We start from the raw sequence: 256,364 nt of genomic DNA, 5'->3' as shown, positions 1-256,364 counted from the left end.
ATGAGAGCTAAATAGCTTGAAATAGATCTATACTAGTCTCCTTTTATTTATTTATCAGCACAAATGCAACACAAAAATTGTTTGCTACTTGGAAGGCTCCTAGGGTGGAGCTGAAAGGCAAAAGGGAAGCAGTATGCTCCCTCCCATATTTGGGCATACCAGGTGCTTTGACATAACACACACACACACATACACGCACATATACGCACACACATAGACACATACATACATACACACACACACACATGCACACTGTAAAGGCTTCTCTCCTAACTTAAGAAAGTGAAGACTCTTGAAAAGGGTTATTTCAAAAGGAACCTTTAATTAAGAAGAATGGAAACCATTAAAGGCAAAGCAAATTCTGAATCCCCTTAGGCAATGCAGGTAGAATTAAAGCAGTAGTGACCCCTCCCATGCAAATTCTAAGCAATACACAAGTGTGAAGATGTTTCCTTTATCAACTATCCCAAGAGCCAAATAAATATTCATTCCTATGGCTATCTTCTGTTAGACATTAAAGTAAAACACCCCACACAGCCATCATAAATATTCCCCAAAAGGCCCCCCTCCTCCCAATTGAATGTCAGTATCACTTTTAGGGATCTGACATGCTGCCGTTCTTTAGAAAAAGGAAAGATCCACCTGTGAAAAGATAGAAACAAAAAATCCATCATAGTATTTTAACAAGGTTTGTGAGGGTATTGGGAGTGATTTTTTTTCCCCAATAGTATAGGGGCCCTATTGAAATGGTGTTTAGCTACCCATTCATTTTGGGGCAAAGGTAAATGCTTCCAAACAACTAAGTATTGGGTTTTCCCCCCTGTGGGTCCTAGAGTCCAGGATTTCCTTATTCTCAAAGTGTTGTTCACCTTCTATTATGATAGGAACAGTTGGTGTAGGTGCAGGTGGTCTGTGTTGTGAGATTACTTCTCGTTTGAGTAAACTAATGTGAAATACTGGGTGGACTTGCCTGAGTGTTTTTGGAAGGAGTAATTCTACAGCAGGCATGTCCAAAGTGTGGCCGGGGGGGCCAAATGTGGCCCTTTTTCAAATTTCAAGCGGCCTGCAGCCTCTTCTCCCCACTGGAATTATTTGTTTAGTCTTTCATAAAATACCGTATTTTTCAAAGTATAAAGATGCATCTTTTTCCCCTCAAAAAAGAGGCTAAAAATCTGGGTGCATCTTATACACTGAATACAGCATTTTTTGCCTCCCAAAACTCTGCCCCCTTCACCAAAATGGCTGTGCATAGCCTTTAGGAGGTTTTCAGAGTGCTCCTGGGGGCTGTAGAGGGCATAAATGAGCAAAAAATGGGCCATTTTTTTGCTCAACTCTGCCCCCCCCCCCCAGCCCCCAGGAGCACTCTAGAAGCCTCTTAAAGGCTATTCATGCCCTTTAAAAAAAAGACCCATTTTCGTGAAAAATGGGCCATTTTTGGGAGAGTGCAAAAACTTTTTTTTTAATTTGCCTCTTCAAAATCTTGGTGCATCTTATACTCTGAAAAATACGGTAGTCAATTCAATCAATCAATCAAATTTTATTTGATTAGCCGCACCCTCTCCAGAAGGACTCGGGGCGGCGTACAATTAAAACACATAAAAATATACAAATATAACAATACATAAACATATACATATGCATGTGCAAGGAGGAAGTAAACAAATGAATAAAATAGCATTAAAATTTCAATTTAAAATCCCTCAATTACAATACAAAATACACAATTAAAAAACCTGTCAGGAGCGATATAATTCGCATTTAATGTTAAGGGTTCAAAGAATGTCAAGCTGAATGATCGGCCCCACACATTTTCACCTCACCAAATCTGGCCCTCCTTGTAAAAAGTTTGGACACCCCTGTTCTACAGTTACTGGGTTGATGACTCTCGTGATAGGGAAAGGTCCAATGAAATTTGGCCTAATTTCTTTGATGTCTGCAATGACCTCAGGAATTTGTAGATAAGTATACTCTATCTCCAACATGGGAAGGTTTGGGTTCTACTCTTTTCTTGTCAGATTGAATTTTAAAAGCCTCTCTAGCTTCCTGTAAAGCTAATCTAACCACTGGCCATGTGTTTCGTAGCATGTCTATGCATTCTTTAAGTGAGGGGATTGTGGGTTCTTCTATAAGTAGTTCAGACATGGGGCTGAAATCTTGGCCTGTTGCTACTCTAAAAGGAGTGAAACCAGTGCTTGAGTGCACAGCGTTATTGAAGGCCACTTCCGCAAAAGGTAAAAGATCAGTCCAGTTATCCTGTTGAAAATTAATAAAACGTCTTAGATATTGTTCTAAAACCGAGTTCAATTTTTCAGTCTGACCGTTAGTGGCTAGATGGTGGCTGGATCTCAATCCTTGGGTGGTGTCAAGTAAGGTCAAAAATGCCCTCCAAAATTTTGAGGTGAATTGGACCCCTCTGTCAGAGATGATTCTCTGTGGGGCTCCATGAAGACGATAAATGTGTATCAGGAAAAACTTGGCTAGACTTTTGGCAGTTGGAATAGTTTGGCAAGGTATAAAATGTGCCTGTTTTGAAAACAGGTCTGTTACAACCCAAATGACAGTATTCCCTGCGCTTTCTGGTAGTTCAACAATAAAGTCCATAGCAATCTCCTTCCAGGGTGCTGAAGGTTCAGCTACCTTCTGTAACAGTCCTGGGATTTTCCCTTGGCGTCTTTTAGCTGCTGCACAAATACGGCAGCTAGCTACATAGCTCTCTATGTGCTTTTTTAGTGATGGCCACCAAAATTGCCTTTTTAAAATTATTTTTCCCCTTCTACAACACCTTACAATCATTATTTCAACATTATTTTGTCATCATACCTGTACATTTATATATTATTTTGCTTCTATGTTTACACATCTTTATACACAGATATATATATATTCAGCTTAATTAATTTTATTCTTGTTTTGCAGCCATTTGTAGCAAATGTTCCAAATTTCATAATATTCCGACTCGTCTTTATCTTTTAATTTTAGTGTTAATTTGTCCATCTCTGCACAATCCAAAAAATTTTGTATCACTAATTCGTCCGAGGGGATATTATTTTGTTTCCAGTATTCCACTATTCTAGCTGTGATTAGCAGATGTGTTAATATGTACTTAATCTTTTTTGTATATTTCCCTTTGATTATTCCCAGCAGAAAGATTTTGGGTTTGTATTTTATCTGTTCTCCTGTAATTTCTTGCACCCATTTCCAAATTTTGTCCAATATTTTTGTATTTCTGGGCAGGTCCACCATATGTGATAAAAGGTCCCTTGCATTTTTTTACACTTCCAGCAGGTCGGATTCATGTTGGGTACATTTCAGCTAATCTCCTTGGTGGTAAATGCCGATGATAAAACATTTTGTACATATTTTCTTTAAGTGCTGCTGATCATATTAGTTTATAATTTGTGTTCCAAATTCTTTCCCAATCCACTAGATCTATATTGTAACCAAAGTTTTTGGCCCACTTTGCAACTTTAACTTTTTCTTCTTCTAACGTTAATTCTAATAAATATTTGCAAATTTTCGTTATGAATTTATTTTCCAGGCCAATTAAAATTTTATCTATTTGTTGTAATTCTGTGTATATTCTTTTACATCTTTTTTGTATCTCAATTGTAGTCGGAGATATGGCCACCAATCTATATTTATATTTTGCTCCTTTAATTCCTGATTTGTTTTCAAATTTCCTTGGATGTCCAAAATGTACTATATCTAACCATTTTTGATAGATTTGGTGTATTGGGATGTGTCATGGCTTCCATAGTGGAAAGCCATGTCGGTATTTTCATATAGTGTTTTTCTCTAATTTTATTCCAGACCTGTATCAGTGCATCTCTAATATAGCGTCTGTGAAAGTATTTATTTTTCTTTTTACCCTCTTCCCATAGGAAAAAATGTCATCCCGTTTGCAAATCATGGCCCTCTAATGTTAGTATTGTCACGATGTTAAAAAGTTTGCTAGGCCTGAACTGCCTAAACTGACATTCAAGAGTTAAACTAAGAAAGCTTTATTGCGCAGGTCATAAAACAAAATGTTATCTGAAAGTGATTTATTGCGCACGCGTTACACATTCCAAAAATTCTTCTCTTCTTTGTTCGGCAGCCAACTTTGGCAGACGTAGCTTTCATTATCAAAATGTAACCAATTAGTTAATTTCTGTTTCATTTACTTTTATTATTTTATTATTAAAGTTTGTTTATTAATTAGAATACTTTTGAAGATTTTTATTTTTCTCAATATCTCAAAAGATATGCGGAAGGGAAACAGCCACGGTCCATTGATCTCAGATTTCCCAGGGCATTTTTTTTCCCTGACAACTTGGTAGCAGAGGATGGTTTTTTGATGATACCAGCTGAGATGGTTACAATTTATGGCTGTATTTTCCCTTCATGCTATCTAAAGATAACCGACTAAGCCTAATTAGCAATGTCGAAGAGAAAGAAAAGAAAAAAAAACACGGACATGGAAAGCGCTCGAAAGAATCCATTCCCTCGGACACAGAGGAGCAAGATTCTTCAGGTGCCGAGCCAGATGTGGGGGAAGGAGTTACAGAAGGCAAGATCTACGGACTGAGGTCAGTAAACCTCCCTCATTATCAAGATACAATTAATGAACGGCAAAAGTCTAAACGGCAACTGCAGGGGGATTAAGAAATCCCCCCAGATGATGAGCAAGAAATGCAAAGCTATCTATATCGATTAAAGCTGTTTGAAAAATATACTAGGGAGGTGAGAGAGTGCTTTAATGAAATAAAGCGAAGTAGGAGAAGCTCCCCCACTCCCAAAATGTCTGAGGACGCCATCTTGTCTTCAAAACAACAGCCTAAGACACACCCCACAGAGTTCATTGGTCAATTAGAACAAAGAGACATGTACACGTCACCGAGGTCACGTGGTCCCTTTGAGCCCATTGAGCTCCCGCATACGTATAGACGACTGCAGCCAAGAAGTGAAGCTGCACTGCCATCTGCTGGCGGAGAAAAATCATTACAGCAAAAGATGATGAGGTTTAAAGAATTAGCTATGAGTTTTACAGAAGCCCAAACTTTGCCATCAAAGGTTAAGTCTTCAACACCCCCTGGCGGCGTTGAATCCTCCCTAGATGAAAAAAGGCAAAGCCAAAGGCGAATTCGAGGAAGCCAATTTGATATTGCCACGCAAAGGCCAATGATGCAACCCCAGCATCCCCTGGTTCAACAACCAGCTTTGCAACCAGAGCAACAAATTGTTCCTCAGCAGGTATTCACAGTCACCCCCTTGACTGGTGAGTCCAAATTAAAGGAGTCAGGAGAGAATTATAAAGCCTGGGTCAGTGAAATTGCGCTCTTACTTCGAAGAGAAGGCACACATTCCATGGTTTTTGATCCTCCCCGTCAACCCTGGACACCTGCAATAAGAGACCTCGAAAAATAGAGCAATCACGACTTTACTCATGTCAATGGAAATTGAGATCCAAGGTATCTTTCCACCTGATGCAACTGCCCAAGAAATATGGGCTATTTTGGAAGATTGCTACAGGCCCGTTTCAATTGAATCCTCATGTTTGCTCATGTCCGAGTTCCATGGTTCGAAGTTGAAACCTGGTGAACGAATTGGTGGACATTTGACCAAACTGAAAAGAATGAGAAGTGAATTGAGACAAAATGGCCATGTAATCGATGATATCCAAATGATTAGCATCATCATTAACTCATTGAATTATGAATGGAAAGATGCTGTTGCAAAGATTAACTACGTGCCTATTGCTCAACGCACAGTTAACTACGTTTGCAGACTTTTAGTGGAAGACGAAGCTATCAGGTTAGCTACCCCACCTCTGCAACGGCCTCCAGCACCAAAGGCTCCAGCCAGACGTCCCTTCCGAGGAAGAGGCTACGCTCCAAGGATGCCAAAATGCTACACCTGCAACCGTGTGGGACATGACACCCGGGATTGTCCCCAACGAGTTCCAGCTCCCGCCACGTACCAGCCCAGAGGAACAGATTCCAGAGGCAGAGGTAGAGGCGGAAGACAAGGTCGTCGTGGTCCAAGGCGTGATTCACAAGCTCCACTTGCAACACTGGCCATAACCAACGTTCCACAACCTGATCCAAAGTTCAACAGACGTCTTTTGTGGACTTTAGATAGTGGAGCAGCTGTGCACGTTACCCACAGAAGGGAACTTTTCACAGAGATGGGCGAACCAGAGCCCGAGTATCGAGAACTGTATTCCTTCACCAACCACACTTGCAAGGTTATGGGAAAAGGAACTGTTTACATTGAAGAGCTCGATACACACATCCCTGATGTTTATTACATACCTTCAGCAACCAGTAATTTGCTTAGTCAAAGTCACTTGTCTAGAGATTTAAAGTTCCAGGTTCACCACCTCGAAAAAGCAAGTTACTTAGTTAAAGATGGAGATATTGTTGCTGAAACCATGCTGATTGGTGGTGTTTATTACTTAAAGCCAAAGCCTAAAGGGCAAGCACAGGCAAGTATGCAAACTCCAAAAAGGCACAACGCAAACCCAGAGAGAGTTGTCCCAGAGAGAGAAAGCGTTACTGTGCCAAAGGCTCCTAAAGCCAACAAACAAAGAAAACAGAAACAGATTGCTCAGAGCAAGCCTGAGGGTCCTCATGAAACTGTTAATGTTGAGAATTCACTAACTGGTAAACCTTTGCATTCCAGGTGTATTCACAAGTGGCACAGAAGATTGGGGCATGCCAGTTTCCGAGTTCTTAGAAAGATGCCGGAGTTCGCTAAAGGTTTGGATCTAAAGGGGTGTAAGGTGTTTTTGGATTGTGCGGTTTGCAAAAAGGCTAAATCCAAGGCGGCTGCAATTCCCAAACACGCTACACGCCGGTCAACACGCATTTTTGATTTGGTACACACTGACATAGTGGGTCCTTTCCCACCAACACTTGGTGGCAGAAAGTATTTTTTAACAATTGTAGATAATCATTCTAGATATGGATTTGTATATCCTATGAGAGAGAAATCTGAGACCTTTCAGATCTTTAAAGACTTTGCAGCATTTGTTTCTACACAATACCAAGTTCGCATCACCAGAATCCAGAGTGACCGTGGTGCAGAATTCATGTCTCAGCGTTTCCAGGACTGGATGCGTAAGAATGGAATTCTTCATCAGACATCTGCTCCATATACACCAGCTCATAACGGAGTCGTAGAAAGAAGACAAGGGGTTCTACAAACCATGATGCGTTGTCTTCTAGAAGATGCCAATCTCAGTAACGCATACTGGGGTGAAGCAATCAAATATGCAAATTACATTGTCAACCGTACTTGGAGCAGTGTAATCAATCAAACTCCTTTCTACATGCTGTATGGCTACAAGCCTAATCTCAAGAACCTCCATATATTTGGTTCGTATGCTATGGTGAACACTCCCTTAAGTCAAAGAAGAAAGGGAGGTACAGTAGCAAAGAGACTGAGATTTATGGGTATTGATGATAATTCAAAATGGTACAAATTCATTGATACTAAACATGTGATTGTCATTTCACAATCTGCTAATTTTGAGGAAGACATTGACTGGTCCAGGATTCATTCCAATGACCCTGAAGTTTATTTTCCTAGAGATGGTGTTCCAGATGCCACGCAGCCTGATGAGAATTTGCAGGCAGATATTCCTTCTACCAGTTCTTCACAACCTGATGTTCCGTCTTCGCAACCCGCGGATGCTGATGCTAGCGACGAACGTGAGGACGAGGATGATGATGAAGAAGAAGAAGAAGACTGGTCTGTTGTTCCTAGACGCTCCAAGAGGGCCACAAAAGGAATCCCTCCACAACGTTATTCATGGCAACTGACAAAAACACCAGTACCTTTGATTTGCAACGTTACTCTTCCTCCAGAGACATTCACACAAATCAAACAGCTTCCTGATTCAGAACAAGACAAATGGTATGATGCAATGCAGGATGAAATGGACAGTTTGAAGAAACTTAATGTATTCACACCTGCAAAACCTCCAGCAAACAAGAAAGTCATTGGCACCCGATGGGTCTACAGAATCAAGAAGAAACCGAATGGTGAGTCTTTATACAAAGCCAGACTTGTAGCTCAGGGTTTCGCTCAACGTTATCCTGAGGACTACACAAACACTTACTCACCAACAGTCAGAACTGAAAGTGTAAAAATTGCTTTAACCACTGCAACTATTCTTGGTTTAGAAGTTTTCCAATTTGATGTAGACACAGCTTATCTACATGCACACCTAGATGAAGAGATCTACATGAGAAGCCCTCCAGGATTCCGAAAGCAAGAAGGGGATACCTGGTTCCTGAACAAAAGTCTTTATGGTCTGAAACAGTCAGGTTTAATGTGGTATTTATGTCTTACTGACAAACTAAATTCAATGGGCTTGATTAAGTCCGAAACTGATGAATGCGTGTTCACAAAAAGATCTAACAATGCATATGAGATAATTCTTGTTTATGTTGATGATATTGTTTATATTGGTCCAAATAAGAAAATGAGTGAGATTTTTGCTAAAAGTTTGCAGAGATACTTCACACTAAAATCTTTAGGACACATTAGCACTTATTTAGGTGTTCAAATTGAAAAGACACAGAAGGGGTTTAGTCTTTCACAAGAGGAGAAAATTGACCACATTCTACATCATTGCAACATGAAAGATGCTAGCACAACAAAGACACCCATGCAAACAGATTTTCACAACTTAACACATGAACCAAGTCCTGAGTTCGAGGATCAAACACTTTATCGTTCAGTCATTGGTTCACTATTATACATTAGTAGTTGGACCAGACCTGACATCGCACTTAGTGTTAATCTTTTATCACGACACGTAGGTAAGGCAACACAATTTCATTGGTCATGCATTAAGAAGTTGTTGAAATACCTGAAACACACTAAACACATGAAGTTATTGCTAGAACCAACACACACTGATCAACCAAAGTTGATTTGTTTTGTTGATTCCGACTGGGTGAGCGACAAGAAGTCACGCAAAAGCACTTCTGGTTACATGATGTTCCTAAATGGTTGTCCTGTTTACTGGCAAGTGAGAAAACAGTTTTGTTTCATGTTCATCTACTGAAGCTGAATATGCTTGTGTTTCAGATGCTTGTAATTCTCTAACGTGGTTTGATGCTTTGATCACAGATATCTGGACACGTCCGATTCGACCAATCACCGTGATGGAAGATAATGTATCTGTTGTTTATATTTCTGAGTCACATTTTACAGGTTCTAGGTCCAGACACATTGACATTCGTTATCAAAACACAAAGCAATTAGTTAAGCAAGGTTTTGTTAAATTGCAATATGTTTCTACACATGATCAGATCGCAGACATGCTTAACAAACCACTTGCCGCAAATCAACACGAATATCTGCGAAAGAAGATGTGCCTTAATTGATGATTTGATGATGTCAGCCCAGACTAGCAAAAGAAGGGGTGTCACGATGTTAAAAAGTTTGCTAGGCCTGAACTGCCTAAACTGACATTCAAGAGTTAAACTAAGAAAGCTTTATTGCGCAGGTCATAAAACAAAATGTTATCTGAAAGTGATTTATTGCGCACACGTTACACATTCCAAAAATTCTTCTCTTCTTTGTTCGGCAGCCAACTTTGGCAGACGTAGCTTTCATTATCAAAATGTAACCAATTAGTTAATTTCTGTTTCATTTACTTTTATTATTTTATTATTAAAGTTTGTTTATTAATTAGAATACTTTTGAAGATTTTTATTTTTCTCAATATCTCAAAAGATATGCGGAAGGGAAACAGCCACGGTCCATTGATCTCAGATTTCCCAGGGCATTTTTTTTCCCTGACAAGTATTCTTTTATTTTTTAAATTTATCCAATCCCTGATCCATAATAGTGCTGCTGCTTTGTAATAAAGCTCCCAGTCAGGTAATGAAGGATCTCTACCATCTGCAATAGTCCCGGGATTTTCCCTTGGCATCTTTTAGCAGCCACACAAATAGGGCAGCTAACTACACAGCTCTCTGTGTCCTTTTTTTAGTGATGGCCACCAAAATTGCCTTTTAATGAGGTGTAAAGTTTTCACAAAACCAAAGTGTCCAGCTATTTTGGAGTCATTGCACCTTGCCATTAAGCACAGTCTTTGGGTAGCTGGAACATACAAATTCCCTCCCACCCAAGCTAAGTTATCTTTCATCAGGAAGCTGGATTTGTTGCTCAAAAACCATTCATCAGAGCTAAAGCTTGTTTAAAAGTTTGGGTGGTGTCATTGTCTGTCAGAGTGTCTTGTTTTGCCTGGGATCTGGTGGTTACTTTAGCGGCTAGTTGATTGTGTTGTATAATGGGTTTGATTATGTCTGGCTTCATACTATTGTATTCTGGTTTTCTGGGTAGCGTATCTGGCAGAAAATCCCCCCCCCCCCGAAGATATCTGAGCATAAATTCAAACTGTTTAAAATACTGAGACCATTGTACTTGTTTTGGGGAGAGTTTCCTTGGGGTCTTTAGGACTTCTAAATTTTTATGATCCATCCAGACTTCAAAAGGGATCTTGCTCCCCTCTAGGAAATGCCTCCAGGTTAAAAGAGCCCACCGAACTGCATAAGCCTCTTTCTCCCAAATGGACCACCTTTGCTCAGATTCATTCAATTTTTTGGATGTGTAAGCGCATGGTTGTAATTGGTCTTGCTCATTTTTCTGAAGCAGCCTCCTATCGCCATATCGTTGGCATCTGCTTGTATGACAAATGGTTTCTCTGTGTCTGGGTGCTTTAGAATTGGCTCTGCTGAAAACAGCTGTTTAAGTTTTTCAAATGCAGCTTGGCATTCCATTGTCCAGTTCAAAGGCTGCTTCGGTTTTGGGTTACCCTCCCCCTTCGTTTTTAAGAGCTTGGTGATGGGGAGAGCAATATGGGCGAAAGCGGGGATAAACTGGCGGTAAAAGTTGGCAAATCCCAGGAAGCTTTGTAACTGTTTATGTGTTCTGGGTTGATCCCAGTCAAGTACTGCCTGTACCTTCGAAGGATCCATTTCTATGCCCTGGTGTAAAATGCGGTAACCTAAGTAATTGATTTTTTCTTGGTGGAATAAACACTGCAGGGGCCCCTTGTAGCCCAAAACGTAGCACTTTGAATTGATAGCATCCAAGAGGGGTGTTATATGCCATTTTCCATTCATCTCCCTCCTTAATTCTGGTATGGTAGTAAGCCTCCCTTAAATCCAGCTTCGAAAAAATTCTCCCTTTCGCGAGCTGTGCTAGCATATCCTTCATGAGTGGGAAGGATACATATTCTCCACACTGACTGAATTCAAGTTTTGAAAATCAACACATGGATGTTTAGAGCCATCTTTTTTCTCTCTAAACAACACTGGGGCTGCAATTTTTGGCAGGGCTGGTTCAATGAAACCCCTTGCTAGGTTTTTCTCAATGAATGTCCTCAGTTCTTCCAGCTCCCTCAGAGACATGCTATACATCTTGGGTTTAGGGAGTTTGGCCCTGGGTAGAATTTCTATCGCACAGTCAGTGGAGCGGGACAGAGCTCACCAGAGGCTTTTTCACTAAAAGCCTCAGCCAAGTCCTTGTATTCTTTGGGTTGGCACATTGTAAGTGGGCATTGCTGTTTCTTGGTGCTCTGCCCCTTCAGTTTCCTGTTGTGGATTCTCAGCAAAAGTCACATGCATCTGCACTCTTATGGTGTCTTGCTTCCAATTAATTTTGGGGTTCCATTTTTTCAGCCATGCAAGACCCAAAACTAGTGACCATTTCATGCCTGGTGCCACCATAAATGTAAGTATTTCTTCATGGCTTCCGATGCCTATCTGTAGAGGCTCAGTGGCAAATGAAGCTGGCTCTCCCCCACCCCCCGCTACTGACCCATCTAGTTGGCAAAAAGCTATGGTGCTCTTCAGCTTCCTTTCATTAATCCTCAACTTCCTTACCAGGGTTGGGCTGATCAAACAGTGGGTGCACCCCGAGTCCACTAAAGCAAAGATTTTTATCCCCCTCTCTCAGTTGGGGATAAACAGTCTTAGTGGGAGGGTAAGCGGTTTAATTGGTTTGCTTACCAGTGGTTCATCCTCTGGATCACTCCTGGATGAGTATGGTTCATCTTCCTGAGAAGCCGGGGTTTCCTCCTCAAAGAGGGGAGGGCGTGGAGATTTTATGATCTCCGTGCTCTTCAGGGCCATTTCCTTCCCACGTTGGCCAGGTTTTGTAGGTCCCCCCCCCCCAAAGGGTGCTCTGGTTTTGCAGCCGGTGCTTGAGAACCGCATTCTGCAGCTCGGTGCCCCTTTTTTTCCACACTTGAAACAGGCTGAGGGTTTCAGAGAAGATGCCATTTGCAGGTTGAAAGGCTCTTGCTTTCATTGGGGTGGGGATTTCTTCCACATTCACCCTGCTCGGTACTGGTTCCTAGCCATGTCGATCTCTGTCTCTTCAGCAGTGAGATACCATTCATGTAAGTGGTTCGGTGCCCCTCAGGCCACGCAGGCATTGTAGAGGTCATCATTCAGCCTGTCCTTGAACCAGCATACCAGGATATCTTCTGGCCAATTCACACAACACGCCAGATCTCAGAATTCTTTGGTATACTCTGCCACTGGCCGACGTCCCTGCTTCACAACTTTAATGCAATCCTGTGCTTTGCAGTCTGTGAGGGAGTCTTCGGTTGCTGACCTTCCAACTCCTCTTGGTTGCCATTCTGGCTCCCCCCGGATGTTGAGATTTTCCAAAATCTCCATCACCAACTGGGTTACATGTCTCTTCAGACGATCCTCTCTCAACAAGGTTTCATTTAGCTCCTCCTGGTCAGAAGGGGCTTCTAGCTCCAATTTCCACCCTGGTTTTCGGCTACCTCGGGTAAGAGTGACTCCCCTGGTTCTCCCATCTCAGCCGTCTTTCATCCCAATGCCGATTGACCAGCGGGGCTTTTTGGGGTCCTCAAGGGTCACCTCATTGTCTCCGACAGGGTATATGGAGCAGGTCTCTGGTTGGTGGGGGTTGGCATCTCCCTCCAGCAGTCAGCTTCCCCTTGTTCACTGTTGTGCTCAGACATGGTTTGCAGGGTCCCCTCGTTAGAGGAAATGTTGTCTCTCCTGGTTTACTGATTTGCAGCTGTTGCTTTATGTAAGGGCTCCTCTCCTAACTTAAGAAAGTGAAGACTCTTCAAATGGATGATTTCAAAAGGAACCTTTAATAAAGAAGAATGGAAACCATTAGAGGCAAAGCAACATCTGAATCCCCTTAGGCAATGCAGGTAGAATTAAAGCAGTAGTGAACCCTCCCATGCAAATTCTAACCAATACACAAGTGTGAAGATGTTTCCTTTATCAACTGAGAGCTGAATAAACATACATTCCCATGGTCTGTTAGATATTAAAGTAAAACACCCCAACAGCCATCATAAATATTCCCCAAAAGGTGGTGGGATCTCCGGCCTTTCGGTGCCAGGAAACCAGTTGTAAAATGTCAGTTGTCATAGGCATCACCAATAAATTGACTCCAAGGCCCCGCTCCCCCCAAGTGAATGGCAGTATCACTTTTAGGGATCTGACACACATACACACACAGTACTATGCAAATATTTTAAACAACTGTGCAAAAATGCTGTAAATTAAGAATGCTTTCAGAAGTGTTAATAGTTTATTTTTATCAATTAATCAAATGGAAAGTAAATGAACAAAAGAGAAATCCAGATCAAAGCCATTTTTGGAGCTTTAAACTTTTAGAATGCTGCAGTAAAATGTCTTCCTGTAATTAAAAATGGAACTGAATCTATTGCTTTGACATTGTTAGATGAACACTATAGTATACTAGTTCTCTAAGCAGTCCAAGAAAGGGAAGAAAGAAAAATGATGAGTTTTGCTGAAGTACTAAAAGGCAGTAAAAACACAGCAAAGGAACTGGTCCTCATCAATTCAATTTATACAATATTACTTTGAAAATGGTCATCCACTAAGTTTAAATAAATCATAGAGCCGATTTGGGGTAGTTGGTTAAGACATCCAGAAACTAGGATGCTGTGATTTCTAGTCTTTCCTTAGACACAAAGCCAACTAGATTATCTTGGGCTAGTCGTTTCTCTCAGCCCTAGGAAAGAGGCAGTGGTCCACCACTTCCAAAAAACATTGTGAAGAAAAGAACAGGGACTTGTCCAGGCAGTCTCCAAGAAGCAGACAAGACTGAACAGAAAGGGGAGTGGGGGTGGGGAGAATATACAACATTTGAATACATTGAGATTTGTTATGCAATCATATACAGCAATGATTGTTGAATGCTTTTTAAAAGTAAAAAATAATGTTTATTAATTGCTTAGCATAATGTATACTTCTAAAGGAAGATTATTAAGTTGCTAATTATTTTTTAATTGTGTACACCTGGGTTTCACTAAGGCTTTTAAATCTTACTTCCAAAGGATTTGGCACACTTTGTTCAAGAGAACTTTAAGAAGAGAGAGTGTGTGTTTTTCACTAAAGATGCCAAGTCAAAGTAAGTAAATATTTATATGTCATATAGATATTATAGAGTTTCAGAGAAGTGGTACTGAAACTTCTCTTCTTTAAAGTAGAATACAGAATCACCAAGTACAAGTAATCCTCTACCTACGACCACTACTGAGCCAAACATTTCTGTTGTTAAGTAAAACATTTGTTAAGTGAGTTTTGTCCCATTTTACAACCTTTCTTGCCACAGTTGTTAAGTGAATCACTACAATGGATAGGCTAGTAACCCAGTTGTTAAATCTGGCTTCCCCATTGTCTTTGCTTGTCAGAAGTGTGCAAAAGGGGATCATGTGACCTTGGGACACTGCAACTATCATAAATATGAACCTGTTGCCAAGCATCTGAATTTTGATCATGTGATCATGAGGATGCTGCAAAGGTCATAACTCTGAAAAATGGCATAAGTCTCATTTTTCAGTGCCATTGTAATTTTGAATGGTCGCTAAATGAACTGTTGTAAATCATGGATTACCTGTCAAGGCAAGAGGAGCATATTTAGGCCTTGTCCAGAGATGGGATTCAGCTGATTTGTACCGGTTCGGGCAAACCAGTTGTTAAGATTCTGTGTAGTTTGGCAAACCAGCAAATCCTACCACTGGATGGCCCCGCCCACACCACACCATCCACCCTATCTCACCTCACCTGCCTTGGCCAGTGACTAGAGTCACACCCATGCCCAGCTACTCTCTGGCTCCTTCGCTCGCTTGCCCAGACCACATGGCCCAGCTGATCTCCTCACCCACTCTGCCGATGAAGGTAAGGTGCTCAGCCGAAGGACCACATCTGGGTGGGCACGATGAGGCTCGGCCACCTTTTGGACCTGTCTGTTGCCATACTTCTGCCCACTTATCTCCCTCTCACCCTTCGTCTCGGGTCAGGGGACACACCAGTCCCTGGCTCTGGCCTTCCCTGGGGCCTCCACCCACATGCTGCCCACTCACCCCAGGTCATGGGATGCACCACTTCCTGGCTCTAACCTTCCCTGGGGCCTTCACCCCCGATAAGCCTGCACCCACCTCTTTGCAGGCTCAAGAAACCTCCAGCCGCTGCTCTTTGCCAGTGCGAGAAGCCTCCAGTGGCTGCTGCTGGCTTGGTTCTGGCTGGCAAAGAGGCAGCAGCTGGAGGCTGTTTGCGCCGCCAAAGAGGCAGCAGCTGCAGGTCCCTCACACCAAAAAAGAGCAGCAACTGCAGGCTTCTTGTGCCGAAAAAGACCAGCAGCTTCAGGCTTCTCGTGCCAAAAAAGAACGGCGGCTGAAAGCTTCTTGTGCCGAAAAAGGCTGGCAGCTGCAGGCCAGGATATCGGGGCATGGCTTCAAAAAATAGTTGCATTTTGAGTCAAATGTGAATTGCTTTCCATGAGGGACTTAAAAGGTTCAATATGAACCTTCGATTTAAACTGATTATATTTCATGGATGAAACTGCTAGTCCAAGATTATATGCCTGTTCAAATATACTGTTATCTTTTTTTTCAAGTTTGGTAAATGGAATTGTTCTTTTCTTCTCTTTAAAATAATGTGTAAAGTTCTAAAAGCCACTAAGTTACTATCTTAGTCATTCAAGAGCCTCACAATAGAAGTGTTCTAGTAGAGACTAAGGTTCTATCTATCAGGGATACTTTCAATTTAGATTCCTGCTATAAGAGGAGTATTGGCCTAGATTGTTTAGAATTTTATGGTGTCATTGGATTGTTAAAGGTGGGAATTATTTTTACTGCTGTACAATTCATAATGTGTAATGTTAAAATATTGCATTTTCCCCCTAAGTATTTGAAAGCTAAACAAAATGTTTGCTACTTTGTTTATTATACCTTTGTAAAAAACAAACTCCTTTTGATTAAAAGTGTTTACATATGTATATGTTTATAGTGACAACCGATGTAAATGTGGATATTTGAAATCACAACACATGGAAGAGATGCAGATTAACGATAATGAGAAATGGAATTATAAAAAACATACTAAAGAATTCCCAACTGATGCTTTTGGAGACATTAAATTTGAAAATTTGGCTAAGACAGGAAAGGTAAGTTAATCACCTGCAAAATTTTTGGTGTGTTTTCTTTTTATATCAGCATTTGAATGACACAATTTTAAGAGAGATTGGATTGAGACTGTATGCACACACTGTAAACATAAGCAGCATTTTATTTATTTGTTTATTCAATTTCTGTAGCCGTCCAAAGTAACAGAGCCCTTAATACATTCTGAGCTCCAAACCTGGGTTTTAAATGTTAAGCCAAGTTTTAATACTTTGCAAAAAAGCCAGCAGGGTCCAGGGGTGGGGGGGATCTATAAGGCGAGGCTACAGAAACTACTTCCCACCAATCAACATTCTTTGGCTGACAGGATCTGCAGCATGCCCAATCTATTGGATTGACTTGGACAGGTAGAAACTCTCAGTAAAATTACAAATATAATTAAAATACTCTCTTGCAAAAATTACCAAGATTCTTGGAGATTTCTTTTTTCTCATTCTTTTTAAATTTCTCTCAGTTACATGGTTCACTTAGCAACAATTTTGCTGGAATCAAGTGGGTCCTAAATGAAAATAGACTGTATAATAAAAAAAGATATTGGAATGTCCATTCAAAATATGGTAGCATGAAAAAATTCCAAGAGCTGCTAAACATTATTTTTCTTTCCTATTAAGATGTTCTAAAGGGGCACAAGGAAACATATGCATCGATTATGAACTTACAAAATGAAATTCCGTGTTATATGAAATCCCTTTGCATAACAAAGGGATTTTCATAACAGAAGTAAAGGATAGTGTAAACGGGAAGCCACTGACAAAATAAGACATATCTACCTTGAATGAATTGGGGACTTTTCCTGTTGTAACAATTGTTTTGTTTCTTAGTACATTCGTCTGTCCTGTGACACAGACTCTGAAACCCTCTATGACCTAATGACACAACAATGGCATCTAAAAACACCCAACCTCATCATCTCTGTCACAGGTGGAACAAAAAATTTTGCTTTAAAGCCACGCATACGTAAAATTGTCAGCCGGTTGATTTATATTGCACAGTCCAAAGGTAAAGTAGGCCTTTTTTTCTCAAGTTTGGTCCAGCAAAAAATAAATAAGCTTTACTAGGTTAAATATGGAGCAGAAAAGGACCTGAGGCAGATCATATATGGAGTAAATACTCCAGCCTTTAAAAATAAACTGATTATATTACATTAAAAACTATTTCTGATTAAGCATGCTCAGGTTCCTTGCCTAGACTTTTATTAATTACCAAAATAAGTAAAATTTGGTAAGATACAAGTTACTGTTTTAAATATGTTATTTGTCTACTTTGAGCTGTGAAATCTAGAAGTAGTAGCTGAATGTACACTGCCTGTCCAAGACACAGAGGGAATTTATTTGCAAATAGTAAAATATTTAAAGGGTAAAGTTTTATCAACATATCTGTCAGGGCTCCAAATAACAGACCCAAAGCAATCAAAACTTTGAGGCTTAGAGTTTCCTCAAAGTATGGATTTATTAAGAATGTCATATTGGCACAGCTGGTGGTACCCAGAGTTTTCTCCACCCAAATCAAAACCCCAGGTCACCAGTCCATCACATGGCCCAATAAGGTCGTAGTCTCAGCTCCATGCCCCTATAACACCTGGTAGACCATCCTTGGCTCCCATGGGAAAGAATCTTATATTGGCTACACAATCCCCTCAGCTATCTCTACCTCCCCCCTCACGTCCCCAGAGCTTCAACAGGCCTGACTGTGGCCCTGAAGATGCTCCTAAAATGGCTTCAGGGCTGACAATATCTGTATCTATCTATGTCTGTTAAATGGAACATGTTAACTAGAAAAATATTTCTGAATGGATTTGCTCATAAAACTTGAGGGGAAGAGATGTCAAACATGTTTCATGTTTATTTTTTTAATATCATCTAGATAACTTTTCCTTTATTTGTGTTCCCCATACTGTAGTCATATCTTGTTCACTTTGTCATTTAATTTTTCATTCTATTTGTACTGGTTACTCTTTACTATTTTGCAGTGCCAGGTTTTGCATCCTATTTGATATTAAATGGAACAATATAATTTAGTTTAAATACTACTTTAAACCACTTTCTAAAACACACAGTGAAATTAAGATAGTTTAAACATCTGATTGAAAGTATATTTGTGGTATGATTCAATTAAAAGTATGACATAGGAACACGTTATGTGATTAAGTATATTATTTATATATTTCCTTTGAAAAATAATGTGTTTGTAATGTATAGACATTTCAATAATTTCATCACGAATCTTGCTGAAAGTAGATTTGAGATTCTACTTCTATCTATTTCAAATAATTCAGTCGTAATCCAAATTTATTACTTGTTGCAAAGTAGAAAATAAAATGAACCCAGTCTCCATTTAAGGATATAGAGTACTGAAGCTCTCCTTTCTGCTTGAAATTACACAGAGCAATCTAAATTTTGTGGATGCTTTATTAGTTTTAAATTGCTGTGAATCCTTGCTAGATTGAGAGGCACATTCATGAATAATGAATAAACAAATAATATGTTTAACTTGAAACTCTGTGCAGGAGCCTGGATATTCACTGGAGGTACCCATTATGGACTGATGAAGTATATTGGAGAGGTAGTACGAGATAATACTATCAGTAGGAACTCGGAAGAGAACGTGATTGCTATTGGCATAGCTGCTTGGGGCATGATATCTAATCGTGAGAATCTTATCAGAAGTTGTGATACTGAGGTACTGAATTTGGTTAACAATTTACATTCAAGGTTATTTCAGTCCCAACATTACATAGAGGAATTGATTTACTCATTTAAATCTATTCTATTGCTGCATGTCTACGCTGATATTTGAAACAAGATTTTAACATTACATAGTCTATAGTTCTTGAAGCTTGAACAATTATAGATCTTGCTTAATTATTAATGAAATGATTGAAAGAATATTGCAAACAATGTGTCATTTACAAAACAATAAATTGAGCTGCAAATCATGTGGAAAGTCAAATTAGTCTTAGAAATGAATTATGTAAATTGACAGAATAAAGAAAGGATAGAATAACTTACTTTACTTTACTTTATTTAGATTTCTAGACTGCCCCCTCTCCCGAAAGGGGCTCGGGGCGGTGTACAGTCAAATTAAAACACAAGGAATACATAGGAATAGATATATAAATACAAAGATCCTTAAATACTTAGATGAGGAGGCTATAAAAACTGTATCTTAAAGTAAAGCAATTAAAACAGTATTAAAAAAACCCTAAAAATACCCCCCAAAAATTAAAGTTAAAATAATGACCTAGAACTTCCCAATTAAAAAAATATCTGCCAGGAGGTGAGATAAAACTATGAATGGGCCAAGCCGGCTAGTCGAAACAGGTGAGTCTTTAGTTTTTGACGAAAGGAGCGGAAGTCGGTGGTGGTTCTAATGTCGGGGGGGAGGTCATTCCAGAGGGTTGGGTCCATCACAGAGAAGGCTCTACTCCTAGGCGTCGCCCGTTGGCATTGCTTGGTGGACGGCACCAGGAGGAGTCCCTCCCTGTGAGAGCGAATTGGTCGCAGGGATGTGTGCGGTAGGATGCGATCCCGCAAGTAGCTAGGTCCTGTGCCATGGAGCGCTTTAAAGATGGTAATCAACACCTTGAAACGCACCCGAAAAACCACAGGCAGCCAGTGCAGCTCGCGCAGGAGAGGTGTTATGTGGGAGTACCTAGTACTCCCCATGATGGCCCGCGCGGCTGCATTCTGGACTAGCTGTAGTCTTCGGGCGCATCCCAAGGGAAGCCCCATGTAGAGGGCATTGCAGTAGTCCAGACGAGACGTCACCAGCGCATGAGTGACCGTGCGGAGGGCATCCCGGTCCAGTAAGGGGCGCAATTGGTGCACCAGGCGAACCTGGTGGAACGCCCCCCTTGCCACGGCTGCCACATGGTCATCCATCGACAGCCGGGCATCTAGGAGGACGCCCAAATTGCGCGCCCGTTCCACAGGGGGCAATTGCTCGCCCCCTATGGCCAGTGATGGTGTCAACTGGCTGAACCGAGGAGCCGGTAACCACAGCCACTCAGTCTTGGAGGGGTTGAGCTTGAGTCTGTTGTCCCCCATCCAGACCCCGACGGCTTCCAAACACCGGGACATCACTTCGACAGCCTCATTGGGGTGGTTTGGGGTGGAAATGTACAGCTGAGTATCATCAGCGTACAGATGATACTCAACCCCAAAACCACGGATGATCTCCCCCAGCGGCTTCACATATGCGTTGAACAGAAGGGGCAAGAGAACCGACCCCTGTGGCACCCCACAAGTGAGTGGCCTCAGGGTCGACCTCTGCCCCCCTGCCAACACACATTGCGTCCGGTCGGAGATGTAGGAGCCGAACCACTGCAAAACGGTGACTCCAACTCCCATCCCCTCCAGCCGGCGCAATAGGATACCATGGCCGATGGTATCAAAAGCCGCTGACAGATCTAATAGGACCAGGATAGAGGAACAACCCCTATCTCTGGCCCTCCAGAGATCATCAACCAACGCGACCAAGGCCGTCTCCGTGCTGTGCCCGGGTCGGAAGCCGGACTGGCGTGGGTCTAGATATTCAGATTCCTCAAGGTGTCGCGGAAATTGCTGTACCACCACATTCTCTACAACCTTCGCTAAAAACGGAAGGTTGGAGACTGGACGATAATTAGCTAGCTCCATCGGGTCGAGGGAAGGCCTCTTGAGTAAGGGCCTCACCACCGCCTCTTTCAAGTCGGCAGGTAAGGACCCCTCACCCAGTGAGGCGTTCACCAGGCCCAGGAGCCAGCCTCGTGTCACTTCCCATGATGCCAGTACCAGCCAGGAAGGACACGGGTCCATTAAACATGTGGTGGGTCGCAGCCGTCCACGCAACCTGTCCAAATCCTCGGGGGCAACAGAATCAAACTCCTCCCAGAATGGTCTCACAAGACTCACTGTTGACGGCTCCTCTGGTCCACTGAGGGGGGCCCATCCGCTCCGGATCTGAGCGACTTTGTCCTGCAGATATTCCCCAAACTCCTCTGCTCTGCCCTGCAAGGGGGCTTCCCGCGTCCTCTGTGATAAGAGGGAGCGGGTTACCCGAAACAGTGCGGCAGGTCGGTTATCGGCGGATGCAATAAGAGCGGCACAGTGTCTACGTTTGGCCGCTCTTAATGCCACAAGGTAGGTCCTTGAATAGGCTCTTACCTGTGTTCGATCAGATTCAGAGCGTGAGGACCTCCACCTGCTCTCTAGGCGTCTCCTCTGGCGCTTCATCACCCTCAGGTCCTTGGTAAACCAGGGAGCCCGGGTGGTTCGTCGCCGCAGGAGAGGCCGCAAAGGCGCAACCCGGTCCAAGGCCCCAGCGGCCGCCCTATTCCAGGCGGCCACTAGGTCCTCCGACCGAGAGCGGGTCAGGGCTACAGGGAATGGCCCAAGCTCCGTCTGGAACCTGTCCGGTTCCATCAGGCGCCTGGGGCGGTACCAACTTGGACAGTCTGGTTCCGCCTCCTCGCAGTGGGGGGTAGCACCAGGGAAGTCCAGCCGGAGAGATGAGTGATCTGACCATGACAGGGGAGTGATAACTAGATCCCCTATTCCCAGATCACTCGTCCACTGCTCAGATACAAAAACAAGGTCCAGAGTGTGGCCACCTTCGTGTGTGGGGCCCTGAATTAATTGGGTCAGGTCCATGGCTGTCATGGAAGCCATGAACTCCCGAGCTACCTCGGATGCTTCCCCCGTTGACGGCAAGTTGAAATCCCCCATAACCACAAGTTTTGGGATCTCAACTGCCGTTTCTGAGATCAGCTTGAGGAGCTCAGGCAGGGCTGCTGATGCATAGCGAGGAGCCAAGTATATAATCAGCAGACCCCACTGCCTCCCTGGGCCCCATTTCACACCAAGGGACTCACACCCAGGTATCTGAGGTACAGTGAACTCCCTCGGCTCTAAGCATTCCCGTATAACTACCGCCACCCCACCACCCTTATCCAGGGCCCGGGGCTGATGGAATGCACGGAAACCCGGTGTGCACATTTCCACAAGGGGTAAACCACCCTCGTGGCCCAGCCAGGTCTCCGTTATCCCTGCAAGGTCCAGAATAAAACAAAGATTATATTCACAGAAAAATGGACTAAGTTATAATTTAGCAAAAAGGATTTTAAAAAATGAAGGGAAACTTGCATATTAAAATTGGCGACACAATTTTCAAATGGCTGCTTACAAGAATAGAGTTAATGAGTGAAATGTAAAAAATAGGTCCACTTCTTCATTTCCCCAAACATTGACTCATACCGTCCCCATCCATTTTTTCATGGAGAAATTGTTTTGGCCAATGAAAAAAGGCTGATGCCTAGCATATCTGGTGGCAGCATGTATGGGCAACCTCAAGAGAGCCATGCTTGCAACTATTGCAACCAATGCAGCTCTGATCAGGGTTTGAGATTCCCAAATTTAATGAGCTTAATTTAGTGTGATTTCTTGTCCAAATGAATATGCATGTATTGTGTCATTAACCATCATTTCTCAAAATTTGAAAAAAGGTTGGCAAAGATAATATGTAATGCAAAAATATGATGTTGAAAGGAATTTTATGCCTAAATGTTTTATCTAATTCCCAGACATACTATTCAGCACGCTACATCATGGATGATCTCAGAAAGGACGTTTTATATTGCTTAGATAATAACCATACTCATCTAATTTTGGTGGATAATGGAACTCATGGGTATCAAGGCATAGAGACAAAGTTACGCACCCAGTTAGAAAAATATATTTCAGAATGCATTATTCCAGGTCAGTATCTAATAGGGATTATTATTTTAGAATTAAGTATCAATTAACATCAAATGTTATAGTTATTTTTGAGGATTAATACATTCATTTGACTCACATATAGTTTAGGTTTTTTTTATTAGAATGTTATATTTAAAAGGCAACTACATTGATGTAACAAGTGAATGAATCAGTAAATATATTTAAGATAAAATATTTTCTTTACTGATTATGCTGAACAGTTATTATATAAAATATACGAAAAAATATTTCTGTGTTCACTGTGATTCATGTTGCATGTGTGCTGGCCAGCTAATTTTTGGCCTCGATTTTCAGCCATTTTTCTCCCTCCGGAGGGTGAAAAACAGCCCAACAGCAACCTGGAAGTCTGTTCCTGAACTTCCAGTTTGCGTGTTGGGCTGTTTTTCACCCTCCTTGGGCTCCTAGAAAGCCTCTGGAGCCTGAGGAGGGAGAAGAATAAACCTACCAGGCCTACCGGAAATCAGAAAATGGGCCGTTTCCAGCCTCTGGAGGGTCTTCGCAGGGCCTCTGGAGGACCTCTGGGGGTCGAGGAGGCGGTTTTTGCCCTCCCCAGGCTCCTAGAAAGCCGTATGTGCATGCGCAGGGCAGCGGGAAGGTTCATGTGTTCATGCGCAGAAGGCACGGCACTGGGGAGGCATTAAATTATGGGGGTGGCATGCAAGTGCTTTTGGCACCCGAGGTGAAAAAGGTCACTGCCATCACTATTATAGGCTTTTGGAGTTTTGAGGTAATGACTTTTTAGATTATCAGAAACTATATAGAAAATATCCTTGAAAGACAAAGAAATGTTTAAGATGTGGCAAAAATATGGTGTCTCAAACTAACCCCTGGCATGTAAATCAAGGGCCCACTAAAGAGAGAAGATGGCAAGGAAGTGACTCGCAGTAGGGAGAAAGCAGAGCTGCTTAACTCATTCTTTGCATCAGTCCAACGTACCCAAAAAACTACTGTAAAAGACAAACTAGAAATAAAAATAAAAATAATCAAGAAAATGGTAAGATAACATCTATCTGACCTTGATGAATATCTGACCTTGATGAATATAAATCATTGGGACCTGGCAGATTACATCCTGAGTTCTAAAGGAGTTGGCAGATGTTATCTCAGAACCACTGCACCATACCTTTCAAAAATCCTGGAGCACTGGGGAAGTACTTGAGGATTGGAAAAGGGCTGATGTGGTTCCCATCTTCAAGAAAGGAAAAAGTCTAACATCAATACCAGGGAAAATCCTGGGAAAAAAATCCTGGAATAATAAAAAAAAACTGATCTGCGAACATCTAGAAATAAATAAAGTTAAAACAAGTAGCCAGCATGGGTTTGTTAAAAAAAGATCATGCCAAACCAATCTTTTTTCATTTGTTGATAAAGTCATTAAATTAGTAGACCAGAGAAATGCTGTGGACATAGTGTACTTAGATTTCAGTAAGGCATTTGACAATTTATACCACAACCTACTTCTTGGTAAGCTAGAAAAATGTGGATTAGACATCACAGATAGATTTCTAGCTGGCTGACAAACCATACTCAATGAGTAGTCCTTAATGGTACTACATCCATATGGAGAGAAGTAAGCAGTGGGTTACCACAAGGCTCAGTCTTAGGCTCAGTACTCTTCAATATGGCTTAGATGAGGGAATAGAAGGGGAACTCATCAAATTTGCAGATGATACTAAACTGGCAGGAATAGCTAACATCTGAGAAGACAAGCTCAGGATCCAAAAAGATCTTGACAAATTTGAACAATGGGCCTATTCAACAAAATGAATTTTAATGTGGAGAAAAGCAAAGTTTTACATTTAGGCAGGAAAAATCAAAGGTATAAGTAGGTGATAGTTGCCTCAACAATAGTAATTGTGAGAAGGATCTTGGAGTCCTAGTGGATGATCCTTTGAATATGAGCCAGCAATGTGCAGCAGCAACCAAAAAAGCTAATACAAACCTGGTGTCAGTGTTCCCAATAGCATCCAAAATTAAATTAGAGTCCAAGGCAAAGTATTGCTCAAAGTTCCAATTTATTAAAAGAGCCATGTTGGCACATCTGGAAAAACCCGAATCTGAAGTTTCTCGGTTTTCCCCACCCAGGTTAAAGTTCATGATCTTGCCCCCACACCCACAAGTCCATCACATGGTCCAATCTTCCACTGCCATGCTGGCTGTTCCACCCACCCAGTTCCAGTCAGGTGCAGAGGTGCCAGACAAAGGATGACCTTGGCATTCTAGAAAGAAATTTTATTTTGGCTACATAGCATTTTATTCCGTACTATCCCCCCTCCCAATTCCCCACTATAGGAACAGCATAGCAGAATAATAGAAAGTGTGGCAGGCCAAAGATCCAAAAGGAACATGGCTGCAGGCCTGACAGGGACAACCCTTTCTTGAAAAGAAAATAAAGTAGAAGTTAACATAACAGAATTAACCATCTACACACACACACCCGCTGCCGCCAGGAAGACCCTTTGGCTTATTGGAAATCTTATCATGGAATTGTTTTACTAACTTATCAGCTTTTAGATTCCAACTTTTTACCCAAGTAGCTTCGGACAAAGGGTACCCCTTCCAATGCACTAAATATTGTAAATGACCCCTATACAACCTAGAATCTCAAATCTTCTTCACCTCATAGTGTGTTTCTCCCTCTATCATTACTGGAGGAGGGGGAAGCTAGGTGGATGGTCTTATGCTGGACCCAATTACTGGCTTCAGTAAGCTGCAATGAAAGACTGGGTAAATTTTCCCTAGAATTCTGGGTAGACTGCGTTGAACCATAACAGGGTTAATTATCTTCACTATTGGGAATGGACCTAGAAATTTTGGGCCAACTTTCTTGCTAGGCATTCTTAATCTTATGTGTTTGGTAGACAGAAAACTTTATCCCCCACACGGAAAGGGGGTTGGAGCGATTGGGTTTATCAGTTTGTTTCTTGCACTCTGCTGCTGCTTCCACTAGAGTTTTTTTCATATTTTTCGACCCTTTTTTTTAGAGCATCCATCCATTCAGTCAGAGACATGGAAGAGGGAGGTTCCCTGGGCAGTTCAGGCATGGGAACAAATTCCATGCCATTGGTAACTTGAAAAGGAGTTAATCCAGTGCTGCTGTGGACATCATTGTTGTATGCGACTTTGGCGAACAGTAGCAAATCCGACCAGGTGTCTCTTGTTGGTAGTCCACATAACAATGGAGGTATTGTTCCTCCATCGCATTGGCCCTCTCCGCTGCTCCCTTTGTACTTGGATGAAAAGCTGAGCTCAGTCCTTGTGTGACCCAATGGATCTCAGGAACTCTCTCCAGAACTTGGCAGTGAACTGAACTCCGCAGTCTGAAATGATCCTCCTGGGCACTCTGTGCAGGCGGTAAATGTGTTTAACAAACATTTTAGCTAGCTTCTTTGCAATGGTAGTCTTGAGCAAGCAATGAAATGGGGTTGCTTGAAAAATAGATCAATGACTGTCCAAATTACTTTATTACCGCCGCTGTCTGGGAGCTTGGCAATAAAGTCCATTGCGATCTCTTTCCATGGTCGGCTAGGGTTGGCCACCCATTGCAGTAGTCCTGGGGGCTTACCTGGCAGTATTTTCATGGTTGCGCAAGTGGCACAGCTTTTTACATAATCTTCAACTTCCACTTTCATTTTTGGTCACAAAAATTGATGCCTGGCGAGGTGGAGCATTTTTAGGAATCCAAAGTGACCTCCTAATTTCGCATCATGGCTTCCCTGTAGTACTTCCAGCCTCAAGTTTGCAGGAACATACATCCTTTCCAGGCTAAGCCATCTTTCTTTGTCAGGATGTCCTTGTTGTCGTTGAGCCAGGGGTCTGCTGGCAGCACCGATTTCATTGCTGTGGTCAGCTTGTCCTGTCAGGGTAGGTGGCCAGTTAGTATGGCTTCTGGTGGTGACTTGGGCCACCTTTTGGTGAGAAGGAGAAAGGATGGGGTGAACCACTTTTTCCTTCTTACTGTTGTACTGTGGTTTTCTTGATAACGCATCCCCCAGCATGTTCTTCCCTGCAGGGATGTGCTTCAGTTCGAATTTGAACCTTCAGAAGTATTGTGCCCAGCAAACTTACTTTGGGGACAGACTTTGAGGGCTTTGAGGTTTTTATGGTCAGTCCAGACCTCAAATGGCATAGTGCTCCCTCCAGGAAATGTCTCCAAGTGAGCAGGGCCCACCTGACAACATACGCTTCTTTGCCCCAAATGGCCCACCTCCTTTCAGTAGTGGTGAGTTTTTCGGAGACATAAGTGCATGGCAAGAGGTGTCCTTCTTTATTCTTTTGCAACAGCACTGCTCCTACAGCCACATCACTGGCATTGGTCTGTTATTATGAATTGCTGTTCTGGGTCATGGTGTTGCAGTATGGGCTGTTGGGCAAAGAGCTGTTTTAATTTCTCAAATGCTTTTTGACAGTCCATTGTCCACCCAATAGGTTGATTTGCCTTTGGCTTTGTCGGGGAAGGCCCAGTCTTTAACAGTTCAGTCAATGGCAGGGCAATTTCCGCAAAAGCTGGGATAAATTGCTGGTAGAAATTGGCAAATCCAAGAAAGCTTTGTAGCTGTTTGCGAGTACTTGGAGGTTTCCAGTCCAATATAGCTTTTCCTGGATCCATCTCTGTCCCCTCACTGAAGATGCGATAGCCAAGGTAATCTAGTGAGGTTTTGTGGAACTCAAACTTCAACAATGTTGTGTATAGCTTGGCAGCTAGAAGTTTTTTCAGGACCTATTGTACCAGCTTCACGTGCTCTTCTGGAGGTTCACTTGAAGTTTTTAAAAAGAGACTAGACAGTCACTTGTCTGAAATGGTATAGGTTCTCCTGCTTGAGCAGGGGGCTAGACTAGAAGACCTCAAAGGTCCCTTCCAGCTCTATTTTATTCACATACTTGGGATCATATTTAGATGAGAAATGTTTACTAACTCACAAGTGCTTTTTCAAGAGGCAACTGAACTTTCTTTGTTTTTCCTTGAAGATGTTTCGCTTCTCATGCAAGAAGCTTCTTTATTTCTGACTGAATGTTGGAAAATGGAAGAAATTATCTTCCTTGCAATCATATGGACATTAGTACTCTTTCTGAGTCATTGAGGCCACTTGAAGATTACTGACATTGAGATTATTTTGTAGTGCTTGGGGTTATACAGCACAAAGAAATAGGAGGGATCTGGAGAGGAAGCTGTATGCCCAAGGAAACCCTGAGCATGGCTGTAAACCCCAATCTAACTGAAGCAAAAGAGCCACCATCCCACTGCCACTTAGAGATTCTCATGACAGGGGAACTCACTTTGAGGATTTCATAGCAGCATAGTTAAATCAACAGTTACTTCATGCCATTACTGCAGGCTAGCAAGTAAAATACCACAATTCCTTATTAATTTTCATTTTCCACCTTTTTATAAAAATGCATTTTACAGCTCTAATCTTGTTAACCTTGTTGGATTTGAAAGCTCTTGTTGGATTTGAGACTGATTTGTGTTTTATCAAGTGCCCTATCTTCTGACCACACTGTGCTTGCCCATCTATATATACAGAAGCTGGAATGGGAAACAAGTAAAACCAAAATTAAAAATAATATAAATTAAAAATGCTCAAGGACATACTCTAAAACCTTTAAAATAAAATCTATCAAATTCTTTATTACAGCCAAGAAGCAAATGTGAGTTCAAATCAGTAACAATATTATATGGGTTAAAGGGGAGTGAAATAAAGGTGGTTGAATAATTTATGTACACAAATAGGAAAAGTAAAACCATCAGTCAAGAACTAATATAACAGACCATATTTAAAGGATCCTGTTTCAGGTTTCACATTCAACACATGCTCAGTTGCTAGGTGATTATAGCAATTTAATCAAGGCTAATAATGTCCGGGAATGAAAACTTGGCTGAGTAGTTTCACTTTCACTAGTAACACTTGAAAGAGAACTCAAAATCCAGTCTGAAGCTCAGCCAACCCAGGTTTATCAGCCAGGCCAGAGTTTCTTACAGGAGCAGAATATGCAAGAAGGACTGCCAGAATAGGAGATCAATAGGATTGTTTACAACAGAAAAGCAGGGTAAGGCTGCCTCTTAAAATCAGGTGCAGCCAGCTATCTTTAATGAAGACAATTGCTTCCTTGCTTGGCAAGGAGTCTCGTTCAGTGTTTTTGCTCTTCATTCTATTCCCTGAGTAAGGACTTGGAGGCCAAATCACATCATGTAACTGTTCCAGCTATTCTGATGGTGCCTATATTTGATCAGTTTCAGGTAATACCTGGCTTGGTGTCCTGAAGCTGCCATTCCAATAGTTCAGCTTTTCAGAATTAGAATCATTAAAACATTTAGATAATAAAAATTAGGTAATAATATACCAAGTTTACAAAATAGGTTCCTAACAAAGCAGACAATGACTCCCAAAGGTAGAGCCGGGAACTAGAAGGTCAGCTATACTGGATTTAATTTATCTTACTAAAAAAGATGAAATGATAGAAGGGGTTGAAGTTTCAGGAACTTTGGGGAGAGTGGCTGTGATATTGGAATTCAACAAGGCAGGCACAAGCAATAGAACCATGTCAAACTAGGAGAACGGATCTCAACAATCTTAAAATGAGTTTGGGAAGGATTCCATGGATGGAAACCTTTAATGGGAAAAGAGCTGTTGATAGGGAGTGAGAGGTCCAGGCCTCAGCTGCTTTTTTGTGATGTGCCACAGGGCTCAGTATTTTCTCCACTCTTTTTCAACATCTATATGAAACTGCTAGGTGAGATTATCTGTCACTACAGGTTGAGGGATCTACAGTATGCTGATGACACCAAATTCTATATTTCCACTCTTGATGAGCCAAGCGATGCTGTGGTCTTGTGGTACCTGGATACTGTGGAGGCCTGGATGGGGGGACAACCGGCTTCAACTGCACCCTGATAAGACTGAATGGTTTGCAGTACATGAGGCTCTGGGATCTGGGAATTTGTCATCTTTCACTCTGGATGGGATGGCACTGCCCCCAAAAGATCCGATCCACAACTTGGGGGTTCTCCTGGAGTTGTGATCCCTGCTTGAGGAGCAGTTGGCAATCATGGCTAGGAGAGTCATTGCACAACTTTGTGTTGCATGCCAATTGCGGCCTTTCCCAGATCAGGATTTCCTGCGCTCAGTCATTCAGTCCCTAGTCATCTCATGGTTGGACTATTGTAATGCATGTAGACATGGGGCTACCCTCGAGCATTCAGAAGCTATAGCTGGTGCAGAGTATAATGGCGCAGGCAGTTTTGGGGGTCTTCTAACACCAGTGCTCCATGAGCTGCATTGTTTGCCAGTGCCAGACCTGCCCCAGCTGGGTCCCTAGGAAAGAAAGATCCTTGATTCCATTTGTTTGAAGTGATAGGTTCTTTTTAAAAGGATCAGTAGTTGCAGTAAAAGCCAGGCTAAATCGGAGTATTCCTGTGCAAATGTTACAGATTTTCCCCTTTCCCTGCTTCCCCTTGACTAGAATTTCTGTGTCCAATGACATCCTGGTGTGGTGTTTTGGGAACTGCTTTGATGTCAGACATATCTTGAAGCTGTTTCACATTCTTTCCCAGGCCAAGCATCCTTGGGGAGCTGGATTATTCCAGTTTGACACCTCTGGTTCCTGTCAGCATATTTCTCTTCCCCATTACATCCTTCTTCTTTCCTTCTACTCAACTTCCCCAAATTCCTCTGCCCCACTCCCTCCATTTATGGCGGGATGCCAGCAAAGCACAGTGAAGCAGATGAAGATGGCAGAGTTGACAGCTAATCTGCTTCCAGTGCAATTCAAGATGCTGATGGTCACCTTAAAGCCCTTCATGGCATGAGTCCAGCTTATTTGAGGGATCATTTTATCCCACTGGGATTGGCCATTCCCACCGGCAGAGCAGGCATGCTACAGATCTTGTCAGCCTGATTATTCCAGCTGGTGAGGTCCAGGAGGAGGGCCTTCTCTGCTGTTGCTCATGCCCTCTGGAGTCTGGAACATCTTCCTCCCAATGTAAGATTAGCCCTATCCTATCCTTTTGTAAGGGCCTAAAGACATGGCCCTGCCAGTTCGTTTGGGCCCCAATGGGGGAACAGCACAGTGGAGGTGGTTGAATAAAAACAGATCCCACCTCCCGTGCTCGGTCTTCCTTTCATGTCCTTGGATTTTAATGTTTGGTTTTTAATTTATTTAATGTATATGTTTAGATATATTTTTATGACTGTAAGCCACCCAGAGTTATCTTATGATAAGATGGGCAGCCAATAAATTTTATAAATAAATAATAAATAAACTCAGAAAGCTTGGGAAATTCCAAAAATGTGATTATAAAAGCCCAATCTAGCACAATATCACTGAAAAAGAAAAATAGGGGATGTGTTCTGTCTCTACTACACGTTGCTCTGTCTGCAGCTCGACATGCAGCTAAACCCACCTATCCTCCAATAAAACAGTCCATGTGCGTAGATCTGGATGCTTTATTGAAAGAACAGGATATGGTGAGACTGGAGAAAATAGAATACATACAATACGGCAGGAAGATTGGTCTTTGCACAAAACTGGAAAAACAAAGAGATCCCCCCAGAATAAGAAATAATAAAGAAGATACTGACATGCGCAGAAATGGACAGGCTGACTCTAGAGCTCAAAGACAAGGGTGAGACGGAATACTACAAAATCTGGGACAAATGGTACCAATGGTTAGAAACGAGGGGAAAAGGTCAGGACAGAGAAACACAGATAAGTTAAGAAATGGAAAATATGGTGTTAATATTGTATGAAAGGTAGGAATTGGATATGTATATGTATTAATAGTAACTAGTAACTATCATGAAAGGACTTAATGCATAGATAATTTGACTGACCATGCATACCTATGTAATGGATACAAACTGTTATTGTTGAAAGATCAAAAAATTCCATGGAAATGACTATGCCAGAAACGTCACACTATGTCCAATGTTTTTAATGTTTACCTAATAAATACTTTAAAAAAAATTGCATCCAGTGTTGGTCACCACAGTAGAAAAAAGATGTTGAGACTTTAGAAAGAGTGCAGAGAAGAACAACCAAGATTATTAGGGAACTGATCATGGTTAGCGTAGTGAAGAGAAGGGCCAGGGGAGACATGATAGCAGTGTTCTAATATTTGAGGGGCTGTCACAGAGAGGAAGGGGTCAAGCTATTTTCCAAGGCACCTGAAGGCCAGACAAGTCATAATGGATGGAAATTAATCAAGGGGTAGACAACTTCCGGCGGCCGAAGGCCACGGACGCGTGCGTCCACCTTTTTGCTGCTTCGGTGGGCTCCCCTGAATCTTAGGGGAGCACAGGGGGCCTTGGAGTGGCACCCTGCCATATGGGTGGCTTGCTGGGACCCCCTGGAATGGCGACAGCCATGGGGGGGTCTCCAGCTTTGCCCCAGGAGCCGTGGAGCATAGGGAGTGCGCGGAATGCCATCGCGCGCTTCGCCGAGCGCAGCCAGGAAGGAAACGATTAATTTGAATGCAACAGCTGAAGCGCAGTGAGGTGGGGGCTCTCCCCAGGTCTTTTACAGTTTAATACCTTATTGACTGACTTGCAGTTTTTTCTTGGACTTTGTTTCAACCAGTGGAGGAGTCAAAATTGGAGGGGGGAGGGAATTTCCACCCCCCTCGGAAAAGCAGCACTTGGAAAATCTCTCCCTTGCGAGGGAGAGAGAGAAAGTTTTAAAAAGTTTAAAATACTTTCACTTCCCTTAATTAATGGGGGAAAAAACCTTTTTTTCTCTTTTGACTACAACTGTGAGAGAAAGGATGGTTGAACTGATTCTTCTCTAAACTATGAATGGGAACTGTGACTTTGCTGTTTCCTGACCACCGGTGCTGGCTGAGCCAAGATGGCTCACTTCCTCTTTCTTCTTTGTCTTTGTGCATGAGACTCCTCCTTTGAAAAACTTTGTTGCCTTAAATTAATTTCCACACCAGAGACCCCCAGGAGCCTCTTCAAACAAGTTTTTTCCCTGGATTTGGAATATTTTGATCCACCCATCTGCTCTGGTCTTGAACTAAACGACTTATTCTCCTTTGGATCTGCCTGTTTGGTGGTCTCTACCGGCTGTGCTTTCCCATGGACACCATTCCCTGTATACAACAATAACTATCTCTGAGCTTCATGATGGGTCCAAAAAAATTACCACCTGGAAAGGCCTCATTGACCCCAACATCTTCTATGTCCAGCCCCATTGCCCACCAGTCACAACTGGGATCCTTTTTACAACCTAAAGCCCCTGAAGAGAGTTCAAAGGATTTGTCTACTCAGCAGATGCTTCAGGCCCTCTTAAAGGGACAAGACGAAATGAAAAAACAGCTGCAGGACTTAAATGACCAGCTCAGAGAGACACAACAAAAAACTACACAGAATGAGCAGAGGATAGGTGTACTGGAGGAGGGTGTGGCTGGGATGAGGAACGACCTGGAGGCAATCCAAAGGGGGAATGCAGAATTTGAGAATCATGTGATAAAAATGGAATTTGAAAGGATGTCTTTTTTTCTTAGGTTTCAAAATTTACCAGAAGTCGAAAATGAAGATCTTAAAGAGATTATGACCACAATGTTAGCAGAATATATTAACAGAGATAAACAACAGCTTAGGTGGGATATTGACCTAATTTATAGGATTAACTCAGCCTATGCAAGAACACATAATGTTCCAAGGGAAGTTCATGTTAAATTTCTTAGAAAAACCACAAGAGATGAGGTTCTAGGAGCTCAAAGGGGAGGACCATTAAAATATAAGGATAAAGAAATAACCATTCTTAAGCAGATCCCAAAGAAAGTAAGAGATAAGAGAAGGAAATATACCTTCTTAGCAAAAAAAATTATATACTAACGGGGTTTGGTTTAGGTGGTTGTTACCAGAAGGCATGTTGATTTTTTGGGAGAACAGTAGAATCAGAATTAACACAGTTGCGGAAGCAGAGGCTTTCATGAAAAAACATACTGCTCTCTTAGATGATGTGGGGGATGTTACACAAGAAACAAGGCAGGGAGGGTTTGCCAGTGGACGGGGGGGAGGATGCGACAACAAGAAGACTCAGATCACAAAAGTGAATTGAAACACTATTCCAAATGTTGTTACAATGTATTCTCAAGGAAGTGACAAAAGTAAAATGATTGAAACATACTGACGATTTTGTGTTAAACCTAAAACTGCTAATACCTATGCAAATGTTCATAGTTTTTTATTTTTCCTTTTTGTAAAAGTTGTGAGAGCCAGGGGGGCTTCTCTCCCCCCCCCCCCCGCACGATGTAGCTGTCAAAATGTTCCATAACCTCTTAACCCTTTTTCCCTTGTAAAACTTTTAAAATCAATAAAAAATTTAAAATAAAAAAAAGAAATTAATCAAGGGGAGATTCAACCTAGAAATACGGAGAAATTTTCTGATAGTGAGACTCATCAACCAATGGAACAGCTTGCCTTTGTAAGGTGTGGGAGCTTTATCACTGGAGGCTTTCAAGAAGAGATTGGACATTTGTCAGAAATGGTGTAGGGTCTCCTACTTGGGTGGGGAGTTGGATTAGATGACGTACAAGGTCCCTTCCAACTCTGTTAATCTAATCACCTTTTAGGAGTCTCTGGTTTATCTGGTCCTTTCCATGCTGCTCTGATGTGAAGGGTAATCCTGTAGCAGTGGTGGGTTTCAAAATTTTTTAGAACCTCTTCTGTAGGTGTGGCCTGCTTTGTGGGAGTGGTTTGCTGGCCATGTGACCAGGTGGGAGTAGCTTGCCAGCCATGTGACTGGGTGGGAGTGGCTTGGCAGTCATGTGACTAGGTGGGTGTGGCCAACTTGTAAAATGTTGTGAAACTCACTTAACAACACTCTTGCTTAGCAACCAAAATGTTGGCTCAGAAACTCTGGCATTTGAAGCACACAAGTCTTAAAGCTGTCAAGTTACAAGACCCTTGCACCCCTAACCCTTTAGAAAAAAAACCCAGGGGTGTTCAAACTTGACGGCTTTAAGACTTGTGGACTTCAACTCCCAGAATTCCTCCTCACGCTCTTCATCTTGATGATATGCAGATGGGCAGCGGGAGGGAGCTGGAACTGGTTCTAAACAGCACTGTAGATTTGTGGAACCTCTTCTATAGAAGAGGTTAGAACTGGCAGGAACCCACCAACCTGTAGGATAATTTTCAGGTTCAAGTACCTTGGGTGTGTGTGGGGGGGTGTCTGCTGTTAGCCTGTAATGGTACTGAGTAGCATTTTTGGCTTGCTTCTTGAAGGTACAGATTAGGAATACAAATCAAAATAAGCAACAAAATGATAGAACATCTATCCACTCTAGATGGGTTCAAATCATCAAGACCAGATGGATTACATCCCAGGAGTTGGTTGATGGCGGATGTGATCTTGGAACTTCTGAATTATATCTTTCAAAGATCCTGGAGCACCAGGGAACTACCAGAGGACTGGAAAAGAACTGGTTTGATTCCCATCTTCAAAAACGGGGGGGGGGGGGGAATGGATCCAGGAAATATAGACCAATCAGCCTGACATCAATACCTGGGACGATCCTGTGAAAATATAGAAAGAAGTAAAGCTATTACTAGAAATCAACATGGGTTTGAAAAGCAGATCATGCCACACAAACCTTACTGCATTCTTTGACAAAGTGATTAAATTAATGGACCAGGGAAATGCTGTGGACATATAATGGGCCTATCCAACAAAATGCAATTCAGTTGTGAGAAAAGTAAGGTTTGACAGCTAGGCAAGAAAAATGCATAGGTATAGAATAGGGGGTACCTGGCTCAACAGTAACTGTGAGAGGGCTCTAGGAGTTCTAGTGGACAACCACTTAAATATGAGACAACTGTGTACTGCAGCTGCCAGAAAAAAACCAGTGAAGTTCTAGGCTGCATCAACAGAGGAATAGTGTTGTGGAAGATTAAGGAAGATCGGTTTATCATGATTCATGCCTCAGAGACTGTTTGAGAGTGTTTAATTTACATTTCCCAGCCTGGCAATTATCCAAGGAGCTGATAAGGTCGGGACTTCGGGTTTGCACTTTGGGCTAATTTTCGCCCTCCGGCGGCTTCAGGGAAATGGCCAAATGGGCAACCTGGAAGTCCGTTCCCAAAATTCCAGTTTGTGTGTTGGGCTGTTTTTTGCCCTCTGCAGGTTCCTAAGAAGCCTTCCTCTGGAGCCTGGGGAGGGCAAAAAACGGATCTACCGGGCTCACGGGAAGTAGGAAAATGGGCTGTTTCTGGCCTCCAGAGGGCCTGCGGGGGAGGCCATTTTCACCCTCCACAGGCTCCACGAAAGCCATGGGGGGGTCATAAGCGCATGCGCAGGGGGCATGGCATGCAGGTGCATTAAATTATGGGGGTGGGCATGTGAGTGAGCGCGATAGTGTGCACGCACATCCTTTTGGCACCCGAGGTGAAAAAGGTTCGTCATCACTGGTCTAGTCTAATGAAGAGAAGGACTAGGGGTGACATGAAAGCAGTCTTTCAATATTTTTTTTGAACAGGTTTTATTGCAATTTTCTTTTTTCCATCATACGTACTTTATGGACAGAGGGTTGACCAGGTCACATCTTATACATCAAATTCATAATCATAGTTTCAATATATTCTAATCTTTCCACTTTTATCAATGTTCACCTCTTTTATATTATCCTTTATCTTCTTCAGTTAATTCATTTGAGCTTACATATCATTGCTATACATCATTTTATTGTCTTCAACTAATTACTATTAATTCATTTTTACAAATTAATCATTTTTCACCATAGTTTGCTGTTCCAACTTCAACAGTATTATTCTCTTTACATAGTTCTTTATCATTTACACATAATTAACATCACTTATGCCCTATATTTCACCTTTTTTACAGTTTCTCCAGTTGTTTACCCTATTTCTTCTTCCCAGAAAATATTGCACAAGTTCTCCTTTCCCAATCATTAACATTTTAAATTACATTCAAAATTTATAACATTATTAAATTGTCTACTTTCACACTCCCGTGTACTGGTTTATCTTATTTTATATATTTACTAATATTTATCCTATTATGCCTCCTTCAGTTAACATTTTCCTCATTATCCATCAACTCTATCTTTTAAGGATCCCATTTTAATGACTTTTTGATCTGCCTTTTATGCCGCTCTCTTGAAGTCTTATTTCTTTTTTTTACTTTTATATGTGTTGTACTTTCTCTTATATCCCTTTTATCTCTTTTTGTTGTATTATTTGCACACACACCCTCACCAGAACTTCCTCTTGTCTCTGCAGAATATTTCCCTTTTTGTCTTTTAACTCCTTTTGGGGGGATGGTTTCCCACCTTTCCTCTCTACTCTTTCTATCTTACCATGAAGTTATATGTTATTGTCTAATTGAATCTTGTTTTTTTATTTCTTCCTCTTCTATACTTTTAGCTTCTTGTATCTCATTTAGATTCCCCCCTTCAGATTCCTCTTCTATTTTCTTTTCTGTGTGTTTAAACAAACTTCCTTTATTGCCTATCAAAGATTCACACACATTTTTAGCAACAAAAATAATTCTTCATATATTTAAAACTCCATTTTATAACAATTTAGAAAGTTTTTAAAACCTGCCCAATTATATCTCTTCGCAATTAGTCCAAATTTAAAGTCTATGTAATTTCCTTGCTTTTCTTCTTTTCTTCAATTATTCCTCTTCTCTTCAAAAGTAGGGTGTTCTACTAAGTATAATCCAATAGTAATCCAATTCCAGAAATAGGCAAATCCAATTAAAAATTAGCTTTCTTCAAAGAGAGCAAAGAAAAAACACCAAATAGAAAACACAAGCACTCCTTAAAAGTTCTCACAATCTCCAAATTATCTTCTGTATAGCCAAGATCAAGTCTCCCCACTGTTACTTCTCTTGTTTTGCATATTTAAATCTTAGCATATATTGCACTCACAAGTCTGATGAGCTTTATTTTTTCCTCCAGTAGATGGCACTCTACATTTCTGTTTCATATAAGATAGTCTAACAAATACAGCTGATTGTCAAAATATCCAGGGAATTTAAAATACATATAAAAATGATATTTTCTCCCAAAAATCATTTTAAAGATGTTTTGGCTTTCCCCAGTTTCCCGAAGAAACAAAAAGGATTCTTCTTGGGCTTTTTATTTTATAGTCTCAGATTTTTTTTCCAAGTGCCAAATAGCCACTGTTCTAATCTCCAGAATTCCTTTTAAAGCTCCAATTTAATTTTTTTAAAAAAAAAATCTTTAAGTGAGAGTTGGCTATTATCTCACCCAATTCCAGCACTCCGTCCAAATACCGCTCCAGCTCAATTCTTAAATCTGGTTGTCCCAGCTTCGAGGTGACCACAGAAAAATGGCCACCATCCCAACTGCCGATCGGGAGAGCTGCTTCTGACCTAGCAAGGAAATTGCCAATTTCTCGCAGTCCATGAAACACCTCTCCTTTTTCTTCACCATCCCTACAAGATGGCTGTGGTCCCAAGGTCTGCCAGCAGTGGTTACTGGCTGGATTTCACGGAACTCTTCAGAGCTCCGCTAATTTCCAGTCCGTTCCCGCCGCAACATCAACCGGAAGTCCAATATTTGGAGGCAATATTTGTGGTGTTATCACAGAGAAAAGGGGATCAACATATTCCCAAAAGCACTTGCAGGCAGGAAAAGAAATAATGGATGAAAACTGATCAAGGAGAGGTCCAACCGAGAACTAAGGAGAAACTTCCTGACAGTAAGTATAATTAGTTAGTGGAACAGCATGCCTCCAGAAGTTGAGGGTTCTCCATCACTGGAGGTTTTTAAGATGTCAGAGGAGTCCTTAGTGCTCTCTGAGCTTGCTTGTTTCTTGCAGACTGTTCATTTCCCAAACTAGGTAACATCATCACTGCTGGTAAGGAGTGCAGCTTGCTGAGCTTTACATTCTGGTGGCTTGCCTCTCAGCGATGGTGGGGATGGCTTTGATTGGGTTCTTTGGCAGTTTCTTGATTGGTGTTTTGTTTATTTGATTGTTGGTCTGATGTTAACCTTAGAGTTAATCTATGCGGTGCTGATTGCTGGTGGAGAGGTGCTAATGCCTTTTTGGGTGCTGATTGCTGGTGGAGAGGTGCTAATGGGTGCTGATTGCTGGTGGTGAGGTGCTAATGCCTTTTTGTTCCTTTTTGGGCTGGGTGATAGTCTCTTTTGCATTGTCTATAGATGTTGTTAATATCTATGTGTCTATTGATGGCTGATTTGTCAGAGTTCCAGGCTTCTAGAAATTCCCTGGTGTTTTTGGACTTGGCTTGGTCTAGTATGGTCACATTTTCCCAATTAAAACTATGGTTAAATCTGTCTATAAATTAAAGAATTTTCATCATGTCTTCTGACTGCTAGTTGGTGTTCGTGGATGCATTCTGCCAGTCTTTTGCCTGTTTGACTCACCTGTTCCGATTAGCAGGCCTGGCATAATTACAACTGTCCCTCCTGGCAAATGTATTTCATCTGGTTATCTTAGGGGTTTTTTAATTTGTTGTGTCTGTTTTAGGGATTTAAAACTCATATTTATATTAGCTTTGTACAGTTATTTTAATTGCATTTTAACCTCCTCCAAACTGTACATATTTCACTTCTTATTGTATTTTGTTATATTTTCTGTGGACTGTACACCGCCCCGAGTCCCTTTTGGGAGAGGGGGCGGTCTAGAAGCACCAAATATAAATAAATAAAATATAAATAATGGTTGTTACAGTCATTGCACCATATGTTGTAGTTGACTCCTGTTTTTTCTTCTGAGTTGTTGAATCTTTTCATCTGCTTAGGATGTTTGAAGGGCTTTAGTTGGCTTGTGTGCTATGCTGATTTCATGTGATTGTAGTAGTCTCTTGGTGATTTCTGAGATATTCCTGATGTATGGCGATGTACTTCTTTTTAGGGTTTGTGTTGGTTGTGCTGTATTGGGTTGAGTGAATGTTTGATAAAATTGTGTGGATATCCATTTTGTTGGAATATGTTGCTCTGTTTCCTTTTTCTGCTGTTCCAGGTTGCTGTAGTGTGTTTGGGCTCATCTAAATAAGGTCTTGACACAACTTCTCTTGTGGGAGGTTGGGTTGTTGCTTTGGTAGTGGAGCACCTGATTAGTATGGATGGTTTTTCTTGATTACATTAATTAAAATAAGGAAAATTAATAGTATATTTATAATAACATTTATAGCTAAAAACCATTTGTTTATGTGTCATATTCTTGTTTTTCAGATTCTAATTATGGTGGAAAGATTCCAATTGTATGCTTTGCCCAAGGAGGAGGAAAAGAAACTCTGAAAGTAAGATTCTTCCTAGGCCCCAGAGGCATTTAGAGAAAAATATAATCTTTCAGCATTTGTAGTCCTTTACATGATTTTTCCCCATAAAATAATATATCTTTTTAATATTTGGATTGTGGTTTCCATCATTTTAAGTACATTTGTTGTTTTATAAATTGCATTTTAGTTAGTCTGGAAATCAACTCTCTACTATGCATTTCATAAATAGAGAGACCAAAAAACAAGCAGGAATGCAGCACCAGTTAGTGTCTCACGATGTATGAACCTGGAAACAGCACACATTTAACAAATAACGACAACTGCTGCATCTGTGCACAATCTTTTGGAACTGAATCTAACATTCCACAGCCAAAAGGCGAAAGTAGTTTTCTTGCTACTTAGACCCTCTAGTGTTCTGCTAAGGGAATGTACCTTAAGATGCAATACACAAAGTAACTGATCTCTAAGAATAGACTGGCTTGCACTAAGAAAGGCTAAGTACTTAGAGCAAAGATTTCAGAACATACATTGAAATACATCAGTGGTGGGATTCAAAAAAATGTACTACCAGTTCTGTGGACGTGGCTTGGTGGGCATGATGTATCTTGGTGGGCGTGGCTTGGGCATGGCAGGGTAAGGATACTGTAAAATTTCCATTTCCTCCCCACTTCAGGGGAAGGTTACTGCATGATTCCCATTTCCTCCCGATCAGCTGGGACTCAGGAGGCAGAGAATAGATTGGGGTGGGCCAGTCAGAGGTGGTATTTACTAGTTCTCCAAACTATTCAAAATTTCTGCTACTGGTTCTCCAGAACTGCTCAGAGCCTGCTGAATGCCACCTTCCTTCCTTCCTCCCTCCCTCCCTCCCTCCCTCCCCCCTTCCTCTTATTTCACCTTCCTTCCCTTCCTTTCCCTCTCATGATTTTATCTTCCTCCTCCCTCCCTCCCTCCTCTGATATTTATTTCCTTCCCCCCTGATTTCACCTTCCTTCCTTCCCTGATTTTTCCTTCCTTCCTTCTCCCCTCCTGATTTCACCTATCTTCTCTTCCATTCCCTTCCTTCCCTGAAAATTATCCTGTCTTCTCTGTCAAAGCCACTCCATCACAAAAACATACCCCCTCCCCGTCTCTTTCCTTGAAAGCTGATATTATTTTAATCCAAAATAAGATTTAAAAAAAAAGATTTGGGATTCTGAAAAGAAACTAAATGGGTTTGGAGCTGCTGTGTTTTATGCCTGTTGCCTCCAACCAAGGCCCTTTGCTCCGAAGTGGGTCGGGAGGCTAAGAGCTGATCAATATCCCAGAAGGGGTTCTCTATCCACTCCCTCCTCGCCGCCTTTTAGCAACTTTTTTTTTTTTTGGTTCTCATATTTATTTACTAATATATTTATCTTAAAGCATATCTTATTTGAGTGTGTAATGTTATAAATAAAGAAAAATCAGGAATCACTAACAGAAAGCAATGTAAATACAGATTTCACAATGTTTGCTGACCAAAAAATGATTTTAAATCAAGTTGTAACTGCAGTTTTGTAACGAAATGTACAAATGTCTCTTTAAAAACAAAACTTTTTTAAAAATCAACTATCTAGCTTGATGTCTTTCCTCCCCCCACCCCCATCATACATACTTTTTGGACAAAGTGTTGACCGGGTCACATTTTATACATCTCATTTATAATAATAATTTCAGTATATTCTAATCTCCCCACTTTCATCAATATTCATCTCTTTTATATAATCCTTTATCTTTTCCCATTAATTCATTTAAGCTTACATATCATTACTAAACACCTAATCCTTACAAATTAATCATTTTAACCAAAATTTTACTATACCAACTTAGATCATATTATTCTCTTTACATATTATTTTATCTTTTCTCTTTCAATGTTTATCCATAGTTAACATCACTGTATGGCCTTCATTTCATAAATTTTACAGTTTTTCCAGATGTTTACTCTATTTCTTCTTCTCAAAAAATATCTCATGAATTCCCTTTTCCCAATCAATGTTTTTAAATTCTCAATATTGTTTAAATTACATTCAAAATCAGTAGTATTATCAAATAATCTTATTTTTTCGGTGTATCAGATGCACCAGAGTATAAGACGCACCAAAGTTTTGAAGAGGCAAATTAAAAAAAAAGTTTTTGCACTCCGCAAACCTCCCAAAAACAGCCTGTTTTTCGCGAAAACAGACCTGTTTTTTCACCAAAAAGGTCATGAATAGCCTTTAAGGGGCTTGCAGAGTGCTCTTGGGGGTGTGGGGTGTGAGGCAAAAACAAGCAAAAAATGGCCCATTTTTCCTGAAAACAGGCCTGTTTTGGTAAAAAAGTGGGGGGCATGGATAGCCTTTAGGAAGCTTATAGAGTGTCCCTGGGGGCTGGAGAAGTAAACTTGAGCAAAAAAACAGACCATTTTTTGCTCATTTCTGCCCTCCCCAGCCCCCAGGAACTCTCTGAAAGCCTCCATAAGGCTATGCACAGCCATTTTGGTGAAGGGGAGGGTTTTCGGGAGGCAGAAAATGCTATATTCAATGTATAAGACACACCCAGATTTTCAGCCTCTTTTTTGAGGGAAAAAGGTGCATCTTATACTCTGAAAAATACGGTATCTACTTTCACATTCCCGTCTAATGATCTAATTCTTTATATATCTATACTAGTATTTAGCCTATAATTGTAGCTCTCTTCTATTAACATTTTCTTCCTTAAACATCATCTCTTATTCTTTTAAGGATCCCATTTTTAATGATTTCTTGATCTGCCTTTTATCCCGCTCTCTTGAAGTCTTATTTCTCTTTTCTTTATTTTTATATGTGTTGCATTTTCTCTTTGGTATCCCTTTTATCCCTTTTTGTTTTATTTTTTGCACTTCCCACGCCAAAACTTTCATTTGACTCTGCAAAATATGTCCCTTTTTGTCTTTTAGCTACCTCCTTTTCTATTTTGAGGAGAGTTTTCCCCTTTTTCTCTCTATTCTTTCTACTTTTGTATAGGTTTCTGTGGCATTGTCTAGTTGATTTTTATTTTTTACTTCTTCCTCTTCTAGTTTTTTAGCTTTATGTATTTCATTTACATTCCCCCTTTCAAATTCTTCCTCTGTTTTCTTTTATGTATGTTTAAACAAATTTTCTGGTTTTTTATTACCGATCAAAGATTCACGTACTTCTTTCAACATCAAAAGTATTTCTCCAAATATCTGAAACTCCATTTTAGAACAATCTGAAAATCTTTTAAAACCTCCCCAATTATCTCTCTTTACAATTAGTCCAAATTTAAAGTCTATTTAATTTCCTTGTTTTTCTTCTTTTCTTTAATTATTCTCTTCTCTTCAAAGGTAGGTGCTCTGCTGTATTAATATAGTCTAATAATAATCGAATCCAAAATTTGACAAATCCAGTTAACAATTAGTTTTCTTCAAAGAGAGCAAAAAAACCAAAACAAAAGAGAAACACAAGCACTCCTTAAATTTTCTCACTATGTCCAAATTATCTTCTTTGTAGCTAAGGTCAAATCTTCCAGCTCTTATTTTATTCTGTTTTAGTCTTAGTATATATTCCGCTTACTAAGTCTGCTAAACTTTGTAGCACATTTTTTTTCTCCAGTAGATGGCACTCTAAATTTCTATCCCATATAAGATATAGTTAATTGATCAAAATATCCAGGGAGTTTAAAATACACATAAAAATGCTATTTTCTCCTGAAATTCATTGTTTGTTTTTTGAGTTCTTTGGATTTTTTCCCCACTTCCCAATTACATGAATTATTCTTGGGCTTTTTATTTTATAGTCTCAGGGTTTTCCTTTTTTGTTCCAAGTTCCAAATAGCTAAGTGTCAACCTCCAGAATTAATTTAAGAACATCGGGGGAGGGGGCGCCTAGTGGTGGGATCATCCAACAGGGAGCCGCAGGAGAGGGCCCAAAGAGCCGCATGTGGCTCTAGAGCCGCAGGTTGCTGAACCCCGCCCTATATCAAGGTGTGCATAATTATTAGACAGCTTCTTTTCCTCAGGCAAAATGGGCTAAAAAGAGATTTACAGTAACTGAAAAGTCAAAAATTGTAAAAAGTCTTTAAGGGGGATACAGCACCCTTGAAATTGCTAATATATTGGGCTATTATCACAGAACCATCAAATGTTTTGTTACAAATAGTCAACAGGGTTGCAAGAAATGTGTTGAGAAAAAAAGGAAGCACTTTAAACTGCCAAAGATTTGAGAAGAATCAAACATAAAGTTACCAGGAACCCATTATCCTCCAGTGGTGTCATATTTCTGAATGCAACCTACCTGGAGTGCCTAGAAGTACAAGGTGTTCAGTGCTCAGAGACATGGCCAAGGTAAGGAAAGCTGAAATCCAACCACCACTGAACAAGACACATAAGTTGAAACTACAAGGCTGGGCCAAGAAATATCTGAAGACAGATTTTTCAAAGGTTTTATTGACAGATGAGATGGACAAGATGGATGGGCCCATGGCTGGATCAGTAACGAGCACAGAGCTCCACTTTGACTCAGATGCCAGCAAGGGGGAGGTGGGGTACTGGCTGTGGTGGGATCCTGCCAGTTTAACAACCGGTTTGGTGAGTGTGTGCTTCATGCACGCACCTGATGCATGCTCTGCGCATGTGCGCTGTTTTAACAAATCTTACCTTCCGCGTTACTTCTGGAGAATAACACAACTGAGGAGCGTCAATCCACTCTGCCACATGAATCAGCTGAGAGGATATAGGTAAGTGAAGCGCAGGGGCAGGCAAGCTCACCTGATCATCGGAGCGAACCGGTTCGCTCTCAGCTGATTGTCGGAGCTACTGGTTCTCCCGAACAGGTCTGAACTGGCTGAATCCCACCCCTGGGTACTGGTATGAGCTAATATTAAGAAAGATGAGCTAGTTGGATCTTTTGGGGTTGAAGATGGACTCAAAATCAACTCCCAAACCTACTGCCACTTTTTAGAAGACACTTTCTTCAAGCAGTGGTACAGGAAAAAGTTTGCATTTTTCAAGAAGACCATGATTTTTATGCCGGGCAATACTCCATAACATGCATCAAAGTACTCCAGAGTGTGGCTAGCCAGTAAAGGCCTTAAACATGAAAAAATAATAATATGGTCCCCTTCCTTACCTGATGTAAACCCTACTGAGAACTTGTGGGCCCTTCTTAAATGGAAGATTCATGGTGAAGGAAAACAGTACATCTCTCTGAACAGTGTCTGGGAGGCTGTGGTTGCTGCTGCACAAAAAGTTGATCATCAACAGATCAAGAAACTGACAGACTCCATGAATGGAAGACCTATGACTGTTATTAAAAAGAAATGTGGATATATTGGTCGCTGATTTTATTTTATTTTTTTTGAAATGTCAGAAATGTTTATTTGTAAATTTTGAGTTGTTTGCTTATTATTTTCACTTTAACAGATGAAAATAAATGAGTGAGATGGGAAATTCTTCATTTAGTTGCATAATAATTCTGCACACTAATAGTTGACCAATAATTATGCACATATAGATATTCTCCTAAGAAAGCCATAACCTCACTTTTACTTTCTTAAATATTTAGGTGTGAGGTTTATTAACATTTTGGATTGACTGAGAGCACTGTAGTTGTTCAATTATAAAATTAATCCTTCAAAATACAGCTAGTAGTTGGTAATAATAAGCTATATAAGATTGCTGTAGCATTACTATTCTACACGTCGACCGTGAATAGACCTCTTATCCAATTCAGTTGGATTGTTAAAAAAAGTCAGTGAGCTAATACAAGAGGACTGGATAGCAGTAAAAAGATTATGCAGATGCTTAAAAGGAACTGTGGACTTTAATTTAAAACTGCCCTAGTGATCCTGTCAGATCCCTAAAAGTGATACTGCCATTCAGTTGGGAGGAGAGGGGCCTTGGAGTCGATTTATTAGCAGTGCCTGTGACAACTGATATTTTACAACTGGTTTCCTGACACTGAAGCACCTTCAGATCCCTTCAACTTTTGGGGAATGTTTATGATGGCCATGTGGCCCAGTTCACTTTAATGTCTAATGGAAGATAGTCATGGGAATGTATATTTATCTGGTTCTCATGGCAGCTGGTAAATACACTTGTGTATTGGCTAAAATCTGCATTCTGACTAATGGAGGGGTCTCTACTGCTTTAATTCTACTTGCCTTGCCTAAGGGGATTCAGACATTGCTTTGAACTTCTACTTAGTAAAAGCTTCCTTTTGAAATACCGTTTTTTTTCAGAGTATAAGACGCACCTTTTACCCTCAAAAAAGAGGCTGAAAATCTAGGTGTGTCTTATACACTGAATACAGCATTTTTTGCCTCCCGAAACCCACCCCTTTACCAAAATGGTTGTGCAGAGCCTTTAGGAGGCTTATTGAGTGCTTCTGGGGGCTAGGGAGGGCAGAAATGAGTGAAAGATTTTGCTCAATTTTGCCCCCTCAGCCCCCAGGAGCACTTTTTGACAAAGAAACGGGCCTGTTTTTGTGAAAAATGGACTTTTTGCCCCTTTTAACACCCCACCCCCAGGAGCACTCTACAAGCCTCCTAAAGGCTATCCATGCCCTTTTTTAAAAAAATGGGCTGTTTTGGGGAGGTCTGCAGAGTACAAAAACTTTTTTTTTAATTTGCCTCTTCAAAATCTTGGTGTGTCTTATACTCCGGTGCGTTTTATACTCTGAAAAATATGGTACTTCATTTCAAGAGTCTTCACTTTCTTAAGCTAGGAGGAGAGGCAATCCTTACGGAAAGCAACATCTGCAAAATGGTCTGCCCAGAGAAGCAATCTTCGCTCTACCAAGGGGACCCTGCAAACCATGTCTGAGCAAAACAGTGAATAGGGGAAAGCTGAATGCTGGAGGGAGTATCAACCTCCCCCCCAAACTGGAGCCTACTCCCTGTACCCTGTCGGAGGGGATAACGTGACTCTGGAAGATCCCAAAAAGCCCCGCTGGTTGATTGGCATCGGGAAGAAAGATAGCTGGGATGGGAGGATCAGAGGAGTCACCCTCACCTGCAGTAACCGGAAACCGCAGTGGAAATTGAAGCTAGAAGCCCCCTCTGACCAGGAAGAACTAAACAAAGCATTGCTGAGACAGGATCATCTGAAGAGAAATATAACAGAGTACATTGGAGTAATGGAGATTTTGGAAAATCTCAACATCCAGAGAGAGACAGACCGACAGCAAAGAAACCCTAAAAGGGCAGCAGCAATGGATGATGCCAGGGGGGATACCCCCCTCTGGGCCCTGCTTATCAAGCAGATGGCACAGCAGAAGCAGCAGGGGACCCAGCAAACCCTCCTCTGGCCAGCACATGGACTGGGCCCATTCCCAACCAACCCCAAAACCCACAACTGGAAAGAAAGCTCCTTCTCTTGGGGTGACGTTTGGTGGGGATCTGCAACAATTGGGAATCTTTGTGGCACACATGCTCACCTACATGTAAGAGTACAGGTGTGATTTTCAAACCCAAGGATCCCGAGTGTGAGTTGTTACCCTAGCCATGGAAGGAGCTGCTGCCAGATGGATGGTAATCCTACATAATGCCGATGTGCCAAAACTTTTGGACTTCAACCATTTCGTGATGGCCCTGCAATGACGTTTCAAGGACCCCCTTGCAGATCACAAAGCATGCAACCACATTTAAGTTGTGAAGCAGGGATGGCGGCCAGTAGCACAGTATACTGAAGAATTCCGAGACCTCACGTATTGTGTGAACTGGCCAGGGGATATTCTGGTAAACTGTTTCAAGGATGGGCTAAGTAATGACCTCTACAATGCCTGCATGGCCCAAGGTGCACCGAACAATCTACATGAGTGGTATCTCACCACCGAAGAGGCTGAGATTGATATGGTCAGAAACCAGTATTGAGTGGGATGAGCATGGAAGAAATTCCCACCCCAATGGAAGCAAGAACCTTTCAATCCCCAAACGGCATCTTCTCCAAAACCCTCAGCCTGTTTCAAGTGTGGAAAAGAGGGGCACTGAGGTGCAGAATGCTGTTCTCTAGGAAACCCATGGGGAGGGGGGGAACCTATGAAACCTGGCCAGCATGGGAAGTAGACCTAAGATGTATAGCATGTCCCCAAGGGAACTGAAAGAACTGAGGGCATTCATTGCAAAAAACCTAGCAAGGGGTTTCATCGAGCCAGCCCAACCAAAAATCACAATCCCAGTGTTATATAGAGAAAAAAAGATGGCTCAAAATGTATCTCTGTGGATTTTAGAAATTTAAATACTATCAGTGTGGAGAACATGTTCCCTTCCCCCTCACGAAAGACATGCTAGCACACATCGCTAAAGGGAAAAAAAATTCAAAGCTGGATTTAAGAGAAGCTTACTACCACATCAGAATTAAAGAGGGGAACGAGTGGAAAATGGCATTTAACACCCCCCTTGGGTGCTACCAATTCAAAGTGTTCCCATTTGGGCTACAAGGGCCCCCACAGTGTTTATGCATTTAATAAACTAAATGCTACATGAGCATTTGTATAAGCGGGTTTTAGTTTATTTAGATAACATTTTGTTATATACGAGACCAAAGCAGAACATGTAAAACTAGTCCGGGCTGTTCTAAAGAAACTCTGCTCTGCCAAACTTTATGCTAAACTCTCTAAATGTGAATTCCACCAAGAAAAACCTGATTATTTAGGGTACTGCATTTCACACCAGGGCATAAAAATAGACCCTTTAAAAGTGCATGCGGTTCTTGATTGGGAACCACCCCACACACGTAAACAGTTACAAAGCTTGCTGGGATTTGCCAACTTTTACCTGCAGTTTATCCCCACTTTTGCCAGATTGTCCTCTCCATCACCAAGCTTTTAAAAATGAAGTGGGAGGGTAACCCAAAACCAAAGCAGCCTTTGAACTGGACAATGGAATGCCAAGCTGCATTTGAAAAACTTAAACAGCTGTTTTCAGCAGAGCCAATTCTAAAGCACCTGGACGTAGAGAAACCATTTGTCATACAAACAGATGCCAGCGATGTGGCAATAGGGGCGATCCTGCTTCCAAAAAATGAGCAAGGCCAATTACAACCATGCTCGTACACATCCAAAAAGTTGAATGAGACTGAGCAGAGGTGGGCCTTTTGGGAGAAAGAGGCTTATGCAGTTTGGTGGGCACTTTTAACCTGGAGGCATTAACTAGAGGGGAATAAGATCCCTTTTGAAGTCTGGACTGATCATAAAAATTTAGAAGCCTTAAAGACCCCAAGGAAACTCTCCCCAGAACAAGTACGGTCGGCCAGTATTTTAAATGGTTTAAGTTTATGCTCAGATATCTCCTTGGGGGAAAAAACTTTCTGGCAGATGCACTATCCAGAAAACCGCAATATAATAGAATGAACTCAGATGTAATTAAACAAGAAACATTGATGGACACCACCCAAACTTTTAAACAAGCTTTGGCCACCAATGAATGGTTTTTGAGCCACAAATCCAGCTACCTGATGAAAGATAATTTAACTTGGGTGGGAGGGAAGTTTATGTTCCAGCTAGCCAAAATTTTACACCTAATTAAAAGACAATTTTGGTGGCCATCATTAAAAAAGGACATAATAATAATAATAATAATAATAATAATAATAATAATAATAATAATAATAATAATATTTAATGCTTCTAGACCGCCCCCTCTCCCGAAAGGGACTCGGGGCAGTGTACAGTTCATACAAAATATAACAAGATACAATAAAATTAGATATGTACAGTTGACAGTTGACATGGAGGAGGTTAAAATGCCGTTAAAAGAACTGTACAAAGCAGATATAAAATAAATTCAAACCCCTAAAAACAAATACAGTAAATTAAAAAACCCCTAAAATAACCAGATATAATACGTAGAGAGCTATGTAGTTAGCTGCCCTATTTATGCGGCAGCTAAAAGATGTCAAGGGAAAACCCCAGAACTCTTACAGAAGGTAGTTGAATCTTTAGCACCCTGGAGAGATTGCTGTGGACTTTATTGTAGAACTGCCAGAAAGTGCGGGGAATACTGTCATTTGGGTCGTAACAGATGTGTTTTCAAAACAGACACATTTTATACCTTGCCAAATGCTCCCAACTGCCAAAAGCCTAGCGAAATTATTCCTGAAACACATTTATCGTCTTCATGGAGCCCCACAGAGAATCATCTCCAACAGAAGTGTCCAATTCACCTCAAAATTTTGAAGGGCATTTTAAACCTTACTTGGCACTGCCCAGGGGTTGAGCTCTTTGTACCATGCCCAGACTAATGGAAATTGTGAACGGACTAACTCGGTACTAGAACAATATCTAAGATGTTTTATTAATTTTCAACAGGATAACTGGACTAAACTTTTGCCTTTTGCAGAAATAGCATTCAATAACTCTGTGCACTCAAGTACTGGTTTTACCCCTTTTAGAGTAGCAACAGGCTAGGATTTCAGCCCCATGCCTGAACCCACTATCCCCTCACTTAAGGAGTGGATGGATACTTTTTGAAAATTCAAGCTGACAAGAAAAGAATGGAACCCAAACCTTTCCATGTTGGAGATAGAGTATACTTATCTACAAAATTTCGGAAGTCACTACAGCCATTAAAGAAATTAGGGCCAAATTTCATTGGACCTTTCCCTATCACTAGGGTCATCAATCCAGTAACAGTAGAACTACTCCTTCCAAAGATACTCAGGCAAGTCCACCCAGTATTCCACATTAGTTTACTCAAACGAGAAGTAATCTCACAACTCAGGCCACCTGCACCTACACCATCTGTTCCCATCATGATAGAAGGTGAACAACACTTTGAAATCAAGGAAATGCTTGACTCTAGAATCCACAGGGGAAAACACAATGCTTAGTTGCTTGGAAGCATCTACCCTCATCCCAAAATGAATGGGTTGCTAAACACCATGTTAGGGCCCCTACCTTATTGAAAAAAAGTATTCTCAATACCCTAACAAACCTTGTTAAAATATTATGATGGAATTTTTGTTTCTATCTTTTCACAGGTGGATCTCTCCTTTTTCTAAGGAACGCAACATATCAGATCCCTAAAAGTGATACTGCCATTCAATTGGGAGGAGGGGGGGCTTGGAGTCAATTTATTAGCAGTGCCTGTGACAACTGATATTTTACAACTGGTTTCCAGGCACCGAAGCCCCTTGAGATCCCTTCACCTTTTGGAGAATCTTTATGATGGCCATGTGGCCCAGTTCACTTTAATCTCTAAGGAAGATAGTCATGGGAATGTATGCTTATCTGGTTCTCAGGGCAGCTGGTAAAGGAACCACCTTCACACTTGTGTATTGACTAAAATCTGCATTCTGACTAATGGGAGGGGTCTCTGCTGCTTTAATTCTACTTGCCTTGCCTAAGGGGATTCAGATGTTGCTTTGAACATATTGTTTTCACTTCTACATAGTAAAAGCTTCCTTTTGAAACATTTCATTTCAAGAGTCTTCACTTTCTTAAGCTAGGAAGAAAGGTAATCCTTACATATCGAGAGCTTATTGTAAATACAAATTCAGACTGGACTGAAGACAAATTGACCACTGGAACATATTCTTTTATGTGGGGGAGTTGGATGTGGAAAGAAAGAACCAGCCCCAACTAAATTGTTTGAAGACAATGTCTAACGTATAGTGTAAGACAGGGACGTGCGGTCAGGGGAGGCAGAGCCTCACCTCTCTTCATGAAATAATAGTATATAATATATATATATATATATATATATATATAATACATCCGTCCAGGCGCGCCCAGGAGCTGCAGAGGGCGGAGGCAGAAATGTTGTTGGCGCTGCCGGATGACGAAGGCACGAAAGTGACTGGGGAACGACAACAACCTTCCTGCCTCTGCTGGATTTCGCGCGCTCCTCATGACTGCAATATGCAGTCGCAAGGAGCGCGCAAAGTCCAGCAGAGGCAGGAAGGTTCTCGTCGTTCCCCAGTCGCTTTCGAGGACTGCGGAGCGCGAGCTGGCGGAGCACGCTCAGGAAGGCGGGGAATGTGATCACGTGTGCTGAAGGCTGAGGCAGCCTGAGCCTCCAGCACACGTGGTCCCATTCCCCGCCTTCCTGATGACGTCACCAGCCTCACCAGCCATAAACCTCACCGCACGTCACTGGTGTAAGAACTACAGACACAAAGCAGTCCAACCCAATATGAAACACATAATCGACAGCGTTAATGTAGGTAAACTGTCCACTGCTATGAACTGTCACTGATAGTTGCACCTAGCAAGCCAGTGCTCAGGATTTCTTTCTCAGGGATAGAAAAGAATTGGGACTGTTAATATACAGTTAATAACTGTTAATAAATACCAAGCTTAATATTTTTGGTAACTGAACTGAGTGACGTAGGTCCTTGCTCTGATCTGGGTATAGGAATTGACTGGGAAAGTGCTGGGTGCAAACATAACTGGACATTACAGCAATTTTCCATCAGAAATTAGGAACCTATCAAAAACATGAATAATTTGTGCACTATGTATACTTTTGCTTTTAATTTTCATCATCCTAATGTTCATCATCAATTTTAAGGAAGATTGTTTAAAAACAATCTGCGCTATATTTCCCAGGTTGCCATTGACAGTCAAAGAGACCTCAGGAGTGGGCAGGATCTTCAAGATCAGACTGAACTTTTTTTAAACTAGTAGTCACATGGTCTTCTTTTGTTGTCCTGCATGCAGGAGAACGGAGCTGTGCCCTGTTAACCTCCGTGCCCCATTTTGACTGGAAGAGTGCTGCAGGAGGCTGAGTGCTGTCATGCCCCCTGGCCATGCCCATCCAGCCACGCCCACCCAGCCACGCCTACCCAGTCATTAGGGCAGAGTACTGGTTGTTAAATTATTTGAATCTTACCACTGTTAAGAAACCTTTAAGAATTTTGTTTTGTTTTGTTTAATAAGTTTTGTTATGTCCTATCAAATGTGCTTCTAGACAATAGCTTGTTTAACCACTGCAATATAAACTAGTAATGCACAAACCAGGAACAGGCGTGGGATTCTATTGGTTCAGACCGGTTCTGGCAAACCAGTCATTCTGACAATCAGCTGGGAGAAAACAGGTTCGCTCCTACGATCAAATGCCCCCCCGCCCCTGTGTTATACCAACCTTTATTGTCACAACAGCAGAGAAGATTGCTACACCTCAGCTATTACCCTTCTCAGCAGTAATGCAGAAGTCAAGTTTTCTCCAAAGTGCACATGCGCACAATCACCGAACCAGTTGTTAAACCAGTAGGATCACACCACTGCAGAACAACCCTTCAGAGGAGCAGTGAATGTGGCTTGTGTTCTGATACAATAGATATTTGTGGTCTGACTGCTGTGTTTGGATATTTTCAGGTAATAAGCAGTTTGCTTTAATAGTAAGCAATATTTTTTTAAAAGGGAAGACAGTACTTGAGACAATGAAAATTAGATTGCAATCACTCTTCTGTAGGACACTCAGCAAAACATATGCTGTTTTTTGAAACCGTTAACCAGTCCCTGGAACAGCAAATCTGTCATCATGCATCATGTACCCCTAGCTGAGTTGGTAGTCTGGCATATGCCACATGGCTAGCTGGACTGATAGGGATGTCAGAAATAAGGATTGCCAAGACTGATGATTTTGTGGGTGTGTTTAGTTACAAGCAAGAAGCAGTATGCCTACTGAAAGCAGCTGTACGCACAGCTGGAATCATATATATCCCATACACAGAGCTACAAAACTGTACTAAGAATGTTAATTATGTCAGTAGTCTCTTTCATAGGCAATTAACACTGCCATCAAGAACAAAATTCCCTGTGTCGTGGTGGAAGGTTCTGGTCAGATCGCAGATGTGATTGCAAGCTTGACCGAGGCAGAAAGCACATTTACTTCCTCATCTGTTAAAGAGAGATTGCTCAGATATTTGCCTCGCACACTTTCTAGACTCAATGAAGAGGAGATTGAGAGTTGGATCAAATGTGTAAGTATAAACATTCTTCCTCCATGTAACTGGGACATTTACCAGTTATGTATACTATATAATTAATTTGCTAAATTGTGATGGAGAACTTATGTTGTGCTGTATACAGTTATGTATACTGTATAATTAATTTGCTAGACTGTGATGCTAACCTAAGAGAGAAGGAGGAAATGTATTCTGCTTCAGATAGTTCACCTTCCATTGGCCATTTTGAGAGCTCAGGTTTAAAAATGATAGTAATTAGGAATGGAATATTTTAATACATTTCTAATTTCTAAATTTATTATTAATAAGTTTCTAATGCAGTTTCTATCCTTAACTTTTAAAAAATTCTTAAGACAATTCTAATTTCTAAATTTATTAACAAGATTTTCATTGCAATTTCTGTCCTGCTCTTCATTTTAAAATAATTCATAAGACAAAATTTTTAAACAATATAATTATAACATGAGATAAATGATAAAAATGCTTTAAAATTACATTTTAAAAAAGTGTTTTCTTAAATGATAGAACTTGTAAAACTAGAAATATTTTTTTCAGCTAGACTGTGATGAATTGAAGCAAAAACTAAGGCAAAATTCATTGAAGCCATCTATAATGATATTTCTTAGAATAATACGAGCATGCTTTGAGAAAGAGTATATTTTCCACTGCTGTGCATTGTTTATTCCCACAGATTTTTCCTTGTTTCTTTTTTATAGCATTTCATTGTGTATTACCAAGAAACTGTTTTGAGATCTTATAGAATCTGTACTAATTATTTGTAATAATTATTTACAATTTTTCAAGATACATAGAGAGCCAAGAGGGCATAAAATCTAATTGTTTATTAGAAAGCAGATTAGTGCTTTCAAATCTGGGCAGGAAGAACCTGGCCCTAGGTGTCAGAAAGGGGTTGGGGTTTTTTGTATTTCTATGTTGTCCAGATTTTTGCAGGCCTTCTCCATTAAACCTACAATTAGTTCCACAGATGCTGCTGATTATTTAATTTATATCCCATGAACTCACAATATGAGTTAATCCAAGAGTCCTGAAAATGTGGGCTGTGACTCTCTTAAGAGTTTGCAAGCACAGGAGACCCAGTTACTTTAAAAAACAAACCAATCCTGATCAGACTTCTTCAGGTAGTATACCTGCTGTTAAAACTGACCATAGGCTCTGCTTCTGCAAGCTTGGTGAAGAGTAATTATGGTATTCAAAGTCCAAGAACACCTATGATAAAATGTAGTTATTAAAAGTACAATAGACCAAATCTTGCCTAACTTGAATGAAGTCATTAAGGTTATCTGGGAAAACAAGTACTCTTTAAACATTTGACAGCAAAATTGTATGCACATTGAATGGTTCTAGACAAATGCTCAGTATTTGAGTTGTGCTTGCTGTTGCTTTTGTTCCTTTTGAATGTCCTTTTCTTTTCCTATCTGCTTTTTTCTTAGCTTCTGCCCCCCCCCTCCCCCCAAAAATTTCTAACACACAATTTATGACAAAAAAAACCCCTGTCCTTTCATTCAATCAACTGAGGACAGAATAATTGAACAGAATCAGGAAAAACATTCATCAGAGCTGGCATTATAAACTAGATTTAAAAATAGCAAGTTAAGTTCATGTAAAATTTTAAGCATAAGACTGGATTAACAATGAATGATTATTATGTTCATAGAACTTATGATGCCCAAACAAATAAACCATATGTTCTGGTTAGTAAAGTAATGCTAAAGTAATGTCTAGTGCTTTATGCTAAACTGAAAAATATCTCATACTATATAAACTCATCTAATGTATTGTACAAGCAGAGCCAAAATAAATATAGTAAGATAGCAAATTTATGTTTACTCAAAAAAAAATCAGTTTTATCTTCCCCTGTCAGGTGCAAAAGATTAGATACACACAAAAGTCCAATTAAACTCATTTACTGCTAATCACACCTATGTACAGGAATCTTCTCGACTAACAGTTAACACCTATTTGGGATTAGGTAAAAGTCAACAGAATTCAAGGGATTTAACTCATTTGTGCCTATGTAGGAATTCTAGGCTGATCACTCTTTTCACTCTGCCCCCAGCTTCCATCACTCTTTTGTCAGAGTTCCAAATAGCATCCAAAAGTAAATAAGAGTCCAAGGCAAAGTATTGCTGAAAGTTCCAATTTATTAAGAAAGCCATGTTGGTACATCTGGGAAAAAACGAATCTGAAAGTTTCGCAGTTTTCCTTACCTAGTTGAAAGTTCAAGATCTTGTCCCCACACCTGCAAATCCATCACATGGTCCAATCTCCCACTGCCATGCTGGAAGTTCAATTCAAATTCACAGCAAATAGAAACCTCCCACCCCAAAGAGTCCCAGTTCAATTATATTAGTCTTTAATTACTGATTCATAACATTGCTGTTTGATATGTTAGTTATTGTGAGGTTGTCACTGCATGGATGAATATAATAAGTGAATAAGAATGTAATATTGTCAGTAAACTGTGCTTCAAATCAATAACTTGATTATATCAAATGAGATCATGTGAAATACTTTTTTTATATAAAGTTTATTTTTTTTCATTTTCATAACAAATAACCACATGTATACTATTACATAACCAACATCATATTATATTGTTAAATGTTTACATCAATTTGTCTTACCATCAACTCCCAAAAACAATTATTGGCTCTTCTGCTCTCCATACACCATATTTGTACCCTATCCATCACTTTCTTCTCCTTCTCTCCTCCTCCTCCCTACCTCCTTTCTTCCATCTGTCGTCCTTCTCTACTTCCCCTTCCTCTCTCCTTCTCCTCTCTCCCCTTTCCACTCATTCTTTCTCTCCTCCTCTTCCCCCCTACCCTCTCTCCTATCCCTCTCTTTTTCCCTTCCCTCTCTCCTCTACTTCACACTCTAGTGTATTTCAGCCTCTGAGTAAGCTCCATTTTATGTTAATGGTAGTTACAATTCCTTTTCAATATACATATTTAATTTTAACATATATCTTCCTCCTCGTTTTTTAAAAAGAAAAAAGTATACATATATAATAATTGTATTTTTAAACCCACCCACCCCAGCTTATTTTTGGCCAAGATGTAGACCTGGTTACGATTCCCAGCTATTCTCATCATTATATTTATATAGTTATGCATCCTTACACACCCCAAATTTGTACTTCTGTCTTTATAATCTCAATAATTTCCCATTGTAAGTATATTTCATGTTCCCTCTCCATTTTTCCATATCTTGACTTAGCTTACCCTTAATTGTCTTTAAATAACAATCCTTACTGTTCAATGTTCATTACAAATCCATTAATCTACTATATAGAATAACAAGCGGTACACATCTCACTTTCTTCATCATCTTAGAAATTCTATATGTGTCCATATTTCATATATTTTAACCTTTATTTAATTATCTTTCCATTATCATATTCAATCAGTTTGTAAAGTTTCCCTAACGATGCCTAATTCATAATAAGTGACCCGATATTGTAATACAAAAAGCAGTGATTTATTAATAGCTTCATTAGGCATTCTTCATTAGGCACTTCTTATTCGCAGCCATCTTTTTTGCTTTCTTTATCTGCTTCTGAACTTTGCCCGGGTTCCTGTCCTCCCTTCAGTGTTTGTCATAAATCACATTACCCAATAGCTTCATTCATTTCCACCCAGCTACTGTAATCTGAGATCCGGCTCCGCCGACACTCTGCATGGAATGTCAACACAGAGAGTTGACATCTGGCTCCCCTCACTTTTCAAAGGCAATCTGTGCAAGCAAAAACAATTTGAGTACCAGTATAGGATTCAAGGCTACGTCCTCCCTCTAGGCTTGTTTGGATTTTTTTTTCATGGAATCTCTCTATAAGGCAATCAGCCTGGATATTTCTACTTTTTACCCAAGATGCCTCTGACAAGGGGTAGCTCTTCCACTTGATTAAGTACTGGAGTTGCCTCCTGTGCCACCTAGAATCAAGGATGTGTTGCACCTCATATTGGGTTTGGCCCACTATGATCACAGGGCCTGGGGGCTCCCGGGGCAGTCGTCTCAGAGTGGATCTGACCACGGGTTTTAAGAGGCTACTATGGAATACTGGATGCATCTTCCCTAGCAGTCGGGGCAGTTTCAGTTGCACTGAGACTGGGTTGATGATCTTTACTATAGGAAATGGTCCCACAAACTTTGGTCCCAGTTTCTTGCTAGGGAGTCTTAACCTCGTATATTTTGTGGAGAGGTAAACTTTCTCTCCCACCAGGAATGGTCATTGCGGAGCTCGGTGTTTATCTGCCTGTTTCTTATAGGTTTGTGCTGCTTTAGCTAGTGCTTTTTTGACATTCTCCCAGGCTGCTCTTAGCATTGACATCCAGTCAGTCAAGCTGACTGAGGAAGGGGGATCCCTTGGATACTCAGGCATTAGGACAAAGTCCATGCCGCTCACTACTTTGAATGGTTTTAGTCCTGTGCTGTTGTACGCAACCTCAGCGAAAGTCAGAAGGTCTGCCCAATTGGACTGCTGATAGTTCACTTAGCACCTCAGGTACTGCTCTACCATAGCATTCCGTCTCTCTGCCCCCCCCCCCCATTGGTGCTCAGGTGAAAAGCCAAGCATCGGGGTTGGGGTCGTGCACACGGATGCCATATGGCCCATCCCCTTGCATCTGTAGCATTTCAGCAGATTTTGAGGTAGGACTGGTCTCAGGGCCTGCTGTGGTGCTGTGGTTCCCCGTTGGCTGGATGGTTTCAGGTCAGGTTGACCTCTCTCTTTTGTGTCTGGTTGCTTTCTCATGTCGTTGGCATGCAGCCCACTGTCGACTTTTATTGCTACTCAGAACCACTCAGAGAGTTGGTTTGGGATGTCGCGATAGACAGTTACTTGGGAAATCTGCTGGTCCAGACTTGTTCTTAAAAAATACACTAAGAGACGCTCTGGCAAAGGGGGTAGCCTTCCAATGACTCTCCTAAATTTGCGGATATGCTCTTTGATGGGGCAGCCCCTTTGCTTTAGGTCACTGAGCTCATCTTCCGCATACAGGACCTCCTCCACCTCTTCAAATCTGGCCTCTAGCAGTCGTAGGAAGTTATCTACACCTTGCAGTTGGGGGGGCTCTCCTCTTCTCTTCCCTCCTCCTGTCGGCCTGTGTATGCTTGTGTTTGATATGTCTGAAGATATTCCTCAGTTCTAGTTCGGAGGGAGGGTAGAGATTGTCCCGCCCTGGGCAGCCTGCCTTCATCTTCCTTCTAATGGGTGGAGAACAGGGGGCTGCATTCCCGTGTGCTTCTTGTCACCTCAAGAGGATCCACTGCTCCTCCCCTCTCTTTTGGCATGCATAATGGCCTTTCTTCACAGAGGGTGACCCAGTCAAATTCCTCCCTCCGTTGCTCTATGGAACTTCCCAAGGACTCCATTTGGGGCTTTGGGGGCCTGGCTTGATTCCAGTCCAGTATTCCCTCCACTCTTCCCAGCTCGCTCAAGGTCTTTCCTTTTTTTTGTATAGGGGTGGGATGGGGGCTCAGCTTTAGCTGTTTTAGGGGTTATTTACTTATCTCTTCTTTCTTCGCTCATGTCTGGCTGCCTTCGCTCGGCTTTGATGTCTGGCTGCCCTCCAGCTGTCTTCGGATAGCTAGCCTTTTGCCATGATCTTCTGAGTTCCCCCTCGGCACCCCCGATATTTAAAAGCAAAAGATTGCTGTCTGTAAAGTTTCCCTAACGATGCCTGATTCATAACAAGTGACGCGATATTGTAATATAAAAAGCAGTTATTTATTAATAGCTTCATTAGGCATTCTTCATTAGGCATTTCTTATTTGCAGCCATTTTTTTGCTTTCTTTATCTGCTTCTGAACTTTGCCCAGGTTCCTGTCCTCCCTTCAGTGTTTGTCATAAATCACATTACCCAAAAGCTTCATCCATCTCAACCCAGCTACTGTAAGCTGAGATCTGGCTCCATCGACACTCTGCATGGAATGTCAATACAGAGAGTTGACACAGTTAGCAACTCAGTTTTATTATCATATATAGGAATAAACCCTATATCTCAGCTTTATATTTCCCATATAACGATTTCTAATTGTCTGATTTTTTCCTAGTAAGTCTTTTGTCCCACCTCTCTATTCCTGTCTTCTTCCTTTCCTTTGTTTTGACATGTCCACTCTCTTCAATTTTCCCCAAGCCACTGTCAAACCCAGTGAAATCTTTTGCATTTCCCTTTGTTGGGGCGTAAACCCCCTTTTCAATTTTCCGTATGCCACTTCAAACTCAGTGACATCTTTTGTCTGCTTTTTATTTCCTTTTGTTGAGACACATCCCCCCGTTTCAATTTTCCCTATACCACTGTCAAACCCAATGAAGTTTTTTGTCTGCTTTTTATTTTCCACAATTTCTACCCCTTCATTATCCCCCCTCTTTTTCCTTCACTTCTTCCTTCACTTCCTGCTTTTCCTCAATATCTATCTTCAAAATTCTATTTAGACTTGATTTTAATTATTTATGCATATTTTTATAATTTCACATAGTTCTTCAAATTCCCACCTTTCCATAATGTCCAGTTCCAAAATTACAGTTAGTTGTACAGTTCTTAATTCAGAGTTCTGGTCCACCTTAAATAAAGCTAGTTCAGCTGATATGGAGCGGAAGAGAGACGGGGGATATCTTGATCCTTTGTTCTTCCTTTGACAAAAAAAATGAAAAGAAAGAAAAAAAACATCGTCCTTTCCCAGCTCTTGATTTTATTTCACACCCACCCCCCTTGTTACCTTAATGTCCAGTTCCAAAATTACAGTTAGTTATACAGTTCTTATTTTCAGAGTTCAGGTCCACCTTAAATTTAGCTAATTCAGCTGATGTGAAGAGGAAGAGAAACGGGAGCCATCTTGATCTTTTGTTCTCCCTTCAGCAAAAAAAAAAACACTTCATATTCTCCTGGTTTTTGATTTTATTTTATTTTTCCCTTGTTACCTTCTGCCTCTCGTTGGTTATAGTTGCTCAAAATATATTAATTGGAACAAAATCAAAATACAACAAATCTCTGGTATGTTTCTCTTTGCCTCCTGCTTTTCCAAATTCTGATTTATGGTAATTGGTTAATTAAAACTTTCTGCTCAGATTTTCGCATTCCATTCGCCGCACAGGCAAGATTAGGTTATCAGTGAGAAAATAGTGCTTTCTTCTTGAGTTTTTTCTCCCTTGTTATATTTTATTTCTCATTAATTGGAGTCGCTTAAGATATATTACTTATAAGAAACTCGAACAAAGCAAATCTCCTAGGTATGTTTTGGTTTCTGTTTCACCCTCCTAGTCTCTTTTAAAAATTTATAGTTTGTGTTTGAAAGGGTCTGTCACTTCTCTGCTTTCTCCTTTTTGTCCAAATTGTTTAAAGCAAATGGCTGACTTTTGGGCTAGTGATTCAACCCATTTTTCCCCTTCTTTTTGCCAAAATCCCAATCTGTCCATCAATATTATTTATTTATACTCTCAGGGCTCTTTGCCTTTTCCAAATTCTGATTTATGACTGTGGGTTAATTAGATCTTCTTACTGAGCTTTCATCTCATCTCCTGCACGCTGCTGTTCAGTTGCTTTGGCCTGAAGTCAGCTTCATGTGCAGCCATGTTGCCATGCTGCTGCCCCGACGCCGATTCAGAGGGCAAATCTCCGACCTATGAGGGACCTGTTACACTCCCTCTGGGTCTGATAAAATGCTGCCTCTTCTTCACCCACCCCCACAGGGAGGTTTTGATCCAAAAGGATCTCGGCATTGGTTTGTCAGACAGAGTTCATGTGAGGCTCTTCAGAGCTCACCCCCCCTCATCTGTCCAGCTGAAGAACTTCCGGTTAACTCCATGTGAAGTACTTTAAAGTGTTTAAATGCTAGGTGACCACATTATTCCAGTTATCCTCCTCTTACCCTTTGGATCAGGGCTGAGTTTCAAAAACTTTTACTAATGGTTCTGGGGCGTGATTTGGTGGCCATGTCACCAGGTGGACATGGCCAACTTGTAAAATGTGGTGAAATTCACTTAACAGTGCTCTTGCTTAGCAAGAATGTGGACTCAATTGTGGTCATAAGTTCTCTTTCTTTTTCTTTCTTTCTCTTTCCTTCTTTCTCTTTTTCTCTTTCTCTCTCTCTCTTTCTCTTTTCTTCTTTCTCTTTCTTTTTCTTTCTTTGTCTCTCTCTCTCTTCTCTCTCTCTCCCTTCCTTCCTTTCTCTTTCTTTCTTTCTCACTCTTTCTTTCTTTGTCTCTCTCTCTCTTTCTTTTTCTCTCACTCTCCCTTTCTTCTTTTCTCTTTTTTTCTCTCTTACTCTCTCTCTCTCTCTCTCTCTCTCTGTCACACACACACACACACACACACACACACACACACCTGGCCTGGGCACATAGACGGAGCCCTTCCTGGGGAGATATCCTGTTTCTGGCAGAAGCAGTGATGGCAGAGCACGCCCTGCCTTTCAGGGACCTGTTTTCCCAGCTGGATCAACCGAGGCAGCACCAATGGACAGTGGGATGTTCTTTTGGTGGCAGGAGAAGGAAGAAAGTGCCGCCGAAGGGCAGGTCATGCACATGTGAAGCAGCCCTGGGACACTTTACCAGAGCACTTTCTTTCTTCTCCCGCAGCCGAAAGAAAGAATATCCTGCCATCCCAAAACTATGCTGTCCTGGGGAGTTATCCTGCATGGAGGTGCCTTGATAGAACCAGCAAGGGGACCCACGCAGTCCCACTGGAAGACCCCAAGTTCAGAAAGCTCTAGCAAAGGACTGGGGCTCGGAGCGGGAAAGCATTTTTATACCATCTTTGCAAAGGAAATCAGTGGATCACCTGCTGGCTCTCTTTGATCCTCCTGCACTCTCTACAAGAAGCAGCAGCAGAAATCAAAAGCAGCCACTTTCTCTGGCAGGCTGGTCAAAGGGGCAGGCAGGTCCCAGATGGAAAACCTCTCCACATGCAAACTATGGCGAAACAGATCTGGCAGAGAGGAGTGGAGGTTGGCTGAAGACCTCTCCATCCCTAATCCCAAAGCTGATCTTTTTTCGAGTGTGGTTTGCGTAACTAGGGGTTTTTATGGGGGTTTTGTATGCATGCATGTATTATCTCCATGCTGTTTTTGGGTGCCCAGCTTGCTGGGCTGCCCCGGCCAGTCCCTGCAGTGGCATGAAGGCATGGGTGAAGGCTGGTAGTGGGATGCAAAATGCGGGGGGGCTGAGTCCACTGTCCTGAGCCACAATAGCAGAGGTTGAACTAAAAGCAGCCGATCACTGCAAAGACTCAACGGCGACCGCTTCCAGCCCCAGCAGGGAAAAATCATCTGCTCCCAGCCAGGGCTAAATGGCAGCAAAGGCAATGAGGCAAGGAAGAACCGAGGCTCCGTGTTAGCCTCTGTTTTGGTTACTTGTTATGGCTGCTTTGCTCCGCTTGCTTACTATCGGCTGCCATAGGAACTGGGGGGAGTGGCATGATATTGGAGAACGGAATAATATTGTACTGGAGGAGTCTTGTTCTCACCATCTTCTGCGCATGCTTGTGGATGATGTTTGGACTTGGTCAAGGCCAACTGTCTTACATACCAACTTGATGAGGCTGTTTGAAGATGCACCCCACACGACACCTTAGGGAGTTGCAGATTGGACACTGGGTTGGGGAATTGGGGGGGGGGGGTGCTGGGTAAACCTTTGGTATACTGTATATATGTTCCCGCCTTTCTGGCTCAGATCTTGCTTTCCTTTTAGCTGCTTTAATAATAATAATAATAATAATAATAATAATAATAATAATAATAATAATAATAATAATAAAAAATATTTATTTCTTAGCCGCACCCTCTCCCGAAGGACTCGGGGCGGCGTACAACGAAACATATGAAATAAATATGTGGACAAAACAAACATATAACAGAGACATATACCGAGACATACACAAGGAGGAGGTCGGCTGACAAATAAAACAATTAAAATACAGTATTTAAAAACCCCTAGATAATTAAATATAATTAAAATACCCAATAAAAACCCATCAGGAGCGATATGGTTAAATCAAAGTTAAGCCAGGCCAGCTGCTTGGAATAGGTGGGTCTTAAGCTTAATACGAAAGGAGCGGAGGTCAGAGGTATTCCTAATATCCGGAGGGAGGTCATTCCACAGGGCTGGGCCCGCCACAGAGAAGGCTCTACTCCTAGGCGCCGCCCCCCGACACTGTCTAGTGGACGGCACCTGGAGGAGGCCCTCTCTGTGCGAGCGGATTGGTCGCAGGGATGTATGGGGCAGAATACGATCCCGCAAGTAACTAGGTCCTGAGCCATGGAGCGCTTTAAAGATTATTATCAAAACCTTGAAACGCACCCGATAGACCACAGGAAGCCAGTGCAGCTCGCGCAGGAACGGTGTCACATGGGAGTACCTAGTACTCCCCATAATTACCCGCGCGGCTGCGTTCTGGACCAACTGTAGCCTCCGGGTGCATTTCAAGGGAAGCCCCATGTAGAGAGCGTTACAGTAGTCCAAGCGGGACGTCACCAGCGCATGAGTGACTGTGCGTAAGGCGTCCCGGTCCAGTAGGGGGCGCAATTGGCGCACCAGGCAAACCTGGTGGAACGCCCCCCTTGCCACGGCTGTCACATGGTCATCCATGGACAGCCGGGCATCCAGGAGGACGCCCAAATTGCGTGCCCGCTCCACGGGGGCAAGTTGAATGCCCCCAATGGCCAATGATGGAATTAATTGGCTGAACCGGGGAGCTGGTACCCACAGCCACTCCGTCTTGGAGGGGTTGAGCTTGAGTCGGTTGTCATCCATCCAGATCCGTACGGCTTCCACACACCGGGACATCACTTCGATGGCCTCGTTGGGGTGGTTCGGGGTGGAAAAGTACAGCTGAGTATCATCAGCGTACAGATGGTATCCCACCCCGAAACCACGGATGATCTCACCCAGCGGCTTCATATATGTGTTGAAGAGGAGTGGAGAGAGGACCGACCCCTGTGGCACCCCACAAGTAAGGGGGCGTAGGGTCGACCTCTCTTCTCCTGCCAACACACGCTGCGTCTGGTCAGAAAGGTAGGAGCCGAACCACCGCAAAACGGTGCCCCGGACCCCCAACCCCTCCAGCCGGCGCAGCAGGATACCATGGTCGATGGTATCAAAAGCCGCCGAGAGGTCTAATAGGACCAGGATAGAGGAACAACCTCTGTCTCTGGCCCTCCAGAGATCATCCACCAACGCGACCAAGGCCGTCTCCGTGCTGTGACCGGGGCGGAAGCCGGACTGGCGCGGGTCTAGATAATCATTTTCCTCCAGATGTCGTGGAAACTGGTAGGCCACCACACTCTCTACAACCTTCGCCAAAAAGGGAAGGTTGGAGACGGGACGATAATTGGCCAGCTCCAAAGGGTCCAGGGAAGGCCTCTTGAGCAAGGGTCTCACCACCGCCTCTTTCAAGGCGGCCGGGAGAGACCCCTCGCTCAGCGAAGCATTCACTAGGCCCAGGAGCCAGTCTCGTGTGACCTCCCAGGATGCCAGTACAAGCCAGGGGCACGGGTCCAATAAACATGTGGTGGGTCGCAGTCGTCCACGCAATCTGTCCAAATCCTCGATGGCAACCAAGTCAAACTCCTCCCAGATCGATACCTCAAGACTCGCCATGGACGTCTCCATTGGATCACTGACAGGAACCCAATCTTTCCGGATTTGAGCGATTTTATCCTGCAGATATTTACCAAATTCCTCTGCCCTGCCCTGTAGGGGGGCCTCCCGCGGCCTCTGAAACAAGAGGGAGCGGGACACCCGAAACAGGGCGGCAGGGCGGTTCTCCGCGGATGCAATGAGAGTGGCACAATATTGGCGTTTGGCCACTCTCAATGCCACAAGGTACGTCCTTAAATGGGCTCGTGCCTGTGTTCGATCAAATTCGGAGCGAGAGGATCTCCAACGACTCTCTAGACGTCTCTTGCGGCACTTCATCACCCTTAGCTCCTCGGTAAACCAAGGGGCTAGGGTGGATCGTTGCCGCCGGAGAGGCCGCAAAGGCGCCACCCGGTTCAAGGCCCCGGTAGTTGCATTATTCCACCCAACTACCAGGTCCTCTACCCGGGGGCGGGTCAAGGTTACAGGAGGTGGCCCAAGCTCCGTCTGGAACCTATCAGGTTCCATCAGGCGCCTGGGGCGGAACCATCTGGAACTTTCCAGTTCCGCCTCCCCGCAGCGGGAGGTAGCACCAGGGAAGTCAAGACAAAGGAGTGAGTGATCTGACCATGACAGGGGAGTGATGGTTAAGTCCCCTCCTCCCAGATCACTCAACCACTGGCCAGAGACAAAAACAAGGTCCAGAGTGTGTCCTCCCTCGTGTGTCGGGCCCTGGATCATTTGAGTCAGGTCCATGGCTGTCATGGAAGCCATGAACTCCCGAACCCCCTCTGATGCTTCTCCCATCGAAGGCAGGTTAAAATCCCCCATCACTAAAAGTTTGGGGGTCTCAACCGCCACCGATGCGATCAGCTCGAGGAGTTCGGGCAGGGCCGCTGATGTATAGCGAGGAGCCAGGTATACTATCAGCAGGCCCAACTGTCTCCCAGGCCCCCATTTCACAACAAGGGATTCACATCCGGACGTCTGTGGCACAGTAGACTCCCTCGGCTCTAAGTCCTCCCGAATAATTACTGCCACCCCACCGCCCCTTCCCTGGGCCCGGGGCTGGTGAAATGCTCGGTAGCCTGGTGGGCACATTTCGACGAGGGGAAGACCTCCCTCGTGGCCCAACCAGGTCTTCGTTATTCCCGCGAGGTCCGGCTCCCCCTCTAAAATTAGATCGTGAATGAGGGGGGCCTTGTTAACAACGGACCTCGCATTGCATAACAACAGCCTCAGGCCTTGGGTCTGTAACTCTTGACCACCTAGAACGCGGGGGTTGGTACAAGCGACCGGGTGTAACCAGCAACCACGGTCTCCCAACCGACTGTAAGTTCTTAAGCTGTCCTCGTATCTGCCCCTCCCTGCGACCGTTGGGATTAAAGAGCCCTGTATAGGAATGGTGTCCTCCCCCTCCTCCTCCCTTCCGCCCCTTCTGCTCGTGACCACACCTGGAGCCCCGGCTCTCACATCGCTCCTGGTCTGACCCACCCACCCCCCCTCCCTGGAACCCCCTAAAAACAATGTAAAACATTTGACTAAAAATCCCCTCAGCTTCCGTTTCTTCCACCTCTCGGGGTTCACAAACCCGTCATCAAGGCAGGCCCTTGTAAGAGCCAAGGGCCATACCTGCGAGAGAGGGGCCTCCCGCAGGCGGAGCAGGTCTAACCTTGAATAAATTGATAGAATATAAAAGCCCAATTGGGTAAGGGTGCAGGTAGTAAAAGTCAATAGCCGGAGGGCTCAGGTCTTAATGGGATACTAAAGCTGGAGGCTTTAGTATCCAGATAGTACTTGGAAAGAGGGCGGGGGGGAAATGTTCAAATATTCCCAAAGTGGAGCAAGGCAGAGATGTCATAAAAATGGGAAGCAGTCTAAGGTGGTTGAGGATAGATATAATTTCAGATGTGGGATCCTTAGTGGGTGGGGGGGTGGCATTCTGAGCCCAGCTGTTTTTGATCTAGGCAATCGGTCAGGCCCATCCATAGCCCTGAAACGCGCCTCCAGTGGCCTCTGAAGTTCTAGGCCATCCCCAGCCGTTATTTTAGTTCCTCTCCTCACTTCTGGTTCCCCAACACATTCATCTTGGTCCCCATCCGGCGCCTCAGTAATTATTGCAATTTGGGTGAAGCTCTCAAAAATTATAGGAACATTCTCCAGGTTCTCCAGGTTCCCGGGAGCATGGGAGCAGCCAGGCTACAGCCAAATGTCCTAGAGGAGTCCCTGGCTGCAGCTCTTTCCACACCTCCAACGCTGCAGCCATTCCTGACTGTCTCCCTGATCTGCTCACCTCTCCGGGGCCTCCAGTGCCTCCTTGTCTTCTCTGGAGTCGTAGGGAGAACCTTGTTCTCTTTGGTGCCATTCTCTTGCTTTTTTCCCATTTTTTTTGCATTTTTTTCGCAACACAGTTTAAATTTCGCGCCTTGCGCCGCTGCGCGCGCCGCCACCATTGCCTCCCGGCTTCCTCCTCAGCCGCTCACAGCCGCTCCGCTCCTTCCACTCTCCGTTCTTCTCCGACCAACCCTGGTGGGCTAGAACGAGCCCAAAACAAGCCAGGGTGGTCGGGCTACCCAATTCTCGGCCCTCCGATGACATGAGGGCCAGCAGCAACCTCCTACCCAGTCGGGACGCTCCATGGTAAGCTTAGGAGCTTAGGAAGGCGACCGCCATCGCCGGAAGCTCCTCCTCCACTACTGCCCATTATCTTGGAAGCCTACTGCTGCAAACCTTTCCTGCAGCATCTGTAGAGTTGGGCTGTCTACCGTGGTGGTGTAGCTCCAATCATCATCTGGCCTGCACCTTTCATGCCATTGGGTGAAATGGATGAATATGAATACCTTGATATGTGAATGCTCACTAATATTTCTGGGAAAGAATAGATTCATTTTGTTTATATGTTTTGTTTATATGTTATATATAAAAAGAGCCATTTTATACAGGTAGTCCATAATTTGCATTTAACCAGGTTATTAAACTGGTCATTTAATGACCAGTCAAAGTTAAAGTGGCACTGAAAAAAGTGACTTATGACCATTTTTCCCATTTACAACCATTGTAGCATCCCCATGATCATGTTAGCAAAATTTGGAGGCTTGGCAACTGGCATGTATTCTAACAGTTGGAGTGTCCCAGGGTTATGTGATCAACTTTTGCAAACTTCTCACAAGGCAAAGTTAATTGGAGAAGCCAGATTTTATACAACCATGTTATTAATTTAACAACTGCAGTAATTCACTTTAAAACTGGCAAAAAAGTTTGCAAAATGAGACAAAACTTACTAAACAACTGTCTTGCTTAGCAATGGAATTCTGGGGCTAAATTGTGGTCATAAGTCAAGTACCACCTGTATATATATTCTTTTGAATACAAGATGGTCTAAATAGGAGGAGGTTTGTGCATTGAGGTGTGCCAGTCTTACTCCTCCATTTTCTATGTGTGACAGTTGCACACCCTAAAATTAAATTCACTTAACTTTAGCAAAATCTTGTAAGGGAGGAGAAAAGCAGTACAACAGGAGGATGGAGACATTACTTTTGATCCCCTGTATGTATGGAACAGAGGTGGTATTCAGCAGGTTCTGACCAGTTCTGGATAACCGGTAGCGGAAATTTTGAGTAGTTCGGAGAATTGGAAAATACCCCATCTATTCTCTTCCTCCCAAGTCCCAGCTGATCATGAGGGAATGGAGATTTTGCAGTCACCTTTCCCTGGAGTGGTGAGGGAATGAAGATTTTACCGTATCCTTCCCCTGCCATGCCCACCAAGCCACAGCACGCCCACCAAGCCACAGAACCGGTAGTAAAAAAATTTGAATCCTACCATTGGTAAGGAGGAATTGATGAGTAAGTGAAAATCATTTCTGATCATCAATCCTAGCTATTTCATTCTATGTTTTGCTATTCTATAAAGTTAAGTTCTGTTTGTTCCCTGTTATACTAGTAGAATTAGATACTTGAGGGATTTGTTTGAAAGGAATGTATATAGGTCATTGTTCAGGCTTATGCTTAATCTATTATCAATAACAGCCTTTTCTGAGCTTTATAGGAAACACACCAGTGCCAAATCTTTGTAAAGAAAACCCTGTTCACATAGAACAGTTTGCTAAGTACATATTGGATGAAATCCATTTAACATATACATTCAGATTATGGATATGCATGGAATATTTACATCTACTTTCAAAGAAGAATTCAGTGGGGTATTTCAAGGTCTGTCTTGGGCCCAGTACTCTTCAACATCTTCATAAATGATCTAGATGAGGGGATAGAAGGGCAACTCATCACATTTGCAGACAACACCAACTTCAGGAGAATTGCTAACTCTTTGGAAGATAGACTCAAGATTCAAAAGGACAGATTTGAGCATCCAACAGGATGCAGTTCAGTTGTGACAAAAGTAATGTCTTAGGCTTTACAAAGATTTAAAGGTGTCAGGATATTAATGACTGGCAGAGACATGGTAACAAGGTCAGCCAATGAACAGGCATAGCACCTAAGTCAACCAATGAGGGCTGTTTAGAAACTGAAACAGTATTTGCTGGAGGCAGCTGGGTGCTTGGGTGTGGCTATACTTCTGAGTCTGTGCTGAGAGACAAAACTAGCCTGGACTTGTCTGCTCTGAACTCTGAACTGAAACAATCTCTCCTCTCACCCGTTTTCCCACTTCTGGTGGCCCCGTAGGTCTGTTTTTCACCCTCCTCAGGCTCCATAAGCTTTCTTGGAGCCTGGGGAGGGCGAAAAACAGGCACAACGGGTCAAACAAAAGTTCATTCCCGAACTTCTGGTTGACCAATTGGGCCTGTTTTTTTCCCTCCCCAGGCTCTAGAAGCTTTCCTGAAGCCTGGGGAGGGTGAAAACAGCCTCCTCCTGCCCTCCAGAAGGCCAAAAATTTAGCTGGCCAGTACATGTATGTGCACTGGAGCTGAGGGCTGCCGTGTCAGGTAATATGGCTCCACGTGCCACTGGTTTGCCATCACGGGCCTATATCATCTTGAGTTTAGAAGATGAACAATTTTTGAATGTAGTTGATTTAAAGACTGCACAGGAGGTCTGGCTGAAATTAAGAAAGGTACCTGTGAGTGTTTCTGTCTGCAATATTGTACAATTATCAAGAAAATTATTCAGAGTCTGTTTGCAACCAGGAGAATCTGTGGAGCAGCATTTGGTACAAATGCAAACTTGAATTGTGGAGTTAGAACAATGTGGAATGCAAATTCCTGAATCTCAGAAAGTGCTGTTGGTGTTAAACATCTGGATGAAACGTAGGACAATTTTTCTGCAGTGTTTGAATGCAAACCAGAGCAGGAATTGCGTTTGGAAACCCTGAAAGTTTATTTGATTTCTAAGGAGAATAAGTGCAATTTTAGAAAAAGCCATGAGGAGAAATTCCTGAGGTGGGGGCCCAAGGAGCAGAAGAGATCAGATTACAGCCCAACAAAGTATTTTTTAAGCAGAAAGACCAGCAATAATGGAGGTGCTTCATTTGTGGTGAAAAAACATATTTAAAGAAGGACTGTTGCAAAGAAAAATGTCAGCTTCTGTTTTGGTTACTTGCTTACTGCTGCTTTGCTATGCTTGCTTACTATTGGCTGCCATAGGAACAGGTGGGCATGGTATTGGGGAAGGGAATAATATTGTACTGGAGGAGTCTTCTTCTCACCATCTTCTGCACACGCTGGTGGCTGATGTTTGGACTTGGTCAAGGCCAACCGTCTTACATACCAACTTGATGAGGCTGTTTGAAGATGCACCCCACATGACACCTTAGGGAGTTGCAGATTGGACACTGGGTTGGGGAACTGGGGGGAGGGTGCTTGGTAAACGTTTGATATGTATATGTTCCCACCTTTCTGGCTCAGATCTTGCTTTCCTTTTAGCTGCTTTAACTTCATATCTACTAAAAGTACTTTATCTCTATTCAATTGGAGTTGAGGTTTTTCTTTCTTGGATATTAAAGGAGGCATGCCTGACACTCCAAGTCAGCGATGGCTCTCAAGGGCACGTGGAATGCCCTAGCTAGTATCTCTCAAGCCTGGAGAGGATGGGGGGAACTGCTTAGAGCAAGCGAGGGAAGTGCATCCTCACCATTGGCACAGGCCTCAAGAGCACACTTTGCTGCATTGCTTTGCTGCCGCTGCCAGGATTTTTCCTCAGGGCAATCCCAGGGTGGCTTGGCAAAGCAGCTGCCCACGTGATCTGAGGGGATGGGAGTCGAGACCCGATGCACTCTTCCTGACTGCCCACCTAGCAGCCTCCCCATCTCTTCCTTCTGTAATTGAAGAGAGAGAGAGAGAGAGAGAGAGAGAGAGAGAGAGAGAGAGAGAGAGAGAGAGAGAGAGAGAGAGAGAGAGAGAGAGAGAGAGAGAGAGAGAGAGTGAGTGAGTGAGTACCTGGCTCGTCCGAGCTGCCTCTCCTCAAGCTAGAAGGGCAGACACTGCAATGCTCCCTGGTGTGAGTGAGAAAATAAAGCTCCTTTTCCCAGGTGGTGTGCTGTGGAGTTTAAGGCTAACCCAGAAGGGGTGATGACCTGGTGCTTGCTGCTGCTTCTAGCTCGGGGAGAGGCAGCTCAGACGAGTCGGGCTCTCTCTCCTTCCTTGGGTAGATCTGGCAGGAGGAGCGGGCTTCCTTGTTGGGCTTGAGGAGGGGAGGAGGCAGAGCTGTTGCCTGAGGGCAAGAGCAACCCCCGGCCACATCTGGGTTAGGGTGGAGAGCCGCCTTGAGCCTCCCTCTTTCAGTCTTCTTGTGCCAGGAGCATCCTTCTCTGGGAAGGGGTGAAGAAGAAGAGCCACCGCCCTCCTTCCCCTGTGGCTCCTGTCCAGCATTCTCTCTTCTCTCTCCCCTTTGCCTCCCCAAACTTGTTTATCTGTCTCAGAGAGCTCGTCCTACACCTCCTTCTGACCCAGCCACCTTCCTCACTGGTCGCTCCTGAGCAAACTCTTCCATCCTTGGCTGTTGCAAAGAAGCAGCAGCTCTGGGTGCGCCATGCCCACTTTGCAGCTTGTTTTCAAAGCTGCTCTCAAAGAAAATGAAGCAGGCATAGTGCACCCAGGGCTGCCACTTCTTCGCAACAGCGGAGGATCTCTTCCACTTGGAGCTTGAAGCTGTGGAGAGGGGGGGCAGCTGCAAGGTTGGCAGCTTCAGGGGGCTCCTTCCCTCAGTGGTGTGTTTTCTTACCTCTAGGCAGCTATGCTGACTTCGTCCTTAAAGGCTGCTGCTTTTGATCTTTCTCAGGCATGGAGAAAAGCAACCCTGTAAAGGGACCTAGCTGCTGCTGAACTTGGAAGCTGAGAGGCTTCTTTTCCACCCAGCCGCTGGTGCAAGGCACCAAAAAGACTTCCGGTCAATGCCACCATCTTAGCGCATGTGCACCTTTCTTCTCACTGACTGGAGGAATTTTTGCCACCCTGCCGCCAGTGGCTGGGTGAAAAAGAAGCCTCCAATCCTCTGGCACTCAAAGAGGCAGCTGAGAGGCTTCTTTGCCAGCCAGCCATTTCCCAGCTCCAGTCAGCTTGCCGTCCAATGGATGCAACCAGTGACCAGGGATTGGATTGGATTGGATTTATTAGATTTATATGCCGCCCTTCTCCCAAGGACTCAGGGCGGCATACAGCATTAAAAAACACATAGTACAAAAGTTAAAAGGAAATTAGAAACAGTCCAAAAAACAAACCCAATTTATATAACATTCACATTTTAAAAATTAAATAAAATTAACAGGCCAGGCCGGCTTGCTGGAAAAGCCAACTTTTTAGGGTGCGTCGGAAGGACCGGAGGTCAGGGATTATGCGAAGCTCCGGGGGCAGCTCATTCCAGAGGGAAGGCGCTCCCACAGAGAAGGCTCTCCCACTGGGGGTCACCAGCCAACACTGTCTGGCCGATGGCACCCTGAGGAGGCCAACTCTGTGAGATCATACTGGACGGTGGGAGGCTATTGGTGGCAGTAGCTGGTCTCGCAGGTACCCTGGACCTAAGCCATGGAGCGCTTTAAAGGTCATAATTAGTACCTTGAATTGCACCCGGAAGACAACCGGTAACCAGTGCAGGCCGCCTAAAAGGGGTGTAACATGGGAGCACCTAGGTACCCCCATGATAACCCGCGCGGCCGCATTCTGGCCAGCTGAAGCCTCCGGGTGATCTTCAAGGGCAGCCCCATGTAGAGAGTGTTGCAGTAGTCCAGGCGAGAAAGGACGAGGGCATGAGTGACTGTGCACAGAGCATCCCGATCCAGGAAGGGGCGCAACTGACGTACCAGGCGAACCTGGTAAAAGGCCCCCCTGGTCACGGCCATCAGATGTTCTTCTAAACTAAGCCGCGTATCCAGGAGGACTCCCAGATTGCAAGCCTTCTCTGAGGGGGCTAAAATTTCTCCCCCTATCATCAAAGATGGAACAAGATGCACAAATTGGGATGATGGAAACCACAGCCACTCAGTCTTGGAGGGATTGAGCTTGAGCCTGTTCCTCCCCATCCAGATCCGCACAGCCTCCAAGCATCGGGACATCACGTCGAGGGCATAGTTTGAGTGGTTTGGGGTAGAGATGAAAAGTTGGGTATCATCAGCATATTGATCTCGCCTAGGGGTTTCATATATATGTTGAACAGGAGGGGTGAGAGAACCGACCCCTGGGGCACCCCACAAGTGATGCGCCTGGGGGTCGATCTCTGTCCTCCAGTCAACACAAACTGTGACCGATCTGACAGGTAGGAGGAGAACCACGGTAAAACGGTGCCCCCCACTCCCAACCCTCCGAGTCGTCGCAGTAGGATACCATGGTCGATGGTATCGAAAGCCGCCGAGAGGTCTAATAGGACCAGGACAGAGGAGCAGCCCCTGTCCCGGACCCGCCAGAGATCATCGACCAACGCGACCAATGCCGTCTCCGTGCTGTACCTGGGCCTGAAACCCGACTGAAACGCATCCAGGTAGACAGCTTCATCCAGGTACTGGGGAAGCTGACGTGCTACCACACTCTCGACAGCCTTTGCTACAAAGCGAAGGTTGGAGACCGGACGGTAGTTGGCTAAAGAAGCTGGGTCCAGGGAAGGCTTCTTAAGGAGGGGCCTCACCACCGCCTCCTTCATGGCGGTGGGAAAGAACCCCTCTCTCAATGAAGTGTTGGTAATTGCCTGGAGCCAGCCTCGTGTCACCTCCCGGGAAGCCGAAACTAGCCACGAGGGACACGGGTCCAGCACACAAGTGGCAGCACTGAGTCTCCCTATAACCCTGTCCATGCCCTCAGGGGTCACAGGGTCAAACTCATCCCAGATTGTCTCCTCAAGATTCATCCCCGTCGGCTTGCCCAAATCTATCCAGTCAGAGTCCAAGCCTGTCTGGATCTGAGCGATTTTATCCTGCAGATACTGAACAAATTCTTCAGCCCTACCCTGCAAGGGGTCTTCCCCAGTTCCTTGGTTAAGGAAGGAACGGGTCACCCTGAAGAGGGCGGCTGGGCGGTTATCTGTGGACACAATAAGAGCGGAAAAATGTTGCCGTTTTGCCGCTTCCATCGCCACTAAGTAGGATTTAATATGAATTCTTACTAGTGTTCAATCAGATTCAGACCGGCTGGCCCTCCAGCCACTCTCTAGGCGTCTTTTCCAGTGTTTCATCTCCCGGAGCTCCTCGGTAAACCAGGGAGCCACCCGGGATCGACACCGGGTCAGAGGCTGCAAAGGCACAACGCGATCCAAGGCCCCAGCGGCCACCCTATCCCAGGCTTCCACTAGGGCAGGGGTGGCGAACACGCGGCTCGCGAGCCGCATGCTGCTCCCGGCCAAAATAAATGAGGCTCTTTGCCTCTTGTCATTATTTACTATACTGTGGCTCGGATCGCGTGCTCCCTTTCGGAAGCTGGGGAGGTCCTTTGCAGGCAGCTAGAACGGGCCGCCTGCAAAGGACTTCCCCAGACTTGCTTTGAGGAGCACGGGGCGACTGAGGCTAGTTGTGAAGCCCCAAAGCCCCCACCGCCACCGGAAGAACTGCTGCCACCTCCTCCTCATCCTCCTCTAACAGGTAGCACTGCCGGATTTGCCGCCCGGCGCTGCCGCTGAGATGAAGCCGCCAAAGCTCCAGCCGGCATCTCCGCGCGTGGCAGCGGCGCCTCCCCTCCGCTCGGAGCAGCTGAGCTCAGTCAGCGCTGGGTTACCCCTGCCCCCTCCTCCTCCTCCGCCGTGCTTTTGAGGAGCCAGTAGGAAGGCGGGGGGGGGAGCAGGGGAAAAAAAGCCTCATGGCTCATCAAAAGCACGGAGGAGGGGGAGGGGGCAGAGGTAACCCAGCGCTGAGCTCAGGAGCAAATCTGGTGATTCTGTTGGAGGAGGAGGAGGAGGAGGAGGTAGCAGCAGTTATTCTGGTGGCAACTCGTACTCGTCGGCATCTTCAGCAGAAGCCCTGCCCACAATGAAGAAAGCAAAGATGGAGCAGATCCACGCAGATGACGTCGCTGCAACATGACTGGAGGAGGAATTCTGGGAGTTGAAGTCCACAAGTGTTAAAGCTGTCAGGTTTGAAGACCCCTGGGGGTTTTTTTCCCTAAAGGGTTAGGGGTGCAAGGGTCTTGTAACTTGACAGCTTTAAGAGTTGCGTGCTTCAAATGCCAGAGTTTCTGAGCCAACATTTTGGTTGCTAAGCAGGAGCGTTGTTAAGTGATAGTGATATTATATAACACTTTGAATTAAGCGGGTACCTTGAAGAAACATAACTTTGAGTTTCAAATAATACTGATTTCGTTGTTGTCTTAGGTCACATCTGTGAAAAAAATTCGGGTGCTCATGCATGAAAATGTGCCGCTCAAACACTATACTTTTCTGCTCACATCGAAAAAAAATTAGAGGGAACATTGCTTCCGGGTCTGTTTTGGCAGGTCACTGCGTGGTGTGGCTCTCTGACTCTCACAGTTTAAAATTTTGGCTCTTTTTGTCGAACTTGTTCGCCACCCCTGCACTAGGGCTTCGGTCGAGTTGTGAGCAAGGGATTCAGGAAAAGTCCCAAGCTCCATCAGGAACCTTTCGGGGTCCATCAGGTGCCTGGGGCGGAACCATCTGGTCGGTTCTGCCTCCCTGCGCCGAGGGGTAGCGGTATGGAAGTCAAGCCTGATGAGGAAATGATCAGACCATGACAAGGGTTGAATAGAAATATCCCCTAAATCCAGATCATTCATCCACTGCCCAGAGACAAAAATCAGGTCGAGCGTGTGTCCCCCATTATGGGTGGGGTCTTGAATTAACTGAGTTAGGTCCATAGCTGTCATGGAAGCCATGAACTCCCGAGCTGACTCGGATGTCTCGCCAATGGAAGGCAGATTGAAATCCCCCAGGACCATAAGCCATAGGACCATAAGGGGACTGGTTCAGGGGCATGACCAGCCTGCCAGTATTACTGGTTCTACCGAACCGGTCCAAACTAGTAGGAACCCACCTCTGCTTTGGATGTGTAACAAAAGAATGAAAATAGATAATCCTACATTGTGCTTTGTTTGAATAAAGCAGACAAGTTTCTCCTGCTACTCTGCATAGTGTGACTGAAAAACCTACCTCCCCACCCCTAAATTATTAGAAGGAATAAGACAGCCTGCCTTAGCACATGCATGGAAGTTAGTCAAGGCCCTGGTACATTCTGGATTGATAGGTAAGCAGAGGCAGACATTTCATTACTCAAATCTGGTAATATTATCAAGTACTATGGTAGTAAGGAATGGGTTTTTTATCAATTTATATTCTAGTGGCTTGCCCTGCCAATCTTGGAGGTTCTTTGGTTAGGCTGTTCACTACCAGCTTGTTTGGCAATTTCTTCGTTGGGATAATTTTTACTTGATTTTTGGTCTGATGTTAATTTTGGTGATTTATCTATGCTCATCTGAATGTTGATGAGGTGTTTTGGTATTTTTGTTCCTGTCAAGTCCCAGAGAAATCAGAAAATCCAGGCAATTCAAATGAGTAGAAAGATTTATTGCAAGCTCTCTACAAGAATCTGAACTATTGATGGCCAAAACAAATTGGCAATATATAAAAGTCAAAGAAATTCAAGGTGGGCTGAACTTAGATCTCTTGTGGGCATGAAAAGATTCATGATTAATGATGCATTTGACCCCTCTCTCAGACTCAGCCTGGTCATCTCGTATATCACCCATCCCTCCACCTTGCCCCCCCTCTTCCACAGGTTCTTCTATGCTGCTTTCCCCTTCCTGCATTGTGTCTTCAAAGTCTGACTTCTCATGGGAATTTGGCAAGGGTGGGAGGGAAGCAGTCTCAAAGGAATCTTCCTCCCACATCTCTTCAGGAACTGATGAGTCAGGTGGTGGTGGTTGTAACACACAAACATAGTTAGAGGTTCCATCCCCTCCTCTTCCTGGGAATTGAAGACTAGATGTAGAAGTGCCATCATAGGCATGGCTCCCCCCCTCCTGAGAAATGTAGAGGGACTGGTTAATGTCTCCCTCAATAGATTCTTCAGGCAAAGCCAGGCAGGGGACTGGTAGTTTGGTCAGCCTTGGCTTATTAGGGAAGTGCTGGTGAAACTGACAAACTAAATCAGGGGGATGAACAGACCATGAATTTTCCCATGAGCCATCTGCAATAGGGTAGCCTTCCAATAAATAATGCACTGAATGGCTTTGCCTCTTTTCCCATAGGGTAGGATTTCTTCCACCTCATATTCCAGTTCTCCCCCTACTATGATAGGTGGTGGAGAGAGGCATTGCAATCATATTGTGCTTGGGAGGAGCATATGTGGGGTATAATTCTTGGTAAAATACTGGATGCACTTTCATTGAAGAGGATAATTGAGGTAGAAAGCTACAGGGTTGATTTGTTGGACAACTTTGCTAACCCACTAGAATGAAACCAGTGGTACTGTGCACTGAGTTGTTGTAAGCAACCTCAGCAAAAGGAAGGAGGTCTGCCCAATTGTCTTGTTGGTAATTAATTTAACACCTGGGTACCATTTGCATGTCTAACATTCATTTCCAGATAATGTGAGGAGCTGAACCTTGGGTGGTCCCCAAAAGTTTTTAAAACTCAGAATTGACTGTCAGAATTGTGAGGTGAATTGGACTCTGTGATCTGAGATTACACTTTCTGGCATGCCATGTAGCCTGTAAACATGTTGCACAAACAATTTAGCCAAAGTGCGAGTGGAGGGGATTTTTTGGCTTGGCACAACATGCATTTGTTTGGAAAATAAATCAGTTATCACCCAAATCACTGTTTCCCAAGCTTTCGGGCAGTTCCACTTTAAAGTCCATTGAAATCTCTTTCCATGGGGCTTTAGATTTCGTTACTGGCTGGAGGAGTCCTGGTGTTTTCACTTGTCTCCTCTTGGCAGAGGCACACAAAAGGCATACATAGCTCATTATGACCTTCGTTACCAAAACTGGCACTTAACTCAGTGCAAGATTTTAAGTCAATGTGCCCCACCACCTTTTGACTCGTGGCTTTTCTGTAAAACCATCAGGCGTTGGCTTTCCAGGATGTACTGTACAATTTGGCTCCCACCCATGTTAAACAATCTTTCATTGTGCATTCACCCTTATGAATTTAAAACCACTGGTCCTCCTTCAGAGCCATTTTCAGGGTGCTTGTTCTCTCATGGTGACTGGAGCTGCTAATTGCTGGGATGGGATAATAATTGGTCTAAGAGCCATGGGGGTGCAGTGGTTAGAATGCAGGCTAACTCAAGGCTCACTCTAGGACAGTGATGGCTAACCTTTTTTGGCTTGGGTGCCAAAAGCACGCCTGCACGATATGAAACCCACCCATTCCCCCCCCCGCACATACATGCATGACACACACACACACACACACACACACACACACACACACACACACACACCCTCCTGAAGCCTGGAAAGAGCAAAAACGGCCTTCCCCCCAGCCGCCTTCCGGAAGCTGGAAATGACCCATTTCCGAACTTCTGGTAGGCCTGGTAAGCCCATTTTTTGCCCTCCCTAAGCTTTGGGGGCTTTCCTGAAGCCTGGGGAGGGCAAAACTGCCTCCCCGGGCCCTCTGGAGGCCCTTCAAAGGCTGAAAATGAGCTGGCCAGCACACGGATGTGTGCTGCTGCTGACCTTGGCCAATGGCTCACGTGCCCTCAGAGATGGCTCCATGTGCCACCTGTGTCACGCAAGCCATAGGTTCACCATCACGGCTCTAGGAATTCAGTTCTGAGCGGCTCAAGGTTGACTCAACCTTCCATTCTTCTGAAGTTGGTAAAATGAGGACTCAGATTTTTGGGGGCAATATGCTGACTCTGTAAACCTCTTAGAGAGGGCTGTAAAGCAGCGGTCACCAAGTGGTGGTCCCCAGAAAAATTATTTGCATTTTTTATATTGCACTAAATCAGTGGTCCTCAAACTATGACCCCTGGGCTGGATATGTGCAATGAATGCTTGTGTTGCTGCAGAGAGTCTCCCTCTTTGTGGCCTTTTTGTACAGGTCAGAGTGGGGGGAGAAATTCTTACTTGGGGTCTGCTTCAGCCTCCTGGTGTGAGGCTTTGGGCGGATGCTGGAGGGAAGTGCCACTGGTGGCAAAGAGCCGGAGCACCTTGTGGGACTGCATCATGGCCTGGAACTGGCTGACCCAGTGAGCCTCCAGGGGCCGGTACTTGGCCTTGCACTCCTGCAGGTCTTCCCTCTGCTTGGAATGCCTCTGCTCATAGTCCTCAGTGAGGTGCTTCTGCTGAGCCTTCTTCTCGACCAGATCCAATTTGAATTGAGCCAGCTATTTTGCCAATTCTTTCTCATGGTGGCTGCTTAGCTCCAACTGCTTCCTTTTGAGGCCCTAAGGAGCCCGGGCAGGCAAGGGAGAAGTGGCTGGGAGAGGAGGGGTGAGTAGAGGCCAGAGAGGTGTCCCTCAACGTGACATCATTGGCCATGCCCACCCAGTCACATGACCACCTAGCCCCGCCTACCCAGCTGGTCATTAGGCAGATCATATTAGTGATTCACAGGATTTAAAATTATGAATTTTGTGGTCCCTGAGGTCTGAAAGGTTGGTGACCCCTGCTGTAAAGCACTGTGAAGCAGTATATAAGTCTAAGTGCTACTGCTATGCCATCTTGGCATCTGCTGATAGAGCATACATCTGGCTCATCTGTTATTGCTGCAGTTCTAGGATCTGAAGCCATGGCTTGTATATTCCAGAACTCATTAAAATTTTGCTGAAGAGGAATAATTCAAATTAATTTCAAGTCTCATGGAAATCAGAAAATTGGTCTCAGCCTGGTCATTTCCTACAGTTCCCTTTTTGGCTTGTTGATTGTCTCTTTTGCAAAGTATGTAGGTGTTGTTTATATCTATGTATCAATTGTTGTCCAATTTGTCAGAGTGCCAAGTTTTCAGGAATTCCCTGGCATTTTTGGATTTGGCTTGGTCTAGAATGGTCACAGCTTCTCAGTTGAAATTATGGTTAAGTTTGTCCATATGTTGTGAAATTAAAGAGTTTTTATCATGCCTTCTGACTACTAGTTGATCTTCTACTAGCATTCTGCCTGTTTGTCCTATGTAGTGGCTGTTCTAATCTTTACACTGTATGTTGTAGATGACTCCTGTTTTTCTTCTACCACTACTGGGTCTTTTGTTTAATTAGGATGTTTTGAGGGCTTTAATCGATTTGTATGCTATCCTAATTCCATGTGGTTGTAATAGTCTGTGGTTTCTGAGATGTTTTGATGCATGTCATTGTTATCCTTTTCACAGCTTGTGTTTATTGTACTATTTTGGTTGAGTGTTCAGGCACTTTTTGATGAAATTGCATGGATATCATTATTCAGTGCCCAAACTAGGTAACATTCAGCACACTGAAACAACCAAGTTCAAAGAGCACCAAGACCCCCTCATAGTAGGTTTTATGCAGCATAAAAGCTACTAAGTATGAATATATTGTATCTTTTTAAGTGTCAGGAAACTTTTAAGTAAAAGAAAAGTTTCTTGATTTAGAAAAAGTTTGGGGATAGAAGAAATCCTGATTTGTTTTGTTTAGATCAAAGAAATACTTGAAAATCCTCATCTGCTAACTGTCATCAAAATTGAAGATGCTGGAGATGAAATTGTGAGCAATGCCATTTCATATGCTCTTTTTAAAGGTATGTTGTCATTCTTATTTTCTCATTCATTCAACTTATATGCTACTCATTTCTTCAATATGCCCCCACCCCCAGGACCAGATTATTATTTGACTCTGGGTGGGTAGCATTTCTCCAGACTGAGCTGGTGTGCAATTTGGAGGTCTTCCTAGACTCATGGCTCTTGCTTGAAGAGCTGGTAACAGCAATAGCTGGCTTTGCTCATCCGGTGCACTAATTACGCCTTTTCCTAGATTGGGAGGTCTTGCTCAAGATCACCCATGCCTTGGACTTCTCCTGGTCTAGAATGCAGCAGCGTGTACAGTAACAGGGGGCCTAGATTTGCCCAAATAACACCTATGTTGCACAAGATACACTACCTTTCAGTTTCTTTCCAGTTGTAATTCAAGGTGCTGATCATCACCTTTAAAGCTCTATATGGAATAGGATCAGGTTACCTACTGGACTGCCTTTCCCTAAAGATATGTACACATCCCACCATGTCAAATATGGAATGGGACAATTGGCTGTGCCAACATTGTTGTGCTCACTTCACGCTGGGCACCCCATCATAGCAGACCTGTCATGGGCGTTCATTCTTGGTTGGCCTTCTGCCAGCACTCCATCCTGCCACTGGGCCCCCAACATTCTCCCTGTTGCATGGCCACAGGCAATTTGCCCAGAGACACTTATCCCTGCCTGATTCATGGCTCAGGACACTAACTGCTGGACAATCAATGCACTGATGGATGGACCTCTGCCTTACCATTAGACTGAATTATTTATGAAGTAATTCAGGGGAAATACATACTAAAAGACCAAAAATGGTATTGGATAAACAGAAAGATACTCTTGCAAAGAAGATAGGAACTTGGGCAGACCCTCTGGAAGCTTGGCAGCAAAAGAAAGTAGAGATGGAAGGATTATTTAGATTAAACAGGAAAGAGGTAGATAGAGACCCAAGGCAGACGTTTGGGAGGCAAGCCAAAAAACAAAAACAAATAAGAATTGAAATACTTAAAAGGGCAAGAGATGGTGGATAGAGGAAATGCTTTATAATGCAATATTGCCTCTATTCGGAGATAGAAGAGAGGCAGAAACAAGAAATAGGGGTAATATTATTATGCATATTTCTATAAAATATACTAAAAGCAACAGCTAGATGTAAAGATTAGATGTTGAAAGACAGTGTCACTATGTATGTTTTAATGATATTGTTATTGTCATTAGAATGTCATTCTAAAATACTGAACAACTAAATAATGAAGGCCTATATTTTAACATAAATGTATAATAACATTACAATTACATAAGTATGATTAAAGTAACAAATATTATTAATATTACCATTATTACTTGCATCCAAATGAATGATACCGAGATGCCTCACTGTTCATGTATTGATATTGATGTATATTTTAAAAAAAGAATAGCGCTAGAAAACCAGGAGAGAGGAATGACAGTTGACAAAGCCCAGGGATGTTTTGAACCAGTTTGTGCCACTTTTCAAGGGCACCAAGACACTGGAGATGCTTGGGGATGGAATGTCGATTACTCCTAACACTGAAAGTTCCCAAAACACCTAGACATCCACCTATTGGCTGGAATTGGGCTGGTCAAGGGGAGAGGGATGGATTGAACAAAAAATCTTGTATGATTTCATGAGAGAAATTTTGTTCTAGCCTGAGTTTACTGCAATCAGCATCTTTTAGTAAAAGAACCTATCACTTCACCATTTAGGGTCAAGGGTCTTTTTTTTCTAAGGGATCGGACTGGGGCAGGTCTGACAAAAGTAATATAAAAAATGTAATTGGACTTCCAGTTGATGTTGTGGCAATACAGACACAGAGGAATGAGTCTCCACATTCCCTGTGCTGAACTCTTCATGCTGGTGGGCTCCGGGGGGAGGCATAGCATCTCTGTGGGAGCGGTGAGCAAAGAGGGTTACCCTGTGAGGTTGGGGAGAGTCGCAACTCTCCTGTCCGGCCCAGGATTTTATTTTCCCTCTCAGCCACAGCAAGAAGATGAAGCAGCCTAAAGATGGCTGCTACAAAGCTGGGACAATGGAAGAATAACAGCTAAGACCAGTGCTGGAGAGAAGAAGGTGAGCCATGTTGGAAACTTGGGGGAGAGGAATATTTTTGCACTAAATTTAACCCCAAGAAATAATTTAGAACCATCTGCTCAGAATTACGTGTTAAAGCAGCATTTAAGCATTTTGTGCCACTTTGAAAAAATGCCTAAACGGAAATGAAGGCACAGGAGAGTAAATAATAGGCTTTGAAATAAATAAAAAATTGGATTCTTAAACTGGGAAGAAGTGGTACTTCTTCCCAGTTTAGGGAAGGCACTTTTAAAAGTTGGAATTTCTTTTACAAAAATCATTCTGTTTTTACAATTGTTTTATAACCAAAATTGTGACTGACTAAGAGGAGATTGCCACCTGCTGATAAAAAGGAAAACTACAAGCCTTCCACTTATATGAAAAACAATGAAAGTGAAAATTCCATTGGATTACTTTTAGTTACCCTATGAGTATTGGAGATCGAAATATGAAAATGAGGAAGTGATTCAATTAAAGAGACACTTGAATATTATACTTAGAGGATTGAATTTGTAAAGAGGACATAAAGAGGCTTTTGATAACCTCTGGGACTACTTAAATGGAATTGATTTTTAACCAATGAGACATAAAGAAATGGGACTAGTGTACTCCTTGAAGGGTAATTCAAAGACTGAATAAATAGTTCTTGGAGTGTTGGATAAAAATCAGTTTCTCTTCTTTCTTTCTTTTTTAAAAAGAATGAGTGGAATTATACAGGAGATGGGTTTATTCTTTCAAAATACAAAAAGACATTATGGACAAAGGATTTAATCAGATCATGAAAAAAATAGAAAATACCATACAAGGGATGATGAGTACAGACCAAGACGCCCAGGAAAGGGAGGAGTCAGAAGAAGAAATGAAGAAGGAAGAAGACAAAGAGGAGACAACAATGAAAATAATAGTGATTGATGAATTTAACCAGGGAGAAAACATATTAAGAGAGTTGGAAGATATGTTTCAAATGGAGGCAGGGGCCTGGGTAGAAATTTTAAAAAAAAGGCAGTAGAAGAGTGTAGAGGTGGGAGGAACACCTAGATTGGACATCCAAGAAATAGCTTTAGAAGGAGATTTAAGACAGGAATTTGGGAGGCAAGTGAAAAAAAGCATAGCAATTAAAGCATTGAAGCGGGCAAGAGATGATGGATAGATGATTTTATTGTTTATTGTTCTGATTCGCTTTTCCTTTTTCCTCTCTTCCCTTAATTAATTAATTAAAAGCAATTAGAGTATGAATCAGGAAAGAGATGATGTGGATGATTCCTCTTTTTTGTTGTTGTTTTGAGTTGCTTTTCTCCCCCACTCTATTCTTTTCCGGCCTCTTTTTTCTTTAAGCAGTTGACATGATTAGAGGTTAGATAGGAAAGAAAGAAAACATTTCTCAATAAAGGGTGACACGATTAAAAGCTAGAATAAGTGATAGAAATAAGGGGAATATTAATGTATATATTATCTTATAAAATGAAAGTAATAATGAGAAAATATGGAATAATTGAATAATGAAAGAGTGCAACCTAATATAAATACATGCTATTAGAATGCTATTAGAAATACATAAGTATTGTCTTTCAATCTCAGAATGGAGATAGAGAGAAAAAAATTGAATTACCCACTTGAACTAACTATGTGAAAAGATGTATATCATAACTGCAAGAGCTGATTGCTGAGCTGTTTTGAAAGCTTTATGGAAGTTTTTTATGTTCTGCTCCTGATCCCAAGGAGGAGCCAAGATGGCCTGCTTCCTTCTTCTTCTTCGCACTTATAAATGAAGACTGCCTTTTGAAACTACCTTTGAAGAAAGTCTGGCTTTATATTATCCCCCCTGAAGGACTCTTGGAGCCTCTCCTGTTACGTGGTCTTTCTGGATTTGGACTATTTGATTTCCTTTATTTATTTATTTTTGAGTGACTTCTTGGCTTGGAACTGTGACAGAGGGTTAATTTTCACTTTTGGATTTGCCTGTCTTCTCGGACTCACTCGGCTGCGCGCTTCACAGAAGCCATTTCTTTTGCAAAAGATTTATACTTTTTCTGAACTTAGACAATGGGGCCCAGAAAACCACCTACAGGCAAAGCAGCCTCGGCACCAACTTCTACTGCATCCAGTCCAATGATTCAACAGACAAAAATTTCATCATTTTTACAAGAAAAGACTGGAGAGAGTTCAAAAGATTTATCTGTTACTCAAATGTTTCAAGCTATTATGCAGGGACAAAATGAGTTGAAAAAGGAGGTAGCAGATTTTAGAGATGAGCTTAAAAGTGTGCAGCAACAAATAACAGAAAATAAACAGAGAATTGGTGTGCTGGAGGAGGGCGTGGCCGGGCTGTGGGAGGAGGTTAAGGCAGTCCAGAAGGGGAATATAGAATTGGAAAATTTTATGGAAAAGATAGAACTTGAAAGAATGTCCTTCTTTCTCAGATTCCAGAACCTACCAGAGACAGAAGATGAACATCTTAAGGATATTATGAGTACAATTTTAGCAGAATATATTGAAAGAGATAAAGTACAGTTGTGGTGGGATATGAATCTGGTTTATAGGATTAATTCAGCATATGCTAGAATACATAATGTTTCAAGAGAAGTACATGTTAAATTTCTTAAGAAGACTATGAGGGATGAGATTCTAGGGGCTAAAGAGGGGGGGACGACTAAAATATAAAGATAAAGAAATTGCCAAATTCCAAAAAAATAAGAGATAAGAGGAGGAAGTATTCCTCCTTATCAAATAAATTATATAATAAGGGAATTTGGTTTAGATGGTTATTGCCAGAAGGAATGCTGATCTTCTGGGAGGGAAACAGAATTAGAAGTAACACAGTTGTGGAGGCAGAGGCCTTCATTAAAAAATATAGTGCCCTCCTAGAGGATGGAAATATAAGAAGTAGTGAAAAAGGCGACAACACACAAGACATGAAGGAGGGAGGGGCTGCTGCTCCGCCTGGGGACAGTGGGGAGGGAACAATAATGAAAAGACTCAGGTCACAAAAATAAATATATCTGGAATATCATTCTAATTGTTGATATATTAGAAAGTGGCAAAAGAGATGATTGAACACATGGTTGATACAATGTACAATAAGATGCTGTTTCTGCTTATCTTTTGTCTTTTGTTTTTTTTTTTCTGTAAAAAGTTGTGAGAATTGGAGAGATTCCTACCTCTAGCACGATGGAGCTGCCAAAAAATTTTTTGGGTATATCCACCTACCCTTTTCCCCAAAATTTTTAAAAAACCAATAAAATTCTTTTTTTTAAAAAAAAAGAAAAAGAAATACATAAGTTGATCAAATGTAATAATTATGTTTAATCTGATTAGTTTCAGTTTGATTGGAATGTATGTTGCCCAGGTGCCACACTGTTCACACATTGATTTGACATTTTCATAAAAAATAAAAAAATAAAAAACTTGAAAAAAGTGTAATTGACCATTCTATGGGAATTCTGTGGGAAGGTAACAGCGTTCCGTGTGCCTTCGGCGTTTAGTCATGCCGGCCATGTGACCACGGAGATGCCTTTGGACAGCACTGGCTCTTCAGCTTTGAAATGGAGATGAGCACCACCCCCTAGAGTCTGGAACAACTAGCATATATGTGCAAGGGGAACCTTTACCTTTTAATTAAGATAAAATCAGAAAAAATGAAAGCATGAAAGAATTAGGTATGGCATTTTGGGAGCAGGGTGCCCTACTAACACCTCAATAACCAGGGAAAATTCTCACATTCACAGTTGTATTAATAGCAGCATTAATTCTTCTTCATAGAAAGTCTAGAGAAAACAAAGGGAGTTAAACAAGATGAGTTGGAAAATGAGACTTGGACACTGTACTTCACAGAGTATGATTTTAATATTAACCATAGTTCCTTCTCCAATTACAGCTATCAGCACAAATGAAGACGATAAAGATGACTGGAATGGTCAACTGAAATTGCTTTTGGAATGGAATCAATTGGACTTAGCCAGTGAAGAGATTTTTACCAATGATCGACGTTGGGAGGTAGGTAGTGCAGACTGAAAAAGCAAAAATTAGAAAGATTTTACATTGGATCAGATTGTTCTACATATAGTATAAAATTCCATCAATAATATCCAATATAGACAAATAATAAAATAATAAATGTTGGAATTGCCACAAAGCAGAAGAAATGTTTTATAACAAGATGTACAAGTGCAGTGCAGAAAATTTTGGAATTTCAATTTGAAATGAAACCACAACTTTTTTTATTAGATATAATTTCAGGAAAAATATCAACAAAAATGTGATAATTTAATGAAATGTAGGCTTACGGCAGGAAGAATAAATTTTGCTCTGCACTGGAAAATATGTTAATAACACCCAATTGGGAATATGCAGCAATAACAAAACTCACAGTCTACATAGACAATAGAAGTTTAAACGAGAATAGTTCCCATACATATAATAGTTTACAGTATACATTCACAATAAAAATTTAAACAAAAATAGTCCACAACATGACAAATATAACAAAAAGGAGGACGTTAGAAAGCCAATAGTTCTTTTTTGTTTATCTTTTCCCTTTTTAAAAAAAATATTTTTATACAATTAACATTAATTGGTTCTGGGAAGCACGTTGGGTACTAAAAACTATAAGTGCTAAACAAACCAGGTGACTAGCCACATGACCTTTTGTTTTGACCGGAAAAAAATGTCTTTTTTTCTATGTCAGTGACCATCCCAGCCTGGGCAACTTCCTGTTCTCTCTCTGCAACAGTGGTGGGTTTCTGCCGGTCCTCACCGGTCCATGCGAACCGGTTGGGCCCTGGGAACCTGCACCGGCTGTGTCGCTTGCTCCCCCCGCTCCTCCGGTCGCTGTTCGCTTGCTCCCCCCACCTGTCCCTGGACTTGCCTAAGATGCCTGGCCACCAGCAAGTATGGACGCGAGGGTGGAGATGGTGACAGGAGATTACGAGGTGTGGCTGGCATCTTTGGGGACCTCGCAAGGTCTTTGCAAGGTCCCCGGACTTGCCCAGCACAGCACTGGGTGGCGGGGTGGCAGTAGCTTGCATGGCGTGGCCTGGCCGCCATCAAAGCACCTCCCCAGACTTGCCCAGCTAAGCCCGGGGCGGCGGGGCGGCCCCTTGCTTTGACAGCCGCCTCCTTTCCAATTGGGGTGGGGAAGAAATCCATCTTTTCTGTGTGGAATGCTCCCCCCACCTGACGCGATCTCCTTTCATTCTCCCTCTGCCTCATTCACTCGTTCAGGCAGCAGAGAACAAAAGGAGATTGCATAGCCAAGGACAAAGGAGCCTACAGCCTCCTTTATTCAAATGTTCAGGCTGGGGGGGGGGCTTTCTTGCACGCCTTCTTTCTCTGAAGCCACACCGGATTCAGCAAGCACCAGGCAGCGTGTGCCCTTGGGCTTGTGCAGCAGCCGAAGAACAGGAAGCGAGGATTCGGCTGCTGCACAAGCCCACGGGCATGCGCTGCCCTCTTCTCTCTGATAGCCACCTGGTTAAAAAGGAGGAGGCGGCTCCACTGGTCCAGAACCCATCCGGGAAGACGAGGAACGCGAGGGGGATCCCTCCCCCCACAGATGGGCTCCGGACCGGCAGAGCCTCCTCCTCCTCCTTTTTAACCAGGCGGCTATCAGAGAGAAGAAGGCAGCGTGTGTCTGTGGACAAGAAGCACAAAGGAGGAGCAGAACGGCCTTAATCACGTCGAGCTGCCCAGTCAAAAAAAAACCTTTCCCTTCTGTAGAAAAAAAAAGGAAAAAAAATTCCCTTCACCGAAGCTCGATAGGCGAGCACTGCCTCCACCCACCAGAATCTCCGGAGAGAACTTTGCAACTAGTTGAGGAGCGGCGAGCAGCGTACTTGAGCGTTTGCATGCATTCAGCCAAGGTCCTGCTGAGCCCTGCTACTTTGGACGACCTGATGGATTTTATGATGGACGTGCACCCCCGGGAGGTGTTGAAGAAGGACAGGCAGGCGCGACAGTGGCTTACAGACAGAGAGAGAGGGGGAGAGAGGCAGAGACAGACAGATAGACATAGAGACACACACATACAGAGTAAGAAACACACACACATAAACAGAGGGAGGGAGGAGAGACAGAGAGAGACAGACACACAGACAGACACACAGACAGACAGACAGACAGACAGACAGACACAGAGAATGACAGAGAGATACACAGAGGGAGGGAGGAAGATCAAGGCAAAGAGCCACACAGAGAGTGAGAGACAGAGAGAGAGAGAGAGAGAGAGAGAGAGAGAGAGAGAGAGAGAGAGAGAGAGAAAGAGAAAGAGAGAAAGAGAAAGAAAAAAGAAAGAAAAAGAAAGTGGGAGAGGGAGATGAAAGAAAGATAGATAGATAAAGGGAGAGAGAGACAAAAGGAATGAAGGAAAGAGAGAGAGAGAGAGAAAGAAAGAAAGAAAGAAAGAAAGAAAGAAAGAAAGAAAGAAAGAAAGAAAGAAAGAAAGAAAAAGAGAACTTATGACCACAATTGAGTCCAAAATTTTGGTTACTAAGCAAAAGTGTTGTTAAGTAAGTTTCAGCACATTTTTAAAATTGGCCATGCCTCCCTGGCCACATGACCGCTGAGCCACTCCCACAAAACAGGCCACACCTACAGAAAAGGTTCTTAAAAAATTTGAAACCCACCACTGCTCTGCAACCATCCCCCTCTTGCTTTTGCAGCATATTGAACACCACTATGAGTATTGGGACAACGTTTTCTCATAAACATGTGTCAAGTACCAAATTCGAAGAGTTTTGAAGCAGTCAAATACCATGATACCACTATAGACTTTAAGTTTTGTTAAAGAATTAAAACTTAGATATTCATTCCTTTTATTAACATGTTATCATATTAAGTTATGGAGATTTCAATATTAAGTAATCAGCTCAAGTCCAAAAATTTTATTATACAATAAAATACTTTATTGTACATGCAAATACTCATCTGCAATATTACTTTTTTCTAGTGTTATATTCAGCTTTTCATTGATGAAAAAGTCAATAATTTTATATTTGTAATATAAGCATCCTTAATTGTAATTGGTATTTATAGAACATTTCTATCTTTTTCTTTATTTTCAACACTTTACAAGGCCCATGGGCCAGTTCTGGCCCATGATGTGGTTAGTTCTACGCCATGGAGCCACCCTGGAAACAGCGATGGACCACCTGCAGCTCCTTGGCCCAGCCCAGTCCAACTGGGGGCTGATCTACAACCTGGCAGCAGCCATCTGAGCTGGAACGTAGTCAGCCTTAGATCCACAGAGCCAGCCTGAAGCCACCGAGGGGTCATACCTGCTCTGCCCTGCCCCGCCCTGCCCTATTCCCTACCCCACCCCCTAGGCATGGGCACAGGAGGTGATGAGCACATGCGGGGCCTGGAATCCCTGTGGATCATCTTGCCCCACAGGCTGACTGCATTCTGAGTGCTTCCCTTTCACCCAGGATGCCAGTGCTCGCCACCTCCTGTGTGCATGCCCAGGGGACAGGGCCAAGGCACTGGGGTGGTCTCTTGCTGACTCCAAGGCAGCTGTGCAGGTGGCTGCCACAAGATATAGATCACCACCCAATTGGCCTGGGCCAGGTCGAGGTGATGCAGGCTGGTCCTTTGCTGTTGTTTGTTTGTTTGTTTGTTTGTTTGTTTGTCAAACATGTACAATATAGCAGATATAAGTATGAACATGGACATGAACTTAGGAAATGAATATAAATCAATGGGGACAGTAGGACAGGGATGGTAGGCACACAGGTACACTTATGCACGCCCCCTTTACAGACCTCTTAGGAATGGGGTGAGGTCCACGGTAGACAGTTTAAGGTTGAAACTGTGAGGGTTTGATGGTGTAACAACGGAGTCAGGTAGAGCATTCCAGGCATTAACCACTCTGTTGCTGAAGCTGTATTTTCTGCAATTGAGTTTGGAGCAGTTTGTCACTGCGTTAAATGTTTGCTAGTCGAACTGAACTGAATAGTTACTGAAAGAGTTACTGCGCAGGTCATAAGCCTTATCTGACAATGATTTATTGCGCATGCTTAACATGTTTATATACATCACACATTCCAGAGACTTCTTCCTTTTTGATCTTTGTCCGTCTGCCAGGAAACTGGGAGACAAACTGCTTCTGCCAAAATGTAACAATTAGATAGATTTGTTTTATTTCTATTTTCTTATTTTTGTATTAAAGCTTGTTTTTTAATTAGAACTTGTTATTGGACTTCATTTTCGCTTCTTAAAGAAAATGCTGTTTGGAAAAGCCGCGGTCAAAGCCTCACTAGTTCAGGGTGAAATTTTTCCCCTGACACAGTTTACCTTGAGTTTGTGTCAATTGTTTGCCTGTGTGTTATTGAGGTTGAAGCTGAAGTAATCGTTGACAAGTAGGACGTTATAGCAGACAATTTTGTGTACTATGCTTAGGTCCGACCGCAGGTGGTGCAGTTTCAGATTGTCCAAGCCCAAAATTTTGAGCCTGATGGCATTCTATTGCTTTTTTTTGAGGGATGCTAATTGCACTTCTATGGTGCCGTTCAAGTAGAAAAATAAATGTGTCCAGTCTGGGCTTGCATGATAGGCAAAATAGTGGAAATGCAAACTGGGAGGTTTTAAGTGAAGCTGATTGTAGGAACTGGTCTACGCCTTTGGTTAACCCCAAGCACTTGTGGTGAGCATACATATCACATTTCATGGTACTCTCATCCTCCTCAAATGCTTCTGTACAGATGAAGCACACACAAGTGTTGTATGGGTCAGTAGAGGTCTCCTTCTTTTGGGGGTGGAGGTTTGGCAGTGGAGTGTTTCCTTGGCTTGGCAGGTTTGCTGTGGAGGCACTGATGTAGTTTAATTATTGATAGATTGATTGATTTTATTGGTGCACTCACCACTGTGTTTCTTGCAAGTTTAACTTAGCAGAGGAGCACCTCTTGTTTGCTGGATTCCACTGGGCGGCCGGATGGACAAATTCTTTTCCTTCCTCATTGTCTTGCATGCACGTGTGCGTGTGCAGTCTGTGGGAGCTTTGCAGTGGTAGGTTTCAAAAAAATTTAGAACCTATTCTGTAAGTGTGGCCTGTTTTGTGGGAGTGGCTCGGCAGTCATAACAATGCTCTTGCTTAGCAACCAAAATTTTGGGCTCAATTGTGATCATAAGTTCTCTCTCTCTCTCTCTCTCTTTCTTTCTTTCTTTCTTTCATGTGTCTCTCTCTCCCTCTTTCTTTCTTTTCTCCCTTTCTTCCTTTCCTTATCTTCCTTCGTTTGTTTGTTCTTCCTTTCTTTCTTGTCTCTCTCTCCCTCTTTCTTTCTTTCTTTCTTTCTTTCTTTCTTTCTCTAACCCACTGGTACGGAGCCTCCGGAGGCCCCTATACGGGAACTAAGGCAAAATTCTTTCAGTCAGTACGCACATACCAGACAGGACCGGCTGAAACCCACTCTGTGTGTGTGTGTGTGTGTGTGTGTGTGTGTGTGTGTGTGTGTTTGTGTCCCCCATCTCCCCCCCTTCTGGCAGAGCTGCAGTGTTGGAGCTCCAAGGTGAAGTGTGTTCCCCCAGCCCCACCCACCCACCCCCCGTGCCATTCTGGAAGAAAAGAATTCTAGTGCAGGAGGAGGAGGAGGGGCGGCATAAAGGAGCACCACTTTAAACCAAAGCCTCTGAGTAACTGGGAAAGAAAGCCATGCTTTTCGAGCAGCAGTTTTAGGCAGGTTCCAAGTGTGGCTTTCTTTCCTAGTTACTCAGAGGCTTTGGTTTAAGGTGGCACTGCTTTATGTCACTCCTCCTCCTCCTCTTGCAAGCAACAGGCTCCTCAGAGACTTGGCGGGCAGCTCAGGGGAGACAATGACCATGATGACTTCACTCCCCAGGAGCTCCCGCCCCCACCTAAGCTCTCCTGGGAGCTGAGTGGAGCAGGAGCCCCAAAGCAAAATGTCTCTCCCTTCCAGTCATCGCTGTTGGCCCGATTCCCTGATGCAATTCGTGGAGCCGCTTGCCCTCATTAATACGCCAGAGTGGCATTTTCAAGCTTTCAATGCCTATGGCTATAGGTAGGAAGACAGGGGCATCTCGGGAGTGAAGCCTTCAGTGCCAAGTGCCAAGTCCCCCTTCTGCCACCATGAAAATCACCCCAAACCCCACTCACTCCATTTAAATGTGCGTAGGGTGATAGGGTTCATTTTAAATAGATAGTGAGGCTTCTTTGCCAGCCTCCCAGCTGGCAAAACAGAAAATTTCACTAACTGGGAGGTGTGTGAGAGAGAGTGGGGGGGGGAGAGAGAGAGAAAGAGAAAGAAGGATAGAGAAAGGGAGGGAGGGAGGAAAGAAAGAGGGAGAGAGACACGAAAGAAAGAAAGAAAGAAAGAAAGAAAGAGAAGGAAGGAAGGAAGGAAGGAAGGAAGGAAGGAAAGAAAGAAAGAAAGAAAGAAAGGAGGAAAGGAGGAAAGAAAGAAAGAAAGAAAGAAAGAAAGAAAGAAAGAAAGAAAGAGGGAGAAAGACACAAAAGAAAGGAAGAAAGAAAGAAAGAAAAAAAGAAAGAAAAAGAATTTATGATCACAATTGAGCCCAAAATTTTGGTTGCTAAGCAAGAGCATTTTCCAAGTTGGCCATGCCCATCTGATCACATGACTGCCGAGTTACTCCCACAAAACAGGTCACACCTACAGAATAAGTTCTAAAAAAAATTGAAACCCACCACTGACACACACACACACACAAACCCCATTTCCCTCATGTCTGCCACTGACAGCGGTCAAAGAGAAGGAAACACGGTGGCTTCTTCCAACAGCTGGGGAAGGAAGAGGAGCAGACAGAGGCTTTGGCTGTTGGAAGAAGCTCCCACACTCCCTTCTCTTTGATAACTGCTTCACTTGCGGTGGGGTGGGGAGAAATCAGGGGGAGAGAAGGAAACAGGGGGGGGCTTCTTCCAACAGCCGGGGAAGGAAGAGGAGCAGACAGAGGCTTTGGCTGTTGGAAACTCCCGCGCTCCCTTCTCTTTGACATCCGCCTGGTTTCTTTTTTTTGAGAAAAAATGTATTGGTTTTTACAAATGTTTTAAGGAAAAGGAATAAATAGGTATAGAAAATTTTGACAGCTACATCATGCGGAAGGTGGTAGTCCCCCCAAATCTCGCAACTTTTACAAAGAAAAAAAAAGAAAACATCAAAATTTGAATAAACATTGGCAGCTTTTGATTTTACATTAAATCATCTATATATTCAATCATTTTTGTATCACTTCCAACAATTACATTATAACAACAATTGCAATAATATTTCAGCTCATTTTTGTGATCTGAGTCTTCTCAGTGTTGCATCCTCCCCCCTGTCTGCTGGCAGAGCCACGGCCCCTCCCTCCTTCATATCCCTGTTTCGTCTAGGAGGGCATTGTGTTTTTTAATGAAAGCCTCTGCCTCCACAACTGTATTAATTCTAATTCTGCTGCCCTCCCAGAAAATCAGCATACCTTCTGGCAATAACCATCTAAACCAGACTCCTTTATTATATAATTTCTTTGCTAAAGAGGAATATTTCTTCCTCTTATCTCTTACTTTCTTCGGAATCTGTTTAAGAATGGTTATTTCTTTGTCTTTATATTTTAGTGCCCTTTGAGCTCCTAGGACCTCATCTCTTGTGGTCTTTCTAAGAAATTTAACATGGATTTCCCTTGGAACATTGGGTGTTCTAGCGTATGCTGAATTGATCCTATAAATCAGATCAATATCCCACCATAGTTGTTGTTTATCTCTTTTAATGTATTCTGCTAAGATTGTAGTCATAATCTCCTTAAGATCTTCATTCTCTGTTTCTGGCAAGTTTTGGAATCTAAGGAAAAAAGACATTCTTTCAAATTCCATCTTTATCATATGATTTTCAAATTCTATATTCCCCTTCTGAATTGTCTTAACCTCCTCCCTCATCCCAGCCACGCCCTCCTCCAGTACACCTATTCTCTGTTTGTTTTGTGTAGCTTGTTGTTGCATTTCTCTGAGCTGGTCATTTAATTCTGTCAGTTGTTTTTTCAATTCATCCTGTCCCTTTAAAAGCGTTTGAAGCATTTGGTGAACAGATAAATCCTTTGAACTCTCTTTGGGAGCTTTAGGTTGTAGAAATGACGCCAGTTGTGTCTGTTGAGTAATCGGGTTGGATATAGAGGATCTCAGGGCCGAGGATGCCTTACCAGGCGGTAATTTTTTAGGGCCCATATTAAATTCAGAGATAGCTATAGGTCTGTACAAAGAAATGGCGTCTGCGGAAAAGCACAGGGAGAGATCGTAAGGCAGGCAAGCCCAGAAGAGAATGTTAGTCTTCCTGTACAGCTTCAAGCCAAATAATTGAATCAAATATTCCAAATCCAAGGGAAATACGTAGTAGAAGAGGCTCCTGGAGGTCTCTGGGGTGTGAAATAGTACAAAGCCAGAAAATCTTTCAAGAGAGGAACTTCATTCGTAAAGGCAAGGAAGAAGGAGGAAGTTGGCCATCTTGGCTCAGCCTTCACAGGAGGTCAGAAAGCAACAAGTCAAAAGTTCCCATAAAATAGTTTAAAAGAATCAACTCAGCCATCCTTTCTCACAATTGTAGCAAAAAGTCATTCTCCCATTACTTAGAGGAAGTGAAAGTAGGTTTTTAAGTCTCTCTCTCTCCTCTGAGAGAGAGAGATATTACAAATGCCGCTTTTCTGAGGGGGGGTGGAACCCCCCCTCCAATCTTAACACTTCCAAAGATTGAAACGAAGCTTTAAAAAGACTGCTGTTCATCAATTGAGTAGATTAACAAGAGATTTGGGGAGACTTCCCACCTCACCGCACTTCAGCTGTAGCCTCCAATTAGTTGTTTCCTTCCAGGCTGCGCTCGGCGAAGACGTGCAGTGACATGACAGCGCCGCCACGCACCCCCCACGCTTCCCGGCTCCTGGGGCAAAGTTGGAGACACACACACCCCGATCCAGGGGGTCCCAACAAGCCTCCCTGTGGCAGGGAGCCCCTACAAGGCCCCCTGTGCTCCCGAGGGGAGCCCACAGAAAAGACGAGTAGCGGACACCCACGTCCATCGCCTTCGGGGACCAGAAGTCATCTCTCGACATCCGCCTGGTTTCTAATGGTGCAGAGATGCGGAGAAATCCATGTGTTAGAGGGAAGAGAAGGGTGACTGCCTTTCCTCCCTCTCTAACGCATGGATTTCTTCCCCCCCCATTGGAAATCAGGCAGCTGTCAAAGAAGCGTTCATGTGCGCTTCTCCCAACCGCTGAATCCTCTGCAGACAGGCGGGGTGAGAGAGAGAGAGAGAGAGAGAGAGAGAGAGAGAGAGGTGACCAGGCAGGTGGGGGCAGCGAGCTGGGGGGCTGGGGGGCAGGTCAGGGGAGGAACCGTTCCAGTACAGGGCCACCGGAGGCCCCTATACAGGAACAGACACAAAATTATTTCAACTGGTATGCGTGTACCAGACAGGACAGCCTAAAACCCACCTCTGGAGCTTTGCCTTCCACTAGCACGCCTTATTGGTCTTGGGGAGATTGGCCTCCCTTAGTTGTGGTTAGCTAGGTTGCTCCCTGCTCACCTGGTCTTGTTCTACAGTGGCTGTTGGATAGTCTTGCCGCTTTTTTCCCCGATTATTTATTTATTTATTTATTTATTTATTTATTATTTATTTATTTATTTATTTATTTATTTATTTATTTATTTATTTATTTATTTATTTATTTATTTATTTATTTATTTATTTGCATTGTGAGGATTCTCTGGCTCACTCTGACTTCCCTTGTTGAATGCTTCCAGTGGGGAATTAGTAATCCGTCTATTAGCTTCATAAATAGACCTCTTGGTTTGGGTTTCTCCAGCTGGCTCGCCTTCCCTAGGTGTATGCCTCCAATGGGGATTGCTGGCAAGCTATCCCGGTGCCATTTGCTTAGGTTAGGAGAAGCTAGCTCCAATGGAGATTGCTGGCAGGCTATTCCTATGCCAGGTTTGGAGGAGGTAGGTCCAGTGGGGATTGCTGACGGGCTATCCCTGATAGCTCTAGAATTAAGAATAAATTTCCTGTCAGTGAGCACAATTAATAAGTGGGATAGCTTGCCTCCAGAAGTTGTGGGTACTATATCATTGGAGGCCTGAGAAAAGTTTGGATAGCCATTTAACAGAATAAGAAAATAAATAACAAAATAATAGAGTTCAAAGGGACCTTGGAGGTCTTCTAATCCAACACTCTGCTCAAGTAGGAGACCCTATACCATTATGGGCAAATGGCTGTCGAATAACTTCTTTAAAAACTCCAGTGATGGAGCACCCACAACTTCTGAAGGCAACTTGTTCTGTTGATTAATTTTTCTCACTGTCAGGAAATTTCTCCTTAATTCTAGGTTGCATCTCTCCTTCATTAGTTTCCATTCATTGCTTCTTGTCCTGCCTTCTGGTGCTTTGATAAATAGGTTGACTTCCCCTCTTCTTTGTGGCATTCCCTCAAATATGGAATACTGCTATAATGTCATTCCTAGTCCTTTTCACTACACTAAACATGCCCAATTCCTACAACCATTCTTCACATGTTTTAGCTTCCACCCCCCTAATCATCTTTGTTGCTGTTCTCTGCACTCTTTCCAGAGTCTCAACATCTTTTTAATATAATGGCAATCAAAACTAGATGTAATATTCAAAGTGTGACCTTACCAAGGCATTATAAAGCAATACTAACACTTCATGTATTTCTAACCCTCCAAGTTCCATTTCCCCCTTCCCTCCCCCCTCCTCCCCCCAGTTCATTGCAAGGCTGAAAAGCATTAAGATTCCAAAGAAACAAAGCAGTTCAATTTTAACAGTTGTGGTCTACTTTCTCAAATGCATTACTGAAGTCCAAGTATATTGTGCATTTTACTGGTACACTAATTTAGTCACTTTGTTAAAGAATGAAATAAGATTTGTTTGGCATGATCTGTTTTTGATATTCCCATATTGAATTCTTTTTATAATTTGTTTGCTTCTTGGTGTTCACAGATCTGTTACTTAATTAATTTTCCAGGATCTTCCCAAGTATGGATGTCAGGCTGATTGATCTGCAGTTTCCTGATCCACCCCCCCCCCTTTTTAAAAAAAAAAATATGAGAACCACATCAGCTCTTTTCAAGTCCTCTGGTAGTTCCCTGGTTCTCCAGAATCTTTGAAAGATATGGTTCAATGGTTACACAATCACATTTGCCACCTCTTTCAGAACTCTGGGATGTAATCCATCTGGTCATGATGATCTGAACAGATGGATAGGTGTTCTCTCACCGTTTCCTTGCCTATTTTAATTTGTATTCCTTTACTTTTCTTTTCTTTTTTTACATGTTGAAAGAAACTTATTTTATTATTTTTGACATTTGTTGCAAGTCTTAGTTTATTCTGAGCCTTAGCTTTCCTGATTTCATCTTTGCAGATTTAGGGTATATGCTCATATTGCCTTAGCTATATGTATCTCTTTCTATTTTTTTATACTTATCCCTTTTGTCTTTCAGTTCATCAGAGAGTTTTTTATATAATAATGCTGGCTTCTTCTTGGATTTCTTATTTTTCTTTTTCAGTGGTATTTTGGGCTTTTATAATGTATGTTTTTCAGAATTTCCCAAGCTTCTTGAATTGTTTTCTCCTTTAAGATTTTTATACAAGGGATCCTTCCCAAGCTCTCTCTAGGTTTGTTGAACTCAGCTTGTTTAAAGCCTAAGACACTTGCTGGATTATGTTCTATTGCTTGTGTCTAGATTATTACATTGAAGTCCAATATAACAAGGTCATTCTCCTCCAAAGTTCTTGCAACTTCAACCCCCTCTATCATTTCATCTCTGTTCATAAAAATTAAGTCCAGTATAGCTAACTGTCTAGTTTTGTTCTCTACCCTTTGGATGATAAAGTTGTCAGCTAAGTTCATAAGGAACCTGTTCGATCTCCCACTTTATGCAGAATTTATCTCTTAGTTGATGTCAGGGTAGTTAAAATCCCCCATTGCTACTGTGGTATATCTCTATATGCATTTGTTAAGTGACTAGCAAAAAATCCATCTATTTCTTCTGTTTGGCTGGCCTGTAGTATATATCTATGGAAATGTCCTTTTATATTAACTCAATACATTCAATAAGACTTTCCTCCTTGGTTTTATGCATTTCTGTAGGTATAGTAATTTTTTATGTATAATGCAACTCCACCTCCTCTTTTGATAGGTTCCAATTGTGAGTTTCATCTCACCATATTTTGGGAATGGCAATTATATCATACCTACCTTTGTGTACTGGTACTTCAGCCTGTTTTCCCCCAAACATTGAGTGTTAATGTATAGGCATCTGACCCCGTGTCTGTTTCCTCCATCTGCTTTATATCTGAGTTTTTCTTCCTTCCCATTACTCTCTGTCTCCTTGTTTTACTGCTTGTTTTGGGGTTACTAAAGGATATTAAAGATTGGTCATCCTCATTCCTCAATTGTAGTTTAAAACCTTTCAGATAAGCTGAACAATTGTTTTTCAAATACAGTCTTTCTAATTCTTGTGAGATGCGGCCCATCCCTTGCCAGAAGCCCTTCTTGTAGATAATGCTGACTGTGCTTTAGGAATCCAAAATACTCTTGGTGGCACCATCCTTAAAGCCAATTATTTCTAAAATTCTTTGTTCCCTCATTGGATATCGACCTTTTGTTGGAAGTACAGATGAAAACACCACCTGTGCTCCTAACTCCTTAACTTTCTTGCCTAACTGGTCATGGTCTCTTGATATTGTTTTCAGTTTCATTGTCATGTCATTTGTCCCCACATCAAACAGAAGAAAAGGATAATAATATGTGGGCTTGATTTGTCCAAAATGGAATAGGGTCTCTTGCTTGAGCAGCATTAGACTCTAAGGACCCTTACAACTCTGTTATGCTGTATTCTGTTTTATAATCTACAAGAATTACAATATCATTAAAAAAGAACAATATTCGATTCCTGATTCCTGGGTCTAGGCAGCAAATTAGATATTAAAGGTCTTAAACCCTCCTGCCTAATAATCAGAGGGAATTAAAATATGATTATAAAAGCCCAGTCCAGCTCAATACTACTGAAAAAGAAAAATAAGAAAACCAAGAGGAAAAAACAGAATGGTTACATAAAGAACTCCTTGATAAACTGAAAGACAAAAAGGATAAGTACAAAGAATGAAAAGAGGAACACGTAACCAAGGCAGAATACCAACAAATAGCCTGAATTTGCACAGATGAAGTCAGAAAAGCTAAGGCTCAGAATGAAGTAAGATTTGCAGCAAATGTCAAAAATAATTTTAAAAGTTTCTTCAACATACAAACGCAAGAAAAAAGTCAAGGAAATAATCCACTAATTAGAAACTATTCCAAGGAAGTAAGAAGCAGTAGAGAGAAATCAAAGCTACTTAATTCATTATTTGCATCTGTTTTCATACAAAAAAATTCAAAACTCCCACCCTACAACAAACAAAACCATAAAAGACAGCTTATGAATACAAAATAAAGTAGGCAAGAGAATGGTAAGAGAATAACTCTCCACTCTAGATGAGTTCAAATCACTGGGACCTGATGGATTACATCTGAAGCAGCTGTCAGATGTGATTTTGGAAATACTGAACCATATCTTTCAAAGATCCTGAAGGACTAGAGAACTACCTGAGAACTGGGAAAGAGCTGATGTGGTTCCTATCATTAAAAAAACAGAAAAAAAAACCCAATCCACGACACTACAGACCAATCAGCCTGGCATCAATACCTGGGAAGTTCCTGGAAAAGATAATCAAGCAACAAGTATCTATGAATACCTAGAAGCAAACAAATATAACCAGAGGCCAAGATGGATTTGTCAAAAATAGATCATGCCAAACAAATCTTATTTCATTCTTTGACAAAGTGACTAAATTATTGGCCCCTAAAAATCCAGTGGTCATAGTATACTTGGATTTCAGTAAGGCATTTGACAAAGTAGACCAGAATCTACTTCTTGGTAAACTAAAAAATGTGGGATGTATTACATCACCACCTGATGGATTTATAACTGGCTGAAAAATCACACTCAATGCATTGACCTTAATGAAAGTACATCTAAATGGAAGATGGAATCAGTGGAATACTCCAATGTTTTGTTTTGGGCCCAATATTCTTCAATATCTTAAACGATTTAGATGAGGGAATAGAAGGGGAACTCTTCAAATTTGCAAATTACATTAATTGACAAGAATACACAACATTCCAGAACAGAGGTCATCAACCAGTGGTTTGCGGACCACTGGTGGTCCACAAGAAACTTTTGGTGGTCTGCAGTGCACCCAGGTGGAGGAGCTGCTCCGGGATGACCAATGGGCCAGTCCTGTGACTAGAGCTCTGAAATATGGGACCAGCCAAGCAGCTTGTGGTGGAGCTGGAAATCTCTGCCATGGAGGGTGGTATATGCAAATTTCAACTTTGCAGGTGGTGAAGGTGCAAGGAGTAGCACAGTCCTTGCTGGCTGGAATGAGGTAATGGTGCTGTTGCAGCAAGGAGAAATGGTGGGCCGAAGCAATGGGTGGTGGCAACCCATGGTTCTTTTGTCCCCCTGCTGTGACTTCCTGTTGTCTAAACCCACCACTGGCTGCCCCTGCCCCTTGCCCTTCCAGTCACTCCTCACCTGGCCTGTGAAGGGAAGGGCGGGGATGGAGATTTGCTCCATATTCCAGAGTGGGAGTGAACCTTCATCTCTTGCAGCGTCTCACAGGCATTTCTTCCAGCCCTTGTTGGTGCTCCCTGCATCTCAATCGCACAGGGAGACATGCAACTTCCTCTCAGCCCTGAGACACTGACCTGACCCAGCCATTTTTCTTCACTGCTGCTTTTGGTGCCTCCATGACCTGCTTTACAGCCCTCTCTAAGCAGTTTACAGAGTCAGCATATAGCCCCCAACAATCTGGGTCCTCATTTTACTGACCTCGGAAAAATGGAAGGCTGAGTCAACCTTGAGCTGGTGAGATTCAAACTGCCGAACTGCTGGCAATTGGCCCTCAGCAGAATTAGCCTGCAATATTGCATTCTAACCACTGGGCCACCATGGCTCCAAGATCTTATACTTAGGCAAGAAAAATCAACAGAACAGATTCAAATTAGGTGAAGCCTGGCTCAATTACAGTAATTGTGAGAAGGCTCTGGGTGACTTAGTAGACGATCATTTAAACATGAGTTCACAATGTGTGGTGGCAGCCAAACAAGCCAACACATTCTTAGGTTGCATTAACACAGCGGTTCTCAACCTGTAGGTCGCAACCCCTTTTGGGGGCAAACAACCTTTTCACAGGGGTTGCCGAGGAGCCTCCCGCAGTAAGAAGCCGGCCCAAAGGGAAGGAGTGGCTCGGGTTCCCAACATGGCGAAAGGAGAGGGGTGGATGGGGGGGGAAAGTAGGTGCCAAAATAGAGGCGAGGAGGGGGAGAAGAGAGATGTTGGGAAAGCAGTTCGCTCCAAGTGATGGAGGTTGTCAGGGGAAATTTCACCCTGAGCTAACGAGGTGTAGACCATTGGCATTCCTAATAGCATATCTTCAGAAAAAGCGAAAATAAAATAAAACCCGATCACAAGTTCTAATGAAAAACAAACTTTAATATGAAAATAAAATAAATGAACAAAACCTTACTGTCTAAATTGGTTACATCTCTGCAGAGCTCTGTTGCCCACCACCTTGGCAGGCAAACAGAAGATCAGAAGTCTCTTGAATGTGTGTGAGCAGGCGCAGTACATCACTTGCTGATAAGACCTATGACCTGCGCAGTAAATTCTTCAGCACGACTAGCAAACAATTAACGCAGTGACACCCCTTCTTTTGCTAGTTGGGCTGATGTCATCAAATCATCAAATAAGGCACATCTTCTTCCGCAGATACTCAGGTTGAGCTGCTGGAAGTGGTTTGTTGAGCATGTCAGCAATTTGATCATGTGTAGATACATATTGCAATTTAACAAAACCTTGCTTAACTAATTGCTTTGTGTTTTGATAACGAATGTCAATGTGTCTGGACCTAGAACTTGTACAATGTGACTCAGAAATATAAACGACCGATTCATTATCTTCCATCACGGTGATTGGTCAAATCGGACGTGTCCAGATATCTGTGATCAAAGCATCAAACCACGTTAGAGAATTACATGCATTTGAAACACAAGCATATTCAGCTTCAGTAGATGAACATGAAACAAAACTCTGTTTTCTCACTTGCCAGTAAACAGGACATCCATTCAGGAACATCATGTAACCAGAAGTACTTTTGCATGATTTCTTATCACTTGCCCAATCAGAATCTGCATAACAACATAATTCTGTATAATCAGTGCGTGTTGGTTCTAGCAATAACTTCATGTTTTTAGTGTGTTTCAGGTATTTCAATAACTTCTTAATGCATGTCCAATGAAATTGTGTTGCCTTACCTATGTGTCGTGATAAGAGATTAACACTAAGTGCAATGTCGGGTCTGGTCCAACTACTAATGTAGAATAGTGACCCAATGACTGAACGATAAAGTGTTTGGTCCTCGAACTCAGGACTTGGTTCATGTGTTAAGTTGTGAAAATCTGTTTGCATGGGTGTCTTTGTTGTGTTAGCATCTTTCATGTTGCAATGATGCAAAATGTGGTCAATTTTCTCTTCTTGTGAAAGACTAAACCCCTTCTGTGTTTTTTCAATCTGAACACCTAAATAAGTGCTTATGTGTCCTAAAGATTTCAGTGTGGAGTATCTCTGCAAACGTTTAGCAAATATCTCACTCATTTTCTTATTTGGACCAATGTAAACAATATCATCAACATAAACAAGAATTATCATAACGCAGTGACAGAGGTTGATAGGCAGAGCTACGGAAGCCAGGAGGTACCATTTCTGAGGTGTAAAACAAGGCGGGGAAAATAAAATAAAAAAAGGAACGTGGGATGCGCGTATGCTGAGATTCCCTATTAAGACTGTTACCCAAGCTTAGCATGGGTAACAGTCTTAATAGGTTTTGGCCCGTCTCCTGCAGCTCCCTGCTGACCCAATCACGCAATCTGCTCTCTGCCCTGAGAAGACACAAGCCTCTCGCCTGCTTTTGTGGTTCCGTGTCCTTCACAGGCAACTCAGGGTCAGGAAGAGCTCTAGCCCTTTTCTTGTGCTTATCTCTTGCCTGCATGTGTGGAAGCAAAATATCAAAGCGGAGGGGACAATGACTCTCCTCCCGCTGTCGCCACTGCGCAATGAGGTGAGTAACTGGGTATGCAGCGCAGGAGACTCCTCAGCACCAGACTCAGGTCAGCGCAAGCCCTGGTCCCCTTTGTGTTAGCTCAGGAAGGAGGAGAATGGGGAGCAGCAGCAGTTGGTTGGGTGCAGGGAGGGAAGAGCTCTCCTTGCGCACGGCTCTGGAACTCTGCATCCAGAGATGACTGCTCCAGCTCTTTCCTGAGTCAACACGAAGGGGACTGACCTGAGTCTGGCGCTGAGGAGTCTCCTGCGCAGGACAGCCAGCTACTCACTTCTCAGTGGCGGCAGCAGGAGGAGTCGCTGTCCCCACTGCCGTGATCCTGGCCCAGGAGGGTATTTTGCTTGCACACGCAAGAAAGAGATGAAAGAGAAAAGGGGAGAAAGAGAGAGAGAGAGAGACAGAAATGAAAGAGAGCTGGAAGGAGAAATGGGAGAGAGGGAAAATAGCGGGAAACAAATTAGAGGGAGAAGGGGAGAGGGAGAAAGAAATGAAAGAGAGTGAAGGGAGAGAATGAGAGAGAGGGAAAAAAATCTGGGGGAAAGAAAGGAAGAGAAAAGAAAGAAAGAAAGAAAGAAAGAAAGAAAGAAAGAAAGAAAGAAAGAAACTAACGTTCTCAGACCTATGACAAAAGCAATGGCAAGCTAGATCTCTTGCCAAGAAAACTGCAGTTTGCCAGAAGGCACAAATTGGAAGCAAGTCTGATTTTTTAAAACGAAAATAAGAGAGATGGCAAAAAATGCATCTGAAAATAAGATTATTTATAATTTTGAATAACGTATTATATTGTCAAACTCAAAAGAAATCAAAATATATATCCTATTGTTGTTAGTACAATCTTGCCAACTATAAAAAAATTACAGAGAAGCAATTTCCTACAATTAATAACATTTTGGATTTGCTATCGCATTCAATGAGGAAGAAAGAAAAAGAAAGAGGGAAAGGGAAGGAAGGAAAGAAATAAAGGAAGAAGAGAAAGGGAGAGGAAAAATAGAGAAAAACAGAAATGAGAAGGAAGGGGAGAGAAGAGATAGACACCCTATTCCCACAGAAAACACTGAGCCATGAAACTTTGGTAGGCATGTCTGGGGGGAGATGTCATGTGACTGGGTGGGAGTGATGTTGAGTTGGCCACACCCACCCAGGTTTTGTGGTTCCCAGTGTTACATAGTAGCAACGAAAATAATTTTATGGTTGGGGGTCACCACAATATGAGGAACTGTATTAAAGGGTCGCGGCATTAGGAAAGTTGAGAACCACTGCATTAACAGAAGGATATAATCATGTGATGTGTTGGTATTGCTTTATAAATCCTTAGTAAGATCACACTTAGAATACTGCATCCAATTTTGGTCACCATACTATTAAAAAGATGTTGAGACTCTGGAAAGACTGCACAAAAGAGCAACAAAGAAGACTAGGGGGCTGGAGGCTAAAACATATGAAGAACAGTTGCAGGAATTGGGTTTGTCTAGTGAAAAGAAGGACTAGTAACATGATAGCAGGGTTCCAATATTTGTGGGGTTACCACAAACAGGAGGGGGTCAAACTATTTTTCAAAGCACCAGAAAGCAAGACAAGAAATAATGGATTGAAACTGATCAAGGTGGGACGCAACCTAGAATTTAGGAGAAATTTTCTAACAATGAGAACAATCACCAGTAGAATGGCTTGCCTTTAGAAGTTGCCTGAAAGCTTTTAAGAAGAGATTAGACCAGGGGTGTCAAACTCAAGGCCCACTGGCCAGATTTGGGTTAGGGTTAGGGTTTTATCTAGATTGTATAAGTGAGATTATATAAAAGAGAATTAGGAAGTTACAAAAAAAGAACTTCATTTAAGCAGGGTTTGTAGCATTAGGTCATTTTATCAGAAACTCAAAGGGGCATGGTTGTACCATAACAAAAGTAGGATCTTGCAGCATGAATACAAGGCACATAAAATTGAGCAGTGAAGCAGATCAATCTGCTTTTCACTATCACTTTTTTTTCAAAAAGGAAGGCACGAAAGCCATATAGGACATGAGGATGTAATTGTGTAGAGGCAACCCCTCAAAATAATCAAGGCTTATGCCATGGAGGATTTTAGATGTCATAACCAGCATCTTGAATTGAACCTTGAAGCAAACTAGCAACAAATGCAGCTCATCAAGCAGAGCTGTAACATGCACCAATCTTGGGATGCACCTAACTGCCTACACTGCTACATTTTGCACCAGCTGTAGTTTCTGGGTTCTCTTCAAAGGCAGCCCCATGTAGAGTGCATTATATTAATCCATCCAGGAGATAATGAGAGCCTGAATAACAGTAGAACCCCTGATCCAGGAATAGATGGAACTGATGCAGAACCTGAAGTTGCACAATGCCTTTCCTGGTGACAACTATGATCTACTCCTCAAGCAGACATTATGAGTCTAAAAGGACTCCAGATTGTAGACAAGGTCTGTTTGAGGCACACCTTCCAGCACTGAAGATTGTACATTCCAAGATCCTAGAGGCCTCAAAAACCAAAGCCATATAAACTTGCCAGCGTTAAGCTGAAACCTGTTGCTCCCTATCCAACCTCCCACAGCCTCTAAACACCAAGACAGGACCTCAATGGCATCATTTAATTTGCATGGGGAGATGTACAGCTGGGTATCATCAGAAAACTGATGGTACCAAATCCTATAGGAACAGATGACAAGGGCAGGACTTCTCACTGCCATCCAATACTGAATGAAAGCAAGTGCCCAGAAAGGATGAGAACCAGCACAATACAGTGCTGCTCATCCCAATCCATGGAAAATTACCATGGTTGATGGTAATAAATGCCACCAAGAAGTCAAGTAGAACTAGGATGGATAAACTAATTCCATTCTGCTCCCACCCGAGGTCTTCCAAAAGTGCAGCCAATGCTGTTTCAGTCCCATGTCCAATTCTGAAATCCAACTGAATCATCCAGGATTCTCTGAAACTGCCATGCAATCACCTTCTCCAATAATATCTCTTCAACATTTTCTGAACCTCTATTTGAAAGCTTTGATATGTGTGCAAGTGATATAAAACTATCAAAATGCTTGGTTATCAGTTGGCATTTTCTATTCATTTGGTTACCATAAAAATAATCACAGTTGGTACAGATGGAAACAGGATGCTGTTCCCAAAGTGTGTCTCCCTCCCCACCACAAGCTCTGTAAATATTTTGTTGTTTCTTGTTTGTTTCCAGTCTGCTGATCTTCAGGATGTCATGTTTATAGCCCTGGTAAAGGACAGACCGAAATTTGTTCGTCTCTTTCTTGAAAATGGGGTGAATCTAAGGAAGTTCCTCACTCATGAAGTTTTAACAGAGCTCTATACAAACAACTTCAGCAATCTCGTATTTAAAAATCTACAAATTGCTAAGAACTCCTACAGTGATGCTTTTCTTACTTTTGTATGGAAGATGGTAGAGGATTTCAGAAAAGGCATAAAAAAAGAAGACAAAAATGACAAAGATGACATAGAGGTACAGCTGCTGGTATGTCAAGTATAGCTTTTAAACTGAAGTATCCATCTGCATCAATTTAAACCCACATAACACAATGGTTATTTATTTCTAAGTAACTTTTTCTGTGTAAACCAAACATGCATTAAGACTGAATTCCCATATTTCTTAATTATTTTTGTTGTAATGATGTCCTTTCAGGATGGATCTCTTTTTACGAGGCACCCTTTGCAAGCTCTCTTTATTTGGGCTATCCTTCAAAACAAAAAGGAACTATCCACCGTAATTTGGGAACAGGTATTTCACACTTCTGAATCACTAACAATCTTTTGAGATAAAAAGTATTCCCTTAGGCTAGATTCCCATACATTATATCTATATGCAAAAGTAATTCCTATTGACTTTAATATTTGATTAAAATCAGTAGGAATTGCTTTTGCATATACATATATCTAGGTTGGATTGGATTATTATGTATGCTAGAACAAAAGAGATGTCTCTTTTCTACTTAGGGTTTATAGATGCCAAAATTTATGAATGTTGTGGGCCCCTCTTCCTAAATGAGTTTTTATTGTTATTTCTCCCTTTTATATATTGTTTACATGAATGTGATAATATATGAAATGTGAATTTAGATTGATATTTAGAATAACATCAACTGAAGCTATATTGAAGGTAAAACAAAAATGTAGATATATTTAAAATGCTGATTTTATTGAATTATAAACTAGTTTAGTAATATAATTGCTGTAAAAGTTCTATTCCGTGGATTTGTGTAATGGAATGTTCTACTTCAAGAGGGTCATGGTCAATTGATTATTGAGAAATTGTATAGGACAAATTGCTCATCACTTTTAATCATTTTATTGTGCAAGTTATTCAAATGTAGTTCCAGAGAACTTCTATACGATGCAACTACATTGCTGTTTGGTAATGTGAATGTCATTTTAGTATTAGAATGTCATAAGAGGTTATTTAACACTTCTCTTTGCAGACAAGAGGCTGCACATTGGCAGCACTAGGGGCCAGCAAACTTCTGAAAAGCTTAGCTAAGGTAAAGAATGATATTAATGCTGCTGGAGAATCAGAAGAGTTGGCAAATGAATATGAAACAAGAGCTGTAGGTAAGTTAAATATCAGAAGGTTAGCTATAAATTAAGAGATTAAATATATAGTTTGCTGGAAGAGGCACTGCAGGCCAGTCCTTTGCTGTTTCCAGGGTGACCCTATGGGCCAAACCTATGCACTCCGTGGGCCAGATCCTGCCCACAGGCCTTGAATTTGACACCCCTGGTTTAGCGCATCCAGAGCTTGTGATGTCAAATTAAGTTTAGCCAGTGTGCAAGCTGAGGCTATTAATATTTCTGAAATTGCGCACTCCTAGTAGACTTCTACTAATGCCAGGTCCCTATCAGAATGCTGCCACTCTGGAGAGTGGGGGGAGGAACCCTGGGTGGAATGATTTGCATGCTTTCACTTTTACTGCAATTGCTTGGGGAATTTAAGAGGGAGATGTGACCATTTGTACTGACTCCCCCTCTACCAGTTCCAAACGGTATTCAAGGTCGCAATACCCTGAGAAAGACCTCTTTGTATCATCCAGCCTCAGAGTTTGTCATAATACCTTTGTGGCAGCTTATTGGCTACAGATGGACATGGGGCTTGGGGGCGGAGAGTGGGGGAATTAACCTAATGCTCTCTGCCGGAACTTCAGACTCTGCCAAAGTCTTCTTCAATCACTATCTCTTAGTAAAAGTTCCCTTAGAAATGTAAACTGTTTCAAGAGTTTTACTTTCTTGAGAAGGTAGCTGAAGTAGGTCCTTACATTAGGCGGAGTCTGAAAATTGGCCTGCCCTAGCACGGGGAATGTGCAAACAATGTCAGCCCAAGGCAGCGATCAAGAAGACACCGAATGCCGAGGTGAAGCCTCGGCCAAGCTTCAGTCAGGTGCAAACTCCACTGGATGGACAGAGGAAGCCATCAGCTTGGGAGATTTAACCAAGCCAATATGGTTCACAGATATTGGGAAGAGGCATGACAAGGAAGGGAAAATGTAGGGAATCACCATCACCCAGGGCAGTCGTTGGAAAGGATGGAAAGAGAAGCTGGAGGACAAGGAAATGAACCCAACCATGCTGACCTCCTCATGAGGCAAGCCATGCAATGCATGATGGGTGTATTTCAAACTCTGAAAGCAAGAGAGGCCCTGGCCCACATGCCAGGAGGTGACGGACATCATACACAGTTGGAGGAGGGGGATGGGAATCCCTCATTTCTGGACACTTTGGTGGCAGTGATGGCCACCCTGGTGGGAGCAGCAACAATAGTGGGAACCTCACAGAGAGATGCAGAGGCAGGGAATTCCCTGAGGCTGGGAGATGGTGCAGCTCCTTGCAGATGGAAACCACCACCCCCAGTATGAAATGTGATGGGGGTCTTCTTAACCCAACTTCTCACCTACATGCAGGAATATGGAAACAAAATTCCTACTGAGGGGGCTAAGATCAAAGTCATTACTCTGGCCCTGGAGGGGACTGCAGCCAGATTGATGCTAACTCTCCACAATGCCAGTGCCCTGAGCTGAGAAATTTAAATCAATTCATGACTGCCCTGAGATGGCAATTTGAAGACACACACACCCAGCTAACAAGAAAGAGACTGCATTAGAACCATGATGCAGGGGTGCAGACCAGCAACCAAGTACAACAAGACCTGGCTTGCCACCTCAACTGGCCAGTTAAGGGTACAGATTGCAAAGACTAAATTCATCAAGAATTGCTGTGTTTTGCTAATCACAGAAACTTGGCTTCATTCACTCATTCCGGAAGCAGCTGTTGGGCTGGAAGGCTACATAGCTCACCAGCAGGACAGGAGTAGAGAATCCAGCAAGAACAAAGGGGGAGGTTTAAGCCTTTATATGAACAAAAGCTGATGTATCAATATAAAGACTGTAGACAGCCACTGTTCCTTCGAACTGGAGTATATGACTCTTAACTGTAGACCCATATATCTTCCACGAGAGTTCAATGTGGTTTTGATTACTACAGTATTGGCATCAGGTGGGGTATAGACTGCAGTAATCAAAACCACGCTGAACTCTCATGGAAGATATATGGATCTACATTTAAGAGTCATATACTATACTATACTATACTATACTATACTATACTATACTATAGAAGGAATAGATCAGACATCCAGTCTTTGCTTATCAATGGAGACTGAGTGGAGCAAGTGGCCAGTTTTAAGTTTCCAGGTGTTATCATAAAATAGGACCTGACCTGAGGCATTCACATTGCAGCGCTGGTCAGAAGGGCCCAGCAGACTTCTCAGGAAGCAACAACTGAATGAAAAACTGTTGGTGACCTTCTATTGCTGCACCATAGAGAATATTTTAACTTACTGCACTTGTGTATAGTTTGCCAATTGCACAGTGGCAGATAGGACAGCACTCCAGAGGGTTAACATCATTACCCAGAGGATCATTGGTTGTCCTCTCCCATCTTTGGAAGAGCTTTATAGCTTTCACTGCCTTAAGAAAGTTCAAAACTTTCTTAAAGATCCATCTCACGCTGGGCACCCTTTTTTTTGAACTATTACCATCTGGCAGACAGTACAAGATAATAAAAACAAGGACAAATAGACTGAAAAACAGCTTCTATCCCAGGGCAGTAACTATATTGAATCCTACAGTATAGTGCAATATTAATGCAATATTGGGTTTTAAATTATATAGAATGTAAAGGATCTGTGTGTGTTTGTATTTTGATGGTTATAATGTACATTGAAGATGACATTTAATTTCATTGTACAAGGTTCAATGATAGTAAAGTAAAATAAAGTGTAAAATAAAGTGTAAAGTGAAGTGTAAAGCAAGGGCAAGGGCAGGGGCAAGGGCAGGGGCAGGGGCAGGGGCAGGGGCAGGGGCAAGGCAAGGCAAGGCAAGGCAAGGCAAGGCAAGGCAAGGCAAAGCAAGGCAAAGCAAGGCAAGGCAACTAGCCAGAAAGAGACTGCATTAGAACCATGATGCAGGGGTGCAGACCAGCAGCCGAGTACACCAATACCTGGCTTGCCCCTTCAACTGGCCAGAGGACATCCTCGTGTGTTGCTTCAAGGAAGGTCTGAATGAAGACTTCAGGTTGATGTCACGGTGAGAATGGGCTCCACTGAGTCCTGCGAAATCCAGTTAGCAACTGCTGTCAGGAGACCCTACGGGGTCAAATCTGCCTTGTAGGGGCAGCAAAGAAAGGAGAGGTGCTTCGTGGACCATGAGGAACTTGCAATTTCCTCGCTAGGTCTGAAGCAAGCTCTCCCAAATGGCAGCAGGGATGATGGCCATTTTTAGCAGTCACAAGCTGGGACAACCAGGACCATAAGATTTGTGCTGGAGCAGTCCATGGACAGAGCATTGAAATTGGGTGAAATAACTTCCAACTCTTACTCTAAAGACTTAATTTAAGTACAAGAATTTGTAGATAATCTCCAAGTGTTTAAGTAAGTGGCAGAGAAGATTAAAGACTGAAAATTAAGAGGTGAAAGAAATGCCCAAGAGAAGCTTTAAAATACAGAAAGCCTGAAAAAGGTTTCAATTTTTTCCAGGTCTCTAGTTTTTCTCTATGTAGTTTTTAGCCACTTTAAACATTTTGGAGGTTAGTCTTTTCAGAGTGTCTTTTCTTTGGGGTTTAATCCCTAATCAAGAAGTTGAAAATAATCTCACCCAGCTCCAGTCCACTGTTCAAACACCACATTTTCAGCACATTTCTTTCTTCGGTTGTCCCAGCTTCCTGGCGGTCATAATGGCTGTCTCTCCTTCCTTGTTGTTGGATAAGTGAGCCTCGGATCAAGCTGGTGAGTTGCCACTCTCAACGATCTGCAAGGCGTCTTTCCTTTCTTCGTCACCCCTATGAGGTGATTATAGCCCTTTAATGCCCCCCCCGATGAGGAGAGTTCAGCCTAGGGTCACAGAGCTCCACTCCCTGTGGCTGTGTTGCCAGGAAGTCAACCGGAAGTCCAAATAAATTATATTGTTAAAGTTTGATATTTATATTATATATTTAAATGCAAATTAATATTTCTTTGTGTGTTTATAAAAATAAAAATAAACTAATGCCAATGTGAGAGGAATAAGGAACTTACATGTAGTTGAATGAATTTGAGAATAATTATATTAGCTTCTCTCTGTTTTTCTAAACTAGATGAGTCTGCAAAAGGCCAGTTTCTTTTTCTTTTCCCATTTCATTTTTGTGTGAAATGCAAGGAGACATTTGTCATGCTTAGACATGGCAAAGTTTCATTCTTTGTTCTGAGCATTTTTGAGTTAGAGGTAACAATTGTAAAAGTATCATCATTTAAAGGGACATTGGATCTATTTACTAGTAATAGTAGTGATAATATGTACAAAAGAGATCTTTTTTTGTAATTTTATTTATAGTTGTCTCTTTAACATCCATAAGTGCTTGGTGAGCAGTGAATTGTCTGGGTCAATGTATAATACACAATAATAATAATACTGTTTAGGTATACATACTAATAATCTTTCAACTTCTAACATTTATGTATACATAGTAATTATAATGTATTCTATTATATCTCAGTATACATAATACTATTTCCCCAATTTCTACTTTCTACTTCTATTTTCTATCTCTTAATAAAGCAATTACCATATTAAGAAGTATTCTATATCTAACCATCATCTCTTGCCCTTTTTTGTATTTCAACTCTTATTGACTTTTTGGCAAGTCTCCCATGCTCCTCTCTTGGGATCTTGGATCTCCTTACATTACTCATATTTAGTCTAAATATTTCATCTGCATCAACACCTATCACTTGCTGTTGAATCTCTGGAGCACCCATCAATAACTCTTCCATCATTTCTGGGAGATCTTTCTCTTTATTTTCTTCTATATTTTGACCTCTTAAAGAGTAATCTGTCTGTTGCATTTTAGAGATTAGTACTATCTCTTCCCTGTCTTAATCTGCTTGTGTCATTTGTTGATTTATCATCTCTATTCTTTCCTCAGATCCTTGTTTTCTCCTCTACTTTCTGAATTTTTTGTTTATTTTTCATTGTCATTTGCTGAAGGTTTTCTAGTCTCACATGTGTATCCTTTATCACATTCATCATCTCCCTATGATTCTTTGTCATAGTTTCCTAAATACATTGAAGAATCAATAGCATTTATTTTTGAAATATATTTGTTTCCCCCTGTTGGTACATTTTGCATTAATTTAATAGGCCAGCAGTTGCTCAATAATCTACCAAGATCCCCCTGTCCCAATTACCCAGAGACACCCAAAAGGCCAACACAGTTTATAGTCCTCAAAATTTTCCAATGTGCACCCTCTATGCTGTCCACATTTATAACTCTTGTTTAATTTTTCTTCTTTTACTTCATAGGATGCTCTTTCAAATAGTATTAATAATCCAGAATAGCCCACCAAATTTCCCCAAATCTCCTTAATCTACAGAATCAAGTGTTTAATTTCCAGGTTAATTTCTGTTAATTATAGTCCACACTGCCTTAACAATCTTTTTTTTTAAAGAATTTTATTGGTTTTTACAGATATTTATAGGAAAGGGGTAGGTAGGTATACAAAATTTTGACAGCTACATCGTGCGAAAGGTAGAAATCCCCCCAAATCTCACAACTTTTAGAGAAAAAAAAAGTAAAGATCAAAAATTAAAAGATAAACATTAGCAGCTTTTTGTTTTACATTATATCAACAATATATTCAATCATCTTATATGTCACTTCCAACAATTACATTATAACAACAATTGCAATAATATTTCAAATTATTTTTGTGACCTGAGTGTTCTCGATGTTGCTTCCTCCCCCCTGCCCTGGCAGAGCCATAGCCCCTCCCTCCTTCATATCTTGTGTACTGTCCCCTGTTCCATCTAGAAAGGCAATGTGTTTTTTTAATTTTCTGCCTCCACAACTGTGTTGATTCTAATTCTATTGCCCTCCCAAAAGATCAACATTCCTTCTGGCAATAGCCATCTGAACCAAACTCCTTTATCATATAATTTCTTTGATAAAGAGGAATATTTCTTCCTCTTATCTCTTACCTTCTTCGGAATTTGTTTAAGAATGGCTATTTCTTTGTCTTTATATTTTAATGGTCCCCCCCTCTGAGCTCCTAAGACCTCATCTCTTGTAGTCTTTCTAAGAAATTTAACATGTACTTCCCTTGGAACGTTGTGTGTTCTAGCATATGCTGAATTGATCCTATAAATCAAATCAATATCCCACCATAGCTGTTGTTTGTTTGCCTTAACAATCTTCAAAAGACTCACCAGTTGATTCCAGACAGCCAGAAAAGCAAATAGATATGAAACCAAAGTAAAAAGACCTTCCAGGTGTTTTTTATTTCCATTCTTCCATTATTTCCATTCTTCTACTCCTTGTTTTTCTTCTGTTATCAATCTCATTCTTTGTCAAGGACTTTTGAGAACTTTTCCTATCATGTAATAGTATAGTATGAGTGTCAGCAACCTGTGGCTCCAGAGCCACATGTGGCTCTTTGACCCCTCTCCTGCAGCTCCCCCTGGTCGCGTGACCTGCTCTTTGGCCCGAGCCACTGGCCCAACCCAGCCATGGCTGACACCAACCTTGCTAACATGAGGGCTGGTAAGGTGGGGATGGGATCTGAAAGGAGGGTACGATGGAAACATGCCCACAGATGAGGAGCGAGCACAAGCCTTGGTGGTGGCTTCCCCAAAGATGAACCTCCTCCTCCTCCTTCTCACATGATCCCTGGCTGGTTGTTGTGGGGCCGGGAGGGCATGCATGAGTGGGGATACCCTCCTCAAGTGAGTGGCTGGACTCGGCCAAAGCAAAGCAAAGGCGCACAGAGCAGGTGGCTTGACTGGCTGATGGGTGACCGTCTTTTGTGAGGGCACTCCAGCTTTCTCTGAGCCTGATCCCTGGAGTGGGCATGCGAGGTTCAGCAAGGCCAGTCCCCTTTTCCCATTGCCCTGAGCTTCTTTTCTTCTCCAGTTGAGTGGTGCCGCTGGTGGCATTGATTGAAAAGTGTCTCCAGGCAGCTTTAAATCTCACATGGGGGACTTTCATTGCCCACAGCACTGCTCAGCTGGAGGAGTAAAGAAACTCAGGGCATGCTCACCTGGGGATCAGGCTCGGAAAAAGCCAGAGTGCCCTCACCAAAGATGCTCACCCATCAGCTAGTCAAACATGCCTTTGCTATGCTTTGGCCGAACCCAGCCACTCACTTGTGGAGGGTATCCCTACTCATGCACATGCGAGAGAGTGAGAGAGCGAAAGAGATAGAAATGAAAGAGAGAAAAGGGGAGAAAAAGACAGGAGAGAGAGAGAGAAATGAGAAAATGAGGGAGGGACCGAATGAGGGAGAGAAAAGAGAGAGAAACAAATGAGAGAGAGAAGGGGGAGAGGAGAGAAAAATGAGAGTGAGCTGGGGGAGAGAATGAGAGAGGGGGAAAAGAGGGAAACAAATGAAAAAAGGGGAGAGAAAGAAAGAAAGAAAAATGGAGAGAGGGAGAGGAAAAAGAGCAAAATAGAAATGAGAGGGAGAGAAAGAGAGAGAGAAAGGGGAATAAAAAGGAGAGAGAGAGAAATGAGAAAATGATGGAGGGAGAGAATGAGAGAGAATGGAAAGAGAGAGAGAAACAAATGAGAGAGAGAAGGGATAGAGAAATGAGAGAGTGTCAGAGTACAAGGCAAGGTATTGCTCAAAGTTCCAATTTATTAAAAAAAAAGCCATGTTGGCACAGCTGGAAAAACCTGAATCTGAAAGCTTCCAGGTTTTCCCCACTCAGTTGAAAGTTTAAGATCTTGCCCCCACACCCACAAATCCATCACATAATCCAATATTCCAGTGCCATGCTGGCAGTTCCACCCATCAAGTTCCAGTCAGGTGCAGAGGTGCAAAGACAAAGGATGACCTTGGCTTTCTAGAAAGAATTTTGTTATGGCTACATAGCATCTAACTCCTACATTCCCCCTCCCATTTTCCCACAATAGAAAATGCATAGTAGAATAATAGGAAGTGTGGCAGGCAAAAGATCCGAAAGAAAAAAATGACTGCAGGCCTGACAAGTGACTTCTCCTTAGAAGAAAAGCATATCCTGTAAATAGAATAATGTAGGGGGTTAACATCAGCATAACTAACCACCTCTTCCTCCCTCGGGGGGGAGGGGGGAGCTTTGGCTTATCGGGAAATTTATCATGATATTGTTTTGCTAACTTATCAGCTTTTACATTCTTCCAAATTTTACCCATGTAGCTTCGGACAAAGGGTACACCTTCCAATGTACTAAATATTGCAAGCGACCTCTATACAATTTTTTTCACCTCATAGTGAGTTTCTCCCTGTATCACCACTGGACAAGGGGGTGGTTGAGTCAGTGGTCTTAGATTAGACCCAATCACAGGTTTCAGCAAGGTGCAATGAAAGACTGGGTGAATTTTCCCTAGAATTCTGGACCGACTGAGCTGAACTTTAGCTGGGTTAATTATTTTCACTATTGGGAAGGGACCTAAAAATGTTGGCCCTAATTTCTTGCTAGGCATTCTTAACTTGTAGCTGGTAGACAAGAAAACAATCCCCCACATGGAAGAGGGATTGGAGCAAGCTATGCTTGTCAACTTGTTTCTTGTACTCTTCTGCACTTTCTTGTGCTCTCTGCCGGAGCTTTTTTCATATTCTCTGGGATACTCCGTGTAGATGGTAAATGTGTTTGACAAACATCTTCGCTAGTTTCTTCACTGATGGTAATCCTGAACAAGCAAAGAAATGAGCTTGCTTGGAAAATAAGTCAATGACTGTCCAGATTACTTTATTTCCGCTGCTTTCTGGGAGCTCTACGATGAAATCTATTGCGATCTCTTCCCATGTTCAATCCAGCTGGCCACCTGTTCCAGTAATCCAGGGGGCTTCCCTGGCCATATTCTCGTGGCTGTGCAAGTGGCACAAATTTTCACATAGTCTTCCACTTCTGCTTTCATCTTAGGCCACCAAAACTGATGTCTGCAGAGGTGGAGCATTTTTAGGAATCCAAAGTAACCTGCCAACTTTGCATTATGGCTTCACTGTAGTACTTCCAGCCTCCAGTTCACAGGAATGTACAGTTTGGATCCTTTCCAGGCTAAGCCATCTCTCATCATCAGGATGTATTTGTTGTCATTGAGCCAGTGGTCGGTTGGCAGTGCTGATTTTATTACTGCAGTCAGCTTGTCCTGGCTGAGAGTAGGCTGCCATATGATCTGGCCACAGGTAGTGGTTTGAGCTGCCATTTGGTTGTGGGGGAGTTATGGCGTGAATCATCTCCTCCCTCGGATTGTCATACTGTGGTTTCCTAGATAAGGCATCCGCCAGCAAGTTCTTCCAAGCAGAGATGTGCTTCAGTTTGAACTTAAATCTCCTGAAGTATTGTGTCCAGAGGACTTGCTTTGGAGAGAACTTTCTGGGGCTTTTTAAGGCTCCAAAGTTTTTATGATCAGTCCAGACATCGAATGGCACTTTCCCACTCTCTAGGAAATGTCTCCAGGTGAGTAGTGTCCAATGGACTGCATTGACTTCTTTCTCCCATCTTCTTTCAGTGGCGGTGAGCTTTTTTGGAGACATACGTGCAAGGCAGGATTTGTCCCTTTTTGTCTCTTTGCAACAGCACTGCTGCTACAGCCACATCACTGGCATCTGCCTGGATTATGAATTGCTGTTCTGGGTGGGATGTTGCAGAATGGGCTCTTGGGCAAAGAGCCATTTTAATTTTTCAAATGCTTTTTGACAGTCTATTGTGCACCCAATAGGCTGGTTGGCTTCGGCTTTGTCAGCGATGGCCCTGTTTTTAACAGTTCAGTTAGGGGCAGAGCGACTTCTGCAAATGCCGGGATGAATTGCCAATAGAAGTTAGCAAATCCCAGGAAACTTTGTAGCTGTTTGTGGGTGTGTGGGGGTTGCCAGTCTAGCATCGCTTTCACTTTCCCTGGGTCCATTTCTATCCCATCGCTGGAAATACGATAATCCAGGGAGGTTTTGTGGAATTCACACTTCGATAGCTTCATGTAGAGCTAGTGGGCCCTTGTAAGCCAAATGGCATGACTTTGAATTGGAAACTACCAAAGGGGCAGTTAAATGCTGTCTTCCATTCATCCCACTCCTAGATTCATATGCAGTAATACACCTTTCTCAATCCAGCTTGGGGAACACCTTGCTTTTGGCCAAGTGATTCAACATGTCCTTCATGAGGGGGAGGGGGAGGTGTTTTCTATGTGAACGGCATTAATTCCCCAGAAGTAAACACAAAGTTCCTTCCCCCCCCCCATCTTTCTTCTCTTTGAAGAGAATGGGGGCTGCTACTTTTGACTTGACTGGTTGGATAAAGCCCTGCTCCAAATTGGCATCGATGTATTTCCTTAATTCCGCCATTTGTTTAGGGGTCATGGAGTACATTTTAAGCTTTGGTAGTTTTGCCCCAGGCAAGAACTCTATTGTGCAGTCAGTGAGGGGGGAAATAATTGCACTCTTTCTCACTAAAAACCCCTTCTAAATCCCAGTATTCTTTCAGTATTTGTTGGATGCCTGGAAGTTTAGTGTCTACTGCAGTGGCTGCAAGCTCGGATTGTTTGCTTTAAGGGGTACAATAGTCCCTGGATGGCCTTCTAGCTTCACGGAGGGGGTAGCAGCCCAATGCCTAGGGTCAACCTTCAAATGCCATCTTCCCACTTTAGGTTAGGTGCCCATTTGACCAACCATGCATGATGATTGATTCATTCATTTTTGATGCTATAATGAATCTGAGGAGTTCACGATGGCGCCTTATCTGCAGCTTCATCAAGTGGTGATTAGCTTGGCCGTGGTCCCTCTGATTAGCGTCCTGTCAACTTGCTCAAACTGAATGGGATGCTCTTAGGATCTTGTGCGTATGCCCAGCTGCTCCACGATGGACATGCTAATTAAGCATCAGGTTTAGCCCGTGTCAATCACTGCCTTAACTTCCCCTTCTACCCCCGTCTCGGGCACTATAACTTTGACTTTGATGGCAAAGGGGTGGATGGCTGCACTTACCTATGGTTGTCTTCACTGCTGTTTTCCTCCTCTGTACTTGGAGGGGTTCCCCATTGGGCAGAGTCTCCATCTCCTCAGGCTGGGGAGGGGCTCTTTCCATTTGTTGGATGAGATGACTCTTTTTGGGTGGTTTTCATGGGGCCCTCTTTGTTCCACTGGTGGCTTGGGTTCTTGCTTGTGGGATTGGGACTGGAGCCAAGCATTCCAACACTCTGTGCCCATGTTGATCACACTCTATTGCTCCCACCAATTTTGGGGAAGGCATTTCGGCTTGCTTTGTTTGGTCTTCTAGCAGGATTTTCAGTGGTAGGCTTTCGGTGGGGGTGAAGTTCGTGATCCAGAATAACTGTGGTAGTGTACCAATTCTGGATACTCTAATGCTGCATGCCTTTCTCAGTTTGGGGTCTAGAGCATCTTTGAATGTATGCACAAGGAGTTGTTCTGGCCAGTCCTGTAGCTTTCCAGCCACTCTTCTAAACTCCCAAACTAATTCCTTCACGGACAGCCTGCTGCAACCCTTGGATTTGCTCTTCTGCTTCCACATGTTGGGCCACATTGTTAAATCAGATCTGCATCTGTTGAACAAATCTGTTGGCATCTTCTAATTTGGGAGCCACCTCATTGTGGAGCTCGGCTACCCATTTGGATCCTTCCCCCTCATTCATCTCCTCTGTTATGGCTGAAATCAGCTATCAGTCAGAAGGGTATTGATCTCTAAATTGATCAATTTGCACCCAGACTCGATTTAGGAAATAGGCTAGCTTCCCAGGGGTCCCATCAAACGTCACCTGAAATCAGGGAGGCACTGGAGCCAGCAGGACTGGCACCTGGATTTGCATGGGTGCTGGGCAGGCGCTTGGGGCTGGGCCTCCCTTGTGGTGCAACTCTTGGTGGCTGCAGTTGGGCAGAAATCTTCTGGGGCATTGTGACATGGGGTTGCCCCTACAATCCCCCTCCCATTTTCCCAAATAGAAAATGCATAGTAGAATAATACAAAGTGTGGCAGGCCAAAGATCCAAAAGAAAAGATGGCTGCAACCTGACAGAGAGAACTGGAGGGAGAGGGAGAGAAATGAGAGAGAGAAAATGAGAGAGAAAGAAAGACAGTGAGGTGAGGAAAAAGAAAAAATAGAAATGAGAGGGAGGGGGAGGGGGGAGAGAGAGACCCATTTCCCACAGAAAACACCAGGAGCCAAAAAACCTGTGTAGGTGTTGCTGGGTGGGAGTGACATTGAGTTGGCCATGGCCACCCAGGTTTTGTGGCTCACAGTGCTTTCTTTTCTGTGGGAAATGGATCCAATTGGCTTTTTGAGTGCTTAAAGTTGCAGACCACTGGTATAGTATCATTTTCACCAGTAGGTGGCACCCCAGCTCTATGTTACAGCATTAAATGAAGCAAAAATGGAAGAGCTGACTGTCAAAAGATTGAAGAAGAAGAAACACTTTTCTTTATACAATTTCTTCCAGTAATTCAACAATATTATCTGCAAATTTAGTCACTTTTCACAATACCACATGTTCCAGTCTGGTCTTTCTATATTTTAAAACTTGATAGTCTTTCATTAAAATTCATTTCCCTTTTGGATCTATAATCTATCTCCGTGTATTAGTTCATCTCTTTCTCAAGTTTTGGAGAGCCTTTTAAAAAATTATTTGGGTTTAAGACTCTAATATAGAAGTTGAAAATCATCTCACCCAGTTTCAATCCTCCGTTCATGAACCGCTCCTGCTCATAATCTTCTTGTCCCAGTTGTCACAGCTTCATTATGGTCATAATGCTGCTGATCAGGAGGATTTATTTGCATCCAACGAGGAAATGGCAATTTCCTTGAGATCAACAAAAAGTTTCTCCTATCTTCACCACCTCTTCAAGGTGGCTTTGGCCCTGTAGGGTCTCCTGGCATGCAGGTATTGGCTAGGTTTCGCAGAGCCCCACTATCCATCTTGCTGCAACACCAATTTGTCAAATCTACAAAAGAGATCTTTCAGTATCTCCCTTCAGTGAGTGCTATTGGGAAGACATTGAATTTGAACCAGAGAGAGAGTCCATTTAAATTTCAGAAATGTTATGTGACTGAAGTATCTGGCTGGTTGGGGAAAGTGTGCAGAGTGATTCAAAAAGAAGTTTCTACTGTAGGTGGAAATTGATAAGTTTGCTTGCAGCTCTAAATCAATGCCCTATTTTTTAAGATCAGTGCATGATCAATAGCCCATCAGGATGATGGCTGGCTCTGAAAAGCCATAAAGTGCAGTTTGTCTGGCACCAGGAAGACTGAATACTATTGGTCATAGTTAAAGAGGCCAAATTCGTTTAAAAAAAGGTGAGCTTAAGCCAGTAGGAAAAAATGAAAATCCAGGCAGAAGTTTCTATTTTGAGTAGGCCAGCTTCACAATATACTGCTATATTCTGAACCCAGCAAGATATTTGAAAAATAGAACTCAAAAACCTGGGCCGAACTCTTTCAAGAGAAAGAAATGACGTAAGGGTCCCGCTGAACTCCAAAGAGGAGATGGATTTGGATCTTAGCTAGGAAGACTTTAATTACTGCAAATATATGCTGAGTTCCTTTGGAGATGTAGTAAGGTTGTAGAGGTAACAATGTTTTTTACATTTAAGGTAAGGTAATTTACAGCTGTCCCTGGCATGGAGAACAGTCCTCAGAGATTTAACAATATTTGTCTCAATCTGCTATGATAGTAGCAAATCTCAAGCTATGTTCTTATTTGGATATTATGAAACTGAACCTGGGACGTTCTGCAGGCAAAATAGTTGCTCTAGAATTGAATTTTGGCCTTTTCTCCAAGATCAGGGCATGATTATAAACTGGTCAGGACTGCAAAGGTCCCCATATCACTGAAGCTTGGGATAGGGGTTGATAACCATAACTGGTTTTAGAAGCCACAAAAATTTACCATATAAAATTTAACAGGCAAAATTTTAAAACCAAGAACAGCTTTTTAACTATTCTGAATTTTAATTGTTCTAGAATTGTTCACAGAATGTTACAGCAGTGATGAAGATCTGGCAGAACAGTTACTTATTTATTCCTGTGAAGCATGGGGTGGAAACAGTTGTCTTGAACTTGCAGTAGAAGCTAAGGATCAACAATTCATTGCTCAACCAGGAGTCCAGGTAAAATAGCAAAGATAAGAACATATTTACAGGTTTTATTTGCTGAAACAGAATAGACTATTAATCCATTAATCTTGCGATTATGACTGTTGAGTGAGATTTAATTATGAACATATTAAATATAGGATTGCATGGTAAATATAATGTACTTTGCTCATATCAATATTAATTTAATTCATGGAAAATATTTTTATCTGAAATAGCTTTTTGATGATAGAGAAAAATGATTGCTGTTAGAATAATTAGGAATTCAGAAACTTGAAGGAGTTTTTTCTGAGAACTGAGAAGAAACTCTTTCTTCTCAGAAGCAGGGGTGGGATTCTACTGGTTCAGACCAGTTCAGATGAACCGGTAGGTCCGACGATCAACTGGGAGCAAACCGGTTCACTCCAATGATCAGGTTGGCCTGTCCACCCACCCCTTGCTCTTTGCTTACCTTTATCTTCTCAGCTGTTTGGCACAGCAGAGTGGATTGCCACACCTCAGCTGTTTTACCTACCGGGCTGCAGTAGAAGGTAAGTTTTAGAGCTGTTTTCAAATGCATGTTTGAAAAAGGAACAATGCCTCAGTGTCAGGATACAATGTTCGATTCCAATAGCTTATTTTGCAGCTACATCACACTAATTGACTCATAGTTGTGATCCTCTAAGACAGTGATGGCGAACCTTTTTTGGCTCGCGTGCCACAAGTGGGGGGAGCGCAGGGGGGTCGAGTGCAAGCGTGCCGCACCCATAATGCAACGCGCGACCCCCCCCCCCATTTTTACATGGTTTTTTTGCCCTCCCCAGGCTCCAAGGGCTTTATAGGAGCCTGGGGAGGGTGAAAAGAGCCTCCCCCGACCCCCCGGAGGCCCTCCGGAGGCTTCAGGGACTGTCCGGAGGCTTCCCTGAAGCCTTCGGAACGCTTAAAACCACCCTCCCAGCAAACCGGAAGTCACTTCCGGTTTGCTCGGAGGGTGGTTTTAAGCGTTCCGAAGGCTTCAGGGACAGTCCCTGAAGCCTCCGGGGGGCGGGGGGGCTCTTTTCGCCCTCCCCAGGCTCCTATAAAGCCTCTGGAGCCTGGGGAGGGCAAAAAATACCTTTTAAAAAGGTGAACTCAGTTGGCCAGCGCCTCGCATGCCCTGATAAATGGCTCCGCGTGCCACTTGTGGCACGCGTGCCATAGGTTCGCCATCACGGCTCTAAGATAACTCAGAATTTTCTGCACTACTACTTGGTCTCTCCTATCCAACATTCTTGCCTTTGATTTTTGTTCCCTCATATATAAATATGAGGGTTATAGTTTCCATTCCCTCATTTAAGTAATTTGTTAACACATGAAGAGCACAATTGGTTTTAATCCTCTGTTATCCAACCACAATCAGAATATGGATGGCTATGTAAATTTAATTAAATAAATTTCTTTCTTTCTTTTTTGTAAAAGTTTTTATTTTTAGACAAAGACAAACAAAACCTAAAACATTAAACCCTCTTCAATTACATATAGCATGTCGTTTGGTTACAAGGCTTTTGTGCATCCTTTCCATAGTCCCCACTTTCAATTGTATATAAAATCACAGATTATCCATCTAGTATATATGTATACATCATTATCATTATACATCATTTGTTTAACTATAACTATTATTCCTTCATTTTGAACAAAATGTTCTAGGTATTGGATTCATTTATATTATAACTTTGCATTACATCATCCTGAATCTATTCAATAATAATGTACCTTTGTAATATATTCTATTACATTCTATTGTTCTTATATTATGAAAATTCTCCAAAATTGTTCATCTTTTTGTTCTCTAATTTCAAATGTCAAATTTATTCATTTTGGCACATTCCACTATTTTCTGAATAACTTCCTCCTGCATTGGTATTTTCTCATTTTTCCAATTTTTAGCAAATACAAGTCTAGCTGCTATTAACACATTTACAATCAAATATTTCAATTCTCTCTTGTATATTTCCGGTAATATTCCCAATAAATAGGGAATATTCCCAATAAATCTCAGGTTTAAAGTCTATATGTTTCTGTGTCATTTTTTCCAACCAAATGTGGTTTGGTTGGAAAAATCCAACCAAATATCTTTTAGCGTCTGCACATGTCCACCACATATGGTAATATGAACCCGGTATCTGATGACATTTCTAAAACTTTTCTGATTTATTTGAACATTGAACATTCTTGCTATTCTCGCCAGGGATGCCACTTGTAAAACATCTTATACAAGTTTTCTTTATATGCTGTTGACATTGTAATTTATAATTTTGTGACCATAATTTTTGCCATTTCTCTAAATCAATTCCATGACCAAAATTTCCCCCCCAAGCAATCATAGTTTCTTTAACTTGTTCTTCTTCTAGTTTAACCTCTAATAAGTATCCATATAGTTTTTTAATCATCTTTTCATCAGTACCTGTCAGAATTTTATCCAAGTCAGTCATTTTATCATAAAAACCTTCTATTTTAAGATCTTTATCATATCTAGAATGTATTTGCATATATGAAAACCAGTTCATTCTTATACCTTGTTCTTCTAGTTCTTGCATAGATTTAAGTTCACCCTGTGCATTCAGTATTTCACCATATCTAACTGTTTGTTCCTTTTTGTATGTTATTGAGTATGAGAATGCTTCAATAGTTGATAACCAGACCAGAGTTTTTAGATAATATTTCCTTTTGATCTTCTCCCAGTTTAATAACAAAGCCTCACGTATATAATGCCTTCTGAAATACCCCTGTGTTTTTAAATAAATTTCTTAAATTACTCTTTCCTATTGCTTAGTGTCTAATCTAGGAACATATTTTTATGGTCTTCATAAAAATAGACATTCAATAATAAGGAAGACTGGAGACACCTGGTTTTACACTTTTCCTGTATTTGTTCCAAACATTCAGTAAGTTACTTAATATTGCATATTCTCTTAACAGTTTATGTACATAAATCCAAATAAATCTGTGCAGTGTCTCCAGAATACCTGTCCCTTCCATGGAAATGATGAGACCATAAGTAGAACCTAAAATAACAAGATTGTAAGGGAACTTGAAGGTCTTCTAGTCTTCTAGAGTAGGAGTGTCAGGCCTGCAAGCCGTCTTTTCTTTTTTGGACTTCTGGTCTGCCACACTTTCTATTATTCCACTATGCATTTTCTATTGGGGGAAAATGGGAGGGGGGATTATAGAGAGCTGGATGATATGTAGCTATAACAAAATTCTTTCTAGAAAGCCAAGGTCATCCTTTGTCTCTGCACCTGGCTGAAACTGGATGGGTGGAAGCTGCCAGCATGGCAATGGAATATTGGACCATGTGATGGACTTGTGGGTGTGGGGGCAGGATCTTGAATTTTCAACTGGGTGGGAAAACCTGGAAGCTTTCAGATTTGGGTTTTCCCAGATGTGCCAGCATGGCTCTCTTAATAAATTGGAACTTTGAGGAATCTTTTGCCTTGATTTACTTGTGGATGCTATTTGGAACCCTGACATTGAATCTCCTTTAAAATACTTCACCAGCTACCCCAAACTTTGGGGTGCTGTCCGGGGTCCTGAGCCCCAGCGTCGTTCTGAACCCGAGCGACATGAAGACTCAGGGAAGATGGAGGAGAACAGAATGAGGTATAATGAGGCCTGCCTAATTTAAGGGGAATACCATCCTAGAGGGGATTGGCAGTGAGCCGGACCAGCAAGGAAGGGCGTTTGGCTGAGATGCATGCAGCCAGCACCCAGTGGTTCAGATCCCATCGAGGAAGATCCATCAGGAGAGTCACTGGATGAGCCAGAGGTTGCAGTCATTGGGGGTAGGAATTTCTGCCTGTCCACCCCAGGTAAGTCAAATCTAACTGGCCTCCTGAGGTTGGCACACCCTCGGGAGATGGGAGTTCCTCTGATCGTGGCCAGCGGGATGGAAGTCAATTGCACCAGATCACAACCACCAAGTCTAGTGCTACCAGGCGCAGGCTATACCAACAGTGTTAGAGTCAGTTTCCTGGGGGTCTCTTCCTTGTAATCTCCTCCACCCTTGGGGCCCATACAACCTGGAGGGAATCTCGAAACCAGCAATGGCTGGATCAGCTTTCCCTGGCCTCTGCCCCTTGGCCAATGCCATCCTCAGGGTTGAGGCAAACCGGACTGAACTACAAAGTTGGCCACAACTGCCTTGGCTTCTCTGAAGCTCTCAACAACCCACTGCCACTATTGCTGGACCAAACGCAACCTGGAGGAACCAGCAGTGCAGGTGGCGGTTGGTTTGGGTTCCTCACGTTGCTCACCATCCAACAGTGGTTGCCAAGACTGATGCAGCCTGGCCGGAGCACCAAAGTCAGCTGCGGTGGGTTCATTTCCCCCCACTCCTTCACATCTACATGGCTGCTGCCAGCGGGCCCAGAGCCACTCGAAGGAGGTGACAGCGCAGACTGTGATGGGTGAAATTTGCCAGGAACTGCCCCTGCTTACCCATCACAACCTACGGAGATGGCCTGATCTACTGACAGGCAGGCAGCACTTCACACAGCATGGAGAAGCCCACCACTGAGGCGCCAGCTTAGGCGGCATTTCCCTCTGCAGCCATGAGAAGTTCTCATGAGGTGTGAGAGAAAACCCGGTGAGGATAGAGGAAGCCTCAACCAGCAGAATAGGCATGAAGCAGACTTTGGAAAGTCAAAGGAAAGAAGGGGGGTCCCCCCCCCCTGCCAACCATCTCTTCCCCTTTATAGGTCACAGAGTCCTAAGTCAAGCACCAGAGGCCGGAACGCCGGCTCTGCAGGCATTGGCAGAGGGGACTAGAGGCAAAACAGAGGGAAGGGCTAAATGAGAAGCCTCTCCAGCTGACACAGCCACCAAGTTGGTCTGTAGAGCCACCAAAGGCTCTGGCAAGAGGGCCCAGCCCAACAGCTCCTGATTCCAGACGGGGCCCAGGGAGGCTCTGCCCCAACGGAGGCTGGGTTAAAAAGGGAAGAGGCTCGAAATTGACGGTGCATGGCCAGAAGACACATGAGAGAAGAGGAAAGGGGGGATTCACCAAGCAGGCTGCAGAGGCCCCTCTGCATCCCCCAAAAGTCGATGCAGATTCAGACGAAGTGGGTGAGCCACCCGCTCGAGGAAAGCAATGGAGAGGATGACCCAATGATTAGGGGAACTATCTGTCCATTCACTTTAAAAATCTGGATGATAGTGCTGGGAACCAGAGCCCAATGGGAAATAGAAGCCATTATTGATACTGGCTGCACTCAATGCCTGATCAGCCCCCACATAGTCAAGCAACTGGGCATATGTACGAAGCCCTTGCACACCCCATTAGCTTTGAGCAAGTCAATAGAACACTAATTGGAGGGGGCCCTGCCACCTTAGTCACCGAACTTATTAAAGTTCGGTGAACCCTAACCCTAACTTACAAGTTGCCACCAAGAACTACTTCGGTTCATAGTCATCCCAAAGATGACAGACTCAGTCATATTGGGACTCATTTGGCTGGAGAAGTGTGGTCCTACAATCTCCTGGGAAGGCAATCATAGGAAGCTTGTCATCGATGTTGGACTTCTGCCAAATGCAAGGCAGGACCACCTTGTAGAAGCTACGACCCCAGAGGAGACTAAGGTGCCAGAGCCTGCAGCTCCCGCCCGAGACACCCCACCTGGGAGCCAGCAAATACCAAAATAATACTGCGACTTAGAGGTGATTTTCAGAGAAGAAGATTGCAATTTTCTCCCACCTCATCAATCCACCAACTGCGGGATAGAGTTTGTGCCTAGGACAAAGCTACCAAAGCCTAAGATGTACTTCATAAAGAGATGGCAGAATTGAATAAATACACCGATGCTAATTTGGAGTGGGTGTTCATCCAACCAGCCAAATCCAAGGTAGCTGCCCCCATCATCTTCAAGGGGAAGAAAGATGGGGGGGGTGAGGGGGTGTTGACTTTCATGGTATTAATGCTTTTCGCGTAGCAAACACCCCCTCCCTTTCATGTTGAACCACCTAAACAAGGGCAAGTTGTTTACCAAACTGGACTTAAGAGAAGCATACTATAGCATACGAATTTGAGAAGGGGATGAATGGAAAACCGTGTTCAACTGCCCCCTTGGTAGATTCCAATTCAAAGTCATGCCTTTGACTTACAAGGGGCCCCTGTGGTCTTCATGCAGTATATCAATGAAGTGCTGCATGGGCACATATACAAGGAGGTGCTTGTTTACCTTGATGACATTCTCATCTCTACGGAGACCCTAGAAGAGCACATAAAATTGATGTGGCAAGTCCTGGAAAAACTTCTGGCCACTAAGCTCTACACGAAGCTATCAAAGTGTGAATTCCACAAAACCTCCCTGGATTATCGTATTTCCAGCGATGGGATAGAAATGGACCCAGGGAAAGTGAAAGTGATGCTAGACTGGAAACCCCCACACACCCACAAACAGCTACAAAGTTTCCTGGGATTTGCTAACTTCTATTGACAATTCATCCCAGCATTTGCAGAAGTCACTCTGCCCCTAACTGAACTGTTAAAAACAGGGCCATCGCTGACAAAGCCGAAGCCAACCAACCTATTGGGTGGACAATAGACTGTCAAAAAGCATTTGAAAAATTAAAATGGCTCTTTGCCCAAGAGCCCATTCTGCAACATCCCACCCAGAACAGCAATTTGTAATCCAGGCAGATGCCAGTGATGTGGCTGTAGCAGCAGTGCTGTTGCAAAGAGACAAAAAGGGACAAATCCTGCCTTGCACGTATGTCTCCAAAAAAGCTCACCGCCACTGAAAGAAGATGGGCCATTTGGGAGAAAGAAGTCAATGCAGTCCATTGGGCACTACTCACCTGGAGACATTTCTTAGAGAGTGGGAAAGTGCCATTCAATATCTGGACTGATCATAAAAACCTTGAAGCCTTAAAAAGCTCCAGAAAGCTGTCTCCAAAGGAAGCCCGCTGGGCACAATACTTCAGGAGATTTAATGCAAACTGAAGCACATCTCTGCTTGGAAGAACTTGTTGGCTGATGCCTTATCAAGGAAACTGCAGTTCAATAGTCAGAGGAAGGAGGTGGTTCATGATATAATTCCCCCCCAACTAAATGGCAGCACAGGTCACCACTCATGGCCAGACCAGATGGCCGCCTAATCCCAGCCAGGACAAGCTGACTGCCACACTGAAATCAGTACTGGCAACTGACTCGTGGCTCAACAACAACCAAGACATCCTAATGATGAGACATAGCCTGGAAGGGGTCCAAACTATATGTTCCTGCCAGCTTGAGGCTGGAGATCCTACAGCGAAGCCATGATGCAAGCGCTCAGAGGTCACTTTGGATTCCTAAAAATGCTCCACCTCAGCAGACGTCAATTTTGGTGGCCTAAGGTGAAAGCAGAAGTGGAAGACTACATGAAAAGTTGTGCCATGTGCGCAGCCATGAAAATACGTCAAGACAAGCTCCCTGGACTACTGCAACAGGTGGCCATCCACAGCCAAATATGGGAGGAGATCACAATGGATTTTATCGTAGAGCTCCCAGACAGTGGCAGAAATAAAGTTATCTGGACAGTCATTGACTTATTTTCCAAGCAAGCTCATTTCATTGCTTGCTCAGGATTACCATCAGGAAAGAAGCTAGCAAAGATGTTTGTCAAACACATTTACTACCTACATGGAGTACCCAGGAGAATAACCTCTGATCGCGGAGGTCAATTCACCACCATGTTCTGGAGGGAGTTTCTGAGGTCCATTGGGTCCATGCAAAGACTCAGCTTTTCATCCGAACATGAACGGAGCAGCACAACATACAAATGCAATGGTCAAACAAAACATCCGTTGTTAGGTGGATTACCAGCAGGACAATTGGTCTGACCTGCTACTGTTCACCAAGGTGGCGTATAATGACACTGTCCACAGGAGTACTGGATTAACTCCTTTCCCAGTCAGGGAATAACAGCATGGAATTTGTTCCCATGCCTGAGCTGCCCAGAGAGCCCCCCCTCCTCAATGTTGTTGAGTGAATGGATGGGCACTCTTAAAAATCGGTGGGAGAATATGAAAAAAGCTCTGGCAGAAGCAGTGAAAGAATACAAGAAACAAGCTGACAAGCACCATTCACTCCAACCCCCCTCCCGTGTGGGAGATAAAGTTTTTCTATCGACCAAATATATATGGTTAAGGATGCCTAGCAAGAAATTGGGCAAAAGTTTTTAGGTCCCTTCCCTATAGTCAAAATAAGTAACCCAGTAACGGTTCAGCTCTGCCTGCCTAGAATCCTAGGGAAAATACACCCAGTTTTTCATTGTAGCTTGCTGAAACCTGTGATTGGGTCTAATTTAAGAACGCAGGCCCAACCACCTCCTCCTCCAGTAGTAATATAGGAAGAAGCACACTATGAAGTGAAAAAAAATTTAGACTCTAGATTGTATAGACGTCGTTTTCAATATTTAGTACATTGGAAGGGGTACCCTTTGTCTGAAGCTACATGCGTAAAATGTTGGAATGTAAAAGCTGATAATTTAGTGAAACAATTCCATGATAAATTTCCTGATAAGCCAAAGGGTCACCTGGGGGGTGGGGGGAGAGATGGTTAATTATGCTTATGTTAACCCCCTACATTATTCTCTTTACAGAGGCCCCCTGTCAGACCTGCAAGCCATCTTTTGTTTTTTGGACTTCAGGCCTGCCACACTTTCTATTATTCTACTATGCATTTTCTATTGGTGGGAAATGGGAGGGGAGATTATATGGAGTTGGATGATATGTAGCCATAACAAAATTCTTTCTAGAAAGCGAATGTCATCCTTTGTTTCTGCACCTGGCCGGAACTGGATGGGTGGAAGGTGCCAGCATGGCAATGGAAGATTGGACCATGTGGATGTGGGGGCAGGATCTTGAACTTTCAACTGGGTGGGAAAACCTGGAAGCTTTCAGATTTGGGTTTTCCCAGATGTGCCAACATGGCTCTCTTAATAAATTTGAACTTTGAGGAATCTTTTTCCTTGGACTCTGATTTACTTTTGGGTGCTATTTGGAACCCTGACAAGGAGACTGTAAGGACTTTCCTATCCCCTCAAGAAAGCAGAACTCTTGAAACAGGCAGCATTTCAAAAGGAACTTTTTAGGAGATAGTGATAGCAAGAAGACTTGGTAGGATCTGAAGTTTCCCGCTCAAAACTGTTAGGTTAAAAGTTGTAAAAACCCCTCCCCTCTGTCCAGTCTGAGGTAAGCCAATCCACAAGTGTGAAGTTGTGATAACTTCAAGCTGAGAAGGTGATAAATAGTTGTTCTCAGGCGCCGCTTGCTCGTTCCTTTGAGTTGAGACAAAACAAATGGCCCCAGGGTCATCCCTCCCCAGGAAGATACATCAAAATAAAGGAAAGACCAGAAACAGGAAAGATCATAAAATGTCATCTGGCCCCCATCCAGACCTGATATATACCATTCTGGACAAATAGTTGTCCAATCTTTTCTTGAAAACATCCAATAATGGAGCACTCACAAGTTTTGGAGGCAAGCCATTCCACTAATTAATTGTTTTCACTAAGGAAATTTCTCCTTAGATCTTTCTAATGATCTTCCATTTATTACTTCTTGTGTTGCTCTCTGATACTTTGGAGAACAGGTAGACCCCCTCTTTTTTGTAAGAGCCCCTCACAAAAGACTGCTATCATGTCACCACATCTTTGTTAGACTACACATAATTAGTTCTGAAATCCATGTTAAAGAGCTAAAACTGAACTTCAAAACTGCTAGGCTAACTTGTTCTTCTGAATCCTGTAAATACTGAATTTAATCCTTGGCCTTTTATTAGATTTTATATAAATGTTACTTGTCTGGGTCAATTATTTAAGAGACAGAGAAAAACAGAACTGGTTTGGCACTAGACTAGAAACCAGGAAAGTGTGATTTCTAGTCCCACCTTAAGCATGAAAGCTTGCTGGGTTACTTTGGGCCAATCACTCTCTCTCAGTTCAACCCACTTCACAAGGCTGTTGTGAGGAAAATAGGAGGAAAGAATTATATGTTTGTTTGCCACCTTGAGTTATTTATAAAGTAATAAGGGTGGGGTTAAGGAAAACAAAACAAAAAATTCCGAACCAAATGGTGTAGTAACTTTGTTTAATAAAATATAGCAGAATAATATTTCAACCATATAAAGTCAGCAGTGGTATTGTGAACCATCATCACTGTCACTAACAAATGAGGAGAGACTTTAAGGTTCAAGCACTCTTCTAATTTTATGGAAACCCCAAGAACTCATCACCACTAGTGTCACAATTTAGGAAGCTCAGTTGCTCATAATCACTGATATCACTTTCTTCATTATCTTCATATATGATACTACCTTCAGTTCTATCTAAGGCAGTGATGGTGAACCTTTTAGGCACCGAGTACCTAAACTGCACACATGTGCATGCCCAAACTGAAAGGTGCCCATGTGTGAACATATACATGCACGGATCTGCATGCAGGAACACATGTGAATGTACACATGCACGAATGTGCACATGCACAGATGTGTGCGTATGCGCAGCAGAGACCCAAACACCAACTTAAAAATTAACATTGGTGGCAATTTGGTGCCATCTGCATAGCAGAACAACACAACCATGTAATGTGTTTTCTCATGTCCTGAGGTTTTCATAGTTATGGTTTTGGCACCTTTCAGATCAATAGTCTTATTAGATGGCACATCAAAGGTTAGTGGGACTTCATCCATATTCCCACTCTAGCCAATTTCAAAATTATTTTTCTTCCTAGCATCTATTGCAAATGTATGAAAAGACAGAATCTTAGATTTATATTCTTTTGGCATTTTTTTGTGCAATTCTAGTTTTGGTGCTCATAGAAAGGCCATATAACCTCATAAATCTGTAGCACCATGACGGTGATCCAGTAAAATCCCGAATGCCTTTCTGAATGCTGTAGAACAATGTGTTTGGCTTCATATATTACCAGTTTTGTAGAAACTGTGAAGCCATTATTCCAGTTATGTGTGATCCATTCTTTCATGTCCACTTCTAACTCTGGCCACTTGGCAGCAATCCCACAAAAATTGTGCTTACTTTTATCTTTTTCTTTTTTGCAGCTGATCCATCTGTTTTCTCCACTCTCTTATCCTTTTTTCAGTTGGAGGTGGCCTAAAATGTCTCTCCACTCATATCTATTGTTTATGCCAGGGGCAAAAGTTCCCAATATAAGTTGAATCTTTTCCCCTTCACTATTCTTACAATTCATAATTCAAAATGTGCAAATATAAGCGATATATTTGACTGTTAAGTCTACTTAATTTCAATAGTAGAATTGTACATAAACTATTCAGAGCATTATATACATACCACTGTACTACTGTTGAAGAATTAGGGCATTTGACTAGATCAGACATATAAAGCCCAAATGATTTCATAATTCTATCTTTCAGAATTTTATTTCCAAACAATGGTATGGGGAAATTTCAAGAGACACCAAAAATTGGAAGATCATTCTGTGCCTTTTCCTTTTCCCTTTAATAGGATGTGGCTTCATTTCCTTCAGGTAAAAAAAGCTTTTTATTATGAAGTACATTGTGCATACGTGAGTGAATGTAACAATGGCACTGAAATATATGACTTATGATCATTTTTCACACTTATGACCTTTGCAGCATCCCCATAATCATGTGACCAAAATTCAAATACTTCATAAACAATCTAGACAAGGGATTGAAGGGAAACTCATCAAATTTTCAGATGACACTAACCTGGCAGGAATAGTCATCATCCCAGAAGATAAGCTCAAGATTTTGACAGACTTGAACACCAGGTCTTATCTAACAAAATAAAATTCAATGTAGATAAAAGAAAGATTTTACACCTAGGCAAGAAAAACCAATTGTATAGGTATAGACTATTTTGAAACTTAATGCCAGTAACTGTGAGAGGGATATTGGCAGTGGTGGGATTCAAATAATTTAACAACCAGTTCTCTGACCTAATGACTAGCTGGGTAGGCATGGCTGGGTGGTCATGTGGCTGGGTGGGTGTGGCCAACTCGACATCATTCACGTCAAGGGGTGCTTCTCCTCACCTGGCCTCTCTTGACCGTGGGGATGCTGCAACGGTCATAAGTGTGAAAAACTTCATAGGTCACTTTTTCAGTGCCATTTTAACTTTGAATGGTCACTTAGTAAACTGCTGTAAGTCAAGGATTACCTGTACAAAAATACAAAAAGCTTCTTTGCTTGCAAAGAAGACAGGTAAAAATTCAAACACAATACAAATAATTAAATCACAACCCAGGCAAGCTCAAGTGTAAACGCTTGAGATAAGCCTAATTGCCAAGAAAGCAATTAGTGCTAGAATGTAGCAAAAGAGGGAACACAGTAGCTGTTGCTTTTTAAACCAATTACCAGAACAAATAGACACAGGATTACACTTCACCAAAAACCAGTTTTAGACCAAAAATCCAGAAAGGGTATGTAAACACACGTTTGTATGTCAATCTTTCTAGTTAGCCAGGAAGCCTTGCTGAATGTCACTCATCTTGGTTCCTTGTCATTGAAAGCTTCTTTCCGGCAGCTCTGCTTCATTATTTAATTATTTCTTCAAAGTGCTGATCGGTGCATCCCGGCTGGAAGAACTCCAACAGGAGAGTATTTCCGCCCAAAAGCAGTGTAAAGAGCTTAAAACAACCCTTCCCCTTTAAGAAAGTCAAGCCCCAGCAAAGGAAAAAAAATAGAGTAGATCCAGAGGTGAGAGTAAGTCTAGGTGTACTGCCAATAATGTAATAAGGGTTAATGGAGAGGCAGTTTTTTTTTAAGCAGGGCAATAAAGATTAGGCTAGAAACAACACCAGAATGTTTCTTTCCTGCCTTCCAATGCAATCTTGGGCTGCATTAAGAGAGGCATAGAATCAAAATCATGTGAATTTCTAGTACCGTTTTACAAAGCCTTAGTAAGCACCATCTGCTCCTCCTCCAATTGTGTGATTAGAGGGCATGCACATGCATACTACTAACACAAATGGAGCTGTTTACACATATGTGTGCCTGCCACTCATCCCTTCCCTGCCAGCCCAGGCCACTGTTGGGGACCACTATTCTAGTCTAACCCCCTGCTCAAACAGGAGACCCTATACCATTTCAGACAAATGGCTTCCAGTCTCTTTTTAAAAGCCTTCAGTGATGGAGCACTCACATCTTCTGAAGGCAACTCACTCTACTGGTTTATTATTCTCACTGTTTTCATCGACTCTATGATTCTGTGATTTTAAGTCATCCAGTGAGCTTCTATTGTTGAGAGAAGACTAGAACCCGAGTCTCTCCATTCCCCATCCCCACTGGTTTTCATAATAATTAATATTTATATAAATTTGATGTAGAGAATTCCCCTTTGAAACTCTAACTTATAAACCATTGCCTAAATAATCAAGTAGCTTGAAACTAAGCTGTATCATGTATCTGTTTTAACAATTGCCATTTGGTTGAAAAAGCAATTCAGAATAATTTGATAATATATGCAGATGTAAACTTAAGTGGTTACATTTAATGTTTACATTTAAGTTGTTTTTCAAACCAGTCTCTCCACCTTAATTCTTTTTGGAATAATTAATCTATTGTATGCTATTTGCTTCCTTTATTCAGGAAAAAGCCAATAGAAAGGAGCAAAAAGTTGTTCTTTTACTATGCATGGTTCTTCACTTCACCATTTGTGGTCTTCTCTTGGACTGTTGTGTTCTACATTGCCTTTCTCCTTCTGTTTGCCTATGTCCTGCTGATGGATTTCCAAAAAGAACCTACCATGCTGGAACTGATTCTCTATGTGCTGGTTTTCATCCTGCTTTGTGATGAAGTGAGACAAGTAGGGACTGCTTAGAAATTAAACATGTTTTATTTGCAGGATGATTATTCAAGTTCAAAAAAGCAGTTTGATGTTCACATCTAATTGCTTTCTCCCCATTGTATCTTGATTTTCACAGTTTCCAATAATTTTTTTGAAATGCTGTCTAGCTCTTTAAGTCATAGATTCCATATTTAATTAAATATAAAGATATTTAATTGACAGCTTTAGTGAAACTGTGATCTTCCACATTTTCCATAGTTTCATAGTTCATAAACTTACCCAAATTTTATGCTTTGTTTGTAACTGAGAACTTAAACTAATAAAATTAGGGGAAATGCTTAAACACACCGTAGTTTAAGTCAGCACGAGATGAAAACCATGCTGGTAAGTATGATTTCTTAAATCCTTTTGGAATAGCCATATTTTTATAAGCCTCCAGAATGTCATTAAGGAAGTGGTTATTTTTGCCCTTTGGCATATATGCATATGTGTATATATATAAGGGGAGCATCCCCACAAGTGCCTGCTTTTGCATCCCTCTCATTGGATTTATCAATATGAGAAGGCTCTTAATAAACACACACTATACATTCTAATCAAGCATATTTTATTTGGTTCTGCCTAGTTCCAACTATATTGAACTTTATAAGTTAGCAACCAAAGAATTGTACTTAAAGCTAAACTAATCAATTAACAGAAGCTTCCATAGTAGTGGGTGTTAAATGACAGAAATGGATTTGCCCTATTACATAGAGCTAACCTTGAACAATTCTAAAATTATCACCAGCATTTTGAATTGTGTCAGAGGCAGATAAAATATAGTTTTGCTGTAAGGTCACCATTGCTACATTCCAGATCAGTTGTGATTTCTGAAAAATATTGCTAAGTTGTTCTGAATGAGCTCTGTGTAATAAAGCCACTCTAGATGTAGGTATCCAAAAAGGGAAGTCACCTTCTGGTTGGTGATTCAATTGTAAGGGATGTAAATTTAGGGAAGGATATGGAGGTTTGAAAGAGGTCAGGTGTCTGCCAAGTGCTACTGCCAGCAGAGACAAGAGGTGTATTCTTAAAATAGTCAAGAATGCAAGTAAGGACTGTGATGTTGATGCTATTATTCATCTTGGCACAAATGATCTGTCCCCAAAAGATGTACTTTCTGTGCAGAATGATTTCCAGAGCTTGGAATATGAACTTAGTAGTATAGTGTAGGTTGTAGGCTTATCTTTTCAGAGGCTTTACCAGTATATAAGGAACAAAAAGGGAAGGTCCAGTGTAGCAGAGTTTAATGTGTGACATAAAGGAGTGGTGTAAAAGGGAAGGCTTTGGTTTTATTAGTCATGATGCCTGCAGCTGGTCCAATGAAAAACTGTACAAAAGAGATGGTTTGCATCCATCCAAGAAAGGGACTGAGTTACTTGGCATTAAATTCACAGATTTTTTGGATAAACATTTAAACTGAACAGCGGGGGCAGAGAATTAATTGATACAGAACATTTCTGTCTCCAGCAATCTAAACTTCATAGGGTTATCAGTGCATGTAACATAGATGTTTGTGTAGGTAAGATTATCAGTCCTGCTGTCAAGCAAAACCAAGCATTTAATAGTGAGTGCCATACCATGTGCATGAATCATACAAGTGGCAAGAAAATAGGGGCAGTCAAGCATAACACAGGTTCATAACACAGGTTCATAACACATAACACAGGTAGTAAACACAGGGTCAATAAAAGTGGTCTCAAATGTCTATACACCAATGCACAGAGTATGAGGAATAAACAGGGTGAATTAGAAATTCAAGTAAATGAGGGCAGATACGATATTGTTGCCATTACGGAAACTTGGTGGGATGAAACCCACAATTGGAACATACAGCTAGAAGGATTTAAATTATTTTTTAAAAATAGACCAAATAAAATAGTAGGTGGAGTTGCACTATATATAAGAAATAACTACATCTCTACAGAAATAGAGCACAACAATGATGGGAACTATCTTGAATGCATGTGGGTCAATATTAAAGGGGGGGAATGACATTGCCATAGATCTATACTACAGGCCACCCAACCAAGCAGAGGAAGTAGATGAACTTTTTGCTAGTCAGCTAACTAAGATATGTAGCAAGCACACCACAATAGTAATGGGGGACTTTAATTACCCTAACATCAACTGGGAAACAAACTCTGCACCAAGTGGAAGATCCAACAGGTTCCTAACAAACCTAGCAGACAACTTTGTTTCCCAAAAAGTAGAGAAGGGAACAAAGGGATCTGCCATATTGGACTTAATTCTCACTAACAGAGAGGAAATGATAGAAGGTGTTAGATGACAGAGTACAGGAATCTTGGGAGCAAGCGATCATGCAATACTGGAATTCAACATTATGCAAACACAAGTAGTAGAACAAAGTCATACTAGAGTATTGGACATTAAGAGAGCTAATTTCAATAAACTTAGAGGGAAATTTTGAAAAGTGAGATTATAAAAGGCCAGTCTACCACAATACTAATGAAGAAGAAAAACAACAGCTCCCAATAGAAATCAGCATGGCTGCATAAAGAACTCTTTGACAAATTGAAAGACAAAGAGGATAAATATAAAAAGTGAAAAGAGAGGGACATAACTAAGGCAGAATATCAGCAAATAGCCAGAGCCTGTAAAGATGAAGTGAGGAAAGCTAAGGCTCACAATGAAGAAACGCTTGCCACAAAAGCAAAAAATAACAAAAAAATATTCTTCCAACATGTTAAAAACAAGAAAAAGGTTAAGGAAACAATTGGTCCATTGCTGGGAGCAAGCAGCAAGAAGGTGACAAGCAACAGGGAGAAAGCAGAACTATTTACCTCATCTTTTGCATCTTTCTTTACACAAAGGGGAAAAACAGCCCAACCTACCAAAAACAGCACCACAAAAATCAGATAGCAGAACTATTTACCTCATCTTTTGCATCTTTCTTTACACAAAGGGAAAAAACAGCCCAACCTACCAAAAACAGCACCACAAAAATCAGATTAGGAACACAAGTTGAAATAGGGAAGAAAATGGTAAGTGAGCACCTATGTACCCTAGATGAGTTCAAATCACCAGGACTGTATGGATTACACCCCAGAGTTCTGAAGGAACTGACGAGATCTCAAAACCACTGAACTATATCTTTCAGAGATCCTGGAGCACCGGAGAACTCCCAGAGGACTGGAAAAGAGTTGATGTGGTTCCCATCTTCAAAAAAATGAAAAAAATAGATCCAGGAAACTATAGACTTATCAGCCTGACCTCAATACCAGTGAAGATTCTGGAAAAGATAATCAAGCAATGAATTAGCAAACACCTAGAACTAAACAAAGTAATAGCCAAAAGCCAACATGGGTTTGTCAAAAACAGATCATGCCAGACTAATCTTATTGCATTCTTCGACAAAGTGACAAAATTAGTGGATCAGAGGAATGCCGTCAATATAATTGACTTGGATTTCAGCAAGACATTTGATAAAGTAGACCATAACCTACTACTAGATAAAGTAGAAGAATGTGGGTTAGACAGCACCACCACCAGATGGATTCGTAACTGGCTGACCAACCACACTCAATGTGTAGTCCTCAATTGAACAGCATCTACATGGAGGGAAGTATGCAGTGAAGTACCCCAAGGCTCTGTTTTAGGCCCAGTACTCTTCAACATCTTCATCAATGATTTGGATGAGGGGATAAATGGGGAACTCATCAAATTTGCAGATGACACCAAGATGGCAGGAATAGCCAACACTCCAGAAGATAGGCTTAAGATACAGAAGGATCTTGACAAACTTGAACATTGGCACTATCTAACAAAATGAAATTCAATGGTGAAAAAAGTAAGGTTCTATATTTAGGCAAGAAAAACAAAATGCATAGGTACAATATAGGTGGTACCTTGCTCAATAGTAGTAACTGTGAGAGGGATCTTGGAATCCTAGTGGACAACCATTTAAATATGAGTCAGCAGTGTGCAGCAGCTGCCAAAAAAGCCAACACAGTTCTAGGCTGCATAAATAGAGGGATAGAATCAGGATCATGTGAAGTGTTAATACCACTTTATAATGCCTTGGTAAGGCCACACTTGGAATACTGCATTCAGTTTTGGTTGCCACGATGTAAAAAGATGTGGAGATTCTAGAAAGAGTGCAGAGAAGAGCAACAAAGATGATTAGGGGACTGGAGGCTAAAACATATGAGGAACGGTTGCAGGAACTGGATATGTCTAGTTTAATGAAAAGAAGGACTAGGGGAGACATGATAGCAGTGTTCCAATATCTCAGGGGTTGCCACAAAGAAGAGGGAGTCAAACTATTCTCCTGAGCACTTGAGGGCAAAACAAGAAGCAATAGGTGGAAATAATCAAGGAGAGAAAGCAACTTAGAACTGAGGAGAAATTTCCTGACAGTTAGAACAATTAATCAGTGGAACAGCTTGCCTCCAGAAGTTGTGAATGCCCCAACACTGGAAGTCTTTAAGAAGATGTTGGATAGCCATTTGTCTGGAATGGAATAGGGTTTCCTGCCTAGGCAGGTGGTTGGACTAGAAGACCTCAAGGTCCCTTCCAACTCTGGTATTGTATTGTATTGTATTGTATTGTATTGTATTGTATTGTATTGTATTGTATTGTATTGTATTGTATTGTATTGTATTGTATTATAGATGCAATTAAAGAAAATGTCACTAGGGAGATGTATAACTTTAATCAGGAATAAAAACAGTGCTTGTTTCTGTAGGTACTGCAAGATGAAGTTGAGTTGGGTAAAAATCAGATTTGGTAGCATTTTTCCTTTAGAAATAAAGACAATAGAAAAAAGAGGAAGAGGAAAGACATGATTTAAAAAAATGCAATCATTTATAGCACATTTGAAGTTATAATGCCACATTGATGCATTTTTGTCCCAGTAGGCACAAAAGCCAAGAGCTAAAAGCATGCGAAGAAGAGATTTCTTAGGGGTTTTTTACAGGGGTTTTTAAACCAAAATTTAAGGGGGGGAGGGGGGTTGATTCAGATGGCTCAGACAGGCTTGGGGGGGAGTCTGCCAGGGCACAGGCCAGATCTAACTAATGGGCGCGGGTTGGGAGTGCTGGGAAGGGTTGGGATTCCGGGAGAGACATTAAGCCATTCCATTGGGGGGTTCACGATCTCTACTGTTTGTGGGAGAGGCAGATATGGTGGGGGCCGAGGGCCAAATTATGTTCAGAGGACGCGGGTTCGCTGTTTAAGAGCAATCGCGCATTCCAACCCTCATCGCCCTTCTCGCACCCCCGAGTGCTTGGGGTTACAGGACCCTAGTCTCCGGCTGGTGTCGCTTAACGCCAGGTCCGTGGTACATAAGGCTCCCCTCATTTACGACCTCATACAAGAGGGTAGAGCGGACCTGGCGTGCATTACAGAGACCTGGTTGGGCCCTGAGGGGGGTGTTCCCCTTAGCGAACTATCTCTATCAGGCTTCCGGGGGTTTCACCAGCCGAGAGCCCAGGGCAGGGGCGGGGGGGCGGTGGTTATTAGGGAAAGTCTCAGACCTCAAGAGGTCACTGTGCCTCAGATAGGCGGGTGTGAGTCCCTTTTTGTGAAGTGGGGCCTTGGAGCTCAGGTGGGCCTTTTTGTTACGTACCTGTCTCCCTGCTATGTTTCATTGGCCCTGCCGGAGCTGCTGGATGTGTTAGTTAGATTGGCAGTTGATTTCCCCAGGCTTATGGTCCTGGGGGATTTCAATCTGCCTTCCATTGGCGAGACATCCGAGTCAACTCGGGAGTTCATGGCTTCCATGACTGTGATGGACCTAACTCAGTTAATTCAAGACCCCACCCATAATGGGGGACACACGCTCGACCTGATTTTTGTCTCTGGGCAGTGGATGAATGATCTAGATTTAGGGGATATTTCTATTCAACGTGGCTTAGTTTAGAAGAACACCTGACGGCCGTGACCAGGGGGGCTTTTGCCAGGTTCGCCTGGTATGTCAGTTGCGCCCCTTCCTGGATCGGGATGCTCTGTGCACAGTCACTCATGCCCTCGTCCTTTCTCGCCTGGACTACTGCAACACTCTCTACATGGGGCTGCCCTTGAAGATCACCCAGAGGCTTCAGCTGATCCAGAATGCAGCCGCGCGGGTTATCATGGGGGTACCTAGGTACTCCCATGTTACACCCCTTTTAGGCGGCCTGCACTGGTTGCTGGTTGTTTTCCGGGTGCGATTCAAGGTATTAATTATGACCTTTAAAGTGCTCCATGGCTTAGGCCCAGGGTACCTGCGAGACCACCTACTGCCACCAGTAGCCTCCCATTGTCCAGTACGATCCCACAGAGTTGGTCTTCTCAGGGTGCCGTCGGCCAGACAGTGTCGGCTGGTGACCCCCAGGGGGAGAGCCTTCTCTGTGGGAGTGCCTTCCCTCTGGAATGAGCTGCTCCCAGAGTTTCGCATAATCCCTGACCTCCGGTCCTTCCCACGTGCCCTAAAAAGTTGGCTTTTCCAGCAAGCCGGCCTGGCCTGTTAATTTTATCTAATTTTTAAAATGTTATTGTTATATTAATTGGGTTTGGTTTTTTGGATATTTATTTAATTTCCTTTTAACTTTTGTGATGTGTTTTTTAATGTTGTACGCTGCCCTGAGTCCTTTAGGAGAAGGGCGGCATATAAATCCAATAATACACAAACACAAACACAAACACAAACACAATTTCAAACTATCAATTTTCCCCAAGCCATCCAAGTTAGTGAAATCGGTGATACACAATTGTGTAGATTCCATGGCAAAGCATCCAAGAAGTCAAACTGTCCTTATCTCATTTTTTCCTTTGATTCTTACCAACTTCCTTAAGTTAAATAGCTTGATAAATAGCACATATATTAGTTTCCTATTAGGTACACATAAATGTTTGAATTCATGGTATTGTTTACTTATCTTTATTCTATTGAGTATATAATTTTCTGTTTCTGTTTTTTATTAGTGGTATATGAATGGAAGTAAATACTTTTCTGACTTATGGAATGTTATGGACACCCTTGGAATTTTCTACTTCATATCAGGAATTGTGTTCAGGTATGTTTCAGTTGATCCATGGTGATACTTCTATTGCCTTGAGTTCAGAGCTAGAAGAACAAAAATATACTATAATAATTATGTAAAAAAACAAGTGACATGCAGAAAATTCCTGCAGTTTATCTCATTAATTTTCAATCAGATAGAAAAGCTAATGCTTTTGAAATTCATTTCCAAGGCAAAGAATATATGGGCGAAATACATGGGCATGATGGGATATTGGCATTTTATTAAGTGGCTGAAAGCTGTGCATTGTGGACATACTATTTGGTCTTTCTCTGTACAATCAACTGTCCAACATCCAGAAAAAGAGAATAACAGAGTTGGAAGATACTTTGGAGGTCTTCTAGTCCAAGCCTTCTGCTCAGGCAAAAGACCCTTTACCATTTGAGACAAATGGTTGTCCAATCTTTTTTTTTTTAAAAAAAACCTCCAGTGATGGAACACTCACAACTTCTAAAGGCAAGTTGTTACACAGGTTTACTGTCAGAAATTTCTCCTTAGTTCTAGGTTGCTTCTCCCCTTAGTTTCCGTCCATTGCTTCTTGTCCTGCTTTCTGGTGCTTTGGAAAGTAGGTTGACCCCCTCTTGTTTATGGGAGTCCCTCAAATATTGGTACACTACTATCATGTCACTCCTAGTCCTTCATTTTACTAGACTAGACATACTCAGTTCCTGCAACTGTTCCTCATATGTTTTAGCCCCCAGCCCTCTAATCATCTTTGTTGCTCTCTCTGCATTCTTTGTTGCTCTTCTCTGCATGCCTAATAAATCTATACTTTGAGGAATCTTGCCTTGGGGTTGTGATTTCCTATGGGCTGTTACTTCGAACCTTTAATCATCTTAGTTGCTCTTCTTTGCACTTTTCCCAAAGTCTTTTTTGTAATGGGGTGATCAAAACTGGATGCAGTAATCCAGATGTGGCCTTACTAAGGCTTTCTAAAGCGTATTAATACTTCACATGATTTTGATTCTATGCCTCTTTTATACAACCAAAGATTTTATTAGCTTTTTTGGCTGCTGCTGGACACTACTGGCTCATGTTTTGTGATCATCCGTTAGGACTAGATCCCTCTCATAGTTACTGCTCCGAGCCAGGTTTCACCTATTCTGTACTTCTGCCTTTAGTTTTTCTTGCCTATGTGTAAAACCTTACTTTTCTCCTCATTAAATTTCCTGTTGTTGGATAGGACCCATTGTCCAAGTTTGTCAAGATCTTTTTGGATCCTGAGCTTGTAATCGGGGGGGGGGGGGGTGGCTATTCCTGCCAGCTTAGTTTCATCTGCAAATTTGATGAGTTCTCCTTTTATTCTCATCTAAGTCATTTATGAAGATATTGATGAGCACTGGCCCTAAGACAGAACCTTGTGGTATCCCGCTGCTTACTTCCCTCTGTGTAGACATAGTACCATTAAGGACTATGTGTTGATTTGTCAGCCAGTTACAAATCCATCTAAAGGTGATGCAGTCTATCTCACATTTTTCTAATTTACCAAAGAGTAAATTGGGATCTAATTTATCAAATACCTTGCTGAAGTCTTAAGTACTATGTATGTCAGCACTATGTAGTATCATACTATGTCCACAGCATTTCGCTGGTCTACTAATTTAGTCACTTTGTCAAAGAATGAAATAAGATTGGTTTGGCATGATCTGTTTGGCATGAACAAACCCATGTTGGCTATTAATTAATTATAACTACCGTATTTTTCTGATTATAAGACACACCTTTTCCCCAAAAAAAGAGGGTGAAAATTTGGGTGCATCTTATACACTGAATGTAGCCCCACCCATCCCCATCAGAGGCCAAAAACTGCGAGGTATGGAGGCAGCAATGGTCTGTGGCAATCCCTATATCCTGGAACAGCTGATTGGGGGTATTCTGGCAGTCCAATCCACCCGCCAATCAGCTGTGCAGATGAAACTAAGCTGGCAGGAATAGCCAACCCCCCCCCCCCAGATTACAAGCTCAGGATCCAAAAAGTTTCAAATGTTATTGAAAATGTATTTGAGAGAAAGTTATAGAAAATGATGTACCTGTTAGATCGTGGGAACAGATGAGGCAGACTCAGGCTTCAGCAACAACAGCTCTTTATTAGTGACTCAGAATCCAGTGAAGACCCTTTCTGGCAACAGCCCTTTTATAGGGCTCAGGCAGGGCTGCCAACCCATCAGATTTGAATGAGTTCCTGCTGGCAACAGCGGACCTGAGTGAAAACTACTTACAAGGCTATTTACATGTAGATTACTCCAAGTATTTAACACCCCTCCCCTCTTAATTGGACTCATCTAACTTGTGACATAGCCACGCAGGTAGGTGGGTTTTCTGGTGGCTTGACCAGACCTGCGGACTTCAGTTGGCGCCGGATCTTCAGTCAGGTTGGACGGACCTGTTGCCTCAGCTCCTGCACATGGCAGAACCTCCTGGAACTTTTCACAGGCTGCAGCTGGAGTTCCTAGAGCCGGTTCACTCGGAACTCACTGCAGCTCTGAACCCTCAACAGATATCCCCCAGTACCTTCGGGTTTGAGGTGTCCGTAGATGGAGTGAAATCGTGCTCCCTGTTGGTAGGACTTTGTCTAACTCGTGCAGGAATTTCCTCTGATTTCCTAAGACTGGATTCGGAGAGGCGGCTACGGAGTTGGTCAATGTGCCTCATCCAAGTGCGACTGTCCTCGAGCTCCACGTGGTATGAGTGAGGTCCAGTAATATCTGTGACCATGGCAGGAACCCAGAGTGATCCTCCAGCGTAGTTGCAGGCATAAACTCGATCCCCTACGCTAAACTGTCTAATTTTGCTGCTCAAATCAAGGGGTGTTACGGCAGAGTAATTTGGGTGTAAATTACTTGTGACTTTAGCTGGCGACCCATTAGAAGCTTGGAAGGGCTTCTCCCAGTGGTAGCACTTGGGGATATCTGTTGGATTAGCAGAAATTGGTCAACCCATGTTTGCCAATCACCCGGCCCCATCCTGAATAGAGCTTCCTTAGCAGATCGCACCATTCTCTCTGCCTGTCCATTACTGGCCGGATGAAATGGAGTGACCAGGGCATGCCTGATTCCCTGTGCTGCTAGGAAGGTCTCGAATTGTGTAGCCATGAATTGAGGCCCGTTGTCAGAGACCAAGACATCGGGTAGGCCGTGCATGGAGAAAAGTCTCCATAGTGCCTTAATAACTGCTTCTGCCGTGGTCGAGGTCATTAGGACTACTCTAGCTATTTCGAATATGCGTCCACAACTACCATGAATGTCTGGCCATGAACTGGGCCAGCAAAGTCAATGTGCACCCTAGACCAGGGTGCTTGAGGTCGCTCCCACTGCTTAGCAGGCGCCTCTGGGGGGGCTGGTCTGGACTCCTGGCACAGTGTGCAGGTAGCCACCCGTTCCTCAATCTCCTTACCCATGTTAGGCCACCATACGTAACTCCTGGCCAATTATTTCATCCGGATAATTCCAGGATGCCCCACGTGCAATGCTTCTAATACCGTGACTCACAGTTTTTCTGGAATGACAACCAGATCTCCCCACAATAAACAACCATTTACAATGGACAGTTCATCCCTCTTAACATAAAACAATTTAAACGCTGGCCCAACTGGTCCCTTGGGCACACCCTCCACACCCAGTTCAAAACCTGTTTCAGAGTCCTGTCTTTAGCTGAGTGTTGGGTGACCTCGCTGGAGGAGAAAGGGCCAGCTTACAGGCAGTTTATGAGCAGAACTGGCATCTCAAGGGTCAGATCAGCAAGCAGTTCTGGTAGGGGGCACCATCTGAGGGCGTCAGCATGTCCCAGTGTGGTGCCCGGTCTATAGATGAGGCGGTAACTGTAAGTAGCTAAAAAAATAGTCCAACGGGTCATCCGTGGTGACAACGATGCAGGTGTAGGTCGGTCCCCAGCCAGTAGTCCCAAAAGTGGTTTATGGTCTGTGATGATTTCAAAATCACGGCAATATAAGTACTCATAGAACCATTGGACTCCAGCTACAGAAGCCAGAGCCTTACGGTCCAGTTGGCTGTAGTTCCTCTCAGCTGCTGAGAGAGTCCTTGAGTAGTAGGTGATGGGTGCCTCAGTTCCATTTGGGCATGTGGTGGCTGAGGACGGCTCCGACGCCGAAAGGTGAGGCGTCACAAGTCAGTACAAGTGGCAACGTCTGATTGTACTGAACCAGGAACTGACAGAAGTTTTTTTTACCGTGGTGAATGCGGCAGCCTCAGTCTTGCCCCAAGTCTATGTAGCCTTTTTCCCGAGGAGTCGATGCAGCGGTTCAGCAAACATGGCTTTCTGCTTGAGGAAAATGATGTAGAAATTAAGTAGTCCAAGGAACACTTGGAGCTCAATCTGGTTTAGTGGTGTGGGGGCATCCTGAATAGTTTTAATTTTTTTGTTTATGGGGTGAATCCCTGAGCCATCGATGAGGTACCCTAGGAACTCGAACCTTGGCAGATTGATTTGGCATTTTTCCTTTTTAAGGCGGGGACCCTTTTCACTAATCCTGGTCAAAACAGCCCTAAGTCTTTTAAACAATTATTATTTATTTGTGGCGGATATTAATATGTCGTCAAAATAGGGGATGACTCCTGGTATCCACTGCAAAAGTTGTTCCATGACACCTTGGAACAGTCCAGTGGCAATACCAACGCCGAATTGCAGGCGGGTGCATTTAAAGGCACCCCTATGCATCACAATGGTTTGGGCCTCCGCTGTGGCGCCATCTACAGGCAACTGCTGGTGTGCCTGCACCATGTCTAATTTTGCAAAAACCTTTCCGGGGCCAAGTGAATGCAGTAAATGCTGTACAATGGGTACAGGGTAAGCGCTTTGTTGTAACGCTTTGTTAATTGTACATTTATAATCCGCGCAGATGTGGACTAATCTATCCAGCTTGACCAGGGTCACTATAGGGGTCTCCCAGCATGCATGATCTACCGGCTCTAGGATTCCCTGGCCAATTAACTTGTCCAATTCCAAGTCAATTTTGTGTCGGAGAGTGAAAGGCACTCTCCTGGGTTTCAGTCTAATTGGAGCTATATTTGGCTCCAGATTAAATTATATGGGGGTCATTTTTGGAGAGAGCTTTCTATTCCTGGATTCTTCAACAGCAGGAGAACATGCGGGAAATTTGAACCCACTTTGCAGGTTCCCGGTCTTGACAGCTGATATTCAAACTCCCAAGTGGAATGCCTCGGTTCCAAGGTCTGCAGCGAAAGATGCAGCCATGAAATCTAAGGTCAGAGCTGCTGCCTTGAGAAAAGCTTCAACAGCTGAAGAACAAGATGAGAGCAGACACCAGAGAGCCGTTGTCAGGCAATTTTCCAAGGGGCAGAGGGAGGCTGACAGGTGGAGCTTGGGAGAACCCCTCAAGGATAATCTTACAGTTGCCCGCCAAAGATTTCTTCAACCATTGGAGATAGGGAATGAGTCAAACCAGGTCATCAGGCTGTGCTCACAAGATTTGTCCCTAGATGGCACTGGAGAGCAGACCTTCCAACAGGGATTTACATTGCCTGACAGCAATGAAGATTACTTTAACTCCCTGTCAGGCCTGCCTTCTATGGCAAGGAATGGTGACCAGGCCTGGAAACAAGGGAGGCCTGTTCCTGAGGTAACATTTATCCGAACTGCCATGGGGCTTCACCCAGGGGTCCCACCAGAGCCTGAAATTCCATCCAGTATGCAATTTGTGATTGCAGAGGCCATCAAACAAGGCATAGCTGCAGGCATGCAGCAAAGCAGGCGAGCGGCTTCTGTGGTGTCTGGATTCTCCTTACAGTTGGGGCAACACCAGGCAACCCAGCTCCGGGGGGATTTTTTGGCCTTCCAAAGGCCCTATTCCCCCATTCCCTCCAGACAGAACCAGTCATTGCTCTCAGAGGGGGAAGGGCAAAAAGACTGGGACTTTCTGAAGATGAGGGACTGACAATGGACCAGCCAGTTTTTGCAGGACTATTCCATCCGCTCTCCTCAAGTCCCTCCTCTTCAAAACCAGAAATATGGCCTGCCTGAGGGAAGACTTTTCGGCTCCTGTTCTAGCCTTGGACTCAGCTGATCCCACTGACCCTCTCTTCTCTGAACTGACCATGGAGGCTGAGGGGATTCTGTCACCAAAGCTGTTTATAGATGTGGTCCAGAGGCAATGGGCCTCTCCTGGGACTGGCCCCAACCTGTCCTCTTCCGACAAGAGGTTTTATAATGTGGGCCCAGAGCTAGTTTGGGCACTCCAGATGCTGGTAGTGGATGGCCCGGTAGCAGCCCTAGCATCCCACTCTGCCATTCCTAACAAACCGGAGGACGCCCTGAAACAGGCACTTCAAAGGGCCCATTAGGCAGCTTCCTCTTTTAGGAGATCAGAGTCCCTGTTTTAGTCCTTCCAGCCCTCTACGCTGGGCAAGAAGGTCACATCATCGACCGTAGGCCAGTGGATACAGGCTTGCATCGCCAAGGCTTATGAACCCCAGGCTCTACCGTTGCCTCGGTGTGTGGCCACTACAGCAGTGTGAGCACCACAAGCCTCTATCAACCATTATAAGCTGGATGCCTTCACTTTGGCTGAAGCGGCCTTTGGTAGGTGAGTCCTCCAGAGGATACATACAGAATCAGGGACTCAGGACCACCCATAGGACAAGCCAGCTTTGGTATGTCCCATTCCTGGATTCTCTCATCAGCACAATGGAGAAGGGGCATTGGTCTTACTCGATACACTCCTTCTCAGTGTGCTGAGAGAATCCAGCCCCACCCTGGAGGCCATCTGATCCTGTGTCCAGGGTGGAGAACCTTAGAACAAGACACATCAAGTCTGTCACTTCATCTTTGCCAAAAGCTGGGGACCGTTGGCAACAGAGGCATGTCCTCACAGCTCTGACAGATTCAGTCCAATCAGCTAGGAAACAAGGTCAACCCATTCCTGGGTTGCACACCAAGAAGAAGCGTATCAGGTAAGACCAACGCCCCATTTTAGAAATGTTTTTAAAGAAAATCTTATTGTTTTAAAATGGAAGAAAAAATATTTTCCCTCTAAGGTTAAAGAATCTAAAAGAATACAATGAATTTTGTTAATATAAATGGTGATAGCTTATAAAGATTATTAAGTGCAAATAGAAGTAGATATTATTTCAGTAGCAAGGAAGGTAAAGCAGTAATGGTTAAATTGATCTATTTAAAGAGGAAATATGTTTTTTATTGGGCTATCACTTCTGGATTTTGTGTTTGTGATTAAAAAAACGAAACTGACTTTTGCCAATTAATTTTTATAGAAATGGATAGTTATATATTAGTGTGTAAAGCTAAAAATTTGAGGTTATAGTGTTGCTATCTTGTATTGTGCTAAGGAGAGTCAGAGGTCAATGTCTTTTGCTTTCTTCCCTTGTACTTCATATTTTCCCCCTTTGTTTTTCATTCTCTTAATTTTTTCATTGTATTTTATTGCATTGATAAAACAATAAAAGTTAGAAACACAAAAAAAAAAACAATTTACAATGGAAATTCCAGTCCCAATTGTAGTCATAAGTCGAGGACTACCTGGAGAGTGATCTAAAAGTTCTACCAAAGTAAAATGGAAAGCATCATAAGATTGAGGCTTTAAAAGGTTACTTTTTCCAAAAGAGGGGGGAAATCCAGTTTGGGTGTCAAAATAGTCTTTGTTACCCTAATGGCTGAGGAGAGGAAAGAAGAAATTGATGACAGTGAACTTTTAGTTGATCATAAAATAGGCAGTCCTTGAATTTGGGCCATAATTAAGCCCACTATTTCTGTTGCTAAGCAAGACAGTTTGTAAATGAGTTTTGCCCCATTTTATGATTGTTGAGTGATTGTTAAGTGAATCAGGCTTCTCAATTGACTTTGCTTGTCAGATGGTAGCAAAAGATGATCACATTGCTCTGGAACACTAACCATCATAAATATATGCTAGTTGCTAAGCATCTAAATTTTGATCACATGACCATGGGTCGTAAGTGAGAAAAATAGTCATAAGTCACTTTTTTCAGTGTCATTGTGATTTCAAAGTCACTAAATGAATGGTGTTAAGTCGAGGACTACTTGCATCTACAAGTGCTTGACGGAGATGGCGATTAAAGGCACCACCTTGGAGTAATTTCATTCCTATTTCTTTGATTACTATCAGAAAATTGTACATAATTATGTTTTCTCTGCAGTGAAGATTGTTTATGGATTAATCTACCACTGGTCAGAGCATCCTTTAATTTATGAAGAGACAAAACATATAACTTTTACCCTATGTTTTAAAGTTTATGATTTTTTTTAAACAAAGTTTTATTGGTTTTTTAGTATTTTACAAAGGGAAAAGGTATGGGAAAGGTTACAAATTTTGGCAGCCGCGAAATGCGGTAGGTGCACCCACCCCCTCCAAACTCATAGTGTACATTTGCATAGAATTCAAATATTACATAGTAGCATATAGTCAGTGTTGTAAATTCAATTGGCAATTTCGGTCAGTTTATATCACATGGATTTTGTTACTTATTTGTGTGATCTGAGCTTTCTTGATGTCGCCCCATCTCCCCCAGCTGGCAGTGCTCCGGCCCCTCCCGTGTCTTGTACATCTACTGAAGTGTCTTCTGGTTTTTCTAGGAGTAGTTTTTTTTTTTCCATAAAGGCCTGCGCCTCTATGGGTGTATTAATTCTAACTCTTGTCTCCTCCCAGAATATTAGCATACCTTCAGGCAGTAACCATCGAAACCACACCCCCTTCTGGTATAGCTTATTCGCCAATTGCGAATAAAAATTTCTTTTCTCCCTCACTTTCTTGGGGATCTGTTTCAGAATGGTTATCTCCTTATCTTTGTATGTCAAGGCTTGCCCCCTTTGTGCATTCAGGATTTCATCTCTTGTGCTTTTCCTAAGAAATTTAATGTGTACCTCCCTGGGGACATTGTGTGTTCTAGCATACGCTGAGTTCACTCTATAGGCCAGGTCTATTTCCCACCCCATCTGTTGTTTTTCCTTCTGAATATACTCAGCCAAAATGGTTGTCATGATGTCCCTTATGTTTTCATCATCTGTCTCCATCACGTTCTGAAATCTAAGATAAAAAGACATTCTCTCAAACTCTATTTTCATTTGTTGGGTGTCAAGTTCTTTGTTTCCCCTCTGCACACCCTCTATCCCCCCCTTCATCTCAGCCACCCCATCTTCCAAAAGATCCAGTCTCTGTGAGTTCTTATTAATTTTATCCTGGTTCTCTTTAATTTCTTCTTTCATCTCCTTCAATTGTCTCTTTATTTCCTCTTGTCCCTGTAGAAGTTGTTGAAGCATTTGATGAAGCTCCAGGTCCGTAGATTTAGTTTGCTTGAAGGCTGTTAACGTTGATTGTGTGCTAGGACTGGAGGTTGCAGATGTTGGGGCAGAGGCAGCAAAGCCTGACTTTCCAAGAGGTGGTCTTTTAGGTGCCATTGTTTATAAAATAAAGAGTCCAGTCAGTATAAAAAAGAATCAATCAGAGAGATAGAACAGCCAAGAGAGTCCAGGAGACAGAGAGTCCAGGCACAGGGGAATTTTCTAATCACCCTGGCAAAAGAGCAGTCGTTTTTCACTCCAGGGGGTTCAGAAGCAAACAATCCACAAGAGAATTATCCAGGTAGCACGGAGACAAAGACCGGAAGCCTGAAGCTAAAAGGTGGAGTCAAGTTTCACATTTCATGAAGACAACGGAAGTGTGCCATCTTGCCCTGCCAGCTTCGGGTATTGAGGCAACAAATAAAGTTTTCAAAATTCAAAGTTCCCAGGGCTTCCAGATCTCATTGTCTTAAACCTTAAAAGTTTAAATCTGAAAATCCATTTAATAGGGGTGTGACATCTTTGGTTTGGCTCTCCCCCTCCTCCTTCCCTTGGGGCTGAGAGCACTTGTTTCCAGCCGCTTGTCCAAGGGGGGGGAAATCCCCCTCCCCTCCAGCCGCACCTCTCCAAATCAAGCCAAAAGTTCAAATTTGCACAGCTGACAGATTTTAAAGTTGGTAATAGGAATGAAGGGAGTCTATACCTCACCGCTCTACCGCCGCATCCTTCAGCTTTCTTTTTCACTCCGAACAGCCTGTCAGCGAAGATGCGCCCACGCGCCTTCCGATCTGCTCCCCGGTGCCTTGAGCACGCAGGGGACCTCCTGCCGGCTGCTGCCGATGCAGGGATCCCCCGTGATGCCGCCCCTCTGGCAGGACGCCTCTACGTGGCGTCCTGTGCCCCCCAAGAAGAGGGGAAGCCCACCGGGGAGCTGGAGCGAGTAACGAGTTGCCCGTTGCCGTCAGCCGCCGGAACCGGAAGTCCAAGTTTATGATTTTTTTATTGTTTGAATTAGTGGATTGTACTTTACTGTCTGTATTAATTGTAAACAACCTAGTATCATTTTTCCCACAGAAAAATAAGATATATGAATTGCTAAGTCTAACACCAGGCTAGGGGGAATTGCTAACATTAGGGAAGATGGGCTCAAGATCTCAAAGGATCTTAACAGCCTTGAACTCTGGCTCTTAACCACCACTGATTTCTAAGGCATCCCCTGGTTCTTCTTAAATGTCTAAGAATAAGCTTTCTATGGAATCCATGTTTATCTAGGAACACCTAGAATGAACATCATATGAATCTGATAAAATAAGAAACAAATATTTTGACAAATTGGAAGACAGATTCTTGTAAATAATGATTTTTCAAGGAATAGTGAACGATTTGTACTCCCCCAATAGCTTTTTGTGGAACTCCGGCTCCTCTAAAAGCACTATTTTTCACCATTATGAGGTGGAAATGCATGAATATATAATGTAAATCCTAAAATCAGATTAAGTTAACTAGACTAACTATAAATACAGCATTTGAAAGAGAACTGTGGTAACTACATAATTTGAAAATGGAGTTTTCTACTAAAGTGTATCTATTCTCTTCACAGGCTGAATTCTTCAAATGAAACTTCTTGGTATTCTGGCAGAGTAATTTTTTGTCTGGATTACATTATTTTTACTCTAAGATTAATCCATATTTTCACAGTAAGCAGAAATCTTGGCCCCAAGATAATTATGCTTCAGAGGATGGTAAGGCATATGTTTGATTCAAGATGAGGTGTTTGTGTGTAACTCAAACAAATTCAATATGTTTAAGAAACAATTAAATCCTGCAGGCCTTTAGAAACATAGTTAAGTTTCAGTCCTTTTCCCAAGCATATACTGTATATATGTAGCATTTGATGCTGGTTAAACCATTTAAAAAATCCTTTCTCAGCTGTGCCTCAAACTTGGGTCTTCTACCAGAGGTCTAGGATTTTGAAGGTTCTGCACAGTATCCTAGCTGTTCCTACCTAGCACTGCATCCTTTGGACAGAGTTCTGATGTTGTCCCTGGGATTTGTTGGAGCTACTCTCCCAGCTTAGGAATCACAGTCGCAAATGCTCCTATTGGGGCCACTTTGGCCTTTACTTTCCACATCCTCTCCAGTTCCTTCTTCAGGCCCTGGAACTTCTTCAACTTTTCATACTCCTTCTTTCTGATGTTGCTGTCACTTGGCATCACTACATATATGACCACCACTGTCTTCTGGTTCTTGTCTATTACCACAATATCTGGTTGAGTGGCTAATATCTGCCTGTCTATCTGGATCTGAAAGTCCCACAGTATCATAGCTATTTATTCTCCATGACCTTCTGTGGCATCCCTAACCTACTCATGAGTTGCCACAGGCAGGGGGAAGGGGAATCAAGCCTCACAGCTGTATCAAGGAATTTGCACCTCAGTCAAAACAACACATATCGTAGCCAGCCAAAGTCAAGGCCATCTTCACAGAAACCAGTAAAGGCTGGAGGGAGTGACTCCTATGACCCGCGAAATTGCTTCATTGGGGAATGTGACTGATGACACACCTTGGGGGGAGGAGGAAACAGGGTCAGAGGCAAGGCATGAACTGAGTGGGGTCAGAGCTGGCTTCACTGGGTCCGTGCCAACATGGTGCTCCTAATAAGCAACTGGATTTTTCTTGAAAACTGGCTTGAGGTTCCTGATTTTATTAGGGCAGGGAAATGTTAATAGAAGAGAGGTATATTAGTACATATATACAATAAGTTAGATCAGTAGATGGGAATTATTATTATTCCCCTGTCATGGTCAGATCACTCATGTCTCCGGCTAGACTTCCCTGGCGCTACCCTCCACCGCGAGGAGGCGGAGCCAGTTTGTCCAAGCTGGTACCGCTCCAAGCACCTGATGGAACCGGATAGGTTCCAGACGGAGCTTGGGCCACTACCTGTAGCCCTGACCCGCGCTCGGTCAGAGGACCTAGTGGCTGCCTGGAATAGGGCGACGGCTGGGGCCTTGGACCGGGTTGCGCCTTTGCGACCTCTCCTACGGCAGCGACCCACCCGGGCTCCTTGGTATACCGAGGAGTTGAGGGTGATGAAGCGCCATAGGAGACGTCTAGAGAGCAGGTGGAGGTCCTCACGCTCCGAGTCTGACCGAGCACAGGTAAGAGCCAATTTACGGACCTACCTTGTGGCATTGAGAGGGGCCAAATGCAGACATTGTGCCGCTCTCATTGCGTCTGCGGATAACCGCCCTGCCGCCCTGTTTAGGGTGACCCACTCTCTCTTGTCGCAAGAGACGCGGGGGGCACCCTTACAGGGAAGAGCAGAGGAGTTTGGGGAATATCTGCAGAACAAAGTCGCTCAGATCCGAAGCGGATGGGCCCCCTCCAGTGGACTGGACGAGCCGTCAACAGCGAGTCTTGTGAGTCCACTCTGGGAGGAGTTTGACTCTGTTGCCCCCGAGGACTTAGACAGGTTACGTGGACGGCTGCGACCCACCACATGTTCAATGGACCCGTGTCCCTCCTGGCTGGTACTGGCATCCTGGGAGGTGACACGAGGCTGGCTTCTGGGCCTGGTGAACGCCTCATTGGGCGAGGGATCCTTACCAACTGCCTTGAAAGAGGCGGTGGTGAGGCCGTTACTCAAGAGGCCTTCACTTGACCCAATGGAGCTAGCTAATTATCGTCCAGTCTCCAACCTTCCCTTCCTGGTGAAGGTTGTTGAGAATGTGGTGGCGCAGCAATTTCCACGTCACCTCGATGAATCCGACTATCTAGACCCACGCCAGTCCGGCTTCCGACCCGGGCACAGCACAGAGACAGCCTTGGTCGCGTTGGTTGATGACCTCTGGAGGGCCAGAGATAGAGGTTGTTCCTCTATCCTAGTCCTATTAGACCTCTCAGCGGCTTTTGATACCATCGACCATGGTATCCTATTGCGCCGGCTGGAGGGGATGGGAGTTGGAGGCACCGTTTTACGGTGGTTCGGCTCCTACCTCTCCGGCCGGATGCAATATGTGTTGACAGGGGGGCAGAGATCAACCCTGAGGCCACTCTCTTGTGGGGTGCCGCAGGGGTCGGTCCTCTCGCCCTTTCTGTTCAACGCATATGTGAAGCCGCTGGGCGAGATCATCCGTGGTTTTGGGGTTGAGTATCATCTGTACGCTGATGATACCCAGCTGTACATCTCAACCCCAAGCCACCCCAACGAGGCTGTCGAAGTGATGTCCCGGTGTTTGGAAGCCGTCGGGGTCTGGATGGGGGACAACGGACTCAAACTCAACCCTTCCAAGACTGAGTGGCTGTGGCTACCGGCACCTCGGTTCAGCCAGCTGACCCCATCGCTGGCCATAGGGGATGAGCAATTGCCCCCTGTGGAACGGGGGCGCAATTTGGGCGTCCTCCTAGATGCCCGGCTGTCAATGGATGACCATGTGGCAGCCGTGGCAAGGGGGGCGTTCCACCAGGTTCGCCTGGTGCGCCAATTGCGCCCCCTACTGGACCGGGATGCCCTACGCACAGTCACTCATGCGCTGGTGACGTCTCGCCTAGACTACTGTAATGCTCTCTACATGGGGCTTCCCTTGGGACGTGCCCGGAGACTGCAGCTAGTCCAGAACGCGGCCGCGCGGGTAGTCATGGGGAGTACCAGATACTCCCACGTAACACCACTCCTGCACGAGCTGCACTGGCTGCCTATGGTCTTTCGGGTGCGTTTCAAGGTTCTGATCACCATCTTTAAAGCGCTCCATGGCACAGGACCTAGTTACTTGCGGGATCGCATCCTCCCACATACATCCCTGCGGCCAATTCGCTCTCACAGGGAGGGGCTTCTCCAGGTGCCGTCCACTAGGCAATGCCAGCGGGCGGCGCCAAGGAGTAGGGCCTTCTCTGTGATGGGCCCAACCCTCTGGAATGACCTCCCCCCCGACATTAGAACCACCACGGACTTCCGCTCCTTCCGACAGAAATTGAAGACACACCTGTTCCGACTGGCTGGCCTGGCATAATTTTAACGTCTACCTCCTGGCATACATATTTCTTACTGGTTTTTTAGGGGGATTGTTCTTTTAAACTTAATTTTATAGGATATTGGGGTTTTAAATTCTGTATATTTTAAATTATTTACTTAGCAGTACAGTTCTGTATATCTTTTTATCCTCCTCTTATTTATGTATCTATCCACTTAATAATTTTAATTGTTTAAATTTTATAGTTATTTATGATGTATTTTGATATGGACTGTACACCGCCCCGAGTCCCTTTCAGGAGAGGGGGCGGTCTATAAGCGCTAAGAAATAAATAAATAATAAATAAATACTATATATATATATAATATTATAATATTATATACATCCGTCCAGCCATGCCCAGGAGCTGCGGAGGGCGGAGGCAGAAATGTTGTCGGCGCTGCCGGATGACGAAGGCACGAAAGCGACAGTCGCTTTCATGCCTTCGTCATCCAGCAGCGCCAACAACATTTCTGCCTCCACCCTCCGCAGCTCCCGGGCGTGCCCGGACGGAGGTAGCCAGAATGGAGCCAAGGCAGTCCGGCGGGTGAGCGACCGAGGATCAGGCTGCCTCGCTCGCTCTTTCGTCCGCCCGGACTGCCTCGGCGTCGCTGTGGCTACATCCGGCCGGCCGCGCCCGGGAGCTGCGGAGGGCAGAGGCAGAAATGTTGTCAGCGCTGCCGGATGATGAAGGCACGAAAGTGACTGGGGAACGACGAGAACCTTTTCGTGCACTCCTCACGACTGCAATATGCAGTCGCGATGAGCGCGCAAAGTCCAGCAGAGGCAGGAAGGTTCTCGTCGTTCCCCAGTCGCTTTCGAGGACTGCGGAGCGCGAGCCGGTGGAGCACGCTCAGGAAGGTGGGGAATGGGATCACGTGTGCTGGAGGCTGAGGCAGCCTGAGCCTCTAGCACATGTGGTCCCATTCCCTGCCTTCCTGATGACGTCACCAGCCTCACCAGCCATAAACCTCACCGCATGTCACTGCTATCCATCCACTATATACATGATCTCGATCTCTCTTTCTCTCTCTCTCTCTCTCTCTCTCTCTCACACACACACACACACACACACACACACACACACACACACAGGATCATATCCAAAGAAAGGCAGCAGGAAATGTTCAGTTAACTATCAATGAAAATCAGCAACTTTCCTATGAAGCTTTGGAAAATTTTGGTAATAAGAAGCTATTAACTTTAATTAATTAATTTGCATATTAAGTTTATATCTGTGTTCCTCTAGGACCGTGATGTCTAATATATGGCACGCGTGCCACAAGTGGCACAGAGAGCCATTTGTTAGGGCTTCCACTCCACGCAGGGCTGCGATGGCTCTGCAACCTCATCTGTAGACAAGAGCGGTAGCATGGGGGGATTTTGGAACTGGGATTCCTGAGGCAAAGGCGGAGGGAGGGGATCACAGTGTTTAAATTGCTTCTGATAGCTCTGCGTGGATATTGGTCCAGAAAGAATCAGTGGCTGACAGGAAGTACTGGTGACAGAGGAAGAGGGCAGAGAAGGCGGCATACTCCAGGGAGGCAGGCCGGGCAGAAGGCCACCCCTAGCAACACCAATTGCAGCTGCTTCTGGTGCATCTGCTGGAGCTGCTACAGCTGGACCAGGTGCTGCTCCTGGAGACTCAGGAATCCCCTGGTCCTGCCACCACCAGTAGCCACCAAGCTGGTAGCGTAACTGCCTAAAACAGGCAGAGTGACTACCGTGACCTGAGGTGGCAGCGGAATGGACATAGGCAGCATGCCAGCAGAGGCAGCAATGGCAACAGCATTGTAGGGGGCAGCAGATAATACCAAGGGGTTGCCCCATACAGACCCCACGTCGGGAACATTGAGCCAGGAAACGGGACTCCGATGGCGTTGGCTGGCCAAAGCATGGGCCTTCGCAGGCCGCAATAGTGACAAAGTATGTGCTCTGGGCAGGGTGGTTGCAAGGCTTGGGGCCCGGAGAAAGCCAGCACAGCCACCCCACCAAGAGGAGCGGTTGCCTCTGTTGTCTCCAAAGGTGGCGGGTAGAGGCGGGTGCAGCTGCTGGGGGTGTGAGTGGAAAGTGCTGGGTCCGTTGCCTCCAAAATGGCTGTTATATTCCTCCCTGGGCTCTGTCTCCTGGACAGACAGACCAAAAGCCCAGGGCCAAGCCCATCGGCCACAACCACCACTTCCAAGAATAGGCTGCTCAGTTCGTCTCCAGTGCAGTCCGGGAGACAGTGAAGAGCCATGGGAGGGGGCAGGGGAGGCTGTTTTCACCCTCCCCAGGCTCCTAGAAAGCCTCTGGAGCCTGGGGGGGGCAAAAAACAGGTCCATCATGGGCCAAAACCGGGGTGAGGGGGGATGCGCACACATGCGCATGGAGGGTCGTGCACATAGAATTTTGGGTGTGACACACCTGCACATGACTCCCCCTGCGCTCCCCCCACTTTTAGCAAAAAAGGTTAGCCATCACTGCTCTAGGAGCTCAAGGCAGCTTACATGGTATCTCCTTTATTTATTTTTTCCTCTATAAGGTAAGTTGGACTAAGAAACAGTGAGAGTCCCAAAATGAGCTACAATTGCAGATCTCCTCAATTCTAAAAACATCTTCTAACAGTTATACTTTGGGCATATCTTCCACTGACCAATTGTGGAGTAGGCAAATTTATTCCTTTATTTGTATCCTAGCCATGTGTTTCCCCAATCCACGTGCGCAAAGCTTGTTACATCATACCCAAAATTACTGAGGCTGTAATTGCTGCCAAAAGTGCTTCAACAAAATACTGTGTGAAGGCCAATATAATATTTCAGTTTTTCCTTTTTAAAAAATTTACAGATATTTCTAAAATTCTATTTTGACTTTGTCGTCACGGGATACTAAGTGTAGATTAATGAGAAAAAGTGAATTTCAACAACTGTAGAAACAGGCTGCAGCATAACAAAATTGGCAAAAGTAAAGGAGGTCTGAATACTTTCTAAATGCACTGTATAAAAAAGTGGTATTATTTGATTTGAAGGCTGAGCACTCCAGCTCTTTTCTTTGTCTATTTTAGAGTGTTCTGTCTATGAGAGCAATAATAAAAATACTTGAATGTTTTCAGTGTTGATATTAATATGCAGCAAATAATTGATTTGGAGGTAGTAATTTAAGCTATTAAATAATTTAAGTTCTGCTCAGTGAATGAATGGAAATTAAAACACCCCAGCCTCCCATTTCAAATACATCCAGTGTGTTCACATCATCATGTCTCTAGATGCTTGGTTCCATTTTCTTACGGTTAGAAAATCTTCATTAATATTTAATTAATGATCCAAATGATCTGCAGTCAGTGAATGATGGAGAATTTTTTTTATTTTAACATCCTTTTTGAAAGTGCTTGATATTCTCTCCTTAGTTTCTTTTCTCAACACTAACCATTCCCATTTTAGGTTGTGCTTTCCAGATCATGCTTCCAGTTTTCTGAATCTTTCTTTAAATGTTATACCAAGAGATGCAATGTTCAAGTTTAGGTCTTATCAACGTAGAAGAAAATAAGGCAATTATATCCACTGATTGGAAACTATATTTCTAATTATATGTATGAAAAATAGAGTTTTTGAAGGATTTTGAATCAAGGACAGAGGAAATTAGAACCATCTATCCCATCTTGTCTAAAAGAAAAGCTATCGTGGATTTTCTTGATGTGCTCTGGTTTCAGTATTTATGCGTTCTGAATAAAATTCCAAGTTTCAGGTCATTTTGCATCATTGTCTGCCCATAACAACCCTTCTTCATCTTCTGGAAGTAAAGAATGGATCTTACTAAACAGACCCAATGTTAATTATTGCTGAGAACACTTAGTCTGTGGTATTCATGTGTTCTTGGGAGGCCTGGCTACTAATAAATTGCATAAATCGGAAACATCTTGTCTTATCAAAAGTGCTCCATAGCTCGTCTCTAAGTGCCAACAACTTGTGTTGACTAGAAAATTCAAATTATTTTAAAACACATTCTTGTTATATAACTTATAGGTAGTCCTCAACTTTGAACCTTTAGTTTAATGATTGTTCAATTATGAAAAAGTGATTTATGACTGGTTCTTGCACTTACCATCATAGTATCCTTATAGTCACATGATAAAAATTGGGCACTGGCAACTACCTTTTTTTCCTGATTTTTTGCAATATCTCGGGGTCATTTGATTGCCATTTGCAACCTTCCAGAGGGCTTCCAACAAGTAAAGTCCACGGGGGAAGCCAGATTTGCATAATATATATATATATTATTTGCTTAACAACCGTGGCAAAAATATCATAAAATTGGGCATAGCCCATTCAATAACCACATCACTGGTGACAGAAGTTCTGGTTCCAATTGTGGTCATAAGTTGAGGACTACCTGTATTTAGTCCATTTCCAGTTTGATTCCAGAGTATAAATATTGGCTTCGTAAAGAATAGTGTACTTGTCCACTTTTGACATTTTTCCCCTTAGCCTAAAAACAATTTTAAGACTTTTGGCAAAGACCTCATGATATTTCTGTTTATATTTTAAATATTTCCTTTTGCAGATGATAGACGTCTTTTTCTTCTTGTTCCTCTTTGCGGTGTGGATGGTGGCTTTTGGTGTAGCCAGACAAGGGATCCTACGAAAAAATGAACAGCGTTGGGAATGGATATTCCGATCAGTCATCTATGAGCCTTACCTTGCAATGTTTGGCCATTATCCGTCTGATATTGATGGTATCTATTGAAATATAGTACTAATCAGTAAGAGATTGGTGTAGTTGGGAAACAGATACATATATATTTCCTTTTGTCATTGTGGTTTGCTTGAAGGGGGAGGGGTAGAACTGAGGGTTTATTATATTTGTCTCTGAAAAATTCTAATTATGTTTGGTATTAGTTTTGAATTATGGAAAGCTAGAATGAAAATGATGTTAATAAATGTATAATTCAGAAAGGTCTTTCATACTGGATTTAGATCAGTTTGCTACCAGTTCAGTGGGCGTGGTTAGGGGGCCATGTAACTGAGTGGGCATGGCCAATGAAACATCACTCATGCCCACTCAGTCACATCCCCCCCCCCACCTAGCCAGGCACACAGGAAAAGGTATGAAAATATTTAGGATTTTCCCCTATCTACCCCTGCCCTCCCTTCACTAGTCACCTCTGTTTTCCTGCTTCCTCTCCCCCCCCCCCCCCACTGCCTCTTTGGTTGCTTATTTTCCATGGTGGCTGGTCCAGTCTGGAAGGCAAGCTAATCGGAGTTTTTGGTGGCCCCCAGCCAGCCATCACTGCTGGGAAGCGGCTGGCTGGCAAAGAAGCCTCCTATCCACTGCCTCTTTGCATACCGGCTCTCAAAGAGGCTGGTGGCTGGCCACAGGCCTCTGAAAAGTCCTCCAGCCAGTGAAAAAGTGGCTTCCATCACAGCCATCTTCTTCGTGCATGCACATCCCATTGCCTTGCAAGTCCAGGCAGACAGGCAGGGTGAGCAACCGGCGACAGGGAAGGTGATTCAGGGGCGTGGCCAGCCAGCCATCGCTACCTGTTCACCAAACTGGGAAAGATTTCTGCCACCAGTTTTGGTGAACCAGTCCAAACTGACTGAATACCACCTCTGATTTAGATACTAGTGTTACTGACAGAAAAAATGCCAAATTACACTATTGGATTGCTTGTCTTTGCTTTTTATGAGACTTTAGGACTTCTACTCAATTTTTATTCTTTTTGACTGAAAAAAAGTTTTTTTGACTCCTGGTCACTATATCTATCATTGCTAATGAATAAGTTGTTCCTGGTCTATACTCTGCTACATAGTGAAATAAATAGAGTAAGCAAAAATTCTTCATGCAAATTAGTGCTCAGAATACTGCTGTTCTTTTTTGTACCCTCCTTTTTTCTGAGCGAAGAGATTCAGCTATCTTGTCACTTCCATCATTAGGAAAACTATGGAGTGACCAAAGCAAAGTTGCCCAGATAGTTGTGACAGATGCGACAGAGGGAAAAGGGAATGCTGGAGAATAATCATGGACCTAGAGCTGTGATGGTGAACCTATGGCACGTGTGCCACAGGTGGCACATGCAGCCAAATCTGCCAGCATGTAAGCTGTCACTCCAGCATGTATGCATGCACTGGCCAGCTAATTTTTGGACTTCCAGAAGGCTGTGGAAGGCTGTTTTCACCCTCCCATGGGTTCAGAAAAGAATCTGGAGCCTGGAGAGGGTGAAAAACGGGCCAAACGGGCCAACCAGAAGTTCAGAAATTATCTGTTCCCAGCTTCTAGAGGGCTCCGGTTGGCCTGTTGGGCCCATTTTTCACCCTCCCCAGGCTTCAGGAAAGGGGGAGGGGTTCATGCGTGCATGAATGGGGGGTTGCACGTGCATGAGCAGTTGGGCGGGGCACATTGTATTGTGGTTGTGGGCCATGCACGAGCATGATCATGCATGCACATACAATTTTGGCACGCCTTTAACAAAAAGGTTCACTATCACTGACCTAGAGCATGATACAGGATTGAGAAAACGATACTCTGCACAAAAGAGTTTCATTGCCTTCTGCCTTCCCCTCTGAAAACAGCAGCTGAAATTCCTCTAAACCAGAACACCTGCAAGGGCATGTACCCTTGATCTTGGTTGCCTAAAGCTTGGTTGCCTAGTTAATATAGACATGATTAAGAAAGAGCTATGTTGGCAAGCACTCCATAATTTTCTTCTTGGAAAATTAACAAGAGATTAAAGTAACATTGTTTAAAATAGAGAATAAATAGAATTTATCCAAAAAACCAAACTCTCCTCTTCTGATCGATAATGTTTCTGTTAGATCTGCCCCAGGTAGATCCCACAGGAAAGAAAGACCCTCAAATCCATTTGGTTAAATGATAGGTTATTTTACTAAAGGATACTAGTTGCAGCAAAGTCAGGCTAGAACTAAGTTTTCCCACATGAAAAAGTTACAAATTGTTCCCCTTATATTCCCCTCTAACTATCATCTTGAGCCAATGAAGTGCCACATAATGTTTTGAGAAGCATTGAGATATTTGGGGTTGTCTGCATTCCACTCTCAGGGTGTATGGCCTTGAGTGATGGCACAAACCGATTCCATGCGTCTCTGGTCTTCATTATACTGTCTTCCCCATTCCCTACTTCTCATCACATCCCCATACATGTTTATTGTCCATTTGTTCACCCCATGCCCCACTCCACCTAGCCTTTGATGGCAGAATGCCAGTGAGATGCCAGATAAAGATGGCTGATCTGACAGTTTCTTGCAGAAATAAGGATCCCAATATAAACTGTTATACCACTTCGCTGCAAACTCCATTTCTTTTTAAAGTGGTGTGATGATATAATGAAACATGTACAAAAGGGGCTGGGCATATATTATGATAGCATGCTAACTCATTTAACCACTCTTTGGTTGAATATGGAGATTTATTTGTTATATTTTCATCCTGCCTTTATTATTTTATAAGTAACTCAAGGCAGTGAACATGCCTGATGTTTCTCACTCCTATTTTCCTCATAACCACAACTCTGTGAAGTGAATTGAATTGAGAGAGAGTGACTGCTCAAAGTCATCCAGCCAACTTTCATGCCCAAGGCAGGGCTAGAATTCACTGACTCTTGGTTTCTGAATTAAATTCTTAATTGTTTATTATTTTTTCACTTTTCTTATCATGAGTATTTTATTATATTTGCAGTTTTTCCTGTGTGTTTTAATAGCATTGTATTTTGTTGTAACCCTCAGGAATCTGAATGATTTGGTGCAATACAAATTTAATATTTATTATTATTATTGCGGTGTTTCTGATACTAAAATCATGTATTACCAACACATCAATAACTTTGTATCAAAATATATCAGTTCTTCTGATAATTTAATACTATTTTCTATTTCTTCCTTTTATAATAGCTACTACATATGATTTTGATAGCTGTACCTTCCTTGGAAATGAATCCAAGCCTCTGTGTGTAGAAGTGGATTCCAATAACCTCCCTCGTTTCCCTGAGTGGATTACTATTCCATTAGTGTGCATCTACATGCTGTCCACCAATATCCTCTTAGTTAATTTATTAATAGCCATGTTTGGGTATGTATCAGGTTGGAGTGCTCCCCACTTCCAAAGGTCAGCATTACTGGCTTTTAAAGTCTTCTTCAAGCTGAGTTCCACTGCTCTTTTGTTTATTCATTTGTTTATTTGTAAGTGAATAAGCTAATTCTAGTTTATTAAAACTAATTTATTCTAATCAGCTGCAAGTTTTGGCTGATATGGGAAGCATAATTTCAAATCATATTATTACATTCATCTTTTTGCTGCTTAGTAATATTAGGACAAAATGGATCAATAGCAATACAGTAATTTTAATTAATAAAGTAGTATCAAAAGTATCAAATTTCAAAATAAATCACTCCATTTTAAAATACAGTATTTACTTGCCTCTCTCCTGTACTTTGCACAGAAGTATCAAAGAAGAAGAAGAAACATAATATAATTACATTTTTAAAAATCTTAAAAAGTTAATATAATCAGGAAAACTTACTTTTAGCTTCTGATGTTTCCTGGAAAGAACAATATAACTGAAACAAATGCAATGAAATTTTACAGTCCTGATGAAATATTATTAAGGCTTGCATTTGATATAGTAGGAAATTTATTGTTAGTAAGTGGAGTACTTCTATGCAAATTAGAAGTGAACTTCAATATGCTAATACAATAAAATATATGGGAAAAGAGTTTTTATATGAATTGTATATGAAATACATAAAGCATTTTCTTGTTTCTGTTTCGTATTAATAAAGCAATAATAATCATTTATTAAACTTGAATGTTGCCCAACTCCCAATAACTTTGAGTGACTCATAACAAACAAAAATTAAATAATATCAACAAAATATGGCAAGTGACTAGATGGAAAGAAACAAGTCTTTGCCTTTGTCAAAGACTTAGGTAAAAATTAGAACATTAAAGCAGTATTTTTTTTAAAGAAAAGATTATGGAACTAATTTCATGTGTTAATATTTCCTTTAGATATACTGTTGGATCAGTTCAGGAGAATAATGACCAAGTATGGAAGTTCCAGCGCTACTTCTTGGTTCAAGAGTACTGTAGCCGATTAGCTATACCATTTCCATTTGTCATCTTTGCCTATATCTACATGGTGATGAGGAAACTTTTAAAATGCTGTTGTAAAAATGAATATAGAGATTCATCCACTTGCTGTAAGTTATTTTTTATCAGATAATGGTAGAAGGGGAAGCAAAATAAGATTATTTTATTAAAGATAAAGATAAAGATTTCTTTATCTAAGTGTGACCTTGGCCAGAATCTTAATGAAGTGGTTTGAGATCACCCAGCACTTCTTAAACTGGATCTGTATATAACATATTGGCTCCTTCATAAAGCTACTATGTGGAAATCAGAGCTCACCCTTTGTTCAGATATTTTATTTGCTCAGTTTCTACTTTGCACCATAAACGTTTTTTGTCATTCAGAAAAGAAAAAAATACTAACGACATTTAATATTTATCATTTCTTGCATGATATCTGCAGGGGAGCAGACAAGAGAGCAAATGGCAAAACAAGCATCATATAGAAGAAGGAGTGGCAGCATCTGAGGGTGAAATTAAAAGAGGGATCAGCTAGAATCCCTACATAACAACTAGCAGAATAAACCCAATCTCCCATTAATTCCATTGACCCTTATCTAACTGTAAGCAGGTGTTAACCGTTAGTTGAGAAGATTTCTAAGCATAGGCTTTTTTAATCAATAAATCAGCTAAATTGGGCCTTCATTTGTGGGTCTTTTGCACCTGACACATCATGATGCAAACACTCCTCTTTTTATATGTTGTGATATACAATATATCACATACATAATACAGAGCTTGCATTGTGATATCACATTTTTTGCCATGAAAAAATAACTACTGAATTCTCCAGCTACCTCTCCTTATTTTTTTTTTATTAAAAGAGTTTTGTACAAACAAATTTTCCCCGTTTTCACCCCCCCTCCACACAATATAAATCTCATACAAATGCTATACCCCCCCCAACCCCCCCGCAAAAATTCACATTCAAATATTATACCAAACACTTTACCCCCTCCCCTCCCCCATCTTAAAATAGATTACTCATAACCCCTCTCCTCCCAACAAACACTATATAAATTTCTCTTAAATTAATAATAACACATTGATCATTTTCTAAGCTAATTTAACATCTATAACTCTTAATATAAATTTCTCCTAGCCTAACAATGTTTCATTAATCCCATCTTCTAATTTATTCATATATATATATTGCCCCACCCTCCACCCTAACCCTCCCCCACCTCCCACACAAACCCACCCCCCTGACTTCCGCTGTATACCACTCTAACAATTCCAAACATCTCATATACTATTTACTCTGATCATCTATCGGTCTAAACATTCTTACCTAAAGACTAGATAATAACTCCTAGTCTGATATTTATTCTGTATATAATCAATCCATTTTGCCCACTCCTGTGTATATTCCTCCTGTTTCTGAGCTTTTAAGAAAGCTGAGATTTTTGCCATTTCGGCGAACCCCGCCACCTTCTGAATCCATTGATCAATTGTCGGTAAAAAATCTTTTTTCCAATGTTGCGCAATCAACAACCTAGCTGCTGTAACCATATACAAGGCCAATTTTGTTTCCCCTTTGGTAAAATCCTTAACTATACCCAATAAAAACATTTGCGGAGTGAATTGTATTCTTTTCTTAAATACATTCTGCATAACCCACCATATCTTTATCCAAAAAGCTTTCACCTTGTTACAAGTCCACCATACATGAAAAAAAGTAGCATCTAGACACCCGCATCTCCAGCATTTTGGTTGAACATTTGGGTACATGCATGATAATTTTTTAGGATCTAAATACCATCTGTAAAACATTTTATAAAAATTCTCCCTTAAATTCTGTGACTGTGTAAATTTAACATTCTGAATCCATATTTTTTCCCACGTTTCCAACATAACCACTTCACCAAAATTCTGAGCCCATTTAATCATACAATCCTTAACCAATTCATTTTCTGAGTCTCTTTCTAACAGTACATTATATATTCTTTTAACTTGTTTTGGACCAGTCTCTTTTATCTGCTTAATCAGTTCCACTTCTTTATCCATAAAGCCGACCCTGCGATCTTCTTCCCATCTCTTCTGAAGCTGTATATAATGTAACCAATTTAAGGTAATTCCTTCTTCCAACAGCTGTTCCAAAGTTTTTAACTTTCATTCGCCCCCATCAGCAATAAGCACATCTTTATATAAACAACCCCCGAGTGACTTAATATTCATAATCCCCATGGTGTCTGCAAGATCCAACCAAAGCGGTATTTTATAATCCCAATTGGGCCGGTGCTTCTTCCATATTCTCATCAAGGCACTACGGAGAGCATGGTTGTTGAACACTTTATCCACCCTGTCTTCATAAAAAAGATATGCATGCCATCCCAGAGCAAGATCATGGCCTTCTATATTCAGCAATTCCATTTTTGTTTTCCCGAACCAATCTGCTACATGCGTTAATACCGCAGCTTCATAATACAATCGAAGGTTTGGGAGTCTGAGGCCGCCTCTTTCACGTGTATCTTGCATAATCTTCATCTTTACTCTCGGTTTTTTCTCCTTCCAAACAAATTTATTTAATGTTATTTGCCAATTTAACAAGGTTTTATCTGACTTAAGCACCGGAATCATCTGGAATAGAAAGATAAATCTAGGTAGAATGTTCATTTTAATTGCTGAGATCCTTCCAAGCAAAGACAATTGTAACTTTTCCCACGCTTCAAGATCTTTCTGTATCTTTTGCCACAACACTTCATAGTTATTTGAGAAAAGTTTTGTGTTTGATTCTGAAATTTGTATTCCTAAATATTTAACTTTAGAAACTATTTCAAAACCTGCTAAACTTACAAGTCTCTTTCTTTGAGTCTCTGTCATGTTTTTAACCATCATTTTCATTTTGTTTTGATTTAGTCTAAACCCAGACACCATGCCAAATTCTATTATGATATTTTTCATCTGGATTATTGATTTCAAAGGATGTGAAAGGGTAACAACCAGATCATCGGCGAATGCTCTAGTTCTGTATTCCTTTTGCCTGATATCTATGCCATCTAAGGATTTTGAGTCCCGAATTGCGTTCAACAAGACTTCCAAAGTTAAAATAAATAACAATGGGGATAATGGGCAACCTTGTCTTGTGCCTTTTTGTATCTCGAAAGTTGTTGACAAATCTCCATTAATAATAAGTTGTGCATTTTGTTGCTGATAAATTGCTCCAATCGCCTGCCGCAATCATGGTTCCATATCCATCTTTTCCAAAGTCTTGGTTAGAAAGTTCCAATTCACTCGATCGAAGGCCTTCTCTGCATCCAAGAAAACCAGCACTGCAGAGATCTGCTTATTTTTATCAAGATAGTCAATTAAATCTATGAGTTGCCTTACATTCTCCTTCATATGTCTGCCTTCAATAAATCCTGCTTGATCATGATGAATAATCTCTTGAATAACCGGCATCAATCTGTTGGCTAGTACCTTAGCAAATATTTTATAATCTGTGTTCAGAAGAGATATCGGCCTGTAATCCTCTGGTTTCTTAGGGCCCTCTTTGTCTTTAGGTATCAATGAGATAAAAGCCGCTTTCCATGAGGAGGGTATTTTACCTCCTTGTTGTATATTACAAAATAGTTGTGTAAGATATTCAATCATTTCCAGTTGTAAAGTTTTATAGTACATTGCAGTCAAACCATCAGTCCCTGGAGCCTTAGCTAATTTAAGTTGATTTATAACTAAAGTGATCTCGTCAGCAGTTATCAGACGTTCCAGATTTGCCTTTTGAAGCACAGAAATTTTAGCAACCCTTTTTCCTTGCAAAAAATCATCTATTGACTTGTTCTGTATATTATCCTGTATATATAGCTTAGTATAATAGTCCACAAATGATTTTTTAATCAGATCTTGTTGATATACCATCTTCCCTCCATACTCAATTTTATCAATAATTCTATCATTCGTATTCCTTCTCAAAGTATAAGCCAACCACCTACCAGGTTTATTAGCGTTAGCAAAGGTGTTATGTTTGGCAAATTGTAAGTTACCTCTCCTTATTAATAGCAATTATGTCAAGCCGAGGAAATCGGAATCCAAGACGGTTCAAATGAATACAGGTTTATTGCATGCTAACACTGTACAAGAGTCTGAACTACTAACCGTTAAGGCAACTTGGTGGTAGATAAGGGTCAATGGAATTCAAAGTGGGCTGCTGCACTTAGATCTCTTGTAGCCATGAAGGGACTCAAGACTAATGATACTCTTAATCCCTCCCTTGGGCTCAGCCTGGTGATCCTCTACAAATTACTTTGTTAAGGCTAACCATTTAATAATAAATTGCACAATTATAAGATTTGTAAAGAGCTATTTGATTAAGACAAGAATCCAAGTCTTAAAGTTTCCCCCAACAAATGACTGTCTGGCCTCCAAATGAACATATGCAGTGAAGAAGAGCCCACCACCTCACCTATTTAGTGCCTATATTGTTGTAGTGCTTTTCAAACATCCAGTTGGAATCTGCCTTCCTGTAACACTGTATGTTAACAGTAAATATTTTGTTGGATATCAAATACAACACTTTCTAAGCAACACTCAGAATATGAACAAATTATATTCAAAAATAGGGATGGATGATATAGTTATACATGCTATCATAGAAATAGGCTTGTATGACACCTGATCAACATTATGAGTGTCTCAGTCAATGTGTTAACAAGTTCAATTTTAACAGGGTGCTGGAATTCTTAGCTAATGCACTTATGAATCAAAGCTGCTTAAGTCTCAGTAAAGATATACAGGGCATGTGTTATCCTGCATATAGCACTTCGACTGATATGTCACCCCATAGTGCTTTACAGCAGTCTCAGGGCTATACAATATCAGCATATTGACCTCAACAATCTGGGTCTTCATTTTACAGACCTTGGAAGGATGGAAGGCAGAATCATCCTTGAACCCTGTCGGGATCAAACTCCAGGCTGTGGTAGTTTGCCTGCAATACTGCATTCTATCCATTGTGCCACAGGGTTCCTTATGCCTATGTTCATTTTCCTGAATGTAAAATATAAAGATCCCTTCAAATTGAGTATAACTTATAGACATAACCATACAGTTTTCATGACAGTGTTATAGCCATGCTTTTTTCATGTTTACCATACATGTTATATTTAAAACTATTCATGGATTATAATACTGAACTACTAGTCAGCCAAACATTAAGACTAATGGAAGCTCAGCAAAGGTACAATCACCCATTGAATTGCACAATTTCAAAAGAAGAAATATCAACACTTATTATTTATTTAAGGAAAATGCTTTTTCAAAACTGGAACAGATGGAAGCTAATCAATGAAAATATGTGCACTAATGAAAAATGCAAAATAATATTTTTAAAAAAACATTGAAGTTTGGCTAAACAAAATGGCTGCATCATTAAAGAAAACAGGAATGTCAATATGATTATCAAAAAAAAATCCATCTCAGTATATCTAGTGTATTATTGTCCATAATGAAAACAGAATAATATAAATGAACTATATGGGAAGGGGATGTATTTGTATTTATATGTGGGTAAAGCTGTGTTAAGGATGTAGTCCTTTAGATACATAGGAATGTGAACACCTTGACATAGCTGAGTGTGTGTGTCTGTGTGTGTGTGTCTGTGTGTGTGTGTGTCTGTGTGTGTGTGTGTGGGCATTCCCGTGTGAGTGTGCACATGTGCATATGTATAGTGTACAGTTGAAGCAAGTCTGGATTACCCTTTTAGATTGTATCTCTACCATCTGTGTTCCTTTTGTCAATAAAACACTACTATACATGATGGTATGGAATTTGTATGTTGAAGGTTCAAGAAATGAAGATAATGAAACTTTGGCATGGGAAGCTGTCATGAAAGAAAATTACCTTGTCAAAATCAACATCAAGCCCAGAGACTCATGTGAAGGGTATGACAATTTTCTTTTCTGTTTGTCTATTCAGTTTCCAGTTTGCTTTGAAATCAAAAGTTAAGAATATATAGTGTGTTTATTGACAGATTTTAATAGTTATAAAAACATAAATCAGTTTATTAAAATACCGTTTATTGATTCTGCTTTGAAGAATGATAGATGATCTGTTAGGGGTCTTGTAATACATGGAAATTTTTAAGGCCTTGTACGCCAAAATGCTATCTTGAATGTTTACATCTTTTTTAAAGTAAGATTTATTTAGAAAATTTATATGGCCACCCACTCGCTCTGGGTGACTCTGGACAGCTTAGTAACTCTGGATTACCCTTTTAGATTGTATCTCTACCATTGTATCTCTTGTTAATTTTACTTAACAAAAGTGGAACAAAGAGAACCTAAATATGAAGATGATCTTCATGCTTTTTATTCATACATTATTGCAGATACCCCTGCTGGATTTCTATCTGATGTTTTAAAAAGTGCCATTTATGATCTAGCAGTAAAAGGGAAATTAAAGAGGCCAATACATGATAACAAAAGCTTTGCATCTGAGCCCTTTCTTTATGATTCACTAGTACATATGTAATGGGTCTGTGGAATGGGACTTATAGAAGCTAGTAAATAAAGACTCCTGCTGAATCTTTACATACCTGGAATTCAGGATAACTGCAAGACTTTTTGTTTAACACTAAAAATAATTATAGAAAGGAAAGGCATTCCCTTTTTCGAAAATCTGTATCTAGAGGCGGAGATGACATTGCGGTGATGACAATCCCTCTATAGGGTACTATGGAGGTTTGCCAAATTCCTCTTGCCAGAGGGTCCCAATGGACCTAAGCCACATCAGAGGAGTGGCGAAGAAGAGAGTAGACCCTGCAAATCACAAGGAGACCACCACCTCCTTGTCTGACCCAGGAAAGCTCTCAATCCAGCAGGAAGGAAAAGACAACCATTGTGTGCCATCCAAAGCTGTGACAGCCCAATCGGAGAAGAATGAAGAAAGATTGAGAGAACAGTTGAAGATGGGGTGAGAATTTTCTAACTTCTGCCAAAATTGCCCCATTTAAAATAGATTGAGTGATAGTGTGACTGAAAAAGAAAGGGGGTGGATTTATTGATCTCCTACCCTCTGAAATAGTGGCAAAAAGGCACAAAGCTGAAATAGACCTGAATAAGAACTTTGAATGGTTTGATTAATTGGAGGATAAAAGTGCTAAAAGAGAGAAAGCAGATTGGTTAACCTAAGGACGATACTAATTGGATATTATTGAATTTAAACTTTATTTGGAACTATTAAAATGTAGCCTCTGGAATTTTTAAAAGGAAAAAATGGTACTTGTCAAAGAAGCTTAAGGAGAGGAGTAAAAGAGAAATAGTGCAACAGCAACATCTACTGGCCAGAGAAATCCATGGAGAAAGTGAGAAATTCCCATGGCCTTGAACATTGTTACAAGATTGTTGCAAGGCTTACAGTAGATAAGCTGTCTGCACCTGGAAATTGTTTACTGAAAAGAAGTACAGAGAAAGAGAGTGGAAATAGCGTGAACTGTAAACACTGTAACTCTTGGAGTGGATATACATTTTAACAACTAAGTAATTGAGCAAATGGAATGGGGAAGTAAATAGAGGCTGCATATAAGACAATGAAGATTTTTACAAGCTAAACTTCAATTCCTTTTCCTGGGGTTTCATAATTAATTGGTTATAACTCTGGGGTCTTGGCAGGCCTTTATGGATTACAATTTGGTGTATCACAGTAGATTATAATTAATATCTTTGTGATTACAATACTTTTGTGGATTATAATATAACTATTAAAACGAAAAGAAGAAGAAAGAAGATAACTTGGGTGGAAAAGAACCTGAATTATGGTTACTTTGATCTGACTCTGTGAAATATAGTACTTATAAATAGAAGTGATTTGGGGTTTGAAATCAAGATCTGGAAATAAGAAAGGATATAACTCTGGGCTTTTTGGTGGGCCTCTATAGATTACAATTTGGTGTATCCCTGTGGATTATAATTAATAACTGTGGATTACAATATAAACTACTAAAAGAAAAGAAGAAGAAAGAAGATAACTGTGGTGGTGTCAGGGCAGCCTTCATCAGTAACTCAACTACATATTTCAGAATTAAGAGTACTTTTACTGGTTATGAGTAGAAAGCAGCTAAGCAAAGCAAGATCTGAGACAAAAGTGCGCGTAATCATAGATATCAATATGTGACCCAACTCCCTCCCCCTAGTAACCCCATCCCCCAGTCCAATCCGCACACCCCACAGGTGTCATGTGGGCTGCAGCTTCAAAACCCATCATCCGGTTGGTATGCCGGACAGTTGGCCTTGGCGGCAATTCCACTATCTGCAGCATACGCAGTAGATGGTGAGAAAACCACTCCCGCCTTCATTCACTCCTGTGCTTAAGCTTCCCCTCCCAAATACCATATTATCTCCCCCCCCTCCCCGTTTCAATGGCAGCCGAAAGCAAGCAGCAAAGCAGAGGCTGACAGGTGGAAAGAATTTGGACTTATTTATATTTATTTATAAATAGAAAGTGACTTGGGTGTGGAATTAAGAACTGGAAATAAAGGAATTGATGGACTATACTAGATATATTTTATAATGAGACATTGTGGGGTATTATACTGTTTGATTTATAGTAGTACTGTTTATTGGGCTATTGATGGCCTATGTTTATAAAACAATAATTATTTAAAACATTTGACCATCCTAAATTTCAACTTCAAACTATTAAAATGACAAGCAACATGATCTCAAGTAAAACTAAAAGGAAAGCACCATCATCAGCACCAGCTTCAGTGGCATCTTCTGCAGCATCTAGCCCTGTGACTCAAGACTCCATTGTCACTATGTTGCAGAATGAAAAACTAAATACCTTCTAGTTAGAGATAAAAATGATGATTCAAACATTACAGGAATCATTACAAGGAGCAATGGCCAAGATCTATGAGGACATGGCAGACAGGATGCAATAAATGGAACAAAGAGTGGAAGGTAAAATAGACAATATCTAGCAAATAATCACCAAAAATGAACAACGGATCCAGAAAGTGGAAGAAAAGGCAGACCAAACAGATAAGAAAGTAGAAGAGATGGAGAATAGATTTACTAAGATAGACCATGACCTTGAACAATCCGTAATTATGTTAGAAATGGATAAGGCAGAATATTTTTTAAGATTCTAGAATGTTGAGGAAGAAAAGGGGGAAAACTTGGTGGATGAAATAGCAGAAATACTGGCAGAGGCATTGGGAACAGATCAACAGGAAGTTCTCTATGGGATGAAAGAAGTATTTAAAGTATATATAAGCTATGCAAAAAGGCACAAGCTTCCCAGAGAGGTACATGTCAGATTCTCAAAGAAGGCAATGAGAATGGAGATACTTCAAAGGGCAAGAGATGTGCCACTGAATACAAAGGATGAGAAATAGTGGTACTGAAGCAAATACCAAGAAGAGTAAGAAACACAAGAAGAGAGTACCAATTTTTGACAAAACAATTGGCAAAATATGAGGTAAACTTTAGATGACTAATACCTGAGGAAATATTGGTGACTTGGAGAGAGAAAAGATACAGACTAGATATGGTTGAGAGTGCACAACAATTCTATCATCAGCACTTTATAGTGCAAGAGGAAGAGAAAAGAGAGCAAGTAGAGACACTGAAAGCGATAGTAGAAGGAAAGACACAACAAGAAGCAACTAAAACAGAAGAGAAAGAGAGAAGAGAAAGAGAAGGAACAAAACCAAAAGAATCAAGAGAAATAAGATCAACTAGGACAATTAAACCTATATACAAGTAAATAATGGAAGAAGAAGTAAAATTATTAACAATTAATATAACTGGATTGAATTCACCAACAAAATGAAAAAGAATCTTTAAAAAATTAGAAAATATAAAATTAAACCTAATTTGTCTGCAAGAAGTGCACATTAAAAAAAGACAGTAAACTACTAGAATACTCCAAAATTGGGAAAATATACAGCTCGTTAGCACAGCAAAAGAAAAGAGAAGTGTCTCAATCAAGGAAACAATAAATGCTAGACAAATTTTTGCAGATGAAGAAGGGAAAATATTGGTGTTGGAGGTAATAATAAATCAAAAGAATATATGTGCCTAATACTAGACATGATGGGTTCTATGGAAAACTTCACAAAAAAATTGTAGAATTAGAATATGAAAATGCTTGTATGGTAGGAGACTTTAATGCAATTGTAGATATACAAATTGACTTTATGAGTCGTAAACCAGGTAAAAAAGCCAGAAAAACACTCCCAAAGTTTTTTTAAAATGATGGAGGAAATAGGAAGGCAAGATGCATGGAGAGAAGTCCACCCTGAGAAAAATCAATATTCATTCTATTCAAATTGACACAAATCTTGGTCCAGAATTGATATGATATGGATGATAACAGAACTGAAAGAGTGCATACAAGAGATAGAAATAGAATCCAACCTATGGGCAGAACACAATCCTATGAAAGTTGTATGGAATGAGGGGGGAAATGGAGGTGGACATTGAATCAAACAATACTGCAAGAAAAAGAATTTACACAAAAAATGGAAAAATAATATTTTTTTCTTTAAAGAAAATAGGAAGGAAGACACCTCCTTACAAAGAGTATGTTGTTGTTAGTTGCAAAGTTGTGCCTGACCCATCGAACCCCATGACAACATTCCTCCAGGCCTTCCTGTCCTGCTTCGGTGACTCCATCCAGCCACCTCATTCTCTATCGTCCCCTTCTTCTTTTGCCCTCAATCTTTCCCAGCATTAGGCTCTTCTCCAGTGAGTCCTTCCTTTTCATTAGGTGGCCAAAGTATTTGAGTTTCATTTTCAGGATCTGGCCTTCTAAAGAGCAGTCAGGGTTGATCTGCTCTAGGACTGACTGGTTTGATCGCCTTGCAGTCCAAGGGACTCACAGGAGTCTTCTCCAGCACCATAATTCAAAGGCCTCAATTCTTTGGCACTCAGCCTTTCTTATGGTCCAACTTCCACAGCCATACATTGCAACTGGGAAAACCATAGCCTTGATTATACACACTTTTGTTGGCAGGATGATGTCTCTGCTTTTTAGTATGCTGTCTAGATTTGCCATAGCTTTCCTCCCCAGGAGCAGACGTCTTTTAATTTCTTGGCTGCAGTACCCATCTGTAGTGATCATGGAGCCCAGAAAAATAAAATCTGTCACTACCTCCATTTCTTCCCCAGCTAATTGCCAGGAATTGAGATGGCCAGATGCCATGATCTTAGCTTTCTTAATGTTGAGTTTCAAGCCAGCTTTTGCACTCTTCTTCTTCATCCACATCAAGAGGCTCTTTAGTTTCTCTTCACTTTCTGCCATTAGAGTGGTATCATCTGCATATCTGAGGTTGTTGATATTTCTCCCAGCAACTTAATTCCAACTTTAGAGTAATCTAGCCCCACCTTTCTCATGATGTGCTCTGCATATAAGTTAAATAGCAGGGTGACAGTATACAGCCTTGCCGGATTCCTTTTCCAATTTTGAACCAATCAGTGGTTCCATGTCCAGTTCTAACTATTGCTTCTTGACCCACATATAGGTTTCTCAAGAGATAAATAAGATGGTCTGGTACTCCCATCTCTTTAAGAACTTTCCACAATTTGTTGTGATCCACGCACTCAAAGGCTTTAGCATAGTCAAAGAAGCAGAAGTAAATGTTTTTCTGGAACTCCCTAGCTTTCTCCATGATCCAGTGTATGTTGGCAATTTAATCTCTAGTTCCTCTGCCAATGTTGAGGATATACAAATAGTATGGCACACTGTTAAAGCATACATGTGAGGCTTAGCTATAACATATATAGCAGTGGTGGGTTCCAGATTCCGTTCCAACTGGTATGGTTGGAACAGCCCCAGCGTCACCTACATGGACGCGCGCAGCACACACATGCATTGCAGCTGCAAACAATGCTTCTGCAAGCCTCCGCGACACTTCCGCAAGCCTCCATGATGCTTCAGCTGCTCGGCGGAGCATTACGCAGCCGCTGTTGTGCCATGCATGCATGCAGAAGCGTCGAAAGCTTTAAAACACAGTAAGGAGCTCGGGCAGGCCCTCTGAAGCACCGTACCGGAACATTACCCAGTGCTCCAGGCAGGCTCCGGTACACCCATACCGGGGCATACCGCCTGCAACCCACCACTGATATATAGGAACGAAAAATAAAAAGAAGTAATAAAATAAGACTATGTTAGAGAAAGAATACAAAAAATTGGAATCGGATCTACAGTGAGAACCACAAAAAAAGGAGCTGAAAAATCGAATACATATAATAAAACAAAATGAATCTATTGGAAAAATAAGAGCTGGGACCTAAAATTAAAAGCACAAAGGAAAACTTTTTTGAAAATGCCAACAAGCCTGGAAGATGGCTGGCATACCAGTTGAAAACAGAAAAGGAAAAAAGCTGATACATTGTTTAATTAATGAGAAAGGGAACCTACACAACCAGAACGAGGAGAAAAATGCTATCATAAAAGACTACTATGAGAAACTGGTATATGACAAGGAGGAAATCTTGAAAAATAAAATACAATATTTTGAAAAATCTGAGTTTCCTAAGATACCAGATACTGTTAAGAACATGTTGAATGAACAGATAACTATGATGGAAGTCACAGAGGCAATTAAAAGGCAAAAAACAATAAAACACCATGGCCTGATGGAATACTATAAACAACTTGAAGGAGTATTAAACCCAGTGATGTTGGAAGTCCATAATGAAGTACTCTTAGAAGTAAAAATTCCAAACTCATGGATGGAAGCAAATGTTACTGTTATTCCGAAAGATGACACAGTTTTAAACATATAAAAAATTATAGGCCAATATCTTTATTGAATGTGGATTACAAAATATATGCTTCTAGAGAGATTGAAAAGATTTTTGAATGAATTTATACATCCAGACAGGGAATGGATTTTTGCCAAAAAGAGATTAAAAACAATGTGAGAATAATAATGATACCTTAGAGTATTATGAGATGCATCCGGGAAAACAAATGGTGCTGATATTTCTAGACGCACAGAAAGCTTTTGACAATATCAATTGGCAATTAATAGCACAATTAAAATATATGGACTTTGGGGAGAGGTTTTCCAATATGATTAAAGCAATACATTGTAAACAATCAGCCAAGGTGAATGAAGACATGACAGAGTTTTTTTTTTATATTTGATATCAGCCGAACTGGTAGTGGAATTCAGGCCTGGGTCACAGAACCGGCAGCAACCCAGGACTGACCCCCCCCAACCGGTGTGCAGTTCACTGTAAATTGTTCTGTGCAAGCAGACAGAACAATTTATATTAAAGAGCGTGTGCACATGCAGCACAAATCAAGGAAATGTTTCACTCTAAGATCCACAGGAGGAAAACTCAATACTTAGTTGCTTGGAAGCATCTACCCTCATCCCAAAATGAATGGGTAGTTAAACAAGATAGGTTAGGGCCCCTATCTTACTGAAAAATTTTCACTCCCAATACCTTGACAAATCTTGTTAAAATACTACGATGGAATTTTTATTTCTATCTTTTCTCAGGTGGATCTCTCTTTTTTTAAGGAAGGCAGCATATCATATCACTAAAAGTGATACTGCCATTCAATTGGGGGGAGGGGGGCCTTGGAGTCAATTTATTAGCAGTGCCTGTGACAACTAATATTTTACAACTGGTTTACTAGTGCCGAAGCGCCTTGAGATCCCGTCACCTTTTGGGGAATGTTTATGAAGGCCATGTGGGATGGTTCGTTTTAATGTCTAATGGAAAATAGCCATGGGAATGTCCCCATGTAACATCTTGTTGCATGAGCTGCACTAGTTGCTAGTGTGCTTCTTGGTCCAAGGTGTTAATTAAGACCTTTAAAGCCATTTCTGGCATGAGTCCAGGCTATCCGATCCAGGCTACCTCACCCCAATGGAGTTTGCCTGGCCTACTTGTTCCAGAAGAAGGGGCATGCTGCAGATCCCATTGTCCAAGGAATTTCAGCTGGTGGGATCCAGGAGAAGAGCCTTCTCTTTTGTGGCTCCCACCTTCTGGAACATTGCACCCCTCAGGGTGAGATCCGCCCCACCCTCTTGACCTTCCAAAAAACGCTCAAAATCTGGCTCTGCCATTTGGCTGCAGCCCTGATGGGGTACTCCATGCTAGTGATGGAATCAAAAGAATCCCATCCCAACATATTATATTTTAGTTTTTAACATGTAATCTTTGTTTATTTGAATATATGGTATTTAATTGTTTAATATTTTGTACTTGCTTTTACAATATTGTATGCTATCCAAAGTCACTCAATAGTGAGATGGGCGGCATATGAATTAAATAATTAAATAAATAAGGCTCATTATTATAAATGACAATTGTTTCCATAAATGAAATGTAAAACTTCTCAATATTGTAAGCTTATTGTCACTTGACAATAAGATGGCTGTCCCAAAGGTGCTTTTTGAAGAGGCAGCTGGACTTTCTTGTTTTTCTTTGAAGATGTTTCATTTCTCATCCAAGAAGCTTCTTCAGCACTGACTGGATAGTGGGGAATGGAAGGATTTATACTCCTTGCAGCCAGCTGGTGATTTGCATTCTTTTTAAAGAGTCATTGAGACCATTTAGAGGTTTATCTGTATCCTCAGGATCACCTGAGTACTGCAAATAGATATGGAACTTCTTGGAACTGCTGAAAGGATTGTGTTGTAGACTGGAGATAGATGATGTGATGTCCCTCCCCCTCTGTTGAGAGCGAGCTGTTCAATTTTGACATAGATGGCTTCTTTGACCCATCCAGAAGGCCTCTGCAGCTGATAAAAGAGCTCCAGATCAGCGGCTTTTCCGGAAGGTCTCTGATGGTAAATGAGGTTGGGGGGCACCATGTGCATCAATTCAGAGCAGAGGTCTTTCCTGAAGGCCTCTGACAGCGAAACAAAGGCTGGGGCTGACATATGCAAGCAGCGTAAGCAGCCGCAAATGAAGTGGGCCAGCAAGGCAAGGCAGGTGTCGAGGTGTGCAAGGTATGTAGGGCAGCTCCACTACCCCTCCATCCCCACCCTAGCTTAATTTTTACCCATGCCCCCTCACCCAGAGTGGGTGGGGTCTTAATTAGGGCTTATATGGGGGGGTAGATCTTATATTGGGCACACGTGTAAAAATCAAGCTAGAACTTACTTTCAAGGTAGGTCGTATTTTGGGGAAAATATGGTATTTAGTTCCTGAAATTGTCCTGCATTCTGTTTTCCATTGTATTGCGTTTAGAGAAACTACCTACTGTAATTTGGTGACTCTACTAAATAGAAAGATCTTTATTATCTCCAGTTATGTTTATTTTTAGAAATCATTTTGTGGTCAGAATTAAAATCAAAACTACGTTCCTCAATTCTATATTTCTTTCCACAGAATGGCCCAACAATTTAGACAACTGGAAACTAAGGTATGTTTTTGGGGAATTGGGGAGGTAGAAACACTGTTTATATTTGAGTTTTGAAATACTCATAAGCATTGCAAAAGTATTTCCAAGAACACAACAATGAAAAAAATCAGAATATTTTTGCTTTCAGATTTATTCCTTTATGAATAAATGTAGTTTTTATTGAGTGTTTATTGCTGAAATGAATAGTGAAACATTTTTAAAATTTATTAAATTTGAATATTTTATCATTCATTTTAAGTTACTTTTTGATTTAAAATATCATCACTGTGTAATTTGAATAAATGTTAAATATATTTTTATTTCTCAGTATAATGAGTAAATAAAAAGTAAATGATTTTTATTTATTTATTTATTTTCTATTATTAAATTTATATATCACTCATCTCACTGTTGGAGTGATATATTGGCTATATTGAGAATATATAGAAATGAAAAGAAAAGTAACTCAAGACACAACCAAAATATATATAGAGAGAAAACCTAATTGGGAATATATGTGAAGTGTCAGGATTCCAAATAGCATCCAAAAGAAAAGATGGCTGCTGGCCTGACAGGCAGCCTCTCCTCAGAAGAAAAGTGTATTCTGAAAAGAGAATAATGTGGGGGTTAACATGAGCATAATTAACCACCTCTCCCCCCTCTTTGGCTTATTGGGAAATTTATCATGGAATTGTTTCACTAACTTATCAGCTTTTACATTCCACCTTTTCACCCATGTAGCTTCAGAAAAAGGGTACCCCTTCCAATGCACTAAATATTGCAAATGACCTCTATACAATTTAGAGTCTAAAATTTTCTTCACTTCATAGTGAGTTTCTCCTTGTGTCACTATTGGAGGAGGGGGAGGCTGGGTCAATGGTCTTAAGTTGGACCCAATCACGAGTTTCAGAAAGTTACAATGAAAGTCTGGGTGAATTTTTCCTAGAATTCTGGGCAGACTGAGCTGAACCGTAACTGGGTTAATTATTTTCACTATTGGGAAGGGACCTAAAAATGTCAGCCATAGTTTCTTGCTAGGCATCCTTCACCTTATGTATAAATACACCTTATGTATTTAGTAGACAAGAAAACTTTATCCCCCACACAGAAGGGGGGATTGGAGCGAGTGGTACTTATCAGCTTGTTTCTTGTATTCTTTTGCTTCCTCTGCCAGAGCTTTTTTCATATTCTCACACCCTTTTTTAAGAGCGTCCATCCATTCATTAAGAGAAATGGAGGGGGGGCTCTCTGGGCACTTCAGGCATGGGAACAAATTTCATGCCACTGGTAACTTGAAAAGGAGTTAATCCAGTGCTGCTGTGGACAGCATTGTTATACGCAACTTCAGTGAAAGGTAGCAAGTCCGACCAGTTGTCCTGCTGATAATCCACATAACAATGGATGTATTGTTCCACCATTGCGTTCGTGTATTCTGCTGCTCCATTCATGCTCGAATGGAAAGCCAAGCTAAGTCCTTGTGTGGACCAATGGACCTCAGGAACTCCCTCCAGAACTTGGCGGTGAATTGAACTCCATGGTCTGAGATGATTCCCCTGGGTACTCCATGTAGGCATTATATGTGTTTGATAAACATATTTGCTAGTTTCTTTGCGGATGGTAATCTTGAGCAAGCAATAAAATGAGCTTGCTTGGAAAATAAGTCAATGACTATCCAAATCACTTTATATCTGCTGCTGTCTGGGAGCTCTACAATGAAATCCATTGTGATCTCTTCCCATGGTCAGCTAGGGCTGGCCACCTGTTGCAGTAATCCAGGAGGCTTGCCTGGCCATATTTTCATAGTTGGGCAAGTGGCATAGCTTCTCATGAAGTCTTCCACTCCTACTTTCATTTTAGGCCACCAAAATTGACATCTGGTGAGGTGGAGCATTTTTATGAATCCACAGTGACCTCCCAATTTTCCGTCATGGCTTCGTTATAGTACTTCCAGTCTCAAGTTTGCAGGAATGTACAGTTTGGATCCTTTCCAAGCTAAGCAATCTCTCATCGTTAGGATGTCATTGTTTTCATTGAGCTAGGGGTCAGTTCGCAGTGCGGATTTCATTGCTGTGGTCAGCTTGTCCAGGCTGAGAGTAGGCTGCTGCCTGGTTTGGCCTCTGGTGGTGACTTGAACTGCCTTTTGATTAGGGGGAATGATGGGTCAGATTGTCTCAGATTGTCATACTGCGGTTTCCTCGATAAGGCATCTGCCAGCAAGTTCTTCCCGGCAGGGATGTGCTTCACTTTGAATTTAAACCATCTGAAGTATTGTGCCCAGTGAACTTGTTTTGAGGACAGTTTTCAGGGTTATTTTTAGGGCTTTGAGGTTTTTATAGTCAGTCCAGATCTCAAATGGCATGTTCCCCACCTCTAGGAAACTTCTCCAAGTGAGTAGTGTCCACCGGACCACATAGGCTTCTTTGTCCCAAATGGCCCACTTTTTTTCCGTAGCGGTGAGGTTTTTTTGCAAACTACCTGCCATGGCTTGTGCCCAGGTGCCCCTGATGACTATAATCTGCCCGTTTAACATCTGGTTTCCTGCTGACTTCCTGCTATTTATGACTTATGGCATTTCACCTGCCGGGCTACTCCTACTACCTCTCCCCCTCTCACCCTCGTCATCTGCTATTTTATAACAACTAGCTACTACTAACTATCTGCCCTCTTCCGCCCACAATGGACCGCACCCAGGCCTCCATCTATTTATCTACTATCTATCTTCCAACCGATCACCTGGCCAACATAAGATCTTCCCACCTAGTTGTGATCGTGGACATTTCTTTCCTCCCATTAGATCCTGGCTTATTGATTGATTTTAACATCAACAGCACCCTGACTTTGTCATAGCTTTTTACCATTACGTATTCGAGGTCGGACTTGCTCCAGCTGCGGGAATCCCCCCTCTCGCAGGCATGGCCCTTTGCCCCCTCCGGGGCCCACCTTGATGACGGGTTTGTGAACCCAGAGAGGTGGAGGAAGCGCAAACTTAGGGGTTTTTTAATGAAATGTTTTTTATCCTTTTTAGGGGGCTCCAGGGTGGGGGGGCGTGGGCGGGTGGGTCAGATCAGGAGCGATGTGAGAGCCAGGCCTCCAGGTGTGGTCACGAGCAGAAGGAGCGGAAGGGAGGAGGAGGAGGAGGATATCATTCCTATACAGGGCTCTTTAATTCCAACGGTCGCAGGGAGGGGCAGATACGAGGACAGATTAAGAACTTACAGTCGGTTGGGAGACCGTGGTTGCTGGTTACACCCGGTCGCTTGTACCAACCCCCGTGGTCTAGGTGGTCAAGAGTTACAGACTCAGGGCCTGAGGCTGTTGTTATGCAATGCGAGGTCCGTTGTTAACAAGGCCCCTCTCATCCACGATCTAATTTTAGAGGGGGAGCCAGACCTCGCGGGAATAACAGAGACCTGGTTGGGCCACGAGGGAGGTCTCCCCCTCGTGGAAATGTGCCCACCAGGCTACCGAGCATTTCACCAGCCCTGGGCCCAGGGAAGGGGCGGTGGGGTGGCAGCAATTATTCAGGAGGACTTAGAGCCGAGGGAGTCTACTGTGCCACAGACGTCCGGATGTGAATCCCTTGTTGTGAAATGGGGCCCTGGGAGACAGTTGGGCCTGCTGATAGTATACCTGGCTCCTCGCTATACATCAGCGGCCCTGCCTGAACTCCTCGAGCTGATCGCATCGGTGGCGGTCGAGACCCCCAAACTTTTAGTGATGGGGGATTTTAACCTGCCATTGATGGGAGAAGCATCAGAGGGGGTTCGGGAGTTCATGGCTTCCATGACAGCCATGGACCTGACTCAAATGATTCAGGGCCCGACACACGAGGGAGGACACACTCTGGACCTCGTTTTTGTCTCTGGCCAGTGGTTGAGTGATCTGGGAGGAGGGGACTTAACCATCACTCCCCTGTCATGGTCAGATCACTCACTCCTTCGTCTTGACTTCCCTGGTGCTACCTCCCGCTGCGGGGAGGCGGAACCGGAAAGCACTAGATGGTTCCGCCCCAGGCGCCTGATGGAACCAGATAGGTTCCAGACGGAGCTTGGGCCACCTCCTGTAACCTTGACCCGCCCCCGGGTAGAGGACCTGGTGGTCGCGTGGAATAATGCGACTACCGGGGCCTTGAACCGGGTGGCACCTTTGCGGCCTCTCCGGCGGCAACGATCCACCCTGGCCCCTTGGTTTACCGAGGAGCTAAGGGTGATGAAATGCCGCAAGAGACGTCTAGAGAGTCGTTGGAGATCCTCTCATTCCGAACTTGATCGAACACAGGCACGAGCCCATTTAAGGACGTACCTTGTGGCATTGAGAGTGGCCAAACGCCAATATTGTGCCACTCTCATTGCATCCGCAGAGAACCGCCCTGCCGCCCTGTTTCAGGTGTCCCACTCCCTCTTGTTTCAGAGGCCACGGGAGGCCCCTCTACAGGGCAGAGCAGAGGAATTTGGGAAATATCTGCAGGATAAAATCGCTCAAATCCGGAAGGATTGGGTCCCTGTTAGTGGTCCAATGGAGACGTCCGTGGCGAGTCTTGAGGAATCGACCTGGGAGGAGTTTGACTTGGTTGCCATCGAGGATTTGGACAGAATGCGTGGACGACTGCGACCCACCACATGTTTATTGGACCCGTGCCCCTCCTGGCTTGTACTGGCATCCTGGGAGGTTACACGAGACTGGCTCCTGGACCTAGTGAACGCTTCGCTGAGCGAGGGGTCTCTCCCGGCCGCCTTGAAAGAGGCGGTGGTGAGACCCTTGCTCAAGAAGCCTTCCCTGGATCCTTTGGAGCTGGCCAATTATCATCCTGTCTCCAACCTTCCCTTTTTGGCGAAGGTTGTAGAGAGTGTGGTGGCCTACCAGTTTCCACGGCATCTGGAGGAAAATGATTATCTAGACCCGCGCCAGTCCGGCTTCCGCCCCGGTCACAGCACGGAGACGGCCTTGGTCGCGTTGGTGGATGATCTCTGGAGGGCCAGAGATAGAGGTTGTTCCTCTATCCTGGTCCTATTAGACCTCTCGGCGGCTTTTGATACCATCAACCATGGTATCCTGCTGTGCCGGCTGGAGGGGTTGGGAGTCCGGGGCACCGTTTTGCGGTGGTTTGGCTCCTACCTTTCTGGCCGGATGCAGCGTGTGTTGGCAGGGGAGGAGAGGTCGACCCTACGCCCCCTTACTTGTGGGGTACCACAGGGGTCGGTCCTCTCGCCACTCCTGTTCAACACATATATGAAGCCGCTGGGTGAGATCATCCGTGGTTTCAGGGTGGGATACCATCTGTACGCTGATGATACTCAGCTGTACTTTTCCACCCCGAACCACCCCAACGAGGCCATCGAAGTGATGTCCCGGTGTGTGGAAGCCGTACGGATCTGGATGGATGACAACCGACTCAAACTCAACCCCTCCAAGACGGAGTGGCTGTGGATACCGGCTCCCCGGTTCAGCCAATTAATTCCATCATTGGCCATCGGGGGCATTCAACTTGCCCCCGTGGAGCGGGCGCGCAATTTGGGCGTCCTCCTGGATGCCCGGCTGTCCATGGATGACCATGTGACAGCCGTGGCAAGGGGGGCATTCCACCAGGTTTGCCTGGTGCACCAATTGCGCCCCCTACTGGACCGGGACGCCTTACGCACAGTCACTCATGCGCTGGTGACGTCTCGCTTGGACTACTGTAACGCTCTCTACATGGGGCTTCCCTTGAAATGCACCCGGAGGCTACAGTTGGTCCAGAACGCAGCCGCGAGGGTAATTATGGGGAGTACTAGGTACTCCCATGTGACACCGTTCCTGCGTGAGCTGCACTGGCTTCCTGTGGTCTATCGGGTGCGTTTCAAGGTTTTGATAACAATCTTTAAAGCGCTCCATGGCTCAGGACCTAGTTACTTGCGGGATCGTATTCTGCCCCATACATCCCTGCGACCAATCCGCTCGCACAGAGAGGGCCTCCTCCAGGTGCCGTCCACCAGACAGTGTCGAGGGGCGGCACCTAGGAGTAGAGCCTTCTCTGTGGCGGGCCCAGCCCTGTGGAATGACCTCCCTCCGGATATTAGGAATACCTCTGACCTCCACTCCTTTCGTATAAAGCTCAAGACCCACCTATTCCAAGTAGCTGGCCTGGCTCAACTTTGATCTAACTATATCGCTCCTGACGGGTTTTTATTTGGGTATTTTAATTGCATTTAATTACTTAGGGGTTTCTAAACACTGTATTTTATTGTTTTTATTCATTAGCCGACCTCCTCCTTGTACATGTCTTGATATATGTTTTTGTAATATGTATGTCTTGTCTATATATTTATTTCATATGTTTTACTGTACGCCGCCCCGAGTCCTTCGGGAGAGGGTGCGGCTAAGAAATAAATTATTATTATTATTATTATTATTATTATTATTATTATTATTATTATTATTATTATTATTATTATTTGGAGACATAAGTGCATGTTGTCCCTCTTTGTTCTTCTGCAACAGCAATGCCACTACAGCCACATCACTGGCATCTGACTGGATTATGAATTGCCATTCTGGGTTGGGGTGTTGCAGAATGGGCTGTTTGGCAAAGAGCCATTTTAATTTTTCAAATGCTTTTTGACAGTCTATTGTCCACCAAATAGGTTGGCTTGGATCTGGATTTGTCGGGGATGGCCCTGTTTTTAACAGTTTAGTCAAGGGCAGAGCGACTTCTGCAAAAGCCAGGATGAATTGTCGATAGAAGCTTTCAAATCCCAGGAAACTTTGTAGCTGTTTGTGGGTGCATGGGGGTTGCCAGTCTAGCACCGCTTTCACTTTCCCTGGGTTTATCTCTATCCCCTCACTGGAAATATGATAGCCAAGATAATCAAGTGAAGTCCTGTGGAATTCACACTTCCATAGTTTAACATAGAGTTTGGCAGCTAGAAGTTTTTCCAGAACCTATCTGCAACTTCACAACTCGGCTATTAGCTTGGCCAGGGCCCCTCCAATCAGCATCCCATCCACTTGCTCAAACTGAATGTGATTGGTAGGGGACTTGTGTGTATACCCAGCTGCTCCACGATGGACATGTTGACTAAGCACCAGGTGCAGCCCGTTTCCACAATTATCCCAACTTCCCCTTCTACCCCCATTTCAAGCACTATGAGTTTGGCTTTGATGGCAAAGGGACCGATGGGTGTACTTACCATCGGGTTATCTTCATTGCTTTTTTCCTTCTTGAAACTGGGAGAGGTTTCCCCATCTGGCGGAGTCTCTGTCTCTTCAGTTTCCATTTGCTGGGAGAGATGACTTTTTTGGGGTGGTTTCCGTGGGCCTTTTTTCGTCCCATTGGCAGCTGGGGTTCATGCTTGTGGGATTGGGGCCGGGACCAAGCATTCTGATGCTCTGTGCCCATGTTGACCATACTGGTAACATTTTATTACTCCCATAGACTTGAGGGGAGGCATTTCGGCTTGCTTCACTTGTGTTCGGCGGCCCAAAGTTCTTCTAGCCAGCTTTTCGGCAGTGGGCTTTCAATGGGGGTGAAATTCATGATCCAGGATGTACCAATTCTGGATCTGTTCTGGCAACCATCTTATGCTGCATGCTTTTCTCAGTTCGGGATCTAGGGCATCTTTGAATGTGTGCACAAGGGGTCATTGTGGCCATTCCCTTATTTTTCCACTCACCCTTCTAAACTCCCAAATTAATTCCTTCACGGGACAACCAGCCTGTCACAATCCTTGGATTTCCTCTTCTGCATCCACTTGTTGGGCCACATTACTAAATTGGATTCGCATCAGCTGAACGAACCTGTCTGCATCGTCTAATTCAGGAGCCGCCTCATCGTGGAGCTCCACCACTCATTTGGCCACTTCCTCTTCATTCATCCCATCAGTTATTGCTGAAATCAGCTCTCGGTTGGAAGGGTACTGATCTCCGAATTGATCAATGTGCACCCACACTCGATTTAGGAAGTAGGCTAGCTTCCCAGGGGTCCCATCAAATGTTGCCCAGAATTGAGAGGGAGCAGGAGCTGGCAGGAATGGTGCCTGGACATGCGCGGGTGGTTGGACAGGAACCTGTTGAGGCATTGGGGCTTGGTGCTGCCCCTGCTGTGGCAGGTGGGCTGGGCGGTTGAGGGGTCACTACTTGGGGCTTCCCAGGGCCAGTTATCTGAATCGGTGCCACCTGCTGAGGAGGGGCAGGCGTCCACTAGTATTGCGCCCATCCATGGCCCGGGAAGAAGGCCCACCCCGGTGGGACTTGACTCACTGGCTGCAACCCAAACATCAGTGGTTGGCTAGGGGGAGAAATCCCCCAAACACTTTGCTGCTGGCTGGGTTGACCTCCCCATCCGGGGTATTGGGTCATCTGTACCCTAGGGTGAAGGGGTGCTACAATTGGTCTCATCCCAGTGGTGAGATTTTCAGCTGATCCACTTTTCACTGTATGGAATGCATTGCGGAGTCTTGACCCAAATGTTGGCTAGGCCATGGTCCACCTGGGTCAGTGATGGCTAACCTTTTTGCCATCGTGGGCCAAAAGCGGGGAAGGCACAGGGGATTGTGCATGGGTGTGCCCACACCCATAATTCTATGCATGTGACCACTGCGCATGCACACTTTTCCCCCACTTTTGGCATGTGATGGCCCCTTTTTTTGCACTCCCCAGGCTCCAGAGGCTTTCTAGGAGCCCGGGGAGGGCAAAAATGGCCTCCCCCACCCCCCCGGAGGCCCTCCAGAAGCTTTGGAGGGCAAAAAAAAAGGCCCTACGGGCAACCCGGAAGTTCAGGAATGGACTTCCGGGTTGCTCATATGGCCATTTTTCTCCCTCTGGAGGCTTCAGGAGGCTTCCGGAGGGGGAAAATGGCCAAAAATGAAGGCCAAAGTCACCTGGCCAGTGTGCGTATGCATGCTGGAGCTGACAGGGCAACGCCTCGTGTGCCCTAACAAATGGCTCTGCATGCCACCTGTGGCACGTGTGCCATAGGTTCGCCATCACTGACCTGCGTGGTTCAGAGCTAAGGCAAGAGTTGATTCTACTCAAGTTAAGCTGTCCAAATTGGTCTGGGAGGCTGGTCAGAGACTTACTGCATGACAGTAATATTAATATTAATTAAAGGTTGTGGGGGAAATGACATTGCCATAGGTCTATACTACAGGCCACCCAACCAAGCAGAGGAAGTAGATGAACTTTTTGCTAGTCAGCTAACTAAGGTATGTAGGAAGCACACCACAATAGTAATGGGAGATTTTAACTACCCTGACATCAACTGGGAAACAAACTCTGCACCAAGTGGAAGATCCAACAGGTTCCTAACAAACCTAGCCGACAACTTTGTTTTCCAAAAAGTAGAGAAGGGAACAAGGGGATCAGCCATATTGGACTTAATTCTCACTAACAGAGAGGAAATGATAGAAGGTGTTGAAGCCATAGGAACCCTGGGGGCAAGTGACCATGCAATATTGGAATTCAACATTATCCAAACACAAGTAGTAGAACAAAGTCAAACTAGAGTCTTGGACTTTAAGAAAGCTAATTTCAATAAACTTAGAGAGAGCTTGGGAAAAGTTCCATGGATGAGAATCCTCAAGGGGAAAACAACTCAAGAAGCTTGGGAAATTTTGAAAAATGAGATTACAAAAGCCCAATCTAGCACAATACCAATGAAGAAGAAAAATAACAGCTCAAAAAAGGGAAAAAAATAGATCCAGGAAACTACAGACCTATCAGCCTGACCTCAATACCAGGAAAGATTCTGGAAAAAATAATCAAGCAATAAATTTGCGAACACCTAGAGGCAAACAAAGTAATAGCCAAAAGCCAACATGGATTTGTCAAAAACAGATCATGCCAGACTAATCTTATTGCATTCTTTGATAATGTGACAAAATCACCGTGCCACAGACAGCCGGGTGTGAGTCCCTTGTCGTGAGATGGGGCCCAGGGAGGCAGTTGGGCCTGCTGATAGTATACCTGGCTCCTCGCTATACGTCAGCGGCCCTGCCTGAACTCCTTGAGCTGATCTCATCGGTGGCGATTGAGACCCCCAATCTTATAGTGATGGGGGATTTCAATCTGCCGTCGATGGGAGAAGCGTCTGAGGGGGTTCGGGAGTTCATGGCTTCCATGACAGCCATGGACCTGACCCAGTTAATTCAGGGCCCTACTCACGAGGGAGGTCACACGCTGGACCTTGTTTTTGTCTCAGGCCGGTGGATGAGTGATCAGGGAATAGGGGACTTAGCCATTACTCCCCTGTCATGGTCGGATCACTATCTTCTCCGGCTGGACTTCCCTGGTGCTACCCCACACCGCGAGGAGGCGGAACCGGAAGGTATTAGATGGTTCCGCCCCAAGCGCCTGTTGGATCCAGATAGGTTCCAGACGGAGCTTGGGCCACCTCCTGTGGATTTGACCCGCCCCCGAGTGGAGGACCTGGTAGACGCATGGAATAGTGCGACTACCGGGGCCCTGGACCGGGTGGCGCCTTTGCGGCCTCTCCTGCGGCGACGAACCACCCTGGCCCCCTGGTTTACCGAGGAGCTAAGGGTGATGAAACGCCAAAGGAGACGCCTAGAGAGTCGTTGGAGATCCTCTCGTTCCGAATCTGACCGAGCACAGGCACGAGCCTACTTGAGGACGTACCTTGTGGCATTAAGAGCGGCCAAACGTCAACATTGCGCCGCCCTTATTGCGTCTGCAGATAACCGCCCTGCCGCCTTGTTTCGGGTGACTCGCTCCCTCTTGTTTGAGAGGCCGCGGGAAGCCCCTTTACAGGGTAGAGCAGAGGAGTTTGGGAAATATCTACATGACAAAGTCGCTCAAATCCGGACGGGATGGACCCCCTTCAGTGGTTCAGTAGAGACGCCCGTGGCGAGTCTTGAGGGTCCGCTTTGGGAGGAGTTTGATTCAGTTGCCATCGAGGATTTGGACAGGCTGCGTGGACGTCTGCGACCCACCACATGTTTATTGGACCCGTGTCCCTCCTGGCTTGTACTGGCATCCTGGGAGGTTACACGTGACTGGCTCCTGGTCCTAGTGAACACTTCGTTGGGTGAGGGGTCTCTACCAGCCGCCTTGAAAGAGGCGGTGGTGAGACCCCTGCTCAAGAAGTCTTCCCTGGACCCGACGGACCTAGTCAATTACCGTCCAGTCTCCAACCTTCCTTTTTTAGCGAAGGTTGTAGAGAGTGTGGTGGTACAGCAGTTCCCACGCCACCTGGAGGAAAATGATTATCTAGACCCGCGCCAGTCCGGCTTCCGACCCGGGCACAGCACGGAGACGGCCTTGGTCGCATTGGTGGACGATCTCTGGCGGGCCAGAGATAGGGGTTGTTCCTCTATCCTGGTCCTATTAGACCTCTCGGCGGCTTTCGATACCATCGACCATGGTATCCTGTTGCACCGGCTGGAGGGGCTGGGAGTCAGGGGCACCGTTTTACGGTGGTTTGGCTCCTACCTCACTGACCGGACGCAACGTGTGTTGGCAGGGGAGCAGAGATCGACCCGGAGGCCTCTCACATGTGGAGTGCCACAGGGTTCGGTACTCTCGCCTCTCCTGTTCAACACATACATGAAACCGCTGGGCGAGATCATCCGTGGTTTTGGGGTGGGATATCATCTGTATGCTGATGACACTCAGCTATACATCTCCACCCCAAACCACCCCAATGAGGCCATCGAAGTGATGTCCCGGTGTTTGGAGGCCGTACGGATCTGGATGGATGGCAACCGACTGAAACTCAACCCTTCCAAGACGGAGTGGCTGTGGCTTCCGGCGCCCCGGTTCAACCAGGTGTTTCCATCTCTGGCCATTGGGGGCGTGCAATTAGCCCCTATGGAACAGGTGCGCAATTTGGGCGTCCTCCTGGATGCCCGGCTGTCCATGGATGACCATGTAACAGCCGTGGCAAGGGGGGCGTTCCATCAGGTTCGCCTGATGCGCCAATTGCGCCCCTTATTGGACCGGGATGCCCTACGCACAGTCACCCATGCGCTGGTGACGTCTCGCCTGGACTACTGCAATGCTCTCTACATGGGGCTTCCTTTGAGATGCACTCGGAGACTACAGTTGGTCCAGAACGCGGCCGCGCGGGTGATCATGGGGAGGACTAGATTCTCCCCTGTAACACCTCTCCTGCGCGAGCTGCACTGGCTTCCTGTGGTCTACCGAGTGCGTTTCAAGGTCTTGATTATGATCTTTAAAGCGCTTCATGGCACAGGGCCTAGTTACATGCAGGATCGCATCCTGCCCCACACATCCCTACGACCAATCCGCTCTCACAGAGAGGGACTTCTCCGGGTGCCGACCGCCAAACAGTGTCGGGGGGCGACACCCAGGAGCAGAGCCTTCTCTGTGATGGGCCCAGCCCTGTGGAATGACCTCCCCCGGGACATCAGGATTACTTCCGATCTCCGCTCCTTCCGTGTACAACTGAAGACCCACCTCTTCCAACTATCTGGCCTGGCTCAACCGTAATTTTCTCGTATCCCTCCTGACTGTCTGTTTTTAACATTTTGAATTTGGATTGTACATGGGGTTTTATAATTAGGGTATTTTAATGGTTTTTAATTGTCTATGTATTGTATCTGTTAACCTCCTCCGAACATGTGTGTCTATGTACTTATGTATGTCATGGATTTATGTAAATGTTATATGTTTTTTACTCCATTGTACGCCGCCCCGAGTCCTATTCGGAAAGGGAGCGGCTAATAAATTTAAATTATTAAAATTATTATTATTAAAAAAATTAGTGGACCAGAGGAATGCCGTCAATATAGTTTACTTGGACTTCAGTAAGGCTTTTTGATAAGGTAGACCATAACCTACTACTAGATAAAGTAGAAGAATGTGGGTTAGATAGCATCACCACCAGATGGATTCGTAACTGGCTGACCAACCACACTCAACGTGTAGTCCTCAATGGAACTGCATCTACATGGAGGGACGTATGCAGTGGAGTACCCCAAGGCTCTGTTTTAGGCCCAGTACTCTTCAACATCTTCATCAATGATTTGGATGAGGGAATAAATGGGGAACTCATCAAATTTGCAGATGACACCAAGCTGGCAGGAATAGCCAACACTCCAGAAGATAGGCTTAAGATGCAGAAGGATCTTGACAAACTTGAACATTGGGCACTATCTAATAAAATGAAATTCAATGGTCAAAAGAGTAAGGTTCTACATTTAGGCAACAAAAACGGAATGCACAGGTACAGTATAGATGATACCTTGCTCAATAGTAGTAACTGTGAAAGGGATCTTGGAGTCCAAGTGGACAACCATTTAATTATGAGCCAGCAGTGTGCAGCAGCTGCCAAAAAAGCCAACACAGTTCTAGGCTGCATAAATAGAGGGATAGAATCAAGATCACGTGAAGTGTTAATACCACTTTATAATGTTTTCTCGAAGTTCCAATTTATTAAGAGAGCTGTATTGGCACATCTGGGAAAACCTGAATGTGAAAGCTTCCCGGTTTTCCCCACCTAGTTGATAGTTCAAGATCTTGCCTCCACACCCACAAGTCCATCACATGGTCCAATCTCTCACTGCCATGGTGGCAGTTCCACCCATCCAATTCTGGTGAGGTGCAGAAGTGCAGAGACAAAGGATGACCTTGGCTTTCTAGAAAGAATTTTGTTATGACTACATAGTATATAACTCCTTACAATCGCCCATACCATTTTCCTACAAAAGAAAATGCATAGTAGAGTAATACAAAGTGTGGCAGGCTAAAGATCCAAAAGAAAAGATGTCTGCAGGCCTGACAAGGATAGGAGGGTTTTTTTTATCCTGCCTTTATTATTTTATAAATAAGTCAAGACATATGCCTTCGTCCACCTATTGTCACCACAATAAGAACACTACAATAACAGGGCAGAGAGAGAGAGTGACTGGCCAAAGTTATCCAGCCAGCTTTCATGCTTTTTTTTATTAAGAATTTAATAATTTTACAAATATTTCCCTTCCCCTTCCCTACCACTCCTCCAACCCTCCCTCCCCACAACCTCCCAGAGCAAAATACAGGGTATAAACATTTAACAAACACACACTAACATAAGCTAACTAACTATAGCATCCTACCTCCTCTTGTACTTTAACTCCCCTTTTATTAAACTAACTTTAGATAAATTGTAACATTCCTTGTTCATTCATAAGCTACCGTATATACTTGAGTATAAGCCGACTCGAGTATAAGCCGAGACCCCTAATTTTACCCCAAAAAACTGGAAAAAGTTATTGACTCGAGTATAAGCCGAGGCTGGGAAATGCAGCAGCTCACAGTAAATTTCAAAAATAAAAATACAGGTAGATAACAATAAAATTGCTTAAAGTGTGTGTGTGTGTGTGAGTGAGACAGACAGACAGAGGAACAGAGAGAGGGAGAGAGAGAGGGAATCAGAGAGAGACTGACAGAGACGAATCAGAGACGTACTTTTAACTACCTGGCAGCGGCGTTTTGCCTTGGGGGGCTCCTCAGAACATCCCAAGACTTCGGAGGGAAGTTTACAGCCCTCCCTCGGAACGCTTCGGAGGGAAGCTTCTGCAAAGGCGAGTGACAACAAGTCTCCCAGGCTTTAATTTGCCGAGCTGTGCTGTGCGTACGAGCCTGTTTTCCACGGCGTGGAGCAGCGGCGAGATTCTGCGCGGCGAGCGATGATTCCAGGGGCCATCCAGGAAGATGAGGAATGCGAGGGGGGACCCTGCCCCCCCCACTGATGGCCCCCGGAATCATCGCTCGCCGCCCAGAATCTCGCCGCTGCTCCACGCCGTGGAAAACAGGCGCGCGCGTACAGCTCGGCAAATTACAGCCTGGGAGACTTGTCACTCGCCGGGGTTATGCAGAAGCCTGAGAGGAGGGAGGGAAGCGGGCGCCCGGTACACAGAAGAGCCGCATTAAAATGTTTAAAGAGCCACATTTTTTTTTTGTTGTTCACTGGAGTATAAGCCGAAGTGGATTTTTCAGCCCAAAAAGTGGGCTGAAAAATTTGGCTTATACTCAAGTATATACGGTAATTGGAATTTCTTAGTCCAATATTTATTTTGAATGTAGTCAATCCATCTTTTCCATTCCAGCTTGTATTTCTCATCTGAATAATCCTTCAAATATGCTTTGATTTTGGCCATCTCTGCTAAGTTTACTACTTTTAATGTCCATTCTTGAATAGTAGGCAATTCTTCCTTCTTCCAGTACTGCGCCACCAACAATCTTGCTGCCGTCGTTAGGTTCAAGATCAGGTTAGTCTCTATGACAGTACAGTCTGAAACTATACCTAACAAAAACAACTGGGGTGTAAACTTTATCCTCTTTTTCAACATATTTTGAATAACCCATCATATTTTTATCCAAAATGCTTTAACTTTTTTACTAGTCCACCATACATGACAATATGTAGCATCCACACAATCACATCTCCAACATTTAGATTGTAAATTCGGATACATACAAGCTAACTTTTTGGGATCTAAATGCCATCTATACAACATTGTATAAAAATTATCTCTCAAGTTTTGAGATTGCGTAAATTTTACATTTTTTACCCAAATCTTTTCCCATGTTTCCATCAATATTGGTTCTTCAAAGTTTTGTGCCCATTTTATCGTGCAATCTTTAACTAACTCTGTTTTCGAGTCTATTTCTATCAGTGTATTATACAACCTTTTTATATGCATTTGACTCTGGTCCCTAATTTGTTTTACCAAATTATCCTCATTTTGTATGATACCAATTTTCTGGTCTTTTTTCCATCTAGCCTGTAACTGTCCATACTGAAACCAGGTTTGAATTACCTTTTCATCTCTTAATACATTCAAGGGTTTTAGCTGTGGTGCACCTCTTTCTATGTTAAGACGCTCTTTATATGTAATTACGTTCTGTTTTTGTTCTATACTTATATTCTCTATCACGTGTCTGGGTACTACCCACATAGGTATCTTATCATTTAACTTGTATTGATATTTTTTCCAGACACGCAATAGAGCATTCCTTAATATGTGGCTTTTAAAAATCTTGTCCACCTTCTTGTCATATATTAAATAAGCATGCCAACCATATACCAAATCATATCCCTCAATATTCAATATTCTATCCTCTGGTAAGTTAATCCAATCACTAATTGTTGATAAAACTACTGCTTCATAATATAATTTTAAGTTGGGCATATTCAAACCTCCTCTTTCACGTATATCTTGCAATATTTTAAGTTTTATTCTCGGTTTCTTCCCTACCCAAACAAAGTTATTAATACCTTTCTGCCATTCTTCCAAATGTGCATCTTTTTTGAGTATTGGTATCATTTGAAAAAGAAATAAAAACTTAGGCAAAAAGTTCATTTTTCTGCTACTATCCTTCCCAATAAAGACAATTGTAATTTTTTCCATTTATTCATTTCTGTCTGTATTTTATACCATAATGGTTCATAATTATACTTATATAGTTTCCCATTTGAGGTTGAGATATAAACTCCTAGATATTTAACTTTTTTAACTATCTTACATCCTGTTACTCTTTCCAATTCTTCTTTTTGATTTATAGTCATATTCTTAACTATCATCTTTGTTTTCCCTAAATTTATTTTAAACCCAGATATTTGACCATATTGATTAATTATGTTCATTAGACCTATAGCTGATTTCCCCGGTTGGGTTAGAGTTACGACCAAGTCATCCACAAATGCTCGTACTCTGTATTCATAGTGCCTAATCTTAATTCCCTGTACATCATCTGAGTCACGTATTCTACTCAGCAATAATTCCAGAGTTAAAATAAACAATAATGGAGACAGGGGACATCCCTGTCTTGTTCCTTTTTCGATTTTAAAAGGTTCTGTTAGACTACCATTAACTATAATCTGTGCTTGCTTCCTCTCTTCATTCCCTTTCTTTTGAACTGATGGACTTTTCAGCAATCCTAAAGTTAAACTCTCGGATTTTCTTGGAGGTGCGGTTGGAGGGAGGGGGATTTCCCCCCCCCCTTGGACAAGCAGCTTGAGAAAATTTTGCTTTCGCCCCCAGGGGAAGGAGGAGGGGGGAGAGCCAACCAATGATGCCTCACCCCTGTAAAAGTGTTTTTCACTGGATTTAGCTCCAGGACTTATTGATGACCTGAGAACTTTGTGAACTTTTTAAAACTTTACTATGCCTCTGAGCCCAAAGCTGGCAGGGCAAGATGGCACACTTCCGTTGTCTTCATGAACTGTGAAACCTGACTCCACCTTTAAAATTCAGGCTTCCGGTCTTTGTCTCCGTGTCACCCAGAAGACTCTCTTGTGGATTGTTATTTCTTGAACTTCCTGGGAGGAAAATTCCTCTTTATTGCTAGACTGACTAAAGGAACTCCCATCTGCTTGGATCTTCTGCCTCCTGGACTCATCTGTCTGCTCTACTTCTCCAGCTGTCCATTCTCTATACTGATTGATTTCTCTACTTTATAAACTATGTCTCCAAAAAGACCACCCCCTGGAAAACCTGGCTTTGCTACTTCTGCACCGACATCTGCAACATCCAGCCCTGCCACACAGTCAAAGATTACAGAACTGATGCAACCTAAGAGTACAGAGATGGATTTGCAACAAATGCTCCAGCAACTTATACAGGGCCAGGAAGAAATTAAGAAACAATTAAAGGAAATGAAGGAAGAAATTAAAGAGAATCAAGTCCAAATTTATAAGAATTCACAGAGACTGGACCTTGTGGAGGGTGGGGTGGCAGAGGTGAGGGGGGGGTAGAAGCATTGCAGAAGGGAAACAAAGAGCTTGATATCCAACAAATGAAAACAGAGTTTGAGAGAATGTCCTTTTATCTTAGATTTCAAAATGTTATAGAAGCGGATGGGGAAAATATAAGGGACATTATGACTAATATTTTAGCTGAATACATACATAAAGATAAACAACAGATGGAATGGGAGATAGATCTGGTCTATAGAGTGAATTCAGCATATGCCAGAACACACAATGTACCCAGGGAGGTCCATATTAAATTCCTTAGGAAAAGCACAAGAGACGAAATTCTGGGTGTACAAAGGGGGCAAGCATTGACATATCACGACAGCGAGATAACCATCTTGAAGCAGATCCCCAAAAAAGTTAGGGAGAAAAGGAAAAATTATTCGCAACTGGTGAATAAATTATACCAGAAGGGGGTGTGGTTTAGATGGTTGATGCCTGAAGGTATGCTCATATTCTGGGAGGAGACAAGAATTAGAATCAATACACCCATAGAGGCACAGGCCTTTATGGAAAAAAACAAAGCGAACCTAGAAAAAACAGAAGACTCTACAACGGTTATACAGGACACGGGAGGGCCGGAGCTCTGCCAGCGGGGGGAGAAGGGGCAACACCAAGAAAGCTCAGATCACAAAAATGAATAAGAAAAACACATTGTTATAAACAGACCGAAAGTAATAATGAAATTATATGTAGACTTTATATTATAATATATAAATTGATTGAAAATTTTTCTAGAATTAATATGCTGATTTTATATGATCATGTATTAATGTTTTATATTTAGATGTACTTAATGAGTTTGGAGGGAGGGGGCGTCTGCCACACTTGCAACTGCCAAAATTTGTACACCATTCCACCTACCCTTTTCCCTATAAATGTTTTAAAAAACCAATAAAATTCTTTGAAAAAAAAAACTATAATCTGTGCTGTTTGTTTCTGGTATATTGCATTAATAGATTGTGTAAAATACTTTCCAAACTGCATCTTTTGTATTATTTTCATTAAAAACTGCCAATCCCCTCGATCAAATGCTTTCTCTGCATCCAAAAATATAAGCACTGCAGGGATTTGTTTATTCTTCCCCAAATACTCCAATATATTAACAATTTGTCTTACATTACTTTTCATTTGTCTCCCATGTATAAAACCAGATTGATCATTGTGAATCATTTGTTGTATAACTGACATCAACCTATTTGCTAGTATTTTAGCAAAAATGTTATAATCTGTATTGAATAGTGATATAGGCCTATAGTTTTTTGGCTGACTGTGATCTTGATCTTCTTTCGGAATCAGGGAAATACAGGTTGTTCTCCAAAATGGTGGTACCCCTCCTTCCAGTTGTATTTTATTAAATAGTTCCTTAAGAGGTTCTACCATTTCTAATTGTAAATTTTTGTAGTAAACCGCCATCAATCCATCTGTGCCAGGGGCCTTACCAACTTTTAACTGCTTAATTACTAAGAGAATTTCCTCCGTGGATATCGGTTGATTCAATCTTTCCCTTTGCTCATCTGTAACTATGGGGATATTCTCTTTCTCCAAATATCTATCTATATCTAAACCTTGTGTTTTATCCCCAGCATACAGTCTTGTATAAAAATAAAAAGCCTAGGAAGTAGATCCGGTGTTAAAAAGAAATCAATCCTTGAAAAGGATTTATGTCTATCTGAGTAAAAAGAAAAGTCCATCTCATTTAGATGCTGTATCCTCCAAACATCTTTTAATTTCAAGTCATCTTGTAGGTCAAAAAAAGCCTTTGGTAGTTTGGTAATGAATTTGGTCGTTGTTCTCTTATCTATCCTTAGCGAAATCACTCCATTCCAGTCTCCCATAATTAAAATACTCTTAAAATTCCAATCTAAGATTTTTAAATGAAGCATCTTGTAAAAACTTTCTTGTAGTTGATTAGGTGCATAAATTCCTACAACCAAAATAGCACCAAAGTCTGTATCAAGTTCAATTGCTATATATCTACCACTGTCGTCTGCCTCTATAACCTTGGTTGGGAATCTTTTGTTTATATATATCACCACTCCATTTTTCTTTACCAAATTAGAGGCAGCATACAGTGTTCCCAATTTTGAATTCACTAAGTCCTTCTGGTCTTGTAGCCTAATATGGGTCTCTTGAAGACAACAACATCATTATTAAATTGCTTCAAATAATAAAATATTTTTTCCTTTTTTGTGGAGAGTTCAATCCATTCACGTTCTAAGATAATAGCTTAAGCATCTTTGGGTCTGATCTGGAGCGTTGAAAGCATTTGCTGAAGATCTCTCTCCACAAGACTAATCTTCGGCCCGGCTCTTCCCATGGCTCCAGCTTGCTTCTTAACTTCTTTCTTAGCGCATTGTATTTGGGGGTCCATCTGCTTGTGAGATTCTAGCATTTGTCTAGTCGTGGATCTAGTAACACGTTGTTCCACAGGTTTAAGTATCGGCATTTCAATGAGAGTCTTAGACGGTCCTTCTTCCAAGAAGGAGCTCAACAGAGATCCGGAGGGGTCCACTCGAAATCCACCTACAGCACCCTGCACCTCCTTCTCTTTTGGCAACTGCTTTCTTTGTTCGTCTGATTCTTTTTCAAACAGCCTCTGCTCTGAGACATTCAAATCTGCTGGTGTTGATGTAGATGTACGTGGAGGGGTTGCACTTTCCTTGAGTATTTCATAATAAAAGTCTCTAGCTTTATCTATTGTATTCAAACAATATCTTACCCCTTGATACCTGAATATAACACCAATTGGAACATCCCACCTATATTGTATCTCTCTCTTCTTCAGCTCAGCTACCAAAAATCCAAAATCCCTTCTAAACTTTAACATCGCTGGCGGGAGCTCCTTAAAAACACCAATCATATGCCCATCTATTTGAAGGGCGGAGTAAAAAGACTTCTGCAAGATGTCATTTCTGAAATATCTCTCAGTAAAGTATATCACAACATCTCTTGGTAGTTGCCTTTGTGATGCTATGCGTGAATTTACTCTGTAAATTTTGTCGATCTTAGCTGAAATCTCACTGGGGTCCATTTTTAATAACGTAGCCAGAGCATCTGCACAAACTTTTCTTAAATCCTCTCTAGGGTTTTCTCTTATGCCCCTAAGTCTGATAGCAAACTCCATAGATCTAAATTGTATCATAATAATCTCATTATCCATCCTTTGCATATTCCCTTCCATTCCCACAAATTTCAAATCTGTTTCTTTCGTTTTGGTTTCCAAGTCCACGGCTAATTGCTCAATCTTGCTATCCACCTTAAGAACCACCTCTGATAATCCCGTTGCAATAGTTTGCAAATTTTTATCAATTTGACCGGACCTTTTTATAGTGTCCTGGACCATTTGTTTAATCTCTTTAAGTTCTTTGCCTATAAAATCCTTCAAGTCCTGGAGATTCATTGTAGGGGTTGAGGAAACCGCCCCTTGATCCGTTGCCATATTTAACAGAAAAAAAGGAGGACAGTTCTTCCCAGCTTTCTCACAAAATACTCTTCCAAGTAGGTCAGGTTATGTAAACTGACTTAGAAATTGTTAATAGCTATTTCAGCCGCCCCAGCTGTCAGCAAGCAATTAGCTTTCGTTTTCTTTAGTTTTTCAACTATAAATCAACGCCATTTTGAATCCTTTGTTCTAAGCCCACGCCTCTCAAACTCAGCAGTAGCGTTCTTTTTAAAAAGATTTTTTCCCCCACTTAAAACTTAAAATACTTGCAAGAGTCTTCCTTCCTTCTTGGGATGTTGTTAGAAGTTAAGGCTGTTCCTGGCGTCTGGCTCTACTAAAAACATTAGCAGAGAATATCAAAAGACCGGAGAATGCAACAACTGCAAAGGGGGGCACTCCTTGCCGCACTCCAGAGGCTATAAATCCTTCTGGAGGGCTACACAAGTGGCTCAACCCGACAGCTGAATCTCTCCCTCATAAATTCCAAGAATTTAAGAGTGTCCAAGGCGTTAAAGATCTTAAAAAAACACCTCTACAGCCTATTGATCCGACAAGCTCAGAAAAAGCCTGCCGACGACGTTCGTGGAACAACCCAGAAGCCCCGCTTCTTTTGTATTCTTATCATCTAGGTTAGATATTAGCGCCTGCTCTTTCTTTTTTATCTCTTCTTCTAGTTCCCTTCGTTTTTTCCCCTGTCTACATCTATATAGGTTATTCAAGTTTATTAAAACACCTCTCATATATGTTTTACTTGCATCCCAAACCATTTCCATGGATATTCCCTTATGCATGTTAAAAGCAAAATATTCTTTCTGTAGTTTTTTACATTCTGTAACATTTCCCTCATATCTAAATAAATTTTCATTTAACCTCCAAGACCTCCTAGATCCCTCTCCATATTCCAGTTCCATCCACACCGGGTTATGATCTGTTAGGGTTCTCGGACATATCTTCGTCTTCTTCACCCTGGAAGGAAGATCATTCATAATTAATATAAAGTCAATTCTAGAAAAGGATTGGTGCCTATCAGAAAAAAATGTAAAGTCTTGTTCTTTAACATTCTGTTCTCTCCAAATTTCCCTCAGTTCCATATCCTCCATCATATCGAAGAAAGATTTAGGCAATGTTGCTCGTGTTTGAATATTTTGTGAAAGTCCCTTCTTGTCTTTCATAGTATCCAATACTCCATTCCAGTCACCCAGTAATATACACGATCTATAATCCCATTGTATTAATTTAGTATGGAGCAACTTGTAAAAATTTTCTTGTTGTTGATTGGGAGCATATACTCCCGTTAAAAGTATTTTCTTTCCTTCTATTAATAATTCAATTGCGATATATCTTCCTTGAGGATCTGCTTCAATTAATTCAGCCTTTAAATCTTTCCTTAAGTATATAACTATACCATTTTTCTTCTCCGGTGCAGATGCCACAAAGTGCATTCCCAATCTTGCATTTATCAGATATTTCTGGTCATTTGTTCTAATATGTGTTTCTTGCAAACAAATTGCGTCATTTTTAAATTGTTTCAAATGGTGAAATATTTTTTTCCTTTTTTGTGGTGAGTTTAAACTATTAACACTCCAGGTTAGGAATTTAATTGTCATCTTTAGCCCCCTGAAGCTCCCATGCCTCCTCCTCTTGCTCTCCAGAGATCTGTCAAGGCAGAGGTTGGACTCGGAGGAAACTGCTTCCTGTAAACTTTCTCCTCTATGCTTCCACATGCAGCAGTGTTGTTCTCTGCCTCCTGTTTTGCTGGGAAGGGGCACCAGAGAGGGAAAACACCAATGATGTCTGGGATTGGGAGAAGAACGTCTCCTTTGGCATGCTGTGCACACACACCATTCCAAACTTGGAGACTTTTATCCACATCTGAGCTTGCAAATTGCCAATCATGCTTAGGCTTGGGGAGAAGGCCCTCTCCTTCCTCTGTGGATAAAACTCTCCAAACTTAGAATGTAGTGTGTGTGTGTGTGTGTGTGTGTGTGTGTGTGTGTGCATGTGTGTGTGTATACACAAGTGCATGCATTTGGCTGCCAGCAGTTTGGGGAGGTAAGGAGCTTGTGGGGCACCAAATTGTTCCCATGTCAAATTAGCTGGTCCAACTTGTTCCATCCTGACCATCCCGAATCAACTGTGCCCAGTAAGCTGGCCACATCTAGCCAGTCACAGATCCAGCTGTGACTACCCAGCCACACCTACCTAGCCACACCCACTTGGCCACTCTGAGTCATCATAATTTTACATGCAACTGGCCCTTTGAGAGCAACCATAATGCTATGTGGCCCTCAATGAAATTAAGTTTGACACCCCTGCTGTAGAGAAAGGGTGTTTGTTTTTATTTTTGTATGCACACATATTTGATGCAAGCCTCTGTAATTATTATACAACTCCAGCTAACTGATAAGAATTTAGTGAAGCAATTTCTAAATCTGCATTGCATGTTAATAATTTAATTCAAACTCCAATTGAGCTTTGTGTCTACTTTGCTTTCTTAAAAATATTGACTGCACACTAATTACTTTTTTTTAGTAGCTGATTGCTCTTAATTTTTCTTAAATTTTTCTCGCCTGGACTACTGTAACGCTCTCTACATGGGGCTTCCCTTGGGACGCGCCCGAAGACTGCAGCTAGTCCAGAACGCAGCCGCGCGGGTAGTCATGGGGAGTACTAGGTACTCCCACGTAACACCTCTCCTGCGCGAGCTGCACTGGCTGCCTGTAGTCTTTCGGGTGCGTTTCAAGGTTCTGATTACCATCTTTAAAGCGCTCCATGGCATAGGGCCTAGTTACCTGCGGGATCGCATCCTCCCACATACATCCCTTTGACCAATTCACTCTCACAGGGAGGGCCTTCTCCTGGTGCCGTCCGCGAGGCAATGCCAACGGGCGACACTGAGGAGTAGGGCCTTCTCTGTGATGGGCCCAACCCTCTGGAATGGCCTCCCCCCCGACATTAGAACCACTACTGACCTCCGCTCCTTCCGACAGAAATTGAAGACACACCTGTTCCGACTGGCTGGTCTGGCATAATTTATAACGTCTACCTCCTGGCATACACATTTTTACTGTTTTTTAGAGGGATAGTTTTTTAAATTTAATCTTATATGACATTGGGATTTTAAATTTTGTACATTTCAATTTATTTATTTAGCTGTACAGTTTGGCATATTTTATCCTCCTCTCATATACGTATTTATGTAGTTATTACTATGTTTTAATTTGTTGTATTTTGATACGGACTGTACACCGCCCCGAGTCCCTTTCGGGAGAGGGGGCGGTATATAAACGCTAATAAATAAATAAATAAATAAATAAATAAATAAATAATATTTTATGTTAATACTTCTTTAATAAAATTGAACAATTTACATGAAAGTGTATACCCTTGCTGAGTATTTCTATATATCAGAGAAAACAATACAGAATGAGATCCATTGATGCTAGTTGTGACTAATTATAGAAATGATCCAACTACTATTCCCAACAATAATTTTACCTTCTGTTCTGTTAAATTCTTTTTGAAAACATTTAAGATAGCTAAGCTAGTTAGGTTTTGATATATTTAGCATAATATATAATATTCAATATTCTTTTAATTGGATATTTTAAGAATGAACTCTGATTAATCCAGAGAAATGTAATTATTTAAGGTTTGTTAAATAATATAAACTTGAATCTGCTTCAGAGAAACAGGATTTTTTACTCCAGTTATATAATTGGAATAAATAAGGTATTCTTTTATTTTAAGAAAAAATGTACAGTATTTACATTCAATGCCATCTATCTCTGGAGCATTGAATTTAAACATTTATGATCTTAATTATGTTTTATATTTTTGTTATGATAATTTTATGCTCCTGGATTACATCTTGTTATTTTATCATATACCAATTTAAATTTGTAGCCTCAGTGTACTTTATGTATTTTAAAATATACAAAAATAAATAACAATATATTGTAAAAATGTATTTAGGCCTTCTTTGGTTTATTTTATCATATAACTTACATTTTTATTAGATTTGTGTAGTAACATTTCTTTTTGATTTATGATAGGTGCCTTTATAATACATTCATGGAAAAATCTTTTCCTAGGTTGTTTCAGTAAATAATTACAATATAATACTGTATTTTGACTTTATAAATCACTTATTATAATTGTTACTTGGATTTTGTTGGTATAACAGATACTTAAGAGTAGTTATTAAAACATTTTACAAGAATCTTGCTGGATCTTTGACAATCTTTTATGCTCATTTTTCATTTTTTGAATTTTGAAAACAGTTAATAGAAGCTATAAAAACAGTTTATAGAAAACAGTTTATAGAAGCTATAAATGCATTTAGATGCATTCAAATTTCACAGGCAGCAAATGTTGGTGAATTTAATTGCAAGCTATGGAGAGTAAATGAAGTATATAAGATTTTGAGTATTACAAGACAATATACCTTTTCCATGTGAGCAAATTCAGTTGAACTTTTTGGGCTTTGCCTTTGAGTAAATGCATTTAGAATTGCATTGTTAATGGATTTGCTTAAGGATGAACTTTTCTATGATTCAGTATAATAGTTGAGATATGAGATTAGTCTTGTGCCTGAAATGTAATTATGTAATTTCCAATTAATCTCTTGCATTCTTACTTTCTTTTAAAGATGAATGATTTGAAGTTTCTTCTGAAAGATATTGCTAGCAAATTAAGATGAAAATTGCATCCAAGAGGATATATCAGCTGAAACAAGAGCTCATGGTTTAAATCTGACACTTTACTTTTTTCTTTATACTCTTGTATTTATTTCATACAAAAATTGTTTTTAAGGTATATTATATTACACTATAATTATAATACACTGTATATAATTATAGTACAATCTTTCAGTATCATATAACATGGAAATACTATATTTTCTGAACTTGGCTGTTGATATTGCCTTCTGATATCTGAGCAAGCTTATTGCTATTTATATCTGTTTTCATAATAATCCTGGAGATTCTTTATTGATGTTTCCATATCAGACAGACATATATATTGTTTTAGTCTACTATATTATAATTCAGCTTTAAGTATGACTTGATTCGTTCTTGAAGGCTTTATTTATTATTTTTTCTTGTTGCTTGTTAATCATAGGACATAATCAAATCTTAGTATATTAATTGTACTTCATATATAAATGGTACTAAAATAAATATAATAAACAGGAACCCTACTATACATTGTAATACATTAGAATGTTGAGGTTCCTGAAAGTTTGGATATAAATCATTTGCTTAAAAAATATCTACAAATGTATGTAAATATCACTTCCAATGCTGTGTATCTGTAAAGATGTTTTATCAATTTGTTTGCTTGATGGTTGCAACTATTATTTATATTTAAAAAATAATAAGATGGATGGAATTAACAACGGCTTTTTGTCATTATTATAAGTAACTGGATTAATGAAGACATAAAATTTTGAACCATTCCAACTAACCACTAATTGAAAAGAGAATTCCAAATTAACAAAATGACAAGATCAACAATGTTTGACTTAAGATGTTTGACTTTGCAAGGAAAAGTTGGAAATTAATTAGTTAGTTAACTAAATAATTAGTTAGCCTGTAACAGAAGAACACAACCCAGAAAGAAAGATGCATGAAAGGTTTCATTAGATTTAATATAGTGTCAAGAAGACAGAGTTTAATGTAGAAACCCATGGAAACTGCATCAGTCAAAACTTTAGCTCCCATTTCCACTTCCCCCCCAAAAAGTGTGCTGAGCTGCCGCAAGGTGATCTGCTTCTCTTGCTGATGAAAACAGCTGATTTTGCCACCAAAGTGGATTCTTTGGCAGCCTGCTCCCTAGGTTTGAATGGGGACAGTTTGGAACAATCCAAGATGACTGGATCCTCCTGGGAAGAGGAATCTCAAGGATAGCAATTCCTGATGGGAACAGTCAGAGAGTCAGGTCTCTATCTTTCCTCTCAGCAGTTTGTTTTTTTAAAGCCAACTGGGTTTTAACTGCATGGTGTGAATTTCCTTTTTTATCTTGATTCTTCTTTTACAAGTTAATTGACTGGTTGAACACTGATTTACTCTATCCCCTTGCTGGATTTTAATATGAATTCTTTAATGTGTTTTCACTGTTGCACTTTGCTGTTCTGAATTACTTTTGCTTTCTCCATCTGGAAATCAATGATTTCCTGGATATGGATCAGAGGTGGGTTCCTGCCAGTTCAGACCAGACAAGGCTGGGAGGGATTGTGAAGGAGGGAGAGTCCCCCCCCCTGAATTAATGAGGTGTGAATCGTCGGCTTTCCAAGCAGCATATTTCCAGATAAGCAGAAAATAAAACCCGAGAACATATTCTAATAAACAACTTTAATATAAAATAAAATAATAATACAAATCTTACTATCTAAATCTTACATTTTGGCAAGAGCTATGTTGCCCACCTCCTTTGGCAGGCGAACGGAAGATCAGAAGGAAGGGAAAGAATGTGTGACGTATTATGAGACATGCACATTAATCATTGTTAGATAAGAAACAATCCATTCTACTGTATAACTCAGAATATAAGCACAAGTTGACAAACCAATTAACGCAGTGACAGGGATGATCCAGGGTGAGCACCAAAGCTTGGGGTGGGGAATTGAGCATCGGTGCTTGTGCACAGCTGGGAAGGGTGTCTGGGGGGTTGAACAGTACTGGGATGCAGTGAGGAAGCAGCTGAACTGCCCGTTTGGTTTTAGGCTGGAGTCCAGGAGCAGAGGCAATGGCAGTGGGGAGAGGTCAAAATGGGAATCCCCTGCCCACTGCTGCCTTGTCCATTGCCCATGGCGGCTTCCCATTTTAACCCCCCCCCCCCATTGCAGTTCATGCAGTTCAACCCTCCAGGCACCCTCTTCAGCCACATACAAGCACTGATGATCTGCAGTTCATGTAGTACTGTAGTGCAAGATCACACAAGATCAGTAGTGTGACATCTTGCACTACTGATCTTGCACCACAGTAGTTTAGGGCTCTGTTCTCTGCAAACTGAGGATTGTACCAGATCTGGTCAAAGAGCATTTCCAAGATGACGAGATTTTAGGGCAGCGTAAATACCTTACTTGAAGCTTCCCATCGGCTTGAAAATGCCTTTTGCACTGTTCTAGTCTTGACACAAAGAGTGTTTACAAGCCAATGGGAGGTTTCAAGAGCAAGAGATTGCTCTGCTGCCTCAGCACCGCCCCCTGGATATGTACACAGGCGATGAGCTCTGTCATCCTAGAAGAAAGGGAAGTGCTGAGAATGCAGTCAGTCTGAGGGCAAGACAGTCCCCAGGAACACCAACCCCTGTGCACTTGCCTACTGTGCATGTGCCTAGGCAGTGGGGTGGGGCATCCCTCTGCTGGCTCCATGGCAGCCCTGTGGATCTAAGGCTGACTGCTTTCTGGCCCGGATGGCCACCAAGTTGTAGACTGCCCGGTTTCAAGAGCGGCTCTGTGGGCCAGGTCTAACCACATTGCGGGCCAGATCTGGGCCGCAGGCCTTGAGTTTGACACCCCTGCCTTGACAAGAGATGTTTAGGTCTGATTGTAAATGCCCAGTTATAGGACTGTATTCAAAATGCAAACAATGTACTAACTTAAAGATAAAGCTCTCTGGGAAGACTTCAAAAAGAGAATGCTTTTTAACCTACAAGTTTAAATTGAAAACCCTGGTAAAAAAAATTGATAAAAATAACAATGGTTTTAAATCAACCAAAAAATATATATCTGGACACAAGCAACTGTATCCAAACCAAACTCACAACTGGATGAATTAGAATCTAAATTGCTGTTGGCAGATTTAAAGGAGAAGGAACTTGGTTAACTGCAGGTTTGTTGGAGAAGGCTGAAGAAGACAAGGATTCTACACATTTAGAGTAATAGAATTGATAAATGATGAAATGGACTTTCTTTATAAAAATTATGGTGATTGGGAAATGGATATCTAAGTAAAGGCCCAATTTAGATTGGGCTTTTTTGGAAAAATAGATCGACAGCAGAAGTTTATGATTGCCATCTGGGAGAACCCAAAACATCTGGGGGGGGCTCCCATACATCCCTCTTTGGCAGGGAACACACACCCCATTTGCAATCAGATGCAATCAACCTCAGCCAATAGTGTGGGGATAGGACACTTTCCCTGTGGAGTGCCTGGCGGAGCTGCAAATGTGCATTAAATGCTGTGCTTTTATGCATGGTTTGGAGAGCTTCTGCCAGGCCAGGTTCCTTTAAGGGCACTAATTCTGTGCACTAAATCCACCTGCGCCTTCTATAATTTTGTAAACAACAAACTTAAAGACTCGAGATCCATCCACCCCTAAAAGGACCCAATGTTAAAGACTCTAATGATGAAACCATTAAAGCCAAACTCTTTAACACATTCTTCAGCTCAGTCTTTGTAAACAGCAATGCCTCATGTCCCATATTTCCCAGTTGTACCACAGCTAATCACAACGATCTAATGCATATCGATTTTACAGAAGAAAACGTTGAAAAGGCACTATGCAGCCTAAAACCATCTCTATCTATTGGATCTGATGGACTATGTGCTTACTTATAAAATGCTTTCCACTGCCATAGCAGAACCTCTAAGCATAATTTTGAAAAAATTTTCAGGACCAGCTCCTTGCCCAACCTATGGTCACTAGCCATGGTCATCCCTATCTTCAAAAAGGGAGACCCCAGCTTAGTTGAAAATTACAGACCAATCTCTGTAAGCCAACATCGCGATGATATGGACATGTAGTCTCAATGCCCAAGACCGCTGGCGATACTTTTACCACTGGGTGGTCCAATCGGACCTAAAACGTCCCGTAGAGACAGTGAACAGGGAGAATACAAGAGAAGTTCTTCAAGCTGGCGACAAAAAGTTCAGCCCCAGCCCAATTTTTTTAAAAAAACTTAAATTAAATCCGAAAGCAGAAGAAAACAAACAGCTAAATTAACCTATATTGGATTGCTTTGGATAGTGTGTTTCTTTTTCTTTGTAATTCTACTTTGTGGATTAAAGTGCTCGCAACTTTTTTTTCTTTTTAAAGAGAATGGATCAGTTTTTCTTCTTCTATTTTTTATTTTTATTTTTTAATCTATGGATTAAAGTCTTCTTCTTTATTTCAACAAGGACTTTTATTTCTTGCTATTAATTCCATCTAAGAACTTTGTTTCTTTTGAGTTTGAAATAACATTAGAGAGTGGGAAGCAATACTGCCACTTGGAGGCTGGAGGCTTGAGTTTTTGAAACAATGCACTTTCCCTTTTCCTTTTGATCTCACTGACTTTGTATCTCAAGGCTCTGCAACTTGTTTATAGAAAGTGATAAGAAGCAAGGGCATGAATTGTTTATACAGGTGCACTTTGAGAGTCTTACTGACAGTGGGAGAGAAAAAGAAACAGAACCTTCTTTTTTGAAGATCATAAATGAATTTGCATTTAAGCTAATTTAATATAAGAAGTCTTGAAAGCCAGAGTGGCAGTATCTACCAGCTTGCCAAAATGGCACAATGTTCAAAAGAAATATTAACTTTGCAAAACATCCTGGCCAGAATTCAAAATTTATTAGAAGTAACAGAGAGAATCGAGAAGAAGATGGAAAAATTAGAGTTTATAACAGCAAAAAATGATGGGGTCAGAGTCCCAAAAATTGAAGGGGAAAATGATTACAAAGACAAGACAACTGATTACTTTACCAGTGGAGTGAACGTGGTTGAAAGTGGGAAAGGGGGAGTATGGAAAAGGGAATTAGATTGACAGGAACTCTACCCCGGATTTCAAGGCATGGAAGAAGAAGAAAGAGAAAAAACGATGGATTTAAGGAAAGAAAACTTGTCAGAAGCACAATTGACAACCAAAGGTAAGCTGATTAAAATAGCAGATGGAGGGCATCGAGATTACTTAAGTGATGCTACAAGCAACAAGGTGCGGAGAGAAGTCCACAAAAATTTATTAAGGAAATAAATAGAAGATCAATTCCACAAATGACAAAAGAAATTAGAGTGTATTATTATTGGAAGGATACAGGCTGATATATGAACGTTGATAATAAAAAATTTAGTAATTTAATAATCTCTAGAGTGCTATGTTAAATAAATAATTGATAACTATAATAAGGAACATACATGTGTTGGTTTGATGAGAGGAAATTTGATATAATTAGCAAATGAATTTCTGTTAATAAATAATAACTAACAATAACAATGAAATGACAAGGGATATAGTTAACTATATATATATATATATATATATATACACACACATGTGTGTGTGTGTGTGTGTATGTATGTATGTATGTATGTATGTATGTATGTATGTACTGGTTTAATAAAAGGAATTGGGATATAAATTGTAAACAGTGATTTGGAAAGGAGGATTAGAAATCTTGTTATCAAACATAATTAATGTTTACTTAGAGCATGCTATAAAGGGGTAATGTTATTGGATAACATTAGAAATAATTAATGAAATACTACTATGTGGTTGTGCTTTTAATTTTGGACTATTTCATGCAAAAGGATGTTAAAACAACCACAGTCAAATGAGAAGTGTGGTATGTTGATAGTAAGATATATAAAGATTTTTGATTTAAAATATATAATCTGATTTGAATTATAAGTAATGACTGTGGAAGAGATGTATGAAAGTTATTTGTAACCAATCGACACACTTCTACAATATGATTAGTGATGAGTAATTTAGTAATTTTTAGAGTGATATGTTAAATAAATAATTGATAATGATAACAAAGTACACACATGTGTTGGTTTGATGAGAGGAAACCTGATACAATTAGTGAATGAATTTCTATTAATACATAACAATTATAATAATAACAATGAAATGACAAGGGATATAGTTAACAATATATATATATATATATATATATATATATATATATATATATATATATATATATATATATATATATATATATATATATATATATATATATATATATATATATATAATGTACCTGCTCAATAAAAGGAATTGGGATACAAATAGTAAACAGCGACTTGGAAAAGAGGATTAGAAATTTTGTTATCAAACATAATTAATTCTTACTTAGAACATGTTATAAAGGTATAATGTTATTGGAACATATTAGAAATAATTAATGAAATGTCATTATGTGGTTGTGTTTTTAATTTTGGATTATTTCATGCAAAAGGATATTCAAACAATTATAGTCAAATGAGAATTGTGGGATGTTGATAGTAAGATATATAAAGATTTTTGATTTAAAATATACAATGTGATATGAACTATAAGTAATGAGTGTGGAAGAGATGCACGAAGGTTATTTGCAACCAATCAACACATTTCTACAATATGTAATGAAAGATGATTTTTGTGTGTGTTGTGTTTGTCTGCTTAACCAAAAATAAAAAAATTCTTTAAAAAAAACAGAAAATTACAGACCAATCTCTCTATGTTGCATCATCTGCAAAGTCATGGAATCAATCATAAACTAATCCATTACCCTCCACTTAGAGACAAACAACCTGCTCTCTAACAAACAATTTGATTTCAGAAAAAAATTGTCCTGTAATCTGCACTTCTAAGGTGCAACTTCTTTGATGTTTCACAATGTTGTAGGTGACAGAGTTGATGCTGCTGACAACTGGTCTGAGTAGACCTTCCTCTTTTTGGATTTTGAGGAGTCCATATATGCATGAAGTAGTTTTCCCAGGATAAAGGTGGTAGTATTGGCATTGTCCTTCAGTAGTTGTTGCAGGAAATCAATGACCATTTTCTTACAACTGCTGGTAGGCTCTCTCTTCTCATATGTAGCAGTGTCCTTCAGAAGAGTGTCCACTTTGGCATTGTAGTCATCTGTGTTCAGGATACCTGCATATCTTCCTTTATCAGCCGGCAAGATGGTGATGTTCTGGTCTCTTTCTAAGGATGTCACTACTCTCCATTCTTGAACTGTGAGGTTGGAAGGGGATGTTTTGGCACTGGCAAGGGCTGCAGATATCTCCACTCTTAATTGTTCTACCTCTGGTTGTGCCGATTTATTGTTCCTGATGGCTGACTCTGTTGGCTAAAATGTTCTTTTCTGTTTGGATAAGCTCTCTGTCAGATTTCTCACGCATTTGTCAGTTTTGCCATCATCCGCTCTCATGTGGGTTGGTTCTTCTGATTTGTGTGTTTTTTCTTGTCTAAATTGTAGGGAAGAAAATTTGCCTTTCTGTTGTTCTTTGCTCGTGTTGTGTTGTGTTGTGCCAGTTATGCTTTCTTCATAAATTCTGTGACCTCCTCCAATATTCTGTTGGTAGAAGTGATTTCAGCTCATGGAATTTGTGATCCACTCTCTCTTTGAAAACCTCAGGTGTAAAATTAATCTGTCTTATTCTGTTGGAGCTGTGCAAAAGCTGGATGTTTTCTTCAGGATGTTTCCAACAGATGTATTGGAGGAGGTTGCAGAATTTATGAAGGCACAAGTACCATAATACAACATGAGCAAAATGTTACTCTTTTGAAGACAGCAAAGTCCACATTATGGACAGAGAAGACCACTGGTTTGAAAGAGAGGTCAAAGAGGCCATCTACATTAAGATTGAACAGCCCCTTCTCAACAGAGGGGGAAGGGATATAACACCACCTATCTCCTGTTTATGACACAGTTCCAAGAAGGCTCCACACCCATTTGCACTATTCAGGTGACCCTAAGAGCATGGATAAACCTTCAAGTCACCTCAACAACTCTCGGAAAGAGTGCTAATGAGTAGATGACTGCAAGGAATCTAAATCTTTCCATCCTACATCATTCAGTCAGAACTGAAGAAGCATTTTGGATGAGAAGCAAAGCATCTTCAAGGAAAAATAAAGTCCAGTTGCCTATTGAAAAAACACCTTTGTGACAACCATGACCTGGATATTTGAGAATCTCCATAGACATCTAGAAAAATGTGGGTTAGATAGCATCACCACTACATGGTTTCATAACTGGCTGACAAATTGCACTCAATGTGTAGTCCTTAATGAAACTACATCTACATAGAGGGAAATAAGCTGTCAGCTCTGGAACCCATATTTTCTTTTGGATATTCAGGACTGCCACATTTAGTGCCTGGGAAATTGGGACGGGAGATTGTGAGTTGCTTGAGATATATAGCCGTAACAACATTCTTTTTTCTGGGAGTCAAGGACGTTCGGCCTGCACCTGGATAGGCGTGACTGGGGGATGTCTCCAATTGGGACGGTGGAGCAATTTGATTGTGTGATGGACATGTGGTTGCAGGGGATGGAACATTGGCTTTCTTTTGGGTGAGGAAAACTAGAAGCTTTCAGATGTGGGTTTTCCCAGATGTACCAATATGACATCTTCAATAAATTGAAGCTTTGAGGAATTGCCTGCCTTGGAGTCTTCATTGGTTGGGGGTGTTACTTAGAACCCTGACATTATCCCGAATCTGCTTTAAAATTCTACCCAGCTCCCTGATCACTGAGGTGCTGTCCCAGGTCCTGAGCACTGAGGGCAACCTGATACCCAGGTGACGTAAAGACTCAGGGAAGATGGAGGAGAAAACAGCAACCATGGAGGGAGCTACTGAGACTGGTTTGAGGTTCCATCTTGAGACCATCTACTCCCCTTCTGAGTGTGCAATGTGGGTAGCAGAGGCCACAGAAGAGGAGCGCTGACAGGGTGCCCAGCCCAAAGAACCGGTGCCCTGGCCAGCTGCTCAGCCAGATCCTTCCCTGTGGGGCAAAGTGGCAGGAGCTGTACTGACCCGGGAGATAGAGGTCAGGATGACACTGCCTGGGCCCTGGATGGGAGCCAGCTGAATGGAGCCTTCCGAGGTCCCTGAGTGGAGAGAGCCAAGACCTTTGGAGGCCAAAAATTCCCAGGATTGGATGCTCCAGTCACCATCATGGAGCCAGTCACTGACGGGCCTCCCAGAGCGGTTCGACCAGCTTAGCATGGGCAGCTATGCACCACTGCCTCTGGCCAGCCAACAGGGCTGGGTCCTGGCTCAACCCATATTCACCTTCCCGGACCAGGGCCTGCGAGCGCTCAGAGTGCAGTGACTGCTTCATTTCACTCGGCGAGGGACAAAGCGTAGCCCCGCCTCCCTCTCCAGGGCTGATCTACCAGGATGACAGCTTCTGCAGGACGCGGAGTGGTGCAGCGAGTGAAACTGATGGGGCTGCCGAAGCCATGCATCCTCCCTCTCACCAACTAGTCCTCAGGCTGCCACCTGCCAGGTAAATTCCCCCTGGTTGGGCCTTCTACCTGGGGTGGGTGCAATGCCGGTGGATGCCAACACCAGCACCATTATCATCCCCAGAGCCACAGTCTGCTCCACTGGCCGCTCCCCCAGCTGCTTCCCCACCGAGGTTCAGAGCAACTTTTGACCGAATCCCAGAAAAGTTGGCTTACTTTTTCAATCGGGTCTGGTCCTACATCAACCATTATGGAGAACAATACCAGACCGACCATGATATAATATCAGCCATCGTGGATGGGATGAATGAGGGGGATGCAGCAGAATAGATAACCCAACTACACAGTGAAGGTACCCCCAGTTAGAGGACGCTGATGAGTTTGTCCAATTACTCTGGGTCTGGTTTAAAGACACGGCCAGAGGCAGGAAGCCAAAGCTCAGATCAAAACCCTGAAGCAAGTGGGCCAACCACCTAAAGACTTCATCTGGGAAAGTGATGGGTTCTGCCCAGTTTACTGCCAGTTTGCTTGTGTACGTGCATTCCTGTTCAATTAAAATTGCCCATGTGCAGAACTAAAAAACAAGATGTGCAGCAATGACAGTGACAAGGGAACTGGTTCAGGGGCATGGCAGGCCTGGGTCGCTGCCTGTTCCAGTGACTCAGGCCACCATACCATTACCGGTTTGACTGAACTGAGCTGAACTGGTATGAACCCACCACTGATCTGGTAGCTTCCAGTTCAGAGTCATTCCATTTGGACTCCAAGGCCCCCCCGCTGTCTTTATGCAGCTAATCAATGAAGTGCCACATGAGCAACTGTACAAAGGGGTCCTAGTCCACCAGGACAACATTGTTTATCTTAACCCTGGAATTGTTATTGAACAGAATACGTGGGTCTGACGAACTGCAAGGAATTAAGATTAAGCACTACGAATATAGAGTGAGAGCATTTGCAGATGACTTGGTTGTAACTTTAACTCAGCCGGGGGAATCAGTTATAGGTCTAATGAATATAATTAACCAATATGGTCAAGTATCTGGGTTCAAAGTAAATCTAGGGAAGACAAAGATGATAGCTAAAAATATGACTACGAATAAAAAAAGAATTAGAAAGAGTAACAGGATGTGAGATAGTAAAAAAGGTTAAATACTTAGGAATTTGTATTACAACTTCAAATGGGAAATTATATAAGTACAACTATGAACCATTATGGCATAAAATACAGAGAGAATTGAATAAATGGAAAAAACTACAACTGTCTTTGCTGGGAAGGATAGCAGCAGTTAAAATGAATGTTTTGCCCAAGTTTCTATTCTTCTTTCAAATGATACCAATACTTTAAAAAGACGCAAATTGGAAGAATGGCAGAAAGGTATTAACCACTTTGTTTGGGCAGGAAAGTAACCGAGAATAAAACTTAAAATAATGCAAGACATACGTGAAAGAGGAGGCTTAAAAATGCCCAACTTAAAATTATACTATGAAGCAGCAGTTTTAACAACAATTAGCGATTGGATTAACCTAACAGAGGATAGAATATTGAGGGTTATGATTTGGTATATGACTGGCATGCTTATTTAATATATGACAAGAAGGCCGACAAGATCTTTAAAAGTTATATTTTAAGGAATGCCTTACTGCGTGTTTGGAAAAAATATCAATTTAGGCTAAACGACAAGATACCTATGTGGGGGGTGCCCAGACGCGCTATAGAGAACATAAGTATAGAACAAAAACAAGATCTAACTACATATGCAGAACTTCTTAGTATGGACAGAGGTGTACTACAGTTAAAATATTTGAATGCATTAAGAGACGAAAGGGTAATTCAAACCTGGTTCCAGTATGGTCATTTACAGGCTAGATGGAAAAAAGACTAGAAATCCAGTATTATCCAAAGTGAGGATAACTTGATAAAACAAATTAGGGATCAGGGTCCAATGCATATAAAAATGTTGTATAATGTATTGATAGAAATAGGCTCAGAAACAGAATTAGTTAAAGATTGTATGATAAAATGGGCACAAAATTTTGAGGAACCAATAATGATGAAAACATGGGAAGAGATTTGGGTAAGAAATGTAAAATTTACACAGGCTCAGAACTTGAGAGAGAATTTGTATAAGATGTTGTACAGATGGCATTTAGATCCAAAAAGGCTAGCCTGTATGTATCTGAATTTACAATCTAAATGTTGGAGATGTGATTGTGTTAATGCCACGTACTACCATATTTGGTGGACTTGTAAAAAAGTTAAAGCATTTTGGATAAAAATATGGTGGGTTATTCAAAATATGTTGAAAAAGAGGATAAAGTTTACACCCCAGTTGTTTTTGTTAGGTATAGTTTCAGACTGTACTGTCATAGAGACTAACCTGATCTTGAACCTAACAACGGCAGCAAGATTGTTGGTGGCGCAATACTGGAAGAAGGAAGAGTTGCCTACTATCCAAGAATGGACGTTAAAAGTAGCAAACTTAGCAGAGATGGCCAAAATTTCAGCGTATTTGAAAGATCATTCGGATGAGAAGTACAAGCTGGATTGGACAAGATGGATTGACTATATTCAAAATAAATATCGGACTAAAAAATTTCAATTAGCTTATGAATGAAGGCATAAAGAACACTACAATTTATTCAAAGTTAGTTTAATAAAGGGGGAGTTAAAGCATAAGAATAGTAACATGTTAAAATTAGTTAGCTTATGTTAGCATATGGTTGTTAAATGTTTATACCCTGTATTTTGCTCTGGGAGGTCGGGGGGAGGTCGGGTGGGAAGAGGGAAGGGTAAGGGGGGTGATAATTGTAAAATTTATTAAAAATTTTAATTAAAAAAAAAACCCACACTCCAATCAATCCCCTTGATCCCGAAAATGCCCGCATGCTAGCCATGGCTTTCATATCTCAGAGTGCCCCGGACAATTAATGGAAATTGCATGAAAGGTCTTCGCGAAAAGAAGAAAGAAAGATGACAGGCTGCAACGTAAAGCTGAATTGCTGACAGTTGCGTTGTCAAATAATTCCAAAGCCCAGAGGTCAATGTAATTGGTGTAAGGAAAAAGGCCACTGGCTACAAGAATGTCCCAAAACATGCTTGAATGCCCAGTTCCTCTTTTGGGTCGTGATATCCTATGCAAAATGGGAGCTACACTGTCTTTTGAGGAAGATAAAATGGCCCTAATGATGAGGCACCCCCCAGATGAGATATGGCGAGTAATGATGGTTCAAGAATTTAAAGTACCTCAGCTGTGGGCAGAAGATAATCCACCAGACCATGCACCTATAATTATACAAGTAAAGCCTCTAGCCATGCCTGTCCGCCTACACTTTCTTCACCATCTCAAATACATAGAGACAGCAAAAAACTGTTTGCTTTTGAGTGGGAAGACCCAGTAACAGGTCAAAAGAGGCAGTTTGCTTAGACTAGGTTTCTCTAAGGATTTAAAAATTCACCTACCTTTTTGGCAAAGCCTCGGCCTCAGACCTAGAAAATTTCCAGCCTTGTGAAGATGGAGATGTACTACTCCAATATGTAGATAATATCTCAGTAACCGAAGAGACGAAGAGATTTGTTGAAAAAAAATACCAATCAATTGCTTCATCTGTTAATGGACAAGGGACATCGTGCCCCAAGGCAAAAAGCTCAGCTGGAAAAGCCCCAAGTTAAATACTTAAGGTACACCATAAGTCGAGGATAGAGGGCAATAGGACATGAGCGAAAAGAAGCTGTGTGCCAAATTGCAGAACAAACAACTAGGAAAAAGTTACAGGGACTTTTGGGCGCGGCAGGATATTGCAGGATGAGGATTTCAAATTTTGCGCTTCTAGCCAAACCTCCTTACGCATCTATGAAGGGGGGGGGGAAAGAACCCTTTGTTTGGGGTTTAAAGCAGAAACGGGCATACAAAGCCCTAAAGTCAGAATTATCTCAGACTCTTATCTATCCGAACAGTTGATGCAAAAGGCTGGCTGCTACTACTCTCTTAATGGAGGAAGCTAATAAATTAACTTTTGGACAGCCTACCACTATCTACACCAGCTACACAATTCAAGGAATGTTAGAAACGAAGGGACATTTATGGTTAACAAACCCTAGAATTTACAAATATCAGGCACTCCTGACTCAAAATCCACAAGTGATCTTGAAGCAAACAAATGCCCTAAACCCTGCCATCCTTTTGCCAATACCGGGACCCGAAATTGAGCATAATTGTATGCGAACCATTGAGAGTCAGTTCTCATGTAGACCAGACTTACCAGACGTGCCATTAAAATCTGCAGACTATAACTTGTTCACTGATGGATCAAGCTTCATTACCACGGGAGAACATTATGCTGGCTATGCGGTAGTCTCTCTTGGCCAAGTCTTTGAGAGCGTACCTATCCCAAAAGGCACTAGTGCCCAAGTAGCAGAATTATGGGTTTTAATCCGTACATTAGAGAGGACAAAGAATGAAAGGGTGAACATCTGAACTGACTCTGTATGCTTTCCTTACTTTGCATATCAATACTGCCGATTATAGGGAAAGAGGTTTTTTAATGGCCTCAGGAAAGAAATTAAGCAAATGTGTGAATCGCACTGTTAAGGAAAAGATAAGGTGTGTTTTGAAACCCACCTTAAATGGGTAGACACCTTATCCTTAGCTCTCTGGTCTGTGAGATGTACTTTACGTAAAGAACTTAAATTATCTCTTTTTGAAATGATGTTTGGATGGCCACCAGTTATAAGCCATAATTTGAAAAAAAAAATCATATAGGGGACCTAGGACAGCTGGGGTCATCATGGGTGAATCAAATGGTGGGAGAATTGAATAAGTAAATACAAGAAATTCACCAGTATTGTGTTTCCCTCACCCCACCATTTTTAACAAATTCCAGTCATAATATTCAGGTGGGGGACAGAGTGTGGGTGAAACACTGGAAAGAGGAGAACTTGAAACCTAGATGGAAGGGCTCATATACTGTAGTTATGTGTTCTCCACTTGCAGTAAAAGTTTTAGAATCCAAGTCTTGGATTCATTGGACCCGCATTAAACCAGCCGCTGAAGAATACTGGGAGGTTGACTCGGATGAATCCCGTCCCTTAGTAATATGCTTAAAGACACGCCCCCTATAAGCTGCCCTACCGGCAACGGGTAGCTCACAAACGAGGCAAAAGAAGCCCTACTGAAACCACACCGGAAGCTGGTTTCTCGACGTATGGCTGAAGATTTGGAGGAAGAAAATGTTCCATGTGTTAGATATAAAATGTATTAAAAAGTTTGAGCACCTGTCAGGGTAGGGCCATTGCTGCACTATCTCTTGTTTTAGTAAGTGTGCTTACCTTTATTTTGATTTGTTGTATTGGGTATTCGTTCTTTGGGAATTGCCCCCTTCCAAAAAAGACAGGTGCTGAGGCTAAGATCATTAATTGTAATCAAGAGGAAAATGAATCATCTGATGACACTTATGTTTGAGGAACCTTGTGAATGGGTTCTTTGCAGTATAATAGGAGTTTTCAGCTTGTGGGTGATATGTTTAGCAAATAAGATTTGGTTTTGTGGCTTGCCCAAAACTGATATTCCTCAAACTATATATAACCCCTGCCTTCTCCCTGACGTGGTGAGCCTTTTGTGGCTCTGGCTGTTATTGGCTCCGGTTGCTAAGTGATAATGTCTTGAATAGTAGTTCCCAATATTGCGAAAATACCCAAGCAACTCTTGTTCTTGAAGAAAGATCTGAGGATGTTAAAACTCCTGGAGGACAGGGTGTGCGCATCTGTGCATGACCCCCCCCGCTTCCCTGTGCATGCACATGCAAACCCCAATGCCCCGTTTTGGGCCTAGCAGCCCCCCCTGAACTCTCCTGGAACCAAAAAAGGGCTGCATGTGTGTGGCACCCCACACATACACATACACCACGGCCCATTTTGGGTCTAGCAGGCCTCCCTGAAAACACCCAAAAATTGGGTGCGGGGAGGCATGCTGCACCCATGCTCCCCCCTGCCCCCGCGCATGCATGCACGACCCCCCTCCTGCGAATGCACGCATGCCTCCTGCATGTATGGCAGATCCGAAAATCAGCTGGCTGACAGGAAGCATATGTGCATGCGCAGTGGAGCTCAGCTGGGTGAAAGCTCACGTGCCCACAGAGGGGGCTCTGTATGCCCCCTCTGGCAGGTATGCCATAGGTTCACCATCACAGTATTAGATGATACACCTAAGCAGAAGGGAAAACTAATCTTGGCTGAACTCAAGACTGGGGTATTATTTGAATAGGCTGTAGCAGGAAATCTCAAGATTGCAAATTACACTAGAAAATCAAAAATCAGTTCCAGTTTATAGTTGCATCTGTAAATATAAATGTAGGATGCATGTCTTTTGAAATATTTGGTGATATAATTTTAATTTGGAAAAAAAGTAAAACTAAGTTCTATTCCCTAACAACTCAAAATATCCGTTGCGTCTTTGAAAATAACATTATTCATATGCAAAGTGTTATTAGACTTTTAATATTAGTCATATTTTAAATTAACGCTTGGACTTAACTGAAGTGTAGTTAGTTTTCTGTAAAAGTTCTACAAAGTGTTTCAGGATTTTAAAACCTGAATAGTCAAACATTTCACAAATAATTCACAGTGAATATTTTACTTTGACAGTATTCACATTGCACACTAATGTGGTTTGCTTTGGCTTAGCTTAGTATACAAAGCTCAAAACGGAGGTTTATCTTCAGAAACCTTGGGGGAGGGACAAGGTTAGACCAAAAAGCTATTCATGTTAAGGAATCTTCCTCTGTTATAGCTCAATGTTTTTAGTTCATTAAACGATTTTGGGTTTGCAATTTCTTGTATGCATTACAAAAACAAGATAATAGGACCAGACAAAGTACAGTGGAATGAAAACAACACTATCCAGAAATGTTTTGTTGGAATACTTTTAATTGGTGTATCATGAAGAAAATGAGACTAGTGTCTTGTAGTATTTGATAACATTCTCCACAAACATTATTGAAGAGAACAAAATATTTAAACGAGGACAAATCTGCCTTAGAAATGAGACTTATGCAATATCTTAAAAGCAACATTTTAAACCATCATATATCTTCAGGTATTCTCTTTTGCTCAGATAATTCATAGATACTAGCCAGGATTATTTTTGAACAGTAGAAGAAAGTCTGACTTTAAAAATAATATGCATGGCAGTGTTTCTAACTGTGTGTAACTCAAAATGATCAATATTTCTTTGCTACCAAAATTAATCCACTAAAGACACTGGCATATTTAACACCTAGTATGGCTGGCAAGACCTAACTGAAGTAATGTAACACCTGTAAAACTTGATCTGATAAAGCAGAATAAACTTAGTTTTTTTTAATATTTGCAAGAAATACATTTTGTGAATGAAAAAGAATCCAAAACCATATCTGCCTTCTGATACAATTTGATTATGAACAGCAATTAATTCCTAAACCATGTTGTAAAACTGACAGCATTTGGCTTCAAAATTGAATTAAATATATTCTTTCTCTTTCTTTTTCAGATATGAGGTAACAAACATGCCTGAGAATTGTAAATGGAAGAAATTAACCAGTTAAAAAGCAATGCTTTAAACAATGGGACCAGCCCACTCTGGGGATTAGTGAACGAGTCACCATTCATGTAAATAAATTCCTCAAGCATGTAAAGAAATTGAATTGCAGCAAATGCCAATGTCATGGCAGGACTCCTGTACTGTTTACAGCTGCATGACAAATATTCAATAACTAAAGCTGTAGTAAATATAAAAATGCAGAGAAAAAAGTGGAAACAGTTCTGGTTTCTCATAATAATCTGATTCAATATAGCTGGAAGAGGAGAGAGGTCTTTGCATTCTTAAAAAAGAGTTGCCAAAAAGAACTAATAGAAAATCTCCACTATAATGAAAAAAATCAAATGATTGGGATTTGTTGTCAAATATAAGCTTACATTTTTCTGTTGCTCTTTATGGAACACACATAATTTCATTAGAAAGTAGCTAATCCACGTCCTAGAAACTGAATCATAGATGTAACTCTAAAATAAGAGATTGAATATTTCTGTCACAAAGACTTTAAAATTAGCTGAAGAATTAAAGTTGTCAAACTCTGTTTTTGTTTTACTTTTGAGATATCATCTCTCTGCACAATTCCATATCCTTTAGATATGGGTTTTCTTCCAAGGTCAATATTATTGACTCAATTAAACCAAGTCCATGTTCAATAGGTCTTGCTCCCAAATAAGCCTACGTAAGACTTTAGCTTTAGAGCTTGATCTATGCATCCTTATTCACAAATAAATACTATAAATGAGGTTTGCTTTTATTATATAATAACATGAGAGTTAATTCCTAATAAATGTAAGTAATTGGATATAATTCAAGTGGGTAGACAAGTACAGATTGCATTATTACTGCAAGTATTCATAAAGAATGCCAATTTTCCTGTACTTTTAAAATTAATATTAACATTGTGTTGTTAATCTGCCTCTTACTATATTCTTGACAATCATAACAGTGAACCATGGATTTAAACAGGAAGGAAGGTTAATTTATTAGACTGCGGATTTTTCTCAGCAGAAAGTTTAGATTGTCCTTTTGGTTCTATATCTTTTATTTTCTATACCAAATCAGACAAATCTGAATTTTCCTTCACTGCTATTCACAGTTACAATCCTTTGGATTATAAAAGCCATCAAATTATAAAGTAATAAATTAAATTATGAGTCATATTGTTTGATTAGATTAAATGTTAGAAACACAGTATGTTACAAAGACAGGGTATTTTTTAAAAAGTTGTTTAGTGGTTATTGCTACAGTGCGTAGACTTATGAAAAGATAACGTTTTCTAATGTTGCTTAAAGTAGCACCAAGAGGCAGCTACTGGTCACAAATGATCCAAGCAGCAGCATCAAGAGGCAGCTACTGGTCACAAATGATCCAAGCAGTTTTTTAATTCAAGTGCATCAACACACCAACTTAGTTCTTTAATATAGGAATATATAACATACACAGCCCTCTTTACCAATTTTAAAAACCCATCCGAAAGACAATACAGGGAAAAAAAAGAAAAGAACAGTCCACCCACTATGTATATCCTTACACTCAACTGAAATGACAGGGAACATAGGTTACTTCCCTCCAAACACATAAAAATTACTCCAGGAAGTAGCCCAGCCTTATTTGTTCAGCAATTACATATTTGCTGATCTTGGTAACAGCCACACACAACAACAGATCATAAACATCTTGGTAACTTTGTTGTAGGGCTGAGAAAGTTTTCCACAAGTGGTTCATATAAAAGCTGTATTTTTAATGCACATTTCCCCTTAATCACAGCATTTTTCCCATCGAGCAATGTCTAGATTTTCATGCACACACATCACCATGTAGTAACATCCTGAGATGGCAGCACAAATCTTAATTTGAATGGAACAGGGGCCTGCCCTGACATATCAAGCTTTACGATTTTTCTCTCCCACACATAGGAATTGTTCAAAGAATTAGGGGAGCTTCTTGCATATTTGTAGTTCACAAGGTCAGAAGCAACTGATAGGAAAAGTTTCTGCCTTCTAGTCCTGCTAGAATATTATGAAAAGGCGTTCTCTTATCCCACTGGCTCATGGGGCCTGAGAGCAGGATGGAAGTGATAGGCTGGCATGCATAGATCTGACCAGCATCCCAAATGGTAGTCAGTACAATGTTATCATTTGAACTTGTAAAAAAATCAGCATATTGAAGAACTCTGTGATACTATGGAAAATAATATAAACACCGGCATCCTTAACTAATACTTCAAACTAGCAAGTCATACTATGATCTAATGGAATGCACTTTCTTCTTGCCTATCGTTTCCTTTTCTGCTTTAAGGATTTTCTGCGCTTGAGAATCATCTCGTACAGCTTGTCCATACCTTCTGTGAGACCCTCACCAATGATCGCACAGGCTGGTTGTATATGGTAAGTGGTGGATGGAGTTAGCTCATGAAGAGCCAACTGTTTTTCTATTTCTGCCACAGGCAAAGATTTTGGCAGGTCTTGCTTGTTGGCAATCACTAATAAGGGAGTGCCTTGATTCTCTGCAAACTTGGTGACTTTGTGCAGCTCTGTTTTGGCTTCTTCTAGCCTATCCACATCAACAGAGTCCACCACATAAATGATACCATCAGTGCAACGACTATAGGATTTCCACAGAGGCCTCAGTTTCTCTTGCCCACCTACATCCCAAAAATGGCAGCTGATGCCCTTTGCAGTTCCATTGCTTAGCTTGATTTTTTCAGTGTTGAAGCCAATGGTAGGCACCGTGTTGACAAATTCGTTGAATTTAAGCCTGTAGAGCACCGTGGTTTTGCCTGCAGAATCCAGACCCAACATGACAATGTGCAGAGACTGAAAGGCAGAGATATTGGATGAAATGTTTCCCATGGTATTGATGGGTGACTCAGCAGCAGAAAAATCTTTGCCGATTCCGTTTAAGCTCTTTTCCTTGTTAGTCGGTATTAGATCCTTAGGTTGCTATTTTAAAATGCACACTCACCCGCAGAAACCATTCAGATACGCCGTGGAGATCAGCAACAATCCGGATCTTGCAAGAGAGAAATCGCGAGACAGAGGAGGGGGTGGAGAAGCAATGATCAGCTCAAGAGCCCACGATTGCCGTGATCGCGCCGCCTGGAATAAGGACCAAGCAGCAAAGGCAATTTCGAGGTGTGGCAGATTGTTCAGAACCGCAGAACAAAGATGGTTCTCCGTGCAAATCGTTGCTATTTTTCACCTGGGTAGAAAAAGAGCTGGGTTTTCTTCTGGATCAACTGTTCAGATGAATTGATCAAAAGGGGAACTGCCTCCTTCCCCGCGGACTCATTCATTTTCAGGCAGGAAGTGGCGCCCTCCTTTTAGGCCCACCTTCTAGCGATCTGCCTGGGAGGAAGCCCCAATAGGACCTCCCACCAAAGCTTCCAACGTAGCAACTGCAGCTCAATCAATCAAAGCCCTGCGAAGTGAGCAGGGGAGAAGGAAGGGAGGAGCTTTAAAAGGGCAACGGTACGAGGGTGGGGTGGGGTGGGGAGAAACGTTCTTATTTCGAGACTCTCGCCCTCCTTTCGCCTTGTTTTTCCAGCCCTCTTTCACTCGATCAATCACTGCTTCCTTAAAATTGGTCTTTGGTAAATTGGTCTTTGGATAACTTCTTTTCCATATGCGAAATACGACGAAGAACATCGCTTGGTTTCGTTTGGAAAGGGGTCGCGTGTGCCTGGACCGTACCATTTTAGACTACGGGGGAAGTCATATTTTCTAATATTCCATATAATATAGAAATACAATTCTGCCTTTAAAATATCAGTACGTTCAAAAGAACAAACAGAAATGTGAAATCTTATGTATAGTGTGATCAGAAGCAGTACACTCACTGCTTTAGACGCCGGAAAGGGTGATTTATAGTTGAGTGCGTGACTTCCCGAATCTGATTCTAAAAGATCTCATCGTGGCTCTCTGAAACAGGAGGGCCCAAAGACCCTTAGCCTGCCTCCATCCAGTAAGATAAAAACGTTATCCAGCCCCCATATTGTCTGCGTGCTTTTAGTTGGCTCACACCCATTCTCTGTTTCTCCAAGGCTAACAATGCTGATCCTCACCCAGCCTTCCAAGCTCACTAAGACGTCATGCTTTCAGCCAATTTTCCTGCGTGGAAAGATAAAATTCCTTAGAAGGAAAATCCACCTGGTTCAGTTCCAAGCCTGGAGAAAGGCACTGGAAACAACATGGAGGCTGATTGGAAAGATGGTTTATTCAACAGAACCAGAAAGACAGTTCTGGGTCAGCTGAACGGGTTGAATGAGTGGATGGATCTTTAAAAGGTTCTATGTGACTTTGAAGTTTGGACTGTTTGGGGGGTAGTGCAATGAAGGGGCTTGTGTTCTGAAAGGGTGTTAATCTTATCACTCTGCTTTTGTTAGCTATCAAACTTTGCTACAAGCAGTTTCAAACTATTCTGTCTTGAATGGATTTCTGCCTGCAGTATTTGCTTTGCTTATGAATATCTAGATATTTGTCTTCCTCTCGCAATAAGCTCTTTATCTCTTAAGTGCTGGCATCTGCTGTCAGAAAGAAAGGCTTGGATGCTGCTTCCTGCTTCTAAAAACATATTTTTCCATTTCTCCTGTAGGGAAATATAATATTTTGTCTTTTTTAATAGTTCCTAAAATATTTCATTCTTGGGATGGAGTGTGGGGCTTCACACGAATTGAAAGAAGAATTATTCATGCAAATAAGTTGCTAGTAATGTGGATTCATAAGTGTATCAATATGATGAATTTTCAGGCACAGACAGAAGGGAATCTGTTCTGCAGTGGTAACTTACTGAATAGAAAAACAAACCTGCCAAAAAACCTACAGTGGAAATGGTAGCATAAAGGGAGGATGTAAGATAGTTCCAGTTGTACTTCTGAAACCTTTGGAAGTCTGATCTGGAATCTCTGCGGTCAGCTCCAACCTCTCCCTATTGGAGGGTCCAATTTCGGACCATAGCCACCCTGAAGGGGTGGTGAAGTAAGTTCGGACCGCATGGCAGGTCAAGGAGAACCACATCATCTGTGGTGATGAAAGCCCCCTCATCTGAAGACAAGGAGCAGCCAAAATGGCTGCCATGAAGCTGGGGACAGCCTGAATACCCAAGACTGTGCTGGAGCTGAGGAAGTGAATGAAGTGTGATCTGGGTGAGAAAATATTTTTTATTGGAAGTTGACCCCAGAAATCCAAGGGGGAAGCATATTTAAAGCTATTTGTTGAAGCTGCGAATGGGCACAGAGGAAAAATATCAGAATTGAAGAAAGAAAAAAAATGCTTTTTAAATAATAAATAGAAACTTGGTTCCTCAAAGCTAAAAGACGTGGTATCGAGAGCATTTTAAAATGCTGGAATTAAAGTCCCAAATTTCTCTTTACAAACATTGCTCAATTATTGGATTTATAATTTTAAAATAATTTGAATAATTGAAAAAATAATTGAAATCAGAACTGTTACCAATATCGCAGAGAGGTTGAAGCAGACAGAAGTGACAGCGCCATCTGCTGACAAAAAGAAAAATATGCAAACTTGGAAATAACTATTCAGAAAGACTGGAAATATCAGTTAGATACAGACCTACTCTAAGAACACTAGAGATTTGATTATTAACTAAGGACTTCAGTTAAGAACCCCTGAACATCATTGAATATTATTGAACATATAAAATAATTTGAACAGGTGTGGATAACCTCCTGGTGAATTTAAATTGTTTGGACTGACTATTGATGAGACATTTAGAATTATGACTTGGAAGTTTGGTTTTTTGAATTCATGAACTCTGGACAGTGGACTAAAAAAGAGATTAACTAAACACAGACACAACATAAGACGGAAGTGAGGAGAACCTAAACAGAATGGAGCTTTTTTCAAAGCATTGAGAAAATATTTGATCGTATAGACCTGTGATGGCAAACCTATGGCAGGTGTGCCAGAGGTGGCACACAGAGCTCTCTCTGTGGGCACATGCATCATTACCAGTTGATTTTCTGGTTTCAGCATGCCACCCAGCTAATCTTCGCATGTTCCAGAGTCCCGGAAACCGGAAGCTGGCTGGTGCGTGCATGTGCACCTGGTCTTCGGGTTTCCAGCGCTCCGGCACACGTGAAGACCAGCTGGCCGGCATGCCGAAAACTGGAAGACCAGGTGGCTGGTGCATACATGCACACTAGCCAGCTGGTCTTCAGATTTCTGGGGCTCTAGCATGCGCACTGGCCAGCTAGTGTTCGTGCATGCTGGAGCACCGGAAACCAGAAGACCAAGTGAACATGCACGCGCTGGGCATCTGGTCTTTGAGTTTCCATAGCTCCGGCATGCATGACGACCAGCTGGCCAGCGTGCATGCAAGCACCAGAAACCAGAAGACAGATGGTTGTCGTGCACATACGCACCAGCCAGCCGTCTTTGAATTTTTGCAGCTCCGTTGTGACATGCATTCCAGTTTGGACACTCAGTGCCAAAAAGGTTCGCCATCACTGGTATAGACCAAAAATTGAGAAATTCAATACATAGAATAAGAGACAATGATCAGAACAAGGAAGAAAGAATGGAGCTACCAGAAGAAACAGAGGGGAAAGTGGAGAGAAATTAGCAAGAAGAAGATAATAAGGTTGCCAAAATGAATACTGATTAACTAAAAAGGGAGGGAACTTGTAAAAGACCTAAAAAGAGAATGGGAGAAACAGGATGAGAACTGGAGAAAATAGATAGATGGAATCGATAGTTCTGGACTTAGACAGTGGGAAAGGGTAGAGTTGGGAGGAAAAGTTAGATTGCATAGTCCAATAGAGGGAATAAAAGACTCCAAGGACAAATATGGGAGGAAAACTAAAAAGAAAATAAGATTAAAGGTTCAGATTAAGAATAAGAGATAGAGGATAAGGGAAAATAGAGTAAAAGAATATTTTTATGAATATTTCAATAATGTGTATTAATATCAGAACTATGCAAGTTGGATTATTATTTTAGCAATGTGATAGATATCAGGATAATATTGTAACATGATATGAAGAATGGGAAAAATAGATTTTGAATGACTGTACTACTAAATATGTATAAAAATATGAATAATAGTGGAAGGTAAGAACTCAACAATCGGCAATTAGGGAAATATATATAAATATATATATCAGGGTTCCAGATAGCATCCAAAAGTAAATCAGAGTCCAAGGCAAAGTATTGCTCAAAGTTCCAATTTATTAAGAGAGCCATATTGGCACATCTGGGAAAACCTGAAACTGAAAGCTTCCCGGTTTTCCCCACCCATCCAGTTCCAGTCAGGTGCAGAGGTGTGAAGACAAAGGATGATCTTGGCTTTCTAGAATTTTTTTTTGTTTTGGCTATATCATATCTCACTCCTACAATCCCCCCTCCCATGTGCCAGGCCAAAGATCCCAAAGAAAAGATGGCTGCAGGCCTGACAGGCAGCCTCTCCTCAGAAGAAAAGCATATCCATCAGGTCATCTTCGCTGCTGTTTTCTCCTCTGAACTGGGAGGGGTTTCCCTGTCTGGCGGAGTCTCTGTCTCCTCAGGCTGGGGAGCGGCTCCTTCTGTTTGTTGGGTGAGACAACTCTTCGGGTAGTTTTCATGTGCCCCTTTTTGTTCCACTGGTGGCTTGGGTTCACGCTTGCAGGATCGAGGCCGGGGCTAAACATCCCAATGCTCTGTGCCCATGTTGACCACACCGGTAGCACTTTATTGCTCCTGCAATTTTGGGGAGACGCGTTTCTGCTTGCTTCATTTGAGTTTGGCAACCCAAAGGCCTTCTAGCCGACTTTTCAGTGGTAGGCTTTCAAATGGGGTGAAGTTTGTGATCCAGAATAACTGCGGTAGTGTACCAATTCTGGATATATTCCGGCACCCCTCTAATGCTGCATGCCTTTCTCAGTTCGGGATCTAGGGCATCATTGAATGTGTGCACAATAAGTCACTCTGGCCAGTCCTGTAGTTTTCCAGCTGCCCTTCTAAACTCCCAAACTAATTCCTTCATGGGACAGCTGGCTTGCCGCAACCCTTGGATTTGCTCTTCTGCTTCCACATGTTGGGCCACATTGTAAAATTGGATCTGCATCAGTTGAAAGAATCCGTTGGTGTCTTCTAATTCAGGAGCTGCCTCATCGTGGAGCTCAGCTACCCATTTGGACACTTTCCCCTCATTCATCCCCTCAATTATGGCTGAAACCAGCTCTCGGTCGGAAGGGTATGATCTCCAAATTGATCAATGTGCACCCAGACTTGATTTAGGAAGTAGGCTAGCTTCCCAGGGGTCTCATCAAATGTTGCTTGAAATCGAGGGGGCATGGGAGCCAGTGGGGCTGGCATCTGGACTTGCACAAGCAGTTGGACAGGCAATTGGGGCTGGGGGGCCCTTGTGATGCTGCTCCTGGTGGCTGCAGTTGGGCAGGAACCTGCTGGGCATTGCAGCTTGGGGTTGCCCCTGCGGTGGCAGTTGAGCCTGAACCGCTTGAGGGGTCACTACTTGGGGTTGAACCGGGCCAAGTATCTGAATTGATGCCATCTGCTGAGGTGGGGGCAGGCATGCACTGGTATTGTGCCCATCCATGGCCCAGGAAGAAAGCCCACCCCAATGGGACTTGACTCGCTGGCTGCAACCCAAACATTGGTGGTTGGCTATAGGGAGCAAAATCCCCCAAATGCTTTGCTGCTCGCTGGGTTGACCTCCCCATCCCAGTTGTTGGGTCATCTGCGCCCCGGGGTGAAGGGGTGCTACCATTGGTCTCATCCCAGCAGCGAGGTTTTGGACTGATATGCTTTTCGCTGTATGGAAGGAGCATAAATCCCCACTCCAATGCGTTGCGAAGTCTCAACCCAGGAAGGGGAATGTTGGCTGGGCCATGGTCCACATGGGTGGTTTGGAGCTAAGGCAAGGGTTTATTCTACTCATGTTAAGCTGTTCGAAGTGGTCTGGAAGGACGGTCAGTGACTGACTGCGTGACGGTAGCTGGGATCCCCAATCTTCGGAACACCCAGTTGGAGTTGCTTTGATCCGCTCCACTTGTGGGTTGAGGCTGATCCCGCACCCGTCTGGCTTCAACAGCAAGTCCTTAGGAGAGGTGGCTTCATCTTGTAGGGTTATGTCTGGCTGCGAGGAGGCCCTAGGAGTCAGTTCTTTGCACCTGGCTCCCAGCTGGCATTCCCTCTCCATGGCCTCCGCAGCTTCCACCACGGCTCAGGAAGGCACATAGATGGTCTCGACATAGATAAGCAATCTGTCATCCGCTGCTTCCAAGGACTTCTTCTCTTCCTCCATCTTCCCCCAGTCTTTATGCTGTCCGGGTTCGGGTCAGCACTGGAGCTCAGGACCCCAGACAGCACCCCAAAGGTTGGGGTAGCTGGTGATGTATTTTAATGGAGATTCAGGTTAATGTCAGGGTTCCAAATAGCATCCGAAAGTAAATCAGAGTCCAAGGCAAAGTATTGCTCAAAGTTCCAATTTATTAAGAGAGCTATGTTGGCACATCTGGGAAAACCCAAATCTGAAAGCTTCCCGGTTTTCCCCACCCAGTTGAAAGTTCAAGATCTTGTCCCCACACCCACAAGTCCATCACATGGTCCAATCTCCCACTGCCATGCTGGCAGTTCCACCCATCCAGTTCCGGTCAGGTGCAGAGGTGCAGAGACAAAGGATGACCTTGGCTTTCTAGAAAGAATTTTGTTATGGCTACATCGCATTTCATTCCCCCTCCCATTTTCCCACAATAGAAAATGCATAGTAGAATAATAAAAAGTGTGGCAGGCCAAAGATCCCAAAGAAAAGATGGCTGCAGGCCTGACATATAATATATATATGTTGTATTTGTACTGATAAATAAATAAAGGGAGACTAGTATAGATCTATTTCGAGCTAATTAGCTCTCATCAGCTAGCCATACCCTTACTGGGATTCGAACCTGGGTGGGAGTAGTGACCTTCCTCCCATATTTAGGCATAAAAAATATTAGGCATATATATATAATGTGTGTGTATGTGCATGTATGTATGTATGTATATAATATAAACATGTGTTAATAGTAGAATTATATGGACTGAAGAATTGGAACAAATATGAATAGAAATACCCTAAATGTATAAATGATTGTGATTGATACTAAAACTGTATAAGGAGATATTGAAAAATGGAAGAATGAAGGATGGAACTTTGATTTAATAAATGAAATATGAACAACAAAATAGGTGGAAAGCATGTATTGAATATTATAGCAATATGAAAGGGGGGGAAGTTAAAATAGGGATAGAAAATAGTGTGGAAAATAATAACTATATATTAATATGTTAAGATATACAAAAGGACAGAAAGATGGTTCAGAAAAGAAGGGTGATAATAAAAGACATGTATAAATAATATGAAACAATGGAAATGAAATGTAATTTTTAGGAATAATAAAACTATATTTATGTGTACTATTACCCAGTTACCACATCATTCACGCAGTGATATGCATAAAGAATATAAAAAATAAAAATTTGATTCGAAAAAAAAGGGAGGATGTAAGATAGGCAAAAATTAGCCAGGTCTTCATAGTGGGAAACAGAAGAATACAAGCTGCAAAATAGCTGTAAGAGGAAATGCCTAGGTTAACAGGAAAACTATATAAGGATTTGAGTCCAAGATAGTGGCAGTGGAGGAAGTAGCATCAGGTTACAGGGAGAGGAGTTACTAAATTAAGTAGGAAGGTATAAGGAGAGGAGGGAAAAGGGAGAAAAAAGAAGCAGAAAGTTAGATAGGGAAGATAGAAAGGAAAAAGGAAAAGAAGACAGTGGCTGTAAGGAGGAAAACATCAGCAAAACAGCAGTGCAGTAAACAAACAGCTGCACACTGAGTCGGAAGCAGCCGGCAACAAAGTATGGGAAGAAAAATCCAGCTGGTTCCAAACCAGGAGAAAAACCTCCGCTCCTTAGAGCTGAGTTGGGAATGTTGGGAAGGCAGCCACCAATGCTGCAACTGTTGCTGTCAGGCGCGTCCACGCAGGAGAAGTCCCTGGAAAGGGCTCCATCTATGTGCCCAGACCAGCCTCGGGCTGTAACTCTGCCTCTCTGCAAAGCTCAGCTACTTAGGCACACGTATAACTTTGGCAATAAAAATCATAGCTGGGGAAGGAGAAAGAAAGGAATTGTCACATCTATTCATTGGAATCCAAAGACCAAGGCTTAAAGAAATAGAAGCATGTCAGCTTTGGCCAATCGTCCTTTTAAGACGCGAGAGAAAATGAAGCATCCTAAAGAGGTCTTGCCCACATGCATTTCAAGGAGGAGGCTAGACAATTCTTTGGCCAGTGAAGGAGACTTCATTCCAGCTTTGTTTCACAGACCTTTCCTCTATAGACCTCTTCACAACAATTGCAGATTTCCAGACATCATTCACCCCTTATCCTTATTGGCACATGTGCAACTACATGTTGGCTAAGCTAAATGAAACTACACTTCTTGTCATTCAATGCTCTTCAAGTCCCATTCTTTTCCGCTGGCCTCCTAGTTACAGTTACTCTCCTGCAACATCTGAAGAGGTGGGCTAGCGCGAAGTCCTTTCCGTCACCTGGCATGGCTCCTGTGTGCTATTGTGCTCCTGGTGGGTAACCAGGAGAGGGCGGGATGGGAGCTGCTTTCCTAGGTCGAGCACTAATTTACTGCGCTCAACTCCAAAGAGCCTTGTGGGTAAAATGTCTGGCATTCGGCTAACCCCCAGAGCGGGGGTTTGTAGAACACGGATGGCTGTGATCATAGGATTTGTTGGGTGTCGGTTTTAGTTCATAGAATATATCTACAAATATAACGAAGGGATGTGTGTGTGTGAGGGGGGGAAACAGAAAGAAAGAAAGAGTAAGAAAAAGGAAGGAAGGGATAGAGAAAAAGAGAGAGAGAGAGAAAGAAGGAAAGAAAGAAAGTGGGAGAGAGAAATGAAAAGAAAGAAAGAAAGAAAGGAAAGAAAGAAAGAAAGAGAACTTATGACCACAACTGAGCCCAAAATTTTGGTTGCTAAGCAAGTGAGTTTTGTTGTTAAGTGAGTTTCACCACATTTTACAAGTTGGCCACGCCCACCTGATCACATGACTGCCAAGCCATGCCCACAAAATAGGCCACGCCCACAAAATAGGTAGTAAAAAAATTTGAAACCCCTACTTCCAGCTCTATGATGCTATTCCTTGGGGGGGAGAGGATGAAAGTATGATGAGAGGAGAAGCAGCAGAATAGTTTTACTGGTGCTTTTGAAAATCAGCCTTGAAAATCAGTTACAGTGTATTTATTTAAATAAACAAGACAGAGTGAGAAATTCCTGTTTATCTATTGCAAATCACTCTCCTATCTGGATCCCAATTTTGCTGCTTGAAAGAAACATTACCTTATGAACTGAGTATCTCTCTCATTCAAATATATTAAGTTTTATATCACTTTAAATGTACAGTGTTTAAATCTTTTCCTTTATTCTCATCTCATATTTGTCAATTCTAAGTAATCACAAATACTTTTGAATTACTCTATGATAGTACTGTAACAATGAAACACACTTCACTCAAACAGCACTGAAATTACTTCCTAAGTCCTTATTTCAGACTTTAACAAGTACATCTTGAGGTGCTATAAAAATGCTGACAAAATCACTAATCACTAATTAGTCACTAATAATAGTAAATGAGGGGAGAAATATGCTGCACAAATAGAAAATAAACTCCTGCTAAAATGCCAGCTCCTTTCTTTTCTCAGTCCACTCTGGCATGGTGGAAGAACAAATTGCAAGTGTCACCACTTATGTCTGAAGAAACAATTTATAGGAGTTATATTTACAGTGGGGTGCTATTTCATGTAATGGGTCATTGTAGCACAAATGCAATATTACAATTTGGCTGCAGCTGCCAAAAAAGTCAATGCAATCCTAGGTTGAATTAACAGAGGGATAGCATCAACATCTCGTGAAATTCTAGTACTGCTTTATAATGCATTGGTAAGACTACACTTGGAATATTGTATCCAGTTTTGGTCATTGCAATATTAAAAAAATGAAAAAATGTTGAGAAACTGGAAAGAACATAGAGAAGAACAACGAACATAATTAGGGGGCTGGAGGCCAAAATATATGAAGAACAGTTGCAGGAATTGGGTCTGTCTAGTCTAGTAAAAAGAAGAACTAGGGGTGACATGATAGCAGTCTTCCAATATTTGAGGGGTCAATCTATTTTCCAAAGCACCAGAAATCAGGACAAGCAGCAATCAATGAAAACTAATTAAGGAGGACTTCCAGTTGACTTCATGGTGTTTTTCAGATGCAGGAAGATGGAGCTCTGTCCCCTGTGCTGAATTTTTCCTGTTTGTGGGCTTCATGAGGGGCCAAAGCCACTCTGGGGTGGTGGTGAAACAAAGAGGGACACCCTGTGAGGTCAAGAAGAGTCTCAGCCCTCCTGGAACCCTAGGATTTACTTTCCCTCTCAGCCACAGCAAGAAAAGGCAGCTAAAGATGGCTGCCATAAAGTTATGACAACCGATGACCATCTAAGACTGGTGCTGGAGTGAAGCAGGTGAACAATGGCTGGATCTGGGGGAGAGGATTTTTTTTAAATTTAACTCCAAGGAACAATTTGGAACTATTTGCTCAGAATTATCTGTAAAAGTGGTGTCCAAGCATTTTGAGAATTTACCAGACCGGAAGTGAGGGACGTGGGAGAGAAAAATAAATTTTGAAAGATACAGAAAATTGGACTCTTAAAATTGGGAGAAGTGGTAGTGGGAAGGCATTTTAAAATGCTGGAATTATTTACTTACAAAACTTATTCTACTTTCACAATTGTTCCATAACCAAAAGAACGCTTGGCTCAGGTGGGTTTCAACTGGTACATACCAGTATGGCCATACCGGATGGTGAAATTTAGCGTGCCTTCCTGTACCTGTTGGTCCAGAGGCCCCATACCGGAATGCTCCCTCCCCTGGCCTGCCCCCACTCACTTGCCCCACCTGCCCGGTTGGTGCACGCTCGCCTGCCCTGCCCATCCAGTCGCCACTCGCTCGCTCCGCCTGGACACACCATGCTTGCCCCGCTCACCATTCACTGACTCGCTGGCTCACCAATTGCCCCACCTCTGAGAGCCCTATTTAAACCATGGCATGGATGGACCACTTACCTCTTCCTGTTTGGTTCTCACATTGTTGCTTGTTAGTAGATCGGATCCTCACTTCGCTTGCCTTCCCTGCTGTTATTGCTGCCTCCCTCAGGTAAGTAAGCTGCAACTAAGCATGGGGGGGGGGGAGTGCAGCAGGAGCCTAGCTGGAGCGGCCTGCAGTTCTGCGTTCTAGGCAAGTCTAGGGATCACTGCAGCCTTCACAAGGTCCCCGGGCTTGCTTAGAACACAGGGCCGGGTGGCCACAACTAAGCGCAGGGGCGGGAAGTCAGGTGCGGCGGCCTGCCGTAGCTCTGTGCTGTAGGCGAGTCTAGGGATCCCTTGGGGCCTTCACGAGAACCCCGGACTCACTTAGAGCGCAGGGTCACGTGTCCACAACAGCTCAGGGGTGGCAACAGCAGGGGTGGGAAGCCAGGTGGAGTGACCTGCCGCGGCTCTGCACTGTAGGTGAGTCAGGGGATCCCTTGGGGCCTTCGCAAGAACCCTGGGCTCACTTAGAGTGCAGGGCCAAGTGGCCGCAACTAAGCACAATGGTGATGGTGGCAGGAACCAGCTAGAGTGGCCTGCCACGGCTCTTTGCTCTGGGCAACTCCGGGGACCCCTTGGGGCCTTTGTTTCGGCAGATCCCCGAGCTCGCCTAGATCGTAGGACCACCTGGCACTCGGCTGAGGCCTTTCTTGCCACCCCCTCCCACCCAGTCCCCAGCCTTGCCTGCCTGGCTAAGCCTGCCAGGCGGGCCTAGCTGACTGGGTTGCCCCTGTGTCCCTCCAGTCCAGCTTACTTGTTGCCTGGTCGCCTGCCTGCTGCCTACATCCATCGCATTGGAGAGCTGCTGATTCTACCTGCTGGTAAGTGACAGGTTTTTTTCTTCATGCTTTAAATGTTTTTTTAAAGGATATTTTATTTATTGTTTATAGAATATGTTTTTTAATGGTTTTTAGGGAATTTTTATTGTTTATAGAATATATTTTTTACTGGTTCTTAGGGAAGGAGTGGTTTTTTAAAATTTATTGTTTATAGAATATGTTTTTTAAAATGTTTTAGGGATTTTTAAATTTATTGTTTATAGAATGTTTATTACAAGAAATGTTATTGTTTCTGCTAATGTTTTATTTGTGATGCAATATGTTGCTTTTAAGTGTGCATGGTTTTTGAAATTTTGTGTGTTTCTGTAGTGATTTCACTACAAAATCTCCCAAACCATGTACCAACCTGCCCATATAAAAGCAGCCACTTTGAGGCACATAAAATTTATGTGCCTCAAAGTGGCTGCTTTCTATGGACAGGCCAGGTGGGTGCAAGGCAGCTTTCCGATATTTTGTTTGTTTCTGTGTGATACCTGGTTATTGAGGTAATTGTGAGGTGGTTGCTTCTTGCAGCAATAACCTTTTATGTGACTCCATGGCTATTTTCATATGTTGAGCTGTGTGCTGCTTTGTGAGCTCCTGCAGCTTGATGGGTTTTTATGGTTTCTGATTGCTCTGGTTTTCCTGGGTTAATCTTGGTCCCAGATCTTTTGTGTTTCCTATCCTAGGGGTTAGTTCTGCCAGGAAACAGGAAAAGGGGAGCTCCAGGCAAACTACTTTTAGCCTTTGTCTTAATGGGTGTACTTTAAATTTACCTTTCAGCTGGTGTTTTTGTCTGGTGGTTTCTGGTTCTGTGAGCTTCCTGGCACTATCCTTTATAACTTCCCACAATGCCTTGATGGTTTTTATTCCAGTGGCTTTGTCTTTCCTTTCCTTAGGTTAAGGAAAAAACTGGTTTCATCTGCAGTCTTTTGGGGGGAAACTGTTATTCTTTTGGTGTTTTCCTGGCACTGTCACAGTTTGGATGTGTGTGTGTGTAATGTTCCACAGTTATCTACACATTAATAATGATCAAGTACTAATAATATTTCCTTATACATTTTAGTGATTGTTCCTTACATAATTTGTGTTTTCTTTCATACTTTTAGATTTCTAACTTCTGTTACTGTTAGTTAGCCATTTATAAAACAAATCCCATGTGAAAAAGTATTCAAAGCCTTCTTGATTTTAATTGTCAATTTATTCATTCCTGCACAGTGGATAAATAAATATTTATTCATTTTCATATATTTATTTATCCACTGTTGTGCAAACACAATTCCAGAAGCTGTTAACATGTGTAAAATTAAATACGTATTGTATTCTCTTTGAAATACCCAACAAAATATTTCTGGTTTTAAATCCATATCTTGCTTTACCATTGCTTCTAACCACACCACTAACTCTTAAATAGCTACTTGGACTGACCTAAGTACTGAACCTAATTCATATATTCCTGTTTTTTGAACTGAGGAATAAATTTCAGAAAAAGAAATCTGTATTGCTCTGTGAATCTACCTATGACATTCATTCTTCTTGATCTAACTTCTTAGATGAAAAACTATATCTTTCCTGTTTGTTGGGGGACATCCTTCCTGAAAAGACTGTACATTGTTGGGTTAAAACAGAGGTCCCTTCTGTTACCTGTAGTCCTCAGTTTACAACCACAATTGAGTCCAATATTGTTTTATTTCTTTTACAGTTAGTATTATTTAACAGGATGAAGAAGAGGCAACAGAGTATGACCACTTTCTTCTCCAAAAAACCAAAGAGCAATCAGCTGATCCACAACAGTCACCAGCACCAACCCCACCAGCACCACTAGTGCCACCACCAGCACCAGCACCACTTGAGGTTGGAGAAAGCAGCAAGTCCATCTCCTCCACTGAAGTTTCAAAACTTCCCGACTGCAGGAGTTTGCAGCAATACAGAAATTTCAAGAAGTATGATCCAACAAAAAGTTAGGTTGTGAGTACTGTGCGAAACCCATGTTCTCATTAAAGAAAGGTGTTCATGTTTCTAGAGAGTAGAAAAATTTCCAGGTTGAGGCTGCAGGGACAATTAAGGAGAATCAGCAATCATCTGTCAGAAAAAAATTGAAGGAACATTTTCAATCAAAAGCACACCATATTTGTAGAGAGAACAGTAAACAACGGGAGCAGGATGCTTTAACCAAATCCATAGATAAGTCAACTGACAAACATTTATCCGGTACTAGCAAAATATTTTTTACTGTTTATAATCTGGCACAAAGATGCAAACCATTCTTAGACATTGAAGGGCAGGTAAATTTGCTAACGATGGTTGAAGTAGATGTGGGAGTAGACTTGCATTCACGGAGATCTGCAGTGAAAATAGTTGAATTCATTGCAAACGAAATTATTGCAAAGAATCTAAAGGTGTTTTTAATAATCGATGAAGCCTCAACACTATCAATGAAAGCAGTTCTTATAGTTTTTGTTAAAGTTGAGGATTCAGAATGCCCAGCAACTATTTTCATTTTTTTTTTGAAAAGAATTTTATTGGTTTTTTTAACATTTATAAGGGAAAAGGTAAATGGAAAGGTATACAAATTTTGGCAGTTGCAAAGTGTGGCAGGCGCCCCCCCCCTCCAAACTCATAGAATACATCTAAGTATAAAACATTGATACATAATCATATATAATCAGCATGTTAGTTCTATTAATATTTTCAATCAGTTTACACATTGTAGTATATGTTCCACATATAATTCCATTACTACTTTCGGTCAGTTTATAATATGAAATTTTCTTGTTTATTTTTGTGATCTGAGCTTTCTTGGTATTGCCCCTTCTCCCTCCGCTGGCAGAGCTCCGGCCCCTCCCGTGTCCTGCATATCCGTTGTGGGAGCTTCTGTTTTTTCTAGGTTTGTTTTGTTTTTTTCCATAAAGGCCTGTGCCTCTATGGGTGTGTTGATTCTAATTCTTGTCTCCTCCCAGAATATCAGCATACCTTCAGGCATCAACCATCTAAACCACACCCCCTTCTGGTATAATTTATTCGCCAATTGCGAATAACTTTTCCTTTTTTCCCTAATTTTCTTGGGGATCTGCTTCAGGATGGTTATCTCCCTGTCGTGGTATGTTAGTGCCTGCCCCCTTTGTACACCCAGAATTTCATCTCTTGTGCTTTTTCTAAGGAATTTAATATGGACCTCCCTGGGTACATTGTGTGTTCTGGCATAAACAGAGTTCACTCTATAAACCAGATCTATCTCCCATTCCATCTGTTGTTTTTCTTTGTGAATGTATTCAGCCAAGATGTTAGTCATAATGTCCCTTATATTTTCCCCCTCTGCTTCTACAACATTTTGAAATCTAAGATAAAAGGACATTCTCTCAAACTCTGTTTTCATTTGCTGGATATCAAGTTCCTTGTTTCCCCTCTGCACCGCTTCAACCCCCCCCCCTCACCTCCGCCACCCCACCCTCCACAAGGTCCAGTCTCTGTGAGTTCTTGTAGATTTGGACTTGATTCTCTTTAATTTCTTCCTTCATTTCCTTTAATTGTTTCTTGATTTCTTCCTGGCCCTGTATAAGTTGCTGCAGCATTTGTTGCAAATCCATCTCTGTGCTCTTAGGTTGCATCAGGTCTGTGATCTTTGATTGGGGGCAGGACTGGATGTTGAAGATGTCGGGGCAGAAGTAGCAAAGCCAGGTTTTCCAGGGGGTGGTCTTTTAGGAGACATAGTTTATAAGATAAAGAGATCAGTCAGTATGGAGAATGGACAGCTGGAGAAGCAGAGCAGCCAGATGAGTCCAGGAGGCAGAAGAACCAGGCAGGGGAGAGTTTCTCTAGTCAGTCTGGCAATAGAGAAAAATTTTCCCCCCAGAGAGTTCAAGGAATAACAATCCACAGGAGATTCTTCTGGGTGGCACGGAGACAAAGACCGGAAGCCTGAATTTTAAAGATGGAGTCAGGTTTCAGAGTTCATGAAGACAACGGAAGTGTGCCATCTTGCCCTGCCAGCTTTGGGCTCAGAGGCATAACAAAGTTTTAAAAAGTTCCCAAAGTTCTCAGATCATCCATAACTTATGGAGCTAAATTCAGTGAAAAATCACTTTTGCAGGGGTGAGGCATCATTGGTTGGCTCTCCCCCCTCCTCCTTCCCCTGGGGCTGAGAGCAGAATTGTTTCAAGCCACTTGTCCAAGGGGGGGGGGAATCCCCCTCCCTCCAGCCGCGCCTCCAAGGAAATCCGAAAGTTAACGTTATAGAGTGCTGAAAAGTCCTTTAAGTCCAAAAAGGGAATGAAGGGGGGAAGCGCCTCACCACACCGCCGCTGCTTCCTTCTATTGTTTCATCGTCCGATCAGCCTGTTGTGAAGACGCGAAGCGCCCTCCGAAACTGCTCACCGATGCCTAGAGTGAAGCGGGGGCCCCCCCACCAGCTGCCGCCGATGCCAGGATCCCCCGCGAAGCCGCTCCTTCGGCAGGACGCCTCTCTGGGGCGTCCTATGCCCCCCAAGAAGTGGGGAAGCCCACCGGGGAGCCGGAGCAGGCAAAGGACTTGCCCGTCGCCGTCAGCCGCCGGAACCGGAAGTCTGGCCAGCAACTATTTTCATTGACCTGTTAGAATTAGAGAAGACCTTGTGATATGCAGCGAGGAGAAGCTTACGTAGAGTTTACCACTGAATATTATTATTATTATTATTATTATTATTATTATTATTATTATTATTATTATTATTATTATTATTATTATTATTATTATTATTATCTGCAGAACAATTTAATAGCTTTCTGCTCCAATGGTACCAGCGTTATGCTTGGGAGAAAAACTGGATCAGCACCAGAATAGCTCAAGACTTCCCAAATATTGTAATCTGGCACTGCTCCAACTTGTGCTGGATGATGCGATAAAAGAGATAAAACAAGTGAACCACTTCAAGATATTCCTTGACAAGGTACACACCACTTTCCAGAAATCCTGCAAGAGCCAGAATGACCTTTTCCAAATCTCTGAATAACTGGGCATTGAAATTGTGAAGATTGGCAGAGTTTTGGGACCAAGATGGGCTGCCTGTAGTTTAAGGTCAACCATAGCTGTGTGGTGTGCTTATCCAGCCCTACATCAGTTTTTTCTGGTGAAAGATTCCAAGGCATGGCTTCCCATTTTGAAATTTTAAATTTTTTGAACGCTTTGGCCCTCATGATCGATATTTTAAATGAGATTTCTCTTCTGTCAAATGCTCTGCAGGGGAGAAACACAGATATCATCAAGGCCGAAAAATTAGTATTGCGATCAATTAAAGCATTTGAAAGGCTTAGATGGGGAAAAAAGGTTGATGCAATGCTGGCTTCAGATGCCTTCAAAAACATTGGTTGGCTTACAAGATGAAAAAGGAAAGAGAAAAAGGGTGATAAATCAACTGATGGATGAAGAAGGGAATATACAACATTTAAATGAAAAAAAGAGAAAAATAATTGAGAACTTCTACATAAGTTGTATCAGCATGAGAGAGTTCCAGAAGGAAAAATAAGACAATGTTTAGAGAAAACTAGAATAACCAAAATCCCAGAAAAATTTAAGAAGGCACTAGAACGAGGAATTACAATGATGAAGGTAACAAAAGGCATCAAAAGGCAAAAGAAGGGAAAAACACCAAGACCAGATGGATTACTGGCAGAACTGTACCAAACACTACAAGAAGTATTAAGCAAGGTAATGTTGGAACTATTCAATGACTTATTAAGGGAGGCAAAAATGCCAGAAACATGGATGGAGGCATATATAACGCTTATACCAAAAGAAGAGTCAGATCTACAACAAGTAAAGAACTATAGACCTATTTCACTATTAAATGTGGATTATAAAATTTTTGCATCAATAATGGCTGAAAGAATGAAGAGACTTTTAAATGAATTTATACACATAGACCAAAATGGATTTCTCCCCAAGAAACAGATCAGAGACAATATGCGAATTGTATTGAAAATGCTAGAGTACTATGAAGCCCACCCAGAAAAGCAAATGGCGTTGTTGCTTCTGCGTGCTCAAAAGGCCTTTGATAATGTGAACTGGCAATTCATGATAATGCAATTTCAAATAATAGGATTTGATGAGGGATTTATAAATATGATTAAAATGATATCTAATAACCAATTGACAAACGTAATGGTAAATAGTGAATTACAGGAAAGATAGCAATTACGAAGGGAACTAGACAAGGATGTCCACTATTGCCATTATTATTTATACTGACACTAGAGATTTTGACTAGAGAAATAAGACAAAATAAAGAGGTAAAAGGTATGAGGGTCAAGAAAGAAGAGTATAAATTACAAGCATTTGTGGATGATTTGGTGTTTATTATGGGAGAATCCAATAGAAACAGGGCCAAAACTAGTTAAAATAATAGAAGAATATGGAGAAATAGCGGGCTTGAAGATTAATAAAGATAAAACAAAAATTCTGGTGAAAAATATGATAGAAAAACAGAAAAGAGAATTGATGGGGAAACTGGACATACAAGTGGTGAAAAAAGTGAAATGTTTGGGTATTCAATTGACATCAAGATGTGGAACACTAAAGGAGGATAATTATTATAAGGTGAGAAAACAAATAGAAATTGATTTGGAAAGATGGAAAAACCTACAATTATCACTGATAGGAAGAATAGCAGTAGTAAAGATGAATAAATTACCAAGATTGTTATACCTATTCCAAACAATACTGATAAAACTAGAGAAAAAAATTATTTGAAAGTATTAACAAAATAGTGGGGAAATATATATGGCAAGGGAAAAAAAAGAAGAATTAATATAAAAATGTTACAAGATGCAAGGATTTGAGGTGGATTTGGATTACCAAACTGGGAATTGTACTATCAAGCAGTGGGTCTAGCTTGGATGAAAGAATGGATTTTACTGAGAAATAAAGGATTATTGACACTGGAGGGGCATGATTTGCAACTGGGTTGGCATGCTTTTTTGTGGTATGATAAAAGTAGGGCACATGGCTGTTTTCAAAGACATTTTGTAAGGACTGGATTATTAACAATATGGGAAAGAGTGAAATGGAAACATTACTTAGAAATACCAATGTGGCTTTCAATAATGGAAGCATTGACACATCCAAATATTAGTAGTATGAAAAATATTATTAGATACAAAATATCTTAACAGAAAGGGGGGAACTAAAAAAAACAAGAATTAGAAAAACAAGGGATTGATATAGGTTGGTTTTCACAATTGCAAATACAATCAAGATATGAAAAAGATAAAAGGGAGTATAGTTTTAACTTAGGAAGTTCGGAGTTGGATAAGATACTTATGGGAACGGGATAAAGAATAATCAAGGAATTATATAGCTACCTATTAAGAACTATGCTAGAAAAAGAAGTGGTAAAAGATGTTATCTCGGGCAAAGAATTTTGGCCATATGATTATTTATTTATTTATTTACTGCGCTTCTAGACCGCCCCCTCTCCCAAAAGGGACTCGGGGCGGTGTACAGTCCATACAAGAAATACATCATATATATAATTAAATAGTTGAACAGTTAAAATTGTTAAATAGGTAGATAGATAGATAGATATATATGGAGGAGGTTAAAAAGAAGGTTAAAAAGAACTGTACAGCTGGGTAAAGTATATAAATATAATTTTAAAACCCCTAAAAATATCACATAAATTAAATTTAAAAGCAATTCCCCTAAAATACCAGTTAAAAATATGTCTGCCAGGAGGTAACAGTTATGATTATGCCATAACTGATTATTTGAACTAGAAAAGTGGAAAGGAATTATAAACTAACCATGTCAACAGCTTACAAAGAAAACTTATACAAAATGTTTTACAGATGGCACATGTCACCGGGAAAACTAGCAAAGATGTTTAAAGATAAGTCAGCAAAATGTTGGAAATATCAAGAAGCAAATAGGTTCATACTACTATATGTGGTGGACATGTGCAGGAACAAGGAAATATTGGACTAAAATAAGAGTATGGTTAAAGAAAATGTTACAAGAAGAAATAGAATTTAGACCAAAGGTATTTTTACTAGGTATTATCCCAGAGAAATTCAAGAAAGAGGATACTTATTTGATTATACATGTAACTACAGCAGCGAGAATTATATTTGCCCAAAATTGGAAATTAAATAAGCTACCAACAGATGAAGAGATAATCAAAAAGATATTAGATTGTGCAGAGATGAGTAGGTTGACAATGAAAATAAAGAATAAAGAGGAATCGGAGTACTTCAAGACATGGGGAAGGCTCTATGACTGGCTGAAGAAAGCAAACTAGAAAAGACAGTAGGGAGAAGCTAAAGTAAAATAGATGCACTATTAAATGGAAAGCGGGGGAGAAGGGGAAAACAGAAAAGAAAATATTAAACTGTTGTGGCCCAGCAGAGTTGCCACCAGACTCCAACAGCGAGGGTCCCTCTGAGTTGGCTCAGGAGGATGTGGAGGACCCTGGACAGGGTTCCGACTCTGAGCAGGGCGCAGAGAGGCTGGTTGGCCACCTGGAGGCGCCTGAGGCATGGAGCAGTGGTAATAATAATAATAATAATAATAAAATTTTATTTGTTAGCCGCACCCTCTCCCGAAGGACTTGGGGCGGCGTACAATAAAAACACATAAATACAAATATAGACAGTACATACACATAAATATAGACGTATACGTGGAGGAGGTAGACAGATAAATGGAAACAGAATTACGATCGTAATTTAAAATCCCCTAAGTAAAATTACAAGATTAAAAACCCGTCAGGAGCAATATGATCAAACTATAGTTGAGCCAGGCCAGCTACTTGGAAAAGGTGGGTCTTGAGCTTTGCACGGAAGGAGCGGAGGTTAGAGGTAGTCCTAATATCCGGGGGGAGGTCATTCCACAGGGCTGGGCCCGCCACAGAGAAGGCTCTACTCCTAGGCGCCGCCCCCCGACACTGTCTGGTGGACGGCACCTGGAGAAGTCCCTCTCTGTGCGAGCGAATTGGTCGCAGGGATGTATGGGGCAGGATACGATCCCGCAAGTAGCTAGGTCCTGTGCCATGGAGCGCTTTAAAGATCGTTATCAAAACCTTGAAACGCACCCGATAGACTACAGGAAGCCAGTGCAGCTCGCGCAGGAGAGGTGTCACATGGGAGTACCTTGTACTCCCCATAATCACCCGCGCGGCCGCATTCTGGACCAACTGTAGTCTCCGAGTGCATTTCAAGGGAAGCCCCATGTAGAGAGCGTTGCAGTAGTCCAGGCGAGACGTCACCAGCGCATGAGTGACTGTGCGTAAGGCGTCCCGGTCCAATAGGGGGCGCAATTGGCGCACCAGGCGAACCTGGTGGAACGCCCCCCTTGCCACGGCTGTCACATGGTCATCCATGGACAGCCGGGCATCCAGGAGGACACCCAAATTGCGCGCCCGCTCCACGGGGGCAAGTTGTACGCCCCCGATGGCCAGAGATGGAATTAACTGGTTGAACCGGGGGGCCGGAACCCACAGCCACTCCGTCTTGGAGGGGTTGAGCTTGAGTCGGTTGTCATCCATCCAGACCCGTACGGCTTCCACACACCGGGACATCACTTCGACGGCCTCGTTGGGGTGGTTCGAGGTGGAAAGCCAAAGGAAGGGGGCTCCTGGTGTCATGCCTTGGAGCAGTGGGGAGGAGTCCCAGGACAGTGAGTCAGACATCAGCAGTGAGCTATTAGATGCTCATTACCGGCGTGCTACGGCGTAAGGAGCAATTGAGCAATTACAGGAGGTAATGGCTCTCAGCTGCTGATCATTAGACTCCTCTCCAGACTATAAAGGGACTCCTTGTGGACACACCCTTTGCAGGAATCAACTGATCATTGGAGTTGGAGAAGCTCTCAGATCTGTGTCGTACTTTGGCAGGCTGGATTGCTGCCAAAGGGTTTACCTGGATTGCTGCCAATCTGTTCCCTGGACCTTGGCAGGCAGGAGTGCTGCTAAGGTGATTATCTGGAGCTTGGTAGCTGGATTGCTGCCAAGGGGTGTCGTTGTAGCTGGATTGCTGCCCAGAGTGCTATCTTGACCTTGGCAGGCTGGATTGCTGCCAAGGTTGAACCTGTATGTCAATAAACATCTGGAAGAGACTTTGTGTTGGAGTGACTTGGTATACCAGAGCGAGGGGGGGGGTCAGAACATTAAACATATAAGTATATATTCAAGAATGAGATATAAAGGGGGGGGGGAACATATCTAGGGTAGACTAGTGAAGGTAAGGGAATAAGAAATGATACTAAATTCCGTCTGGGCTGACGGAAATACCGTCCCAAGGAAACATAAACTGAGTTTTGAAATATACACCAACAATAATAGAAAAAGAAAGGCAGAGAGGAAGGGAGAAAGGAAGACAGGGGAAAGAAGAAAGAGGTAAGGAGAGGAGGATGGAAGGGGGAGAAAGAGAAGGAGAGAGGGTAGGAAGGGGAAGAGGAAGAGCAGGAGTAGGAGAAAAGTAAGGGAAGAGGGAGGAGAAGGAGAGGAGGAAGGAAGAAAGTAGAGAAGGAGGGAGAAAAGAAAGGGAAAACAAGGTTACAAAAGGAGGAAGGGATGATAAATAAAGCAACCCAAATTGTACATTATAACTTCTTAAATGAAGCAGAGGCAGCATTGATTGAATTTGGTGAAATGTTTAATTACGAAAATGATTTGAACAACTAGACAGATTTTTTGGAAAATGCGATCAAACATCCAAAGACCTACAAAATTCCTGACAGTATCAAAAAATAGAGATATTGTCAGGACAATTGGTGTTAGTTCAGCAGAGGCGGAAAGGGGGTTCTCAAAAATGAACCTCATATGTTCAGAGCAAAGAACCCGCCTAATTGTTCCAAACATTAGTAATCTGATTATGATAAGCGTTGTTAGCATGCCTGTTGAGAGATGGGACCCAATTCCTGCAGTGAAAAAGTGGCTCAGAGCACACCATCACAAGGTTGATGATCCACAAGTAAAGACCAAGAAAAATGCAACTGAGGAGTCTGGAAGCCTAAGAACAATCTGGAAATATCTTCAGCCACAAAACCAATAACACAAGTAAGTACTGTTTTATTCTTTTCTGTGATGGTTTCATCCTTAATGTAGTGCATACAAATTGAAGAGTTCATTTCTGTGTCTCTTCTTTGTACAGGCCATTCATTGGAGCAAGGTGGTCAGTCGGTGATGTTGAAGACACACAAAAGAACAGTCATTTTCCTTTTCTATTATTTTGTGTGCTTGTTTCATCCTAATGCAGTGCATGCAATTAAAGTCTTCCTTTCTGTCTCTCTTCGTGCAGGCCATTCATTGGAGCAAGGTGGTCAATCGATGATGTTGAAGATACACAAAAGGACAGTCATCTTTCTTTTCTATTATTTTGTGTGCTTGTTTCATCCTAATGCAGTGCATGCAATTGAAGAGTTCATTTCTGGATCTCTTCTTTGTGCAGGCCATTCATTGCAGCAAGGTGGTGAGGTGGTGGTGTAGAAAACTGGCAAGAACAGTCAATCTTCCTTTTGTAAGTAGCTGTTTTATTGTTTTGTGCGCTTGTTTCATCCTAATGCAGTGCATGCAATTGGAGAGTTCATTTGTGTGTCTCCTTTATGCAGGCCATTCATTGGAGCAAGGTGGTCAGTGATATTGAAGACTGGCAAGGACAGTCATCTTTCTTCTGTAAGTAGCTCTTTTATTGTTTTATGTACTAATTTTAATTTTATTTAAATAGCAAGTGCACAAAATAATAAATTTCCTTTTTTTTTTATCTTCTTTTTGTAGATCCTTCATTGGGGCAAAGAATTTGTGGACCAGAGGAATGCCGTCGATATAGTTTACTTGGACTCCAGTAAGGCATTTGATAAGGTAGATCATAACCTACTGCTAGATAAAGTAGAATAATGTGGGTTGGACAGCATCACCGCCAGATGGATTCGTAACTGGCTGACCAACCGCACTCAAGGTGTAGTCCTCAATGGAACTGCATCTACATGGAGGGAAGTATGCAGTGAAGGTCCCCAAGGTTCTTTTTAGGCCCACTACTCTTCAACATCTTCATCAATGATTTGGATGAGGGACTAAATGGGGAAGTCTTCAAATTTGCAGAAGACACCAAGCTGGCAGGAATAGCCAACACTCCAGAAGATAGGCTTAAGATACAGAAGGATCTTGACAAACTTGAACATTGGGCACTATCTAATAAAATGAAATTCAATGGTGAGTAAGTTTCTACATTTAGGCAAGAAAAACGAAATGCACAGATACAATATAGGTGGTACCTTGCTCAATAGTAGTAACTGTGAGAGGGATCTTGGAGTCCTAGTGGACAACCATTTAAATATGAGTCAGCAGTGTGCAGCAGCTGTCAAAAAAGCCAACACAATTCTAGGCTACATAAACAGAGGGATAGAATCAAGATCATGTGAAGTGTTAATACCACTTTATAATGCTTTGGTAAGGCTACACTTGGAATACTGCATTCAGTTTTGGTCGCCACGATGTAGAAAAGATGTGGAGACTCTAGAAAGAGTGCAGAGAAGAGCAACAAAGATGATTAGGGGACTGGAGATTAAAACATATGAAGAACAGTTGCAGGAACTGGGTATGTCTAGTTTAATGAAAAGAAGGACTAGGGGAGACATGATAGCAGTGTTTCAATATCTCAGGGGTTGCCACAAAGAAGAGGGAGTCAAACTATTCTCCAAGGTACCTGAGGGTAGAACAAGAAGCAATGGGTGGAAACTAATCAAGGAGAGAAGCAACTTAGAACTGAGGAGAAATTTCCTGACAGAACAATTAATAAGTGGAACAGCTTGCCTCCAGAAGTTGTGAATGCCCCAACACTGGAAATCTTTAAGAAGATGTTGGATAGCCATTTGTCTGAAATGGTATAGGTTTTCCTGCCTAGGCAGGGAGTTGGACAAGAAGACCTCCAAGGTCCCTTCCAACTCTGCTATTGTATTGTAATTCAGTGACATCAACTTGGCCACTCCCACCTGGTCACATGACTTCTAAGCCACTCCTACCAAGTCACATGATCACCAAGCCACTCCGTCAGTCACATGACTGCCAAACCACTCCCACCTGGTCACATGACCTCTGAGCCACTCCCACAAAACAGGCCACACCTACAGAATAGGTTCTAAAAAAATTTGAAACCCACCACTGGCTTGACTAGTGGCAATACTGAAACTTAAGCTGAAAGTGTCAATTGCGGATGATAGGGAAAATTACAAGTCTGGAGGACCTGCAGGAAAATACTTATTGGACTATTTTTAATTACTCTTATGACCACTGGAGATCATGATATAATAAGTAAGTTTTCTTTCAAAGGAGTTTCCTGAATGATATGCTGGAAGATTGAACCTTTAAAGGGGATGCAAAGAGGCTTTGGATAACTTTTGTGTTTATTTAAATGGAGCTGACTGTTTATCCATGGGATACAAAGAACTGAGACTAGTGCACTCCTTGAGGGGCAATTTAAGGGCTGAATAAATAGTTCTTGGACTGTTGGACAAAAGTTGATTTTTTTAAAAATAAAACAAGATACCTTATAAGGCAGAAATGTGCCAGTTGGAAAAGTTGCAGATGCTGACATAGGACTGCAAAATGCTGCATTGTCATAAATGTGAGCTGGTTATCAAGCACCCAGTTTGTGATCACATCACTGCAGGGACACTGCAATGGTCATAAGTGCAAAGACTGATTGCAAGTCACTTTTCTCAGTATCATTGTAACTTTAAACAAACGTTGAATGAATAGTTGTTAAGGACTATCTGTAGTGGTCATTTTAGTCTCCTCCTACATGTCCAAGGCAGCAAAAGAAGTATAATTGCTTCAATATTCTGGTTACCATAATACAAAAAAGAGGCCCTAGAAATAGTGTAGAAGAGCAACAAAACTCTGGAGGCTAAATCCTATGAAGAGTGACTGAAGGAACTGTATGTTTAATTTAACAAAGAAAAGGCTAAGGGGAAACATGATAGCACTCTTCCCATGGACTGCCACAGGGAAGTGGCTGTTGATTTTTTTTCTTCCTAGTACCTGCGAATAGGACAAGAAGCAATGGGTGGAAGCTTATCAGAATCCAACCTGGAAATGAGAAATGTCCTGCCAGTGAGAAATATTAAGCAAACAGCTTGGGTCTCACAATTGTGGGTGCTTCATTCTGGAGGTTTTCAAGAAAAAATTGGATAATTTGTCCAAGATGTATGAGGATTCCTGTCTTGGTAGGGGGATTAACTACAAGTTCTCCAAGGTCCCAACCGTATGACTCTGGTTTTATGAATTAAACACTTTGACTTTCCCCAAGAGAAAATGCATCTATTTTCTGCCACATTACTGTTAGCAAACAGGATAGCTCAGTATGTTGTATCCTCTACTTCTCTCACCACATCTCCCTGATATGTTGTCATACAATAAGAGAAAAGTGATTCAACAGTTCTTTTTATAACTACACCTAATATAAGGTTGTGTGTGGAAGCTGAAAAGGAGGACCATTGTGTGGGCAAGGGATGGGTCAGAAATGTGGCAGAAAGGACACAGAATTACTTTAACGGTGAGGAGTGGCATGGAACTCACCAGATCCAGAATTTTTCACACTAGGTTGGGTAACACAAAGGCCAACCCCTCCCCCCCCCCCAAAAAAAACCAGGAGGTAGAAGTTAGTAAGGAGACAAACACTTCATAAGCAACAAAAGGAACAGAGCAGGTAAAAACCAGCAGGCAGGGACAGGGAGTATTGTTTGATCAGACGGAAAGGAATACTACACAGGACGCCTCCTTTTCCTAAGACTTACAATAGGAGCTCAACCAGGAGAAGGTAGCCATAAGTCTTTGGATCCTACAAAAGCTAGCTGTAAACACTATTCTGAGAGGGGAGAAATTAACTGGATCCCCTCAATCAGTCCAGGATTGCAAAATTCAATTGAGCCAAATCTGTTCTCTTTAAGAGCGGCAGAGGTACTCCTAAAGACTGCTTACTTTTGAGAAACATATTTCTCTCAGAAAGCAAAAAATCTTACTTCTTTGTAGACCTATTTGTTCAAGCA

General features: G+C 42.2%; 2 protein-coding genes across 2 annotated transcripts; one reads left to right on the top strand and one right to left on the bottom strand.

Annotated features, from left to right (window-relative positions):
* The first annotated feature begins 16,341 nt into the window (after window positions 1-16,341).
* Window positions 16,342-209,849, top strand: TRPM8 (transient receptor potential cation channel subfamily M member 8). The gene is made up of 22 exons (XM_081943992.1): window positions 16,342-16,473; window positions 17,311-17,488; window positions 18,996-19,168; window positions 23,049-23,223; window positions 40,436-40,503; window positions 54,203-54,400; window positions 81,957-82,059; window positions 88,017-88,135; window positions 108,504-108,794; window positions 108,963-109,058; window positions 109,756-109,885; window positions 123,802-123,947; window positions 135,325-135,437; window positions 137,524-137,740; window positions 144,686-144,777; window positions 155,669-155,810; window positions 163,620-163,791; window positions 166,964-167,141; window positions 168,081-168,271; window positions 173,979-174,078; window positions 183,499-183,532; window positions 209,303-209,849. The coding sequence occupies exons 1-22, from the start codon at window positions 16,357-16,359 to the stop codon at window positions 209,351-209,353; spliced, it is 3,084 nt and encodes a 1,027-aa protein (XP_081800118.1). The 5' UTR covers window positions 16,342-16,356; the 3' UTR covers window positions 209,354-209,849.
* Window positions 209,850-225,731: 15,882 nt separating this feature from the next.
* On the bottom strand, window positions 225,732-229,841 carry ARL4C (ARF like GTPase 4C). Its single transcript, XM_081940744.1, has one exon. The coding sequence runs from the start codon at window positions 229,240-229,242 to the stop codon at window positions 228,664-228,666; it is 579 nt and encodes a 192-aa protein (XP_081796870.1). The 5' UTR covers window positions 229,243-229,841; the 3' UTR covers window positions 225,732-228,663.
* Window positions 229,842-256,364: the final 26,523 nt, after the last annotated feature.

The sequence above is a fragment of the Natrix helvetica genome, assembly GCF_964273705.1.
Source record: "Natrix helvetica genome assembly, chromosome: 2".
NCBI lineage: Eukaryota > Metazoa > Chordata > Lepidosauria > Squamata > Natricidae > Natrix > Natrix helvetica.
This window is presented reverse-complemented; position numbering and strand designations above follow the sequence as displayed.

Coding starts and splice junctions, on each gene's coding strand:
- TRPM8 (XM_081943992.1), top strand. CDS start 16,357: ATGGAAGAGATGCAGATTAACGATAATGAGAAATGGAATTATAAAAAA. Junction 109,059..109,755: donor CCACCGTAATTTGGGAACAG/GTATTTCACACT, acceptor TTCTCTTTGCAG/ACAAGAGGCTGCACATTGGC. Junction 183,533..209,302: donor TTAGACAACTGGAAACTAAG/GTATGTTTTTGG, acceptor TTTCTTTTAAAG/ATGAATGATTTGAAGTTTCT.
- ARL4C (XM_081940744.1), bottom strand. CDS start 229,242: ATGGGAAACATTTCATCCAATATCTCTGCCTTTCAGTCTCTGCACATT.